Genomic DNA, 288,358 nt, shown 5'->3' on the forward strand with positions numbered 1-288,358 from the left:
CACTCCTCATTCAATGAAACAAACTGCACTCATCATTCCATGAAACTTACTCAATATCTTCAGTCAATGAGTGGAGCTTATCTCATTGAGTCCATGCCCAAGTTTGTCTAATTAATTCATAGAATCAAACTGCATTCGTTTAATCATTGAAGCAAACTATAAAAATTCATTCAATATAACAAATGTTATGCATCGAATCCATAGATCAAACTAAACTCAGACATTTAATGAAACAAACTGCTTCAATCAATTCAACGAAACAAACTGCCAGTGTTCATTCAACGCGCAGAGTTTTACTCATTCATTCAACATTACGAGCAAAACGCAATCAATCAATTAAACACTGCTTTGTCATTCATTCAATGTAACCAACAGCACACATCATTCCATGAAACTAACTGTACTTATCCCATGCCTCAAGCTTACCTTATTAATTCAGAGAATCAAACTGAATTCATTCATTCATGGAAACAAATTACTGTCCTTCATTCAATAAATCAAATGTTATGCATTGAGCCAATGAATCAAACAAAACTCAGTCATTTAATCTTACAAACTGCCCTCATTCATTCAATCAAGGAAACTGCCTGTGTTCATTTCATATGCAGAGCTTCTTTCATTTAATGAAACGAAATGCACTCATTCATTCAATGAACGTGATAATTCTTTGAGTAGACCTTCTCTCATTCATTTTAAATCTCATTCATACAGAGAATTAAATTGCATTCATTCATTAAAACAAACTAGAGTTCTTCAGTCCATAAACGAAATTGAATCCATAAATCTCAGATATTGTTTGAAACAACCTACCTGTAATAATTCAATGAGTAGAGATTCTCTCATTCATTCAATGTCTCAAGTTTAAATGATTCATTCAGATAATCGAACCACAGTCATTCAATCATTGAATCAATCTTCAGTCATATTATCAATGAATCAATTGCATTCATTCAATGAAAATACTAAACTCAGACATTTAATGATTCAAACTGTACTCATTCAATCATTGAAACAAACCGGACTTGTTCATTTAATGAGTAGAGATTCTCTCATTCAACTTAACGTATTGACTCTATTAAACACTGTGTTGTCATACATTCAATGAACCAAACAGCACACATCATTCCATGAAACCAACTGCACGTGTTCAGCCAAGGAATGGAGCTTCTCTCGTTCATTCCATGCCTTAGGCTCAACTCACTTATTGAAAGAATGAGTCCATTCATTCATTGAAACAAACTGCAGACATTCATTCAATATAAATTAAATGTTATGCCTTGATGCAACGAATCAAAGAAAATTCAGACATTTCGTATATCAAACTGCACTCACTCATTCAATGACGCAAAAACTGCCCGTGTTCATTCATTGACTAGAGCTTCTCTTAGAAAAGTCAAGATTACGACTTTTACGCATATATTCAATGCATTGCTGAAGCTAACTGCACTCCTTCATTCAATGAAACGAACTGCACTCATTCATTCCATGAAACGAACTTAAATTGTTCAGTAAATCAATGGAGCTTATCTCATTCATTCCGTGCCTCAAGTTTGTCTCATTCATTCAGAGAATCAAACTGCATTCATTCATTGAAGCAAACTACAAACATTCATTCAATAAAACCAGTTATGCATTGATTCAATGAACCAAACTAAACTCAGGCATTTAATAAAGCAAACTGCATTCATTCATTCAAAGAAACAAACTGTCAGTGTTCATACAATATGGACAGGTTTACTCATTCATTCAATATTACGAGCTTAACGCAATCTCTGTATTAAACACTACGTTGTCATTTATTCAATCAAACAAACAGCACATATCATTCCATGTCTCTAACTGTACATATTCCATGCCTCAAACTTAACTCATTCATTCAGAGAGTCAAACTAAATTCATTCATTCACGGAAACAAATTACTGTCATTCATTCAATAACACAAATGTTATACGTGGATTGAATGAATCAAACAAAACTGAGACATTTAATATGTCGACTGCACTCATTCATTCAATGATACTAACTTTCCGTGTTCATTCATTGAGTAGAGCTTCGCTCATAAAATTCTGCATCACAACTTGCACGCATTCATTCAATTCATTGCTGAAGCAAATTGCACTCCTCATTCAATGAAACAAACTGCACTCATCATTCCATGAAACTTACTCAATATCTTCAGTCAATGAGTGGAGCTTATCTCATTGAGTCCATGCCCAAGTTTGTCTAATTAATTCAGAGAATCAAACTGCATTCGTTTAATCATTGAAGCAAACTATAAACATTCATTCAATATAACAAATGTTATACATTGAATCCATAGATCAAACTAAACTCAGACATTTAATGAATCAAACTGCTTCAATCAATTCAACGAAACAAACTGCCAGTGTTCATTCAACGCGCAGAGTTTTACTCATTCATTCAACATTACGAGCAAAACGCAATCAATCAATTAAACACTGCTTTGTCATTCATTCAATGTAACCAACAGCACACATCATTCCATGAAACTAACTGTACTTATCCCATGCCTCAAGCTTACCTTATTAATTCAGAGAATCAAACTGAATTCATTCATTCATGGAAACAAATTACTGTCCTTCATTCAATAAATCAAATGTTATGCATTGAGCCAATGAATCAAACAAAACTCAGTCATTTAATCTTACAAACTGCCCTCATTCATTCAATCAAGGAAACTGCCTGTGTTCATTTCATATGCAGAGCTTCTTTCATTTAATGAAACGAAATGCACTCATTCATTCAATGAACGTGATAATTCTTTGAGTAGACCTTCTCTCATTCATTTTAAATCTCATTCATACAGAGAATTAAATTGCATTCATTCATTAAAACAAACTAGAGTTCTTCAGTCCATAAACGAAATTGAATCCATAAATCTCAGATATTGTTTGAAACAACCTACCTGTAATAATTCAATGAGTAGAGATTCTCTCATTCATTCAATGTCTCAAGTTTAAATGATTCATTCAGATAATCGAACCACAGTCATTCAATCATTGAATCAATCTTCAGTCATATTATCAATGAATCAATTGCATTCATTCAATGAAAATACTAAACTCAGACATTTAATGATTCAAACTGTACTCATTCAATCATTGAAACAAACCGGACTTGTTCATTTAATGAGTAGAGATTCTCTCATTCAACTTAACGTATTGACTCTATTAAACACTGTGTTGTCATACATTCAATGAACCAAACAGCACACATCATTCCATGAAACCAACTGCACGTGTTCAGCCAAGGAATGGAGCTTCTCTCGTTCATTCCATGCCTTAGGCTCAACTCACTTATTGAAAGAATGAGTCCATTCATTCATTGAAACAAACTGCAGACATTCATTCAATATAAATTAAATGTTATGCCTTGATGCAACGAATCAAAGAAAATTCAGACATTTCGTATATCAAACTGCACTCACTCATTCAATGACGCAAAAACTGCCCGTGTTCATTCATTGACTAGAGCTTCTCTTAGAAAAGTCAAGATTACGACTTTTACGCATATATTCAATGCATTGCTGAAGCTAACTGCACTCCTTCATTCAATGAAACGAACTGCACTCATTCATTCCATGAAACGAACTTAAATTGTTCAGTAAATCAATGGAGCTTATCTCATTCATTCCGTGCCTCAAGTTTGTCTCATTCATTCAGAGAATCAAACTGCATTCATTCATTGAAGCAAACTACAAACATTCATTCAATAAAACCAGTTATGCATTGATTCAATGAACCAAACTAAACTCAGGCATTTAATAAAGCAAACTGCATTCATTCATTCAAAGAAACAAACTGTCAGTGTTCATACAATATGGACAGGTTTACTCATTCATTCAATATTACGAGCTTAACGCAATCTCTGTATTAAACACTAGGTTGTCATTTATTCAATCAAACAAACAGCACATATCATTCCATGTCTCTAACTGTACATATTCCATGCCTCAAACTTAACTCATTCATTCAGAGAGTCAAACTAAATTCATTCATTCACGGAAACAAATTACTGTCATTCATTCAATAACACAAATGTTATACGTGGATTGAATGAATCAAACAAAACTGAGACATTTAATATGTCGACTGCACTCATTCATTCAATGATACTAACTTTCCGTGTTCATTCATTGAGTAGAGCTTCGCTCATAAAATTCTGCATCACAACTTGCACGCATTCATTCAATTCATTGCTGAAGCAAATTGCACTCCTCATTCAATGAAACAAACTGCACTCATCATTCCTTGAAACTTACTCAATATCTTCAGTCAATGAGTGGAGCTTATCTCATTGAGTCCATGCCCAAGTTTGTCTAATTAATTCAGAGAATCAAACTGCATTCGTTTAATCATTGAAGCAAACTATAAACATTCATTCAATATAACAAATGTTATGCATTGAATCCATAGATCAAACTAAACTCAGACATTTAATGAATCAAACTGCTTCAATCAATTCAACGAAACAAACTGCCAGTGTTCATTCAACGCGCAGAGTTTTACTCATTCATTCAACATTACGAGCAAAACGCAATCAATCAATTAAACACTGCTTTGTCATTCATTCAATGTAACCAACAGCACACATCATTCCATGAAACTAACTGTACTTATCCCATGCCTCAAGCTTACCTTATTAATTCAGAGAATCAAACTGAATTCATTCATTCATGGAAACAAATTACTGTCCTTCATTCAATAAATCAAATGTTATGCATTGAGCCAATGAATCAAACAAAACTCAGTCATTTAATCTTACAAACTGCCCTCATTCATTCAATCAAGGAAACTGCCTGTGTTCATTTCATATGCAGAGCTTCTTTCATTTAATGAAACGAAATGCACTCATTCATTCAATGAACGTGATCATTCCTTGAGTAGACCTTCTCTCATTCATTTCAAACCTCATTCATACTGAGAATTAAATTGCATTCATTCATTAAAACAAACTAGACTTCTTCAGTCCATAAACGAAATTGAATCCATAAATCTCAGATATTGTTTGAAACAACCTACCTGTAATAATTCAATGAGTAGAGATTCTCTCATTCATTCAATGTCTCAAGTTTAAATGATTCATTCAGATAATCGAACCACAGTCATTCAATTATTGAATCAATCTTCAGTCATATTATCAATGAATCAATTGCATTCATTCAATGAAAATACTAAACTCAGACTTTTAATGATTCAAACTGTACTCATTCAATCATTGAAACAAACCGGACTTGTTCATTTAATGAGTAGAGATTCTCTCATTCAACTTAACGTATTGACTCTATTAAACACTGTGTTGTCATACATTCAATGAACCAAACAGCACACATCATTCCATGAAACCAACTGCACGTGTTCAGCCAAGGAATGGAGCTTCTCTCGTTCATTCCATGCCTTAGGCTCAACTCACTTATTGAAAGAATGAGTCCATTCATTCATTGAAACAAACTGCAGACATTCATTCAATATAAATTAAATGTTATGCCTTGATGCAACGAATCAAAGAAAATTCAGACATTTCGTATATCAAACTGCACTCACTCATTCAATGACGCAAAAACTGCCCGTGTTCATTCATTGACTAGAGCTTCTCTTAGAAAAGTCAAGATTACGACTTTTACGCATATATTCAATGCATTGCTGAAGCTAACTGCACTCCTTCATTCAATGAAACGAACTGCACTCATTCATTCCATGAAACGAACTTAAATTGTTCAGTAAATCAATGGAGCTTATCTCATTCATTCCGTGCCTCAAGTTTGTCTCATTCATTCAGAGAATCAAACTGCATTCATTCATTGAAGCAAACTACAAACATTCATTCAATAAAACCAGTTATGCATTGATTCAATGAACCAAACTAAACTCAGGCATTTAATAAAGCAAACTGCATTCATTCATTCAAAGAAACAAACTGTCAGTGTTCATACAATATGGACAGGTTTACTCATTCATTCAATATTACGAGCTTAACGCAATCTCTGTATTAAACACTACGTTGTCATTTATTCAATCAAACAAACAGCACATATCATTCCATGTCTCTAACTGTACATATTCCATGCCTCAAACTTAACTCATTCATTCAGAGAGTCAAACTAAATTCATTCATTCACGGAAACAAATTACTGTCATTCATTCAATAAGACAAATGTTATACGTGGATTGAATGAATCAAACAAAACTGAGACATTTAATATGTCGACTGCACTCATTCATTCAATGATACTAACTTTCCGTGTTCATTCATTGAGTAGAGCTTCGCTCATAAAATTCTGCATCACAACTTGCACGCATTCATTCAATTCATTGCTGAAGCAAATTGCACTCCTCATTCAATGAAACAAACTGCACTCATCATTCCATGAAACTTACTCAATATCTTCAGTCAATGAGTGGAGCTTATCTCATTGAGTCCATGCCCAAGTTTGTCTAATTAATTCAGAGAATCAAACTGCATTCGTTTAATCATTGAAGCAAACTATAAACATTCATTCAATATAACAAATGTTATACATTGAATCCATAGATCAAACTAAACTCAGACAATGAATCAAACTGCTTCAATCAATTCAACGAAACAAACTGCCAGTGTTCATTCAACGCGCAGAGTTTTACTCATTCATTCAACATTACGAGCAAAACGCAATCAATCAATTAAACACTGCTTTGTCATTCATTCAATGTAACCAACAGCACACATCATTCCATGAAACTAACTGTACTTATCCCATGCCTCAAGCTTACCTTATTAATTCAGAGAATCAAACTGAATTCATTCATTCATGGAAACAAATTACTGTCCTTCATTCAATAAATCAAATGTTATGCATTGAGCCAATGAATCAAACAAAACTCAGTCATTTAATCTTACAAACTGCCCTCATTCATTCAATCAAGGAAACTGCCTGTGTTCATTTCATATGCAGAGCTTCTTTCATTTAATGAAACGAAATGCACTCATTCATTCAATGAACGTGATAATTCTTTGAGTAGACCTTCTCTCATTCATTTTAAATCTCATTCATACAGAGAATTAAATTGCATTCATTCATTAAAACAAACTAGAGTTCTTCAGTCCATAAACGAAATTGAATCCATAAATCAAAGATATTGTTTGAAACAACCTACCTGTAATAATTCAAGAATAGAGATTCTCTCATTCATTCAATGTCTCAAGTTTAAATGATTCATTCAGATAATCGAACCACAGTCATTCAATCAATCTTCAGTCATATTATCAATGAATCAATTGCATTCATTCAATGAAAATACTAAACTCAGACATTTAATGATTCAAACTGTACTCATTCAATCATTGAAACAAACCGGACTTGTTCATTTAATGAGTAGAGATTCTCTCATTCAACTTAACGTATTGACTCTATTAAACACTGTGTTGTCATACATTCAATGAACCAAACAGCACACATCATTCCATGAAACCAACTGCACGTGTTCAGCCAAGGAATGGAGCTTCTCTCGTTCATTCCATGCCTTAGGCTCAGCTCACCTCTTGAAAGAATGAGTCCATTCATTCATTGAAACAAACTGCAGAAATTCATTCAATATAAGTTAAATGTTATGCCTTGATGCAATGAATCAAAGAAAATTCAGACATTTCATATATCAAACTGCACTCACTCATTCAATGACGCAAAAACTGCCCGTGTTCATTCATTGAGTAGAGTGTCTCTTATAAATGTCAAGATTACGACTTTTACGCATATATTCAATGCATTGCTGAAGCTAACTGCACTCCCTCATTCAATGAAACAAACTGCACTCATTCATTCCATGAAACGAACTGAATTTGTTCAGTAAATCAATAGAGCTTATCTCATTCATTCCATGCCTCAAGTTTGTCTCATTCATTCAGAGAATCAAACTGCATTCGTTTAATCAATGAAGCAAACTATAAACATTCATTCAATAAACCAAATGTTATGCATTGTTTCAATGAACCAAACTAAACTCAGGCATTTAATGAATCAAACTGCATTCATTCATCAACGAAACAAACTGCCAGTGTTCATTCAATGAGTAGAGTTTTACTCATTCATTCAATATTACGAGCTTAACGCATTCTCTCAACGCAAAGCGTTCAATGAAACGAACTGCACTCATTAATTCCATGAAACGAACTGAATTTGTTCAGTCAATGAGAGGAGCTTATCTCATTCATGCCATGCCTCAAGTTTGTCTCATGCATTCAGAGAATCAAGCTGCATTCGTTTATTCATTGAAGCGAACTGCAAACATTCAATCAATAAAACAAGTTATGCATTGTTTCAATGAACCAAACTGAACTCCGGCATTTAATGAATCAAACTGCATTCATTCATTCAACGAAACAAACTGCCAGTGTTCATACAATGAGGACAGTTTTACTCATTCATTGAATATTACGAGCTGAACGCAATGTCTCTATTAAACACTGCTTTGTCATTCATTCAATGAAACAAACAGCACACATCATTCCATTCCTCAAACTTACTTCATTCATTCAGAGAGTCAAACTAAATTCATTCATTCATGGAAACAAATTACTGTCCTTTATTCAATAAATCAAATGTTTTACGTGGATTGAATGAATCAAACAAAACTGAGACATTTAATATATCGACTGCACTCATTCATTCAATGATACTAACTTTCCGTGTTGATTCACTGAGTAGAGCTTCGCTCATAAAATTCTACATCACAACTTGCACGCATTCATTCAATTCATTGCTGAAGCAAACTGCACTCCTTCATTCAATTAAACAAACTGTACTCATCATTCCATGAAACTTACTCAATTTCAATGAGTGGAGCGTATCTCATTCAGTCCATGCCTCAAGTTTGTCTCATTCATTCAGAGAATCATACTGCATTCATTCATTTATTGAAGCAAACAACAAACATTCAGTCAATAAACCAAATGTTATGCCTTGATTCAATGAACCAAACTAAACTCAGACATTTAATGCATCAAGCTGCAAACTGCCAGTGTTCATTCAATGAGTAGAGTTTTGCACATTCAATCATTATTACGAGCTTAACGCATTCTCTCAACGCAAAGCGTTCAATGAAACCAACAGCACTCATTCATTCCATGAAACTAGCTGTATTTGTTCAATCAATGAGTGGAGCATATCTCATTCAGTCCATGCCTCAAGTATGTCTCATTCCTTCAGAGAATCAAAATGCATTCATTCATTCATTGAAGCCAACCACAAACAATCATTCAATACAACAAATGTTATGCATTGTTTCAATGAACCAAACTAAACTCAGACATTTAATGAATCAAACTGCTTTCAATCAATTCAACGAAACAAACTGCCTGTGTTCATTCAATGAGAAGTGTTTTACTCATTTATTCAATATTACGAGCACAACGCAATCACTCAATTAAACACTGCTTTGTCATTCATTCAATGTAACCAACAGCACACATCATTCCATTTGACGAACTGTACGTATTCCATGCCTCAAGCTTACCTCATTCATTCAAAGAATCAAACTGAATTCATTCATTCATGGAAACTAATTACTGTCCTTCATTCAATAAATCAAATGTTATGCATTGAGCCAATGAATCAAACAAAACTCAGTCATTTAATCTTACAAACTGCCCTCATTCAATCAATCGAGGAAACTGCCTGTTTTCATTTCATATGCAGAGCTTCTTTCATTTAATGAAACAAAATGCACTCATTCATTCAATGAACGTGATAATTCCTTGAGTAGAACTTCTCTCATTCATTTCAAACCTCATTCATGCAGAGAATTAAATTGCATTCATTCATTAAAACAAACTAGGGTTCTTCAGTCCATAAACGAAATTGAATCAATCAATCCAAAAAATCTCAGATATTGTTTGAAACCACCTACGTGTAATAATTCAATGAGTAGAGATTCTCTCATTCATTCAATGTCTCAAGTTTAAATGATTCATTCAGATAATCGAACCACAGTCATTCAATCATTGAATCAATCTTCAGTCATATTATCAATGAATCAATTGCATTCATTCAATGAAAATACTAAACTCAGACATTTAATGATTCAAACTGTACTCATTCAATCATTGAAACAAACCGGACTTGTTCATTTAATGAGTAGAGATTCTCTCATTCAACTGAACGTATTGACTCTATTAAACACTGTGTTGTCATACATTCAATGAACCAAACAGCACACATCAATCCATGAAACCAACTGCACGTGTTCAGCCAAGGAATGGAGCTTCTCTCGTTCATTCCATGCGTTAGGCTCAACTCACTTATTGAAAGAATGAGTCCATTCATTCATTGAAACAAACTGCAGACATTCATTCAATATAAATTAAATGTTATGCCTTGATGCAACGAATCAAAGAAAATTCAGACATTTCGTATATCAAACTGCACTCACTCATTCAATGACGCAAAAACTGCCCGTGTTCATTCATTGACTAGAGCTTCTCTTAGAAAAGTCAAGATTACGACTTTTACGCATATATTCAATGCATTGCTGAAGCTAACTGCACTCCTTCATTCAATGAAACGAACTGCACTCATTCATTCCATGAAACGAACTTAAATTGTTCAGTAAATCAATGGAGCTTATCTCATTCATTCCGTGCCTCAAGTTTGTCTCATTCATTCAGAGAATCAAACTGCATTCATTCATTGAAGCAAACTACAAACATTCATTCAATAAAACCAGTTATGCATTGATTCAATGAACCAAACTAAACTCAGGCATTTAATAAAGCAAACTGCATTCATTCATTCAAAGAAACAAACTGTCAGTGTTCATACAATATGGACAGGTTTACTCATTCATTCAATATTACGAGCTTAACGCAATCTCTGTATTAAACACTAGGTTGTCATTTATTCAATCAAACAAACAGCACATATCATTCCATGTCTCTAACTGTACATATTCCATGCCTCAAACTTAACTCATTCATTCAGAGAGTCAAACTAAATTCATTCATTCACGGAAACAAATTACTGTCATTCATTCAATAAGACAAATGTTATACGTGGATTGAATGAATCAAACAAAACTGAGACATTTAATATGTCGACTGCACTCATTCATTCAATGATACTAACTTTCCGTGTTCATTCATTGAGTAGAGCTTCGCTCATAAAATTCTGCATCACAACTTGCACGCATTCATTCAATTCATTGCTGAAGCAAATTGCACTCCTCATTCAATGAAACAAACTGCACTCATCATTCCATGAAACTTACTCAATATCTTCAGTCAATGAGTGGAGCTTATCTCATTGAGTCCATGCCCAAGTTTGTCTAATTAATTCAGAGAATCAAACTGCATTCGTTTAATCATTGAAGCAAACTATAAACATTCATTCAATATAACAAATGTTATACATTGAATCCATAGATCAAACTAAACTCAGACAATGAATCAAACTGCTTCAATCAATTCAACGAAACAAACTGCCAGTGTTCATTCAACGCGCAGAGTTTTACTCATTCATTCAACATTACGAGCAAAACGCAATCAATCAATTAAACACTGCTTTGTCATTCATTCAATGTAACCAACAGCACACATCATTCCATGAAACTAACTGTACTTATCCCATGCCTCAAGCTTACCTTATTAATTCAGAGAATCAAACTGAATTCATTCATTCATGGAAACAAATTACTGTCCTTCATTCAATAAATCAAATGTTATGCATTGAGCCAATGAATCAAACAAAACTCAGTCATTTAATCTTACAAACTGCCCTCATTCATTCAATCAAGGAAACTGCCTGTGTTCATTTCATATGCAGAGCTTCTTTCATTTAATGAAACGAAATGCACTCATTCATTCAATGAACGTGATAATTCTTTGAGTAGACCTTCTCTCATTCATTTTAAATCTCATTCATACAGAGAATTAAATTGCATTCATTCATTAAAACAAACTAGAGTTCTTCAGTCCATAAACGAAATTGAATCCATAAATCTCAGATATTGTTTGAAACAACCTACCTGTAATAATTCAATGAGTAGAGATTCTCTCATTCATTCAATGTCTCAAGTTTAAATGATTCATTCAGATAATCGAACCACAGTCATTCAATCATTGAATCAATCTTCAGTCATATTATCAATGAATCAATTGCATTCATTCAATGAAAATACTAAACTCAGACATTTAATGATTCAAACTGTACTCATTCAATCATTGAAACAAACCGGACTTGTTCATTTAATGAGTAGAGATTCTCTCATTCAACTTAACGTATTGACTCTATTAAACACTGTGTTGTCATACATTCAATGAACCAAACAGCACACATCATTCCATGAAACCAACTGCACGTGTTCAGCCAAGGAATGGAGCTTCTCTCGTTCATTCCATGCCTTAGGCTCAACTCACTTATTGAAAGAATGAGTCCATTCATTCATTGAAACAAACTGCAGACATTCATTCAATATAAATTAAATGTTATGCCTTGATGCAACGAATCAAAGAAAATTCAGACATTTCGTATATCAAACTGCACTCACTCATTCAATGACTCAAAAACTGCCCGTGTTCATTCATTGACTAGAGCTTCTCTTAGAAAAGTCAAGATTACGACTTTTACGCATATATTCAATGCATTGCTGAAGCTAACTGCACTCCTTCATTCAATGAAACGAACTGCACTCATTCATTCCATGAAACGAACTTAAATTGTTCAGTAAATCAATGGAGCTTATCTCATTCATTCCGTGCCTCAAGTTTGTCTCATTCATTCAGAGAATCAAACTGCATTCATTCATTGAAGCAAACTACAAACATTCATTCAATAAAACCAGTTATGCATTGATTCAATGAACCAAACTAAACTCAGGCATTTAATAAAGCAAACTGCATTCATTCATTCAAAGAAACAAACTGTCAGTGTTCATACAATATGGACAGGTTTACTCATTCATTCAATATTACGAGCTTAACGCAATCTCTGTATTAAACACTAGGTTGTCATTTATTCAAACAAACAAACAGCACATATCATTCCATGTCTCTAACTGTACATATTCCATGCCTCAAACTTAACTCATTCATTCAGAGAGACAAACTAAATTCATTCATTCACGGAAACAAATTACTGTCATTCATTCAATAAGACAAATGTTACACGTGGATTGAATGAATCAAACAAAACTGAGACATTTAATATGTCGACTGCACTCATTCATTCAATGATACTAACTTTCCGTGTTCATTCATTGAGTAGAGCTTCGCTCATAAAATTCTGCATCACAACTTGCACGCATTCATTCAATTCATTGCTGAAGCAAATTGCACTCCTCATTCAATGAAACAAACTGCACTCATCATTCCATGAAACTTACTCAATATCTTCAGTCAATGAGTGGAGCTTATCTCATTGAGTCCATGCCCAAGTTTGTCTAATTAATTCATAGAATCAAACTGCATTCGTTTAATCATTGAAGCAAACTATAAACATTCATTCAATATAACAAATGTTATGCATTGAATCCATAGATCAAACTAAACTCAGACATTTAATGAATCAAACTGCTTCAATCAATTCAACGAAACAAACTGCCAGTGTTCATTCAACGCGCAGAGTTTTACTCATTCATTCAACATTACGAGCAAAACGCAATCAATCAATTAAACACTGCTTTGTCATTCATTCAATGTAACCAACAGCACACATCATTCCATGAAACTAACTGTACTTATCCCATGCCTCAAGCTTACCTTATTAATTCAGAGAATCAAACTGAATTCATTCATTCATGGAAACAAATTACTGTCCTTCATTCAATAAATCAAATGTTATGCATTGAGCCAATGAATCAAACAAAACTCAGTCATTTAATCTTACAAACTGCCCTCATTCATTCAATCAAGGAAACTGCCTGTGTTCATTTCATATGCAGAGCTTCTTTCATTTAATGAAACGAAATGCACTCATTCATTCAATGAACGTGATAATTCTTTGAGTAGACCTTCTCTCATTCATTTTAAATCTCATTCATACAGAGAATTAAATTGCATTCATTCATTAAAACAAACTAGGGTTCTTCAGTCCATAAACGAAATTGAATCAATCAATCCAAAAACTCTCAGATATTGTTTGAAACCACCTACCTGTCATAATTCAATGAGTAGAGATTCTCTCATTCATTCAATGTCTCAAGTTTAAATGATTCATTCAGATAATCGAACCACAGTCATTCAATCATTGAATCAATCTTCAGTCATATTATCAATGAATCAATTGCATTCATTCAATGAAAATACTAAACTCAGACATTTAATGATTCAAACTGTACTCATTCAATCATTGAAACAAACCGGACTTGTTCATTTAATGAGTAGAGATTCTCTCATTCAACTTAACGTATTGACTCTATTAAACACTGTGTTGTCATACATTCAATGAACCAAACAGCACACATCATTCCATGAAACCAACTGCACGTGTTCAGCCAAGGAATGGAGCTTCTCTCGTTCATTCCATGCCTTAGGCTCAACTCACTTATTGAAAGAATGAGTCCATTCATTCATTGAAACAAACTGCAGACATTCATTCAATATAAATTAAATGTTATGCCTTGATGCAACGAATCAAAGAAAATTCAGACATTTCGTATATCAAACTGCACTCACTCATTCAATGACGCAAAAACTGCCCGTGTTCATTCATTGACTAGAGCTTCTCTTAGAAAAGTCAAGATTACGACTTTTACGCATATATTCAATGCATTGCTGAAGCTAACTGCACTCCTTCATTCAATGAAACGAACTGCACTCATTCATTCCATGAAACGAACTTAAATTGTTCAGTAAATCAATGGAGCTTATCTCATTCATTCCGTGCCTCAAGTTTGTCTCATTCATTCAGAGAATCAAACTGCATTCATTCATTGAAGCAAACTACAAACATTCATTCAATAAAACCAGTTATGCATTGATTCAATGAACCAAACTAAACTCAGGCATTTAATAAAGCAAACTGCATTCATTCATTCAAAGAAACAAACTGTCAGTGTTCATACAATATGGACAGGTTTACTCATTCATTCAATATTACGAGCTTAACGCAATCTCTGTATTAAACACTAGGTTGTCATTTATTCAAACAAACAAACAGCACATATCATTCCATGTCTCTAACTGTACATATTCCATGCCTCAAACTTAACTCATTCATTCAGAGAGACAAACTAAATTCATTCATTCACGGAAACAAATTACTGTCATTCATTCAATAAGACAAATGTTACACGTGGATTGAATGAATCAAACAAAACTGAGACATTTAATATGTCGACTGCACTCATTCATTCAATGATACTAACTTTCCGTGTTCATTCATTGAGTAGAGCTTCGCTCATAAAATTCTGCATCACAACTTGCACGCATTCATTCAATTCATTGCTGAAGCAAATTGCACTCCTCATTCAATGAAACAAACTGCACTCATCATTCCATGAAACTTACTCAATATCTTCAGTCAATGAGTGGAGCTTATCTCATTGAGTCCATGCCCAAGTTTGTCTAATTAATTCATAGAATCAAACTGCATTCGTTTAATCATTGAAGCAAACTATAAACATTCATTCAATATAACAAATGTTATGCATTGAATCCATAGATCAAACTAAACTCAGACATTTAATGAATCAAACTGCTTCAATCAATTCAACGAAACAAACTGCCAGTATTCATTCAACGCGCAGAGTTTTACTCATTCATTCAACATTACGAGCAAAACGCAATCAATCAATTAAACACTGCTTTGTCATTCATTCAATGTAACCAACAGCACACATCATTCCATGAAACTAACTGTACTTATCCCATGCCTCAAGCTTACCTTATTAATTCAGAGAATCAAACTGAATTCATTCATTCATGGAAACAAATTACTGTCCTTCATTCAATAAATCAAATGTTATGCATTGAGCCAATGAATCAAACAAAACTCAGTCATTTAATCTTACAAACTGCCCTCATTCATTCAATCAAGGAAACTGCCTGTGTTCATTTCATATGCAGAGCTTCTTTCATTTAATGAAACGAAATGCACTCATTCATTCAATGAACGTGATAATTCTTTGAGTAGACCTTCTCTCATTCATTTTAAATCTCATTCATACAGAGAATTAAATTGCATTCATTCATTAAAACAAACTAGAGTTCTTCAGTCCATAAACGAAATTGAATCCATAAATCTCAGATATTGTTTGAAACAACCTACCTGTAATAATTCAATGAGTAGAGATTCTCTCATTCATTCAATGTCTCAAGTTTAAATGATTCATTCAGATAATCGAACCACAGTCATTCAATCATTGAATCAATCTTCAGTCATATTATCAATGAATCAATTGCATTCATTCAATGAAAATACTAAACTCAGACATTTAATGATTCAAACTGTACTCATTCAATCATTGAAACAAACCGGACTTGTTCATTTAATGAGTAGAGATTCTCTCATTCAACTTAACGTATTGACTCTATTAAACACTGTGTTGTCATACATTCAATGAACCAAACAGCACACATCATTCCATGAAACCAACTGCACGTGTTCAGCCAAGGAATGGAGCTTCTCTCGTTCATTCCATGCCTTAGGCTCAACTCACTTATTGAAAGAATGAGTCCATTCATTCATTGAAACAAACTGCAGACATTCATTCAATATAAATTAAATGTTATGCCTTGATGCAACGAATCAAAGAAAATTCAGACATTTCGTATATCAAACTGCACTCACTCATTCAATGACGCAAAAACTGCCCGTGTTCATTCATTGACTAGAGCTTCTCTTAGAAAAGTCAAGATTACGACTTTTACGCATATATTCAATGCATTGCTGAAGCTAACTGCACTCCTTCATTCAATGAAACGAACTGCACTCATTCATTCCATGAAACGAACTTAAATTGTTCAGTAAATCAATGGAGCTTATCTCATTCATTCCGTGCCTCAAGTTTGTCTCATTCATTCAGAGAATCAAACTGCATTCATTCATTGAAGCAAACTACAAACATTCATTCAATAAAACCAGTTATGCATTGATTCAATGAACCAAACTAAACTCAGGCATTTAATAAAGCAAACTGCATTCATTCATTCAAAGAAACAAACTGTCAGTGTTCATACAATATGGACAGGTTTACTCATTCATTCAATATTACGAGCTTAACGCAATCTCTGTATTAAACACTAGGTTGTCATTTATTCAAACAAACAAACAGCACATATCATTCCATGTCTCTAACTGTACATATTCCATGCCTCAAACTTAACTCATTCATTCAGAGAGACAAACTAAATTCATTCATTCACGGAAACAAATTACTGTCATTCATTCAATAAGACAAATGTTACACGTGGATTGAATGAATCAAACAAAACTGAGACATTTAATATGTCGACTGCACTCATTCATTCAATGATACTAACTTTCCGTGTTCATTCATTGAGTAGAGCTTCGCTCATAAAATTCTGCATCACAACTTGCACGCATTCATTCAATTCATTGCTGAAGCAAATTGCACTCCTCATTCAATGAAACAAACTGCACTCATCATTCCATGAAACTTACTCAATATCTTCAGTCAATGAGTGGAGCTTATCTCATTGAGTCCATGCCCAAGTTTGTCTAATTAATTCATAGAATCAAACTGCATTCGTTTAATCATTGAAGCAAACTATAAACATTCATTCAATATAACAAATGTTATGCATTGAATCCATAGATCAAACTAAACTCAGACATTTAATGAATCAAACTGCTTCAATCAATTCAACGAAACAAACTGCCAGTGTTCATTCAACGCGCAGAGTTTTACTCATTCATTCAACATTACGAGCAAAACGCAATCAATCAATTAAACACTGCTTTGTCATTCATTCAATGTAACCAACAGCACACATCATTCCATGAAACTAACTGTACTTATCCCATGCCTCAAGCTTACCTTATTAATTCAGAGAATCAAACTGAATTCATTCATTCATGGAAACAAATTACTGTCCTTCATTCAATAAATCAAATGTTATGCATTGAGCCAATGAATCAAACAAAACTCAGTCATTTAATCTTACAAACTGCCCTCATTCATTCAATCAAGGAAACTGCCTGTGTTCATTTCATATGCAGAGCTTCTTTCATTTAATGAAACGAAATGCACTCATTCATTCAATGAACGTGATAATTCTTTGAGTAGACCTTCTCTCATTCATTTTAAATCTCATTCATACAGAGAATTAAATTGCATTCATTCATTAAAACAAACTAGGGTTCTTCAGTCCATAAACGAAATTGAATCAATCAATCCAAAAACTCTCAGATATTGTTTGAAACCACCTACCTGTCATAATTCAATGAGTAGAGATTCTCTCATTCATTCAATGTCTCAAGTTTAAATGATTCATTCAGATAATCGAACCACAGTCATTCAATCATTGAATCAATCTTCAGTCATATTATCAATGAATCAATTGCATTCATTCAATGAAAATACTAAACTCAGACATTTAATGATTCAAACTGTACTCATTCAATCATTGAAACAAACCGGACTTGTTCATTTAATGAGTAGAGATTCTCTCATTCAACTTAACGTATTGACTCTATTAAACACTGTGTTGTCATACATTCAATGAACCAAACAGCACACATCATTCCATGAAACCAACTGCACGTGTTCAGCCAAGGAATGGAGCTTCTCTCGTTCATTCCATGCCTTAGGCTCAACTCACTTATTGAAAGAATGAGTCCATTCATTCATTGAAACAAACTGCAGACATTCATTCAATATAAATTAAATGTTATGCCTTGATGCAACGAATCAAAGAAAATTCAGACATTTCGTATATCAAACTGCACTCACTCATTCAATGACGCAAAAACTGCCCGTGTTCATTCATTGACTAGAGCTTCTCTTAGAAAAGTCAAGATTACGACTTTTACGCATATATTCAATGCATTGCTGAAGCTAACTGCACTCCTTCATTCAATGAAACGAACTGCACTCATTCATTCCATGAAACGAACTTAAATTGTTCAGTAAATCAATGGAGCTTATCTCATTCATTCCGTGCCTCAAGTTTGTCTCATTCATTCAGAGAATCAAACTGCATTCATTCATTGAAGCAAACTACAAACATTCATTCAATAAAACCAGTTATGCATTGATTCAATGAACCAAACTAAACTCAGGCATTTAATAAAGCAAACTGCATTCATTCATTCAAAGAAACAAACTGTCAGTGTTCATACAATATGGACAGGTTTACTCATTCATTCAATATTACGAGCTTAACGCAATCTCTGTATTAAACACTAGGTTGTCATTTATTCAAACAAACAAACAGCACATATCATTCCATGTCTCTAACTGTACATATTCCATGCCTCAAACTTAACTCATTCATTCAGAGAGACAAACTAAATTCATTCATTCACGGAAACAAATTACTGTCATTCATTCAATAAGACAAATGTTACACGTGGATTGAATGAATCAAACAAAACTGAGACATTTAATATGTCGACTGCACTCATTCATTCAATGATACTAACTTTCCGTGTTCATTCATTGAGTAGAGCTTCGCTCATAAAATTCTGCATCACAACTTGCACGCATTCATTCAATTCATTGCTGAAGCAAATTGCACTCCTCATTCAATGAAACAAACTGCACTCATCATTCCATGAAACTTACTCAATATCTTCAGTCAATGAGTGGAGCTTATCTCATTGAGTCCATGCCCAAGTTTGTCTAATTAATTCATAGAATCAAACTGCATTCGTTTAATCATTGAAGCAAACTATAAACATTCATTCAATATAACAAATGTTATGCATTGAATCCATAGATCAAACTAAACTCAGACATTTAATGAATCAAACTGCTTCAATCAATTCAACGAAACAAACTGCCAGTGTTCATTCAACGCGCAGAGTTTTACTCATTCATTCAACATTACGAGCAAAACGCAATCAATCAATTAAACACTGCTTTGTCATTCATTCAATGTAACCAACAGCACACATCATTCCATGAAACTAACTGTACTTATCCCATGCCTCAAGCTTACCTTATTAATTCAGAGAATCAAACTGAATTCATTCATTCATGGAAACAAATTACTGTCCTTCATTCAATAAATCAAATGTTATGCATTGAGCCAATGAATCAAACAAAACTCAGTCATTTAATCTTACAAACTGCCCTCATTCATTCAATCAAGGAAACTGCCTGTGTTCATTTCATATGCAGAGCTTCTTTCATTTAATGAAACGAAATGCACTCATTCATTCAATGAACGTGATAATTCTTTGAGTAGACCTTCTCTCATTCATTTTAAATCTCATTCATACAGAGAATTAAATTGCATTCATTCATTAAAACAAACTAGGGTTCTTCAGTCCATAAACGAAATTGAATCAATCAATCCAAAAACTCTCAGATATTGTTTGAAACCACCTACCTGTCATAATTCAATGAGTAGAGATTCTCTCATTCATTCAATGTCTCAAGTTTAAATGATTCATTCAGATAATCGAACCACAGTCATTCAATCATTGAATCAATCTTCAGTCATATTATCAATGAATCAATTGCATTCATTCAATGAAAATACTAAACTCAGACATTTAATGATTCAAACTGTACTCATTCAATCATTGAAACAAACCGGACTTGTTCATTTAATGAGTAGAGATTCTCTCATTCAACTTAACGTATTGACTCTATTAAACACTGTGTTGTCATACATTCAATGAACCAAACAGCACACATCATTCCATGAAACCAACTGCACGTGTTCAGCCAAGGAATGGAGCTTCTCTCGTTCATTCCATGCCTTAGGCTCAACTCACTTATTGAAAGAATGAGTCCATTCATTCATTGAAACAAACTGCAGACATTCATTCAATATAAATTAAATGTTATGCCTTGATGCAACGAATCAAAGAAAATTCAGACATTTCGTATATCAAACTGCACTCACTCATTCAATGACGCAAAAACTGCCCGTGTTCATTCATTGACTAGAGCTTCTCTTAGAAAAGTCAAGATTACGACTTTTACGCATATATTCAATGCATTGCTGAAGCTAACTGCACTCCTTCATTCAATGAAACGAACTGCACTCATTCATTCCATGAAACGAACTTAAATTGTTCAGTAAATCAATGGAGCTTATCTCATTCATTCCGTGCCTCAAGTTTGTCTCATTCATTCAGAGAATCAAACTGCATTCATTCATTGAAGCAAACTACAAACATTCATTCAATAAAACCAGTTATGCATTGATTCAATGAACCAAACTAAACTCAGGCATTTAATAAAGCAAACTGCATTCATTCATTCAAAGAAACAAACTGTCAGTGTTCATACAATATGGACAGGTTTACTCATTCATTCAATATTACGAGCTTAACGCAATCTCTGTATTAAACACTAGGTTGTCATTTATTCAAACAAACAAACAGCACATATCATTCCATGTCTCTAACTGTACATATTCCATGCCTCAAACTTAACTCATTCATTCAGAGAGACAAACTAAATTCATTCATTCACGGAAACAAATTACTGTCATTCATTCAATAAGACAAATGTTACACGTGGATTGAATGAATCAAACAAAACTGAGACATTTAATATGTCGACTGCACTCATTCATTCAATGATACTAACTTTCCGTGTTCATTCATTGAGTAGAGCTTCGCTCATAAAATTCTGCATCACAACTTGCACGCATTCATTCAATTCATTGCTGAAGCAAATTGCACTCCTCATTCAATGAAACAAACTGCACTCATCATTCCATGAAACTTACTCAATATCTTCAGTCAATGAGTGGAGCTTATCTCATTGAGTCCATGCCCAAGTTTGTCTAATTAATTCATAGAATCAAACTGCATTCGTTTAATCATTGAAGCAAACTATAAACATTCATTCAATATAACAAATGTTATGCATTGAATCCATAGATCAAACTAAACTCAGACATTTAATGAATCAAACTGCTTCAATCAATTCAACGAAACAAACTGCCAGTGTTCATTCAACGCGCAGAGTTTTACTCATTCATTCAACATTACGAGCAAAACGCAATCAATCAATTAAACACTGCTTTGTCATTCATTCAATGTAACCAACAGCACACATCATTCCATGAAACTAACTGTACTTATCCCATGCCTCAAGCTTACCTTATTAATTCAGAGAATCAAACTGAATTCATTCATTCATGGAAACAAATTACTGTCCTTCATTCAATAAATCAAATGTTATGCATTGAGCCAATGAATCAAACAAAACTCAGTCATTTAATCTTACAAACTGCCCTCATTCATTCAATCAAGGAAACTGCCTGTGTTCATTTCATATGCAGAGCTTCTTTCATTTAATGAAACGAAATGCACTCATTCATTCAATGAACGTGATAATTCTTTGAGTAGACCTTCTCTCATTCATTTTAAATCTCATTCATACAGAGAATTAAATTGCATTCATTCATTAAAACAAACTAGGGTTCTTCAGTCCATAAACGAAATTGAATCAATCAATCCAAAAACTCTCAGATATTGTTTGAAACCACCTACCTGTCATAATTCAATGAGTAGAGATTCTCTCATTCATTCAATGTCTCAAGTTTAAATGATTCATTCAGATAATCGAACCACAGTCATTCAATCATTGAATCAATCTTCAGTCATATTATCAATGAATCAATTGCATTCATTCAATGAAAATACTAAACTCAGACATTTAATGATTCAAACTGTACTCATTCAATCATTGAAACAAACCGGACTTGTTCATTTAATGAGTAGAGATTCTCTCATTCAACTTAACGTATTGACTCTATTAAACACTGTGTTGTCATACATTCAATGAACCAAACAGCACACATCATTCCATGAAACCAACTGCACGTGTTCAGCCAAGGAATGGAGCTTCTCTCGTTCATTCCATGCCTTAGGCTCAACTCACTTATTGAAAGAATGAGTCCATTCATTCATTGAAACAAACTGCAGACATTCATTCAATATAAATTAAATGTTATGCCTTGATGCAACGAATCAAAGAAAATTCAGACATTTCGTATATCAAACTGCACTCACTCATTCAATGACGCAAAAACTGCCCGTGTTCATTCATTGACTAGAGCTTCTCTTAGAAAAGTCAAGATTACGACTTTTACGCATATATTCAATGCATTGCTGAAGCTAACTGCACTCCTTCATTCAATGAAACGAACTGCACTCATTCATTCCATGAAACGAACTTAAATTGTTCAGTAAATCAATGGAGCTTATCTCATTCATTCCGTGCCTCAAGTTTGTCTCATTCATTCAGAGAATCAAACTGCATTCATTCATTGAAGCAAACTACAAACATTCATTCAATAAAACCAGTTATGCATTGATTCAATGAACCAAACTAAACTCAGGCATTTAATAAAGCAAACTGCATTCATTCATTCAAAGAAACAAACTGTCAGTGTTCATACAATATGGACAGGTTTACTCATTCATTCAATATTACGAGCTTAACGCAATCTCTGTATTAAACACTAGGTTGTCATTTATTCAAACAAACAAACAGCACATATCATTCCATGTCTCTAACTGTACATATTCCATGCCTCAAACTTAACTCATTCATTCAGAGAGACAAACTAAATTCATTCATTCACGGAAACAAATTACTGTCATTCATTCAATAAGACAAATGTTACACGTGGATTGAATGAATCAAACAAAACTGAGACATTTAATATGTCGACTGCACTCATTCATTCAATGATACTAACTTTCCGTGTTCATTCATTGAGTAGAGCTTCGCTCATAAAATTCTGCATCACAACTTGCACGCATTCATTCAATTCATTGCTGAAGCAAATTGCACTCCTCATTCAATGAAACAAACTGCACTCATCATTCCATGAAACTTACTCAATATCTTCAGTCAATGAGTGGAGCTTATCTCATTGAGTCCATGCCCAAGTTTGTCTAATTAATTCATAGAATCAAACTGCATTCGTTTAATCATTGAAGCAAACTATAAACATTCATTCAATATAACAAATGTTATGCATTGAATCCATAGATCAAACTAAACTCAGACATTTAATGAATCAAACTGCTTCAATCAATTCAACGAAACAAACTGCCAGTATTCATTCAACGCGCAGAGTTTTACTCATTCATTCAACATTACGAGCAAAACGCAATCAATCAATTAAACACTGCTTTGTCATTCATTCAATGTAACCAACAGCACACATCATTCCATGAAACTAACTGTACTTATCCCATGCCTCAAGCTTACCTTATTAATTCAGAGAATCAAACTGAATTCATTCATTCATGGAAACAAATTACTGTCCTTCATTCAATAAATCAAATGTTATGCATTGAGCCAATGAATCAAACAAAACTCAGTCATTTAATCTTACAAACTGCCCTCATTCATTCAATCAAGGAAACTGCCTGTGTTCATTTCATATGCAGAGCTTCTTTCATTTAATGAAACGAAATGCACTCATTCATTCAATGAACGTGATAATTCTTTGAGTAGACCTTCTCTCATTCATTTTAAATCTCATTCATACAGAGAATTAAATTGCATTCATTCATTAAAACAAACTAGAGTTCTTCAGTCCATAAACGAAATTGAATCCATAAATCTCAGATATTGTTTGAAACAACCTACCTGTAATAATTCAATGAGTAGAGATTCTCTCATTCATTCAATGTCTCAAGTTTAAATGATTCATTCAGATAATCGAACCACAGTCATTCAATCATTGAATCAATCTTCAGTCATATTATCAATGAATCAATTGCATTCATTCAATGAAAATACTAAACTCAGACATTTAATGATTCAAACTGTACTCATTCAATCATTGAAACAAACCGGACTTGTTCATTTAATGAGTAGAGATTCTCTCATTCAACTTAACGTATTGACTCTATTAAACACTGTGTTGTCATACATTCAATGAACCAAACAGCACACATCATTCCATGAAACCAACTGCACGTGTTCAGCCAAGGAATGGAGCTTCTCTCGTTCATTCCATGCCTTAGGCTCAACTCACTTATTGAAAGAATGAGTCCATTCATTCATTGAAACAAACTGCAGACATTCATTCAATATAAATTAAATGTTATGCCTTGATGCAACGAATCAAAGAAAATTCAGACATTTCGTATATCAAACTGCACTCACTCATTCAATGACGCAAAAACTGCCCGTGTTCATTCATTGACTAGAGCTTCTCTTAGAAAAGTCAAGATTACGACTTTTACGCATATATTCAATGCATTGCTGAAGCTAACTGCACTCCTTCATTCAATGAAACGAACTGCACTCATTCATTCCATGAAACGAACTTAAATTGTTCAGTAAATCAATGGAGCTTATCTCATTCATTCCGTGCCTCAAGTTTGTCTCATTCATTCAGAGAATCAAACTGCATTCATTCATTGAAGCAAACTACAAACATTCATTCAATAAAACCAGTTATGCATTGATTCAATGAACCAAACTAAACTCAGGCATTTAATAAAGCAAACTGCATTCATTCATTCAAAGAAACAAACTGTCAGTGTTCATACAATATGGACAGGTTTACTCATTCATTCAATATTACGAGCTTAACGCAATCTCTGTATTAAACACTAGGTTGTCATTTATTCAAACAAACAAACAGCACATATCATTCCATGTCTCTAACTGTACATATTCCATGCCTCAAACTTAACTCATTCATTCAGAGAGACAAACTAAATTCATTCATTCACGGAAACAAATTACTGTCATTCATTCAATAAGACAAATGTTACACGTGGATTGAATGAATCAAACAAAACTGAGACATTTAATATGTCGACTGCACTCATTCATTCAATGATACTAACTTTCCGTGTTCATTCATTGAGTAGAGCTTCGCTCATAAAATTCTGCATCACAACTTGCACGCATTCATTCAATTCATTGCTGAAGCAAATTGCACTCCTCATTCAATGAAACAAACTGCACTCATCATTCCATGAAACTTACTCAATATCTTCAGTCAATGAGTGGAGCTTATCTCATTGAGTCCATGCCCAAGTTTGTCTAATTAATTCATAGAATCAAACTGCATTCGTTTAATCATTGAAGCAAACTATAAACATTCATTCAATATAACAAATGTTATGCATTGAATCCATAGATCAAACTAAACTCATTTAATGAATCAAACTGCTTCAATCAATTCAACGAAACAAACTGCCAGTGTTCATTCAACGCGCAGAGTTTTACTCATTCATTCAACATTACGAGCAAAACGCAATCAATCAATTAAACACTGCTTTGTCATTCATTCAATGTAACCAACAGCACACATCATTCCATGAAACTAACTGCACTTATCCCATGCCTCAAGCTTACCTTATTAATTCAGAGAATCAAACTGAATTCATTCATTCATGGAAACAAATTACTGTCCTTCATTCAATAAATCAAATGTTATGCATTGAGCCAATGAATCAAACAAAACTCAGACATTTAATCTTACAAACTGCCCTCATTCATTCAATCAAGGAAACTGCCTGTGTTCATTTCATATGCAGAGCTTCTTTCATTTAATGAAACGAAATGCACTCATTCATTCAATGAACGTGATAATTCTTTGAGTAGACCTTCTCTCATTCATTTTAAATCTCATTCATACAGAGAATTAAATTGCATTCATTCATTAAAACAAACTAGAGTTCTTCAGTCCATAAACGAAATTGAATCCATAAATCTCAGATATTGTTTGAAACAACCTACCTGTAATAATTCAATGAGTAGAGATTCTCTCATTCATTCAATGTCTCAAGTTTAAATGATTCATTCAGATAATCGAACCACAGTCATTGAATCAATCTTCAGTCATATTATCAATGAATCAATTGCATTCATTCAATGAAAATACTAAACTCAGACATTTAATGATTCAAACTGTACTCATTCAATCATTGAAACAAACCGGACTTGTTCATTTAATGAGTAGAGATTCTCTCATTCAACTTAACGTATTGACTCTATTAAACACTGTGTTTTCATACATTCAATGAACCAAACAGCACACATCATTCCATGAAACCAACTGCACGTGTTCAGCCAAGGAATGGAGCTTCTCTCGTTCATTCCATGCCTTAGGCTCAGCTCACCTCTTGAAAGAATGAGTCCATTCATTCATTGAAACAAACTGCAGAAATTCATTCAATATAAATTAAATGTTATGCCTTGATGCAATGAATCAAAGAAAATTCAGACATTTCATATATCAAACTGCACTCACTCATTCAATGACGCAAAAACTGCCCGTGTTCATTCATTGAGTAGAGTGTCTCTTATAAATGTCAAGATTACGACTTTTACGCATATATTCAATGCATTGCTGAAGCTAACTGCACTCCCTCATTCAATGAAACAAACTGCACTCATTCATTCCATGAAACGAACTGAATTTGTTCAGTAAATCAATGGAGCTTATCTCATTCATTCCATGCCTCAAGTTTGTCTCATTCATTCAGAGAATCAAACTGCCTTCGTTTAATCAATGAAGCAAACTATAAACCAAATTCAATAAACCAAATGTTATGCATTGTTTCAATGAACCAAACTAAACTCAGGCATTTAATGAATCAAACTGCATTCATTCATCAACGAAACAAACTGCCAGTGTTCATTCAATGAGTAGAGTTTTACTCATTCATTCAATATTACGAGCTTAACGCATTCTCTCAACGCAAAGCGTTCAATGAAACGAACTGCACTCATTAATTCCATGAAACGAACTGAATTTGTTCAGTCAATGAGAGGAGCTTATCTCATTCATGCCATGCCTCAAGTTTGTCTCATGCATTCAGAGAATCAAGCTGCATTCGTTTATTCATTGAAGCGAACTGCAAACATTCATTCAATAAAACAAGTTATGCATTGTTTCAATGAACCAAACTGAACTCCGGCATTTAATGAATCAAACTGCATTCATTCATTCAACGAAACAAACTGCCAGTGTTCATACAATGAGGACAGTTTTACTCATTCATTGAATATTACGAGCTGAACGCAATGTCTCTATTAAACACTGCTTTGTCATTCATTCAATGAAACAAACAGCACACATCATTCCATTCCTCAAACTTACTTCATTCATTCAGAGAGTCAAACTAAATTCATTCATTCATGGAAACAAATTACTGTCCTTTATTCAATAAATCAAATGTTTTACGTGGATTGAATGAATCAAACAAAACTGAGACATTTAATATATCGACTGCACTCATTCATTCAATGATACTAACTTTCCGTGTTGATTCACTGAGTAGAGCTTCGCTCATAAAATTCTACATCACAACTTGCACGCATTCATTCAATTCATTGCTGAAGCAAACTGCACTCCTTCATTCAATTAAACAAACTGTACTCATCATTCCATGAAACTTACTCAATTTCAATGAGTGGAGCGTATCTCATTCAGTCCATGCCTCAAGTTTGTCTCATTCATTCAGAGAATCATACTGCATTCATTCATTTATTGAAGCAAACAACAAACATTCAGTCAATAAACCAAATGTTATGCCTTGATTCAATGAACCAAACTAAACTCAGACATTTAATGCATCAAGCTGCAAACTGCCAGTGTTCATTCAATGAGTAGAGTTTTGCACATTCAATCATTATTACGAGCTTAACGCATTCTCTCAACGCAAAGCGTTCAATGAAACCAACAGCACTCATTCATTCCATGAAACTAGCTGTATTTGTTCAATCAATGAGTGGAGCATATCTCATTCAGTCCATGCCTCAAGTATGTCTCATTCCTTCAGAGAATCAAAATGCATTCATTCATTCATTGAAGCCAACCACAAACAATCATTCAATACAACAAATGTTATGCATTGTTTCAATGAACCAAACTAAACTCAGACATTTAATGAATCAAACTGCTTTCAATCAATTCAACGAAACAAACTGCCTGTGTTGATTCAATGAGAAGTGTTTTAATCATTCATTCAATATTACGAGCACAACGCAATCACTCAATTAAACACTGCTTTGTCATTCATTCAATGTAACCAACAGCACACATCATTCCATTTGACGAACTGTACGTATTCCATGCCTCAAGCTTACCTCATTCATTCAGAGAATCAAACTGAATTCATTCATTCATGGAAACAAATTACTGTCCTTCATTCAATAAATCAAATGTTATGCATTGAGCCAATGAATCAAACAAAACTCAGTCATTTAATCTTACAAACTGCCCTCATTCAATCAATCGAGGAAACTGCCTGTTTTCATTTCATATGCAGAGCTTCTTTCATTTAATGAAACAAAATGCACACATTCATTCAATGAACGTGATAATTCCTTGAGTAGACCTTCTCTCATTCATTTCAAACCTCATTCATACAGAGAATTAAATTGCATTCATTCATTAAAACAAACTAGGGTTCTTCAGTCCATAAACGAAATTGAATCAATCAATCCAAAAACTCTCAGATATTGTTTGAAACCACCTACCTGTCATAATTCAATGAGTAGAGATTCTCTCATTCATTCAATGTCTCAAGTTTAAATGATTCATTCAGATAATCGAACCACAGTCATTCAATCATTGAATCAATCTTCAGTCATATTATCAATGAATCAATTGCATTCATTCAATGAAAATACTAAACTCAGACATTTAATGATTCAAACTGTACTCATTCAATCATTGAAACAAACCGGACTTGTTCATTTAATGAGTAGAGATTCTCTCATTCAACTTAACGTATTGACTCTATTAAACACTGTGTTGTCATACATTCAATGAACCAAACAGCACACATCATTCCATGAAACCAACTGCACGTGTTCAGCCAAGGAATGGAGCTTCTCTCGTTCATTCCATGCCTTAGGCTCAACTCACTTATTGAAAGAATGAGTCCATTCATTCATTGAAACAAACTGCAGACATTCATTCAATATAAATTAAATGTTATGCCTTGATGCAACGAATCAAAGAAAATTCAGACATTTCGTATATCAAACTGCACTCACTCATTCAATGACGCAAAAACTGCCCGTGTTCATTCATTGACTAGAGCTTCTCTTAGAAAAGTCAAGATTACGACTTTTACGCATATATTCAATGCATTGCTGAAGCTAACTGCACTCCTTCATTCAATGAAACGAACTGCACTCATTCATTCCATGAAACGAACTTAAATTGTTCAGTAAATCAATGGAGCTTATCTCATTCATTCCGTGCCTCAAGTTTGTCTCATTCATTCAGAGAATCAAACTGCATTCATTCATTGAAGCAAACTACAAACATTCATTCAATAAAACCAGTTATGCATTGATTCAATGAACCAAACTAAACTCAGGCATTTAATAAAGCAAACTGCATTCATTCATTCAAAGAAACAAACTGTCAGTGTTCATACAATATGGACAGGTTTACTCATTCATTCAATATTACGAGCTTAACGCAATCTCTGTATTAAACACTAGGTTGTCATTTATTCAATCAAACAAACAGCACATATCATTCCATGTCTCTAACTGTACATATTCCATGCCTCAAACTTAACTCATTCATTCAGAGAGTCAAACTAAATTCATTCATTCACGGAAACAAATTACTGTCATTCATTCAATAAGACAAATGTTATACGTGGATTGAATGAATCAAACAAAACTGAGACATTTAATATGTCGACTGCACTCATTCATTCAATGATACTAACTTTCCGTGTTCATTCATTGAGTAGAGCTTCGCTCATAAAATTCTGCATCACAACTTGCACGCATTCATTCAATTCATTGCTGAAGCAAATTGCACTCCTCATTCAATGAAACAAACTGCACTCATCATTCCATGAAACTTACTCAATATCTTCAGTCAATGAGTGGAGCTTATCTCATTGAGTCCATGCCCAAGTTTGTCTAATTAATTCAGAGAATCAAACTGCATTCGTTTAATCATTGAAGCAAACTATAAACATTCATTCAATATAACAAATGTTATACATTGAATCCATAGATCAAACTAAACTCATTTAATGAATCAAACTGCTTCAATCAATTCAACGAAACAAACTGCCAGTGTTCATTCAACGCGCAGAGTTTTACTCATTCATTCAACATTACGAGCAAAACGCAATCAATCAATTAAACACTGCTTTGTCATTCATTCAATGTAACCAACAGCACACATCATTCCATGAAACTAACTGTACTTATCCCATGCCTCAAGCTTACCTTATTAATTCAGAGAATCAAACTGAATTCATTCATTCATGGAAACAAATTACTGTCCTTCATTCAATAAATAAAATGTTATGCATTGAGCCAATGAATCAAACAAAACTCAGACATTTAATCTTACAAACTGCCCTCATTCATTCAATCAAGGAAACTGCCTGTGTTCATTTCATATGCAGAGCTTCTTTCATTTAATGAAACGAAATGCACTCATTCATTCAATGAACGTGATAATTCTTTGAGTAGACCTTCTCTCATTCATTTTAAATCTCATTCATACAGAGAATTAAATTGCATTCATTCATTAAAACAAACTAGAGTTCTTCAGTCCATAAACGAAATTGAATCCATAAATCTCAGATATTGTTTGAAACAACCTACCTGTAATAATTCAATGAGTAGAGATTCTCTCATTCATTCAATGTCTCAAGTTTAAATGATTCATTCAGATAATCGAACCACAGTCATTGAATCAATCTTCAGTCATATTATCAATGAATCAATTGCATTCATTCAATGAAAATACTAAACTCAGACATTTAATGATTCAAACTGTACTCATTCAATCATTGAAACAAACCGGACTTGTTCATTTAATGAGTAGAGATTCTCTCATTCAACTTAACGTATTGACTCTATTAAACACTGTGTTTTCATACATTCAATGAACCAAACAGCACACATCATTCCATGAAACCAACTGCACGTGTTCAGCCAAGGAATGGAGCTTCTCTCGTTCATTCCATGCCTTAGGCTCAGCTCACCTCTTGAAAGAATGAGTCCATTCATTCATTGAAACAAACTGCAGAAATTCATTCAATATAAATTAAATGTTATGCCTTGATGCAATGAATCAAAGAAAATTCAGACATTTCATATATCAAACTGCACTCACTCATTCAATGACGCAAAAACTGCCCGTGTTCATTCATTGAGTAGAGTGTCTCTTATAAATGTCAAGATTACGACTTTTACGCATATATTCAATGCATTGCTGAAGCTAACTGCACTCCCTCATTCAATGAAACAAACTGCACTCATTCATTCCATGAAACGAACTGAATTTGTTCAGTAAATCAATGGAGCTTATCTCATTCATTCCATGCCTCAAGTTTGTCTCATTCATTCAGAGAATCAAACTGCCTTCGTTTAATCAATGAAGCAAACTATAAACATTCATTCAATAAACCAAATGTTATGCATTGTTTCAATGAACCAAACTAAACTCAGGCATTTAATGAATCAAACTGCATTCATTCATCAACGAAACAAACTGCCAGTGTTCATTCAATGAGTAGAGTTTTACTCATTCATTCAATATTACGAGCTTAACGCATTCTCTCAACGCAAAGCGTTCAATGAAACGAACTGCACTCATTAATTCCATGAAACGAACTGAATTTGTTCAGTCAATGAGAGGAGCTTATCTCATTCATGCCATGCCTCAAGTTTGTCTCATGCATTCAGAGAATCAAGCTGCATTCGTTTATTCATTGAAGCGAACTGCAAACATTCATTCAATAAAACAAGTTATGCATTGTTTCAATGAACCAAACTGAACTCCGGCATTTAATGAATCAAACTGCATTCATTCATTCAACGAAACAAACTGCCAGTGTTCATACAATGAGGACAGTTTTACTCATTCATTGAATATTACGAGCTGAACGCAATGTCTCTATTAAACACTGCTTTGTCATTCATTCAATGAAACAAACAGCACACATCATTCCATTCCTCAAACTTACCTCATTCATTCAGAGAGTCAAACTAAATTCATTCATTCATGGAAACAAATTACTGTCCTTTATTCAATAAATCAAATGTTTTACGTGGATTGAATGAATCAAACAAAACTGAGACATTTAATATATCGACTGCACTCATTCATTCAATGATACTAACTTTCCGTGTTGATTCACTGAGTAGAGCTTCGCTCATAAAATTCTACATCACAACTTGCACGCATTCATTCAATTCATTGCTGAAGCAAACTGCACTCCTTCATTCAATTAAACAAACTGTACTCATCATTCCATGAAACTTACTCAATTTCAATGAGTGGAGCGTATCTCATTCAGTCCATGCCTCAAGTTTGTCTCATTCATTCAGAGAATCATACTGAATTCATTCATTTATTGAAGCAAACAACAAACATTCAGTCAATAAACCAAATGTTATGCCTTGATTCAATGAACCAAACTAAACTCAGACATTTAATGCATCAAGCTGCAAACTGCCAGTGTTCATTCAATGAGTAGAGTTTTGCACATTCAATCATTATTACGAGCTTAACGCATTCTCTCAACGCAAAGCGTTCAATGAAACCAACAGCACTCATTCATTCCATGAAACTAGCTGTATTTGTTCAATCAATGAGTGGAGCATATCTCATTCAGTCCATGCCTCAAGTATGTCTCATTCCTTCAGAGAATCAAAATGCATTCATTCATTCATTGAAGCCAACCACAAACAATCATTCAATACAACAAATGTTATGCATTGTTTCAATGAACCAAACTAAACTCAGACATTTAATGAATCAAACTGCTTTCAATCAATTCAACGAAACAAACTGCCTGTGTTGATTCAATGAGAAGTGTTTTAATCATTCATTCAATATTACGAGCACAACGCAATCACTCAATTAAACACTGCTTTGTCATTCATTCAATGTAACCAACAGCACACATCATTCCATTTGACGAACTGTACGTATTCCATGCCTCAAGCTTACCTCATTCATTCAGAGAATCAAACTGAATTCATTCATTCATGGAAACAAATTACTGTCCTTCATTCAATAAATCAAATGTTATGCATTGAGCCAATGAATCAAACAAAACTCAGTCATTTAATCTTACAAACTGCCCTCATTCAATCAATCGAGGAAACTGCCTGTTTTCATTTCATATGCAGAGCTTCTTTCATTTAATGAAACAAAATGCACTCATTCATTCGATGAACGTGATAATTCCTTGAGTAGACCTTCTCTCATTCATTTCAAACCTCATTCATACAGAGAATTAAATTGCATTCATTCATTAAAACAAACTAGGGTTCTTCAGTCCATAAACGAAATTGAATCAATCAATCCAAAAACTCTCAGATATTGTTTGAAACCACCTACCTGTCATAATTCAATGAGTAGAGATTCTCTCATTCATTCAATGTCTCAAGTTTAAATGATTCATTCAGATAATCGAACCACAGTCATTCAATCATTGAATCAATCTTCAGTCATATTATCAATGAATCAATTGCATTCATTCAATGAAAATACTAAACTCAGACATTTAATGATTCAAACTGTACTCATTCAATCATTGAAACAAACCGGACTTGTTCATTTAATGAGTAGAGATTCTCTCATTCAACTTAACGTATTGACTCTATTAAACACTGTGTTGTCATACATTCAATGAACCAAACAGCACACATCATTCCATGAAACCAACTGCACGTGTTCAGCCAAGGAATGGAGCTTCTCTCGTTCATTCCATGCCTTAGGCTCAACTCACTTATTGAAAGAATGAGTCCATTCATTCATTGAAACAAACTGCAGACATTCATTCAATATAAATTAAATGTTATGCCTTGATGCAACGAATCAAAGAAAATTCAGACATTTCGTATATCAAACTGCACTCACTCATTCAATGACGCAAAAACTGCCCGTGTTCATTCATTGACTAGAGCTTCTCTTAGAAAAGTCAAGATTACGACTTTTACGCATATATTCAATGCATTGCTGAAGCTAACTGCACTCCTTCATTCAATGAAACGAACTGCACTCATTCATTCCATGAAACGAACTTAAATTGTTCAGTAAATCAATGGAGCTTATCTCATTCATTCCGTGCCTCAAGTTTGTCTCATTCATTCAGAGAATCAAACTGCATTCATTCATTGAAGCAAACTACAAACATTCATTCAATAAAACCAGTTATGCATTGATTCAATGAACCAAACTAAACTCAGGCATTTAATAAAGCAAACTGCATTCATTCATTCAAAGAAACAAACTGTCAGTGTTCATACAATATGGACAGGTTTACTCATTCATTCAATATTACGAGCTTAACGCAATCTCTGTATTAAACACTAGGTTGTCATTTATTCAATCAAACAAACAGCACATATCATTCCATGTCTCTAACTGTACATATTCCATGCCTCAAACTTAACTCATTCATTCAGAGAGTCAAACTAAATTCATTCATTCACGGAAACAAATTACTGTCATTCATTCAATAAGACAAATGTTATACGTGGATTGAATGAATCAAACAAAACTGAGACATTTAATATGTCGACTGCACTCATTCATTCAATGATACTAACTTTCCGTGTTCATTCATTGAGTAGAGCTTCGCTCATAAAATTCTGCATCACAACTTGCACGCATTCATTCAATTCATTGCTGAAGCAAATTGCACTCCTCATTCAATGAAACAAACTGCACTCATCATTCCATGAAACTTACTCAATATCTTCAGTCAATGAGTGGAGCTTATCTCATTGAGTCCATGCCCAAGTTTGTCTAATTAATTCAGAGAATCAAACTGCATTCGTTTAATCATTGAAGCAAACTATAAACATTCATTCAATATAACAAATGTTATACATTGAATCCATAGATCAAACTAAACTCAGACAATGAATCAAACTGCTTCAATCAATTCAACGAAACAAACTGCCAGTGTTCATTCAACGCGCAGAGTTTTACTCATTCATTCAACATTACGAGCAAAACGCAATCAATCAATTAAACACTGCTTTGTCATTCATTCAATGTAACCAACAGCACACATCATTCCATGAAACTAACTGTACTTATCCCATGCCTCAAGCTTACCTTATTAATTCAGAGAATCAAACTGAATTCATTCATTCATGGAAACAAATTACTGTCCTTCATTCAATAAATCAAATGTTATGCATTGAGCCAATGAATCAAACAAAACTCAGTCATTTAATCTTACAAACTGCCCTCATTCATTCAATCAAGGAAACTGCCTGTGTTCATTTCATATGCAGAGCTTCTTTCATTTAATGAAACGAAATGCACTCATTCATTCAATGAACGTGATAATTCTTTGAGCAGACCTTCTCTCATTCATTTTAAATCTCATTCATACAGAGAATTAAATTGCATTCATTCATTAAAACAAACTAGAGTTCTTCAGTCCATAAACGAAATTGAATCCATAAATCTCAGATATTGTTTGAAACAACCTACCTGTAATAATTCAAGAATAGAGATTCTCTCATTCATTCAATGTCTCAAGTTTAAATGATTCATTCAGATAATCGAACCACAGTCATTGAATCAATCTTCAGTCATATTATCAATGAATCAATTGCATTCATTCAATGAAAATACTAAACTCAGACATTTAATGATTCAAACTGTACTCATTCAATCATTGAAACAAACCGGACTTGTTCATTTAATGAGTAGAGATTCTCTCATTCAACTTAACGTATTGACTCTATTAAACACTGTGTTGTCATACATTCAATGAACCAAACAGCACACATCATTCCATGAAACCAACTGCACGTGTTCAGCCAAGGAATGGAGCTTCTCTCGTTCATTCCATGCCTTAGGCTCAGCTCACCTCTTGAAAGAATGAGTCCATTCATTCATTGAAACAAACTGCAGAAATTCATTCAATATAAGTTAAATGTTATGCCTTGATGCAATGAATCAAAGAAAATTCAGACATTTCATATATCAAACTGCACTCACTCATTCAATGACGCAAAAACTGCCCGTGTTCATTCATTGAGTAGAGTGTCTCTTATAAATGTCAAGATTACGACTTTTACGCATATATTCAATGCATTGCTGAAGCTAACTGCACTCCCTCATTCAATGAAACAAACTGCACTCATTCATTCCATGAAACGAACTGAATTTGTTCAGTAAATCAATAGAGCTTATCTCATTCATTCCATGCCTCAAGTTTGTCTCATTCATTCAGAGAATCAAACTGCATTCGTTTAATCAATGAAGCAAACTATAAACATTCATTCAATAAACCAAATGTTATGCATTGTTTCAATGAACCAAACTAAACTCAGGCATTTAATGAATCAAACTGCATTCATTCATCAACGAAACAAACTGCCAGTGTTCATTCAATGAGTAGAGTTTTACTCATTCATTCAATATTACGAGCTTAACGCATTCTCTCAACGCAAAGCGTTCAATGAAACGAACTGCACTCATTAATTCCATGAAACGAACTGAATTTGTTCAGTCAATGAGAGGAGCTTATCTCATTCATGCCATGCCTCAAGTTTGTCTCATGCATTCAGAGAATCAAGCTGCATTCGTTTATTCATTGAAGCGAACTGCAAACATTCATTCAATAAAACAAGTTATGCATTGTTTCAATGAACCAAACTGAACTCCGGCATTTAATGAATCAAACTGCATTCATTCATTCAACGAAACAAACTGCCAGTGTTCATACAATGAGGACAGTTTTACTCATTCATTGAATATTACGAGCTGAACGCAATGTCTCTATTAAACACTGCTTTGTCATTCATTCAATGAAACAAACAGCACACATCATTCCATTCCTCAAACTTACCTCATTCATTCAGAGAGTCAAACTAAATTCATTCATTCATGGAAACAAATTACTGTCCTTTATTCAATAAATCAAATGTTTTACGTGGATTGAATGAATCAAACAAAACTGAGACATTTAATATATCGACTGCACTCATTCATTCAATGATACTAACTTTCCGTGTTGATTCACTGAGTAGAGCTTCGCTCATAAAATTCTACATCACAACTTGCACGCATTCATTCAATTCATTGCTGAAGCAAACTGCACTCCTTCATTCAATTAAACAAACTGTACTCATCATTCCATGAAACTTACTCAATTTCAATGAGTGGAGCGTATCTCATTCAGTCCATGCCTCAAGTTTGTCTCATTCATTCAGAGAATCATACTGAATTCATTCATTTATTGAAGCAAACAACAAACATTCAGTCAATAAACCAAATGTTATGCCTTGATTCAATGAACCAAACTAAACTCAGACATTTAATGCATCAAGCTGCAAACTGCCAGTGTTCATTCAATGAGTAGAGTTTTGCACATTCAATCATTATTACGAGCTTAACGCATTCTCTCAACGCAAAGCGTTCAATGAAACCAACAGCACTCATTCATTCCATGAAACTAGCTGTATTTGTTCAATCAATGAGTGGAGCATATCTCATTCAGTCCATGCCTCAAGTATGTCTCATTCCTTCAGAGAATCAAAATGCATTCATTCATTCATTGAAGCCAACCACAAACAATCATTCAATACAACAAATGTTATGCATTGTTTCAATGAACCAAACTAAACTCAGACATTTAATGAATCAAACTGCTTTCAATCAATTCAACGAAACAAACTGCCTGTGTTGATTCAATGAGAAGTGTTTTAATCATTCATTCAATATTACGAGCACAACGCAATCACTCAATTAAACACTGCTTTGTCATTCATTCAATGTAACCAACAGCACACATCATTCCATTTGACGAACTGTACGTATTCCATGCCTCAAGCTTACCTCATTCATTCAGAGAATCAAACTGAATTCATTCATTCATGGAAACAAATTACTGTCCTTCATTCAATAAATCAAATGTTATGCATTGAGCCAATGAATCAAACAAAACTCAGTCATTTAATCTTACAAACTGCCCTCATTCAATCAATCGAGGAAACTGCCTGTTTTCATTTCATATGCAGAGCTTCTTTCATTTAATGAAACAAAATGCACTCATTCATTCGATGAACGTGATAATTCCTTGAGTAGACCTTCTCTCATTCATTTCAAACCTCATTCATACAGAGAATTAAATTGCATTCATTCATTAAAACAAACTAGGGTTCTTCAGTCCATAAACGAAATTGAATCAATCAATCCAAAAACTCTCAGATATTGTTTGAAACCACCTACCTGTCATAATTCAATGAGTAGAGATTCTCTCATTCATTCAATGTCTCAAGTTTAAATGATTCATTCAGATAATCGAACCACAGTCATTCAATCATTGAATCAATCTTCAGTCATATTATCAATGAATCAATTGCATTCATTCAATGAAAATACTAAACTCAGACATTTAATGATTCAAACTGTACTCATTCAATCATTGAAACAAACCGGACTTGTTCATTTAATGAGTAGAGATTCTCTCATTCAACTTAACGTATTGACTCTATTAAACACTGTGTTGTCATACATTCAATGAACCAAACAGCACACATCATTCCATGAAACCAACTGCACGTGTTCAGCCAAGGAATGGAGCTTCTCTCGTTCATTCCATGCCTTAGGCTCAACTCACTTATTGAAAGAATGAGTCCATTCATTCATTGAAACAAACTGCAGACATTCATTCAATATAAATTAAATGTTATGCCTTGATGCAACGAATCAAAGAAAATTCAGACATTTCGTATATCAAACTGCACTCACTCATTCAATGACGCAAAAACTGCCCGTGTTCATTCATTGACTAGAGCTTCTCTTAGAAAAGTCAAGATTACGACTTTTACGCATATATTCAATGCATTGCTGAAGCTAACTGCACTCCTTCATTCAATGAAACGAACTGCACTCATTCATTCCATGAAACGAACTTAAATTGTTCAGTAAATCAATGGAGCTTATCTCATTCATTCCGTGCCTCAAGTTTGTCTCATTCATTCAGAGAATCAAACTGCATTCATTCATTGAAGCAAACTACAAACATTCATTCAATAAAACCAGTTATGCATTGATTCAATGAACCAAACTAAACTCAGGCATTTAATAAAGCAAACTGCATTCATTCATTCAAAGAAACAAACTGTCAGTGTTCATACAATATGGACAGGTTTACTCATTCATTCAATATTACGAGCTTAACGCAATCTCTGTATTAAACACTAGGTTGTCATTTATTCAATCAAACAAACAGCACATATCATTCCATGTCTCTAACTGTACATATTCCATGCCTCAAACTTAACTCATTCATTCAGAGAGTCAAACTAAATTCATTCATTCACGGAAACAAATTACTGTCATTCATTCAATAAGACAAATGTTATACGTGGATTGAATGAATCAAACAAAACTGAGACATTTAATATGTCGACTGCACTCATTCATTCAATGATACTAACTTTCCGTGTTCATTCATTGAGTAGAGCTTCGCTCATAAAATTCTGCATCACAACTTGCACGCATTCATTCAATTCATTGCTGAAGCAAATTGCACTCCTCATTCAATGAAACAAACTGCACTCATCATTCCATGAAACTTACTCAATATCTTCAGTCAATGAGTGGAGCTTATCTCATTGAGTCCATGCCCAAGTTTGTCTAATTAATTCAGAGAATCAAACTGCATTCGTTTAATCATTGAAGCAAACTATAAACATTCATTCAATATAACAAATGTTATACATTGAATCCATAGATCAAACTAAACTCAGACAATGAATCAAACTGCTTCAATCAATTCAACGAAACAAACTGCCAGTGTTCATTCAACGCGCAGAGTTTTACTCATTCATTCAACATTACGAGCAAAACGCAATCAATCAATTAAACACTGCTTTGTCATTCATTCAATGTAACCAACAGCACACATCATTCCATGAAACTAACTGTACTTATCCCATGCCTCAAGCTTACCTTATTAATTCAGAGAATCAAACTGAATTCATTCATTCATGGAAACAAATTACTGTCCTTCATTCAATAAATCAAATGTTATGCATTGAGCCAATGAATCAAACAAAACTCAGTCATTTAATCTTACAAACTGCCCTCATTCATTCAATCAAGGAAACTGCCTGTGTTCATTTCATATGCAGAGCTTCTTTCATTTAATGAAACGAAATGCACTCATTCATTCAATGAACGTGATAATTCTTTGAGCAGACCTTCTCTCATTCATTTTAAATCTCATTCATACAGAGAATTAAATTGCATTCATTCATTAAAACAAACTAGAGTTCTTCAGTCCATAAACGAAATTGAATCCATAAATCTCAGATATTGTTTGAAACAACCTACCTGTAATAATTCAAGAATAGAGATTCTCTCATTCATTCAATGTCTCAAGTTTAAATGATTCATTCAGATAATCGAACCACAGTCATTGAATCAATCTTCAGTCATATTATCAATGAATCAATTGCATTCATTCAATGAAAATACTAAACTCAGACATTTAATGATTCAAACTGTACTCATTCAATCATTGAAACAAACCGGACTTGTTCATTTAATGAGTAGAGATTCTCTCATTCAACTTAACGTATTGACTCTATTAAACACTGTGTTGTCATACATTCAATGAACCAAACAGCACACATCATTCCATGAAACCAACTGCACGTGTTCAGCCAAGGAATGGAGCTTCTCTCGTTCATTCCATGCCTTAGGCTCAGCTCACCTCTTGAAAGAATGAGTCCATTCATTCATTGAAACAAACTGCAGAAATTCATTCAATATAAGTTAAATGTTATGCCTTGATGCAATGAATCAAAGAAAATTCAGACATTTCATATATCAAACTGCACTCACTCATTCAATGACGCAAAAACTGCCCGTGTTCATTCATTGAGTAGAGTGTCTCTTATAAATGTCAAGATTACGACTTTTACGCATATATTCAATGCATTGCTGAAGCTAACTGCACTCCCTCATTCAATGAAACAAACTGCACTCATTCATTCCATGAAACGAACTGAATTTGTTCAGTAAATCAATAGAGCTTATCTCATTCATTCCATGCCTCAAGTTTGTCTCATTCATTCAGAGAATCAAACTGCATTCGTTTAATCAATGAAGCAAACTATAAACATTCATTCAATAAACCAAATGTTATGCATTGTTTCAATGAACCAAACTAAACTCAGGCATTTAATGAATCAAACTGCATTCATTCATCAACGAAACAAACTGCCAGTGTTCATTCAATGAGTAGAGTTTTACTCATTCATTCAATATTACGAGCTTAACGCATTCTCTCAACGCAAAGCGTTCAATGAAACGAACTGCACTCATTAATTCCATGAAACGAACTGAATTTGTTCAGTCAATGAGAGGAGCTTATCTCATTCATGCCATGCCTCAAGTTTGTCTCATGCATTCAGAGAATCAAGCTGCATTCGTTTATTCATTGAAGCGAACTGCAAACATTCATTCAATAAAACAAGTTATGCATTGTTTCAATGAACCAAACTGAACTCCGGCATTTAATGAATCAAACTGCATTCATTCATTCAAAGAAACAAACTGCCAGTGTTCATACAATGAGGACAGTTTTACTCATTCATTGAATATTACGAGCTTAACGCAATGTCTCTATTAAACACTGCTTTGTCATTCATTCAATGAAACAAACAGCACACATCATTCCATTCCTCAAACTTACTTCATTCATTCAGAGAGTCAAACTAAATTCATTCATTCATGGAAACAAATTACTGTCCTTTATTCAATAAATCAAATGTTTTACGTGGATTGAATGAATCAAACAAAACTGAGACATTTAATATATCGACTGCACTCATTCATTCAATGATACTAACTTTCCGTGTTGATTCACTGAGTAGAGCTTCGCTCATAAAATTCTACATCACAACTTGCACGCATTCATTCAATTCATTGCTGAAGCAAACTGCACTCCTTCATTCAATTAAACAAACTGTACTCATCATTCCATGAAACTTACTCAATTTCAATGAGTGGAGCGTATCTCATTCAGTCCATGCCTCAAGTTTGTCTCATTCATTCAGAGAATCATACTGCATTCATTCATTTATTGAAGCAAACAACAAACATTCAGTCAATAAACCAAATGTTATGCCTTGATTCAATGAACCAAACTAAACTCAGACATTTAATGCATCAAGCTGCAAACTGCCAGTGTTCATTCAATGAGTAGAGTTTTGCACATTCAATCATTATTACGAGCTTAACGCATTCTCTCAACGCAAAGCGTTCAATGAAACCAACAGCACTCATTCATTCCATGAAACTAGCTGTATTTGTTCAATCAATGAGTGGAGCATATCTCATTCAGTCCATGCCTCAAGTATGTCTCATTCCTTCAGAGAATCAAAATGCATTCATTCATTCATTGAAGCCAACCACAAACAATCATTCAATACAACAAATGTTATGCATTGTTTCAATGAACCAAACTAAACTCAGACATTTAATGAATCAAACTGCTTTCAATCAATTCAACGAAACAAACTGCCTGTGTTCATTCAATGAGAAGTGTTTTACTCATTCATTCAATATTACGAGCACAACGCAATCACTCAATTAAACACTGCTTTGTCATTCATTCAATGTAACCAACAGCACACATCATTCCATTTGACCAACTGTACGTATTCCATGCCTCAAGCTTACCTCATTCATTCAAAGAATCAAACTGAATTCATTCATTCATGGAAACTAATTACTGTCCTTCATTCAATAAATCAAATGTTATGCATTGAGCCAATGAATCAAACAAAACTCAGTCATTTAATCTTACAAACTGCCCTCATTCAATCAATCGAGGAAACTGCCTGTTTTCATTTCATATGCAGAGCTTCTTTCATTTAATGAAACAAAATGCACTCATTCATTCAATGAACGTGATAATTCCTTGAGTAGAACTTCTCTCATTCATTTCAAACCTCATTCATACAGAGAATTAAATTGCATTCATTCATTAAAACAAACTAGGGTTCTTCAGTCCATAAACGAAATTGAATCAATCAATCCAAAAAATCTCAGATATTGTTTGAAACCACCTACGTGTAATAATTCAATGAGTAGAGATTCTCTCATTCATTCAATGTCTCAAGTTTAAATGATTCATTCAGATAATCGAACCACAGTCATTCAATCATTGAATCAATCTTCAGTCATATTATCAATGAATCAATTGCATTCATTCAATGAAAATACTAAACTCAGACATTTAATGATTCAAACTGTACTCATTCAATCATTGAAACAAACCGGACTTGTTCATTTAATGAGTAGAGATTCTCTCATTCAACTTAACGTATTGACTCTATTAAACACTGTGTTGTCATACATTCAATGAACCAAACAGCACACATCAATCCATGAAACCAACTGCACGTGTTCAGCCAAGGAATGGAGCTTCTCTCGTTCATTCCATGCGTTAGGCTCAACTCACTTATTGAAAGAATGAGTCCATTCATTCATTGAAACAAACTGCAGACATTCATTCAATATAAATTAAATGTTATGCCTTGATGCAACGAATCAAAGAAAATTCAGACATTTCGTATATCAAACTGCACTCACTCATTCAATGACGCAAAAACTGCCCGTGTTCATTCATTGACTAGAGCTTCTCTTAGAAAAGTCAAGATTACGACTTTTACGCATATATTCAATGCATTGCTGAAGCTAACTGCACTCCTTCATTCAATGAAACGAACTGCACTCATTCATTCCATGAAACGAACTTAAATTGTTCAGTAAATCAATGGAGCTTATCTCATTCATTCCGTGCCTCAAGTTTGTCTCATTCATTCAGAGAATCAAACTGCATTCATTCATTGAAGCAAACTACAAACATTCATTCAATAAAACCAGTTATGCATTGATTCAATGAACCAAACTAAACTCAGGCATTTAATAAAGCAAACTGCATTCATTCATTCAAAGAAACAAACTGTCAGTGTTCATACAATATGGACAGGTTTACTCATTCATTCAATATTACGAGCTTAACGCAATCTCTGTATTAAACACTAGGTTGTCATTTATTCAATCAAACAAACAGCACATATCATTCCATGTCTCTAACTGTACATATTCCATGCCTCAAACTTAACTCATTCATTCAGAGAGTCAAACTAAATTCATTCATTCACGGAAACAAATTACTGTCATTCATTCAATAAGACAAATGTTATACGTGGATTGAATGAATCAAACAAAACTGAGACATTTAATATGTCGACTGCACTCATTCATTCAATGATACTAACTTTCCGTGTTCATTCATTGAGTAGAGCTTCGCTCATAAAATTCTGCATCACAACTTGCACGCATTCATTCAATTCATTGCTGAAGCAAATTGCACTCCTCATTCAATGAAACAAACTGCACTCATCATTCCATGAAACTTACTCAATATCTTCAGTCAATGAGTGGAGCTTATCTCATTGAGTCCATGCCCAAGTTTGTCTAATTAATTCAGAGAATCAAACTGCATTCGTTTAATCATTGAAGCAAACTATAAACATTCATTCAATATAACAAATGTTATACATTGAATCCATAGATCAAACTAAACTCAGACATTTAATGAATCAAACTGCTTCAATCAATTCAACGAAACAAACTGCCAGTGTTCATTCAACGCGCAGAGTTTTACTCATTCATTCAACATTACGAGCAAAACGCAATCAATCAATTAAACACTGCTTTGTCATTCATTCAATGTAACCAACAGCACACATCATTCCATGAAACTAACTGTACTTATCCCATGCCTCAAGCTTACCTTATTAATTCAGAGAATCAAACTGAATTCATTCATTCATGGAAACAAATTACTGTCCTTCATTCAATAAATCAAATGTTATGCATTGAGCCAATGAATCAAACAAAACTCAGTCATTTAATCTTACAAACTGCCCTCATTCATTCAATCAAGGAAACTGCCTGTGTTCATTTCATATGCAGAGCTTCTTTCATTTAATGAAACGAAATGCACTCATTCATTCAATGAACGTGATAATTCTTTGAGTAGACCTTCTCTCATTCATTTTAAATCTCATTCATACAGAGAATTAAATTGCATTCATTCATTAAAACAAACTAGAGTTCTTCAGTCCATAAACGAAATTGAATCCATAAATCTCAGATATTGTTTGAAACAACTTACCTGTAATAATTCAAAGAGTAGAGATTCTCTCATTCATTCAATGTCTCAAGTTTAAATGATTCATTCAGATAATCGAACCACAGTCATTGAATCAATCTTCAGTCATATTATCAATGAATCAATTGCATTCATTCAATGAAAATACTAAACTCAGACATTTAATGATTCAAACTGTACTCATTCAATCATTGAAACAAACCGGACTTGTTCATTTAATGAGTAGAGATTCTATCATTCAACTTAACGTATTGACTCTATTAAACACTGTGTTGTCATACATTCAATGAACCAAACAGCACACATCAATCCATGAAACCAACTGCACGTGTTCAGCCAAGGAATGGAGCTTCTCTCGTTCATTCCATGCCTTAGGCTCAACTCACTTATTGAAAGAATGAGTCCATTCATTCATTGAAACAAACTGCAGACATTCATTCAATATAAATTAAATGTTATGCCTTGATGCAACGAATCAAAGAAAATTCAGACATTTCGTATATCAAACTGCACTCACTCATTCAATGACGCAAAAACTGCCCGTGTTCATTCATTGACTAGAGCTTCTCTTAGAAAAGTCAAGATTACGACTTTTACGCATATATTCAATGCATTGCTGAAGCTAACTGCACTCCTTCATTCAATGAAACGAACTGCACTCATTCATTCCATGAAACGAACTTAAATTGTTCAGTAAATCAATGGAGCTTATCTCATTCATTCCGTGCCTCAAGTTTGTCTCATTCATTCAGAGAATCAAACTGCATTCATTCATTGAAGCAAACTACAAACATTCATTCAATAAAACCAGTTATGCATTGATTCAATGAACCAAACTAAACTCAGGCATTTAATAAAGCAAACTGCATTCATTCATTTAAAGAAACAAACTGTCAGTGTTCATACAATATGGACAGGTTTACTCATTCATTCAATATTACGAGCTTAACGCAATCTCTGTATTAAACACTAGGTTGTCATTTATTCAATCAAACAAACAGCACATATCATTCCATGTCTCTAACTGTACATATTCCATGCCTCAAACTTAACTCATTCATTCAGAGAGACAAACTAAATTCATTCATTCACGGAAACAAATTACTGTCATTCATTCAATAAGACAAATGTTATACGTGGATTGAATGAATGAAACAAAACTGAGACATTTAATATGTCGACTGCACTCATTCATTCAATGATACTAACTTTCCGTGTTCATTCATTGAGTAGAGCTTCGCTCATAAAATTCTGCATCACAACTTGCACGCATTCATTCAATTCATTGCTGAAGCAAATTGCACTCCTCATTCAATGAAACAAACTGCACTCATCATTCCATGAAACTTACTCAATATCTTCAGTCAATGAGTGGAGCTTATCTCATTGAGTCCATGCCCAAGTTTGTCTAATTAATTCATAGAATCAAACTGCATTCGTTTAATCATTGAAGCAAACTATAAACATTCATTCAATATAACAAATGTTATACATTGAATCCATAGATCAAACTAAACTCATTTAATGAATCAAACTGCTTCAATCAATTCAACGAAACAAACTGCCAGTGTTCATTCAACGCGCAGAGTTTTACTCATTCATTCAACATTACGAGCAAAACGCAATCAATCAATTAAACACTGCTTTGTCATTCATTCAATGTAACCAACAGCACACATCATTCCATGAAACTAACTGTACTTATCCCATGCCTCAAGCTTACCTTATTAATTCAGAGAATCAAACTGAATTCATTCATTCATGGAAACAAATTACTGTCCTTCATTCAATAAATCAAATGTTATGCATTGAGCCAATGAATCAAACAAAACTCAGTCATTTAATCTTACAAACTGCCCTCATTCATTCAATCAAGGAAACTGCCTGTGTTCATTTCATATGCAGAGCTTCTTTCATTTAATGAAACGAAATGCACTCATTCATTCAATGAACGTGATAATTCTTTGAGTAGACCTTCTCTCATTCATTTTAAATCTCATTCATACAGAGAATTAAATTGCATTCATTCATTAAAACAAACTAGAGTTCTTCAGTCCATAAACGAAATTGAATCCATAAATCTCAGATATTGTTTGAAACAACTTACCTGTAATAATTCAAAGAGTAGAGATTCTCTCATTCATTCAATGTCTCAAGTTTAAATGATTCATTCAGATAATCGAACCACAGTCATTGAATCAATCTTCAGTCATATTATCAATGAATCAATTGCATTCATTCAATGAAAATACTAAACTCAGACATTTAATGATTCAAACTGTACTCATTCAATCATTGAAACAAACCGGACTTGTTCATTTAATGAGTAGAGATTCTATCATTCAACTTAACGTATTGACTCTATTAAACACTGTGTTGTCATACATTCAATGAACCAAACAGCACACATCAATCCATGAAACCAACTGCACGTGTTCAGCCAAGGAATGGAGCTTCTCTCGTTCATTCCATGCCTTAGGCTCAACTCACTTATTGAAAGAATGAGTCCATTCATTCATTGAAACAAACTGCAGACATTCATTCAATATAAATTAAATGTTATGCCTTGATGCAACGAATCAAAGAAAATTCAGACATTTCGTATATCAAACTGCACTCACTCATTCAATGACGCAAAAACTGCCCGTGTTCATTCATTGACTAGAGCTTCTCTTAGAAAAGTCAAGATTACGACTTTTACGCATATATTCAATGCATTGCTGAAGCTAACTGCACTCCTTCATTCAATGAAACGAACTGCACTCATTCATTCCATGAAACGAACTTAAATTGTTCAGTAAATCAATGGAGCTTATCTCATTCATTCCGTGCCTCAAGTTTGTCTCATTCATTCAGAGAATCAAACTGCATTCATTCATTGAAGCAAACTACAAACATTCATTCAATAAAACCAGTTATGCATTGATTCAATGAACCAAACTAAACTCAGGCATTTAATAAAGCAAACTGCATTCATTCATTTAAAGAAACAAACTGTCAGTGTTCATACAATATGGACAGGTTTACTCATTCATTCAATATTACGAGCTTAACGCAATCTCTGTATTAAACACTAGGTTGTCATTTATTCAATCAAACAAACAGCACATATCATTCCATGTCTCTAACTGTACATATTCCATGCCTCAAACTTAACTCATTCATTCAGAGAGACAAACTAAATTCATTCATTCACGGAAACAAATTACTGTCATTCATTCAATAAGACAAATGTTATACGTGGATTGAATGAATGAAACAAAACTGAGACATTTAATATGTCGACTGCACTCATTCATTCAATGATACTAACTTTCCGTGTTCATTCATTGAGTAGAGCTTCGCTCATAAAATTCTGCATCACAACTTGCACGCATTCATTCAATTCATTGCTGAAGCAAATTGCACTCCTCATTCAATGAAACAAACTGCACTCATCATTCCATGAAACTTACTCAATATCTTCAGTCAATGAGTGGAGCTTATCTCATTGAGTCCATGCCCAAGTTTGTCTAATTAATTCATAGAATCAAACTGCATTCGTTTAATCATTGAAGCAAACTATAAACATTCATTCAATATAACAAATGTTATACATTGAATCCATAGATCAAACTAAACTCATTTAATGAATCAAACTGCTTCAATCAATTCAACGAAACAAACTGCCAGTGTTCATTCAACGCGCAGAGTTTTACTCATTCATTCAACATTACGAGCAAAACGCAATCAATCAATTAAACACTGCTTTGTCATTCATTCAATGTAACCAACAGCACACATCATTCCATGAAACTAACTGTACTTATCCCATGCCTCAAGCTTACCTTATTAATTCAGAGAATCAAACTGAATTCATTCATTCATGGAAACAAATTACTGTCCTTCATTCAATAAATCAAATGTTATGCATTGAGCCAATGAATCAAACAAAACTCAGTCATTTAATCTTACAAACTGCCCTCATTCATTCAATCAAGGAAACTGCCTGTGTTCATTTCATATGCAGAGCTTCTTTCATTTAATGAAACGAAATGCACTCATTCATTCAATGAACGTGATAATTCTTTGAGTAGACCTTCTCTCATTCATTTTAAATCTCATTCATACAGAGAATTAAATTGCATTCATTCATTAAAACAAACTAGAGTTCTTCAGTCCATAAACGAAATTGAATCCATAAATCTCAGATATTGTTTGAAACAACTTACCTGTAATAATTCAAAGAGTAGAGATTCTCTCATTCATTCAATGTCTCAAGTTTAAATGATTCATTCAGATAATCGAACCACAGTCATTGAATCAATCTTCAGTCATATTATCAATGAATCAATTGCATTCATTCAATGAAAATACTAAACTCAGACATTTAATGATTCAAACTGTACTCATTCAATCATTGAAACAAACCGGACTTGTTCATTTAATGAGTAGAGATTCTATCATTCAACTTAACGTATTGACTCTATTAAACACTGTGTTGTCATACATTCAATGAACCAAACAGCACACATCAATCCATGAAACCAACTGCACGTGTTCAGCCAAGGAATGGAGCTTCTCTCGTTCATTCCATGCCTTAGGCTCAACTCACTTATTGAAAGAATGAGTCCATTCATTCATTGAAACAAACTGCAGACATTCATTCAATATAAATTAAATGTTATGCCTTGATGCAACGAATCAAAGAAAATTCAGACATTTCGTATATCAAACTGCACTCACTCATTCAATGACGCAAAAACTGCCCGTGTTCATTCATTGACTAGAGCTTCTCTTAGAAAAGTCAAGATTACGACTTTTACGCATATATTCAATGCATTGCTGAAGCTAACTGCACTCCTTCATTCAATGAAACGAACTGCACTCATTCATTCCATGAAACGAACTTAAATTGTTCAGTAAATCAATGGAGCTTATCTCATTCATTCCGTGCCTCAAGTTTGTCTCATTCATTCAGAGAATCAAACTGCATTCATTCATTGAAGCAAACTACAAACATTCATTCAATAAAACCAGTTATGCATTGATTCAATGAACCAAACTAAACTCAGGCATTTAATAAAGCAAACTGCATTCATTCATTTAAAGAAACAAACTGTCAGTGTTCATACAATATGGACAGGTTTACTCATTCATTCAATATTACGAGCTTAACGCAATCTCTGTATTAAACACTAGGTTGTCATTTATTCAATCAAACAAACAGCACATATCATTCCATGTCTCTAACTGTACATATTCCATGCCTCAAACTTAACTCATTCATTCAGAGAGACAAACTAAATTCATTCATTCACGGAAACAAATTACTGTCATTCATTCAATAAGACAAATGTTATACGTGGATTGAATGAATGAAACAAAACTGAGACATTTAATATGTCGACTGCACTCATTCATTCAATGATACTAACTTTCCGTGTTCATTCATTGAGTAGAGCTTCGCTCATAAAATTCTGCATCACAACTTGCACGCATTCATTCAATTCATTGCTGAAGCAAATTGCACTCCTCATTCAATGAAACAAACTGCACTCATCATTCCATGAAACTTACTCAATATCTTCAGTCAATGAGTGGAGCTTATCTCATTGAGTCCATGCCCAAGTTTGTCTAATTAATTCATAGAATCAAACTGCATTCGTTTAATCATTGAAGCAAACTATAAACATTCATTCAATATAACAAATGTTATACATTGAATCCATAGATCAAACTAAACTCATTTAATGAATCAAACTGCTTCAATCAATTCAACGAAACAAACTGCCAGTGTTCATTCAACGCGCAGAGTTTTACTCATTCATTCAACATTACGAGCAAAACGCAATCAATCAATTAAACACTGCTTTGTCATTCATTCAATGTAACCAACAGCACACATCATTCCATGAAACTAACTGTACTTATCCCATGCCTCAAGCTTACCTTATTAATTCAGAGAATCAAACTGAATTCATTCATTCATGGAAACAAATTACTGTCCTTCATTCAATAAATCAAATGTTATGCATTGAGCCAATGAATCAAACAAAACTCAGTCATTTAATCTTACAAACTGCCCTCATTCATTCAATCAAGGAAACTGCCTGTGTTCATTTCATATGCAGAGCTTCTTTCATTTAATGAAACGAAATGCACTCATTCATTCAATGAACGTGATAATTCTTTGAGTAGACCTTCTCTCATTCATTTTAAATCTCATTCATACAGAGAATTAAATTGCATTCATTCATTAAAACAAACTAGAGTTCTTCAGTCCATAAACGAAATTGAATCCATAAATCTCAGATATTGTTTGAAACAACTTACCTGTAATAATTCAAAGAGTAGAGATTCTCTCATTCATTCAATGTCTCAAGTTTAAATGATTCATTCAGATAATCGAACCACAGTCATTGAATCAATCTTCAGTCATATTATCAATGAATCAATTGCATTCATTCAATGAAAATACTAAACTCAGACATTTAATGATTCAAACTGTACTCATTCAATCATTGAAACAAACCGGACTTGTTCATTTAATGAGTAGAGATTCTATCATTCAACTTAACGTATTGACTCTATTAAACACTGTGTTGTCATACATTCAATGAACCAAACAGCACACATCAATCCATGAAACCAACTGCACGTGTTCAGCCAAGGAATGGAGCTTCTCTCGTTCATTCCATGCCTTAGGCTCAACTCACTTATTGAAAGAATGAGTCCATTCATTCATTGAAACAAACTGCAGACATTCATTCAATATAAATTAAATGTTATGCCTTGATGCAACGAATCAAAGAAAATTCAGACATTTCGTATATCAAACTGCACTCACTCATTCAATGACGCAAAAACTGCCCGTGTTCATTCATTGACTAGAGCTTCTCTTAGAAAAGTCAAGATTACGACTTTTACGCATATATTCAATGCATTGCTGAAGCTAACTGCACTCCTTCATTCAATGAAACGAACTGCACTCATTCATTCCATGAAACGAACTTAAATTGTTCAGTAAATCAATGGAGCTTATCTCATTCATTCCGTGCCTCAAGTTTGTCTCATTCATTCAGAGAATCAAACTGCATTCATTCATTGAAGCAAACTACAAACATTCATTCAATAAAACCAGTTATGCATTGATTCAATGAACCAAACTAAACTCAGGCATTTAATAAAGCAAACTGCATTCATTCATTTAAAGAAACAAACTGTCAGTGTTCATACAATATGGACAGGTTTACTCATTCATTCAATATTACGAGCTTAACGCAATCTCTGTATTAAACACTAGGTTGTCATTTATTCAATCAAACAAACAGCACATATCATTCCATGTCTCTAACTGTACATATTCCATGCCTCAAACTTAACTCATTCATTCAGAGAGACAAACTAAATTCATTCATTCACGGAAACAAATTACTGTCATTCATTCAATAAGACAAATGTTATACGTGGATTGAATGAATGAAACAAAACTGAGACATTTAATATGTCGACTGCACTCATTCATTCAATGATACTAACTTTCCGTGTTCATTCATTGAGTAGAGCTTCGCTCATAAAATTCTGCATCACAACTTGCACGCATTCATTCAATTCATTGCTGAAGCAAATTGCACTCCTCATTCAATGAAACAAACTGCACTCATCATTCCATGAAACTTACTCAATATCTTCAGTCAATGAGTGGAGCTTATCTCATTGAGTCCATGCCCAAGTTTGTCTAATTAATTCATAGAATCAAACTGCATTCGTTTAATCATTGAAGCAAACTATAAACATTCATTCAATATAACAAATGTTATACATTGAATCCATAGATCAAACTAAACTCATTTAATGAATCAAACTGCTTCAATCAATTCAACGAAACAAACTGCCAGTGTTCATTCAACGCGCAGAGTTTTACTCATTCATTCAACATTACGAGCAAAACGCAATCAATCAATTAAACACTGCTTTGTCATTCATTCAATGTAACCAACAGCACACATCATTCCATGAAACTAACTGTACTTATCCCATGCCTCAAGCTTACCTTATTAATTCAGAGAATCAAACTGAATTCATTCATTCATGGAAACAAATTACTGTCCTTCATTCAATAAATCAAATGTTATGCATTGAGCCAATGAATCAAACAAAACTCAGACATTTAATCTTACAAACTGCCCTCATTCATTCAATCAAGGAAACTGCCTGTGTTCATTTCATATGCAGAGCTTCTTTCATTTAATGAAACGAAATGCACTCATTCATTCAATGAACGTGATAATTCTTTGAGTAGACCTTCTCTCATTCATTTTAAATCTCATTCATACAGAGAATTAAATTGCATTCATTCATTAAAACAAACTAGAGTTCTTCAGTCCATAAACGAAATTGAATCCATAAATCTCAGATATTGTTTGAAACAACCTACCTGTAATAATTCAATGAGTAGAGATTCTCTCATTCATTCAATGTCTCAAGTTTAAATGATTCATTCAGATAATCGAACCACAGTCATTGAATCAATCTTCAGTCATATTATCAATGAATCAATTGCATTCATTCAATGAAAATACTAAACTCAGACATTTAATGATTCAAACTGTACTCATTCAATCATTGAAACAAACCGGACTTGTTCATTTAATGAGTAGAGATTCTCTCATTCAACTTAACGTATTGACTCTATTAAACACTGTGTTGTCATACATTCAATGAACCAAACAGCACACATCATTCCATGAAACCAACTGCACGTGTTCAGCCAAGGAATGGAGCTTCTCTCGTTCATTCCATGCCTTAGGCTCAACTCACTTATTGAAAGAATGAGTCCATTCATTCATTGAAACAAACTGCAGAAATTCATTCAATATAAATTAAATGTTATGCCTTGATGCAATGAATCAAAGAAAATTCAGACATTTCATATATCAAACTGCACTCACTCATTCAATGACGCAAAAACTGCCCGTGTTCATTCATTGAGTAGAGTGTCTCTTATAAATGTCAAGATTACGACTTTTACGCATATATTCAATGCATTGCTGAAGCTAACTGCACTCCCTCATTCAATGAAACAAACTGCACTCATTCATTCCATGAAACGAACTGAATTTGTTCAGTAAATCAATGGAGCTTATCTCATTCATTCCATGCCTCAAGTTTGTCTCATTCATTCAGAGAATCAAACTGCATTCGTTTAATCAATGAAGCAAACTATAAACATTCATTCAATAAACCAAATGTTATGCATTGTTTCAATGAACCAAACTAAACTCAGGCATTTAATGAATCAAACTGCATTCATTCATCAACGAAACAAACTGCCAGTGTTCATTCAATGAGTAGAGTTTTACTCATTCATTCAATATTACGAGCTTAACGCATTCTCTCAACGCAAAGCGTTCAATGAAACGAACTGCACTCATTAATTCCATGAAACGAACTGAATTTGTTCAGTCAATGAGAGGAGCTTATCTCATTCATGCCATGCCTCAAGTTTGTCTCATGCATTCAGAGAATCAAGCTGCATTCGTTTATTCATTGAAGCGAACTGCAAACATTCATTCAATAAAACAAGTTATGCATTGTTTCAATGAACCAAACTGAACTCCGGCATTTAATGAATCAAACTGCATTCATTCATTCAACGAAACAAACTGCCAGTGTTCATACAATAAGGACAGTTTTACTCATTCATTGAATATTACGAGCTGAACGCAATGTCTCTATTAAACACTGCTTTGTCATTCATTCAATGAAACAAACAGCACACATCATTCCATTCCTCAAACTTACCTCATTCATTCAGAGAGTCAAACTAAATTCATTCATTCATGGAAACAAATTACTGTCCTTTATTCAATAAATCAAATGTTTTACGTGGATTGAATGAATCAAACAAAACTGAGACATTTAATATATCGACTGCACTCATTCATTCAATGATACTAACTTTCCGTGTTGATTCACTGAGTAGAGCTTCGCTCATAAAATTCTACATCACAACTTGCACGCATTCATTCAATTCATTGCTGAAGCAAACTGCACTCCTTCATTCAATTAAACAAACTGTACTCATCATTCCATGAAACTTACTCAATTTCAATGAGTGGAGCGTATCTCATTCAGTCCATGCCTCAAGTTTGTCTCATTCATTCAGAGAATCATACTGCATTCATTCATTTATTGAAGCAAACAACAAACATTCAGTCAATAAACCAAATGTTATGCCTTGATTCAATGAACCAAACGAAACTCAGACATTTAATGCATCAAGCTGCAAACTGCCAGTGTTCATTCAATGAGTAGAGTTTTGCACATTCAATCATTATTACGAGCTTAACGCATTCTCTCAACGCAAAGCGTTCAATGAAACCAACAGCACTCATTCATTCCATGAAACTAGCTGTATTTGTTCAATCAATGAGTGGAGCATATCTCATTCAGTCCATGCCTCAAGTATGTCTCATTCCTTCAGAGAATCAAAATGCATTCATTCATTCATTGAAGCCAACCACAAACAATCATTCAATACAACAAATGTTATGCATTGTTTCAATGAACCAAACTAAACTCAGACATTTAATGAATCAAACTGCTTTCAATCAATTCAACGAAACAAACTGCCTGTGTTGATTCAATGAGAAGTGTTTTAATCATTCATTCAATATTACGAGCACAACGCAATCACTCAATTAAACACTGCTTTGTCATTCATTCAATGTAACCAACAGCACACATCATTCCATTTGACGAACTGTACGTATTCCATGCCTCAAGCTTACCTCATTCATTCAGAGAATCAAACTGAATTCATTCATTCATGGAAACAAATTACTGTCCTTCATTCAATAAATCAAATGTTATGCATTGAGCCAATGAATCAAACAAAACTCAGTCATTTAATCTTACAAACTGCCCTCATTCAATCAATCGAGGAAACTGCCTGTTTTCATTTCATATGCAGAGCTTCTTTCATTTAATGAAACAAAATGCACTCATTCATTCAATGAACGTGATAAATCCTTGAGTAGACCTTCTCTCATTCATTTCAAACCTCATTCATACAGAGAATTAAATTGCATTCATTCATTAAAACAAACTAGGGTTCTTCAGTCCATAAACGAAATTGAATCAATCAATCCAAAAACTCTCAGATATTGTTTGAAACCACCTACCTGTCATAATTCAATGAGTAGAGATTCTCTCATTCATTCAATGTCTCAAGTTTAAATGATTCATTCAGATAATCGAACCACAGTCATTCAATCATTGAATCAATCTTCAGTCATATTATCAATGAATCAATTGCATTCATTCAATGAAAATACTAAACTCAGACATTTAATGATTCAAACTGTACTCATTCAATCATTGAAACAAACCGGACTTGTTCATTTAATGAGTAGAGATTCTCTCATTCAACTTAACGTATTGACTCTATTAAACACTGTGTTGTCATACATTCAATGAACCAAACAGCACACATCATTCCATGAAACCAACTGCACGTGTTCAGCCAAGGAATGGAGCTTCTCTCGTTCATTCCATGCCTTAGGCTCAACTCACTTATTGAAAGAATGAGTCCATTCATTCATTGAAACAAACTGCAGACATTCATTCAATATAAATTAAATGTTATGCCTTGATGCAACGAATCAAAGAAAATTCAGACATTTCGTATATCAAACTGCACTCACTCATTCAATGACGCAAAAACTGCCCGTGTTCATTCATTGACTAGAGCTTCTCTTAGAAAAGTCAAGATTACGACTTTTACGCATATATTCAATGCATTGCTGAAGCTAACTGCACTCCTTCATTCAATGAAACGAACTGCACTCATTCATTCCATGAAACGAACTTAAATTGTTCAGTAAATCAATGGAGCTTATCTCATTCATTCCGTGCCTCAAGTTTGTCTCATTCATTCAGAGAATCAAACTGCATTCATTCATTGAAGCAAACTACAAACATTCATTCAATAAAACCAGTTATGCATTGATTCAATGAACCAAACTAAACTCAGGCATTTAATAAAGCAAACTGCATTCATTCATTCAAAGAAACAAACTGTCAGTGTTCATACAATATGGACAGGTTTACTCATTCATTCAATATTACGAGCTTAACGCAATCTCTGTATTAAACACTACGTTGTCATTTATTCAATCAAACAAACAGCACATATCATTCCATGTCTCTAACTGTACATATTCCATGCCTCAAACTTAACTCATTCATTCAGAGAGTCAAACTAAATTCATTCATTCACGGAAACAAATTACTGTCATTCATTCAATAAGACAAATGTTATACGTGGATTGAATGAATCAAACAAAACTGAGACATTTAATATGTCGACTGCACTCATTCATTCAATGATACTAACTTTCCGTGTTCATTCATTGAGTAGAGCTTCGCTCATAAAATTCTGCATCACAACTTGCACGCATTCATTCAATTCATTGCTGAAGCAAATTGCACTCCTCATTCAATGAAACAAACTGCACTCATCATTCCATGAAACTTACTCAATATCTTCAGTCAATGAGTGGAGCTTATCTCATTGAGTCCATGCCCAAGTTTGTCTAATTAATTCAGAGAATCAAACTGCATTCGTTTAATCATTGAAGCAAACTATAAACATTCATTCAATATAACAAATGTTATACATTGAATCCATAGATCAAACTAAACTCATTTAATGAATCAAACTGCTTCAATCAATTCAACGAAACAAACTGCCAGTGTTCATTCAACGCGCAGAGTTTTACTCATTCATTCAACATTACGAGCAAAACGCAATCAATCAATTAAACACTGCTTTGTCATTCATTCAATGTAACCAACAGCACACATCATTCCATGAAACTAACTGTACTTATCCCATGCCTCAAGCTTACCTTATTAATTCAGAGAATCAAACTGAATTCATTCATTCATGGAAACAAATTACTGTCCTTCATTCAATAAATCAAATGTTATGCATTGAGCCAATGAATCAAACAAAACTCAGACATTTAATCTTACAAACTGCCCTCATTCATTCAATCAAGGAAACTGCCTGTGTTCATTTCATATGCAGAGCTTCTTTCATTTAATGAAACGAAATGCACTCATTCATTCAATGAACGTGATAATTCTTTGAGTAGACCTTCTCTCATTCATTTTAAATCTCATTCATACAGAGAATTAAATTGCATTCATTCATTAAAACAAACTAGAGTTCTTCAGTCCATAAACGAAATTGAATCCATAAATCTCAGATATTGTTTGAAACAACCTACCTGTAATAATTCAATGAGTAGAGATTCTCTCATTCATTCAATGTCTCAAGTTTAAATGATTCATTCAGATAATCGAACCACAGTCATTGAATCAATCTTCAGTCATATTATCAATGAATCAATTGCATTCATTCAATGAAAATACTAAACTCAGACATTTAATGATTCAAACTGTACTCATTCAATCATTGAAACAAACCGGACTTGTTCATTTAATGAGTAGAGATTCTCTCATTCAACTTAACGTATTGACTCTATTAAACACTGTGTTGTCATACATTCAATGAACCAAACAGCACACATCATTCCATGAAACCAACTGCACGTGTTCAGCCAAGGAATGGAGCTTCTCTCGTTCATTCCATGCCTTAGGCTCAACTCACTTATTGAAAGAATGAGTCCATTCATTCATTGAAACAAACTGCAGAAATTCATTCAATATAAATTAAATGTTATGCCTTGATGCAATGAATCAAAGAAAATTCAGACATTTCATATATCAAACTGCACTCACTCATTCAATGACGCAAAAACTGCCCGTGTTCATTCATTGAGTAGAGTGTCTCTTATAAATGTCAAGATTACGACTTTTACGCATATATTCAATGCATTGCTGAAGCTAACTGCACTCCCTCATTCAATGAAACAAACTGCACTCATTCATTCCATGAAACGAACTGAATTTGTTCAGTAAATCAATGGAGCTTATCTCATTCATTCCATGCCTCAAGTTTGTCTCATTCATTCAGAGAATCAAACTGCCTTCGTTTAATCAATGAAGCAAACTATAAACCAAATTCAATAAACCAAATGTTATGCATTGTTTCAATGAACCAAACTAAACTCAGGCATTTAATGAATCAAACTGCATTCATTCATCAACGAAACAAACTGCCAGTGTTCATTCAATGAGTAGAGTTTTACTCATTCATTCAATATTACGAGCTTAACGCATTCTCTCAACGCAAAGCGTTCAATGAAACGAACTGCACTCATTAATTCCATGAAACGAACTGAATTTGTTCAGTCAATGAGAGGAGCTTATCTCATTCATGCCATGCCTCAAGTTTGTCTCATGCATTCAGAGAATCAAGCTGCATTCGTTTATTCATTGAAGCGAACTGCAAACATTCATTCAATAAAACAAGTTATGCATTGTTTCAATGAACCAAACTGAACTCCGGCATTTAATGAATCAAACTGCATTCATTCATTCAACGAAACAAACTGCCAGTGTTCATACAATGAGGACAGTTTTACTCATTCATTGAATATTACGAGCTGAACGCAATGTCTCTATTAAACACTGCTTTGTCATTCATTCAATGAAACAAACAGCACACATCATTCCATTCCTCAAACTTACCTCATTCATTCAGAGAGTCAAACTAAATTCATTCATTCATGGAAACAAATTACTGTCCTTTATTCAATAAATCAAATGTTTTACGTGGATTGAATGAATCAAACAAAACTGAGACATTTAATATATCGACTGCACTCATTCATTCAATGATACTAACTTTCCGTGTTGATTCACTGAGTAGAGCTTCGCTCATAAAATTCTACATCACAACTTGCACGCATTCATTCAATTCATTGCTGAAGCAAACTGCACTCCTTCATTCAATTAAACAAACTGTACTCATCATTCCATGAAACTTACTCAATTTCAATGAGTGGAGCGTATCTCATTCAGTCCATGCCTCAAGTTTGTCTCATTCATTCAGAGAATCATACTGCATTCATTCATTTATTGAAGCAAACAACAAACATTCAGTCAATAAACCAAATGTTATGCCTTGATTCAATGAACCAAACTAAACTCAGACATTTAATGCATCAAGCTGCAAACTGCCAGTGTTCATTCAATGAGTAGAGTTTTGCACATTCAATCATTATTACGAGCTTAACGCATTCTCTCAACGCAAAGCGTTCAATGAAACCAACAGCACTCATTCATTCCATGAAACTAGCTGTATTTGTTCAATCAATGAGTGGAGCATATCTCATTCAGTCCATGCCTCAAGTATGTCTCATTCCTTCAGAGAATCAAAATGCATTCATTCATTCATTGAAGCCAACCACAAACAATCATTCAATACAACAAATGTTATGCATTGTTTCAATGAACCAAACTAAACTCAGACATTTAATGAATCAAACTGCTTTCAATCAATTCAACGAAACAAACTGCCTGTGTTGATTCAATGAGAAGTGTTTTAATCATTCATTCAATATTACGAGCACAACGCAATCACTCAATTAAACACTGCTTTGTCATTCATTCAATGTAACCAACAGCACACATCATTCCATTTGACGAACTGTACGTATTCCATGCCTCAAGCTTACCTCATTCATTCAGAGAATCAAACTGAATTCATTCATTCATGGAAACAAATTACTGTCCTTCATTCAATAAATCAAATGTTATGCATTGAGCCAATGAATCAAACAAAACTCAGTCATTTAATCTTACAAACTGCCCTCATTCAATCAATCAAGGAAACTGCCTGTTTTCATTTCATATGCAGAGCTTCTTTCATTTAATGAAACAAAATGCACTCATTCATTCAATGAACGTGATAATTCCTTGAGTAGACCTTCTCTCATTCATTTCAAACCTCATTCATACAGAGAATTAAATTGCATTCATTCATTAAAACAAACTAGGGTTCTTCAGTCCATAAACGAAATTGAATCAATCAATCCAAAAACTCTCAGATATTGTTTGAAACCACCTACCTGTCATAATTCAATGAGTAGAGATTCTCTCATTCATTCAATGTCTCAAGTTTAAATGATTCATTCAGATAATCGAACCACAGTCATTCAATCATTGAATCAATCTTCAGTCATATTATCAATGAATCAATTGCATTCATTCAATGAAAATACTAAACTCAGACATTTAATGATTCAAACTGTACTCATTCAATCATTGAAACAAACCGGACTTGTTCATTTAATGAGTAGAGATTCTATCATTCAACTTAACGTATTGACTCTATTAAACACTGTGTTGTCATACATTCAATGAACCAAACAGCACACATCATTCCATGAAACCAACTGCACGTGTTCAGCCAAGGAATGGAGCTTCTCTCGTTCATTCCATGCCTTAGGCTCAACTCACTTATTGAAAGAATGAGTCCATTCATTCATTGAAACAAACTGCAGACATTCATTCAATATAAATTAAATGTTATGCCTTGATGCAACGAATCAAAGAAAATTCAGACATTTCGTATATCAAACTGCACTCACTCATTCAATGACGCAAAAACTGCCCGTGTTCATTCATTGAGTAGAGTGTCTCTTATAAATGTCAAGATTACGACTTTTACGCATATATTCAATGCATTGCTGAAGCTAACTGCACTCCTTCATTCAATGAAACGAACTGCACTCATTCATTCCATGAAACGAACTTAAATTGTTCAGTAAATCAATGGAGCTTATCTCATTCATTCCGTGCCTCAAGTTTGTCTCATTCATTCAGAGAATCAAACTGCATTCATTCATTGAAGCAAACTACAAACATTCATTCAATAAAACCAGTTATGCATTGATTCAATGAACCAAACTAAACTCAGGCATTTAATAAAGCAAACTGCATTCATTCATTCAAAGAAACAAACTGTCAGTGTTCATACAATATGGACAGGTTTACTCATTCATTCAATATTACGAGCTTAACGCAATCTCTGTATTAAACACTAGGTTGTCATTTATTCAATCAAACAAACAGCACATATCATTCCATGTCTCTAACTGTACATATTCCATGCCTCAAACTTAACTCATTCATTCAGAGAGACAAACTAAATTCATTCATTCACGGAAACAAATTACTGTCATTCATTCAATAAGACAAATGTTATACGTGGATTGAATGAATCAAACAAAACTGAGACATTTAATATGTCGACTGCACTCATTCATTCAATGATACTAACTTTCCGTGTTCATTCATTGAGTAGAGCTTCGCTCATAAAATTCTGCATCACAACTTGCACGCATTCATTCATTTCATTGCTGAAGCAAATTGCACTCCTCATTCAATGAAACAAACTGCACTCATCATTCCATGAAACTTACTCAATATCTTCAGTCAATGAGTGGAGCTTATCTCATTGAGTCCATGCCCAAGTTTGTCTAATTAATTCAGATAATCAAACTGCATTCGTTTAATCATTGAAGCAAACTATAAACATTCATTCAATATAACAAATGTTATACATTGAATCCATAGATCAAACTAAACTCAGACATTTAATGAATCAAACTGCTTCAATCAATTCAACGAAACAAACTGCCAGTGTTCATTCAACGCGCAGAGTTTTACTCATTCATTCAACATTACGAGCAAAACGCAATCAATCAATTAAACACTGCTTTGTCATTCATTCAATGTAACCAACAGCACACATCATTCCATGAAACTAACTGTACTTATCCCATGCCTCAAGCTTACCTTATTAATTCAGAGAATCAAACTGAATTCATTCATTCATGGAAACAAATTACTGTCCTTCATTCAATAAATCAAATGTTATGCATTGAGCCAATGAATCAAACAAAACTCAGTCATTTAATCTTACAAACTGCCCTCATTCATTCAATCAAGGAAACTGCCTGTGTTCATTTCATATGCAGAGCTTCTTTCATTTAATGAAACGAAATGCACTCATTCATTCAATGAACGTGATAATTCTTTGAGTAGACCTTCTCTCATTCATTTTAAATCTCATTCATACAGAGAATTAAATTGCATTCATTCATTAAAACAAACTAGACTTCTTCAGTCCATAAACGAAATTGAATCCATAAATCTCAGATATTGTTTGAAACAACCTACCTGTAATAATTCAAGAGTAGAGATTCTCTCATTCATTAAATGTCTCAAGTTTAAATGATTCATTCAGATAATCGAACCACAGTCATTGAATCAATCTTCAGTCATATTATCAATGAATCAATTGCATTCATTCAATGAAAATACTAAACTCAGACATTTAATGATTCAAACTGTACTCATTCAATCATTGAAACAAACCGGACTTGTTCATTTAATGAGTAGAGATTCTCTCATTCAACTTAACGTATTGACTCTATTAAACACTGTGTTGTCATACATTCAATGAACCAAACAGCACACATCATTCCATGAAACCAACTGCACGTGTTCAGCCAAGGAATGGAGCTTCTCTCGTTCATTCCATGCCTTAGGCTCAGCTCACCTCTTGAAAGAATGAGTCCATTCATTCATTGAAACAAACTGCAGAAATTCATTCAATATAAGTTAAATGTTATGCCTTGATGCAATGAATCAAAGAAAATTCAGACATTTCATATATCAAACTGCACTCACTCATTCAATGACGCAAAAACTGCCCGTGTTCATTCATTGAGTAGAGTGTCTCTTATAAATGTCAAGATTACGACTTTTACGCATATATTCAATGCATTGCTGAAGCTAACTGCACTCCCTCATTCAATGAAACAAACTGCACTCATTCATTCCATGAAACGAACTGAATTTGTTCAGTAAATCAATAGAGCTTATCTCATTCATTCCATGCCTCAAGTTTGTCTCATTCATTCAGAGAATCAAACTGCATTCGTTTAATCAATGAAGCAAACTATAAACATTCATTCAATAAACCAAATGTTATGCATTGTTTCAATGAACCAAACTAAACTCAGGCATTTAATGAATCAAACTGCATTCATTCATCAACGAAACAAACTGCCAGTGTTCATTCAATGAGTAGAGTTTTACTCATTCATTCAATATTACGAGCTTAACGCATTCTCTCAACGCAAAGCGTTCAATGAAACGAACTGCACTCATTAATTCCATGAAACGAACTGAATTTGTTCAGTCAATGAGAGGAGCTTATCTCATTCATGCCATGCCTCAAGTTTGTCTCATGCATTCAGAGAATCAAGCTGCATTCGTTTATTCATTGAAGCGAACTGCAAACATTCATTCAATAAAACAAGTTATGCATTGTTTCAATGAACCAAACTGAACTCCGGCATTTAATGAATCAAACTGCATTCATTCATTCAACGAAACAAACTGCCAGTGTTCATACAATGAGGACAGTTTTACTCATTCATTGAATATTACGAGCTTAACGCAATGTCTCTATTAAACACTGCTTTGTCATTCATTCAATGAAACAAACAGCACACATCATTCCATTCCTCAAACTTACTTCATTCATTCAGAGAGTCAAACTAAATTCATTCATTCATGGAAACAAATTACTGTCCTTTATTCAATAAATCAAATGTTTTACGTGGATTGAATGAATCAAACAAAACTGAGACATTTAATATATCGACTGCACTCACTCATTCAATGATACTAACTTTCCGTGTTGATTCACTGAGTAGAGCTTCGCTCATAAAATTCTACATCACAACTTGCACGCATTCATTCAATTCATTGCTGAAGCAAACTGCACTCCTTCATTCAATTAAACAAACTGTACTCATCATTCCATGAAACTTACTCAATTTCAATGAGTGGAGCGTATCTCATTCAGTCCATGCCTCAAGTTTGTCTCATTCATTCAGAGAATCATACTGCATTCATTCATTTATTGAAGCAAACAACAAACATTCAGTCAATAAACCAAATGTTATGCCTTGATTCAATGAACCAAACTAAACTCAGACATTTAATGCATCAAGCTGCAAACTGCCAGTGTTCATTCAATGAGTAGAGTTTTGCACATTCAATCATTATTACGAGCTTAACGCATTCTCTCAACGCAAAGCGTTCAATGAAACCAACAGCACTCATTCATTCCATGAAACTAGCTGTATTTGTTCAATCAATGAGTGGAGCATATCTCATTCAGTCCATGCCTCAAGTATGTCTCATTCCTTCAGAGAATCAAAATGCATTCATTCATTCATTGAAGCCAACCACAAACAATCATTCAATACAACAAATGTTATGCATTGTTTCAATGAACCAAACTAAACTCAGACATTTAATGAATCAAACTGCTTTCAATCAATTCAACGAAACAAACTGCCTGTGTTCATTCAATGAGAAGTGTTTTACTCATTCATTCAATATTACGAGCACAACGCAATCACTCAATTAAACACTGCTTTGTCATTCATTCAATGTAACCAACAGCACACATCATTCCATTTGACGAACTGTACGTATTCCATGCCTCAATCTTACCTCATTCATTCAAAGAATCAAACTGAATTCATTCATTCATGGAAACAAATTACTGTCCTTCATTCAATAAATCAAATGTTATGCATTGAGCCAATGAATCAAACAAAACTCAGTCATTTAATCTTACAAACTGCCCTCATTCAATCAATCGAGGAAACTGCCTGTTTTCATTTCATATGCAGAGCTTCTTTCATTTAATGAAACAAAATGCACTCATTCATTCAATGAACGTGATAATTCCTTGAGTAGAACTTCTCTCATTCATTTCAAACCTCATTCATACAGAGAATTAAATTGCATTCATTCATTAAAACAAACTAGGGTTCTTCAGTCCGTAAACGAAATTGAATCAATCAATCCAAAAAATCTCAGATATTGTTTGAAACCACCTACGTGTATTAATTCAATGAGTAGAGATTCTCTCATTCATTCAATGTCTCAAGTTTAAATGATTCATTCAGATAATCGAACCACAGTCATTCAATCATTGAATCAATCTTCAGTCATATTATCAATGAATCAATTGCATTCATTCAATGAAAATACTAAACTCAGACATTTAATGATTCAAACTGTACTCATTCAATCATTGAAACAAACCGGACTTGTTCATTTAATGAGTAGAGATTCTCTCATTCAACTTAACGTATTGACTCTATTAAACACTGTGTTGTCATACATTCAATGAACCAAACAGCACACATCAATCCATGAAACCAACTGCACGTGTTCATCCAAGGAATGGAGCTTCTCTCGTTCATTCCATGCGTTAGGCTCAACTCACTTATTGAAAGAATGAGTCCATTCATTCATTGAAACAAACTGCAGACATTCATTCAATATAAACTAAATGTTATGCCTTGATGCAACGAATCAAAGAAAATTCAGACATTTCGTATATCAAACTGCACTCACTCATTCAATGACGCAAAAACTGCCCGTGTTCATTCATTGACTAGAGCTTCTCTTAGAAAAGTCAAGATTACGACTTTTACGCATATATTCAATGCATTGCTGAAGCTAACTGCACTCCTTCATTCAATGAAACGAACTGCACTCATTCATTCCATGAAACGAACTTAAATTGTTCAGTAAATCAATGGAGCTTATCTCATTCATTCCGTGCCTCAAGTTTGTCTCATTCATTCAGAGAATCAAACTGCATTCATTCATTGAAGCAAACTACAAACATTCATTCAATAAAACCATTTATGCATTGATTCAATGAACCAAACTAAACTCAGGCATTTAATAAAGCAAACTGCATTCATTCATTCAAAGAAACAAACTGTCAGTGTTCATACAATATGGACAGGTTTACTCATTCATTCAATATTACGAGCTTAACGCAATCTCTGTATTAAACACTAGGTTGTCATTTATTCAATCAAACAAACAGCACATATCATTCCATGTCTCTAACTGTACATATTCCATGCCTCAAACTTAACTCATTCATTCAGAGAGACAAACTAAATTCATTCATTCACGGAAACAAATTACTGTCATTCATTCAATAAGACAAATGTTATACGTGGATTGAATGAATCAAACAAAACTGAGACATTTAATATGTCGACTGCACTCATTCATTCAATGATACTAACTTTCCGTGTTCATTCATTGAGTAGAGCTTCGCTCATAAAATTCTGCATCACAACTTGCACGCATTCATTCAATTCATTGCTGAAGCAAATTGCACTCCTCATTCAATGAAACAAACTGCACTCATCATTCCATGAAACTTACTCAATATCTTCAGTCAATGAGTGGAGCTTATCTCATTGAGTCCATGCCCAAGTTTGTCTAATTAATTCAGAGAATCAAACTGCATTCGTTTAATCATTGAAGCAAACTATAAACATTCATTCAATATAACAAATGTTATACATTGAATCCATAGATCAAACTAAACTCAGACATTTAATGAATCAAACTGCTTCAATCAATTCAACGAAACAAACTGCCAGTGTTCATTCAACGCGCAGAGTTTTACTCATTCATTCAACATTACGAGCAAAACGCAATCAATCAATTAAACACTGCTTTGTCATTCATTCAATGTAACCAACAGCACACATCATTCCATGAAACTAACTGTACTTATCCCATGCCTCAAGCTTACCTTATTAATTCAGAGAATCAAACTGAATTCATTCATTCATGGAAACAAATTACTGTCCTTCATTCAATAAATCAAATGTTATGCATTGAGCCAATGAATCAAACAAAACTCAGTCCTTTAATCTTACAAACTGCCCTCATTCATTCAATCAAGGAAACTGCCTGTGTTCATTTCATATGCAGAGCTTCTTTCATTTAATGAAACGAAATGCACTCATTCATTCAATGAACGTGATAATTCTTTGAGTAGACCTTCTCTCATTCATTTTAAATCTCATTCATACAGAGAATTAAATTGCATTCATTCATTAAAACAAACTAGACTTCTTCAGTCCATAAACGAAATTGAATCCATAAATCTCAGATATTGTTTGAAACAACCTACGTGTAATAATTCAAAGAGTAGAGATTCTCTCATTCATTCAATGTCTCAAGTTTAAATGATTCATTCAGATAATCGAACCACAGTCATTGAATCAATCTTCAGTCATATTATCAATGAATCAATTGCATTCATTCAATGAAAATACTAAACTCAGACATTTAATGATTCAAACTGTACTCATTCAATCATTGAAACAAACCGGACTTGTTCATTTAATGAGTAGAGATTCTCTCATTCAACTTAACGTATTGACTCTATTAAACACTGTGTTTCATTCAATGAACCAAACAGCACACATCATTCCATGAAACCAACTGCACGTGTTCAGCCAAGGAATGGAGCTTCTCTCGTTCATTCCATGCCTTAGGCTCAGCTCACCTCTTGAAAGAATGAGTCCATTCATTCATTGAAACAAACTGCAGAAATTCATTCAATATAAGTTAAATGTTATGCCTTGATGCAATGAATCAAAGAAAATTCAGACATTTCATATATCAAACTGCACTCACTCATTCAATGACGCAAAAACTGCCCGTGTTCATTCATTGAGTAGAGTGTCTCTTATAAATGTCAAGATTACGACTTTTACGCATATATTCAATGCATTGCTGAAGCTAACTGCACTCCCTCATTCAATGAAACAAACTGCACTCATTCATTCCATGAAACGAACTGAATTTGTTCAGTAAATCAATAGAGCTTATCTCATTCATTCCATGCCTCAAGTTTGTCTCATTCATTCAGAGAATCAAACTGCATTCGTTTAATCAATGAAGCAAACTATAAACATTCATTCAATAAACCAAATGTTATGCATTGTTTCAATGAACCAAACTAAACTCAGGCATTTAATGAATCAAACTGCATTCATTCATCAACGAAACAAACTGCCAGTGTTCATTCAATGAGTAGAGTTTTACTCATTCATTCAATATTACGAGCTTAACGCATTCTCTCAACGCAAAGCGTTCAATGAAACGAACTGCACTCATTAATTCCATGAAACGAACTGAATTTGTTCAGTCAATGAGAGGAGCTTATCTCATTCATGCCATGCCTCAAGTTTGTCTCATGCATTCAGAGAATCAAGCTGCATTCGTTTATTCATTGAAGCGAACTGCAAACATTCATTCAATAAAACAAGTTATGCATTGTTTCAATGAACCAAACTGAACTCCGGCATTTAATGAATCAAACTGCATTCATTCATTCAACGAAACAAACTGCCAGTGTTCATACAATGAGGACAGTTTTACTCATTCATTGAATATTACGAGCTTAACGCAATGTCTCTATTAAACACTGCTTTGTCATTCATTCAATGAAACAAACAGCACACATCATTCCATTCCTCAAACTTACTTCATTCATTCAGAGAGTCAAACTAAATTCATTCATTCATGGAAACAAATTACTGTCCTTTATTCAATAAATCAAATGTTTTACGTGGATTGAATGAATCAAACAAAACTGAGACATTTAATATATCGACTGCACTCACTCATTCAATGATACTAACTTTCCGTGTTGATTCACTGAGTAGAGCTTCGCTCATAAAATTCTACATCACAACTTGCACGCATTCATTCAATTCATTGCTGAAGCAAACTGCACTCCTTCATTCAATTAAACAAACTGTACTCATCATTCCATGAAACTTACTCAATTTCAATGAGTGGAGCGTATCTCATTCAGTCCATGCCTCAAGTTTGTCTCATTCATTCAGAGAATCATACTGCATTCATTCATTTATTGAAGCAAACAACAAACATTCAGTCAATAAACCAAATGTTATGCCTTGATTCAATGAACCAAACTAAACTCAGACATTTAATGCATCAAGCTGCAAACTGCCAGTGTTCATTCAATGAGTAGAGTTTTGCACATTCAATCATTATTACGAGCTTAACGCATTCTCTCAACGCAAAGCGTTCAATGAAACCAACAGCACTCATTCATTCCATGAAACTAGCTGTATTTGTTCAATCAATGAGTGGAGCATATCTCATTCAGTCCATGCCTCAAGTATGTCTCATTCCTTCAGAGAATCAAAATGCATTCATTCATTCATTGAAGCCAACCACAAACAATCATTCAATACAACAAATGTTATGCATTGTTTCAATGAACCAAACTAAACTCAGACATTTAATGAATCAAACTGCTTTCAATCAATTCAACGAAACAAACTGCCTGTGTTCATTCAATGAGAAGTGTTTTACTCATTCATTCAATATTACGAGCACAACGCAATCACTCAATTAAACACTGCTTTGTCATTCATTCAATGTAACCAACAGCACACATCATTCCATTTGACGAACTGTACGTATTCCATGCCTCAATCTTACCTCATTCATTCAAAGAATCAAACTGAATTCATTCATTCATGGAAACAAATTACTGTCCTTCATTCAATAAATCAAATGTTATGCATTGAGCCAATGAATCAAACAAAACTCAGTCATTTAATCTTACAAACTGCCCTCATTCAATCAATCGAGGAAACTGCCTGTTTTCATTTCATATGCAGAGCTTCTTTCATTTAATGAAACAAAATGCACTCATTCATTCAATGAACGTGATAATTCCTTGAGTAGAACTTCTCTCATTCATTTCAAACCTCATTCATACAGAGAATTAAATTGCATTCATTCATTAAAACAAACTAGGGTTCTTCAGTCCGTAAACGAAATTGAATCAATCAATCCAAAAAATCTCAGATATTGTTTGAAACCACCTACGTGTATTAATTCAATGAGTAGAGATTCTCTCATTCATTCAATGTCTCAAGTTTAAATGATTCATTCAGATAATCGAACCACAGTCATTCAATCATTGAATCAATCTTCAGTCATATTATCAATGAATCAATTGCATTCATTCAATGAAAATACTAAACTCAGACATTTAATGATTCAAACTGTACTCATTCAATCATTGAAACAAACCGGACTTGTTCATTTAATGAGTAGAGATTCTCTCATTCAACTTAACGTATTGACTCTATTAAACACTGTGTTGTCATACATTCAATGAACCAAACAGCACACATCAATCCATGAAACCAACTGCACGTGTTCATCCAAGGAATGGAGCTTCTCTCGTTCATTCCATGCGTTAGGCTCAACTCACTTATTGAAAGAATGAGTCCATTCATTCATTGAAACAAACTGCAGACATTCATTCAATATAAACTAAATGTTATGCCTTGATGCAACGAATCAAAGAAAATTCAGACATTTCGTATATCAAACTGCACTCACTCATTCAATGACGCAAAAACTGCCCGTGTTCATTCATTGACTAGAGCTTCTCTTAGAAAAGTCAAGATTACGACTTTTACGCATATATTCAATGCATTGCTGAAGCTAACTGCACTCCTTCATTCAATGAAACGAACTGCACTCATTCATTCCATGAAACGAACTTAAATTGTTCAGTAAATCAATGGAGCTTATCTCATTCATTCCGTGCCTCAAGTTTGTCTCATTCATTCAGAGAATCAAACTGCATTCATTCATTGAAGCAAACTACAAACATTCATTCAATAAAACCAGTTATGCATTGATTCAATGAACCAAACTAAACTCAGGCATTTAATAAAGCAAACTGCATTCATTCATTCAAAGAAACAAACTGTCAGTGTTCATACAATATGGACAGGTTTACTCATTCATTCAATATTACGAGCTTAACGCAATCTCTGTATTAAACACTAGGTTGTCATTTATTCAATCAAACAAACAGCACATATCATTCCATGTCTCTAACTGTACATATTCCATGCCTCAAACTTAACTCATTCATTCAGAGAGTCAAACTAAATTCATTCATTCACGGAAACAAATTACTGTCATTCATTCAATAAGACAAATGTTATACGTGGATTGAATGAATCAAACAAAACTGAGACATTTAATATGTCGACTGCACTCATTCATTCAATGATACTAACTTTCCGTGTTCATTCATTGAGTAGAGCTTCGCTCATAAAATTCTGCATCACAACTTGCACGCATTCATTCAATTCATTGCTGAAGCAAATTGCACTCCTCATTCAATGAAACAAACTGCACTCATCATTCCATGAAACTTACTCAATATCTTCAGTCAATGAGTGGAGCTTATCTCATTGAGTCCATGCCCAAGTTTGTCTAATTAATTCAGAGAATCAAACTGCATTCGTTTAATCATTGAAGCAAACTATAAACATTCATTCAATATAACAAATGTTATACATTGAATCCATAGATCAAACTAAACTCAGACATTTAATGAATCAAACTGCTTCAATCAATTCAACGAAACAAACTGCCAGTGTTCATTCAACGCGCAGAGTTTTACTCATTCATTCAACATTACGAGCAAAACGCAATCAATCAATTAAACACTGCTTTGTCATTCATTCAATGTAACCAACAGCACACATCATTCCATGAAACTAACTGTACTTATCCCATGCCTCAAGCTTACCTTATTAATTCAGAGAATCAAACTGAATTCATTCATTCATGGAAACAAATTACTGTCCTTCATTCAATAAATCAAATGTTATGCATTGAGCCAATGAATCAAACAAAACTCAGTCCTTTAATCTTACAAACTGCCCTCATTCATTCAATCAAGGAAACTGCCTGTGTTCATTTCATATGCAGAGCTTCTTTCATTTAATGAAACGAAATGCACTCATTCATTCAATGAACGTGATAATTCTTTGAGTAGACCTTCTCTCATTCATTTTAAATCTCATTCATACAGAGAATTAAATTGCATTCATTCATTAAAACAAACTAGACTTCTTCAGTCCATAAACGAAATTGAATCCATAAATCTCAGATATTGTTTGAAACAACCTACCTGTAATAATTCAAAGAGTAGAGATTCTCTCATTCATTCAATGTCTCAAGTTTAAATGATTCATTCAGATAATCGAACCACAGTCATTGAATCAATCTTCAGTCATATTATCAATGAATCAATTGCATTCATTCAATGAAAATACTAAACTCAGACATTTAATGATTCAAACTGTACTCATTCAATCATTGAAACAAACCGGACTTGTTCATTTAATGAGTAGAGATTCTCTCATTCAACTTAACGTATTGACTCTATTAAACACTGTGTTTTCATACATTCAATGAACCAAACAGCACACATCATTCCATGAAACCAACTGCACGTGTTCAGCCAAGGAATGGAGCTTCTCTCGTTCATTCCATGCCTTAGGCTCAGCTCACCTCTTGAAAGAATGAGTCCATTCATTCATTGAAACAAACTGCAGAAATTCATTCAATATAAATTAAATGTTATGCCTTGATGCAATGAATCAAAGAAAATTCAGACATTTCATATATCAAACTGCACTCACTCATTCAATGACGCAAAAACTGCCCGTGTTCATTCATTGAGTAGAGTGTCTCTTATAAATGTCAAGATTACGACTTTTACGCATATATTCAATGCATTGCTGAAGCTAACTGCACTCCCTCATTCAATGAAACAAACTGCACTCATTCATTCCATGAAACGAACTGAATTTGTTCAGTAAATCAATGGAGCTTATCTCATTCATTCCATGCCTCAAGTTTGTCTCATTCATTCAGAGAATCAAACTGCCTTCGTTTAATCAATGAAGCAAACTATAAACCAAATTCAATAAACCAAATGTTATGCATTGTTTCAATGAACCAAACTAAACTCAGGCATTTAATGAATCAAACTGCATTCATTCATCAACGAAACAAACTGCCAGTGTTCATTCAATGAGTAGAGTTTTACTCATTCATTCAATATTACGAGCTTAACGCATTCTCTCAACGCAAAGCGTTCAATGAAACGAACTGCACTCATTAATTCCATGAAACGAACTGAATTTGTTCAGTCAATGAGAGGAGCTTATCTCATTCATGCCATGCCTCAAGTTTGTCTCATGCATTCAGAGAATCAAGCTGCATTCGTTTATTCATTGAAGCGAACTGCAAACATTCATTCAATAAAACAAGTTATGCATTGTTTCAATGAACCAAACTGAACTCCGGCATTTAATGAATCAAACTGCATTCATTCATTCAACGAAACAAACTGCCAGTGTTCATACAATGAGGACAGTTTTACTCATTCATTGAATATTACGAGCTGAACGCAATGTCTCTATTAAACACTGCTTTGTCATTCATTCAATGAAACAAACAGCACACATCATTCCATTCCTCAAACTTACCTCATTCATTCAGAGAGTCAAACTAAATTCATTCATTCATGGAAACAAATTACTGTCCTTTATTCAATAAATCAAATGTTTTACGTGGATTGAATGAATCAAACAAAACTGAGACATTTAATATATCGACTGCACTCATTCATTCAATGATACTAACTTTCCGTGTTGATTCACTGAGTAGAGCTTCGCTCATAAAATTCTACATCACAACTTGCACGCATTCATTCAATTCATTGCTGAAGCAAACTGCACTCCTTCATTCAATTAAACAAACTGTACTCATCATTCCATGAAACTTACTCAATTTCAATGAGTGGAGCGTATCTCATTCAGTCCATGCCTCAAGTTTGTCTCATTCATTCAGAGAATCATACTGCATTCATTCATTTATTGAAGCAAACAACAAACATTCAGTCAATAAACCAAATGTTATGCCTTGATTCAATGAACCAAACTAAACTCAGACATTTAATGCATCAAGCTGCAAACTGCCAGTGTTCATTCAATGAGTAGAGTTTTGCACATTCAATCATTATTACGAGCTTAACGCATTCTCTCAACGCAAAGCGTTCAATGAAACCAACAGCACTCATTCATTCCATGAAACTAGCTGTATTTGTTCAATCAATGAGTGGAGCATATCTCATTCAGTCCATGCCTCAAGTATGTCTCATTCCTTCAGAGAATCAAAATGCATTCATTCATTCATTGAAGCCAACCACAAACAATCATTCAATACAACAAATGTTATGCATTGTTTCAATGAACCAAACTAAACTCAGACATTTAATGAATCAAACTGCTTTCAATCAATTCAACGAAACAAACTGCCTGTGTTCATTCAATGAGAAGTGTTTTAATCATTCATTCAATATTACGAGCACAACGCAATCACTCAATTAAACACTGCTTTGTCATTCATTCAATGTAACCAACAGCACACATCATTCCATTTGACGAACTGTACGTATTCCATGCCTCAAGCTTACCTCATTCATTCAGAGAATCAAACTGAATTCATTCATTCATGGAAACAAATTACTGTCCTTCATTCAATAAATCAAATGTTATGCATTGAGCCAATGAATCAAACAAAACTCAGTCATTTAATCTTACAAACTGCCCTCATTCAATCAATCGAGGAAACTGCCTGTTTTCATTTCATATGCAGAGCTTCTTTCATTTAATGAAACAAAATGCACTCATTCATTCAATGAACGTGATAATTCCTTGAGTAGAACTTCTCTCATTCATTTCAAACCTCATTCATACAGAGAATTAAATTGCATTCATTCATTAAAACAAACTAGGGTTCTTCAGTCCATAAACGAAATTGAATCAATCAATCCAAAAACTCTCAGATATTGTTTGAAACCACCTACCTGTCATAATTCAATGAGTAGAGATTCTCTCATTCATTCAATGTCTCAAGTTTAAATGATTCATTCAGATAATCGAACCACAGTCATTCAATCATTGAATCAATCTTCAGTCATATTATCAATGAATCAATTGCATTCATTCAATGAAAATACTAAACTCAGACATTTAATGATTCAAACTGTACTCATTCAATCATTGAAACAAACCGGACTTGTTCATTTAATGAGTAGAGATTCTCTCATTCAACTTAACGTATTGACTCTATTAAACACTGTGTTGTCATACATTCAATGAACCAAACAGCACACATCATTCCATGAAACCAACTGCACGTGTTCAGCCAAGGAATGGAGCTTCTCTCGTTCATTCCATGCCTTAGGCTCAGCTCACCTCTTGAAAGAATGAGTCCATTCATTCATTGAAACAAACTGCAGACATTCATTCAATATAAATTAAATGTTATGCCTTGATGCAATGAATCAAAGAAAATTCAGACATTTCATATATCAAACTGCACTCACTCATTCAATGACGAAAAAACTGCCCGTGTTCATTCATTGAGTAGAGTGTCTCTTATAAATGTCAAGATTACGACTTTTACGCATATATTCAATGCATTGCTGAAGCTAACTGCACTCCCTCATTCAATGAAACAAACTGCACTCATTCATTCCATGAAACGAACTGAATTTGTTCAGTAAATCAATGGAGCTTATCTCATTCATTCCATGCCTCAAGTTTGTCTCATTCATTCAGAGAATCAAACTGCCTTCGTTTAATCAATGAAGCAAACTATAAACCAAATTCAATAAACCAAATGTTATGCATTGTTTCAATGAACCAAACTAAACTCAGGCATTTAATGAATCAAACTGCATTCATTCATCAACGAAACAAACTGCCAGTGTTCATTCAATGAGTAGAGTTTTACTCATTCATTCAATATTACGAGCTTAACGCATTCTCTCAACGCAAAGCGTTCAATGAAAAGAACTGCACTCATTAATTCCATGAAACGAACTGAATTTGTTCAGTCAATGAGAGGAGCTTATCTCATTCATGCCATGCCTCAAGTTTGTCTCATGCATTCAGAGAATCAAGCTGCATTCGTTTATTCATTGAAGCGAACTGCAAACATTCATTCAATAAAACAAGTTATGCATTGTTTCAATGAACCAAACTGAACTCCGGCATTTAATGAATCAAACTGCATTCATTCATTCAACGAAACAAACTGCCAGTGTTCATACAATGAGGACAGTTTTACTCATTCATTGAATATTACGAGCTGAACGCAATGTCTCTATTAAACACTGCTTTGTCATTCATTCAATGAAACAAACAGCACACATCATTCCATTCCTCAAACTTACCTCATTCATTCAGAGAGTCAAACTAAATTCATTCATTCATGGAAACAAATTACTGTCCTTTATTCAATAAATCAAATGTTTTACGTGGATTGAATGAATCAAACAAAACTGAGACATTTAATATATCGACTGCACTCATTCATTCAATGATACTAACTTTCCGTGTTGATTCACTGAGTAGAGCTTCGCTCATAAAATTCTACATCACAACTTGCACGCATTCATTCAATTCATTGCTGAAGCAAACTGCACTCCTTCATTCAATTAAACAAACTGTACTCATCATTCCATGAAACTTACTCAATTTCAATGAGTGGAGCGTATCTCATTCAGTCCATGCCTCAAGTTTGTCTCATTCATTCAGAGAATCATACTGCATTCATTCATTTATTGAAGCAAACAACAAACATTCAGTCAATAAACCAAATGTTATGCCTTGATTCAATGAACCAAACTAAACTCAGACATTTAATGCATCAAGCTGCAAACTGCCAGTGTTCATTCAATGAGTAGAGTTTTGCACATTCAATCATTATTACGAGCTTAACGCATTCTCTCAACGCAAAGCGTTCAATGAAACCAACAGCACTCATTCATTCCATGAAACTAGCTGTATTTGTTCAATCAATGAGTGGAGCATATCTCATTCAGTCCATGCCTCAAATATGTCTCATTCCTTCAGAGAATCAAAATGCATTCATTCATTCATTGAAGCCAACCACAAACAATCATTCAATACAACAAATGTTATGCATTGTTTCAATGAACCAAACTAAACTCAGACATTTAATGAATCAAACTGCTTTCAATCAATTCAACGAAACAAACTGCCTGTGTTCATTCAATGAGAAGTGTTTTACTCATTCATTCAATATTACGAGCACAACGCAATCACTCAATTAAACACTGCTTTGTCATTCATTCAATGTAACCAACAGCACACATCATTCCATTTGACGAACTGCACGTATTCCATGCCTCAAGCTTACCTCATTCATTCAGAGAATCAAACTGAATTCATTCATTCATGGAAACAAATTACTGTCCTTCATTCAATAAATCAAATGTTATGCATTGAGCCAATGAATCAAACAAAACTCAGTCATTTAATCTTACAAACTGCCCTCATTCAATCAATCGAGGAAACTGCCTGTTTTCATTTCATATGCAGAGCTTCTTTCATTTAATGAAACAAAATGCACTCATTCATTCAATGAACGTGATAATTCCTTGAGTAGAACTTCTCTCATTCATTTCAAACCTCATTCATACAGAGAATTAAATTGCATTCATTCATTAAAACAAACTAGGGTTCTTCGGTCCATAAACGAAATTGAATCAATCAATCCAAAAACTCTCAGATATTGTTTGAAACCACCTACCTGTAATAATTCAATGAGTAGAGATTCTCTCATTCATTCAATGTCTCAAGTTTAAATGATTCATTCAGATAATCGAACCACAGTCATTCAATCATTGAATCAATCTTCAGTCATATTATCAATGAATCAATTGCATTCATTCAATGAAAATACTAAACTCAGACATTTAATGATTCAAACTGTACTCATTCAATCATTGAAACAAACCGGACTTGTTCTTTTAATGAGTAGAGATTCTATCATTCAACTTAACGTATTGACTCTATTAAACACTGTGTTGTCATACATTCAATGAACCAAACAGCACACATCAATCCATGAAACCAACTGCACGTGTTCAGCCAAGGAATGGAGCTTCTCTCGTTCATTCCATGCGTTAGGCTCAACTCACTTATTGAAAGAATGAGTCCATTCATTCATTGAAACAAACTGCAGACATTCATTCAATATAAATTAAATGTTATGCCTTGATGCAACGAATCAAAGAAAATTCAGACATTTCGTATATCAAACTGCACTCACTCATTCAATGACGCAAAAACCGCCCGTGTTCATTCATTGACTAGAGCTTCTCTTAGAAAAGTCAAGATTACGACTTTTACGCATATATTCAATGCATTGCTGAAGCTAACTGCACTCCTTCATTCAATGAAACGAACTGCACTCATTCATTCCATGAAACGAACTTAAATTGTTCAGTAAATCAATGGAGCTTATCTCATTCATTCCGTGCCTCAAGTTTGTCTCATTCATTCAGAGAATCAAACTGCATTCATTCATTGAAGCAAACTACAAACATTCATTCAATAAAACCAGTTATGCATTGATTCAATGAACCAAACTAAACTCAGGCATTTAATAAAGCAAACTGCATTCATTCATTCAAAGAAACAAACTGTCAGTGTTCATACAATATGGACAGGTTTACTCATTCATTCAATATTACGAGCTTAACGCAATCTCTGTATTAAACACTACGTTGTCATTTATTCAATCAAACAAACAGCACATATCATTCCATGTCTCTAACTGTACATATTCCATGCCTCAAACTTAACTCATTCATTCAGAGAGACAAACTAAATTCATTCATTCACGGAAACAAATTACTGTCATTCATTCAATAAGACAAATGTTATACGTGGATTGAATGAATCAAACAAAACTGAGACATTTAATATGTCGACTGCACTCATTCATTCCATGAAACGAACTGAATTTGTTCAGTAAATCAATGGAGCTTATCTCATTCATTCCATGCCTCAAGTTTGTCTCATTCATTCAGAGAATCAAACTGCATTCGTTTAATCAATGAAGCAAACTATAAACATTCATTCAATAAACCAAACTAAACTCAGGCATTTAATGAATCAAACTGCATTCATTCATCAACGAAACAAACTGCCAGTGTTCATTCAATGAGTAGAGTTTTACTCATTCATTCAATATTACGAGCTTAACGCATTCTCTCAACGCAAAGCGTTCAATGAAACGAACTGCCCTCATTAATTCCATGAAACGAACTGAATTTGTTCAGTCAATGAGAGGAGCTTATCTCATTCATGCCATGCCTCAAGTTTGTCTCATGCATTCAGAGAATCAAGCTGCATTCGTTTATTCATTGAAGCGAACTGCAAACATTCATTCAATAAAACAAGTTATGCATTGTTTCAATGAACCAAACTGAACTCCGGCATTTAATGAATCAAACTGCATTCATTCATTCAACGAAACAAACTGTCAGTGTTCATACAATGAGGACAGTTTTACTCATTCATTGAATATTACGAGCTGAACGCAATGTCTCTATTAAACACTGCTTTGTCATTCATTCAATGAAACAAACAGCACACATCATTCCATTCCTCAAACTTACCTCATTCATTCAGAGAGTCAAACTAAATTCATTCATTCATGGAAACAAATTACTGTCCTTTATTCAATAAATCAAATGTTTTACGTGGATTGAATGAATCAAACAAAACTGAGACATTTAATATATCGACTGCACTCATTCATTCAATGATACTAACTTTCCGTGTTGATTCACTGAGTAGAGCTTCGCTCATAAAATTCTACATCACAACTTGCACGCATTCATTCAATTCATTGCTGAAGCAAACTGCACTCCTTCATTCAATTAAACAAACTGTACTCATCATTCCATGAAACTTACTCAATTTCAATGAGTGGAGCGTATCTCATTCAGTCCATGCCTCAAGTTTGTCTCATTCATTCAGAGAATCATACTCCATTCATTCATTTATTGAAGCAAACAACAAACATTCAGTCAATAAACCAAATGTTATGCCTTGATTCAATGAACCAAACTAAACTCAGACATTTAATGCATCAAGCTGCAAACTGCCAGTGTTCATTCAATGAGTAGAGTTTTGCACATTCAATCATTATTACGAGCTTAACGCATTCTCTCAACGCAAAGCGTTCAATGAAACCAACAGCACTCATTCATTCCATGAAACTAGCTGTATTTGTTCAATCAATGAGTGGAGCATATCTCATTCAGTCCATGCCTCAAGTATGTCTCATTCCTTCAGAGAATCAAAATGCATTCATTCATTCATTGAAGCCAACCACAAACAATCATTCAATACAACAAATGTTATGCATTGTTTCAATGAACCAAACTAAACTCAGACATTTAATGAATCAAACTGCTTTCAATCAATTCAACGAAACAAACTGCCTGTGTTGATTCAATGAGAAGTGTTTTAATCATTCATTCAATATTACGAGCACAACGCAATCACTCAATTAAACACTGCTTTGTCATTCATTCAATGTAACCAACAGCACACATCATTCCATTTGACGAACTGTACGTATTCCATGCCTCAAGCTTACCTCATTCATTCAGAGAATCAAACTGAATTCATTCATTCATGGAAACAAATTACTGTCCTTCATTCAATAAATCAAATGTTATGCATTGAGCCAATGAATCAAACAAAACTCAGTCATTTAATCTTACAAACTGCCCTCATTCAATCAATCGAGGAAACTGCCTGTTTTCATTTCATATGCAGAGCTTCTTTCATTTAATGAAACAAAATGCACTCATTCATTCAATGAACGTGATAATTCCTTGAGTAGACCTTCTCTCATTCATTTCAAACCTCATTCATACAGAGAATTAAATTGCATTCATTCATTAAAACAAACTAGAGTTCTTCAGTCCATAAACGAAATTGAATCCATCAATCCAACTAATCTCAGATATTGTTTGAAACAACCTACCTGTAATAATTCAATGAGTAGAGATTCTCTCATTCATTCAATGTCTCAAGTTTAAATGATTCATTCAGATAATCGAACCACAGTCATTCAATCATTGAATCAATCTTCAGTCATATTATCAATGAATCAATTGCATTCGTTCAATGAAAATACTAAACTCAGACATTTAATGATTCAAACTGTACTCATTCAATCATTGAAACAAACCGGACTTGTTCATTTAATGAGTAGAGATTCTCTCATTCAACTTAACGTATTGACTCTATTAAACACTGTGTTGTCATACATTCAATGAACCAAACAGCACACATCATTCCATGAAACCAACTGCACGTGTTCAGCCAAGGAATGGAGCTTCTCTCGTTCATTCCATGCCTTAGGCTCAGCTCACTTATTGAAAGAATGAGTCCATTCATTCATTGAAACAAACTGCAGAAATTCATTCAATATAAATTAAATGTTATGCCTTGATGCAATGAATCAAAGAAAATTCAGACATTTCATATATCAAACTGCACTCACTCATTCAATGACGCAAAAACTGCCCGTGTTCATTCATTGAGTAGAGTGTCTCTTATAAATGTCAAGATTACGACTTTTACGCATATATTCAATGCATTGCTGAAGCTAACTGCACTCCCTCATTCAATGAAACAAACTGCACTCATTCATTCCATGAAACGAACTGAATTTGTTCAGTAAATCAATGGAGCTTATCTCATTCATTCCATGCCTCAAGTTTGTCTCATTCATTCAGATAATCAAACTGCATTCGTTTAATCAATGAAGCAAACTATAAACATTCATTCAATAAACCAAACTAAACTCAGGCATTTAATGAATCAAACTGCATTCATTCATCAACGAAACAAACTGCCAGTGTTCATTCAATGAGTAGAGTTTTACTCATTCATTCAATATTACGAGCTAACGCATTCTCTCAACGCAAAGCGTTCAATGAAACGAACTGCACTCATTAATTCCATGAAACGAACTGAATTTGTTCAGTCAATGAGAGGAGCTTATCTCATTCATGCCATGCCTCAAGTTTGTCTCATGCATTCAGAGAATCAAGCTGAATTCGTTTATTCATTGAAGCGAACTGCAAACATTCATTCAATAAAACAAGTTATGCATTGTTTCAATGAACCAAACTGAACTCCGGCATTTAATGAATCAAACTGCATTCATTCATTCAACGAAACAAACTGCCAGTGTTCATACAATGAGGACAGTTTTACTCATTCATTGAATATTACGAGCTTAACGCAATGTCTCTATTAAACACTGCTTTGTCATTCATTCAATGAAACAAACAGCACACATCATTCCATTCCTCAAACTTACCTCATTCATTCAGAGAGTCAAACTAAATTCATTCATTCATGGAAACAAATTACTGTCCTTTATTCAATAAATCAAATGTTTTACGTGGATTGAATGAATCAAACAAAACTGAGACATTTAATATATCGACTGCACTCATTCATTCAATGATACTAACTTTCCGTGTTGATTCACTGAGTAGAGCTTCGCTCATAAAATTCTACATCACAACTTGCACGCATTCATTCAATTCATTGCTGAAGCAAACTGCACTCCTTCATTCAATTAAACAAACTGTACTCATCATTCCATGAAACTTACTCAATTTCAATGAGTGGAGCGTATCTCATTCAGTCCATGCCTCAAGTTTGTCTCATTCATTTAGAGAATCATACTGCATTCATTCATTTATTGAAGCAAACAACAAACATTCAGTCAATAAACCAAATGTTATGCCTTGATTCAATGAACCAAACTAAACTCAGACATTTAATGCATCAAGCTGCAAACTGCCAGTGTTCATTCAATGAGTAGAGTTTTGCACATTCAATCATTATTACGAGCTTAACACATTCTCTCAACGCAAAGCGTTCAATGAAACCAACAGCACTCATTCATTCCATGAAACTAGCTGTATTTGTTCAATCAATGAGTGGAGCATATCTCATTCAGTCCATGCCTCAAGTATGTCTCATTCCTTCAGAGAATCAAAATGCATTCATTCATTCATTGAAGCCAACCACAAACAATCATTCAATACAACAAATGTTATGCATTGTTTCAATGAACCAAACTAAACTCAGACATTTAATGAATCAAACTGCTTTCAATCAATTCAACGAAACAAACTGCCTGTGTTGATTCAATGAGAAGTGTTTTACTCATTCATTCAATATTACGAGCACAACGCAATCACTCAATTAAACACTGCTTTGTCATTCATTCAATGTAACCAACAGCACACATCATTCCATTTGACGAACTGCACGTATTCCATGCCTCAAGCTTACCTCATTCATTCAGAGAATCAAACTGAATTCATTCATTCATGGAAACAAATTACTGTCCTTCATTCAATAAATCAAATGTTATGCATTGAGCCAATGAATCAAACAAAACTCAGTCATTTAATCTTACAAACTGCCCTCATTCAATCAATCGAGGAAACTGCCTGTTTTCATTTCATATGCAGAGCTTCTTTCATTTAATGAAACAAAATGCACTCATTCATTCAATGAACGTGATAATTCCTTGAGTAGAACTTCTCTCATTCATTTCAAACCTCATTCATACAGAGAATTAAATTGCATTCATTCATTAAAACAAACTAGGGTTCTTCAGTCCATAAACGAAATTGAATCAATCAATCCAAAAACTCTCAGATATTGTTTGAAACCACCTACCTGTAATAATTCAATGAGTAGAGATTCTCTCATTCATTCAATGTCTCAAGTTTAAATGATTCATTCAGATAATCGAACCACAGTCATTCAATCATTGAATCAATCTTCAGTCATATTATCAATGAATCAATTGCATTCATTCAATGAAAATACTAAACTCAGACATTTAATGATTCAAACTGTACTCATTCAATCATTGAAACAAACCGGACTTGTTCATTTAATGAGTAGAGATTCTCTCATTCAACTTAACGTATTGACTCTATTAAACACTGTGTTGTCATACATTCAATGAACCAAACAGCACACATCAATCCACGAAACCAACTGCACGTGTTCAGCCAAGGAATGGAGCTTCTCTCGTTCATTCCATGCGTTAGGCTCAACTCACTTATTGAAAGAATGAGTCCATTCATTCATTGAAACAAACTGCAGACATTCATTCAATATAAATTAAATGTTATGCCTTGATGCAACGAATCAAAGAAAATTCAGACATTTCGTATATCAAACTGCACTCACTCATTCAATGACGCAAAAACTGCCCGTGTTCATTCATTGACTAGAGCTTCTCTTAGAAAAGTCAAGATTACGACTTTTACGCATATATTCAATGCATTGCTGAAGCTAACTGCACTCCTTCATTCAATGAAACGAACTGCACTCATTCATTCCATGAAACGAACTTAAATTGTTCAGTAAATCAATGGAGCTTATCTCATTCATTCCGTGCCTCAAGTTTGTCTCATTCATTCAGAGAATCAAACTGCATTCATTCATTGAAGCAAACTACAAACATTCATTCAATAAAACCAGTTATGCATTGATTCAATGAACCAAACTAAACTCAGGCATTTAATAAAGCAAACTGCATTCATTCATTCAAAGAAACAAACTGTCAGTGTTCATACAATATGGACAGGTTTACTCATTCATTCAATATTACGAGCTTAACGCAATCTCTGTATTAAACACTAGGTTGTCATTTATTCAATCAAACAAACAGCACATATCATTCCATGTCTCTAACTGTACATATTCCATGCCTCAAACTTAACTCATTCATTCAGAGAGACAAACTAAATTCATTCATTCACGGAAACAAATTACTGTCATTCATTCAATAAGACAAATGTTATACGTGGATTGAATGAATCAAACAAAACTGAGACATTTAATATGTCGACTGCACTCATTCATTCAATGATACTAACTTTCCGTGTTCATTCATTGAGTAGAGCTTCGCTCATAAAATTCTACATCACAACTTGCACGCATTCATTCAATTCATTGCTGAAGCAAATTGCACTCCTCATTCAATGAAACAAACTGCACTCATCATTCCATGAAACTTACTCAATATCTTCAGTCAATGAGTGGAGCTTATCTCATTGAGTCCATGCCCAAGTTTGTCTAATTAATTCATAGAATCAAACTGCATTCGTTTAATCATTGAAGCAAACTATAAACATTCATTCAATATAACAAATGTTATGCATTGAATCCATAGATCAAACTAAACTCAGACATTTAATGAATCAAACTGCTTCAATCAAATCAACGAAACAAACTGCCAGTGTTCATTCAACGCGCAGAGTTTTACTCATTCATTCAACATTACGAGCAAAACGCAATCAATCAATTAAACACTGCTTTGTCATTCATTCAATGTAACCAACAGCACACATCATTCCATGAAACTAACTGTACTTATCCCATGCCTCAAGCTTACCTTATTAATTCAGAGAATCAAACTGAATTCATTCATTCATGGAAACAAATTACTGTCCTTCATTCAATAAATCAAATGTTATGCATTGAGCCAATGAATCAAACAAAACTCAGACATTTAATCTTACAAACTGCCCTCATTCATTCAATCAAGGAAACTGCCTGTGTTCATTTCATATGCAGAGCTTCTTTCATTTAATGAAACGAAATGCACTCATTCATTCAATGAACGTGATAATTCCTTGAGTAGACCTTCTCTCATTCATTTCAAACCTCATTCATACAGAGAATTAAATTGCATTCATTCATTAAAACAAACTAGAGTTCTTCAGTCCATAAACGAAATTGAATCTATCAATCCAACTAATCTCAGATATTGTTTGAAACAACCTACCTGTAATAATTCAATGAGTAGAGATTCTCTCATTCATTCAATGTCTCAAGTTTAAATGATTCATTCAGATAATCGAACCACAGTCATTCAATCATTGAATCAATCTTCAGTCATATTATCAATGAATCAATTGCATTCATTCAATGAAAATACTAAACTCAGACATTTAATGATTCAAACTGTACTCATTCAATCATTGAAACAAACCGGACTTGTTCATTTAATGAGTAGAGATTCTCTCATTCAACTTAACGTATTGACTCTATTAAACACTGTGTTGTCATACATTCAATGAACCAAACAGCACACATCATTCCATGAAACCAACTGCACGTGTTCAGCCAAGGAATGGAGCTTCTCTCGTTCATTCCATGCCTTAGGCTCAGATCACCTCTTGAAAGAATGAGTCCATTCATTCATTGAAACAAACTGCAGAAATTCATTCAATATAAATTAAATGTTATGCCTTGATGCAATGAATCAAAGAAAATTCAGACATTTCATATATCAAACTGCACTCACTCATTCAATGACGCCAAAACTGCCCGTGTTCATTCATTGAGTAGAGTGTCTCTTATAAATGTCAAGATTACGACTTTTATGCATATATTCAATGCATTGCTGAAGCTAACTGCACTCCCTCATTCAATGAAACAAACTGCACTCATTCATTCCATGAAACGAACTGAATTTGTTCAGTAAATCAATGGAGCTTATCTCATTCATTCCATGCCTCAAGTTTGTCTCATTCATTCAGAGAATCAAACTGCATTCGTTTAATCAATGAAGCAAACTATAAACATTCATTCAATAAACCAAATGTTATGCATTGTTTCAATGATCCAAACTAAACTCAGGCATTTAATGAATCAAACTGCATTCATTCATCAACGAAACAAACTGCCAGTGTTCATTCAATGAGTAGAGTTTTACTCATTCATTCAATATTACGAGCTTAACGCATTCTCTCAACGCAAAGCGTTCAATGAAACGAACTGCACTCATTAATTCCATGAAACGAACTGAATTTGTTCAGTCAATGAGAGGAGCTTATCTCATTCATGCCATGCCTCAAGTTTGTCTCATGCATTCAGAGAATCAAGCTGCATTCGTTTATTCATTGAAGCGAACTGCAAACATTCATTCAATAAAACAAGTTATGCATTGTTTCAATGAACCAAACTGAACTCCGGCATTTAATGAATCAAACTGCATTCATTCATTCAACGAAACAAACTGCCAGTGTTCATACAATGAGGACAGTTTTACTCATTCATTGAATATTACGAGCTTAACGCAATGTCTCTATTAAACACTGCTTTGTCATTCATTCAATGAAACAAACAGCACACATCATTCCATTCCTCAAACTTACCTCATTCATTCAGAGAGTCAAACTAAATTCATTCATTCATGGAAACAATTTACTGTCCTTTATTCAATAAATCAAATGTTTTACGTGGATTGAATGAATCAAACAAAACTGAGACATTTAATATATCGACTGCACTCATTCATTCAATGATACTAACTTTCCGTTTTGATTCACTGAGTAGAGCTTCGCTCATAAAATTCTACATCACAACTTGCACGCATTCATTCAATTCATTGCTGAAGCAAACTGCACTCCTTCATTCAATTAAACAAACTGTACTCATCATTCCATGAAACTTACTCAATTTCAATGAGTGGAGCGTATCTCATTCAGTCCATGCCTCAAGTTTGTCTCATTCATTTAGAGAATCATACTGCATTCATTCATTTATTGAAGCAAACAACAAACATTCAGTCAATAAACCAAATGTTATGCCTTGATTCAATGAACCAAACTAAACTCAGACATTTAATGCATCAAGCTGCAAACTGCCAGTGTTCATTCAATGAGTAGAGTTTTGCACATTCAATCATTATTACGAGCTTAACGCATTCTCTCAACGCAAAGCGTTCAATGAAACCAACAGCACTCATTCATTCCATGAAACTAGCTGTATTTGTTCAATCAATGAGTGGAGCATATCTCATTCAGTCCATGCCTCAAGTATGTCTCATTCCTTCAGAGAATCAAAATGCATTCATTCATTCATTGAAGCCAACCACAAACAATCATTCAATACAACAAATGTTATGCATTGTTTCAATGAACCAAACTAAACTCAGACATTTAATGAATCAAACTGCTTTCAATCAATTCAACGAAACAAACTGCCTGTGTTCATTCAATGAGAAGTGTTTTACTCATTCATTCAATATTACGAGCACAACGCAATCACTCAATTAAACACTGCTTTGTCATTCATTCAATGTAACCAACAGCACACATCATTCCATTTGACGAACTGCACGTATTCCATGCCTCAAGCTTACCTCATTCATTCAGAGAATCAAACTGAATTCATTCATTCATGGAAACAAATTACTGTCCTTCATTCAATAAATCAAATGTTATGCATTGAGCCAATGAATCAAACAAAACTCAGTCATTTAATCTTACAAACTGCCCTCATTCAATCAATCGAGGAAACTGCCTGTTTTCATTTCATATGCAGAGCTTCTTTCATTTAATGAAACAAAATGCACTCATTCATTCAATGAACGTGATAATTCCTTGAGTAGAACTTCTCTCATTCATTTCAAACCTCATTCATACAGAGAATTAAATTGCATTCATTCATTAAAACAAACTAGGGTTCTTCAGTCCATAAACGAAATTGAATCAATCAATCCAAAAACTCTCAGATATTGTTTGAAACCACCTACGTGTAATAATTCAATGAGTAGAGATTCTCTCATTCATTCAATGTCTCAAGTTTAAATGATTCATTCAGATAATCGAACCACAGTCATTCAATCATTGAATCAATCTTCAGTCATATTATCAATGAATCAATTGCATTCATTCAATGAAAATACTAAACTCAGACATTTAATGATTCAAACTGTACTCATTCAATCATTGAAACAAACCGGACTTGTTCATTTAATGAGTAGAGATTCTATCATTCAACTTAACGTATTGACTCTATTAAACACTGTGTTGTCATACATTCAATGAACCAAACAGCACACATCAATCCATGAAACCAACTGCACGTGTTCAGCCAAGGAATGGAGCTTCTCTCGTTCATTCCATGCGTTAGGCTCAACTCACTTATTGAAAGAATGAGTCCATTCATTCATTGAAACAAACTGCAGACATTCATTCAATATAAATTAAATGTTATGCCTTGATGCAACGAATCAAAGAAAATTCAGACATTTCGTATATCAAACTGCACTCACTCATTCAATGACGCAAAAACTGCCCGTGTTCATTCATTGACTAGAGCTTCTCTTAGAAAAGTCAAGATTACGACTTTTACGCATATATTCAATGCATTGCTGAAGCTAACTGCACTCCTTCATTCAATGAAACGAACTGCACTCATTCATTCCATGAAACGAACTTAAATTGTTCAGTAAATCAATGGAGCTTATCTCATTCATTCCGTGCCTCAAGTTTGTCTCATTCATTCAGAGAATCAAACTGCATTCATTCATTGAAGCAAACTACAAACATTCATTCAATAAAACCAGTTATGCATTGATTCAATGAACCAAACTAAACTCAGGCATTTAATAAAGCAAACTGCATTCATTCATTCAAAGAAACAAACTGTCAGTGTTCATACAATATGGACAGGTTTACTCATTCATTCAATATTACGAGCTTAACGCAATCTCTGTATTAAACACTACGTTGTCATTTATTCAATCAAACAAACAGCACATATCATTCCATGTCTCTAACTGTACATATTCCATGCCTCAAACTTAACTCATTCATTCAGAGAGACAAACTAAATTCATTCATTCACGGAAACAAATTACTGTCATTCATTCAATAAGACAAATGTTATACGTGGATTGAATGAATCAAACAAAACTGAGACATTTAATATGTCGACTGCACTCATTCATTCAATGATACTAACTTTCCGTGTTCATTCATTGAGTAGAGCTTCGCTCATAAAATTCTACATCACAACTTGCACGCATTCATTCAATTCATTGCTGAAGCAAATTGCACTCCTCATTCAATGAAACAAACTGCACTCATCATTCCATGAAACTTACTCAATATCTTCAGTCAATGAGTGGAGCTTATCTCATTGAGTCCATGCCCAAGTTTGTCTAATTAATTCATAGAATCAAACTGCATTCGTTTAATCATTGAAGCAAACTATAAACATTCATTCAATATAACAAATGTTATGCATTGAATCCATAGATCAAACTAAACTCAGACATTTAATGAATCAAACTGCTTCAATCAATTCAACGAAACAAACTGCCAGTGTTCATTCAACGCGCAGAGTTTTACTCATTCATTCAACATTACGAGCAAAACGCAATCAATCAATTAAACACTGCTTTGTCATTCATTCAATGTAACCAACAGCACACATCATTCCATGAAACTAACTGTACTTATCCCATGCCTCAAGCTTACCTTATTAATTCAGAGAATCAAACTGAATTCATTCATTCATGGAAACAAATTACTGTCCTTCATTCAATAAATCAAATGTTATGCATTGAGCCAATGAATCAAACAAAACTCAGACATTTAATCTTACAAACTGCCCTCATTCATTCAATCAAGGAAACTGCCTGTGTTCATTTCATATGCAGAGCTTCTTTCATTTAATGAAACGAAATGCACTCATTCATTCAATGAACGTGATAATTCCTTGAGTAGACCTTCTCTCATTCATTTCAAACCTCATTCATACAGAGAATTAAATTGCATTCATTCATTAAAACAAACTAGAGTTCTTCAGTCCATAAACGAAATTGAATCCATCAATCCAACTAATCTCAGATATTGTTTGAAACAACCTACCTGTAATAATTCAATGAGTAGAGATTCTCTCATTCATTCAATGTCTCAAGTTTAAATGATTCATTCAGATAATCGAACCACAGTCATTCAATCATTGAATCAATCTTCAGTCATATTATCAATGAATCAATTGCATTCATTCAATGAAAATACTAAACTCAGACATTTAATGATTCAAACTGTACTCATTCAATCATTGAAACAAACCGGACTTGTTCATTTAATGAACTCTCATTCAACTTAACGTATTGACTCTATTAAACACTGTGTTGTCATACATTCAATGAACCAAACAGCACACATCATTCCATGAAACCAACTGCACGTGTTCAGCCAAGGAATGGAGCTTCTCTCGTTCATTCCATGCCTTAGGCTCAGCTCACCTCTTGAAAGAATGAGTCCATTCATTCATTGAAACAAACTGCAGAAATTCATTCAATATAAATTAAATGTTATGCCTTGATGCAATGAATCAAAGAAAATTCAGACATTTCATATATCAAACTGCACTCACTCATTCAATGACGCAAAAACTGCCCGTGTTCATTCATTGAGTAGAGTGTCTCTTATAAATGTCAAGATTACGACTTTTACGCATATATTCAATGCATTGCTGAAGCTAACTGCACTCCCTCATTCAATGAAACAAACTGCACTCATTCATTCCATGAAACGAACTGAATTTGTTCAGTAAATCAATGGAGCTTATCTCATTCATTCCGTGCCTCAAGTTTGTCTCATTCATTCAGAGAATCAAACTGCATTCGTTTAATCAATGAAGCAAACTATAAACATTCATTCAATAAACCAAATGTTATGCATTGTTTCAATGAACCAAACTAAACTCAGGCATTTAATGAATCAAACTGCACTCATTCATCAACGAAACAAACTGCCAGTGTTCATTCAATGAGTAGAGTTTTACTCATTCATTCAATATTACGAGCTTAACGCATTCTCTCAACGCAAAGCGTTCAATGAAACGAACTGCACTCATTAATTCCATGAAACGAACTGAATTTGTTCAGTCAATGAGAGGAGCTTATCTCATTCATGCCATGCCTCAAGTTTGTCTCATGCATTCAAGAGAATCAAGCTGCATTCGTTTATTCATTGAAGCGAACTGCAAACATTCATTCAATAAAACAAGTTATGCATTGTTTCAATGAACCAAACTGAACTCCGGCATTTAATGAATCAAACTGCATTCATTCATTCAACGAAACAAACTGCCAGTGTTCATACAATGAGGACAGTTTTACTCATTCATTGAATATTACGAGCTTAACGCAATGTCTCTATTAAACACTGCTTTGTCATTCATTCAATGAAACAAACAGCACACATCATTCCATTCCTCAAACTTACCTCATTCATTCAGAGAGTCAAACTAAATTCATTCATTCATGGAAACAAATTACTGTCCTTTATTCAATAAATCAAATGTTTTACGTGGATTGAATGAATCAAACAAAACTGAGACATTTAATATATCGACTGCACTCATTCATTCAATGATACTAACTTTCCGTGTTGATTCACTGAGTAGAGCTTCGCTCATAAAATTCTACATCACAACTTGCACGCATTCATTCAATTCATTGCTGAAGCAAACTGCACTCCTTCATTCAATTAAACAAACTGTACTCATCATTCCATGAAACTTACTCAATTTCAATGAGTGGAGCGTATCTCATTCAGTCCATGCCTCAAGTTTGTCTCATTCATTTAGAGAATCATACTGCATTCATTCATTTATTGAAGCAAACAACAAACATTCAGTCAATAAACCAAATGTTATGCCTTGATTCAATGAACCAAACTAAACTCAGACATTTAATGCATCAAGCTGCAAACTGCCAGTGTTCATTCAATGAGTAGAGTTTTGCACATTCAATCATTATTACGAGCTTAACGCATTCTCTCAACGCAAAGCGTTCAATGAAACCAACAGCACTCATTCATTCCATGAAACTAGCTGTATTTGTTCAATCAATGAGTGGAGCATATCTCATTCAGTCCATGCCTCAAGTATGTCTCATTCCTTCAGAGAATCAAAATGCATTCATTCATTCATTGAAGCCAACCACAAACAATCATTCAATACAACAAATGTTATGCATTGTTTCAATGAACCAAACTAAACTCAGACATTTAATGAATCAAACTGCTTTCAATCAATTCAACGAAACAAATTGCCTGTGTTGATTCAATGAGAAGTGTTTTACTCATTCATTCAATATTACGAGCACAACGCAATCACTCAATTAAACACTGCTTTGTCATTCATTCAATGTAACCAACAGCACACATCATTCCATTTGACGAACTGCACGTATTCCATGCCTCAAGCTTACCTCATTCATTCAGAGAATCAAACTGAATTCATTCATTCATGGAAACAAATTACTGTCCTTCATTCAATAAATCAAATGTTATGCATTGAGCCAATGAATCAAACAAAACTCAGTCATTTAATCTTACAAACTGCCCTCATTCAATCAATCGAGGAAACTGCCTGTTTTCATTTCATATGCAGAGCTTCTTTCATTTAATGAAACAAAATGCACTCATTCATTCAATGAACGTGATAATTCCTTGAGTAGAACTTCTCTCATTCATTTCAAACCTCATTCATACAGAGAATTAAATTGCATTCATTCATTAAAACAAACTAGGGTTCTTCAGTCCATTAACGAAATTGAATCAATCAATCCAAAAACTCTCAGATATTGTTTGAAACCACCTACCTGTAATAATTCAATGAGTAGAGATTCTCTCATTCATTCAATGTCTCAAGTTTAAATGATTCATTCAGATAATCGAACCACAGTCATTCAATCATTGAATCAATCTTCAGTCATATTATCAATGAATCAATTGCATTCATTCAATGAAAATACTAAACTCAGACATTTAATGATTCAAACTGTACTCATTCAATCATTGAAACAAACCGGACTTGTTCATTTAATGAGTAGAGATTCTCTCATTCAACTTAACGTATTGACTCTATTAAACACTGTGTTGTCATACATTCAATGAACCAAACAGCACACATCAATCCACGAAACCAACTGCACGTGTTCAGCCAAGGAATGGAGCTTCTCTCGTTCATTCCATGCGTTAGGCTCAACTCACTTATTGAAAGAATGAGTCCATTCATTCATTGAAACAAACTGCAGACATTCATTCAATATAAATTAAATGTTATGCCTTGATGCAACGAATCAAAGAAAATTCAGACATTTCGTATATCAAACTGCACTCACTCATTCAATGACGCAAAAACTGCCCGTGTTCATTCATTGACTAGAGCTTCTCTTAGAAAAGTCAAGATTACGACTTTTACGCATATATTCAATGCATTGCTGAAGCTAACTGCACTCCTTCATTCAATGAAACGAACTGCACTCATTCATTCCATGAAACGAACTTAAATTGTTCAGTAAATCAATGGAGCTTATCTCATTCATTCCGTGCCTCAAGTTTGTCTCATTCATTCAGAGAATCAAACTGCATTCATTCATTGAAGCAAACTACAAACATTCATTCAATAAAACCAGTTATGCATTGATTCAATGAACCAAACTAAACTCAGGCATTTAATAAAGCAAACTGCATTCATTCATTCAAAGAAACAAACTGTCAGTGTTCATACAATATGGACAGGTTTACTCATTCATTCAATATTACGAGCTTAACGCAATCTCTGTATTAAACACTACGTTGTCATTTATTCAATCAAACAAACAGCACATATCATTCCATGTCTCTAACTGTACATATTCCATGCCTCAAACTTAACTCATTCATTCAGAGAGACAAACTAAATTCATTCATTCACGGAAACAAATTACTGTCATTCATTCAATAAGACAAATGTTATACGTGGATTGAATGAATCAAACAAAACTGAGACATTTAATATGTCGACTGCACTCATTCATTCAATGATACTAACTTTCCGTGTTCATTCATTGAGTAGAGCTTCGCTCATAAAATTCTACATCACAACTTGCACGCATTCATTCAATTCATTGCTGAAGCAAATTGCACTCCTCATTCAATGAAACAAACTGCACTCATCATTCCATGAAACTTACTCAATATCTTCAGTCAATGAGTGGAGCTTATCTCATTGAGTCCATGCCCAAGTTTGTCTAATTAATTCATAGAATCAAACTGCATTCGTTTAATCATTGAAGCAAACTATAAACATTCATTCAATATAACAAATGTTATGCATTGAATCCATAGATCAAACTAAACTCAGACATTTAATGAATCAAACTGCTTCAATCAAATCAACGAAACAAACTGCCAGTGTTCATTCAACGCGCAGAGTTTTACTCATTCATTCAACATTACGAGCAAAACGCAATCAATCAATTAAACACTGCTTTGTCATTCATTCAATGTAACCAACAGCACACATCATTCCATGAAACTAACTGTACTTATCCCATGCCTCAAGCTTACCTTATTAATTCAGAGAATCAAACTGAATTCATTCATTCATGGAAACAAATTACTGTCCTTCATTCAATAAATCAAATGTTATGCATTGAGCCAATGAATCAAACAAAACTCAGACATTTAATCTTACAAACTGCCCTCATTCATTCAATCAAGGAAACTGCCTGTGTTCATTTCATATGCAGAGCTTCTTTCATTTAATGAAACGAAATGCACTCATTCATTCAATGAACGTGATAATTCCTTGAGTAGACCTTCTCTCATTCATTTCAAACCTCATTCATACAGAGAATTAAATTGCATTCATTCATTAAAACAAACTAGAGTTCTTCAGTCCATAAACGAAATTGAATCTATCAATCCAACTAATCTCAGATATTGTTTGAAACAACCTACCTGTAATAATTCAATGAGTAGAGATTCTCTCATTCATTCAATGTCTCAAGTTTAAATGATTCATTCAGATAATCGAACCACAGTCATTCAATCATTGAATCAATCTTCAGTCATATTATCAATGAATCAATTGCATTCATTCAATGAAAATACTAAACTCAGACATTTAATGATTCAAACTGTACTCATTCAATCATTGAAACAAACCGGACTTGTTCATTTAATGAGTAGAGATTCTCTCATTCAACTTAACGTATTGACTCTATTAAACACTGTGTTGTCATACATTCAATGAACCAAACAGCACACATCATTCCATGAAACCAACTGCACGTGTTCAGCCAAGGAATGGAGCTTCTCTCGTTCATTCCATGCCTTAGGCTCAGATCACCTCTTGAAAGAATGAGTCCATTCATTCATTGAAACAAACTGCAGAAATTCATTCAATATAAATTAAATGTTATGCCTTGATGCAATGAATCAAAGAAAATTCAGACATTTCATATATCAAACTGCACTCACTCATTCAATGACGCCAAAACTGCCCGTGTTCATTCATTGAGTAGAGTGTCTCTTATAAATGTCAAGATTACGACTTTTATGCATATATTCAATGCATTGCTGAAGCTAACTGCACTCCCTCATTCAATGAAACAAACTGCACTCATTCATTCCATGAAACGAACTGAATTTGTTCAGTAAATCAATGGAGCTTATCTCATTCATTCCATGCCTCAAGTTTGTCTCATTCATTCAGAGAATCAAACTGCATTCGTTTAATCAATGAAGCAAACTATAAACATTCATTCAATAAACCAAATGTTATGCATTGTTTCAATGATCCAAACTAAACTCAGGCATTTAATGAATCAAACTGCATTCATTCATCAACGAAACAAACTGCCAGTGTTCATTCAATGAGTAGAGTTTTACTCATTCATTCAATATTACGAGCTTAACGCATTCTCTCAACGCAAAGCGTTCAATGAAACGAACTGCACTCATTAATTCCATGAAACGAACTGAATTTGTTCAGTCAATGAGAGGAGCTTATCTCATTCATGCCATGCCTCAAGTTTGTCTCATGCATTCAGAGAATCAAGCTGCATTCGTTTATTCATTGAAGCGAACTGCAAACATTCATTCAATAAAACAAGTTATGCATTGTTTCAATGAACCAAACTGAACTCCGGCATTTAATGAATCAAACTGCATTCATTCATTCAACGAAACAAACTGCCAGTGTTCATACAATGAGGACAGTTTTACTCATTCATTGAATATTACGAGCTTAACGCAATGTCTCTATTAAACACTGCTTTGTCATTCATTCAATGAAACAAACAGCACACATCATTCCATTCCTCAAACTTACCTCATTCATTCAGAGAGTCAAACTAAATTCATTCATTCATGGAAACAATTTACTGTCCTTTATTCAATAAATCAAATGTTTTACGTGGATTGAATGAATCAAACAAAACTGAGACATTTAATATATCGACTGCACTCATTCATTCAATGATACTAACTTTCCGTTTTGATTCACTGAGTAGAGCTTCGCTCATAAAATTCTACATCACAACTTGCACGCATTCATTCAATTCATTGCTGAAGCAAACTGCACTCCTTCATTCAATTAAACAAACTGTACTCATCATTCCATGAAACTTACTCAATTTCAATGAGTGGAGCGTATCTCATTCAGTCCATGCCTCAAGTTTGTCTCATTCATTTAGAGAATCATACTGCATTCATTCATTTATTGAAGCAAACAACAAACATTCAGTCAATAAACCAAATGTTATGCCTTGATTCAATGAACCAAACTAAACTCAGACATTTAATGCATCAAGCTGCAAACTGCCAGTGTTCATTCAATGAGTAGAGTTTTGCACATTCAATCATTATTACGAGCTTAACGCATTCTCTCAACGCAAAGCGTTCAATGAAACCAACAGCACTCATTCATTCCATGAAACTAGCTGTATTTGTTCAATCAATGAGTGGAGCATATCTCATTCAGTCCATGCCTCAAGTATGTCTCATTCCTTCAGAGAATCAAAATGCATTCATTCATTCATTGAAGCCAACCACAAACAATCATTCAATACAACAAATGTTATGCATTGTTTCAATGAACCAAACTAAACTCAGACATTTAATGAATCAAACTGCTTTCAATCAATTCAACGAAACAAACTGCCTGTGTTCATTCAATGAGAAGTGTTTTACTCATTCATTCAATATTACGAGCACAACGCAATCACTCAATTAAACACTGCTTTGTCATTCATTCAATGTAACCAACAGCACACATCATTCCATTTGACGAACTGCACGTATTCCATGCCTCAAGCTTACCTCATTCATTCAGAGAATCAAACTGAATTCATTCATTCATGGAAACAAATTACTGTCCTTCATTCAATAAATCAAATGTTATGCATTGAGCCAATGAATCAAACAAAACTCAGTCATTTAATCTTACAAACTGCCCTCATTCAATCAATCGAGGAAACTGCCTGTTTTCATTTCATATGCAGAGCTTCTTTCATTTAATGAAACAAAATGCACTCATTCATTCAATGAACGTGATAATTCCTTGAGTAGAACTTCTCTCATTCATTTCAAACCTCATTCATACAGAGAATTAAATTGCATTCATTCATTAAAACAAACTAGGGTTCTTCAGTCCATAAACGAAATTGAATCAATCAATCCAAAAACTCTCAGATATTGTTTGAAACCACCTACGTGTAATAATTCAATGAGTAGAGATTCTCTCATTCATTCAATGTCTCAAGTTTAAATGATTCATTCAGATAATCGAACCACAGTCATTCAATCATTGAATCAATCTTCAGTCATATTATCAATGAATCAATTGCATTCATTCAATGAAAATACTAAACTCAGACATTTAATGATTCAAACTGTACTCATTCAATCATTGAAACAAACCGGACTTGTTCATTTAATGAGTAGAGATTCTATCATTCAACTTAACGTATTGACTCTATTAAACACTGTGTTGTCATACATTCAATGAACCAAACAGCACACATCAATCCATGAAACCAACTGCACGTGTTCAGCCAAGGAATGGAGCTTCTCTCGTTCATTCCATGCCTTAGGCTCAACTCACTTATTGAAAGAATGAGTCCATTCATTCATTGAAACAAACTGCAGACATTCATTCAATATAAATTAAATGTTATGCCTTGATGCAACGAATCAAAGAAAATTCAGACATTTCGTATATCAAACTGCACTCACTCATTCAATGACGCAAAAACTGCCCGTGTTCATTCATTGACTAGAGCTTCTCTTAGAAAAGTCAAGATTACGACTTTTACGCATATATTCAATGCATTGCTGAAGCTAACTGCACTCCTTCATTTAATGAAACGAACTGCACTCATTCATTCCATGAAACGAACTTAAATTGTTCAGTAAATCAATGGAGCTTATCTCATTCATTCCGTGCCTCAAGTTTGTCTCATTCATTCAGAGAATCAAACTGCATTCATTCATTGAAGCAAACTACAAACATTCATTCAATAAAACCAGTTATGCATTGATTCAATGAACCAAACTAAACTCAGGCATTTAATAAAGCAAACTGCATTCATTCATTCAAAGAAACAAACTGTCAGTGTTCATACAATATGGACAGGTTTACTCATTCATTCAATATTACGAGCTTAACGCAATCTCTGTATTAAACACTAGGTTGTCATTTATTCAATCAAACAAACAGCACATATCATTCCATGTCTCTAACTGTACATATTCCATGCCTCAAACTTAACTCATTCATTCAGAGAGACAAACTAAATTCATTCATTCACGGAAACAAATTACTGTCATTCATTCAATAAGACAAATGTTATACGTGGATTGAATGAATCAAACAAAACTGAGACATTTAATATGTCGACTGCACTCATTCATTCAATGATACTAACTTTCCGTGTTCATTCATTGAGTAGAGCTTCGCTCATAAAATTCTACATCACAACTTGCACGCATTCATTCAATTCATTGCTGAAGCAAATTGCACTCCTCATTCAATGAAACAAACTGCACTCATCATTCCATGAAACTTACTCAATATCTTCAGTCAATGAGTGGAGCTTATCTCATTGAGTCCATGCCCAAGTTTGTCTAATTAATTCATAGAATCAAACTGCATTCGTTTAATCATTGAAGCAAACTATAAACATTCATTCAATATAACAAATGTTATGCATTGAATCCATAGATCAAACTAAACTCAGACATTTAATGAATCAAACTGCTTCAATCAATTCAACGAAACAAACTGCCAGTGTTCATTCAACGCGCAGAGTTTTACTCATTCATTCAACATTACGAGCAAAACGCAATCAATCAATTAAACACTGCTTTGTCATTCATTCAATGTAACCAACAGCACACATCATTCCATGAAACTAACTGTACTTATCCCATGCCTCAAGCTTACCTTATTAATTCAGAGAATCAAACTGAATTCATTCATTCATGGAAACAAATTACTGTCCTTCATTCAATAAATCAAATGTTATGCATTGAGCCAATGAATCAAACAAAACTCAGACATTTAATCTTACAAACTGCCCTCATTCATTCAATCAAGGAAACTGCCTGTGTTCATTTCATATGCAGAGCTTCTTTCATTTAATGAAACGAAATGCACTCATTCATTCAATGAACGTGATAATTCCTTGAGTAGACCTTATCTCATTCATTTCAAACCTCATTCATACAGAGAATTAAATTGCATTCATTCATTAAAACAAACTAGAGTTCTTCAGTCCATAAACGAAATTGAATCCATCAATCCAACTAATCTCAGATATTGTTTGAAACAACCTACCTGTAATAATTCAATGAGTAGAGATTCTCTCATTCATTCAATGTCTCAAGTTTAAATGATTCATTCAGATAATCGAACCACAGTCATTCAATCATTGAATCAATCTTCAGTCATATTATCAATGAATCAATTGCATTCATTCAATGAAAATACTAAACTCAGACTTTTAATGATTCAAACTGTACTCATTCAATCATTGAAACAAACCGGACTTGTTCATTTAATGAACTCTCATTCAACTTAACGTATTGACTCTATTAAACACTGTGTTGTCATACATTCAATGAACCAAACAGCACACATCATTCCATGAAACCAACTGCACGTGTTCAGCCAAGGAATGGAGCTTCTCTCGTTCATTCCATGCCTTAGGCTCAGCTCACCTCTTGAAAGAATGAGTCCATTCATTCATTGAAACAAACTGCAGAAATTCATTCAATATAAATTAAATGTTATGCCTTGATGCAATGAATCAAAGAAAATTCAGACATTTCATATATCAAACTGCACTCACTCATTCAATGACGCAAAAACTGCCCGTGTTCATTCATTGAGTAGAGTGTCTCTTATAAATGTCAAGATTACGACTTTTATGCATATATTCAATGCATTGCTGAAGCTAACTGCACTCCCTCATTCAATGAAACAAACTGCACTCATTCATTCCATGAAACGAACTGAATTTGTTCAGTAAATCAATGGAGCTTATCTCATTCATTCCATGCCTCAAGTTTGTCTCATTCATTCAGAGAATCAAACTGCATTCGTTTAATCAATGAAGCAAACTATAAACATTCATTCAATAAACCAAATGTTATGCATTGTTTCAATGAACCAAACTAAACTCAGGCATTTAATGAATCAAACTGCATTCATTCATCAACGAAACAAACTGCCAGTGTTCATTCAATGAGTAGAGTTTTACTCATTCATTCAATATTACGAGCTTAACGCATTCTCTCAACGCAAAGCGTTCAATGAAACGAACTGCACTCATTAATTCCATGAAACGAACTGAATTTGTTCAGTCAATGAGAGGAGCTTATCTCATTCATGCCATGCCTCAAGTTTGTCTCATGCATTCAGAGAATCAAGCTGCATTCGTTTATTCATTGAAGCGAACTGCAAACATTCATTCAATAAAACAAGTTATGCATTGTTTCAATGAACCAAACTGAACTCCGGCATTTAATGAATCAAACTGCATTCATTCATTCAACGAAACAAACTGCCAGTGTTCATACAATGAGGACAGTTTTACTCATTCATTGAATATTACGAGCTTAACGCAATGTCTCTATTAAACACTGCTTTGTCATTCATTCAATGAAACAAACAGCACACATCATTCCATTCCTCAAACTTACCTCATTCATTCAGAGAGTCAAACTAAATTCATTCATTCATGGAAACAAATTACTGTCCTTTATTCAATAAATCAAATGTTTTACGTGGATTGAATGAATCAAACAAAACTGAGACATTTAATATATCGACTGCACTCATTCATTCAATGATACTAACTTTCCGTGTTGATTCACTGAGTAGAGCTTCGCTCATAAAATTCTACATCACAACTTGCACGCATTCATTCAATTCATTGCTGAAGCAAACTGCACTCCTTCATTCAATTAAACAAACTGTACTCATCATTCCATGAAACTTACTCAATTTCAATGAGTGGAGCGTATCTCATTCAGTCCATGCCTCAAGTTTGTCTCATTCATTCAGAGAATCATACTGCATTCATTCATTTATTCAAGCAAACAACAAACATTCAGTCAATAAACCAAATGTTATGCCTTGATTCAATGAACCAAACTAAACTCAGACATTTAATGCATCAAGCTGCAAACTGCCAGTGTTCATTCAATGAGTAGAGTTTTGCACATTCAATCATTATTACGAGCTTAACGCATTCTCTCAACGCAAAGCGTTCAATGAAACCAACAGCACTCATTCATTCCATGAAACTAGCTGTATTTGTTCAATCAATGAGTGGAGCATATCTCATTCAGTCCATGCCTCAAGTATGTCTCATTCCTTCAGAGAATCAAAATGCATTCATTCATTCATTGAAGCCAACCACAAACAATCATTCAATACAACAAATGTTATGCATTGTTTCAATGAACCAAACTAAACTCAGACATTTAATGAATCAAACTGCTTTCAATCAATTCAACGAAACAAACTGCCTGTGTTCATTCAATGAGAAGTGTTTTACTCATTCATTCAATATTACGAGCACAACGCAATCACTCAATTAAACACTGCTTTGTCATTCATTCAATGTAACCAACAGCACACATCATTCCATTTGACGAACTGCACGTATTCCATGCCTCAAGCTTACCTCATTCATTCAGAGAATCAAACTGAATTCATTCATTCATGGAAACAAATTACTGTCCTTCATTCAATAAATCAAATGTTATGCATTGAGCCAATGAATCAAACAAAACTCAGTCATTTAATCTTACAAACTGCCCTCATTCAATCAATCGAGGAAACTGCCTGTTTTCATTTCATATGCAGAGCTTCTTTCATTTAATGAAACAAAATGCACTCATTCATTCAATGAACGTGATAATTCCTTGAGTAGAACTTCTCTCATTCATTTCAAACCTCATTCATACAGAGAATTAAATTGCATTCATTCATTAAAACAAACTAGGGTTCTTCAGTCCATAAACGAAATTGAATCAATCAATCCAAAAACTCTCAGATATTGTTTGAAACCACCTACGTGTAATAATTCAATGAGTAGAGATTCTCTCATTCATTCAATGTCTCAAGTTTAAATGATTCATTCAGATAATCGAACCACAGTCATTCAATCATTGAATCAATCTTCAGTCATATTATCAATGAATCAATTGCATTCATTCAATGAAAATACTAAACTCAGACATTTAATGATTCAAACTGTACTCATTCAATCATTGAAACAAACCGGACTTGTTCATTTAATGAGTAGAGATTCTATCATTCAACTTAACGTATTGACTCTATTAAACACTGTGTTGTCATACATTCAATGAACCAAACAGCACACATCAATCCATGAAACCAACTGCACGTGTTCAGCCAAGGAATGGAGCTTCTCTCGTTCATTCCATGCGTTAGGCTCAACTCACTTATTGAAAGAATGAGTCCATTCATTCATTGAAACAAACTGCAGACATTCATTCAATATAAATTAAATGTTATGCCTTGATGCAACGAATCAAAGAAAATTCAGACATTTCGTATATCAAACTGCACTCACTCATTCAATGACGCAAAAACTGCCCGTGTTCATTCATTGACTAGAGCTTCTCTTAGAAAAGTCAAGATTACGACTTTTACGCATATATTCAATGCATTGCTGAAGCTAACTGCACTCCTTCATTCAATGAAACGAACTGCACTCATTCATTCCATGAAACGAACTTAAATTGTTCAGTAAATCAATGGAGCTTATCTCATTCATTCCGTGCCTCAAGTTTGTCTCATTCATTCAGAGAATCAAACTGCATTCATTCATTGAAGCAAACTACAAACATTCATTCAATAAAACCAGTTATGCATTGATTCAATGAACCAAACTAAACTCAGGCATTTAATAAAGCAAACTGCATTCATTCATTCAAAGAAACAAACTGTCAGTGTTCATACAATATGGACAGGTTTACTCATTCATTCAATATTACGAGCTTAACGCAATCTCTGTATTAAACACTACGTTGTCATTTATTCAATCAAACAAACAGCACATATCATTCCATGTCTCTAACTGTACATATTCCATGCCTCAAACTTAACTCATTCATTCAGAGAGACAAACTAAATTCATTCATTCACGGAAACAAATTACTGTCATTCATTCAATAAGACAAATGTTATACGTGGATTGAATGAATCAAACAAAACTGAGACATTTAATATGTCGACTGCACTCATTCATTCAATGATACTAACTTTCCGTGTTCATTCATTGAGTAGAGCTTCGCTCATAAAATTCTACATCACAACTTGCACGCATTCATTCAATTCATTGCTGAAGCAAATTGCACTCCTCATTCAATGAAACAAACTGCACTCATCATTCCATGAAACTTACTCAATATCTTCAGTCAATGAGTGGAGCTTATCTCATTGAGTCCATGCCCAAGTTTGTCTAATTAATTCATAGAATCAAACTGCATTCGTTTAATCATTGAAGCAAACTATAAACATTCATTCAATATAACAAATGTTATGCATTGAATCCATAGATCAAACTAAACTCAGACATTTAATGAATCAAACTGCTTCAATCAATTCAACGAAACAAACTGCCAGTGTTCATTCAACGCGCAGAGTTTTACTCATTCATTCAACATTACGAGCAAAACGCAATCAATCAATTAAACACTGCTTTGTCATTCATTCAATGTAACCAACAGCACACATCATTCCATGAAACTAACTGTACTTATCCCATGCCTCAAGCTTACCTTATTAATTCAGAGAATCAAACTGAATTCATTCATTCATGGAAACAAATTACTGTCCTTCATTCAATAAATCAAATGTTATGCATTGAGCCAATGAATCAAACAAAACTCAGACATTTAATCTTACAAACTGCCCTCATTCATTCAATCAAGGAAACTGCCTGTGTTCATTTCATATGCAGAGCTTCTTTCATTTAATGAAACGAAATGCACTCATTCATTCAATGAACGTGATAATTCCTTGAGTAGACCTTCTCTCATTCATTTCAAACCTCATTCATACAGAGAATTAAATTGCATTCATTCATTAAAACAAACTAGAGTTCTTCAGTCCATAAACGAAATTGAATCCATCAATCCAACTAATCTCAGATATTGTTTGAAACAACCTACCTGTAATAATTCAATGAGTAGAGATTCTCTCATTCATTCAATGTCTCAAGTTTAAATGATTCATTCAGATAATCGAACCACAGTCATTCAATCATTGAATCAATCTTCAGTCATATTATCAATGAATCAATTGCATTCATTCAATGAAAATACTAAACTCAGACATTTAATGATTCAAACTGTACTCATTCAATCATTGAAACAAACCGGACTTGTTCATTTAATGAACTCTCATTCAACTTAACGTATTGACTCTATTAAACACTGTGTTGTCATACATTCAATGAACCAAACAGCACACATCATTCCATGAAACCAACTGCACGTGTTCAGCCAAGGAATGGAGCTTCTCTCGTTCATTCCATGCCTTAGGCTCAGCTCACCTCTTGAAAGAATGAGTCCATTCATTCATTGAAACAAACTGCAGAAATTCATTCAATATAAATTAAATGTTATGCCTTGATGCAATGAATCAAAGAAAATTCAGACATTTCATATATCAAACTGCACTCACTCATTCAATGACGCAAAAACTGCCCGTGTTCATTCATTGAGTAGAGTGTCTCTTATAAATGTCAAGATTACGACTTTTATGCATATATTCAATGCATTGCTGAAGCTAACTGCACTCCCTCATTCAATGAAACAAACTGCACTCATTCATTCCATGAAACGAACTGAATTTGTTCAGTAAATCAATGGAGCTTATCTCATTCATTCCATGCCTCAAGTTTGTCTCATTCATTCAGAGAATCAAACTGCATTCGTTTAATCAATGAAGCAAACTATAAACATTCATTCAATAAACCAAATGTTATGCATTGTTTCAATGAACCAAACTAAACTCAGGCATTTAATGAATCAAACTGCATTCATTCATCAACGAAACAAACTGCCAGTGTTCATTCAATGAGTAGAGTTTTACTCATTCATTCAATATTACGAGCTTAACGCATTCTCTCAACGCAAAGCGTTCAATGAAACGAACTGCACTCATTAATTCCATGAAACGAACTGAATTTGTTCAGTCAATGAGAGGAGCTTATCTCATTCATGCCATGCCTCAAGTTTGTCTCATGCATTCAGAGAATCAAGCTGCATTCGTTTATTCATTGAAGCGAACTGCAAACATTCATTCAATAAAACAAGTTATGCATTGTTTCAATGAACCAAACTGAACTCCGGCATTTAATGAATCAAACTGCATTCATTCATTCAACGAAACAAACTGCCAGTGTTCATACAATGAGGACAGTTTTACTCATTCATTGAATATTACGAGCTGAACGCAATGTCTCTATTAAACACTGCTTTGTCATTCATTCAATGAAACAAACAGCACACATCATTCCATTCCTCAAACTTACCTCATTCATTCAGAGAGTCAAACTAAATTCATTCATTCATGGAAACAAATTATTGTCCTTTATTCAATAAATCAAATGTTTTACGTGGATTGAATGAATCAAACAAAACTGAGACATTTAATATATCGACTGCACTCATTCATTCAATGATACTAACTTTCCGTGTTGATTCACTGAGTAGAGCTTCGCTCATAAAATTCTACATCACAACTTGCACGCATTCATTCAATTCATTGCTGAAGCAAACTGCACTCCTTCATTCAATTAAACAAACTGTACTCATCATTCCATGAAACTTACTCAATTTCAATGAGTGGAGCGTATCTCATTCAGTCCATGCCTCAAGTTTGTCTCATTCATTTAGAGAATCATACTGCATTCATTCATTTATTGAAGCAAACAACAAACATTCAGTCAATAAACCAAATGTTATGCCTTGATTCAATGAACCAAACTAAACTCAGACATTTAATGCATCAAGCTGCAAACTGCCAGTGTTCATTCAATGAGTAGAGTTTTGCACATTCAATCATTATTACGAGCTTAACGCATTCTCTCAACGCAAAGCGTTCAATGAAACCAACAGCACTCATTCATTCCATGAAACTAGCTGTATTTGTTCAATCAATGAGTGGAGCATATCTCATTCAGTCCATGCCTCAAGTATGTCTCATTCCTTCAGAGAATCAAAATGCATTCATTCATTCATTGAAGCCAACCACAAACAATCATTCAATACAACAAATGTTATGCATTGTTTCAATGAACCAAACTAAACTCAGACATTTAATGAATCAAACTGCTTTCAATCAATTCAACGAAACAAACTGCCTGTGTTCATTCAATGAGAAGTGTTTTACTCATTCATTCAATATTACGAGCACAACGCAATCACTCAATTAAACACTGCTTTGTCATTCATTCAATGTAACCAACAGCACACATCATTCCATTTGACGAACTGCACGTATTCCATGCCTCAAGCTTACCTCATTCATTCAGAGAATCAAACTGAATTCATTCATTCATGGAAACAAATTACTGTCCTTCATTCAATAAATCAAATGTTATGCATTGAGCCAATGAATCAAACAAAACTCAGTCATTTAATCTTACAAACTGCCCTCATTCAATCAATCGAGGAAACTGCCTGTTTTCATTTCATATGCAGAGCTTCTTTCATTTAATGAAACAAAATGCACTCATTCATTCAATGAACGTGATAATTCCTTGAGTAGAACTTCTCTCATTCATTTCAAACCTCATTCATACAGAGAATTAAATTGCATTCATTCATTAAAACAAACTAGGGTTCTTCAGTCCATAAACGAAATTGAATCAATCAATCCAAAAACTCTCAGATATTGTTTGAAACCACCTACGTGTAATAATTCAATGAGTAGAGATTCTCTCATTCATTCAATGTCTCAAGTTTAAATGATTCATTCAGATAATCGAACCACAGTCATTCAATCATTGAATCAATCTTCAGTCATATTATCAATGAATCAATTGCATTCATTCAATGAAAATACTAAACTCAGACATTTAATGATTCAAACTGTACTCATTCAATCATTGAAACAAACCGGACTTGTTCATTTAATGAGTAGAGATTCTATCATTCAACTTAACGTATTGACTCTATTAAACACTGTGTTGTCATACATTCAATGAACCAAACAGCACACATCAATCCATGAAACCAACTGCACGTGTTCAGCCAAGGAATGGAGCTTCTCTCGTTCATTCCATGCGTTAGGCTCAACTCACTTATTGAAAGAATGAGTCCATTCATTCATTGAAACAAACTGCAGACATTCATTCAATATAAATTAAATGTTATGCCTTGATGCAACGAATCAAAGAAAATTCAGACATTTCGTATATCAAACTGCACTCACTCATTCAATGACGCAAAAACTGCCCGTGTTCATTCATTGACTAGAGCTTCTCTTAGAAAAGTCAAGATTACGACTTTTACGCATATATTCAATGCATTGCTGAAGCTAACTGCACTCCTTCATTCAATGAAACGAACTGCACTCATTCATTCCATGAAACGAACTTAAATTGTTCAGTAAATCAATGGAGCTTATCTCATTCATTCCGTGCCTCAAGTTTGTCTCATTCATTCAGAGAATCAAACTGCATTCATTCATTGAAGCAAACTACAAACATTCATTCAATAAAACCAGTTATGCATTGATTCAATGAACCAAACTAAACTCAGGCATTTAATAAAGCAAACTGCATTCATTCATTCAAAGAAACAAACTGTCAGTGTTCATACAATATGGACAGGTTTACTCATTCATTCAATATTACGAGCTTAACGCAATCTCTGTATTAAACACTACGTTGTCATTTATTCAATCAAACAAACAGCACATATCATTCCATGTCTCTAACTGTACATATTCCATGCCTCAAACTTAACTCATTCATTCAGAGAGACAAACTAAATTCATTCATTCACGGAAACAAATTACTGTCATTCATTCAATAAGACAAATGTTATACGTGGATTGAATGAATCAAACAAAACTGAGACATTTAATATGTCGACTGCACTCATTCATTCAATGATACTAACTTTCCGTGTTCATTCATTGAGTAGAGCTTCGCTCATAAAATTCTACATCACAACTTGCACGCATTCATTCAATTCATTGCTGAAGCAAATTGCACTCCTCATTCAATGAAACAAACTGCACTCATCATTCCATGAAACTTACTCAATATCTTCAGTCAATGAGTGGAGCTTATCTCATTGAGTCCATGCCCAAGTTTGTCTAATTAATTCATAGAATCAAACTGCATTCGTTTAATCATTGAAGCAAACTATAAACATTCATTCAATATAACAAATGTTATGCATTGAATCCATAGATCAAACTAAACTCAGACATTTAATGAATCAAACTGCTTCAATCAATTCAACGAAACAAACTGCCAGTGTTCATTCAACGCGCAGAGTTTTACTCATTCATTCAACATTACGAGCAAAACGCAATCAATCAATTAAACACTGCTTTGTCATTCATTCAATGTAACCAACAGCACACATCATTCCATGAAACTAACTGTACTTATCCCATGCCTCAAGCTTACCTTATTAATTCAGAGAATCAAACTGAATTCATTCATTCATGGAAACAAATTACTGTCCTTCATTCAATAAATCAAATGTTATGCATTGAGCCAATGAATCAAACAAAACTCAGACATTTAATCTTACAAACTGCCCTCATTCATTCAATCAAGGAAACTGCCTGTGTTCATTTCATATGCAGAGCTTCTTTCATTTAATGAAACGAAATGCACTCATTCATTCAATGAACGTGATAATTCCTTGAGTAGACCTTCTCTCATTCATTTCAAACCTCATTCATACAGAGAATTAAATTGCATTCATTCATTAAAACAAACTAGAGTTCTTCAGTCCATAAACGAAATTGAATCCATCAATCCAACTAATCTCAGATATTGTTTGAAACAACCTACCTGTAATAATTCAATGAGTAGAGATTCTCTCATTCATTCAATGTCTCAAGTTTAAATGATTCATTCAGATAATCGAACCACAGTCATTCAATCATTGAATCAATCTTCAGTCATATTATCAATGAATCAATTGCATTCATTCAATGAAAATACTAAACTCAGACATTTAATGATTCAAACTGTACTCATTCAATCATTGAAACAAACCGGACTTGTTCATTTAATGAACTCTCATTCAACTTAACGTATTGACTCTATTAAACACTGTGTTGTCATACATTCAATGAACCAAACAGCACACATCATTCCATGAAACCAACTGCACGTGTTCAGCCAAGGAATGGAGCTTCTCTCGTTCATTCCATGCCTTAGGCTCAGCTCACCTCTTGAAAGAATGAGTCCATTCATTCATTGAAACAAACTGCAGAAATTCATTCAATATAAATTAAATGTTATGCCTTGATGCAATGAATCAAAGAAAATTCAGACATTTCATATATCAAACTGCACTCACTCATTCAATGACGCAAAAACTGCCCGTGTTCATTCATTGAGTAGAGTGTCTCTTATAAATGTCAAGATTACGACTTTTATGCATATATTCAATGCATTGCTGAAGCTAACTGCACTCCCTCATTCAATGAAACAAACTGCACTCATTCATTCCATGAAACGAACTGAATTTGTTCAGTAAATCAATGGAGCTTATCTCATTCATTCCATGCCTCAAGTTTGTCTCATTCATTCAGAGAATCAAACTGCATTCGTTTAATCAATGAAGCAAACTATAAACATTCATTCAATAAACCAAATGTTATGCATTGTTTCAATGAACCAAACTAAACTCAGGCATTTAATGAATCAAACTGCATTCATTCATCAACGAAACAAACTGCCAGTGTTCATTCAATGAGTAGAGTTTTACTCATTCATTCAATATTACGAGCTTAACGCATTCTCTCAACGCAAAGCGTTCAATGAAACGAACTGCACTCATTAATTCCATGAAACGAACTGAATTTGTTCAGTCAATGAGAGGAGCTTATCTCATTCATGCCATGCCTCAAGTTTGTCTCATGCATTCAGAGAATCAAGCTGCATTCGTTTATTCATTGAAGCGAACTGCAAACATTCATTCAATAAAACAAGTTATGCATTGTTTCAATGAACCAAACTGAACTCCGGCATTTAATGAATCAAACTGCATTCATTCATTCAACGAAACAAACTGCCAGTGTTCATACAATGAGGACAGTTTTACTCATTCATTGAATATTACGAGCTGAACGCAATGTCTCTATTAAACACTGCTTTGTCATTCATTCAATGAAACAAACAGCACACATCATTCCATTCCTCAAACTTACCTCATTCATTCAGAGAGTCAAACTAAATTCATTCATTCATGGAAACAAATTATTGTCCTTTATTCAATAAATCAAATGTTTTACGTGGATTGAATGAATCAAACAAAACTGAGACATTTAATATATCGACTGCACTCATTCATTCAATGATACTAACTTTCCGTGTTGATTCACTGAGTAGAGCTTCGCTCATAAAATTCTACATCACAACTTGCACGCATTCATTCAATTCATTGCTGAAGCAAACTGCACTCCTTCATTCAATTAAACAAACTGTACTCATCATTCCATGAAACTTACTCAATTTCAATGAGTGGAGCGTATCTCATTCAGTCCATGCCTCAAGTTTGTCTCATTCATTTAGAGAATCATACTGCATTCATTCATTTATTGAAGCAAACAACAAACATTCAGTCAATAAACCAAATGTTATGCCTTGATTCAATGAACCAAACTAAACTCAGACATTTAATGCATCAAGCTGCAAACTGCCAGTGTTCATTCAATGAGTAGAGTTTTGCACATTCAATCATTATTACGAGCTTAACGCATTCTCTCAACGCAAAGCGTTCAATGAAACCAACAGCACTCATTCATTCCATGAAACTAGCTGTATTTGTTCAATCAATGAGTGGAGCATATCTCATTCAGTCCATGCCTCAAGTATGTCTCATTCCTTCAGAGAATCAAAATGCATTCATTCATTCATTGAAGCCAACCACAAACAATCATTCAATACAACAAATGTTATGCATTGTTTCAATGAACCAAACTAAACTCAGACATTTAATGAATCAAACTGCTTTCAATCAATTCAACGAAACAAACTGCCTGTGTTCATTCAATGAGAAGTGTTTTACTCATTCATTCAATATTACGAGCACAACGCAATCACTCAATTAAACACTGCTTTGTCATTCATTCAATGTAACCAACAGCACACATCATTCCATTTGACGAACTGCACGTATTCCATGCCTCAAGCTTACCTCATTCATTCAGAGAATCAAACTGAATTCATTCATTCATGGAAACAAATTACTGTCCTTCATTCAATAAATCAAATGTTATGCATTGAGCCAATGAATCAAACAAAACTCAGTCATTTAATCTTACAAACTGCCCTCATTCAATCAATCGAGGAAACTGCCTGTTTTCATTTCATATGCAGAGCTTCTTTCATTTAATGAAACAAAATGCACTCATTCATTCAATGAACGTGATAATTCCTTGAGTAGAACTTCTCTCATTCATTTCAAACCTCATTCATACAGAGAATTAAATTGCATTCATTCATTAAAACAAACTAGGGTTCTTCAGTCCATAAACGAAATTGAATCAATCAATCCAAAAACTCTCAGATATTGTTTGAAACCACCTACCTGTCATAATTCAATGAGTAGAGATTCTCTCATTCATTCAATGTCTCAAGTTTAAATGATTCATTCAGATAATCGAACCACAGTCATTCAATCATTGAATCAATCTTCAGTCATATTATCAATGAATCAATTGCATTCATTCAATGAAAATACTAAACTCAGACATTTAATGATTCAAACTGTACTCATTCAATCATTGAAACAAACCGGACTTGTTCATTTAATGAGTAGAGATTCTATCATTCAACTTAACGTATTGACTCTATTAAACACTGTGTTGTCATACATTCAATGAACCAAACAGCACACATCAATCCATGAAACCAACTGCACGTGTTCAGCCAAGGAATGGAGCTTCTCTCGTTCATTCCATGCGTTAGGCTCAACTCACTTATTGAAAGAATGAGTCCATTCATTCATTGAAACAAACTGCAGACATTCATTCAATATAAATTAAATGTTATGCCTTGATGCAACGAATCAAAGAAAATTCAGACATTTCGTATATCAAACTGCACTCACTCATTCAATGACGCAAAAACTGCCCGTGTTCATTCATTGACTAGAGCTTCTCTTAGAAAAGTCAAGATTACGACTTTTACGCATATATTCAATGCATTGCTGAAGCTAACTGCACTCCTTCATTCAATGAAACGAACTGCACTCATTCATTCCATGAAACGAACTTAAATTGTTCAGTAAATCAATGGAGCTTATCTCATTCATTCCGTGCCTCAAGTTTGTCTCATTCATTCAGAGAATCAAACTGCATTCATTCATTGAAGCAAACTACAAACATTCATTCAATAAAACCAGTTATGCATTGATTCAATGAACCAAACTAAACTCAGGCATTTAATAAAGCAAACTGCATTCATTCATTCAAAGAAACAAACTGTCAGTGTTCATACAATATGGACAGGTTTACTCATTCATTCAATATTACGAGCTTAACGCATTCTCTGTATTAAACACTGCGTTGTCATTCATTCAATCAAACAAACAGCACATATCATTCCATGTCTCTAACTGTACATATTCCATGCCTCAAACTTAACTCATTCATTCAGAGAGTCAAACTAAATTCATTCATTCACGGAAACAAATTACTGTCATTCATTCAATAAGACAAATGTTATACGTGGATTGAATGAATCAAACAAAACTGAGACATTTAATATGTCGACTGCACTCATTCATTCAATGATACTAACTTTCCGTGTTCATTCATTGAGTAGAGCTTCGCTCATAAAATTCTACATCACAACTTGCACGCATTCATTCAATTCATTGCTGATGCAAATTGCACTCCTCATTCAAGGAAACAAACTGCACTCATCATTCCATGAAACTTACTCAATATCTTCAGTCAATGAGTGGAGCTTATCTCATTGAGTCCATGCCCAAGTTTGTCTAATTAATTCATAGAATCAAACTGCATTCGTTTAATCATTGAAGCAAACTATAAACATTCATTCAATATAACAAATGTATGCATTGAATCCATAGATCAAACTAAACTCAGACATTTAATGAATCAAACTGCTTCAATCAATTCAACGAAACAAACTGCCAGTGTTCATTCAACGCGCAGAGTTTTACTCATTCATTCAACATTACGAGCAAAACGCAATCAATCAATTCATTCAATGTAACCAACAGCACACATCATTCCATGAAACTAACTGTACTTATCCCATGCCTCAAGCTTACCTTATTAATTCAGAGAATCAAACTGAATTCATTCATTCATGGAAACAAATTACTGTCCTTCATTCAATAAATCAAATGTTATGCATTGAGCCAATGAATCAAACAAAACTCAGACATTTAATCTTACAAACTGCCCTCATTCATTCAATCAAGGAAACTGCCTGTGTTCATTTCATATGCAGAGCTTCTTTCATTTAATGAAACGAAATGCACTCATTCATTCAATGAACGTGATAATTCCTTGAGTAGACCTTCTCTCATTCATTTCAAACCTCATTCATACAGAGAATTAAATTGCATTCATTCATTAAAACAAACTAGAGTTCTTCAGTCCATAAACGAAATTGAATCCATCAATCCAACTAATCTCAGATATTGTTTGAAACAACCTACCTGTAATAATTCAATGAGTAGAGATTCTCTCATTCATTCAATGTCTCAAGTTTAAATGATTCATTCAGATAATCGAACCACAGTCATTCAATCATTGAATCAATCTTCAGTCATATTATCAATGAATCAATTGCATTCGTTCAATGAAAATACTAAACTCAGACATTTAATGATTCAAACTGTACTCATTCATTCATTGAAACAAACCGGACTTGTTCATTTAATGAGTAGAGATTCTATCATTCAACTTAACGTATTGACTCTATTAAACACTGTGTTGTCATACATTCAATGAACCAAACAGCACACATCATTCCATGAAACCAACTGCACGTGTTCAGCCAAGGAATGGAGCTTCTCTCGTTCATTCCATGCCTTAGGCTCAGCTCACCTCTTGAAAGAATGAGTCCATTCATTCATTGAAACAAACTGCAGAAATTCATTCAATATAAGTTAAATGTTATGCCTTGATGCAATGAATCAAAGAAAATTCAGACATTTCATATATCAAACTGCACTCACTCATTCAATGACGCAAAAACTGCCCGTGTTCATTCATTGAGTAGAGTGTCTCTTATAAATGTCAAGATTACGACTTTTACGCATATATTCAATGCATTGCTGAAGCTAACTGCACTCCCTCATTCAATGAAACAAACTGCACTCATTCATTCCATGAAACGAACTGAATTTGTTCAGTAAATCAATGGAGCTTATCTCATTCATTCCATGCCTCAAGTTTGTCTCATTCATTCAGAGAATCAAACTGCATTCGTTTAATCAATGAAGCAAACTATAAACATTCATTCAATAAACCAAATGTTATGCATTGTTTCAATGAACCAAACTAAACTCAGGCATTTAATGAATCAAACTGCATTCATTCATCAACGAAACAAACTGCCAGTGTTCATTCAATGAGTAGAGTTTTACTCATTCATTCAATATTACGAGCTTAACGCATTCTCTCAACGCAAAGCGTTCAATGAAACGAACTGCACTCATTAATTCCCTAAAACGAACTGAATTTGTTCAGTCAATGAGAGGAGCTTATCTCATTCATGCCATGCCTCAAGTTTGTCTCATGCATTCAGAGAATCAAGCTGAATTCGTTTATTCATTGAAGCGAACTGCAAACATTCATTCAATAAAACAAGTTATGCATTGTTTCAATGAACCAAACTGAACTCCGGCATTTAATGAATCAAGCTGCATTCATTCATTCAACGAAACAAACTGCCAGTGAGGACAGTTTTACTCATTCATTGAATATTACGATCTTAACGCAATGTCTCTATTAAACACTGCTTTGTCATTCATTCAATGAAACAAACAGCACACATCATTCCATTCCTCAAACTTACCTCATTCATTCAGAGAGTCAAACTAAATTCATTCATTCATGGAAACAAATTACTGTCCTTTATTCAATAAATCAAATGTTTTACGTGGATTGAATGAATCAAACAAAACTGAGACATTTAATATATCGACTGCACTCATTCATTCAATGATACTAACTTTCCGTGTTGATTCACTGAGTAGAGCTTCGCTCATAAAATTCTACATCACAACTTGCACGCATTCATTCAATTCATTGCTGAAGCAAACTGCACTCCTTCATTCAATTAAACAAACTGTACTCATCATTCCATGAAACTTACTCAATTTCAATGAGTGGAGCGTATCTCATTCAGTCCATGCCTCAAGTTTGTCTCATTCATTCAGAGAATCATACTGCATTCATTCATTTATTCAAGCAAACAACAAACATTCAGTCAATAAACCAAATGTTATGCCTTGATTCAATGAACCAAACTAAACTCAGACATTTAATGCATCAAGCTGCAAACTGCCAGTGTTCATTCAATGAGTAGAGTTTTGCACATTCAATCATTATTACGAGCTTAACGCATTCTCTCAACGCAAAGCGTTCAATGAAACCAACAGCACTCATTCATTCCATGAAACTAGCTGTATTTGTTCAATCAATGAGTGGAGCATATCTCATTCAGTCCATGCCTCAAGTATGTCTCATTCCTTCAGAGAATCAAAATGCATTCATTCATTCATTGAAGCCAACCACAAACAATCATTCAATACAACAAATGTTATGCATTGTTTCAATGAACCAAACTAAACTCAGACATTTAATGAATCAAACTGCTTTCAATCAATTCAACGAAACAAACTGCCTGTGTTCATTCAATGAGAAGTGTTTTACTCATTCATTCAATATTACGAGCACAACGCAATCACTCAATTAAACACTGCTTTGTCATTCATTCAATGTAACCAACAGCACACATCATTCCATTTGACGAACTGCACGTATTCCATGCCTCAAGCTTACCTCATTCATTCAGAGAATCAAACTGAATTCATTCATTCATGGAAACAAATTACTGTCCTTCATTCAATAAATCAAATGTTATGCATTGAGCCAATGAATCAAACAAAACTCAGTCATTTAATCTTACAAACTGCCCTCATTCAATCAATCGAGGAAACTGCCTGTTTTCATTTCATATGCAGAGCTTCTTTCATTTAATGAAACAAAATGCACTCATTCATTCAATGAACGTGATAATTCCTTGAGTAGAACTTCTCTCATTCATTTCAAACCTCATTCATACAGAGAATTAAATTGCATTCATTCATTAAAACAAACTAGGGTTCTTCAGTCCATAAACGAAATTGAATCAATCAATCCAAAAACTCTCAGATATTGTTTGAAACCACCTACCTGTAATAATTCAATGAGTAGAGATTCTCTCATTCATTCAATGTCTCAAGTTTAAATGATTCATTCAGATAATCGAACCACAGTCATTCAATCATTGAATCAATCTTCAGTCATATTATCAATGAATCAATTGCATTCATTCAATGAAAATACTAAACTCAGACATTTAATGATTCAAACTGTACTCATTCAATCATTGAAACAAACCGGACTTGTTCATTTAATGAGTAGAGATTCTATCATTCAACTTAACGTATTGACTCTATTAAACACTGTGTTGTCATACATTCAATGAACCAAACAGCACACATCAATCCACGAAACCAACTGCACGTGTTCAGCCAAGGAATGGAGCTTCTCTCGTTCATTCCATGCGTTAGGCTCAACTCACTTATTGAAAGAATGAGTCCATTCATTCATTGAAACAAACTGCAGACATTCATTCAATATAAATTAAATGTTATGCCTTGATGCAACGAATCAAAGAAAATTCAGACATTTCGTATATCAAACTGCACTCACTCATTCAATGACGCAAAAACTGCCCGTGTTCATTCATTGACTAGAGCTTCTCTTAGAAAAGTCAAGATTACGACTTTTACGCATATATTCAATGCATTGCTGAAGCTAACTGCACTCCTTCATTCAATGAAACGAACTGCACTCATTCATTCCATGAAACGAACTTAAATTGTTCAGTAAATCAATGGAGCTTATCTCATTCATTCCGTGCCTCAAGTTTGTCTCATTCATTCAGAGAATCAAACTGCATTCATTCATTGAAGCAAACTACAAACATTCATTCAATAAAACCAGTTATGCATTGATTCAATGAACCAAACTAAACTCAGGCGTTTAATAAAGCAAACTGCATTCATTCATTCAAAGAAACAAACTGTCAGTGTTCATACAATATGGACAGGTTTACTCATTCATTCAATATTACGAACTTAACGCAATCTCTGTATTAAACACTACGTTGTCATTTATTCAATCAAACAAACAGCACATATCATTCCATGTCTCTAACTGTACATATTCCATGCCTCAAACTTAACTCATTCATTCAGAGAGACAAACTAAATTCATTCATTCACGGAAACAAATTACTGTCATTCATTCAATAAGACAAATGTTATACGTGGATTGAATGAATCAAACAAAACTGAGACATTTAATATGTCGACTGCACTCATTCATTCAATGATACTAACTTTCCGTGTTCATTCATTGAGTAGAGCTTCGCTCATAAAATTCTACATCACAACTTGCACGCATTCATTCAATTCATTGCTGAAGCAAATTGCACTCCTCATTCAATGAAACAAACTGCACTCATCATTCCATGAAACTTACTCAATATCTTCAGTCAATGAGTGGAGCTTATCTCATTGAGTCCATGCCCAAGTTTGTCTAATTAATTCATAGAATCAAACTGCATTCGTTTAATCATTGAAGCAAACTATAAACATCCATTCAATATAACAAATGTTATGCATTGAATCCATAGATCAAACTAAACTCAGACATTTAATGAATCAAACTGCTTCAATCAAATCAACGAAACAAACTGCCAGTGTTCATTCAACGCGCAGAGTTTTACTCATTCATTCAACATTACGAGCAAAACGCAATCAATCAATTAAACACTGCTTTGTCATTCATTCAATGTAACCAACAGCACACATCATTCCATGAAACTAACTGTACTTATCCCATGCCTCAAGCTTACCTTATTAATTCAGAGAATCAAACTGAATTCATTCATTCATGGAAACAAATTACTGTCCTTCATTCAATAAATCAAATGTTATGCATTGAGCCAATGAATCAAACAAAACTCAGACATTTAATCTTACAAACTGCCCTCATTCATTCAATCAAGGAAACTGCCTGTGTTCATTTCATATGCAGAGCTTCTTTCATTTAATGAAACGAAATGCACTCATTCATTCAATGAACGTGATAATTCCTTGAGTAGACCTTCTCTCATTCATTTCAAACCTCATTCATACAGAGAATTAAATTGCATTCATTCATTAAAACAAACTAGAGTTCTTCAGTCCATAAACGAAATTGAATCCATCAATCCAACTAATCTCAGATATTGTTTGAAACCACCTACCTGTAATAATTCAATGAGTAGAGATTCTCTCATTCATTCAATGTCTCAAGTTTAAATGATTCATTCAGATAATCGAACCACAGTCATTCAATCATTGAATCAATCTTCAGTCATATTATCAATGAATCAATTGCATTCGTTCAATGAAAATACTAAACTCAGACATTTAATGATTCAAACTGTACTCATTCATTCATTGAAACAAACCGGACTTGTTCATTTAATGAGTAGAGATTCAACTTAACGTATTGACTCTATTAAACACTGTGTTGTCATACATTCAATGAACCAAACAGCACACATCATTCCATGAAACCAACTGCACGTGTTCAGCCAAGGAATGGAGCTTCTCTCGTTCATTCCATGCCTTAGGCTCAGCTCACCTCTTGAAAGAATGAGTCCATTCATTCATTGAAACAAACTGCAGAAATTCATTCAATATAAGTTAAATGTTATGCCTTGATGCAATGAATCAAAGAAAATTCAGACATTTCATATATCAAACTGCACTCACTCATTCAATGACGCAAAAACTGCCCGTGTTCATTCATTGAGTAGAGTGTCTCTTATAAATGTCAAGATTACGACTTTTACGCATATATTCAATGCATTGCTGAAGCTAACTGCACTCCCTCATTCAATGAAACAAACTGCACTCATTCATTCCATGAAACGAACTGAATTTGTTCAGTAAATCAATGGAGCTTATCTCATTCATTCCATGCCTCAAGTTTGTCTCATTCATTCAGAGAATCAAACTGCATTCGTTTAATCAATGAAGCAAACTATAAACATTCATTCAATAAACCAAATGTTATGCATTGTTTCAATGAACCAAACTAAACTCAGGCATTTAATGAATCAAACTGCATTCATTCATCAACGAAACAAACTGCCAGTGTTCATTCAATGAGTAGAGTTTTACTCATTCATTCAATATTACGAGCTTAACGCATTCTCTCAACGCAAAGCGTTCAATGAAACGAACTGCACTCATTAATTCCCTAAAACGAACTGAATTTGTTCAGTCAATGAGAGGAGCTTATCTCATTCATGCCATGCCTCAAGTTTGTCTCATGCATTCAGAGAATCAAACTGAATTCGTTTATTCATTGAAGCGAACTGCAAACATTCATTCAATAAAACAAGTTATGCATTGTTTCAATGAACCAAACTGAACTCCGGCATTTAATGAATCAAGCTGCATTCATTCATTCAACGAAACAAACTGCCAGTGAGGACAGTTTTACTCATTCATTGAATATTACGAGCTTAACGCAATGTCTCTATTAAACACTGCTTTGTCATTCATTCAATGAAACAAACAGCACACATCATTCCATTCCTCAAACTTACCTCATTCATTCAGAGAGTCAAACTAAATTCATTCATTCATGGAAACAAATTACTGTCCTTTATTCAATAAATCAAATGTTTTACGTGGATTGAATGAATCAAACAAAACTGAGACATTTAATATATCGACTGCACTCATTCATTCAATGATACTAACTTTCCGTGTTGATTCACTGAGTAGAGCTTCGCTCATAAAATTCTACATCACAACTTGCACGCATTCATTCAATTCATTGCTGAAGCAAACTGCACTCCTTCATTCAATTAAACAAACTGTACTCATCATTCCATGAAACTTACTCAATTTCAATGAGTGGAGCGTATCTCATTCAGTCCATGCCTCAAGTTTGTCTCATTCATTCAGAGAATCATACTGCATTCATTCATTTATTCAAGCAAACAACAAACATTCAGTCAATAAACCAAATGTTATGCCTTGATTCAATGAACCAAACTAAACTCAGACATTTAATGCATCAAGCTGCAAACTGCCAGTGTTCATTTAATGAGTAGAGTTTTGCACATTCAATCATTATTACGAGCTTAACGCATTCTCTCAACGCAAAGCGTTCAATGAAACCAACAGCACTCATTCATTCCATGAAACTAGCTGTATTTGTTCAATCAATGAGTGGAGCATATCTCATTCAGTCCATGCCTCAAGTATGTCTCATTCCTTCAGAGAATCAAAATGCATTCATTCATTCATTGAAGCCAACCACAAACAATCATTCAATACAACAAATGTTATGCATTGTTTCAATGAACCAAACTAAACTCAGACATTTAATGAATCAAACTGCTTTCAATCAATTCAACGAAACAAACTGCCTGTGTTCATTCAATGAGAAGTGTTTTACTCATTCATTCAATATTACGAGCACAACGCAATCACTCAATTAAACACTGCTTTGTCATTCATTCAATGTAACCAACAGCACACATCATTCCATTTGACGAACTGCACGTATTCCATGCCTCAAGCTTACCTCATTCATTCAGAGAATCAAACTGAATTCATTCATTCATGGAAACAAATTACTGTCCTTCATTCAATAAATCAAATGTTATGCATTGAGCCAATGAATCAAACAAAACTCAGTCATTTAATCTTACAAACTGCCCTCATTCAATCAATCGAGGAAACTGCCTGTTTTCATTTCATATGCAGAGCTTCTTTCATTTAATGAAACAAAATGCACTCATTCATTCAATGAACGTGATAATTCCTTGAGTAGAACTTCTCTCATTCATTTCAAACCTCATTCATACAGAGAATTAAATTGCATTCATTCATTAAAACAAACTAGGGTTCTTCAGTCCATAAACGAAATTGAATCAATCAATCCAAAAACTCTCAGATATTGTTTGAAACCACCTACGTGTAATAATTCAATGAGTAGAGATTCTCTCATTCATTCAATGTCTCAAGTTTAAATGATTCATTCAGATAATCGAACCACAGTCATTCAATCATTGAATCAATCTTCAGTCATATTATCAATGAATCAATTGCATTCATTCAATGAAAATACTAAACTCAGACATTTAATGATTCAAACTGTACTCATTCAATCATTGAAACAAACCGGACTTGTTCATTTAATGAGTAGAGATTCTATCATTCAACTTAACGTATTGACTCTATTAAACACTGTGTTGTCATACATTCAATGAACCAAACAGCACACATCAATCCACGAAACCAACTGCACGTGTTCAGCCAAGGAATGGAGCTTCTCTCGTTCATTCCATGCGTTAGGCTCAACTCACTTATTGAAAGAATGAGTCCATTCATTCATTGAAACAAACTGCAGACATTCATTCAATATAAATTAAATGTTATGCCTTGATGCAACGAATCAAAGAAAATTCAGACATTTCGTATATCAAACTGCACTCACTCATTCAATGACGCAAAAACTGCCCGTGTTCATTCATTGACTAGAGCTTCTCTTAGAAAAGTCAAGATTACGACTTTTACGCATATATTCAATGCATTGCTGAAGCTAACTGCACTCCTTCATTCAATGAAACGAACTGCACTCATTCATTCCATGAAACGAACTTAAATTGTTCAGTAAATCAATGGAGCTTATCTCATTCATTCCGTGCCTCAAGTTTGTCTCATTCATTCAGAGAATCAAACTGCATTCATTCATTGAAGCAAACTACAAACATTCATTCAATAAAACCAGTTATGCATTGATTCAATGAACCAAACTAAACTCAGGCGTTTAATAAAGCAAACTGCATTCATTCATTCAAAGAAACAAACTGTCAGTGTTCATACAATATGGACAGGTTTACTCATTCATTCAATATTACGAACTTAACGCAATCTCTGTATTAAACACTACGTTGTCATTTATTCAATCAAACAAACAGCACATATCATTCCATGTCTCTAACTGTACATATTCCATGCCTCAAACTTAACTCATTCATTCAGAGAGACAAACTAAATTCATTCATTCACGGAAACAAATTACTGTCATTCATTCAATAAGACAAATGTTATACGTGGATTGAATGAATCAAACAAAACTGAGACATTTAATATGTCGACTGCACTCATTCATTCAATGATACTAACTTTCCGTGTTCATTCATTGAGTAGAGCTTCGCTCATAAAATTCTACATCACAACTTGCACGCATTCATTCAATTCATTGCTGAAGCAAATTGCACTCCTCATTCAATGAAACAAACTGCACTCATCATTCCATGAAACTTACTCAATATCTTCAGTCAATGAGTGGAGCTTATCTCATTGAGTCCATGCCCAAGTTTGTCTAATTAATTCATAGAATCAAACTGCATTCGTTTAATCATTGAAGCAAACTATAAACATCCATTCAATATAACAAATGTTATGCATTGAATCCATAGATCAAACTAAACTCAGACATTTAATGAATCAAACTGCTTCAATCAAATCAACGAAACAAACTGCCAGTGTTCATTCAACGCGCAGAGTTTTACTCATTCATTCAACATTACGAGCAAAACGCAATCAATCAATTAAACACTGCTTTGTCATTCATTCAATGTAACCAACAGCACACATCATTCCATGAAACTAACTGTACTTATCCCATGCCTCAAGCTTACCTTATTAATTCAGAGAATCAAACTGAATTCATTCATTCATGGAAACAAATTACTGTCCTTCATTCAATAAATCAAATGTTATGCATTGAGGCAATGAATCAAACAAAACTCAGACATTTAATCTTACAAACTGCCCTCATTCATTCAATCAAGGAAACTGCCTGTGTTCATTTCATATGCAGAGCTTCTTTCATTTAATGAAACGAAATGCATTCAATGAACGTGATAATTCCTTGAGTAGACCTTCTCTCATTCATTTCAAACCTCATTCATACAGAGAATTAAATTGCATTCATTCATTAAAACAAACTAGAGTTCTTCAGTCCATAAACGAAATTGAATCCATCAATCCAACTAATCTCAGATATTGTTTGAAACAACCTACCTGTAATAATTCAATGAGTAGAGATTCTCTCATTCATTCAATGTCTCAAGTTTAAATGATTCATTCAGATAATCGAACCACAGTCATTCAATCATTGAATCAATCTTCAGTCATATTATCAATGAATCAATTGCATTCATTCAATGAAAATACTAAACTCAGACATTTAATGATTCAAACTGTACTCATTCAATCATTGAAACAAACCGGACTTGTTCATTTAATGAGTAGAGATTCTCTCATTCAACTTAACGTATTGACTCTATTAAACACTGTGTTGTCATACATTCAATGAACCAAACAGCACACATCATTCCATGAAACCAACTGTACGTGTTCAGCCAAGGAATGGAGCTTCTCTCGTTCATTCCATGCCTTAGGCTCAGCTCACCTCTTGAAAGAATGAGTCCATTCATTCATTGAAACAAACTGCAGAAATTCATTCAATATAAATTAAATGTTATGCCTTGATGCAATGAATCAAAGAAAATTCAGACATTTCATATATCAAACTGCACTCACTCATTCAATGACGCAAAAACTGCCCGTGTTCATTCATTGAGTAGAGTGTCTCTTATAAATGTCAAGATTACGACTTTTACGCATATATTCAATGCATTGCTGAAGCTAACTGCACTCCCTCATTCAATGAAACAAACTGCACTCATTCATTCCATGAAACGAACTGAATTTGTTCAGTAAATCAATGGAGCTTATCTCATTCATTCCATGCCTCAAGTTTGTCTCATTCATTCAGAGAATCAAACTGCATTCGTTTAATCAATGAAGCAAACTATAAACATTCATTCAATAAACCAAATGTTATGCATTGTTTCAATGAACCAAACTAAACTCAGGCATTTAATGAATCAAACTGCATTCATTCATCAACGAAACAAACTGCCAGTGTTCATTCAATGAGTAGAGTTTTACTCATTCATTCAATATTACGAGCTTAACGCATTCTCTCAACGCAAAGCGTTCAATGAAACGAACTGCACTCATTAATTCCATGAAACGAACTGAATTTGTTCAGTCAATGAGAGGAGCTTATCTCATTCATGCCATGCCTCAAGTTTGTCTCATGCATTCAGAGAATCAATCTGCATTCGTTTATTCATTGAAGCGAACTGCAAACATTCATTCAATAAAACAAGTTATGCATTGTTTCAATGAACCAAACTGAACTCCGGCATTTAATGAATCAAACTGCATTCATTCATTCAACGAAACAAACTGCCAGTGTTCATACAATGAGGACAGTTTTACTCATTCATTGAATATTACGAGCTTAACGCAATGTCTCTATTAAACACTGCTTTGTCATTCATTCAATGAAACAAACAGCACACATCATTCCATTCCTCAAACTTACCTCATTCATTCAGAGAGTCAAACTAAATTCATTCATTCATGGAAACAAATTACTGTCCTTTATTCAATAAATCAAATGTTTTACGTGGATTGAATGAATCAAACAAAACTGAGACATTTAATATATCGACTGCACTCATTCATTCAATGATACTAACTTTCCGTGTTGATTCACTGAGTAGAGCTTCGCTCATAAAATTCTACATCACAACTTGCACGCATTCATTCAATTCATTGCTGAAGCAAACTGCACTCCTTCATTCAATTAAACAAACTGTACTCATCATTCCATGAAACTTACTCAATTTCAATGAGTGGAGCGTATCTCATTCAGTCCATGCCTCAAGTTTGTCTCATTCATTCAGAGAATCATACTGCATTCATTCATTTATTCAAGCAAACAACAAACATTCAGTCAATAAACCAAATGTTATGCCTTGATTCAATGAACCAAACTAAACTCAGACATTTAATGCATCAAGCTGCAAACTGCCAGTGTTCATTCAATGAGTAGAGTTTTGCACATTCAATCATTATTACGAGCTTAACGCATTCTCTCAACGCAAAGCGTTCAATGAAACCAACAGCACTCATTCATTCCATGAAACTAGCTGTATTTGTTCAATCAATGAGTGGAGCATATCTCATTCAGTCCATGCCTCAAGTATGTCTCATTCCTTCAGAGAATCAAAATGCATTCATTCATTCATTGAAGCCAACCACAAACAATCATTCAATACAACAAATGTTATGCATTGTTTCAATGAACCAAACTAAACTCAGACATTTAATGAATCAAACTGCTTTCAATCAATTCAACGAAACAAACTGCCTGTGTTGATTCAATGAGAAGTGTTTTACTCATTCATTCAATATTACGAGCACAACGCAATCACTCAATTAAACACTGCTTTGTCATTCATTCAATGTAACCAACAGCACACATCATTCCATTTGACGAACTGCACGTATTCCATGCCTCAAGCTTACCTCATTCATTCAGAGAATCAAACTGAATTCATTCATTCATGGAAACAAATTACTGTCCTTCATTCAATAAATCAAATGTTATGCATTGAGCCAATGAATCAAACAAAACTCAGTCATTTAATCTTACAAACTGCCCTCATTCAATCAATCGAGGAAACTGCCTGTTTTCATTTCATATGCAGAGCTTCTTTCATTTAATGAAACAAAATGCACTCATTCATTCAATGAACGTGATAATTCCTTGAGTAGAACTTCTCTCATTCATTTCAAACCTCATTCATACAATTGCATTCATTCATTAAAACAAACTAGGGTTCTTCAGTCCATAAACGAAATTGAATCAATCAATCCAAAAACTCTCAGATATTGTTTGAAACCACCTACCTGTAATAATTCAATGAGTAGAGATTCTCTCATTCATTCAATGTCTCAAGTTTAAATGATTCATTCAGATAATCGAACCACAGTCATTCAATCATTGAATCAATCTTCAGTCATATTATCAATGAATCAATTGCATTCATTCAATGAAAATACTAAACTCAGACATTTAATGATTCAAACTGTACTCATTCAATCATTGAAACAAACCGGACTTGTTCATTTAATGAGTAGAGATTCTATCATTCAACTTAACGTATTGACTCTATTAAACACTGTGTTGTCATACATTCAATGAACCAAACAGCACACATCAATCCACGAAACCAACTGCACGTGTTCAGCCAAGGAATGGAGCTTCTCTCGTTCATTCCATGCGTTAGGCTCAACTCACTTATTGAAAGAATGAGTCCATTCATTCATTGAAACAAACTGCAGACATTCATTCAATATAAATTAAATGTTATGCCTTGATGCAACGAATCAAAGAAAATTCAGACATTTCGTATATCAAACTGCACTCACTCATTCAATGACGCAAAAACTGCCCGTGTTCATTCATTGACTAGAGCTTCTCTTAGAAAAGTCAAGATTACGACTTTTACGCATATATTCAATGCATTGCTGAAGCTAACTGCACTCCTTCATTCAATGAAACGAACTGCACTCATTCATTCCATGAAACGAACTTAAATTGTTCAGTAAATCAATGGAGCTTATCTCATTCATTCCGTGCCTCAAGTTTGTCTCATTCATTCAGAGAATCAAACTGCATTCATTCATTGAAGCAAACTACAAACATTCATTCAATAAAACCAGTTATGCATTGATTCAATGAACCAAACTAAACTCAGGCATTTAATAAAGCAAACTGCATTCATTCATTCAAAGAAACAAACTGTCAGTGTTCATACAATATGGACAGGTTTACTCATTCATTCAATATTACGAGCTTAACGCAATCTCTGTATTAAACACTAGGTTGTCATTTATTCAATCAAACAAACAGCACATATCATTCCATGTCTCTAACTGTACATATTCCATGCCTCAAACTTAACTCATTCATTCAGAGAGACAAACTAAATTCATTCATTCACGGAAACAAATTACTGTCATTCATTCAATAAGACAAATGTTATACGTGGATTGAATGAATCAAACAAAACTGAGACATTTAATATGTCGACTGCACTCATTCATTCAATGATACTAACTTTCCGTGTTCATTCATTGAGTAGAGCTTCGCTCATAAAATTCTACATCACAACTTGCACGCATTCATTCAATTCATTGCTGAAGCAAATTGCACTCCTCATTCAATGAAACAAACTGCACTCATCATTCCATGAAACTTACTCAATATCTTCAGTCAATGAGTGGAGCTTATCTCATTGAGTCCATGCCCAAGTTTGTCTAATTAATTCATAGAATCAAACTGCATTCGTTTAATCATTGAAGCAAACTATAAACATCCATTCAATATAACAAATGTTATGCATTGAATCCATAGATCAAACTAAACTCAGACATTTAATGAATCAAACTGCTTCAATCAAATCAACGAAACAAACTGCCAGTGTTCATTCAACGCGCAGAGTTTTACTCATTCATTCAACATTACGAGCAAAACGCAATCAATCAATTAAACACTGCTTTGTCATTCATTCAATGTAACCAACAGCACACATCATTCCATGAAACTAACTGTACTTATCCCATGCCTCAAGCTTACCTTATTAATTCAGAGAATCAAACTGAATTCATTCATTCATGGAAACAAATTACTGTCCTTCATTCAATAAATCAAATGTTATGCATTGAGCCAATGAATCAAACAAAACTCAGACATTTAATCTTACAAACTGCCCTCATTCATTCAATCAAGGAAACTGCCTGTGTTCATTTCATATGCAGAGCTTATTTCATTTAATGAAACGAAATGCACTCATTCATTCAATGAACGTGATAATTCCTTGAGTAGACCTTCTCTCATTCATTTCAAACCTCATTCATACAGAGAATTAAATTGCATTCATTCATTAAAACAAACTAGAGTTCTTCAGTCCATAAACGAAATTGAATCCATCAATCCAACTAATCTCAGATATTGTTTGAAACAACCTACCTGTAATAATTCAATGAGTAGAGATTCTCTCATTCATTCAATGTCTCAAGTTTAAATGATTCATTCAGATAATCGAACCACAGTCATTCAATCATTGAATCAATCTTCAGTCATATTATCAATGAATCAATTGCATTCATTCAATGAAAATACTAAACTCAGACATTTAATGATTCAAACTGTACTCATTCAATCATTGAAACAAACCGGACTTGTTCATTTAATGAGTAGAGATTCTCTCATTCAACTTAACGTATTGACTCTATTAAACACTGTGTTGTCATACATTCAATGAACCAAACAGCACACATCATTCCATGAAACCAACTGCACGTGTTCAGCCAAGGAATGGAGCTTCTCTCGTTCATTCCATGCCTTAGGCTCAGCTCACCTCTTGAAAGAATGAGTCCATTCCTTCATTGAAACAAACTGCAGAAATTCATTCAATATAAATTAAATGTTATGCCTTGATGCAATGAATCAAAGAAAATTCAGACATTTCATATATCAAACTGCACTCACTCATTCAATGACGCAAAAACTGCCCGTGTTCATTCATTGAGTAGAGTGTCTCTTATAAATGTCAAGATTACGACTTTTACGCATATATTCAATGCATTGCTGAAGCTAACTGCACTCCCTCATTCAATGAAACAAACTGCACTCATTCATTCCATGAAACGAACTGAATTTGTTCAGTAAATCAATGGAGCTTATCTCATTCATTCCATGCCTCAAGTTTGTCTCATTCATTCAGAGAATCAAACTGCATTCGTTTAATCAATGAAGCAAACTATAAACATTCATTCAATAAACCAAATGTTATGCATTGTTTCAATGAACCAAACTAAACTCAGGCATTTAATGAATCAAACTGCATTCATTCATCAACGAAACAAACTGCCAGTGTTCATTCAATGAGTAGAGTTTTACTCATTCATTCAATATTACGAGCTTAACGCATTCTCTCAACGCAAAGCGTTCAATGAAACGAACTGCACTCATTAATTCCATGAAACGAACTGAATTTGTTCAGTCAATGAGAGGAGCTTATCTCATTCATGCCATGCCTCAAGTTTGTCTCATGCATTCAGAGAATCAAGCTGCATTCGTTTATTCATTGAAGCGAACTGCAAACATTCATTCAATAAAACAAGTTATGCATTGTTTCAATGAACCAAACTGAACTCCGGCATTTAATGAATCAAACTGCATTCATTCATTCAACGAAACAAACTGCCAGTGTTCATACAATGAGGACAGTTTTACTCATTCATTGAATATTACGAGCTGAACGCAATGTCTCTATTAAACACTGCTTTGTCATTCATTCAATGAAACAAACAGCACACATCATTCCATTCCTCAAACTTACCTCATTCATTCAGAGAGTCAAACTAAATTCATTCATTCATGGAAACAAATTACTGTCCTTTATTCAATAAATCAAATGTTTTACGTGGATTGAATGAATCAAACAAAACTGAGACATTTAATATATCGACTGCACTCATTCATTCAATGATACTAACTTTCCGTGTTGATTCACTGAGTAGAGCTTCGCTCATAAAATTCTACATCACAACTTGCACGCATTCATTCAATTCATTGCTGAAGCAAACTGCACTCCTTCATTCAATTAAACAAACTGTACTCATCATTCCATGAAACTTACTCAATTTCAATGAGTGGAGCGTATCTCATTCAGTCCATGCCTCAAGTTTGTCTCATTCATTCAGAGAATCATACTGCATTCATTCATTTATTCAAGCAAACAACAAACATTCAGTCAATAAACTAAATGTTATGCCTTGATTCAATGAACCAAACTAAACTCAGACATTTAATGCATCAAGCTGCAAACTGCCAGTGTTCATTCAATGAGTAGAGTTTTGCACATTCAATCATTATTACGAGCTTAACGCATTCTCTCAACGCAAAGCGTTCAATGAAACCAACAGCACTCATTCATTCCATGAAACTAGCTGTATTTGTTCAATCAATGAGTGGAGCATATCTCATTCAGTCCATGCCTCAAGTATGTCTCATTCCTTCAGAGAATCAAAATGCATTCATTCATTCATTGAAGCCAACCACAAACAATCATTCAATACAACAAATGTTATGCATTGTTTCAATGAACCAAACTAAACTCAGACATTTAATGAATCAAACTGCTTTCAATCAATTCAACGAAACAAACTGCCTGTGTTCATTCAATGAGAAGTGTTTTACTCATTCATTCAATATTACGAGCACAACGCAATCACTCAATTAAACACTGCTTTGTCATTCATTCAATGTAACCAACAGCACACATCATTCCATTTGACGAACTGCACGTATTCCATGCCTCAAGCTTACCTCATTCATTCAGAGAATCAAACTGAATTCATTCATTCATGGAAACAAATTACTGTCCTTCATTCAATAAATCAAATGTTATGCATTGAGCCAATGAATCAAACAAAACTCAGTCATTTACTCTTACAAACTGCCCTCATTCAATCAATCGAGGAAACTGCCTGTTTTCATTTCATATGCAGAGCTTCTTTCATTTAATGAAACAAAATGCACTCATTCATTCAATGAACGTGATAATTCCTTGAGTAGAACTTCTCTCATTCATTTCAAACCTCATTCATACAGAGAATTAAATTGCATTCATTCATTAAAACAAACTAGGGTTCTTCAGTCCATAAACGAAATTGAATCAATCAATCCAAAAACTCTCAGATATTGTTTGAAACCACCTACCTGTAATAATTCAATGAGTAGAGATTCTCTCATTCATTCAATGTCTCAAGTTTAAATGATTCATTCAGATAATCGAACCACAGTCATTCAATCATTGAATCAATCTTCAGTCATATTATCAATGAATCAATTGCATTCATTCAATGAAAATACTAAACTCAGACATTTAATGATTCAAACTGTACTCATTCAATCATTGAAACAAACCGGACTTGTTCATTTAATGAGTAGAGATTCTATCATTCAACTTAACGTATTGACTCTATTAAACACTGTGTTGTCATACATTCAATGAACCAAACAGCACACATCATTCCATGAAACCAACTGCACGTGTTCAGCCAAGGAATGGAGCTTCTCTCGTTCATTCCATGCGTTAGGCTCAACTCACTTATTGAAAGAATGAGTCCATTCATTCATTGAAACAAACTGCAGACATTCATTCAATATAAATTAAATGTTATGCCTTGATGCAACGAATCAAAGAAAATTCAGACATTTCGTATATCAAACTGCACTCACTCATTCAATGACGCAAAAACTGCCCGTGTTCATTCATTGACTAGAGCTTCTCTTAGAAAAGTCAAGATTACGACTTTTATGCATATATTCAATGCATTGCTGAAGCTAACTGCACTCCCTCATTCAATGAAACAAACTGCACTCATTCATTCCATGAAACGAACTGAATTTGTTCAGTAAATCAATGGAGCTTATCTCATTCATTCCATGCCTCAAGTTTGTCTCATTCATTCAGAGAATCAAACTGCATTCGTTTAATCAATGAAGCAAACTATAAACATTCATTCAATAAACCAAATGTTATGCATTGTTTCAATGAACCAAACTAAACTCAGGCATTTAATGAATCAAACTGCATTCATTCATCAACGAAACAAACTGCCAGTGTTCATTCAATGAGTAGAGTTTTACTCATTCATTCAATTTTACGAGCTTAACGCATTCTCTCAACGCAAAGCGTTCAATGAAACGAACTGCACTCATTAATTCCATGAAACGAACTGAATTTGATCAGTCAATGAGAGGAGCTTATCTCATTCATGCCATGCCTCAAGTTTGTCTCATGCATTCAGAGAATCAAGCTGCATTCGTTTATTCATTGAAGCGAACTGCAAACATTCATTCAATAAAACAAGTTATGCATTGTTTCAATGAACCAAACTGAACTCCGGCATTTAATGAATCAAACTGCATTCATTCATTCAACGAAACAAACTGCCAGTGTTCATACAATGAGGACAGTTTTACTCATTCATTGAATATTACGAGCTTAACGCAATGTCTCTATTAAACACTGCTTTGTCATTCATTCAATGAAACAAACAGCACACATCATTCCATTCCTCAAACTTACCTCATTCATTCAGAGAGTCAAACTAAATTCATTCATTCATGGAAACAAATTACTGTCCTTTATTCAATAAATCAAATGTTTTACGTGGATTGAATGAATCAAACAAAACTGAGACATTTAATATATCGACTGCACTCATTCATTCAATGATACTAACTTTCCGTGTTGATTCACTGAGTAGAGCTTCGCTCATAAAATTCTACATCACAACTTGCACGCATTCATTCAATTCATTGCTGAAGCAAACTGCACTCCTTCATTCAATTAAACAAACTGTACTCATCATTCCATGAAACTTACTCAATTTCAATGAGTGGAGCGTATCTCATTCAGTCCATGCCTCAAGTTTGTCTCATTCATTCAGAGAATCATACTGCATTCATTCATTTATTCAAGCAAACAACAAACATTCAGTCAATAAACTAAATGTTATGCCTTGATTCAATGAACCAAACTAAACTCAGACATTTAATGCATCAAGCTGCAAACTGCCAGTGTTCATTCAATGAGTAGAGTTTTGCACATTCAATCATTATTACGAGCTTAACGCATTCTCTCAACGCAAAGCGTTCAATGAAACCAACAGCACTCATTCATTCCATGAAACTAGCTGTATTTGTTCAATCAATGAGTGGAGCATATCTCATTCAGTCCATGCCTCAAGTATGTCTCATTCCTTCAGAGAATCAAAATGCATTCATTCATTCATTGAAGCCAACCACAAACAATCATTCAATACAACAAATGTTATGCATTGTTTCAATGAACCAAACTAAACTCAGACATTTAATGAATCAAACTGCTTTCAATCAATTCAACGAAACAAACTGCCTGTGTTCATTCAATGAGAAGTGTTTTACTCATTCATTCAATATTACGAGCACAACGCAATCACTCAATTAAACACTGCTTTGTCATTCATTCAATGTAACCAACAGCACACATCATTCCATTTGACGAACTGCACGTATTCCATGCCTCAAGCTTACCTCATTCATTCAGAGAATCAAACTGAATTCATTCATTCATGGAAACAAATTACTGTCCTTCATTCAATAAATCAAATGTTATGCATTGAGCCAATGAATCAAACAAAACTCAGTCATTTAATCTTACAAACTGCCCTCATTCAATCAATCGAGGAAACTGCCTGTTTTCATTTCATATGCAGAGCTTCTTTCATTTAATGAAACAAAATGCACTCATTCATTCAATGAACGTGATAATTCCTTGAGTAGAACTTCTCTCATTCATTTCAAACCTCATTCATACAGAGAATTAAATTGCATTCATTCATTAAAACAAACTAGGGTTCTTCAGTCCATAAACGAAATTGAATCAATCAATCCAAAAACTCTCAGATATTGTTTGAAACCACCTACCTGTAATAATTCAATGAGTAGAGATTCTCTCATTCATTCAATGTCTCAAGTTTAAATGATTCATTCAGATAATCGAACCACAGTCATTCAATCATTGAATCAATCTTCAGTCATATTATCAATGAATCAATTGCATTCATTCAATGAAAATACTAAACTCAGACATTTAATGATTCAAACTGTACTCATTCAATCATTGAAACAAACCGGACTTGTTCATTTAATGAGTAGAGATTCTATCATTCAACTTAACGTATTGACTCTATTAAACACTGTGTTGTCATACATTCAATGAACCAAACAGCACACATCAATCCATGAAACCAACTGCACGTGTTCAGCCAAGGAATGGAGCTTCTCTCGTTCATTCCATGCCTTAGGCTCAACTCACTTATTGAAAGAATGAGTCCATTCATTCATTGAAACAAACTGCAGACATTCATTCAATATAAATTAAATGTTATGCCTTGATGCAACGAATCAAAGAAAATTCAGACATTTCGTATATCAAACTGCACTCACTCATTCAATGACGCAAAAACTGCCCGTGTTCATTCATTGACTAGAGCTTCTCTTAGAAAAGTCAAGATTACGACTTTTACGCATATATTCAATGCATTGCTGAAGCTAACTGCACTCCTTCATTCAATGAAACGAACTGCACTCATTCATTCCATGAAACGAACTTAAATTGTTCAGTAAATCAATGGAGCTTATCTCATTCATTCCGTGCCTCAAGTTTGTCTCATTCATTCAGAGAATCAAACTGCATTCATTCATTGAAGCAAACTACAAACATTCATTCAATAAAACCAGTTATGCATTGATTCAATGAACCAAACTAAACTCAGGCATTTAATAAAGCAAACTGCATTCATTCATTCAAAGAAACAAACTGTCAGTGTTCATACAATATGGACAGGTTTACTCATTCATTCAATATTACGAGCTTAACGCAATCTCTGTATTAAACACTACGTTGTCATTTATTCAATCAAACAAACAGCACATATCATTCCATGTCTCTAACTGTACATATTCCATGCCTCAAACTTAACTCATTCATTCAGAGAGACAAACTAAATTCATTCATTCACGGAAACAAATTACTGTCATTCATTCAATAAGACAAATGTTATACGTGGATTGAATGAATCAAACAAAACTGAGACATTTAATATGTCGACTGCACTCATTCATTCAATGATACTAACTTTCCGTGTTCATTCATTGAGTAGAGCTTCGCTCATAAAATTCTACATCACAACTTGCACGCATTCATTCAATTCATTGCTGAAGCAAATTGCACTCCTCATTCAATGAAACAAACTGCACTCATCATTCCATGAAACTTACTCAATATCTTCAGTCAATGAGTGGAGCTTATCTCATTGAGTCCATGCCCAAGTTTGTCTAATTAATTCATAGAATCAAACTGCATTCGTTTAATCATTGAAGCAAACTATAAACATTCATTCAATATAACAAATGTTATGCATTGAATCCATAGATCAAACTAAACTCAGACATTTAATGAATCAAACTGCTTCAATCAATTCAACGAAACAAACTGCCAGTGTTCATTCAACGCGCAGAGTTTTACTCATTCATTCAACATTACGAGCAAAACGCAATCAATCAATTAAACACTGCTTTGTCATTCATTCAATGTAACCAACAGCACACATCATTCCATGAAACTAACTGTACTTATCCCATGCCTCAAGCTTACCTTATTAATTCAGAGAATCAAACTGAATTCATTCATTCATGGAAACAAATTACTGTCCTTCATTCAATAAATCAAATGTTATGCATTGAGCCAATGAATCAAACAAAACTCAGACATTTAATCTTACAAACTGCCCTCATTCATTCAATCAAGGAAACTGCCTGTGTTCATTTCATATGCAGAGCTTCTTTCATTTAATGAAACGAAATGCACTCATTCATTCAATGAACGTGATAATTCCTTGAGTAGACCTTCTCTCATTCATTTCAAACCTCATTCATACAGAGAATTAAATTGCATTCATTCATTAAAACAAACTAGAGTTCTTCAGTCCATAAACGAAATTGAATCCATCAATCCAACTAATCTCAGATATTGTTTGAAACAACCTACCTGTAATAATTCAATGAGTAGAGATTCTCTCATTCATTCAATGTCTCAAGTTTAAATGATTCATTCAGATAATCGAACCACAGTCATTCAATCATTGAATCAATCTTCAGTCATATTATCAATGAATCAATTGCATTCATTCAATGAAAATACTAAACTCAGACATTTAATGATTCAAACTGTACTCATTCAATCATTGAAACAAACCGGACTTGTTCATTTAATGAGTAGAGATTCTCTCATTCAACTTAACGTATTGACTCTATTAAACACTGTGTTGTCATACATTCAATGAACCAAACAGCACACATCATTCCATGAAACCAACTGCACGTGTTCAGCCAAGGAATGGAGCTTCTCTCGTTCATTCCATGCCTTAGGCTCAGCTCACCTCTTGAAAGAATGAGTCCATTCATTCATTGAAACAAACTGCAGAAATTCATTCAATATAAATTAAATGTTATGCCTTGATGCAATGAATCAAAGAAAATTCAGACATTTCATATATCAAACTGCCCTCACTCATTCAATGACGCAAAAACAGCCCGTGTTCATTCATTGAGTAGAGTGTCTCTTATAAATGTCAAGATTACGACTTTTATGCATATATTCAATGCATTGCTGAAGCTAACTGCACTCCCTCATTCAATGAAACAAACTGCACTCATTCATTCCATGAAACGAACTGAATTTGTTCAGTAAATCAATGGAGCTTATCTCATTCATTCCATGCCTCAAGTTTGTCTCATTCATTCAGAGAATCAAACTGCATTCGTTTAATCAATGAAGCAAACTATAAACATTCATTCAATAAACCAAATGTTATGCATTGTTTCAATGAACCAAACTAAACTCAGGTATTTAATGAATCAAACTGCATTCATTCATCAACGAAACAAACTGCCAGTGTTCATTCAATGAGTAGAGTTTTACTCATTCATTCAATATTACGAGCTTAACGCATTCTCTCAACGCAAAGCGTTCAATGAAACGAACTGCACTCATTAATTCCATGAAACGAACTGAATTTGTTCAGTCAATGAGAGGAGCTTATCTCATTCATGCCATGCCTCAAGTTTGTCTCATGCATTCAGAGAATCAAGCTGCATTCGTTTATTCATTGAAGCGAACTGCAAACATTCATTCAATAAAACAAGTTATGCATTGTTTCAATGAACCAAACTGAACTCCGGCATTTAATGAATCAAACTGCATTCATTCATTCAACGAAACAAACTGCCAGTGTTCATACAATGAGGACAGTTTTACTCATTCATTGAATATTACGAGCTTAACGCAATGTCTCTATTAAACACTGCTTTGTCATTCATTCAATGAAACAAACAGCACACATCATTCCATTCCTCAAACTTACCTCATTCATTCAGAGAGTCAAACTAAATTCATTCATTCATGGAAACAAATTACTGTCCTTTATTCAATAAATCAAATGTTTTACGTGGATTGAATGAATCAAACAAAACTGAGACATTTAATATATCGACTGCACTCATTCATTCAATGATACTAACTTTCCGTGTTGATTCACTGAGTAGAGCTTCGCTCATAAAATTCTACATCACAACTTGCACGCATTCATTCAATTCATTGCTGAAGCAAACTGCACTCCTTCATTCAATTAAACAAACTGTACTCATCATTCCATGAAACTTACTCAATTTCAATGAGTGGAGCGTATCTCATTCAGTCCATGCCTCAAGTTTGTCTCATTCATTTAGAGAATCATACTGCATTCATTCATTTATTCAAGCAAACAACAAACATTCAGTCAATAAACTAAATGTTATGCCTTGATTCAATGAACCAAACTAAACTCAGACATTTAATGCATCAAGCTGCAAACTGCCAGTGTTCATTCAATGAGTAGAGTTTTGCACATTCAATCATTATTACGAGCTTAACGCATTCTCTCAACGCAAAGCGTTCAATGAAACCAACAGCACTCATTCATTCCATGAAACTAGCTGTATTTGTTCAATCAATGAGTGGAGCATATCTCATTCAGTCCATGCCTCAAGTATGTCTCATTCCTTCAGAGAATCAAAATGCATTCATTCATTCATTGAAGCCAACCACAAACAATCATTCAATACAACAAATGTTATGCATTGTTTCAATGAACCAAACTAAACTCAGACATTTAATGAATCAAACTGCTTTCAATCAATTCAACGAAACAAACTGCCTGTGTTCATTCAATGAGAAGTGTTTTACTCATTCATTCAATATTACGAGCACAACGCAATCACTCAATTAAACACTGCTTTGTCATTCATTCAATGTAACCAACAGCACACATCATTCCATTTGACGAACTGCACGTATTCCATGCCTCAAGCTTACCTCATTCATTCAGAGAATCAAACTGAATTCATTCATTCATGGAAACAAATTACTGTCCTTCATTCAATAAATCAAATGTTATGCATTGAGCCAATGAATCAAACAAAACTCAGTCATTTAATCTTACAAACTGCCCTCATTCAATCAATCGAGGAAACTGCCTGTTTTCATTTCATATGCAGAGCTTCTTTCATTTAATGAAACAAAATGCACTCATTCATTCAATGAACGTGATAATTCCTTGAGTAGAACTTCTCTCATTCATTTCAAACCTCATTCATACAGAGAATTAAATTGCATTCATTCATTAAAACAAACTAGGGTTCTTCAGTCCATAAACGAAATTGAATCAATCAATCCAAAAACTCTCAGATATTGTTTGAAACCACCTACCTGTAATAATTCAATGAGTAGAGATTCTCTCATTCATTCAATGTCTCAAGTTTAAATGATTCATTCAGATAATCGAACCACAGTCATTCAATCATTGAATCAATCTTCAGTCATATTATCAATGAATCAATTGCATTCATTCAATGAAAATACTAAACTCAGACATTTAATGATTCAAACTGTACTCATTCAATCATTGAAACAAACCGGACTTGTTCATTTAATGAGTAGAGATTCTATCATTCAACTTAACGTATTGACTCTATTAAACACTGTGTTGTCATACATTCAATGAACCAAACAGCACACATCAATCCATGAAACCAACTGCACGTGTTCAGCCAAGGAATGGAGCTTCTCTCGTTCATTCCATGCGTTAGGCTCAACTCACTTATTGAAAGAATGAGTCCATTCATTCATTGAAACAAACTGCAGACATTCATTCAATATAAATTAAATGTTATGCCTTGATGCAACGAATCAAAGAAAATTCAGACATTTCGTATATCAAACTGCACTCACTCATTCAATGACGCAAAAACTGCCCGTGTTCATTCATTGACTAGAGCTTCTCTTAGAAAAGTCAAGATTACGACTTTTACGCATATATTCAATGCATTGCTGAAGCTAACTGCACTCCTTCATTCAATGAAACGAACTGCACTCATTCATTCCATGAAACGAACTTAAATTGTTCAGTAAATCAATGGAGCTTATCTCATTCATTCCGTGCCTCAAGTTTGTCTCATTCATTCAGAGAATCAAACTGCATTCATTCATTGAAGCAAACTACAAACATTCATTCAATAAAACCAGTTATGCATTGATTCAATGAACCAAACTAAACTCAGGCATTTAATAAAGCAAACTGCATTCATTCATTCAAAGAAACAAACTGTCAGTGTTCATACAATATGGACAGGTTTACTCATTCATTCAATATTACGAGCTTAACGCAATCTCTGTATTAAACACTACGTTGTCATTTATTCAATCAAACAAACAGCACATATCATTCCATGTCTCTAACTGTACATATTCCATGCCTCAAACTTAACTCATTCATTCAGAGAGACAAACTAAATTCATTCATTCACGGAAACAAATTACTGTCATTCATTCAATAAGACAAATGTTATACGTGGATTGAATGAATCAAACAAAACTGAGACATTTAATATGTCGACTGCACTCATTCATTCAATGATACTAACTTTCCGTGTTCATTCATTGAGTAGAGCTTCGCTCATAAAATTCTACATCACAACTTGCACGCATTCATTCAATTCATTGCTGAAGCAAATTGCACTCCTCATTCAATGAAACAAACTGCACTCATCATTCCATGAAACTTACTCAATATCTTCAGTCAATGAGTGGAGCTTATCTCATTGAGTCCATGCCCAAGTTTGTCTAATTAATTCATAGAATCAAACTGCATTCGTTTAATCATTGAAGCAAACTATAAACATTCATTCAATATAACAAATGTTATGCATTGAATCCATAGATCAAACTAAACTCAGACATTTAATGAATCAAACTGCTTCAATCAATTCAACGAAACAAACTGCCAGTGTTCATTCAACGCGCAGAGTTTTACTCATTCATTCAACATTACGAGCAAAACGCAATCAATCAATTAAACACTGCTTTGTCATTCATTCAATGTAACCAACAGCACACATCATTCCATGAAACTAACTGTACTTATCCCATGCCTCAAGCTTACCTTATTAATTCAGAGAATCAAACTGAATTCATTCATTCATGGAAACAAATTACTGTCCTTCATTCAATAAATCAAATGTTATGCATTGAGCCAATGAATCAAACAAAACTCAGACATTTAATCTTACAAACTGCCCTCATTCATTCAATCAAGGAAACTGCCTGTGTTCATTTCATATGCAGAGCTTCTTTCATTTAATGAAACGAAATGCACTCATTCATTCAATGAACGTGATAATTCCTTGAGTAGACCTTCTCTCATTCATTTCAAACCTCATTCATACAGAGAATTAAATTGCATTCATTCATTAAAACAAACTAGAGTTCTTCAGTCCATAAACGAAATTGAATCCATCAATCCAACTAATCTCAGATATTGTTTGAAACAACCTACCTGTAATAATTCAATGAGTAGAGATTCTCTCATTCATTCAATGTCTCAAGTTTAAATGATTCATTCAGATAATCGAACCACAGTCATTCAATCATTGAATCAATCTTCAGTCATATTATCAATGAATCAATTGCATTCATTCAATGAAAATACTAAACTCAGACATTTAATGATTCAAACTGTACTCATTCAATCATTGAAACAAACCGGACTTGTTCATTTAATGAGTAGAGATTCTCTCATTCAACTTAACGTATTGACTCTATTAAACACTGTGTTGTCATACATTCAATGAACCAAACAGCACACATCATTCCATGAAACCAACTGCACGTGTTCAGCCAAGGAATGGAGCTTCTCTCGTTCATTCCATGCCTTAGGCTCAGCTCACCTCTTGAAAGAATGAGTCCATTCCTTCATTGAAACAAACTGCAGAAATTCATTCAATATAAATTAAATGTTATGCCTTGATGCAATGAATCAAAGAAAATTCAGACATTTCATATATCAAACTGCACTCACTCATTCAATGACGCAAAAACTGCCCGTGTTCATTCATTGAGTAGAGTGTCTCTTATAAATGTCAAGATTACGACTTTTACGCATATATTCAATGCATTGCTGAAGCTAACTGCACTCCCTCATTCAATGAAACAAACTGCACTCATTCATTCCATGAAACGAACTGAATTTGTTCAGTAAATCAATGGAGCTTATCTCATTCATTCCATGCCTCAAGTTTGTCTCATTCATTCAGAGAATCAAACTGCATTCGTTTAATCAATGAAGCAAACTATAAACATTCATTCAATAAACCAAATGTTATGCATTGTTTCAATGAACCAAACTAAACTCAGGCATTTAATGAATCAAACTGCATTCATTCATCAACGAAACAAACTGCCAGTGTTCATTCAATGAGTAGAGTTTTACTCATTCATTCAATATTACGAGCTTAACGCATTCTCTCAACGCAAAGCGTTCAATGAAACGAACTGCACTCATTAATTCCATGAAACGAACTGAATTTGTTCAGTCAATGAGAGGAGCTTATCTCATTCATGCCATGCCTCAAGTTTGTCTCATGCATTCAGAGAATCAAGCTGCATTCGTTTATTCATTGAAGCGAACTGCAAACATTCATTCAATAAAACAAGTTATGCATTGTTTCAATGAACCAAACTGAACTCCGGCATTTAATGAATCAAACTGCATTCATTCATTCAACGAAACAAACTGCCAGTGTTCATACAATGAGGACAGTTTTACTCATTCATTGAATATTACGAGCTGAACGCAATGTCTCTATTAAACACTGCTTTGTCATTCATTCAATGAAACAAACAGCACACATCATTCCATTCCTCAAACTTACCTCATTCATTCAGAGAGTCAAACTAAATTCATTCATTCATGGAAACAAATTACTGTCCTTTATTCAATAAATCAAATGTTTTACGTGGATTGAATGAATCAAACAAAACTGAGACATTTAATATATCGACTGCACTCATTCATTCAATGATACTAACTTTCCGTGTTGATTCACTGAGTAGAGCTTCGCTCATAAAATTCTACATCACAACTTGCACGCATTCATTCAATTCATTGCTGAAGCAAACTGCACTCCTTCATTCAATTAAACAAACTGTACTCATCATTCCATGAAACTTACTCAATTTCAATGAGTGGAGCGTATCTCATTCAGTCCATGCCTCAAGTTTGTCTCATTCATTCAGAGAATCATACTGCATTCATTCATTTATTCAAGCAAACAACAAACATTCAGTCAATAAACTAAATGTTATGCCTTGATTCAATGAACCAAACTAAACTCAGACATTTAATGCATCAAGCTGCAAACTGCCAGTGTTCATTCAATGAGTAGAGTTTTGCACATTCAATCATTATTACGAGCTTAACGCATTCTCTCAACGCAAAGCGTTCAATGAAACCAACAGCACTCATTCATTCCATGAAACTAGCTGTATTTGTTCAATCAATGAGTGGAGCATATCTCATTCAGTCCATGCCTCAAGTATGTCTCATTCCTTCAGAGAATCAAAATGCATTCATTCATTCATTGAAGCCAACCACAAACAATCATTCAATACAACAAATGTTATGCATTGTTTCAATGAACCAAACTAAACTCAGACATTTAATGAATCAAACTGCTTTCAATCAATTCAACGAAACAAACTGCCTGTGTTCATTCAATGAGAAGTGTTTTACTCATTCATTCAATATTACGAGCACAACGCAATCACTCAATTAAACACTGCTTTGTCATTCATTCAATGTAACCAACAGCACACATCATTCCATTTGACGAACTGCACGTATTCCATGCCTCAAGCTTACCTCATTCATTCAGAGAATCAAACTGAATTCATTCATTCATGGAAACAAATTACTGTCCTTCATTCAATAAATCAAATGTTATGCATTGAGCCAATGAATCAAACAAAACTCAGTCATTTACTCTTACAAACTGCCCTCATTCAATCAATCGAGGAAACTGCCTGTTTTCATTTCATATGCAGAGCTTCTTTCATTTAATGAAACAAAATGCACTCATTCATTCAATGAACGTGATAATTCCTTGAGTAGAACTTCTCTCATTCATTTCAAACCTCATTCATACAGAGAATTAAATTGCATTCATTCATTAAAACAAACTAGGGTTCTTCAGTCCATAAACGAAATTGAATCAATCAATCCAAAAACTCTCAGATATTGTTTGAAACCACCTACCTGTAATAATTCAATGAGTAGAGATTCTCTCATTCATTCAATGTCTCAAGTTTAAATGATTCATTCAGATAATCGAACCACAGTCATTCAATCATTGAATCAATCTTCAGTCATATTATCAATGAATCAATTGCATTCATTCAATGAAAATACTAAACTCAGACATTTAATGATTCAAACTGTACTCATTCAATCATTGAAACAAACCGGACTTGTTCATTTAATGAGTAGAGATTCTATCATTCAACTTAACGTATTGACTCTATTAAACACTGTGTTGTCATACATTCAATGAACCAAACAGCACACATCATTCCATGAAACCAACTGCACGTGTTCAGCCAAGGAATGGAGCTTCTCTCGTTCATTCCATGCGTTAGGCTCAACTCACTTATTGAAAGAATGAGTCCATTCATTCATTGAAACAAACTGCAGACATTCATTCAATATAAATTAAATGTTATGCCTTGATGCAACGAATCAAAGAAAATTCAGACATTTCGTATATCAAACTGCACTCACTCATTCAATGACGCAAAAACTGCCCGTGTTCATTCATTGACTAGAGCTTCTCTTAGAAAAGTCAAGATTACGACTTTTATGCATATATTCAATGCATTGCTGAAGCTAACTGCACTCCCTCATTCAATGAAACAAACTGCACTCATTCATTCCATGAAACGAACTGAATTTGTTCAGTAAATCAATGGAGCTTATCTCATTCATTCCATGCCTCAAGTTTGTCTCATTCATTCAGAGAATCAAACTGCATTCGTTTAATCAATGAAGCAAACTATAAACATTCATTCAATAAACCAAATGTTATGCATTGTTTCAATGAACCAAACTAAACTCAGGCATTTAATGAATCAAACTGCATTCATTCATCAACGAAACAAACTGCCAGTGTTCATTCAATGAGTAGAGTTTTACTCATTCATTCAATTTTACGAGCTTAACGCATTCTCTCAACGCAAAGCGTTCAATGAAACGAACTGCACTCATTAATTCCATGAAACGAACTGAATTTGATCAGTCAATGAGAGGAGCTTATCTCATTCATGCCATGCCTCAAGTTTGTCTCATGCATTCAGAGAATCAAGCTGCATTCGTTTATTCATTGAAGCGAACTGCAAACATTCATTCAATAAAACAAGTTATGCATTGTTTCAATGAACCAAACTGAACTCCGGCATTTAATGAATCAAACTGCATTCATTCATTCAACGAAACAAACTGCCAGTGTTCATACAATGAGGACAGTTTTACTCATTCATTGAATATTACGAGCTTAACGCAATGTCTCTATTAAACACTGCTTTGTCATTCATTCAATGAAACAAACAGCACACATCATTCCATTCCTCAAACTTACCTCATTCATTCAGAGAGTCAAACTAAATTCATTCATTCATGGAAACAAATTACTGTCCTTTATTCAATAAATCAAATGTTTTACGTGGATTGAATGAATCAAACAAAACTGAGACATTTAATATATCGACTGCACTCATTCATTCAATGATACTAACTTTCCGTGTTGATTCACTGAGTAGAGCTTCGCTCATAAAATTCTACATCACAACTTGCACGCATTCATTCAATTCATTGCTGAAGCAAACTGCACTCCTTCATTCAATTAAACAAACTGTACTCATCATTCCATGAAACTTACTCAATTTCAATGAGTGGAGCGTATCTCATTCAGTCCATGCCTCAAGTTTGTCTCATTCATTCAGAGAATCATACTGCATTCATTCATTTATTCAAGCAAACAACAAACATTCAGTCAATAAACTAAATGTTATGCCTTGATTCAATGAACCAAACTAAACTCAGACATTTAATGCATCAAGCTGCAAACTGCCAGTGTTCATTCAATGAGTAGAGTTTTGCACATTCAATCATTATTACGAGCTTAACGCATTCTCTCAACGCAAAGCGTTCAATGAAACCAACAGCACTCATTCATTCCATGAAACTAGCTGTATTTGTTCAATCAATGAGTGGAGCATATCTCATTCAGTCCATGCCTCAAGTATGTCTCATTCCTTCAGAGAATCAAAATGCATTCATTCATTCATTGAAGCCAACCACAAACAATCATTCAATACAACAAATGTTATGCATTGTTTCAATGAACCAAACTAAACTCAGACATTTAATGAATCAAACTGCTTTCAATCAATTCAACGAAACAAACTGCCTGTGTTCATTCAATGAGAAGTGTTTTACTCATTCATTCAATATTACGAGCACAACGCAATCACTCAATTAAACACTGCTTTGTCATTCATTCAATGTAACCAACAGCACACATCATTCCATTTGACGAACTGCACGTATTCCATGCCTCAAGCTTACCTCATTCATTCAGAGAATCAAACTGAATTCATTCATTCATGGAAACAAATTACTGTCCTTCATTCAATAAATCAAATGTTATGCATTGAGCCAATGAATCAAACAAAACTCAGTCATTTAATCTTACAAACTGCCCTCATTCAATCAATCGAGGAAACTGCCTGTTTTCATTTCATATGCAGAGCTTCTTTCATTTAATGAAACAAAATGCACTCATTCATTCAATGAACGTGATAATTCCTTGAGTAGAACTTCTCTCATTCATTTCAAACCTCATTCATACAGAGAATTAAATTGCATTCATTCATTAAAACAAACTAGGGTTCTTCAGTCCATAAACGAAATTGAATCAATCAATCCAAAAACTCTCAGATATTGTTTGAAACCACCTACCTGTAATAATTCAATGAGTAGAGATTCTCTCATTCATTCAATGTCTCAAGTTTAAATGATTCATTCAGATAATCGAACCACAGTCATTCAATCATTGAATCAATCTTCAGTCATATTATCAATGAATCAATTGCATTCATTCAATGAAAATACTAAACTCAGACATTTAATGATTCAAACTGTACTCATTCAATCATTGAAACAAACCGGACTTGTTCATTTAATGAGTAGAGATTCTATCATTCAACTTAACGTATTGACTCTATTAAACACTGTGTTGTCATACATTCAATGAACCAAACAGCACACATCAATCCATGAAACCAACTGCACGTGTTCAGCCAAGGAATGGAGCTTCTCTCGTTCATTCCATGCCTTAGGCTCAACTCACTTATTGAAAGAATGAGTCCATTCATTCATTGAAACAAACTGCAGACATTCATTCAATATAAATTAAATGTTATGCCTTGATGCAACGAATCAAAGAAAATTCAGACATTTCGTATATCAAACTGCACTCACTCATTCAATGACGCAAAAACTGCCCGTGTTCATTCATTGACTAGAGCTTCTCTTAGAAAAGTCAAGATTACGACTTTTACGCATATATTCAATGCATTGCTGAAGCTAACTGCACTCCTTCATTCAATGAAACGAACTGCACTCATTCATTCCATGAAACGAACTTAAATTGTTCAGTAAATCAATGGAGCTTATCTCATTCATTCCGTGCCTCAAGTTTGTCTCATTCATTCAGAGAATCAAACTGCATTCATTCATTGAAGCAAACTACAAACATTCATTCAATAAAACCAGTTATGCATTGATTCAATGAACCAAACTAAACTCAGGCATTTAATAAAGCAAACTGCATTCATTCATTCAAAGAAACAAACTGTCAGTGTTCATACAATATGGACAGGTTTACTCATTCATTCAATATTACGAGCTTAACGCAATCTCTGTATTAAACACTACGTTGTCATTTATTCAATCAAACAAACAGCACATATCATTCCATGTCTCTAACTGTACATATTCCATGCCTCAAACTTAACTCATTCATTCAGAGAGACAAACTAAATTCATTCATTCACGGAAACAAATTACTGTCATTCATTCAATAAGACAAATGTTATACGTGGATTGAATGAATCAAACAAAACTGAGACATTTAATATGTCGACTGCACTCATTCATTCAATGATACTAACTTTCCGTGTTCATTCATTGAGTAGAGCTTCGCTCATAAAATTCTACATCACAACTTGCACGCATTCATTCAATTCATTGCTGAAGCAAATTGCACTCCTCATTCAATGAAACAAACTGCACTCATCATTCCATGAAACTTACTCAATATCTTCAGTCAATGAGTGGAGCTTATCTCATTGAGTCCATGCCCAAGTTTGTCTAATTAATTCATAGAATCAAACTGCATTCGTTTAATCATTGAAGCAAACTATAAACATTCATTCAATATAACAAATGTTATGCATTGAATCCATAGATCAAACTAAACTCAGACATTTAATGAATCAAACTGCTTCAATCAATTCAACGAAACAAACTGCCAGTGTTCATTCAACGCGCAGAGTTTTACTCATTCATTCAACATTACGAGCAAAACGCAATCAATCAATTAAACACTGCTTTGTCATTCATTCAATGTAACCAACAGCACACATCATTCCATGAAACTAACTGTACTTATCCCATGCCTCAAGCTTACCTTATTAATTCAGAGAATCAAACTGAATTCATTCATTCATGGAAACAAATTACTGTCCTTCATTCAATAAATCAAATGTTATGCATTGAGCCAATGAATCAAACAAAACTCAGACATTTAATCTTACAAACTGCCCTCATTCATTCAATCAAGGAAACTGCCTGTGTTCATTTCATATGCAGAGCTTCTTTCATTTAATGAAACGAAATGCACTCATTCATTCAATGAACGTGATAATTCCTTGAGTAGACCTTCTCTCATTCATTTCAAACCTCATTCATACAGAGAATTAAATTGCATTCATTCATTAAAACAAACTAGAGTTCTTCAGTCCATAAACGAAATTGAATCCATCAATCCAACTAATCTCAGATATTGTTTGAAACAACCTACCTGTAATAATTCAATGAGTAGAGATTCTCTCATTCATTCAATGTCTCAAGTTTAAATGATTCATTCAGATAATCGAACCACAGTCATTCAATCATTGAATCAATCTTCAGTCATATTATCAATGAATCAATTGCATTCATTCAATGAAAATACTAAACTCAGACATTTAATGATTCAAACTGTACTCATTCAATCATTGAAACAAACCGGACTTGTTCATTTAATGAGTAGAGATTCTCTCATTCAACTTAACGTATTGACTCTATTAAACACTGTGTTGTCATACATTCAATGAACCAAACAGCACACATCATTCCATGAAACCAACTGCACGTGTTCAGCCAAGGAATGGAGCTTCTCTCGTTCATTCCATGCCTTAGGCTCAGCTCACCTCTTGAAAGAATGAGTCCATTCATTCATTGAAACAAACTGCAGAAATTCATTCAATATAAATTAAATGTTATGCCTTGATGCAATGAATCAAAGAAAATTCAGACATTTCATATATCAAACTGCCCTCACTCATTCAATGACGCAAAAACAGCCCGTGTTCATTCATTGAGTAGAGTGTCTCTTATAAATGTCAAGATTACGACTTTTATGCATATATTCAATGCATTGCTGAAGCTAACTGCACTCCCTCATTCAATGAAACAAACTGCACTCATTCATTCCATGAAACGAACTGAATTTGTTCAGTAAATCAATGGAGCTTATCTCATTCATTCCATGCCTCAAGTTTGTCTCATTCATTCAGAGAATCAAACTGCATTCGTTTAATCAATGAAGCAAACTATAAACATTCATTCAATAAACCAAATGTTATGCATTGTTTCAATGAACCAAACTAAACTCAGGTATTTAATGAATCAAACTGCATTCATTCATCAACGAAACAAACTGCCAGTGTTCATTCAATGAGTAGAGTTTTACTCATTCATTCAATATTACGAGCTTAACGCATTCTCTCAACGCAAAGCGTTCAATGAAACGAACTGCACTCATTAATTCCATGAAACGAACTGAATTTGTTCAGTCAATGAGAGGAGCTTATCTCATTCATGCCATGCCTCAAGTTTGTCTCATGCATTCAGAGAATCAAGCTGCATTCGTTTATTCATTGAAGCGAACTGCAAACATTCATTCAATAAAACAAGTTATGCATTGTTTCAATGAACCAAACTGAACTCCGGCATTTAATGAATCAAACTGCATTCATTCATTCAACGAAACAAACTGCCAGTGTTCATACAATGAGGACAGTTTTACTCATTCATTGAATATTACGAGCTTAACGCAATGTCTCTATTAAACACTGCTTTGTCATTCATTCAATGAAACAAACAGCACACATCATTCCATTCCTCAAACTTACCTCATTCATTCAGAGAGTCAAACTAAATTCATTCATTCATGGAAACAAATTACTGTCCTTTATTCAATAAATCAAATGTTTTACGTGGATTGAATGAATCAAACAAAACTGAGACATTTAATATATCGACTGCACTCATTCATTCAATGATACTAACTTTCCGTGTTGATTCACTGAGTAGAGCTTCGCTCATAAAATTCTACATCACAACTTGCACGCATTCATTCAATTCATTGCTGAAGCAAACTGCACTCCTTCATTCAATTAAACAAACTGTACTCATCATTCCATGAAACTTACTCAATTTCAATGAGTGGAGCGTATCTCATTCAGTCCATGCCTCAAGTTTGTCTCATTCATTTAGAGAATCATACTGCATTCATTCATTTATTCAAGCAAACAACAAACATTCAGTCAATAAACTAAATGTTATGCCTTGATTCAATGAACCAAACTAAACTCAGACATTTAATGCATCAAGCTGCAAACTGCCAGTGTTCATTCAATGAGTAGAGTTTTGCACATTCAATCATTATTACGAGCTTAACGCATTCTCTCAACGCAAAGCGTTCAATGAAACCAACAGCACTCATTCATTCCATGAAACTAGCTGTATTTGTTCAATCAATGAGTGGAGCATATCTCATTCAGTCCATGCCTCAAGTATGTCTCATTCCTTCAGAGAATCAAAATGCATTCATTCATTCATTGAAGCCAACCACAAACAATCATTCAATACAACAAATGTTATGCATTGTTTCAATGAACCAAACTAAACTCAGACATTTAATGAATCAAACTGCTTTCAATCAATTCAACGAAACAAACTGCCTGTGTTCATTCAATGAGAAGTGTTTTACTCATTCATTCAATATTACGAGCACAACGCAATCACTCAATTAAACACTGCTTTGTCATTCATTCAATGTAACCAACAGCACACATCATTCCATTTGACGAACTGCACGTATTCCATGCCTCAAGCTTACCTCATTCATTCAGAGAATCAAACTGAATTCATTCATTCATGGAAACAAATTACTGTCCTTCATTCAATAAATCAAATGTTATGCATTGAGCCAATGAATCAAACAAAACTCAGTCATTTAATCTTACAAACTGCCCTCATTCAATCAATCGAGGAAACTGCCTGTTTTCATTTCATATGCAGAGCTTCTTTCATTTAATGAAACAAAATGCACTCATTCATTCAATGAACGTGATAATTCCTTGAGTAGAACTTCTCTCATTCATTTCAAACCTCATTCATACAGAGAATTAAATTGCATTCATTCATTAAAACAAACTAGGGTTCTTCAGTCCATAAACGAAATTGAATCAATCAATCCAAAAACTCTCAGATATTGTTTGAAACCACCTACCTGTAATAATTCAATGAGTAGAGATTCTCTCATTCATTCAATGTCTCAAGTTTAAATGATTCATTCAGATAATCGAACCACAGTCATTCAATCATTGAATCAATCTTCAGTCATATTATCAATGAATCAATTGCATTCATTCAATGAAAATACTAAACTCAGACATTTAATGATTCAAACTGTACTCATTCAATCATTGAAACAAACCGGACTTGTTCATTTAATGAGTAGAGATTCTATCATTCAACTTAACGTATTGACTCTATTAAACACTGTGTTGTCATACATTCAATGAACCAAACAGCACACATCAATCCATGAAACCAACTGCACGTGTTCAGCCAAGGAATGGAGCTTCTCTCGTTCATTCCATGCGTTAGGCTCAACTCACTTATTGAAAGAATGAGTCCATTCATTCATTGAAACAAACTGCAGACATTCATTCAATATAAATTAAATGTTATGCCTTGATGCAACGAATCAAAGAAAATTCAGACATTTCGTATATCAAACTGCACTCACTCATTCAATGACGCAAAAACTGCCCGTGTTCATTCATTGACTAGAGCTTCTCTTAGAAAAGTCAAGATTACGACTTTTACGCATATATTCAATGCATTGCTGAAGCTAACTGCACTCCTTCATTCAATGAAACGAACTGCACTCATTCATTCCATGAAACGAACTTAAATTGTTCAGTAAATCAATGGAGCTTATCTCATTCATTCCGTGCCTCAAGTTTGTCTCATTCATTCAGAGAATCAAACTGCATTCATTCATTGAAGCAAACTACAAACATTCATTCAATAAAACCAGTTATGCATTGATTCAATGAACCAAACTAAACTCAGGCATTTAATAAAGCAAACTGCATTCATTCATTCAAAGAAACAAACTGTCAGTGTTCATACAATATGGACAGGTTTACTCATTCATTCAATATTACGAGCTTAACGCAATCTCTGTATTAAACACTACGTTGTCATTTATTCAATCAAACAAACAGCACATATCATTCCATGTCTCTAACTGTACATATTCCATGCCTCAAACTTAACTCATTCATTCAGAGAGACAAACTAAATTCATTCATTCACGGAAACAAATTACTGTCATTCATTCAATAAGACAAATGTTATACGTGGATTGAATGAATCAAACAAAACTGAGACATTTAATATGTCGACTGCACTCATTCATTCAATGATACTAACTTTCCGTGTTCATTCATTGAGTAGAGCTTCGCTCATAAAATTCTACATCACAACTTGCACGCATTCATTCAATTCATTGCTGAAGCAAATTGCACTCCTCATTCAATGAAACAAACTGCACTCATCATTCCATGAAACTTACTCAATATCTTCAGTCAATGAGTGGAGCTTATCTCATTGAGTCCATGCCCAAGTTTGTCTAATTAATTCATAGAATCAAACTGCATTCGTTTAATCATTGAAGCAAACTATAAACATTCATTCAATATAACAAATGTTATGCATTGAATCCATAGATCAAACTAAACTCAGACATTTAATGAATCAAACTGCTTCAATCAATTCAACGAAACAAACTGCCAGTGTTCATTCAACGCGCAGAGTTTTACTCATTCATTCAACATTACGAGCAAAACGCAATCAATCAATTAAACACTGCTTTGTCATTCATTCAATGTAACCAACAGCACACATCATTCCATGAAACTAACTGTACTTATCCCATGCCTCAAGCTTACCTTATTAATTCAGAGAATCAAACTGAATTCATTCATTCATGGAAACAAATTACTGTCCTTCATTCAATAAATCAAATGTTATGCATTGAGCCAATGAATCAAACAAAACTCAGACATTTAATCTTACAAACTGCCCTCATTCATTCAATCAAGGAAACTGCCTGTGTTCATTTCATATGCAGAGCTTCTTTCATTTAATGAAACGAAATGCACTCATTCATTCAATGAACGTGATAATTCCTTGAGTAGACCTTCTCTCATTCATTTCAAACCTCATTCATACAGAGAATTAAATTGCATTCATTCATTAAAACAAACTAGAGTTCTTCAGTCCATAAACGAAATTGAATCCATCAATCCAACTAATCTCAGATATTGTTTGAAACAACCTACCTGTAATAATTCAATGAGTAGAGATTCTCTCATTCATTCAATGTCTCAAGTTTAAATGATTCATTCAGATAATCGAACCACAGTCATTCAATCATTGAATCAATCTTCAGTCATATTATCAATGAATCAATTGCATTCATTCAATGAAAATACTAAACTCAGACATTTAATGATTCAAACTGTACTCATTCAATCATTGAAACAAACCGGACTTGTTCATTTAATGAGTAGAGATTCTCTCATTCAACTTAACGTATTGACTCTATTAAACACTGTGTTGTCATACATTCAATGAACCAAACAGCACACATCATTCCATGAAACCAACTGCACGTGTTCAGCCAAGGAATGGAGCTTCTCTCGTTCATTCCATGCCTTAGGCTCAGCTCACCTCTTGAAAGAATGAGTCCATTCATTCATTGAAACAAACTGCAGAAATTCATTCAACATAAATTAAATGTTATGCCTTGATGCAATGAATCAAAGAAAATTCAGACATTTCATATATCAAACTGCACTCACTCATTCAATGACGCAAAAACTGCCCGTGTTCATTCATTGAGTAGAGTGTCTCTTATAAATGTCAAGATTACGACTTTTATGCATATATTCAATGCATTGCTGAAGCTAACTGCACTCCCTCATTCAATGAAACAAACTGCACTCATTCATTCCATGAAACGAACTGAATTTGTTCAGTAAATCAATGGAGCTTATCTCATTCATTCCATGCCTCAAGTTTGTCTCATTCATTCAGAGAATCAAACTGCATTCGTTTAATCAATGAAGCAAACTATAAACATTCATTCAATAAACCAAATGTTATGCATTGTTTCAATGAACCAAACTAAACTCAGGCATTTAATGAATCAAACTGCATTCATTCATCAACGAAACAAACTGCCAGTGTTCATTCAATGAGTAGAGTTTTACTCATTCATTCAATATTACGAGCTTAACGCATTCTCTCAACGCAAAGCGTTCAATGAAACGAACTGCACTCATTAATTCCATGAAACGAACTGAATTTGTTCAGTCAATGAGAGGAGCTTATCTCATTCATGCCATGCCTCAAGTTTGTCTCATGCATTCAGAGAATCAAGCTGCATTCGTTTATTCATTGAAGCGAACTGCAAACATTCATTCAATAAAACAAGTTATGCATTGTTTCAATGAACCAAACTGAACTCCGGCATTTAATGAATCAAACTGCATTCATTCATTCAACGAAACAAACTGCCAGTGTTCATACAATGAGGACAGTTTTACTCATTCATTGAATATTACGAGCTTAACGCAATGTCTCTATTAAACACTGCTTTGTCATTCATTCAATGAAACAAACAGCACACATCATTCCATTCCTCAAACTTACCTCATTCATTCAGAGAGTCAAACTAAATTCATTCATTCATGGAAACAAATTACTGTCCTTTATTCAATAAATCAAATGTTTTACGTGGATTGAATGAATCAAACAAAACTGAGACATTTAATATATCGACTGCACTCATTCATTCAATGATACTAACTTTCCGTTTTGATTCACTGAGTAGAGCTTCGCTCATAAAATTCTACATCACAACTTGCACGCATTCATTCAATTCATTGCTGAAGCAAACTGCACTCCTTCATTCAATTAAACAAACTGTACTCATCATTCCATGAAACTTACTCAATTTCAATGAGTGGAGCGTATCTCATTCAGTCCATGCCTCAAGTTTGTCTCATTCATTTAGAGAATCATACTGCATTCATTCATTTATTGAAGCAAACAACAAACATTCAGTCAATAAACCAAATGTTATGCCTTGATTCAATGAACCAAACTAAACTCAGACATTTAATGCATCAAGCTGCAAACTGCCAGTGTTCATTCAATGAGTAGAGTTTTGCACATTCAATCATTATTACGAGCTTAACGCATTCTCTCAACGCAAAGCGTTCAATGAAACCAACAGCACTCATTCATTCCATGAAACTGGCTGTATTTGTTCAATCAATGAGTGGAGCATATCTCATTCAGTCCATGCCTCAAGTATGTCTCATTCCTTCAGAGAATCAAAATGCATTCATTCATTCATTGAAGCCAACCACAAACAATCATTCAATACAACAAATGTTATGCATTGTTTCAATGAACCAAACTAAACTCAGACATTTAATGAATCAAACTGCTTTCAATCAATTCAACGAAACAAACTGCCTGTGTTCATTCAATGAGAAGTGTTTTACTCATTCATTCAATATTACGAGCACAACGCAATCACTCAATTAAACACTGCTTTGTCATTCATTCAATGTAACCAACAGCACACATCATTCCATTTGACGAACTGCACGTATTCCATGCCTCAAGCTTACCTCATTCATTCAGAGAATCAAACTGAATTCATTCATTCATGGAAACAAATTACTGTCCTTCATTCAATAAATCAAATGTTATGCATTGAGCCAATGAATCAAACAAAACTCAGTCATTTAATCTTACAAACTGCCCTCATTCAATCAATCGAGGAAACTGCCTGTTTTCATTTCATATGCAGAGCTTCTTTCATTTAATGAAACAAAATGCACTCATTCATTCAATGAACGTGATAATTCCTTGAGTAGAACTTCTCTCATTCATTTCAAACCTCATTCATACAGAGAATTAAATTGCATTCATTCATTAAAACAAACTAGGGTTCTTCAGTCCATAAACGAAATTGAATCAATCAATCCAAAAAATCTCAGATATTGTTTGAAACCACCTACCTGTAATAATTCAATGAGTAGAGATTCTCTCATTCATTCAATGTCTCAAGTTTAAATGATTCATTCAGATAATCGAACCACAGTCATTCAATCATTGAATCAATCTTCAGTCATATTATCAATGAATCAATTGCATTCATTCAATGAAAATACTAAACTCAGACATTTAATGATTCAAACTGTACTCATTCAATCATTGAAACAAACCGGACTTGTTCATTTAATGAGTAGAGATTCTCTCATTCAACTTAACGTATTGACTCTATTAAACACTGTGTTGTCATACATTCAATGAACCAAACAGCACACATCAATCCATGAAACCAACTGCACGTGTTCAGCCAAGGAATGGAGCTTCTCTCGTTCATTCCATGCGTTAGGCTCAACTCACTTATTGAAAGAATGAGTCCATTCATTCATTGAAACAAACTGCAGACATTCATTCAATATAAATTAAATGTTATGCCTTGATGCAACGAATCAAAGAAAATTCAGACATTTCGTATATCAAACTGCACTCACTCATTCAATGACGCAAAAACTGCCCGTGTTCATTCATTGACTAGAGCTTCTCTTAGAAAAGTCAAGATTACGACTTTTACGCATATATTCAATGCATTGCTGAAGCTAACTGCACTCCTTCATTCAATGAAACGAACTGCACTCATTCATTCCATGAAACGAACTTAAATTGTTCAGTAAATCAATGGAGCTTATCTCATTCATTCCGTGCCTCAAGTTTGTCTCATTCATTCAGAGAATCAAACTGCATTCATTCATTGAAGCAAACTACAAACATTCATTCAATAAAACCAGTTATGCATTGATTCAATGAACCAAACTAAACTCAGGCATTTAATAAAGCAAACTGCATTCATTCATTCAAAGAAACAAACTGTCAGTGTTCATACAATATGGACAGGTTTACTCATTCATTCAATATTACGAGCTTAACGCAATCTCTGTATTAAACACTACGTTGTCATTTATTCAATCAAACAAACAGCACATATCATTCCATGTCTCTAACTGTACATATTCCATGCCTCAAACTTAACTCATTCATTCAGAGAGACAAACTAAATTCATTCATTCACGGAAACAAATTACTGTCATTCATTCAATAAGACAAATGTTATACGTGGATTGAATGAATCAAACAAAACTGAGACATTTAATATGTCGACTGCACTCATTCATTCAATGATACTAACTTTCCGTGTTCATTCATTGAGTAGAGCTTCGCTCATAAAATTCTGCATCACAACTTGCACGCATTCATTCAATTCATTGCTGAAGCAAATTGCACTCCTCATTCAATGAAACAAACTGCACTCATCATTCCATGAAACTTACTCAATATCTTCAGTCAATGAGTGGAGCTTATCTCATTGAGTCCATGCCCAAGTTTGTCTAATTAATTCATAGAATCAAACTGCATTCGTTTAATCATTGAAGCAAACTATAAACATTCATTCAATATAACAAATGTTATGCATTGAATCCATAGATCAAACTAAACTCAGACATTTAATGAATCAAACTGCTTCAATCAATTCAACGAAACAAACTGCCAGTGTTCATTCAACGCGCAGAGTTTTACTCATTCATTCAACATTACGAGCAAAACGCAATCAATCAATTAAACACTGCTTTGTCATTCATTCAATGTAACCAACAGCACACATCATTCCATGAAACTAACTGTACTTATCCCATGCCTCAAGCTTACCTTATTAATTCAGAGAATCAAACTGAATTCATTCATTCATGGAAACAAATTACTGTCCTTCATTCAATAAATCAAATGTTATGCATTGAGCCAATGAATCAAACAAAACTCAGACATTTAATCTTACAAACTGCCCTCATTCATTCATTCAAGGAAACTGCCTGTGTTCATTTCATATGCAGAGCTTCTTTCATTTAATGAAACGAAATGCACTCATTCATTCAATGAACGTGATAATTCCTTGAGTAGACCTTCTCTCATTCATTTCAAACCTCATTCATACAGAGAATTAAATTGCATTCGTTCATTAAAACAAACTAGAGTTCTTCAGTCCATAAACGAAATTGAATCCATCAATCCAACTAATCTCAGATATTGTTTGAAACCACCTACGTGTAATAATTCAATGAGTAGAGATTCTCTCATTCATTCAATGTCTCAAGTTTAAATGATTCATTCAGATAATCGAACCACAGTCATTCAATCATTGAATCAATCTTCAGTCATATTATCAATGAATCAATTGCATTCATTCAATGAAAATACTAAACTCAGACATTTAATGATTCAAACTGTACTCATTCAATCATTGAAACAAACCGGACTTGTTCATTTAATGAGTAGAGATTCTCTCATTCAACTTAACGTATTGACTCTATTAAACACTGTGTTGTCATACATTCAATGAACCAAACAGCACACATCATTCCATGAAACCAACTGCACGTGTTCAGCCAAGGAATGGAGCTTCTCTCGTTCATTCCATGCCTTAGGCTCAGCTCACCTCTTGAAAGAATGAGTCCATTCATTCATTGAAACAAACTGCAGAAATTCATTCAATATAAATTAAATGTTATGCCTTGATGCAATGAATCAAAGAAAATTCAGACATTTCATATATCAAACTGCACTCACTCATTCAATGACGCAAAAACTGCCCGTGTTCATTCATTGAGTAGAGTGTCTCTTATAAATGTCAAGATTACGACTTTTATGCATATATTCAATGCATTGCTGAAGCTAACTGCACTCCCTCATTCAATGAAACAAACTGCACTCATTCATTCCATGAAACGAACTGAATTTGTTCAGTAAATCAATGGAGCTTATCTCATTCATTCCATGCCTCAAGTTTGTCTCATTCATTCAGAGAATCAAACTGCATTCGTTTAATCAATGAAGCAAACTATAAACATTCATTCAATAAACCAAATGTTATGCATTGTTTCAATGAACCAAACTAAACTCAGGCATTTAATGAATCAAACTGCATTCATACATTCAACGAAACAAACTGCCAGTGTTCATACAATGAGGACAGTTTTACTCATTCATTGAATATTACGAGCTTAACGCAATGTCTCTATTAAACACTGCTTTGTCATTCATTCAATGAAACAAACAGCACACATCATTCCATTCCTCAAACTTACCTCATTCATTCAGAGAGTCAAACTAAATTCATTCATTCATGGAAACAAATTACTGTCCTTTATTCAATAAATCAAATGTTTTACGTGGATTGAATGAATCAAACAAAACTGAGACATTTAATATATCGACTGCACTCATTCATTCAATGATACTAACTTTCCGTTTTGATTCACTGAGTAGAGCTTCGCTCATAAAATTCTACATCACAACTTGCACGCATTCATTCAATTCATTGCTGAAGCAAACTGCACTCCTTCATTCAATTAAACAAACTGTACTCATCATTCCATGAAACTTACTCAATTTCAATGAGTGGAGCGTATCTCATTCAGTCCATGCCTCAAGTTTGTCTCATTCATTTAGAGAATCATACTGCATTCATTCATTTATTGAAGCAAACAACAAACATTCAGTCAATAAACCAAATGTTATGCCTTGATTCAATGAACCAAACTAAACTCAGACATTTAATGCATCAAGCTGCAAACTGCCAGTGTTCATTCAATGAGTAGAGTTTTGCACATTCAATCATTATTACGAGCTTAACGCATTCTCTCAACGCAAAGCGTTCAATGAAACCAACAGCACTCATTCATTCCATGAAACTAGCTGTATTTGTTCAATCAATGAGTGGAGCATATCTCATTCAGTCCATGCCTCAAGTATGTCTCATTCCTTCAGAGAATCAAAATGCATTCATTCATTCATTGAAGCCAACCACAAACAATCATTCAATACAACAAATGTTATGCATTGTTTCAATGAACCAAACTAAACTCAGACATTTAATGAATCAAACTTCTTTCAATCAATTCAACGAAACAAACTGCCTGTGTTCATTCAATGAGAAGTGTTTTACTCATTCATTCAATATTACGAGCACAACGCAATCACTCAATTAAACACTGCTTTGTCATTCATTCAATGTAACCAACAGCACACATCATTCCATTTGACGAACTGCACGTATTCCATGCCTCAAGCTTACCTCATTCATTCAGAGAATCAAACTGAATTCATTCATTCATGGAAACAAATTACTGTCCTTCATTCAATAAATCAAATGTTATGCATTGAGCCAATGAATCAAACAAAACTCAGTCATTTAATCTTACAAACTGCCCTCATTCAATCAATCGAGGAAACTGCCTGTTTTCATTTCATATGCAGAGCTTCTTTCATTTAATGAAACAAAATGCACTCATTCATTCAATGAACGTGATAATTCCTTGAGTAGAACTTCTCTCATTCATTTCAAACCTCATTCATACAGAGAATTAAATTGCATTCATTCATTAAAACAAACTAGGGTTCTTCAGTCCATAAACGAAATTGAATCAATCAATCCAAAAACTCTCAGATATTGTTTGAAACCACCTACGTGTAATAATTCAATGAGTAGAGATTCTCTCATTCATTCAATGTCTCAAGTTTAAATGATTCATTCAGATAATCGAACCACAGTCATTCAATCATTGAATCAATCTTCAGTCATATTATCAATGAATCAATTGCATTCATTCAATGAAAATACTAAACTCAGACATTTAATGATTCAAACTGTACTCATTCAATCATTGAAACAAACCGGACTTGTTCATTTAATGAGTAGAGATTCTCTCATTCAACTTAACGTATTGACTCTATTAAACACTGTGTTGTCATACATTCAATGAACCAAACAGCACACATCAATCCATGAAACCAACTGCACGTGTTCAGCCAAGGAATGGAGCTTCTCTCGTTCATTCCATGCGTTAGGCTCAACTCACTTATTGAAAGAATGAGTCCATTCATTCATTGAAACAAACTGCAGACATTCATTCAATATAAATTAAATGTTATGCCTTGATGCAACGAATCAAAGAAAATTCAGACATTTCGTATATCAAACTGCACTCACTCATTCAATGACGCAAAAACTGCCCGTGTTCATTCATTGACTAGAGCTTCTCTTAGAAAAGTCAAGATTACGACTTTTACGCATATATTCAATGCATTGCTGAAGCTAACTGCACTCCTTCATTCAATGAAACGAACTGCACTCATTCATTCCATGAAACGAACTTAAATTGTTCAGTAAATCAATGGAGCTTATCTCATTCATTCCGTGCCTCAAGTTTGTCTCATTCATTCAGAGAATCAAACTGCATTCATTCATTGAAGCAAACTACAAACATTCATTCAATAAAACCAGTTATGCATTGATTCAATGAACCAAACTAAACTCAGGCATTTAATAAAGCAAACTGCATTCATTCATTCAAAGAAACAAACTGTCAGTGTTCATACAATATGGACAGGTTTACTCATTCATTCAATATTACGAGCTTAACGCAATCTCTGTATTAAACACTACGTTGTCATTTATTCAATCAAACAAACAGCACATATCATTCCATGTCTCTAACTGTACATATTCCATGCCTCAAACTTAACTCATTCATTCAGAGAGACAAACTAAATTCATTCATTCACGGAAACAAATTACTGTCATTCATTCAATAAGACAAATGTTATACGTGGATTGAATGAATCAAACAAAACTGAGACATTTAATATGTCGACTGCACTCATTCATTCAATGATACTAACTTTCCGTGTTCATTCATTGAGTAGAGCTTCGCTCATAAAATTCTACATCACAACTTGCACGCATTCATTCAATTCATTGCTGAAGCAAATTGCACTCCTCATTCAATGAAACAAACTGCACTCATCATTCCATGAAACTTACTCAATATCTTCAGTCAATGAGTGGAGCTTATCTCATTGAGTCCATGCCCAAGTTTGTCTAATTAATTCATAGAATCAAACTGCATTCGTTTAATCATTGAAGCAAACTATAAACATTCATTCAATATAACAAATGTTATGCATTGAATCCATAGATCAAACTAAACTCAGACATTTAATGAATCAAACTGCTTCAATCAATTCAACGAAACAAACTGCCAGTGTTCATTCAACGCGCAGAGTTTTACTCATTCATTCAACATTACGAGCAAAACGCAATCAATCAATTAAACACTGCTTTGTCATTCATTCAATGTAACCAACAGCACACATCATTCCATGAAACTAACTGTACTTATCCCATGCCTCAAGCTTACCTTATTAATTCAGAGAATCAAACTGAATTCATTCATTCATGGAAACAAATTACTGTCCTTCATTCAATAAATCAAATGTTATGCATTGAGCCAATGAATCAAACAAAACTCAGACATTTAATCTTACAAACTGCCCTCATTCATTCAATCAAGGAAACTGCCTGTGTTCATTTCATATGCAGAGCTTCTTTCATTTAATGAAACGAAATGCACTCATTCATTCAATGAACGTGATAATTCCTTGAGTAGAACTTCTCTCATTCATTTCAAACCTCATTCATACAGAGAATTAAATTGCATTCATTCATTAAAACAAACTAGGGTTCTTCAGTCCATAAACGAAATTGAATCAATCAATCCAAAAACTCTCAGATATTGTTTGAAACCACCTACGTGTAATAATTCAATGAGTAGAGATTCTCTCATTCATTCAATGTCTCAAGTTTAAATGATTCATTCAGATAATCGAACCACAGTCATTCACTCATTGAATCAATCTTCAGTCATATTATCAATGAATCAATTGCATTCATTCAATGAAAATACTAAACTCAGACATTTAATGATTCAAACTGTACTCATTCAATCATTGAAACAAACCGGACTTGTTCATTTAATGAGTAGAGATTCTCTCATTCAACTTAACGTATTGACTCTATTAAACACTGTGTTGTCATACATTCAATGAACCAAACAGCACACATCAATCCATGAAACCAACTGCACGTGTTCAGCCAAGGAATGGAGCTTCTCTCGTTCATTCCATGCGTTAGGCTCAACTCACTTATTGAAAGAATGAGTCCATTCATTCATTGAAACAAACTGCAGACATTCATTCAATATAAATTAAATGTTATGCCTTGATGCAACGAATCAAAGAAAATTCAGACATTTCGTATATCAAACTGCACTCACTCATTCAATGACGCAAAAACTGCCCGTGTTCATTCATTGACTAGAGCTTCTCTTAGAAAAGTCAAGATTACGACTTTTACGCATATATTCAATGCATTGCTGAAGCTAACTGCACTCCTTCATTCAATGAAACGAACTGCACTCATTCATTCCATGAAACGAACTTAAATTGTTCAGTAAATCAATGGAGCTTATCTCATTCATTCCGTGCCTCAAGTTTGTCTCATTCATTCAGAGAATCAAACTGCATTCATTCATTGAAGCAAACTACAAACATTCATTCAATAAAACCAGTTATGCATTGATTCAATGAACCAAACTAAACTCAGGCATTTAATAAAGCAAACTGCATTCATTCATTCAAAGAAACAAACTGTCAGTGTTCATACAATATGGACAGGTTTACTCATTCATTCAATATTACGAGCTTAACGCAATCTCTGTATTAAACACTACGTTGTCATTTATTCAATCAAACAAACAGCACATATCATTCCATGTCTCTAACTGTACATATTCCATGCCTCAAACTTAACTCATTCATTCAGAGAGACAAACTAAATTCATTCATTCACGGAAACAAATTACTGTCATTCATTCAATAAGACAAATGTTATACGTGGATTGAATGAATCAAACAAAACTGAGACATTTAATATGTCGACTGCACTCATTCATTCAATGATACTAACTTTCCGTGTTCATTCATTGAGTAGAGCTTCGCTCATAAAATTCTACATCACAACTTGCACGCATTCATTCAATTCATTGCTGAAGCAAATTGCACTCCTCATTCAATGAAACAAACTGCACTCATCATTCCATGAAACTTACTCAATATCTTCAGTCAATGAGTGGAGCTTATCTCATTGAGTCCATGCCCAAGTTTGTCTAATTAATTCATAGAATCAAACTGCATTCGTTTAATCATTGAAGCAAACTATAAACATTCATTCAATATAACAAATGTTATGCATTGAATCCATAGATCAAACTAAACTCAGACATTTAATGAATCAAACTGCTTCAATCAATTCAACGAAACAAACTGCCAGTGTTCATTCAACGCGCAGAGTTTTACTCATTCATTCAACATTACGAGCAAAACGCAATCAATCAATTAAACACTGCTTTGTCATTCATTCAATGTAACCAACAGCACACATCATTCCATGAAACTAACTGTACTTATCCCATGCCTCAAGCTTACCTTATTAATTCAGAGAATCAAACTGAATTCATTCATTCATGGAAACAAATTACTGTCCTTCATTCAATAAATCAAATGTTATGCATTGAGCCAATGAATCAAACAAAACTCAGACATTTAATCTTACAAACTGCCCTCATTCATTCAATCAAGGAAACTGCCTGTGTTCATTTCATATGCAGAGCTTCTTTCATTTAATGAAACGAAATGCACTCATTCATTCAATGAACGTGATAATTCCTTGAGTAGACCTTCTCTCATTCATTTCAAACCTCATTCATACAGAGAATTAAATTGCATTCATTAAAACAAACTAGAGTTCTTCAGTCCATAAACGAAATTGAATCCATCAATCCAACTAATCTCAGATATTGTTTGAAACAACCTACCTGTAATAATTCAATGAGTAGAGATTCTCTCATTCATTCAATGTCTCAAGTTTAAATGATTCATTCAGATAATCGAACCACAGTCATTCAATCATTGAATCAATCTTCAGTCATATTATCAATGAATCAATTGCATTCGTTCAATGAAAATACTAAACTCAGACATTTAATGATTCAAACTGTACTCATTCATTCATTGAAACAAACCGGACTTGTTCATTTAATGAGTAGAGATTCTATCATTCAACTTAACGTATTGACTCTATTAAACACTGTGTTGTCATACATTCAATGAACCAAACAGCACACATCATTCCATGAAACCAACTGCACGTGTTCAGCCAAGGAATGGAGCTTCTCTCGTTCATTCCATGCCTTAGGCTCAGCTCACCTCTTGAAAGAATGAGTCCATTCATTCATTGAAACAAACTGCAGAAATTCATTCAATATAAGTTAAATGTTATGCCTTGATGCAATGAATCAAAGAAATTCAGACATTTCATATATCAAACTGCACTCACTCATTCAATGACGCAAAAACTGCCCGTGTTCATTCATTGAGTAGAGTGTCTCTTATAAATGTCAAGATTACGACTTTTACGCATATATTCAATGCATTGCTGAAGCTAACTGCACTCCCTCATTCAATGAAACAAACTGCACTCATTCATTCCATGAAACGAACTGAATTTGTTCAGTAAATCAATGGAGCTTATCTCATTCATTCCATGCCTCAAGTTTGTCTCATTCATTCAGAGAATCAAACTGCATTCGTTTAATCAACGAAGCAAACTATAAACATTCATTCAATAAACCAAATGTTATGCATTGTTTCAATGAACCAAACTAAACTCAGGCATTTAATGAATCAAACTGCATTCATTCATCAACGAAACAAACTGCCAGTGTTCATTCAATGAGTAGAGTTTTACTCATTCATTCAATATTACGAGCTTAACGCATTCTCTCAACGCAAAGCGTTCAATGAAACGAACTGCACTCATTAATTCCGTGAAACGAACTGAATTTGTTCAGTCAATGAGAGGAGCTTATCTCATTCATGCCATGCCTCAAGTTTGTCTCATGCATTCAGAGAATCAAGCTGCATTCGTTTATTCATTGAAGCGAACTGCAAACATTCATTCAATAAAACAAGTTATGCATTGTTTCAATGAACCAAACTGAACTCCGGCATTTAATGAATCAAACTGCATTCATTCATTCAACGAAACAAACTGCCAGTGTTCATACAATGAGGACAGTTTTACTCATTCATTGAATATTACGAGCTGAACGCAATGTCTCTATTAAACACTGCTTTGTCATTCATTCAATGAAACAAACAGCACACATCATTCCATTCCTCAAACTTACCTCATTCATTCAGAGAGTCAAACTAAATTCATTCATTCATGGAAACAAATTACTGTCCTTTATTCAATAAATCAAATGTTTTACGTGGATTGAATGAATCAAACAAAACTGAGACATTTAATATATCGACTGCACTCATTCATTCAATGATACTAACTTTCCGTGTTGATTCACTGAGTAGAGCTTCGCTCATAAAATTCTACATCACAACTTGCACGCATTCATTCAATTCATTGCTGAAGCAAACTGCACTCCTTCATTCAATTAAACAAACTGTACTCATCATTCCATGAAACTTACTCAATTTCAATGAGTGGAGCGTATCTCATTCAGTCCATGCCTCAAGTTTGTCTCATTCATTCAGAGAATCATACTGCATTCATTCATTTATTGAAGCAAACAACAAACATTCAGTCAATAAACCAAATGTTATGCCAGATTCAATGAACCAAACTAAACTCAGACATTTAATGCATCAAGCTGCAAACTGCCAGTGTTCATTCAATGAGTAGAGTTTTGCACATTCAATCATTATTACGAGCTTAACGCATTCTCTCAACGCAAAGCGTTCAATGAAACCAACAGCACTCATTCATTCCATGAAACTAGCTGTATTTGTTCAATCAATGAGTGGAGCATATCTCATTCAGTCCATGCCTCAAGTATGTCTCATTCCTTCAGAGAATCAAAATGCATTCATTCATTCATTGAAGCCAACCACAAACAATCATTCAATACAACAAATGTTATGCATTGTTTCAATGAACCAAACTAAACTCAGACATTTAATGAATCAAACTGCTTTCAATCAATTCAACGAAACAAACTGCCTGTGTTCATTCAATGAGAAGTGTTTTATTCATTCATTCAATATTACGAGCACAACGCAATCACTCAATTAAACACTGCTTTGTCATTCATTCAATGTAACCAACAGCACACATCATTCCATTTGACGAACTGTACGTAATCCATGCCTCAAGCTTACCTCATTCATTCAGAGAATCAAACTGAATTCATTCATTCATGGAAACAAATTACTGTCCTTCATTCAATAAATCAAATGTTATGCATTGAGCCAATGAATCAAACAAAACTCAGTCATTTAATCTTACAAACTGCCCTCATTCAATCAATCGAGGAAACTGCCTGTTTTCATTTCATATGCAGAGCTTCTTTCATTTAATGAAACAAAATGCACTCATTCATTCAATGAACGTGATAATTCCTTGAGTAGTCCATAAACGAAATTGAATCAATCAATCCAAAAAATCTCAGATATTGTTTGAAACCACCTACGTGTAATAATTCAATGAGTAGAGATTCTCTCATTCATTCAATGTCTCAAGTTTAAATGATTCATTCAGATAATCGAACCACAGTCATTCAATCATTGAATCAATCTTCAGTCATATTATCAATGAATCAATTGCATTCATTCAATGAAAATACTAAACTCAAACATTTAATGATTCAAACTGTACTCATTCAATCATTGAAACAAACCGGACTTGTTCATTTAATGAGTAGAGATTCTCTCATTCAACTTAACGTATTGACTCTATTAAACACTGTGTTGTCATACATTCAATGAACCAAACAGCACACATCATTCCATGAAACCAACTGCACGTGTTCAGCCAAGGAATGGAGCTTCTCTCGTTCATTCCATGCCTTAGGCTCAGCTCACCTCTTGAAAGAATGAGTCCATTCATTCATTGAAACAAACTGCAGAAATTCATTCAATATAAGTTAAATGTTATGCCTTGATGCAATGAATCAAAGAAAATTCAGACATTTCATATATCAAACTGCACTCACTCATTCAATGACGCAAAAACTGCCCGTGTTCATTCATTGAGTAGAGTGTCTCTTATAAATGTCAAGATTACGACTTTTACTCATATATTCAATGCATTGCTGAAGCTAACTGCACTCCCTCATTCAATGAAACAAACTGCACTCATTCATTCCATGAAACGAACTGAATTTGTTCAGTAAATCAATGGAGCTTATCTCATTCATTCCATGCCTCAAGTTTGTCTCATTCATTCAGAGAATCAAACTGCATTCGTTTAATCAATGAAGCAAACTATAAACATTCATTCAATAAACCAAACTAAACTCAGGCATTTAATGAATCAAACTGCATTCATTCATCAACGAAACAAACTGCCAGTGTTCATTCAATGAGTAGAGTTTTACTCATTCATTCAATATTACGAGCTTAACGCATTCTCTCAACGCAAAGCGTTCAATGAAACGAACTGCACTCATTAATTCCATGAAACGAACTGAATTTGTTCAGTCAATGAGAGGAGCTTATCTCATTCATGCCATGCCTCAAGTTTGTCTCATGCATTCAGAGAATCAAGCTGCATTCGTTTATTCATTGAAGCGAACTGCAAACATTCATTCAATAAAACAAGTTATGCATTGTTTCAATGAACCAAACTGAACTCCGGCATTTAATGAATCAAACTGCATTCATTCATTCAACGAAACAAACTGCCAGTGTTCATACAATGAGGACAGTTTTACTCATTCATTGAATATTACGAGCTTAACGCAATGTCTCTATTAAACACTGCTTTGTCATTCATTCAATGAAACAAACAGCACACATCATTCCATTCCTCAAACTTACCTCATTCATTCAGAGAGTCAAACTAAATTCATTCATTCATGGAAACAAATTACTGTCCTTTATTCAATAAATCAAATGTTTTACGTGGATTGAATGAATCAAACAAAACTGAGACATTTAATATATCGACTGCACTCATTCATTCAATGATACTAACTTTCCGTGTTGATTCACTGAGTAGAGCTTCGCTCATAAAATTCTACATCACAACTTGCACGCATTCATTCAATTCATTGCTGAAGCAAACTGCACTCCTTCATTCAATTAAACAAACTGTACTCATCATTCCATGAAACTTACTCAATTTCAATGAGTGGAGCGTATCTCATTCAGTCCATGCCTCAAGTTTGTCTCATTCATTCAGAGAATCATACTGCATTCATTCATTTATTCAAGCAAACAACAAACATTCAGTCAATAAACCAAATGTTATGCCAGATTCAATGAACCAAACTAAACTCAGACATTTAATGCATCAAGCTGCAAACTGCCAGTGTTCATTCAATGAGTAGAGTTTTGCACATTCAATCATTATTACGAGCTTAACGCATTCTCTCAACGCAAAGCGTTCAATGAAACCAACAGCACTCATTCATTCCATGAAACTAGCTGTATTTGTTCAATCAATGAGTGGAGCATATCTCATTCAGTCCATGCCTCAAGTATGTCTCATTCCTTCAGAGAATCAAAATGCATTCATTCATTCATTGAAGCCAACCACAAACAATCATTCAATACAACAAATGTTATGCATTGTTTCAATGAACCAAACTAAACTCAGACATTTAATGAATCAAACTGCTTTCAATCAATTCAACGAAACAAACTGCCTGTGTTCATTCAATGAGAAGTGTTTTAATCATTCATTCAATATTACGAGCACAACGCAATCACTCAATTAAACACAGCTTTGTCATTCATTCAATGTAACCAACAGCACACATCATTCCATTTGACGAACTGTACGTATTCCATGCCTCAAGCTTACCTCAATAATTCAGAGAATCAAACTGAATTCATTCATTCATGGAAACAAATTACTGTCCTTCATTCAATAAATCAAATGTTATGCATTGAGCCAATGAATCAAACAAAACTCAGTCATTTAATCTTACAAACTGCCCTCATTCAATCAATCGAGGAAACTGCCTGTTTTCATTTCATATGCAGAGCTTCTTTCATTTAATGAAACAAAATGCACTCATTCATTCAATGAACGTGATAATTCCTTGAGTAGAACTTCTCTCATTCATTTCAAACCTCATTCATACAGAGAATTAAATTGCATTCATTCATTAAAACAAACTAGGGTTCTTCAGTCCATAAACGAAATTGAATCAATCAATCCAAAAACTCTCAGATATTGTTTGAAACCACCTACCTGTAATAATTCAATGAGTAGAGATTCTCTCATTCATTCAATGTCTCAAGTTTAAATGATTCATTCAGATAATCGAACCACAGTCATTCAATCATTGAATCAATCTTCAGTCATATTATCAATGAATCAATTGCATTCATTCAATGAAAATACTAAACTCAGACATTTAATGATTCAAACTGTACTCATTCAATCATTGAAACAAACCGGACTTGTTCATTTAATGAGTAGAGATTCTCTCATTCAACTTAACGTATTGACTCTATTAAACACTGTGTTGTCATACATTCAATGAACCAAACAGCACACATCATTCCATGAAACCAACTGCACGTGTTCAGCCAAGGAATGGAGCTTCTCTCGTTCATTCCATGCCTTAGGCTCAACTCACTTATTGAAAGAATGAGTCCATTCATTCATTGAAACAAACTGCAGACATTCATTCAATATAAATTAAATGTTATGCCTTGATGCAACGAATCAAAGAAAATTCAGACATTTCGTATATCAAACTGCACTCACTCATTCAATGACGCAAAAACTGCCCGTGTTCATTCATTGACTAGAGCTTCTCTTAGAAAAGTCAAGATTACGACTTTTACGCATATATTCAATGCAATGCTGAAGCTAACTGCACTCCTTCATTCAATGAAACGAACTGCACTCATTCATTCCATGAAACGAACTTAAATTGTTCAGTAAATCAATGGAGCTTATCTCATTCATTCCGTGCCTCAAGTTTGTCTCATTCATTCAGAGAATCAAACTGCATTCATTCATTGAAGCAAACTACAAACATTCATTCAATAAAACCAGTTATGCATTGATTCAATGAACCAAACTAAACTCAGGCATTTAATAAAGCAAACTGCATTCATTCATTCAAAGAAACAAACTGTCAGTGTTCATACAATATGGACAGGTTTACTCATTCATTCAATATTACGAGCTTAACGCAATCTCTGTATTAAACACTAGGTTGTCATTTATTCAATGAAACAAACAGCACAGATCATTCCATGTCTCTAACTGTACATATTCCATGCCTCAAACTTAACTCATTCATTCAGAGAGTCAAACTAAATTCATTCATTCACGGAAACAAATTACTGTCATTCATTCAATAAGACAAATGTTATACGTGGATTGAATGAATCAAACAAAACTGAGACATTTAATATGTCGACTGCACTCATTCATTCAATGATACTAACTTTCCGTGTTCATTCATTGAGTAGAGCTTCGCTCATAAAATTCTGCATCACAACTTGCACGCATTCATTCAATTCATTGCTGAAGCAAATTGAACTCCTCATTCAATGAAACAAACTGCACTCATCATTCCATGAAACTTACTCAATAGCTTCAGTCAATGAGTGGAGCTTATCTCATTGAGTCCATGCCCAAGTTTGTCTAATTAATTCAGATAATCAAACTGCATTCGTTTAATCATTGAAGCAAACTATAAACATTCATTCAATATAACAAATGTTATACATTGAATCCATACATCAAACTAAACTCAGACATTTAATGAATCAAACTGCTTCAATCAATTCAACGAAACAAACTGCTAGTGTTCATTCAACGCGCAGAGTTTTACTCATTCATTCAACATTACGAGCAAAACGCAATCAGTCAATTAAACACTGCTTTGTCATTCATTCAATGTAACCAACAGCACACATCATTCCATGAAACTAACTGTACTTATCCCATGCCTCAAGCTTACCTTATTAATTCAGAGAATCAAACTGAATTCATTCATTCATGGAAACAAATTACTGTCCTTCATTCAATAAATCAAATGTTATGCATTGAGCCAATGAATCAAACAAAACTCAGACATTTAATCTTACAAACTGCCCTCATTCATTCAATCAAGGAAACTGCCTGTGTTCATTTCATATGCAGAGCTTCTTTCATTTAATGAAACGAAATGCACTCATTCATTCAATGAACGTGATAATTCTTTGAGTAGACCTTCTCTCATTCATTTTAAATCTCATTCATACTGAGAATTAAATTGCATTCGTTCATTAAAACAAACTAGAGTTCTTCAGTCCATAAACGAAATTGAATCCATAAATCTCAGATATTGTTTGAAACAACCTACCTGTAATAATTCAATGAGTAGAGATTCTCTCATTCATTCAATGTCTCAAGTTTAAATGATTCATTCAGATAATCGAACCACAGTCATTCAATCATTGAATCAATCTTCAGTCATATTATCAATGAATCAATTGCATTCATTCAATGAAAATACTAAACTCAGACATTTTATGATTCAAACTGTACTCATTCAATCATTGAAACAAACCGGACTTGTTCATTTAATGAGTAGAGATTCTCTCATTCAACTTAACGTATTGACTCTATTAAACACTGTGTTTCATTCAACGAACCAAACAGCACACATCATTCCATGAAACCAACTGCACGTGTTCAGCCAAGGAATGGAGCTTCTCTCGTTCATTCCATGCCTTAGGCTCAGCTCACCTCTTGAAAGAATGAGTCCATTCATTCATTGAAACAAACTGCAGACATTCATTCAATATAAATTAAATGTTATGCCTTGATGCAATGAATCAAAGAAAATTCAGACATTTCGTATATCAAACTGCACTCACTCATTCAATGACGCAAAAACTGCCCGTGTTCATTCATTGAGTAGAGTGTCTCTTATAAATGTCAAGATTACGACTTTTACGCATATATTCAATGCATTGCTGAAAGCTAACTGCACTCCCTCATTCAATGAAACAAACTGCACTCATTCATTCCATGAAACGAACTGAATTTGTTCAGTAAATCAATGGAGCTTATCTCATTCATTCCATGCCTCAAGTTTGTCTCATTCATTCAGAGAATCAAACTGCATTCGTTTAATCAATGAAGCAAACTATAAACATTCATTCAATAAACCAAATGTTATGCATTGTTTCAATGAGCCAAACTAAACTCAGGCATTTAATGAATCAAACTGCATTCATTCATCAACGAAACAAACTGCCAGTGTTCATTCAATGAGTAGAGTTTTACTCATTCATTCAATATTACGAGCTTAACGCATTCTCTCAACGCAAAGCGTTCAATGAAACGAACTGCACTCATTAATTCCATGAAACGAACTGAATTTGTTCAGTCAATGAGAGGAGCTTATCTCATTCATGCCATGCCTCAAGTTTGTCTCATGCATTCAGAGAATCAAGCTGCATTCGTTTATTCATTGAAGCGAACTGCAAACATTCATTCAATAAAACAAGTTATGCATTGTTTCAATGAACCAAACTGAACTCCGGCATTTAATGAATCAAACTGCATTCATTCATTCAACGAAACAAACTGCCAGTGTTCATACAATGAGGACAGTTTTACTCATTCATTGAATATTACGAGCTGAACGCAATGTCTCTATTAAACACTGCTTTGTCATTCATTCAATGAAACAAACAGCACACATCATTCCATTCCTCAAACTTACCTCATTCATTCAGAGAGTCAAACTAAATTCATTCATTCATGGAAACAAATTACTGTCCTTTATTCAATAAATCAAATGTTTTACGTGGATTGAATGAATCAAACAAAACTGAGACATTTAATATATCGACTGCACTCATTCATTCAATGATACTAACTTTCCGTGTTGATTCACTGAGTAGAGCTTCGCTCATAAAATTCTACATCACAACTTGCACGCATTCATTCAATTCATTGCTGAAGCAAACTGCACTCCCTCATTCAATGAAACAAACTGCACTCATTCATTCCATGAAACGAACTGAATTTGTTCAGTAAATCAATGGAGCTTATCTCATTCATTCCATGCCTCAAGTTTGTCTCATTCATTCAGAGAATCAAACTGCATTCGTTTAATCAATGAAGCAAACTATAAACATTCATTCAATAAACCAAACTAAACTCAGGCATTTAATGAATCAAACTGCATTCATTCATCAACGAAACAAACTGCCAGTGTTCATTCAATGAGTAGAGTTTTACTCATTCATTCAATATTACGAGCTTAACGCATTCTCTCAACGCAAAGCGTTCAATGAAACGAACTGCACTCATTAATTCCATGAAACGAACTGAATTTGTTCAGTCAATGAGAGGAGCTTATCTCATTCATGCCATGCCTCAAGTTTGTCTCATGCATTCAGAGAATCAAGCTGCATTCGTTTATTCATTGAAGCGAACTGCAAACATTCATTCAATAAAACAAGTTATGCATTGTTTCAATGAACCAAACTGAACTCCGGCATTTAATGAATCAAACTGCATTCATTCATTCAACGAAACAAACTGCCAGTGTTCATACAATGAGGACAGTTTTACTCATTCATTGAATATTACGAGCTTAACGCAATGTCTCTATTAAACACTGCTTTGTCATTCATTCAATGAAACAAACAGCACACATCATTCCATTCCTCAAACTTACCTCATTCATTCAGAGAGTCAAACTAAATTCATTCATTCATGGAAACAAATTACTGTCCTTTATTCAATAAATCAAATGTTTTACGTGGATTGAATGAATCAAACAAAACTGAGACATTTAATATATCGACTGCACTCATTCATTCAATGATACTAACTTTCCGTGTTGATTCACTGAGTAGAGCTTCGCTCATAAAATTCTACATCACAACTTGCACGCATTCATTCAATTCATTGCTGAAGCAAACTGCACTCCTTCATTCAATTAAACAAACTGTACTCATCATTCCATGAAACTTACTCAATTTCAATGAGTGGAGCGTATCTCATTCAGTCCATGCCTCAAGTTTGTCTCATTCATTCAGAGAATCATACTGCATTCATTCATTTATTGAAGCAAACAACAAACATTCAGTCAATAAACCAAATGTTATGCCAGATTCAATGAACCAAACTAAACTCAGACATTTAATGCATCAAGCTGCAAACTGCCAGTGTTCATTCAATGAGTAGAGTTTTGCACATTCAATCATTATTACGAGCTTAACGCATTCTCTCAACGCAAAGCGTTCAATGAAACCAACAGCACTCATTCATTCCATGAAACTAGCTGTATTTGTTCAATCAATGAGTGGAGCATATCTCATTCAGTCCATGCCTCAAGTATGTCTCATTCCTTCAGAGAATCAAAATGCATTCATTCATTCATTGAAGCCAACCACAAACAATCATTCAATACAACAAATGTTATGCATTGTTTCAATGAACCAAACTAAACTCAGACATTTAATGAATCAAACTGCTTTCAATCAATTCAACGAAACAAACTGCCTGTGTTCATTCAATGAGAAGTGTTTTAATCATTCATTCAATATTACGAGCACAACGCAATCACTCAATTAAACACAGCTTTGTCATTCATTCAATGTAACCAACAGCACACATCATTCCATTTGACGAACTGTACGTATTCCATGCCTCAAGCTTACCTCAATAATTCAGAGAATCAAACTGAATTCATTCATTCATGGAAACAAATTACTGTCCTTCATTCAATAAATCAAATGTTATGCATTGAGCCAATGAATCAAACAAAACTCAGTCATTTAATCTTACAAACTGCCCTCATTCAATCAATCGAGGAAACTGCCTGTTTTCATTTCATATGCAGAGCTTCTTTCATTTAATGAAACAAAATGCACTCATTCATTCAATGAACGTGATAATTCCTTGAGTAGAACTTCTCTCATTCATTTCAAACCTCATTCATACAGAGAATTAAATTGCATTCATTCATTAAAACAAACTAGAGTTCTTCAGTCCATAAACGAAATTGAATCAATCAATCCAAAAACTCTCAGATATTGTTTGAAACCACCTACCTGTAATAATTCAATGAGTAGAGATTCTCTCATTCATTCAATGTCTCAAGTTTAAATGATTCATTCAGATAATCGAACCACAGTCATTCAATCATTGAATCAATCTTCAGTCATATTATCAATGAATCAATTGCATTCATTCAATGAAAATACTAAACTCAGACATTTAATGATTCAAACTGTACTCATTCAATCATTGAAACAAACCGGACTTGTTCATTTAATGAGTAGAGATTCTCTCATTCAACTTAACGTATTGACTCTATTAAACACTGTGTTGTCATACATTCAATGAACCAAACAGCACACATCATTCCATGAAACCAACTGCACGTGTTCAGCCAAGGAATGGAGCTTCTCTCGTTCATTCCATGCCTTAGGCTCAACTCCCTTATTGAAAGAATGAGTCCATTCATTCATTGAAACAAACTGCAGACATTCATTCAATATAAATTAAATGTTATGCCTTGATGCAACGAATCAAAGAAAATTCAGACATTTCGTATATCAAACTGCACTCACTCATTCAATGACGCAAAAACTGCCCGTGTTCATTCATTGACTAGAGCTTCTCTTAGAAAAGTCAAGATTACGACTTTTACGCATATATTCAATGCAATGCTGAAGCTAACTGCACTCCTTCATTCAATGAAACGAACTGCACTCATTCATTCCATGAAACGAACTTAAATTGTTCAGTAAATCAATGGAGCTTATCTCATTCATTCCGTTCCTCAAGTTTGTCTCATTCATTCAGAGAATCAAACTGCATTCATTCATTGAAGCAAACTACAAACATTCATTCAATAAAACCAGTTATGCATTGATTCAATGAACCAAACTAAACTCAGGCATTTAATAAAGCAAACTGCATTCATTCATTCAAAGAAACAAACTGTCAGTGTTCATACAATATGGACAGGTTTACTCATTCATTCAATATTACGAGCTTAACGCAATCTCTGTATTAAACACTAGGTTGTCATTTATTCAATGAAACAAACAGCACAGATCATTCCATGTCTCTAACTGTACATATTCCATGCCTCAAACTTAACTCATTCATTCAGAGAGTCAAACTAAATTCATTCATTCACGGAAACAAATTACTGTCATTCATTCAATAAGACAAATGTTATACGTGGATTGAATGAATCAAACAAAACTGAGACATTTAATATGTCGACTGCACTCATTCATTCAATGATACTAACTTTCCGTGTTCATTCATTGAGTAGAGCTTCGCTCATAAAATTCTGCATCACAACTTGCACGCATTCATTCAATTCATTGCTGAAGCAAATTGAACTCCTCATTCAATGAAACAAACTGCACTCATCATTCCATGAAACTTACTCAATAGCTTCAGTCAATGAGTGGAGCTTATCTCATTGAGTCCATGCCCAAGTTTGTCTAATTAATTCAGATAATCAAACTGCATTCGTTTAATCATTGAAGCAAACTATAAACATTCATTCAATATAACAAATGTTATACATTGAATCCATACATCAAACTAAACTCAGACATTTAATGAATCAAACTGCTTCAATCAATTCAACGAAACAAACTGCTAGTGTTCATTCAACGCGCAGAGTTTTACTCATTCATTCAACATTACGAGCAAAACGCAATCAGTCAATTAAACACTGCTTTGTCATTCATTCAATGTAACCAACAGCACACATCATTCCATGAAACTAACTGTACTTATCCCATGCCTCAAGCTTACCTTATTAATTCAGAGAATCAAACTGAATTCATTCATTCATGGAAACAAATTACTGTCCTTCATTCAATAAATCAAATGTTATGCATTGAGCCAATGAATCAAACAAAACTCAGACATTTAATCTTACAAACTGCCCTCATTCATTCAATCAAGGAAACTGCCTGTGTTCATTTCATATGCAGAGCTTCTTTCATTTAATGAAACGAAATGCACTCATTCATTCAATGAACGTGATAATTCTTTGAGTAGACCTTCTCTCATTCATTTTAAATCTCATTCATACTGAGAATTAAATTGCATTCGTTCATTAAAACAAACTAGAGTTCTTCAGTCCATAAACGAAATTGAATCCATAAATCTCAGATATTGTTTGAAACAACCTACCTGTAATAATTCAATGAGTAGAGATTCTCTCATTCATTCAATGTCTCAAGTTTAAATGATTCATTCAGATAATCGAACCACAGTCATTCAATCATTGAATCAATCTTCAGTCATATTATCAATGAATCAATTGCATTCATTCAATGAAAATACTAAACTCAGACATTTTATGATTCAAACTGTACTCATTCAATCATTGAAACAAACCGGACTTGTTCATTTAATGAGTAGAGATTCTCTCATTCAACTTAACGTATTGACTCTATTAAACACTGTGTTGTCATACATTCAATGAACCAAACAGCACACATCATTCCATGAAACCAACTGCACGTGTTCAGCCAAGGAATGGAGCTTCTCTCGTTCATTCCATGCGTTAGGCTCAACTCACTTATTGAAATAATGAGTCCATTCATTCATTGAAACAAACTGCAGACATTCATTCAATATAAATTAAATGTTATGCCTTGATGCAATGAATCAAAGAAAATTCAGACATTTCGTATATCAAACTGCACTCACTCATTCAATGACGCAAAAACTGCCCGTGTTCATTCATTGAGTAGAGTGTCTCTTATAAATGTCAAGATTACGACTTTTACGCATATATTCAATGCATTGCTGAAAGCTAACTGCACTCCCTCATTCAATGAAACAAACTGCACTCATTCATTCCATGAAACGAACTGAATTTGTTCAGTAAATCAATGGAGCTTATCTCATTCATTCCATGCCTCAAGTTTGTCTCATTCATTCAGAGAATCAAACTGCATTCGTTTAATCAATGAAGCAAACTATAAACATTCATTCAATAAACCAAATGTTATGCATTGTTTCAATGAGCCAAACTAAACTCAGGCATTTAATGAATCAAACTGCATTCATTCATCAACGAAACAAACTGCCAGTGTTCATTCAATGAGTAGAGTTTTACTCATTCATTCAATATTACGAGCTTAACGCATTCTCTCAACGCAAAGCGTTCAATGAAACGAACTGCACTCATTAATTCCATGAAACGAACTGAATTTGTTCAGTCAATGAGAGGAGCTTATCTCATTCATGCCATGCCTCAAGTTTGTCTCATGCATTCAGAGAATCAAGCTGCATTCGTTTATTCATTGAAGCGAACTGCAAACATTCATTCAATAAAACAAGTTATGCATTGTTTCAATGAACCAAACTGAACTCCGGCATTTAATGAATCAAACTGCATTCATTCATTCAACGAAACAAACTGCCAGTGTTCATACAATGAGGACAGTTTTACTCATTCATTGAATATTACGAGCTGAACGCAATGTCTCTATTAAACACTGCTTTGTCATTCATTCAATGAAACAAACAGCACACATCATTCCATTCCTCAAACTTACCTCATTCATTCAGAGAGTCAAACTAAATTCATTCATTCATGGAAACAAATTACTGTCCTTTATTCAATAAATCAAATGTTTTACGTGGATTGAATGAATCAAACAAAACTGAGACATTTAATATATCGACTGCACTCATTCATTCAATGATACTAACTTTCCGTGTTGATTCACTGAGTCGAGCTTCGCTCATAAAATTCTACATCACAACTTGCACGCATTCATTCAATTCATTGCTGAAGCAAACTGCACTCCTTCATTCAATTAAACAAACTGTACTCATCATTCCATGAAACTTACTCAATTTCAATGAGTGGAGCGTATCTCATTCAGTCCATGCCTCAAGTTTGTCTCATTCATTCAGAGAATCATACTGCATTCATTCATTTATTCAAGCAAACAACAAACATTCAGTCAATAAACCAAATGTTATGCCTTGATTCAATGAACCAAACTAAACTCAGACATTTAATGCATCAAGCTGCAAACTGCCAGTGTTCATTCAATGAGTAGAGTTTTGCACATTCAATCATTATTACGAGCTTAACGCATTCTCTCAACGCAAAGCGTTCAATGAAACCAACAGCACTCATTCATTCCATGAAACTAGCTGTATTTGTTCAATCAATGAGTGGAGCATATCTCATTCAGTCCATGCCTCAAGTATGTCTCATTCCTTCAGAGAATCAAAATGCATTCATTCATTCATTGAAGCCAACCACAAACAATCATTCAATACAACAAATGTTATGCATTGTTTCAATGAACCAAACTAAACTCAGACATTTAATGAATCAAACTGCTTTCAATCAATTCAACGAAACAAACTGCCTGTGTTCATTCAATGAGAAGTGTTTTAATCATTCATTCAATATTACGAGCACAACGCAATCACTCAATTAAACACTGCTTTGTCATTCATTCAATGTAACCAACAGCACACATCATTCCATTTGACAAACTGTACGTATTCCATGCCTCAAGCTTACCTCATTCATTCAGAGAATCAAACTGAATTCATTCATTCATGGAAACAAATTACTGTCCTTCATTCAATAAATCAAATGTTATGCATTGAGCCAATGAATCAAACAAAACTCAGTCATTTAATCTTACAAACTGCCCTCATTCAATCAATCGAGGAAACTGCCTGTTTTCATTTCATATGCAGAGCTTCTTTCATTTAATGAAACAAAATGCACTCATTCATTCAATGAACGTGATAATTCCTTGAGTAGACCTTCTCTCATTCATTTCAAACGTCATTCATACAGAGAATTAAATTGCATTCATTCATTAAAACAAACTAGGGTTCTTCAGTCCATAAACGAAATTGAATCAATCAATCCAAAAACTCTCAGATATTGTTTGAAACCACCTACGTGTAATAATTCAATGAGTAGAGATTCTCTCATTCATTCAATGTCTCAAGTTTAAATGATTCATTCAGATAATCGAACCACAGTCATTCAATCATTGAATCAATCTTCAGTCATATTATCAATGAATCAATTGCATTCATTCAATGAAAATACTAAACTCAGACATTTAATGATTCAAACTGTACTCATTCAATCATTGAAACAAACCGGACTTGTTCATTTAATGAGTAGAGATTCTATCATTCAACTTAACGTATTGACTCTATTAAACACTGTGTTGTCATACATTCAATGAACCAAACAGCACACATCATTCCATGAAACCAACTGCACGTGTTCAGCCAAGGAATGGAGCTTCTCTCGTTCATTCCATGCCTTAGGCTCAACTCACTTATTGAAAGAATGTGTCCATTCATTCATTGAAACAAACTGCAGACATTCATTCAATATAAATTAAATGTTATGCCTTGATGCAACGAATCAAAGAAAATTCAGACATTTCGTATATCAAACTGCACTCACTCATTCAATGACGCAAAAACTGCCCGTGTTCATTCATTGACTAGAGCTTCTCTTAGAAAAGTCAAGATTACGACTTTTACGCATATATTCAATGCATTGCTGAAGCTAACTGCACTCCTTCATTCAATGAAACGAACTGCACTCATTCATTCCATGAAACGAACTTAAATTGTTCAGTAAATCAATGGAGCTTATCTCATTCATTCCGTGCCTCAAGTTTGTCTCATTCATTCAGAGAATCAAACTGCATTCATTCATTGAAGCAAACTACAAACATTCATTCAATAAAACCAGTTATGCATTGATTCAATGAACCAAACTAAACTCAGGCATTTAATAAAGCAAACTGCATTCATTCATTCAAAGAAACAAACTGTCAGTGTTCATACAATATGGACAGGTTTACTCATTCATTCAATATTACGAGCTTAACGCAATCTCTGTATTAAACACTACGTTGTCATTTATTCAATCAAACAAACAGCACATATCATTCCATGTCTCTAACTGTACATATTCCATGCCTCAAACTTAACTCATTCATTCAGAGAGACAAACTAAATTCATTCATTCACGGAAACAAATTACTGTCATTCATTCAATAAGACAAATGTTATACGTGGATTGAATGAATCAAACAAAACTGAGACATTTAATATGTCGACTGCACTCATTCATTCAATGATACTAACTTTCCGTGTTCATTCATTGAGTAGAGCTTCGCTCATAAAATTCTGCATCACAACTTGCACGCATTCATTCAATTCATTGCTGAAGCAAATTGCACTCCTCATTCAATGAAACAAACTGCACTCATCATTCCATGAAACTTACTCAATATCTTCAGTCAATGAGTGGAGCTTATCTCATTGAGTCCATGCCCAAGGTTGTCTAATTAATTCATAGAATCAAACTGCATTCGTTTAATCATTGAAGCAAACTATAAACATTCATTCAATATAACAAATGTTATGCATTGAATCCATAGATCAAACTAAACTCAGACATTTAATGAATCAAACTGCTTCAATCAATTCAACGAAACAAACTGCCAGTGTTCATTCAACACGCAGAGTTTTACTCATTCATTCAACATTACGAGCAAAACGCAATCAATCAATTAAACACTGCTTTGTCATTCATTCAATGTAACCAACAGCACACATCATTCCATTTGACGAACTGTACGTATTCCATGCCTCAAGCTTACCTCATTCATTCAGAGAATCAAACTGAATTCATTCATTCATGGAAACAAATTACTGTCCTTCATTCAATAAATCAAATGTTATGCATTGAGCCAATGAATCAAACAAAACTCAGTCATTTAATCTTACAAATTGCCCTCATTCATTCAATCAAGGAAACTGCCTGTTTTCATTTCATATGCAGAGCTTCTTTCATTTAATGAAACGAAATGCACTCATTCATTCAATGAACGTGATAATTCTTTGAGTAGACCTTCTCTCATTCATTTTAAATCTCATTCATACAGAGAATTAAATTGCATTCATTCATTAAAACAAACTAGAGTTCTTCAGTCCATAAACGAAATTGAATCCATAAATCTCAGATATTGTTTGAAACAACCTACCTGTAATAATTCAATGAGTAGAGATTCTCTCATTCATTCAATGTCTCAAGTTTAAATGATTCATTCAGATAATCGAACCACAGTCATTCAATCATTGAATCAATCTTCAGTCATATTATCAATGAATCAATTGCATTCATTCAATGAAAATACTAAACTCAGACATTTAATGATTCAAACTGTACTCATTCAATCATTGAAACAAACCGGACTTGTTCATTTAATGAGTAGAGATTCTCTCATTCAACTTAACGTATTGACTCTATTAAACACTGTGTTGTCATACATTCAATGAACCAAACAGCACACATCATTCCATGAAACCAACTGCACGTGTTCAGCCAAGGAATGGAGCTTCTCTCGTTCATTCCATGCCTTAGGCTCAGCTCACCTCTTGAAAGAATGAGTCCATTCATTCATTGAAACAAACTGCAGAAATTCATTCTATATAAGTTAAATGTTATGCCTTGATGCAATGAATCAAAGAAAATTCAGACATTTCATATATCAAACTGCACTCACTCATTCAATGACGCAAAAACTGCCCGTGTTCATTCATTGAGTAGAGTGTCTCTTATAAATGTCAAGATTACGACTTTTACGCATATATTCAATGCATTGCTGAAGCTAACTGCACTCCCTCATTCAATGAAACAAACTGCACTCATTCATTCCATGAAACGAACTGAATTTGTTCAGTAAATCAATGGAGCTTATCTCATTCATTCCATGCCTCAAGTTTGTCTCATTCATTCAGAGAATCAAACTGCATTCGTTTAATCAATGAAGCAAACTATAAACATTCATTCAATAAACCAAATGTTATGCATTGTTTCAATGAACCAAACTAAACTCAGGCATTTAATGAATCAAACTGCATTCATTCATCAACGAAACAAACTGCCAGTGTTCATTCAATGAGTAGAGTTTTACTCATTCATTCAATATTACGAGCTTAACGCATTCTCTCAACGCAAAGCGTTCAATGAAACGAACTGCACTCATTAATTCCATGAAACGAACTGAATTTGTTCAGTCAATGAGAGGAGCTTATCTCATTCATGCCATGCCTCAAGTTTGTCTCATGCATTCAGAGAATCAAGCTGCATTCGTTTATTCATTGAAGCGAACTGCAAACATTCATTCAATAAAACAAGTTATGCATTCTTTCAATGAACCAAACTGAACTCCGGCATTTAATGAATCAAACTGCATTCATTCATTCAACGAAACAAACTGCCAGTGTTCATACAATGAGGACAGTTTTACTCATTCATTGAATATTACGAGCTTAACGCAATGTCTCTATTAAACACTGCTTTGTCATTCATTCAATGAAACAAACAGCACACATCATTCCATTCCTCAAACTTACCTCATTCATTCAGAGAGTCAAACTAAATTCATTCATTCATGGAAACAAATTACTGTCCTTTATTCAATAAATCAAATGTTTTACGTGGATTGAATGAATCAAACAAAACTGAGACATTTAATATATCGACTGCACTCATTCATTCAATGATACTAACTTTCCGTGTTGATTCACTGAGTAGAGCTTCGCTCATAAAATTCTACATCACAACTTGCACGCATTCATTCAATTCATTGCTGAAGCAAACTGCACTCCTTCATTCAATTAAACAAACTGTACTCATCATTCCATGAAACTTACTCAATTTCAATGAGTGGAGCGTATCTCATTCAGTCCATGCCTCAAGTTTGTCTCATTCATTCAGAGAATCATACTGCATTCATTCATTTATTGAAGCAAACAACAAACATTCAGTCAATAAACCAAATGTTATGCCTTGATTCAATGAACCAAACTAAACTCAGACATTTAATGCATCAAGCTGCAAACTGCCAGTGTTCATTCAATGAGTAGAGTTTTGCACATTCAATCATTATTACGAGCTTAACGCATTCTCTCAACGCAAAGCGTTCAATGAAACCAACAGCACTCATTCATTCCATGAAACTAGCTGTATTTGTTCAATCAATGAGTGGAGCATATCTCATTCAGTCCATGCCTCAAGTATGTCTCATTCCTTCAGAGAATCAAAATGCATTCATTCATTCATTGAAGCCAACCACAAACAATCATTCAATACAACAAATGTTATGCATTGTTTCAATGAACCAAACAAAACTCAGACATTTACTGAATCAAACTGCTTTCAATCAATTCATCGAAACAAACTGCCTGTGTTCATTCAATGAGAAGTGTTTTACTCATTCATTCAATATTACGAGCACAACGCAATCACTCAATTAAACACTGCTTTGTCATTCATTCAATGTAACCAACAGCACACATCATTCCATTTGACGAACTGTACGTATTCCATGCCTCAAGCTTACCTCATTCATTCAGAGAATCAAACTGAATTCATTCATTCATGGAAACAAATTACTGTCCTTCATTCAATAAATCAAATGTTATGCATTGAGCATCAAACAGAGAATCAAACAAAACTCAGTCATTTAATCTTACAAACTGCCCTCATTCAATCAATCGAGGAAACTGCCTGTTTTCATTTCATATGCAGAGCTTCTTTCATTTAATGAAACAAAATGCACTCATTCATTCAATGAACGTGATAATTCCTTGAGTAGAACTTCTCTCATTCATTTCAAACGTCATTCATACAGAGAATTAAATTGCATTCATTCATTAAAACAAACTAGGGTTCTTCAGTCCATAAACGAAATTGAATCAATCAATCCAAAAAATCTCAGATATTGTTTGAAACCACCTACGTGTAATAATTCAATGAGTAGAGATTCTCTCATTCATTCAATGTCTCAAGTTTAAATGATTCATTCAGATAATCGAACCACAGTCATTCAATCATTGAATCAATCTTCAGTTATATTATCAATGAATCAATTGCATTCATTCAATGAAAATACTAAACTCAGACATTTAATGATTCAAACTGTACTCATTCAATCATTGAAACAAACCGGACTTGTTCATTTAATGAGTAGAGATTCTATCATTCAACTTAACGTATTGACTCTATTAAACACTGTGTTGTCATACATTCAATGAACCAAACAACACACATCAATCCATGAAACCAACTGCACGTGTTCAGCCAAGGAATGGAGCTTCTCTCGTTCATTCCATGCCTTAGGCTCAACTCACTTATTGAAAGAATGAGTCCATTCATTCATTGAAACAAACTGCAGACATTCATTCAATATAAATTAAATGTTATGCCTTGATGCAACGAATCAAAGAAAATTCAGACATTTCATATATCAAACTGCACTCACTCATTCAATGACGCAAAAACTGCCCGTGTTCATTCATTGACTAGATCTTCTCATAGAAAAGTCAAGATTACGACTTTTACGCATATATTCAATGCATTGCTGAAGCTAACTGCACTCCTTCATTCAATGAAACGAACTGCACTCATTCATTCAATAAAACCAGTTATGCATTGATTCAATGAACCAAACTAAACTCAGGCATTTACTAAAGCAAACTGCATTCATTCATTCAAAGAAACAAACTGTCAGTGTTCATACAATATGGACAGGTTTACTCATTCATTCAATATTACGAGCTTAACGCAATCTCTGTATTAAACACTAGGTTGTCATTTATTCAATCAAACAAACAGCACATATCATTCCATGTCTCTAACTGTACATATTCCATGCCTCAAACTTAACTCATTCATTCAGAGAGTCAAACTAAATTCATTCATTCTCGGAAACAAATTACTGTCATTCATTCAATAAGACAAATGTTATACGTGGATTGAATGAATCAAACAAAACTGAGACATTTAATATGTCGACTGCACTCATTCATTCAATGATACTAACTTTCCGTGTTCATTCATTGAGTAGAGCTTCGCTCATAAAATTCTGCATCACAACTTGCACGCATTCATTCAATTCATTGCTGAAGCAAATTGCACTCCTCATTCAATGAAACAAACTGCACTCATCATTCCATGAAACTTACTCAATAACTTCAGTCAATGAGTGGAGCTTATCTCATTGAGTCCATGCCCAAGTTTGTCTAATTAATTCAAAGAATCAAACTGCATTCGTTTAATCATTGAAGCAAACTATAAACATTCATTCAATATAACAAATGTTATGCATTGAATCCATAGATCAAAATAAACTCAGACATTTAATGAATCAAACTGCTTCAATCAATTCAACGAAACAAACTGCCAGTGTTCATTCAACGCGCAGAGTTTTACTCATTCATTCAACATTACGAGCAAAACGCAATCAATCAATTAAACACTGCTTTGTCATTCATTCAATGTAACCAACAGCACACATCATTCCATGAAACTAACTGTACTTATCCCATGCCTCAAGCTTACCTTATTAATTCAGAGAATCAAACTGAATTCATTCATTCATGGAAACAAATTACTGTCCTTCATTCAATAAATCAAATGTTATGCATTGAGCCAATGAATCAAACAAAACTCAGTCATTTAATCTTACAAACTGCCCTCATTCATTCAATCAAGGAAACTGCCTGTGTTCATTTCATATGCAGAGCTTCTTTCATTTAATGAAACGAAATGCACTCATTCATTCAATGAACGTGATAATTCCTTGAGTAGACCTTCTCTCATTCATTTCAAACCTCATTCATACAGAGAATTAAATTGCATTCATTCATTAAAACAAACTAGAGTTCTTCAGTCCATAAACGAAATTGAATCCATCAATCCAACTAATCTCAGATATTGTTTGAAACAACTTACCTGTAATAATACAATGAGTAGAGATTCTCTCATTCATTCAATGTCTCAAGTTTAAATGATTCATTCAGATAATCGAACCACAGTCATTCAATCATTGAATCAATCTTCAGTCATATTATCAATGAATCAATGAACCAAACTGCATTCATTCATTTAAAGAAACAAACTGCCAGTGTTCATACAATATGGACAGTACAATCAATGGACCAGACTAAACTCAGACATTTAATGAATCAAACTGCTTCAATCAATTCAGTTTGATTCTCTGAATGAATGAGGTATGCTTGAGGCATGGGATAAGTACAGTTAGGTTCATGGAATGATGTGTGCTGTTGGTTACATTGAATGAATGATAAAGCAGTGTTTAATTGAGTGATTGCGTTTTGCTCGTAATATTGAATCAATGAGTAAGACTCTTCGCATTGAATCATTCATTTAGATAATCAAACTGCATTCATTCATTGAAGCAAACTACAAACATTTTTTCAAAAAATCAAATGTTATGCATTGAGCCAATGAATCAAACAAAACTCAGACATTTAATCTTACAAACTGCCCTCATTCATTCAATCAAGGAAACTGCCTGTGTTCATTTCATATGCAGAGCTTCTTTCATTTAATGAAACGAAATGCACTCATTCATTCAATGAACGTGATAATTCCTTGAGTAGACCTTCTCTCATTCATTTCATACCTCATTCATACTAAGAATTAAATTGCATTCATTCATTAAAACAAACTAGAGTTCTTCAGTCCATAAACGAAATTGAATCAATCAATCCAAAAATCTCAGATATTGTTTGAAACCACCTACGTGTAATAATTCAATGAGTAGAGATTCTCTCATTCATTCAATGTCTCAAGTTTAAATGATTCATTCAGATAATCGAACCACAGTCATTCAATCATTGAATCAATCTTCAGTCATATTATCAATGAATCAATTGCATTCATTCAATGAAAATACTAAACTCAGACATTTAATGATTCAAACTGTACTCATTCAATCATTGAAACAAACCGGACTTGTTCATTTAATGAGTAGAGATTCTCTCATTCAACTTAACGTATTGACTCTATTAAACACTGTGTTGTCATTCATTCAATGAACCAAACAGCACACATCATTCCATGAAACCAACTGCACGTGTTCAGCCAAGGAATGGAGCTTCTCTCGTTCATTCCATGCCTTAGGCTCAACTCACTTATTGAAAGAATGAGTCCATTCATTCATTGAAACAAACTGCAGACATTCATTCAATATAAATTAAATATTATGCCTTGATGCTTTGAATCAAAGAAAATTCAGACATTTCATATATCAAACTGCACTCACTCATTCAATGACGCAAAAACTGCCCGTGTTCATTCATTGACTAGAGCTTCTCTTAGAAAAGTCAAGATTACGACTTTTACGCATATATTCAATGTATTGCTGAAACTAACTGCACTCCTTCATTCCATGAAACGAACTGAATTTGTTCAGTAAATGAGCGGAGCTTATCTCATTCATTCCAAGCTGCATTCATTCATTGAAGCAAACTACAAACATTCATTTCATAAAATCAGTCATGAATTGATTCAATGAACCAAACTAAACTCAGGCATTTAATAAAGCAAACTGCATTCATTCATTCAACGAAACAAACTGCCAGTGTTCATACAATGATTAGAGTTTTACTCATTCATTTAATATTACGAGCTTAAGGCAATCTCTGTATTAAACACTGCGTTGTCATTTATTCAATCAAAAAAACAGCACATATCATTCCATGTCTCTAACTGTACATATTCCATGCCACAAACTTAACTCATTCATTCAGAGAGTCAAACTGAATTCATTCAATCATGGAAAGAAATTACTGTCATTCATTCAATAAGTCAAATGTTATACGTGGATTGAATGAATCAAACAAAACTGAGACATTTAATATATCGACTGCACTCATTCATTCAATGATACTAACTTTCCGTGTTCATTCATTGAGCAGAGCTTCGCTCATAAAATTCTGCATCACAACTTGCACGCATTCATTCAATTCATTGCTGAAGCAAACTGCACTCCTCATTCAATGAAACAAACTGCACTCATCATTCCATGAAACTTACTCAACTTCTTCAGTCAATGAGTGGAGCTTATCTCATTGAGTCCATGCCCAAGTTTGTCTAATTAATTCAGAGAATCAAACTGCATTCGTTTAATCATTGAAGCAAACTATAAACATTCATTCAATATAACAAATGTTATGCATTGAATCCATAGATCAAACTAAACTCAGACATTTAATGAATCAAACTGCTTCAGTCAATTCAACGAAACAAACTGCCAGTGTTCATTCAACGCGCAGAGTTTTACTCATTCATTCAACATTACGAGCAAAACGCAATCAATCAATTAAACACTGCTTTGTCATTCATTCAATGTAACCAACAGCACACATCATTCCATGAAACTAACTGTACTTATCCCATGCCTCAAGCTTACCTTATTAATTCAGAGAATCAAACTGAATTCATTCATTCATGGAAACAAATTACTGTCCTTCATTCAATAAATCAAATGTTATGCATTGAGCCAATGAATCAAACAAAACTCAGCCATTTAATCTTACAAACTGCCCTCATTCAATCAATCGAGGAAACTGCCTGTTTTCATTTCATATGCAGAGCTTCTTTCATTTAATGAAACAAAATGCACTCATTCATTCAATGAACGTGATAATTCCTTGAGTAGACCTTCTCTCATTCATTTCAAACGTCATTCATACAGAGAATTAAATTGCATTCATTCATTGAAACAAACTAGAGTTCTTCAGTCCATAAACGAAATTGAATCAATCAATCCAACTAATCTCAGATATTGTTTGATACAACCTACCTGTAATAATTCAATGAGTAGAGATTCTCTCATTCATTCAATGTCTCAAGTTTAAATGATTCATTCAGATAAACGAACCACAGTCATTCAATCATTGAATCAATCTTCAGTCATATTATCAATGAATCAATTGCATTCATTCAATGAAAATACTAAACTCAGACATTTAATGATTCAAACTGTACTCATTCAATCATTGAAACAAACCGGACTTGTTCATTTAATGAGTAGAGATTCTCTCATTCAACTTAACGTATTGACTCTATTAAACACTGTGTTGTCATACATTCAATGAACCAAACAGCACACATCATTCCATGAAACCAACTGCACGTGTTCAGCCAAGGAATGGAGCTTCTCTCGTTCATTCCATGCCTTAGGCTCAACTCACTTATTGAAAGAATGAGTCCATTCATTCATTGAAACAAACTGCAGACATTCATTCAATATAAATTAAATGTTATGCCTTGATGCAACGAATCAAAGAAAATTCAGACATTTCATATATCAAACTGCACTCACTCATTCAATGACGCAAAAACTGCCCGTGTTCATTCATTGACTAGAGCTTCTCTTAGAAAAGTCAAGATTACGACTTTTACGCATATATTCAATGCATTGCTGAAGCTAACTGCATTCCTTCATTCAATGAAACGAACTGAATTTGTTCAGTAAATGAGCGGAGCTTATCTCATTCATTCCAAGCTGCATTCATTCATTGAAGCAAACTACAAACATGTATTTCATACAATCAGTCATGAATTGATTCAATGAACCAAACTAAACTCAGGCATTTAATAAAGCAAACTGCATTCATTCATTCAACGAAACAAACTGCCAGTGTTCATACAATGATTAGAGTTTTACTCATTCATTTAATATTACGAGCTTAAGGCAATCTCTGTATTAAACACTGCGTTGTCATTTATTCAATCAAAAAAACAGCACATATCATTCCATCTCTCTAACTGTACATATTCCATGCCTCCAACTTAACTCATTCATTCAGAGAGTCAAACTGAATTCATTCAATCATGGAAAGAAATTACTGTCATTCATTCAATAAGTCAAATGTTATACGTGGATTGAATGAATCAAACAAAACTGAGACATTTAATATATCGACTGCACTCATTCATTCAATGATACTAACTTTCCGTGTTCATTCATTGAGTAGAGCTTCGCTCATAAAATTCTGCATCACAACTTGCACGCATTCATTCAATTCATTGCTGAAGCAAATTGCACTCCTCATTCAATGAAACAAACTGCACTCATCATTCCATGAAACTTACTCAACTTCTTCAGTCAATGAGTGGAGCTTATCTCATTGAGTCCATGCCCAAGTTTGTCTAATTAATTCAAAGAATCAAACTGCATTCGTTTAATCATTGAAGCAAACTATAAACATTCATTCAATATAACAAATGTTATGCATTGAATCCATAGATCAAAATAAACTCAGACATTTAATGAATCAAACAATTCAATTCAACGAAACAAACTGCCAGTGTTCATTCAACGCGCAGAGTTTTACTCATTCATTCAACATTACGAGCAAAACGCAATCAATCAATTAAACACTGCTTTGTCATTCATTCAATGTAACCAACAGCACACATCATTCCATGAAACTAACTGTACTTATCCCATGCCTCAAGCTTACCTTATTAATTCAGAGAATCAAACTGAATTCATTCATTCATGGAAACAAATTACTGTCCTTCATTCAATAAATCAAATGTTATGCATTGAGCCAATGAATCAAACAAAACTCAGACATTTAATCTTACAAACTGCCCTCATTCATTCAATCAAGGAAACTGCCTGTGTTCATTTCATATGCAGAGCTTCTTTCATTTAATGAAACGAAATGCACTCATTCATTCAATGAACGTGATAATTCCTTGAGTCGACCTTCTCTCATTCATTTCAAACCTCATTCATACAGAGAATTAAATTGCATTCATTCATTAAAACAAACTAGAGTTCTTCAGTCCATAAACGAAATTGAATCCATCAATCCAACTAATCTCAGATATTGTTTGAAACAACCTACCTGTAATAATTCAATGAGTAGAGATTCTCTCATTCATTCAATGTCTCAAGTTTAAATGATTCATTCAGATAATCGAACCACAGTCATTCAATCATTGAATCAACCTTCAGTCATATTATCAATGAATCAATGAACCAAACTGCATTCATTCATTTAAAGAAACAAACTGCCAGTGTTCATACAATATGGACAGTACAATCAATGGACCAGACTAAACTCAGACATTTAATGAATCAAACTGCTTCAATCAATTCAGTTTGATTCTCTGAATGAATGAGGTATGCTTGAGGCATGGGATAAGTACAGTTAGGTTCATGGAATGATGTGTGCTGTTGGTTACATTGAATGAATGATAAAGCAGTGTTTAATTGAGTGATTGCGTTTTGCTCGTAATATTGAATCAATGAGTAAGACTCTTCGCATTGAATCATTCATTTAGATAATCAAACTGCATTCATTCATTGAAGCAAACTACAAACATTTTTTCAATAAATCAAATGTTATGCATTGAGCCAATGAATCAAACAAAACTCAGACATTTAATCTTACAAACTGCCCTCATTCATTCAATCAAGGAAACTGCCTGTGTTCATTTCATATGCAGAGCTTCTTTCATTTAATGAAACGAAATGCACTCATTCATTCAATGAACGTGATAATTCCTTGAGTAGACATTCTCTCATTCATTTCATACCTCATTCATACTGAGAATTAAATTGCATTCATTCATTAAAACAAACTAGAGTTCTTCAGTTCATAAACGAAATTGAATCAATCAATCCAAAAATCTCAGATATTGTTTGAAACAACTTACCTGTAATAATTCAATGAGTAGAGATTCTCTCATTCATTCAATGTCTCAAGTTTAAATGATTCATTCAGATAATCGAACCACAGTCATTCAATCATTGAATCAATCTTCAGTCATATTATCAATGAATCAATTGCATTCATTCAATGAAAATACTAAACTCAGACATTTAATGATTCAAACTGTACTCATTCAATCATTGAAACAAACCGGACTTGTTCATTTAATGAGTAGAGATTCTATCATTCAACTTAACGTATTGACTCTATTAAACACTGTGTTGTCATACATTCAATGAACCAAACAGCACACATCAATCCATGAAACCAACTGCACGTGTTCAGCCAAGGAATGGAGCTTCTCTCGTTCATTCCATGCCTTAGGCTCAACTCACTTATTGAAAGAATGAGTCCATTCATTCATTGAAACAAACTGCAGACATTCATTCAATATAAATTAAATGTTATGCCTTGATGCAACGAATCAAAGAAAATTCAGACATTTCGTATATCAAACTGCACTCACTCATTCAATGACGCAAAAACTGCCCGTGTTCATTCATTGACTAGAGCTTCTCTTAGAAAAGTCAAGATTACGACTTTTACGCATATATTCAATGCATTGCTGAAGCTAACTGCACTCCTTCATTCAATGAAACGAACTGCACTCATTCATTCCATGAAACGAACTTAAATTGTTCAGTAAATCAATGGAGCTTATCTCATTCATTCCGTGCCTCAAGTTTGTCTCATTCATTCAGAGAATCAAACTGCATTCATTCATTGAAGCAAACTACAAACATTCATTCAATAAAACCAGTTATGCATTGATTCAATGAACCAAACTAAACTCAGGCATTTAATAAAGCAAACTGCATTCATTCATTCAAAGAAACAAACTGTCAGTGTTCATACAATATGGACAGGTTTACTCATTCATTCAATATTACGAGCTTAACGCAATCTCTGTATTAAACACTAGGTTGTCATTTATTCAATCAAACAAACAGCACATATCATTCCATGTCTCTAACTGTACATATTCCATGCCTCAAACTTAACTCATTCATTCAGAGAGACAAACTAAATTCATTCATTCACGGAAACAAATTACTGTCATTCATTCAATAAGACAAATGTTATACGTGGATTGAATGAATCAAACAAAACTGAGACATTTAATATGTCGACTGCACTCATTCATTCAATGATACTAACTTTCCGTGTTCATTCATTGAGTAGAGCTTCGCTCATAAAATTCTGCATCACAACTTGCACGCATTCATTCAATTCATTGCTGAAGCAAATTGCACTCCTCATTCAATGAAACAAACTGCACTCATCATTCCATGAAACTTACTCAATATCTTCAGTCAATGAGTGGAGCTTATCTCATTGAGTCCATGCCCAAGTTTGTCTAATTAATTCATAGAATCAAACTGCATTCGTTTAATCATTGAAGCAAACTATAAACATTCATTCAATATAACAAATGTTATGCATTGAATCCATAGATCAAACTAAACTCAGACATTTAATGAATCAAACTGCTTCAATCAATTCAACGAAACAAACTGCCAGTGTTCATTCAACGCGCAGAGTTTTACTCATTCATTCAACATTACGAGCAAAACGCAATCAATCAATTAAACACTGCTTTGTCATTCATTCAATGTAACCAACAGCACACATCATTCCATGAAACTAACTGTACTTATCCCATGCCTCAAGCTTACCTTATTAATTCAGAGAATCAAACTGAATTCATTCATTCATGGAAACAAATTACTGTCCTTCATTCAATAAATCAAATGTTATGCATTGAGCCAATGAATCAAACAAAACTCAGACATTTAATCTTACAAACTGCCCTCATTCATTCAATCAAGGAAACTGCCTGTGTTCATTTCATATGCAGAGCTTCTTTCATTTAATGAAACGAAATGCACTCATTCATTCAATGAACGTGATAATTCCTTGAGTAGACCTTCTCTCATTCATTTCAAACCTCATTCATACAGAGAATTAAATTGCATTCATTCATTAAAACAAACTAGAGTTCTTCAGTCCATAAACGAAATTGAATCCATCAATCCAACTAATCTCAGATATTGTTTGAAACAACCTACCTGTAATAATTCAATGAGTAGAGATTCTCTCATTCATTCAATGTCTCAAGTTTAAATGATTCATTCAGATAATCGAACCACAGTCATTCAATCATTGAATCAATCTTCAGTCATATTATCAATGAATCAATTGCATTCATTCAATGAAAATACTAAACTCAGACATTTAATGATTCAAACTGTACTCATTCAATCATTGAAACAAACCGGACTTGTTCATTTAATGAGTAGAGATTCTCTCATTCAACTTAACGTATTGACTCTATTAAACACTGTGTTGTCATACATTCAATGAACCAAACAGCACACATCATTCCATGAAACCAACTGCACGTGTTCAGCCAAGGAATGGAGCTTCTCTCGTTCATTCCATGCCTTAGGCTCAGCTCACCTCTTGAAAGAATGAGTCCATTCATTCATTGAAACAAACTGCAGAAATTCATTCAATATAAGTTAAATGAATGCAATGAATCATGATGCAATGAATCAAAGAAAATTCAGACATTTCATATATCAAACTGCACTCACTCATTCAATGACGCAAAAACAGCCCGTGTTCATTCATTGAGTAGAGTGTCTCTTATAAATGTCAAGATTACGACTTTTACGCATATATTCAATGCATTGCTGAAGCTAACTGCACTCCCTCATTCAATGAAACAAACTGCACTCATTCATTCCATGAAACGAACTGAATTTGTTCAGTAAATCACTGGAGCTTATCTCATTCATTCCATGCCTCAAGTTTGTCTCATTCATTCAGAGAATCAAACTGCATTCGTTTAATCAATGAAGCAAACTATAAACATTCATTCAATAAACCAAATGTTATGCATTGTTTCAATGAACCAAACTAAACTCAGGCATTTAATGAATCAAACTGCATTCATTCATCAACGAAACAAACTGCCAGTGTTCATTCAATGAGTAGAGTTTTACTCATTCATTCAATATTACGAGCTTAACGCATTCTCTCAACGCAAAGCGTTCAATGAAAAGAACTGCACTCATTAATTCCATGAAACGAACTGAATTTGTTCAGTCAATGAGAGGAGCTTATCTCATTCATGCCATGCCTCAAGTTTGTCTCATGCATTCAGAGAATCAAGCTGCATTCGTTTATTCATTGAAGCGAACTGCAAACATTCATTCAATAAAACAAGTTATGCATTGTTTCAATGAACCAAACTGAACTCCGGCATTTAATGAATCAAACTGCATTCATTCATTCAACGAAACAAACTGCCAGTGTTCATACAATGAGGACAGTTTTACTCATTCATTGAATATTACGAGCATAACGCAATGTCTCTATTAAACACTGCTTTGTCATTCATTCAATGAAACAAACAGCACACATCATTCCATTCCTCAAACTTACCTCATTCATTCAGAGAGTCAAACTAAATTCATTCATTCATGGAAACAAATTACTGTCCTTTATTCAATAAATCAAATGTTTTACGTGGATTGAATGAATCAAACAAAACTGAGACATTTAATATATCGACTGCACTCATTCATTCAATGATACTAACTTTCCGTGTTGATTCACTGAGTAGAGCTTCGCTCATAAAATTCTACATCACAACTTGCACGCATTCATTCAATTCATTGCTGAAGCAAATTGCACTCCTCATTCAATGAAACAAACTGCACTCATCATTCCATGAAACTTACTCAACTTCTTCAGTCAATGAGTGGAGCTTATCTCATTGAGTCCATGCCCAAGTTTGTCTAATTAATTCAAAGAATCAAACTGCATTCGTTTAATCATTGAAGCAAACTATAAACATTCATTCAATATAACAAATGTTATGCATTGAATCCATAGATCAAAATAAACTCAGACATTTAATGAATCAAACAGCTTATCTCAATTCAACGAAACAAACTGCCAGTGTTCATTCAACGCGCAGAGTTTTACTCATTCATTCAACATTACGAGCAAAACGCAATCAATCAATTAAACACTGCTTTGTCATTCATTCAATGTAACCAACAGCACACATCATTCCATGAAACTAACTGTACTTATCCCATGCCTCAAGCTTACCTTATTAATTCAGAGAATCAAACTGAATTCATTCATTCATGGAAACAAATTACTGTCCTTCATTCAATAAATCAAATGTTATGCATTGAGCCAATGAATCAAACAAAACTCAGACATTTAATCTTACAAACTGCCCTCATTCATTCAATCAAGGAAACTGCCTGTGTTCATTTCATATGCAGAGCTTCTTTCATTTAATGAAACGAAATGCACTCATTCATTCAATGAACGTGATAATTCCTTGAGTCGACCTTCTCTCATTCATTTCAAACCTCATTCATACAGAGAATTAAATTGCATTCATTCATTAAAACAAACTAGAGTTCTTCAGTCCATAAACGAAATTGAATCCATCAATCCAACTAATCTCAGATATTGTTTGAAACAACCTACCTGTAATAATTCAATGAGTAGAGATTCTCTCATTCATTCAATGTCTCAAGTTTAAATGATTCATTCAGATAATCGAACCACAGTCATTCAATCATTGAATCAACCTTCAGTCATATTATCAATGAATCAATGAACCAAACTGCATTCATTCATTTAAAGAAACAAACTGCCAGTGTTCATACAATATGGACAGTACAATCAATGGACCAGACTAAACTCAGACATTTAATGAATCAAACTGCTTCAATCAATTCAGTTTGATTCTCTGAATGAATGAGGTATGCTTGAGGCATGGGATAAGTACAGTTAGGTTCATGGAATGATGTGTGCTGTTGGTTACATTGAATGAATGATAAAGCAGTGTTTAATTGAGTGATTGCGTTTTGCTCGTAATATTGAATCAATGAGTAAGACTCTTCGCATTGAATCATTCATTTAGATAATCAAACTGCATTCATTCATTGAAGCAAACTACAAACATTTTTTCAATAAATCAAATGTTATGCATTGAGCCAATGAATCAAACAAAACTCAGACATTTAATCTTACAAACTGCCCTCATTCATTCAATCAAGGAAACTGCCTGTGTTCATTTCATATGCAGAGCTTCTTTCATTTAATGAAACGAAATGCACTCATTCATTCAATGAACGTGATAATTCCTTGAGTAGACATTCTCTCATTCATTTCATACCTCATTCATACAGAGAATTAAATTGCATTCATTCATTAAAACAAACTAGAGTTCTTCAGTCCATAAACGAAATTGAATCAATCAATCCAAAAATCTCAGATATTGTTTGAAACAACTTACCTGTAATAATTCAATGAGTAGAGATTCTCTCATTCATTCAATGTCTCAAGTTTAAATGATTCATTCAGATAATCGAACCACAGTCATTCAATCATTGAATCAATCTTCAGTCATATTATCAATGAATCAATTGCATTCATTCAATGAAAATACTAAACTCAGACATTTAATGATTCAAACTGTACTCATTCAATCATTGAAACAAACCGGACTTGTTCATTTAATGAGTAGAGATTCTATCATTCAACTTAACGTATTGACTCTATTAAACACTGTGTTGTCATACATTCAATGAACCAAACAGCACACATCAATCCATGAAACCAACTGCACGTGTTCAGCCAAGGAATGGAGCTTCTCTCGTTCATTCCATGCCTTAGGCTCAACTCACTTATTGAAAGAATGAGTCCATTCATTCATTGAAACAAACTGCAGACATTCATTCAATATAAATTAAATGTTATGCCTTGATGCAACGAATCAAAGAAAATTCAGACATTTCGTATATCAAACTGCACTCACTCATTCAATGACGCAAAAACTGCCCGTGTTCATTCATTGACTAGAGCTTCTCTTAGAAAAGTCAAGATTACGACTTTTACGCATATATTCAATGCATTGCTGAAGCTAACTGCACTCCTTCATTCAATGAAACGAACTGCACTCATTCATTCCATGAAACGAACTTAAATTGTTCAGTAAATCAATGGAGCTTATCTCATTCATTCCGTGCCTCAAGTTTGTCTCATTCATTCAGAGAATCAAACTGCATTCATTCATTGAAGCAAACTACAAACATTCATTCAATAAAACCAGTTATGCATTGATTCAATGAACCAAACTAAACTCAGGCATTTAATAAAGCAAACTGCATTCATTCATTCAAAGAAACAAACTGTCAGTGTTCATACAATATGGACAGGTTTACTCATTCATTCAATATTACGAGCTTAACGCAATCTCTGTATTAAACACTAGGTTGTCATTTATTCAATCAAACAAACAGCACATATCATTCCATGTCTCTAACTGTACATATTCCATGCCTCAAACTTAACTCATTCATTCAGAGAGACAAACTAAATTCATTCATTCACGGAAACAAATTACTGTCATTCATTCAATAAGACAAATGTTATACGTGGATTGAATGAATCAAACAAAACCGAGACATTTAATATGTCGACTGCACTCATTCATTCAATGATACTAACTTTCCGTGTTCATTCATTGAGTAGAGCTTCGCTCATAAAATTCTGCATCACAACTTGCACGCATTCATTCAATTCATTGCTGAAGCAAATTGCACTCCTCATTCAATGAAACAAACTGCACTCATCATTCCATGAAACTTACTCAATATCTTCAGTCAATGAGTGGAGCTTATCTCATTGAGTCCATGCCCAAGTTTGTCTAATTAATTCATAGAATCAAACTGCATTCGTTTAATCATTGAAGCAAACTATAAACATTCATTCAATATAACAAATGTTATGCATTGAATCCATAGATCAAACTAAACTCAGACATTTAATGAATCAAACTGCTTCAATCAATTCAACGAAACAAACTGCCAGTGTTCATTCAACGCGCAGAGTTTTACTCATTCATTCAACATTACGAGCAAAACGCAATCAATCAATTAAACACTGCTTTGTCATTCATTCAATGTAACCAACAGCACACATCATTCCATGAAACTAACTGTACTTATCCCATGCCTCAAGCTTACCTTATTAATTCAGAGAATCAAACTGAATTCATTCATTCATGGAAACAAATTACTGTCCTTCATTCAATAAATCAAATGTTATGCATTGAGCCAATGAATCAAACAAAACTCAGACATTTAATCTTACAAACTGCCCTCATTCATTCAATCAAGGAAACTGCCTGTGTTCATTTCATATGCAGAGCTTCTTTCATTTAATGAAACGAAATGCACTCATTCATTCAATGAACGTGATAATTCCTTGAGTAGACCTTCTCTCATTCATTTTAAATCTCATTCATACAGAGAATTAAATTGCATTCATTCATTAAAACAAACTAGAGTTCTTCAGTCCATAAACGAAATTGAATCCATCAATCCAACTAATCTCAGATATTGTTTGAAACAACCTACCTGTAATAATTCAATGAGTAGAGATTCTCTCATTCATTCAATGTCTCAAGTTTAAATGATTCATTCAGATAATCGAACCACAGTCATTCAATCATTGAATCAATCTTCAGTCATATTATCAATGAATCAATTGCATTCATTCAATGAAAATACTAAACTCAGACATTTAATGATTCAAACTGTACTCATTCAATCATTGAAACAAACCGGACTTGTTCATTTAATGAGTAGAGATTCTCTCATTCAACTTAACGTATTGACTCTATTAAACACTGTGTTGTCATACATTCAATGAACCAAACAGCACACATCATTCCATGAAACCAACTGCACGTGTTCAGCCAAGGAATGGAGCTTCTCTCGTTCATTCCATGCCTTAGGCTCAGCTCACCTCTTGAAAGAATGAGTCCATTCATTCATTGAAACAAACTGCAGAAATTCATTCAATATAAGTTAAATGAATGCAATGAATCATGATGCAATGAATCAAAGAAAATTCAGACATTTCATATATCAAACTGCACTCACTCATTCAATGACGCAAAAACAGCCCGTGTTCATTCATTGAGTAGAGTGTCTCTTATAAATGTCAAGATTACGACTTTTACGCATATATTCAATGCATTGCTGAAGCTAACTGCACTCCCTCATTCAATGAAACAAACTGCACTCATTCATTCCATGAAACGAACTGAATTTGTTCAGTAAATCACTGGAGCTTATCTCATTCATTCCATGCCTCAAGTTTGTCTCATTCATTCAGAGAATCAAACTGCATTCGTTTAATCAATGAAGCAAACTATAAACATTCATTCAATAAACCAAATGTTATGCATTGTTTCAATGAACCAAACTAAACTCAGGCATTTAATGAATCAAACTGCATTCATTCATCAACGAAACAAACTGCCAGTGTTCATTCAATGAGTAGAGTTTTACTCATTCATTCAATATTACGAGCTTAACGCATTCTCTCAACGCAAAGCGTTCAATGAAAAGAACTGCACTCATTAATTCCATGAAACGAACTGAATTTGTTCAGTCAATGAGAGGAGCTTATCTCATTCATGCCATGCCTCAAGTTTGTCTCATGCATTCAGAGAATCAAGCTGCATTCGTTTATTCATTGAAGCGAACTGCAAACATTCATTCAATAAAACAAGTTATGCATTGTTTCAATGAACCAAACTGAACTCCGGCATTTAATGAATCAAACTGCATTCATTCATTCAACGAAACAAACTGCCAGTGTTCATACAATGAGGACAGTTTTACTCATTCATTGAATATTACGAGCTTAACGCAATGTCTCTATTAAACACTGCTTTGTCATTCATTCAATGAAACAAACAGCACACATCATTCCATTCCTCAAACTTACCTCATTCATTCAGAGAGTCAAACTAAATTCATTCATTCATGGAAACAAATTACTGTCCTTTATTCAATAAATCAAATGTTTTACGTGGATTGAATGAATCAAACAAAACTGAGACATTTAATATATCGACTGCACTCATTCATTCAATGATACTAACTTTCCGTGTTGATTCACTGAGTAGAGCTTCGCTCATAAAATTCTACATCACAACTTGCACGCATTCATTCAATTCATTGCTGAAGCAAATTGCACTCCTCATTCAATGAAACAAACTGCACTCATCATTCCATGAAACTTACTCAACTTCTTCAGTCAATGAGTGGAGCTTATCTCATTGAGTCCATGCCCAAGTTTGTCTAATTAATTCAAAGAATCAAACTGCATTCGTTTAATCATTGAAGCAAACTATAAACATTCATTCAATATAACAAATGTTATGCATTGAATCCATAGATCAAAATAAACTCAGACATTTAATGAATCAAACAGCTTATCTCAATTCAACGAAACAAACTGCCAGTGTTCATTCAACGCGCAGAGTTTTACTCATTCATTCAACATTACGAGCAAAACGCAATCAATCAATTAAACACTGCTTTGTCATTCATTCAATGTAACCAACAGCACACATCATTCCATGAAACTAACTGTACTTATCCCATGCCTCAAGCTTACCTTATTAATTCAGAGAATCAAACTGAATTCATTCATTCATGGAAACAAATTACTGTCCTTCATTCAATAAATCAAATGTTATGCATTGAGCCAATGAATCAAACAAAACTCAGACATTTAATCTTACAAACTGCCCTCATTCATTCAATCAAGGAAACTGCCTGTGTTCATTTCATATGCAGAGCTTCTTTCATTTAATGAAACGAAATGCACTCATTCATTCAATGAACGTGATAATTCCTTGAGTCGACCTTCTCTCATTCATTTCAAACCTCATTCATACAGAGAATTAAATTGCATTCATTCATTAAAACAAACTAGAGTTCTTCAGTCCATAAACGAAATTGAATCCATCAATCCAACTAATCTCAGATATTGTTTGAAACAACCTACCTGTAATAATTCAATGAGTAGAGATTCTCTCATTCATTCAATGTCTCAAGTTTAAATGATTCATTCAGATAATCGAACCACAGTCATTCAATCATTGAATCAACCTTCAGTCATATTATCAATGAATCAATGAACCAAACTGCATTCATTCATTTAAAGAAACAAACTGCCAGTGTTCATACAATATGGACAGTACAATCAATGGACCAGACTAAACTCAGACATTTAATGAATCAAACTGCTTCAATCAATTCAGTTTGATTCTCTGAATGAATGAGGTATGCTTGAGGCATGGGATAAGTACAGTTAGGTTCATGGAATGATGTGTGCTGTTGGTTACATTGAATGAATGATAAAGCAGTGTTTAATTGAGTGATTGCGTTTTGCTCGTAATATTGAATCAATGAGTAAGACTCTTCGCATTGAATCATTCATTTAGATAATCAAACTGCATTCATTCATTGAAGCAAACTACAAACATTTTTTCAATAAATCAAATGTTATGCATTGAGCCAATGAATCAAACAAAACTCAGACATTTAATCTTACAAACTGCCCTCATTCATTCAATCAAGGAAACTGCCTGTGTTCATTTCATATGCAGAGCTTCTTTCATTTAATGAAACGAAATGCACTCATTCATTCAATGAACGTGATAATTCCTTGAGTAGACATTCTCTCATTCATTTCATACCTCATTCATACAGAGAATTAAATTGCATTCATTCATTAAAACAAACTAGAGTTCTTCAGTCCATAAACGAAATTGAATCAATCAATCCAAAAATCTCAGATATTGTTTGAAACAACTTACCTGTAATAATTCAATGAGTAGAGATTCTCTCATTCATTCAATGTCTCAAGTTTAAATGATTCATTCAGATAATCGAACCACAGTCATTCAATCATTGAATCAATCTTCAGTCATATTATCAATGAATCAATTGCATTCATTCAATGAAAATACTAAACTCAGACATTTAATGATTCAAACTGTACTCATTCAATCATTGAAACAAACCGGACTTGTTCATTTAATGAGTAGAGATTCTCTCATTCAACTTAACGTATTGACTCTATTAAACACTGTGTTGTCATACATTCAATGAACCAAACAGCACACATCAATCCATGAAACCAACTGCACGTGTTCAGCCAAGGAATGGAGCTTCTCTCGTTCATTCCATGCCTTAGGCTCAACTCACTTATTGAAAGAATGAGTCCATTCATTCATTGAAACAAACTGCAGACATTCATTCAATATAAATTAAATGTTATGCCTTGATGCAACGAATCAAAGAAAATTCAGACATTTCGTATATCAAACTGCACTCACTCATTCAATGACGCAAAAACTGCCCGTGTTCATTCATTGACTAGAGCTTCTCTTAGAAAAGTCAAGATTACGACTTTTACGCATATATTCAATGCATTGCTGAAGCTAACTGCACTCCCTCATTCAATGAAACAAACTGCACTCATTCATTCCATGAAACGAACTGAATTTGTTCAGTAAATCACTGGAGCTTATCTCATTCATTCCATGCCTCAAGTTTGTCTCATTCATTCAGAGAATCAAACTGCATTCGTTTAATCAATGAAGCAAACTATAAACATTCATTCAATAAACCAAATGTTATGCATTGTTTCAATGAACCAAACTAAACTCAGGCATTTAATGAATCAAACTGCATTCATTCATCAACGAAACAAACTGCCAGTGTTCATTCAATGAGTAGAGTTTTACTCATTCATTCAATATTACGAGCTTAACGCATTCTCTCAACGCAAAGCGTTCAATGAAAAGAACTGCACTCATTAATTCCATGAAACGAACTGAATTTGTTCAGTCAATGAGAGGAGCTTATCTCATTCATGCCATGCCTCAAGTTTGTCTCATGCATTCAGAGAATCAAGCTGCATTCGTTTATTCATTGAAGCGAACTGCAAACATTCATTCAATAAAACAAGTTATGCATTGTTTCAATGAACCAAACTGAACTCCGGCATTTAATGAATCAAACTGCATTCATTCATTCAACGAAACAAACTGCCAGTGTTCATACAATGAGGACAGTTTTACTCATTCATTGAATATTACGAGCTTAACGCAATGTCTCTATTAAACACTGCTTTGTCATTCATTCAATGAAACAAACAGCACACATCATTCCATTCCTCAAACTTACCTCATTCATTCAGAGAGTCAAACTAAATTCATTCATTCATGGAAACAAATTACTGTCCTTTATTCAATAAATCAAATGTTTTACGTGGATTGAATGAATCAAACAAAACTGAGACATTTAATATATCGACTGCACTCATTCATTCAATGATACTAACTTTCCGTGTTGATTCACTGAGTAGAGCTTCGCTCATAAAATTCTACATCACAACTTGCACGCATTCATTCAATTCATTGCTGAAGCAAATTGCACTCCTCATTCAATGAAACAAACTGCACTCATCATTCCATGAAACTTACTCAACTTCTTCAGTCAATGAGTGGAGCTTATCTCATTGAGTCCATGCCCAAGTTTGTCTAATTAATTCAAAGAATCAAACTGCATTCGTTTAATCATTGAAGCAAACTATAAACATTCATTCAATATAACAAATGTTATGCATTGAATCCATAGATCAAAATAAACTCAGACATTTAATGAATCAAACAGCTTATCTCAATTCAACGAAACAAACTGCCAGTGTTCATTCAACGCGCAGAGTTTTACTCATTCATTCAACATTACGAGCAAAACGCAATCAATCAATTAAACACTGCTTTGTCATTCATTCAATGTAACCAACAGCACACATCATTCCATGAAACTAACTGTACTTATCCCATGCCTCAAGCTTACCTTATTAATTCAGAGAATCAAACTGAATTCATTCATTCATGGAAACAAATTACTGTCCTTCATTCAATAAATCAAATGTTATGCATTGAGCCAATGAATCAAACAAAACTCAGACATTTAATCTTACAAACTGCCCTCATTCATTCAATCAAGGAAACTGCCTGTGTTCATTTCATATGCAGAGCTTCTTTCATTTAATGAAACGAAATGCACTCATTCATTCAATGAACGTGATAATTCCTTGAGTCGACCTTCTCTCATTCATTTCAAACCTCATTCATACAGAGAATTAAATTGCATTCATTCATTAAAACAAACTAGAGTTCTTCAGTCCATAAACGAAATTGAATCCATCAATCCAACTAATCTCAGATATTGTTTGAAACAACCTACCTGTAATAATTCAATGAGTAGAGATTCTCTCATTCATTCAATGTCTCAAGTTTAAATGATTCATTCAGATAATCGAACCACAGTCATTCAATCATTGAATCAACCTTCAGTCATATTATCAATGAATCAATGAACCAAACTGCATTCATTCATTTAAAGAAACAAACTGCCAGTGTTCATACAATATGGACAGTACAATCAATGGACCAGACTAAACTCAGACATTTAATGAATCAAACTGCTTCAATCAATTCAGTTTGATTCTCTGAATGAATGAGGTATGCTTGAGGCATGGGATAAGTACAGTTAGGTTCATGGAATGATGTGTGCTGTTGGTTACATTGAATGAATGATAAAGCAGTGTTTAATTGAGTGATTGCGTTTTGCTCGTAATATTGAATCAATGAGTAAGACTCTTCGCATTGAATCATTCATTTAGATAATCAAACTGCATTCATTCATTGAAGCAAACTACAAACATTTTTTCAATATATCAAATGTTATGCATTGAGCCAATGAATCAAACAAAACTCAGACATTTAATCTTACAAACTGCCCTCATTCATTCAATCAAGGAAACTGCCTGTGTTCATTTCATATGCAGAGCTTCTTTCATTTAATGAAACGAAATGCACTCATTCATTCAATGAACGTGATAATTCCTTGAGTAGACATTCTCTCATTCATTTCATACCTCATTCATACAGAGAATTAAATTGCATTCATTCATTAAAACAAACTAGAGTTCTTCAGTCCATAAACGAAATTGAATCAATCAATCCAAAAATCTCAGATATTGTTTGAAACAACTTACCTGTAATAATTCAATGAGTAGAGATTCTCTCATTCATTCAATGTCTCAAGTTTAAATGATTCATTCAGATAATCGAACCACAGTCATTCAATCATTGAATCAATCTTCAGTCATATTATCAATGAATCAATTGCATTCATTCAATGAAAATACTAAACTCAGACATTTAATGATTCAAACTGTACTCATTCAATCATTGAAACAAACCGGACTTGTTCATTTAATGAGTAGAGATTCTCTCATTCAACTTAACGTATTGACTCTATTAAACACTGTGTTGTCATACATTCAATGAACCAAACAGCACACATCAATCCATGAAACCAACTGCACGTGTTCAGCCAAGGAATGGAGCTTCTCTCGTTCATTCCATGCCTTAGGCTCAACTCACTTATTGAAAGAATGAGTCCATTCATTCATTGAAACAAACTGCAGACATTCATTCAATATAAATTAAATGTTATGCCTTGATGCAACGAATCAAAGAAAATTCAGACATTTCGTATATCAAACTGCACTCACTCATTCAATGACGCAAAAACTGCCCGTGTTCATTCATTGACTAGAGCTTCTCTTAGAAAAGTCAAGATTACGACTTTTACGCATATATTCAATGCATTGCTGAAGCTAACTGCACTCCTTCATTCAATGAAACGAACTGCACTCATTCATTCCATGAAACGAACTTAAATTGTTCAGTAAATCAATGGAGCTTATCTCATTCATTCCGTGCCTCAAGTTTGTCTCATTCATTCAGAGAATCAAACTGCATTCATTCATTGAAGCAAACTACAAACATTCATTCAATAAAACCAGTTATGCATTGATTCAATGAACCAAACTAAACTCAGGCATTTAATAAAGCAAACTGCATTCATTCATTCAAAGAAACAAACTGTCAGTGTTCATACAATATGGACAGGTTTACTCATTCATTCAATATTACGAGCTTAACGCAATCTCTGTATTAAACACTAGGTTGTCATTTATTCAATCAAACAAACAGCACATATCATTCCATGTCTCTAACTGTACATATTCCATGCCTCAAACTTAACTCATTCATTCAGAGAGACAAACTAAATTCATTCATTCACGGAAACAAATTACTGTCATTCATTCAATAAGACAAATGTTATACGTGGATTGAATGAATCAAACAAAACTGAGACATTTAATATGTCGACTGCACTCATTCATTCAATGATACTAACTTTCCGTGTTCATTCATTGAGTAGAGCTTCGCTCATAAAATTCTGCATCACAACTTGCACGCATTCATTCAATTCATTGCTGAAGCAAATTGCACTCCTCATTCAATGAAACAAACTGCACTCATCATTCCATGAAACTTACTCAATATCTTCAGTCAATGAGTGGAGCTTATCTCATTGAGTCCATGCCCAAGTTTGTCTAATTAATTCATAGAATCAAACTGCATTCGTTTAATCATTGAAGCAAACTATAAACATTCATTCAATATAACAAATGTTATGCATTGAATCCATAGATCAAACTAAACTCAGACATTTAATGAATCAAACTGCTTCAATCAATTCAACGAAACAAACTGCCAGTGTTCATTCAACGCGCAGAGTTTTACTCATTCATTCAACATTACGAGCAAAACGCAATCAATCAATTAAACACTGCTTTGTCATTCATTCAATGTAACCAACAGCACACATCATTCCATGAAACTAACTGTACTTATCCCATGCCTCAAGCTTACCTTATTAATTCAGAGAATCAAACTGAATTCATTCATTCATGGAAACAAATTACTGTCCTTCATTCAATAAATCAAATGTTATGCATTGAGCCAATGAATCAAACAAAACTCAGACATTTAATCTTACAAACTGCCCTCATTCATTCAATCAAGGAAACTGCCTGTGTTCATTTCATATGCAGAGCTTCTTTCATTTAATGAAACGAAATGCACTCATTCATTCAATGAACGTGATAATTCCTTGAGTAGACCTTCTCTCATTCATTTTAAATCTCATTCATACAGAGAATTAAATTGCATTCATTCATTAAAACAAACTAGAGTTCTTCAGTCCATAAACGAAATTGAATCCATCAATCCAACTAATCTCAGATATTGTTTGAAACAACCTACCTGTAATAATTCAATGAGTAGAGATTCTCTCATTCATTCAATGTCTCAAGTTTAAATGATTCATTCAGATAATCGAACCACAGTCATTCAATCATTGAATCAATCTTCAGTCATATTATCAATGAATCAATTGCATTCATTCAATGAAAATACTAAACTCAGACATTTAATGATTCAAACTGTACTCATTCAATCATTGAAACAAACCGGACTTGTTCATTTAATGAGTAGAGATTCTCTCATTCAACTTAACGTATTGACTCTATTAAACACTGTGTTGTCATACATTCAATGAACCAAACAGCACACATCATTCCATGAAACCAACTGCACGTGTTCAGCCAAGGAATGGAGCTTCTCTCGTTCATTCCATGCCTTAGGCTCAGCTCACCTCTTGAAAGAATGAGTCCATTCATTCATTGAAACAAACTGCAGAAATTCATTCAATATAAGTTAAATGAATGCAATGAATCATGATGCAATGAATCAAAGAAAATTCAGACATTTCATATATCAAACTGCACTCACTCATTCAATGACGCAAAAACAGCCCGTGTTCATTCATTGAGTAGAGTGTCTCTTATAAATGTCAAGATTACGACTTTTACGCATATATTCAATGCATTGCTGAAGCTAACTGCACTCCCTCATTCAATGAAACAAACTGCACTCATTCATTCCATGAAACGAACTGAATTTGTTCAGTAAATCACTGGAGCTTATCTCATTCATTCCATGCCTCAAGTTTGTCTCATTCATTCAGAGAATCAAACTGCATTCGTTTAATCAATGAAGCAAACTATAAACATTCATTCAATAAACCAAATGTTATGCATTGTTTCAATGAACCAAACTAAACTCAGGCATTTAATGAATCAAACTGCATTCATTCATCAACGAAACAAACTGCCAGTGTTCATTCAATGAGTAGAGTTTTACTCATTCATTCAATATTACGAGCTTAACGCAATCTCTGTATTAAACACTAGGTTGTCATTTATTCAATCAAACAAACAGCACATATCATTCCATGTCTCTAACTGTACATAATCCATGCCTCAAACTTAACTCATTCATTCAGAGAGACAAACTAAATTCATTCATTCACGGAAACAAATTACTGTCATTCATTCAATAAGACAAATGTTATACGTGGATTGAATGAATCAAACAAAACTGAGACATTTAATATGTCGACTGCACTCATTCATTCAATGATACTAACTTTCCGTGTTCATTCATTGAGTAGAGCTTCGCTCATAAAATTCTGCATCACAACTTGCACGCATTCATTCAATTCATTGCTGAAGCAAATTGCACTCCTCATTCAATGAAACAAACTGCACTCATCATTCCATGAAACTTACTCAACTTCTTCAGTCAATGAGTGGAGCTTATCTCATTGAGTCCATGCCCAAGTTTGTCTAATTAATTCAAAGAATCAAACTGCATTCGTTTAATCATTGAAGCAAACTATAAACATTCATTCAATATAACAAATGTTATGCATTGAATCCATAGATCAAAATAAACTCAGACATTTAATGAATCAAACAGCTTATCTCAATTCAACGAAACAAACTGCCAGTGTTCATTCAACGCGCAGAGTTTTACTCATTCATTCAACATTACGAGCAAAACGCAATCAATCAATTAAACACTGCTTTGTCATTCATTCAATGTAACCAACAGCACACATCATTCCATGAAACTAACTGTACTTATCCCATGCCTCAAGCTTACCTTATTAATTCAGAGAATCAAACTGAATTCATTCATTCATGGAAACAAATTACTGTCCTTCATTCAATAAATCAAATGTTATGCATTGAGCCAATGAATCAAACAAAACTCAGACATTTAATCTTACAAACTGCCCTCATTCATTCAATCAAGGAAACTGCCTGTGTTCATTTCATATGCAGAGCTTCTTTCATTTAATGAAACGAAATGCACTCATTCATTCAATGAACGTGATAATTCCTTGAGTCGACCTTCTCTCATTCATTTCAAACCTCATTCATACAGAGAATTAAATTGCATTCATTCATTAAAACAAACTAGAGTTCTTCAGTCCATAAACGAAATTGAATCCATCAATCCAACTAATCTCAGATATTGTTTGAAACAACCTACCTGTAATAATTCAATGAGTAGAGATTCTCTCATTCATTCAATGTCTCAAGTTTAAATGATTCATTCAGATAATCGAACCACAGTCATTCAATCATTGAATCAACCTTCAGTCATATTATCAATGAATCAATGAACCAAACTGCATTCATTCATTTAAAGAAACAAACTGCCAGTGTTCATACAATATGGACAGTACAATCAATGGACCAGACTAAACTCAGACATTTAATGAATCAAACTGCTTCAATCAATTCAGTTTGATTCTCTGAATGAATGAGGTATGCTTGAGGCATGGGATAAGTACAGTTAGGTTCATGGAATGATGTGTGCTGTTGGTTACATTGAATGAATGATAAAGCAGTGTTTAATTGAGTGATTGCGTTTTGCTCGTAATATTGAATCAATGAGTAAGACTCTTCGCATTGAATCATTCATTTAGATAATCAAACTGCATTCATTCATTGAAGCAAACTACAAACATTTTTTCAATATATCAAATGTTATGCATTGAGCCAATGAATCAAACAAAACTCAGACATTTAATCTTACAAACTGCCCTCATTCATTCAATCAAGGAAACTGCCTGTGTTCATTTCATATGCAGAGCTTCTTTCATTTAATGAAACGAAATGCACTCATTCATTCAATGAACGTGATAATTCCTTGAGTAGACATTCTCTCATTCATTTCATACCTCATTCATACAGAGAATTAAATTGCATTCATTCATTAAAACAAACTAGAGTTCTTCAGTCCATAAACGAAATTGAATCAATCAATCCAAAAATCTCAGATATTGTTTGAAACAACTTACCTGTAATAATTCAATGAGTAGAGATTCTCTCATTCATTCAATGTCTCAAGTTTAAATGATTCATTCAGATAATCGAACCACAGTCATTCAATCATTGAATCAATCTTCAGTCATATTATCAATGAATCAATTGCATTCATTCAATGAAAATACTAAACTCAGACATTTAATGATTCAAACTGTACTCATTCAATCATTGAAACAAACCGGACTTGTTCATTTAATGAGTAGAGATTCTCTCATTCAACTTAACGTATTGACTCTATTAAACACTGTGTTGTCATACATTCAATGAACCAAACAGCACACATCAATCCATGAAACCAACTGCACGTGTTCAGCCAAGGAATGGAGCTTCTCTCGTTCATTCCATGCCTTAGGCTCAACTCACTTATTGAAAGAATGAGTCCATTCATTCATTGAAACAAACTGCAGACATTCATTCAATATAAATTAAATGTTATGCCTTGATGCAACGAATCAAAGAAAATTCAGACATTTCGTATATCAAACTGCACTCACTCATTCAATGACGCAAAAACTGCCCGTGTTCATTCATTGACTAGAGCTTCTCTTAGAAAAGTCAAGATTACGACTTTTACGCATATATTCAATGCATTGCTGAAGCTAACTGCACTCCTTCATTCAATGAAACGAACTGCACTCATTCATTCCATGAAACGAACTTAAATTGTTCAGTAAATCAATGGAGCTTATCTCATTCATTCCGTGCCTCAAGTTTGTCTCATTCATTCAGAGAATCAAACTGCATTCATTCATTGAAGCAAACTACAAACATTCATTCAATAAAACCAGTTATGCATTGATTCAATGAACCAAACTAAACTCAGGCATTTAATAAAGCAAACTGCATTCATTCATTCAAAGAAACAAACTGTCAGTGTTCATACAATATGGACAGGTTTACTCATTCATTCAATATTACGAGCTTAACGCAATCTCTGTATTAAACACTAGGTTGTCATTTATTCAATCAAACAAACAGCACATATCATTCCATGTCTCTAACTGTACATATTCCATGCCTCAAACTTAACTCATTCATTCAGAGAGACAAACTAAATTCATTCATTCACGGAAACAAATTACTGTCATTCATTCAATAAGACAAATGTTATACGTGGATTGAATGAATCAAACAAAACTGAGACATTTAATATGTCGACTGCACTCATTCATTCAATGATACTAACTTTCCGTGTTCATTCATTGAGTAGAGCTTCGCTCATAAAATTCTGCATCACAACTTGCACGCATTCATTCAATTCATTGCTGAAGCAAATTGCACTCCTCATTCAATGAAACAAACTGCACTCATCATTCCATGAAACTTACTCAATATCTTCAGTCAATGAGTGGAGCTTATCTCATTGAGTCCATGCCCAAGTTTGTCTAATTAATTCATAGAATCAAACTGCATTCGTTTAATCATTGAAGCAAACTATAAACATTCATTCAATATAACAAATGTTATGCATTGAATCCATAGATCAAACTAAACTCAGACATTTAATGAATCAAACTGCTTCAATCAATTCAACGAAACAAACTGCCAGTGTTCATTCAACGCGCAGAGTTTTACTCATTCATTCAACATTACGAGCAAAACGCAATCAATCAATTAAACACTGCTTTGTCATTCATTCAATGTAACCAACAGCACACATCATTCCATGAAACTAACTGTACTTATCCCATGCCTCAAGCTTACCTTATTAATTCAGAGAATCAAACTGAATTCATTCATTCATGGAAACAAATTACTGTCCTTCATTCAATAAATCAAATGTTATGCATTGAGCCAATGAATCAAACAAAACTCAGACATTTAATCTTACAAACTGCCCTCATTCATTCAATCAAGGAAACTGCCTGTGTTCATTTCATATGCAGAGCTTCTTTCATTTAATGAAACGAAATGCACTCATTCATTCAATGAACGTGATAATTCCTTGAGTAGACCTTCTCTCATTCATTTTAAATCTCATTCATACAGAGAATTAAATTGCATTCATTCATTAAAACAAACTAGAGTTCTTCAGTCCATAAACGAAATTGAATCCATCAATCCAACTAATCTCAGATATTGTTTGAAACAACCTACCTGTAATAATTCAATGAGTAGAGATTCTCTCATTCATTCAATGTCTCAAGTTTAAATGATTCATTCAGATAATCGAACCACAGTCATTCAATCATTGAATCAATCTTCAGTCATATTATCAATGAATCAATTGCATTCATTCAATGAAAATACTAAACTCAGACATTTAATGATTCAAACTGTACTCATTCAATCATTGAAACAAACCGGACTTGTTCATTTAATGAGTAGAGATTCTCTCATTCAACTTAACGTATTGACTCTATTAAACACTGTGTTGTCATACATTCAATGAACCAAACAGCACACATCATTCCATGAAACCAACTGCACGTGTTCAGCCAAGGAATGGAGCTTCTCTCGTTCATTCCATGCCTTAGGCTCAGCTCACCTCTTGAAAGAATGAGTCCATTCATTCATTGAAACAAACTGCAGAAATTCATTCAATATAAGTTAAATGAATGCAATGAATCATGATGCAATGAATCAAAGAAAATTCAGACATTTCATATATCAAACTGCACTCACTCATTCAATGACGCAAAAACAGCCCGTGTTCATTCATTGAGTAGAGTGTCTCTTATAAATGTCAAGATTACGACTTTTACGCATATATTCAATGCATTGCTGAAGCTAACTGCACTCCCTCATTCAATGAAACAAACTGCACTCATTCATTCCATGAAACGAACTGAATTTGTTCAGTAAATCACTGGAGCTTATCTCATTCATTCCATGCCTCAAGTTTGTCTCATTCATTCAGAGAATCAAACTGCATTCGTTTAATCAATGAAGCAAACTATAAACATTCATTCAATAAACCAAATGTTATGCATTGTTTCAATGAACCAAACTAAACTCAGGCATTTAATGAATCAAACTGCATTCATTCATCAACGAAACAAACTGCCAGTGTTCATTCAATGAGTAGAGTTTTACTCATTCATTCAATATTACGAGCTTAACGCAATCTCTGTATTAAACACTAGGTTGTCATTTATTCAATCAAACAAACAGCACATATCATTCCATGTCTCTAACTGTACATAATCCATGCCTCAAACTTAACTCATTCATTCAGAGAGACAAACTAAATTCATTCATTCACGGAAACAAATTACTGTCATTCATTCAATAAGACAAATGTTATACGTGGATTGAATGAATCAAACAAAACTGAGACATTTAATATGTCGACTGCACTCATTCATTCAATGATACTAACTTTCCGTGTTCATTCATTGAGTAGAGCTTCGCTCATAAAATTCTGCATCACAACTTGCACGCATTCATTCAATTCATTGCTGAAGCAAATTGCACTCCTCATTCAATGAAACAAACTGCACTCATCATTCCATGAAACTTACTCAATATCTTCAGTCAATGAGTGGAGCTTATCTCATTGAGTCCATGCCCAAGTTTGTCTAATTAATTCATAGAATCAAACTGCATTCGTTTAATCATTGAAGCAAACTATAAACATTCATTCAATATAACAAATGTTATGCATTGAATCCATAGATCAAACTAAACTCAGACATTTAATGAATCAAACTGCTTCAATCAATTCAACGAAACAAACTGCCAGTGTTCATTCAACGCGCAGAGTTTTACTCATTCATTCAACATTACGAGCAAAACGCAATCAATCAATTAAACACTGCTTTGTCATTCATTCAATGTAACCAACAGCACACATCATTCCATGAAACTAACTGTACTTATCCCATGCCTCAAGCTTACCTTATTAATTCAGAGAATCAAACTGAATTCATTCATTCATGGAAACAAATTACTGTCCTTCATTCAATAAATCAAATGTTATGCATTGAGCCAATGAATCAAACAAAACTCAGACATTTAATCTTACAAACTGCCCTCATTCATTCAATCAAGGAAACTGCCTGTGTTCATTTCATATGCAGAGCTTCTTTCATTTAATGAAACGAAATGCACTCATTCATTCAATGAACGTGATAATTCCTTGAGTAGACCTTCTCTCATTCATTTTAAATCTCATTCATACAGAGAATTAAATTGCATTCATTCATTAAAACAAACTAGAGTTCTTCAGTCCATAAACGAAATTGAATCCATCAATCCAACTAATCTCAGATATTGTTTGAAACAACCTACCTGTAATAATTCAATGAGTAGAGATTCTCTCATTCATTCAATGTCTCAAGTTTAAATGATTCATTCAGATAATCGAACCACAGTCATTCAATCATTGAATCAATCTTCAGTCATATTATCAATGAATCAATTGCATTCATTCAATGAAAATACTAAACTCAGACATTTAATGATTCAAACTGTACTCATTCAATCATTGAAACAAACCGGACTTGTTCATTTAATGAGTAGAGATTCTCTCATTCAACTTAACGTATTGACTCTATTAAACACTGTGTTGTCATACATTCAATGAACCAAACAGCACACATCATTCCATGAAACCAACTGCACGTGTTCAGCCAAGGAATGGAGCTTCTCTCGTTCATTCCATGCCTTAGGCTCAGCTCACCTCTTGAAAGAATGAGTCCATTCATTCATTGAAACAAACTGCAGAAATTCATTCAATATAAGTTAAATGAATGCAATGAATCATGATGCAATGAATCAAAGAAAATTCAGACATTTCATATATCAAACTGCACTCACTCATTCAATGACGCAAAAACAGCCCGTGTTCATTCATTGAGTAGAGTGTCTCTTATAAATGTCAAGATTACGACTTTTACGCATATATTCAATGCATTGCTGAAGCTAACTGCACTCCCTCATTCAATGAAACAAACTGCACTCATTCATTCCATGAAACGAACTGAATTTGTTCAGTAAATCACTGGAGCTTATCTCATTCATTCCATGCCTCAAGTTTGTCTCATTCATTCAGAGAATCAAACTGCATTCGTTTAATCAATGAAGCAAACTATAAACATTCATTCAATAAACCAAATGTTATGCATTGTTTCAATGAACCAAACTAAACTCAGGCATTTAATGAATCAAACTGCATTCATTCATCAACGAAACAAACTGCCAGTGTTCATTCAATGAGTAGAGTTTTACTCATTCATTCAATATTACGAGCTTAACGCATTCTCTCAACGCAAAGCGTTCAATGAAAAGAACTGCACTCATTAATTCCATGAAACGAACTGAATTTGTTCAGTCAATGAGAGGAGCTTATCTCATTCATGCCATGCCTCAAGTTTGTCTCATGCATTCAGAGAATCAAGCTGCATTCGTTTATTCATTGAAGCGAACTGCAAACATTCATTCAATAAAACAAGTTATGCATTGTTTCAATGAACCAAACTGAACTCCGGCATTTAATGAATCAAACTGCATTCATTCATTCAACGAAACAAACTGCCAGTGTTCATACAATGAGGACAGTTTTACTCATTCATTGAATATTACGAGCTTAACGCAATGTCTCTATTAAACACTGCTTTGTCATTCATTCAATGAAACAAACAGCACACATCATTCCATTCCTCAAACTTACCTCATTCATTCAGAGAGTCAAACTAAATTCATTCATTCATGGAAACAAATTACTGTCCTTTATTCAATAAATCAAATGTTTTACGTGGATTGAATGAATCAAACAAAACTGAGACATTTAATATATCGACTGCACTCATTCATTCAATGATACTAACTTTCCGTGTTGATTCACTGAGTAGAGCTTCGCTCATAAAATTCTACATCACAACTTGCACGCATTCATTCAATTCATTGCTGAAGCAAATTGCACTCCTCATTCAATGAAACAAACTGCACTCATCATTCCATGAAACTTACTCAACTTCTTCAGTCAATGAGTGGAGCTTATCTCATTGAGTCCATGCCCAAGTTTGTCTAATTAATTCAAAGAATCAAACTGCATTCGTTTAATCATTGAAGCAAACTATAAACATTCATTCAATATAACAAATGTTATGCATTGAATCCATAGATCAAAATAAACTCAGACATTTAATGAATCAAACAGCTTATCTCAATTCAACGAAACAAACTGCCAGTGTTCATTCAACGCGCAGAGTTTTACTCATTCATTCAACATTACGAGCAAAACGCAATCAATCAATTAAACACTGCTTTGTCATTCATTCAATGTAACCAACAGCACACATCATTCCATGAAACTAACTGTACTTATCCCATGCCTCAAGCTTACCTTATTAATTCAGAGAATCAAACTGAATTCATTCATTCATGGAAACAAATTACTGTCCTTCATTCAATAAATCAAATGTTATGCATTGAGCCAATGAATCAAACAAAACTCAGACATTTAATCTTACAAACTGCCCTCATTCATTCAATCAAGGAAACTGCCTGTGTTCATTTCATATGCAGAGCTTCTTTCATTTAATGAAACGAAATGCACTCATTCATTCAATGAACGTGATAATTCCTTGAGTCGACCTTCTCTCATTCATTTCAAACCTCATTCATACAGAGAATTAAATTGCATTCATTCATTAAAACAAACTAGAGTTCTTCAGTCCATAAACGAAATTGAATCCATCAATCCAACTAATCTCAGATATTGTTTGAAACAACCTACCTGTAATAATTCAATGAGTAGAGATTCTCTCATTCATTCAATGTCTCAAGTTTAAATGATTCATTCAGATAATCGAACCACAGTCATTCAATCATTGAATCAACCTTCAGTCATATTATCAATGAATCAATGAACCAAACTGCATTCATTCATTTAAAGAAACAAACTGCCAGTGTTCATACAATATGGACAGTACAATCAATGGACCAGACTAAACTCAGACATTTAATGAATCAAACTGCTTCAATCAATTCAGTTTGATTCTCTGAATGAATGAGGTATGCTTGAGGCATGGGATAAGTACAGTTAGGTTCATGGAATGATGTGTGCTGTTGGTTACATTGAATGAATGATAAAGCAGTGTTTAATTGAGTGATTGCGTTTTGCTCGTAATATTGAATCAATGAGTAAGACTCTTCGCATTGAATCATTCATTTAGATAATCAAACTGCATTCATTCATTGAAGCAAACTACAAACATTTTTTCAATAAATCAAATGTTATGCATTGAGCCAATGAATCAAACAAAACTCAGACATTTAATCTTACAAACTGCCCTCATTCATTCAATCAAGGAAACTGCCTGTGTTCATTTCATATGCAGAGCTTCTTTCATTTAGTGAAACGAAATGCACTCATTCATTCAATGAACGTGATAATTCCTTGAGTAGACATTCTCTCATTCATTTCATACCTCATTCATACTGAGAATTAAATTGCATTCATTCATTAAAACAAACTAGAGTTCTTCAGTTCATAAACGAAATTGAATCAATCAATCCAAAAATCTCAGATATTGTTTGAAACAACTTACCTGTAATAATTCAATGAGTAGAGATTCTCTCATTCATTCAATGTCTCAAGTTTAAATGATTCATTCAGATAATCGAACCACAGTCATTCAATCATTGAATCAATCTTCAGTCATATTATCAATGAATCAATTGCATTCATTCAATGAAAATACTAAACTCAGACATTTAATGATTCAAACTGTACTCATTCAATCATTGAAACAAACCGGACTTGTTCATTTAATGAGTAGAGATTCTATCATTCAACTTAACGTATTGACTCTATTAAACACTGTGTTGTCATACATTCAATGAACCAAACAGCACACATCAATCCATGAAACCAACTGCACGTGTTCAGCCAAGGAATGGAGCTTCTCTCGTTCATTCCATGCCTTAGGCTCAACTCACTTATTGAAAGAATGAGTCCATTCATTCATTGAAACAAACTGCAGACATTCATTCAATATAAATTAAATGTTATGCCTTGATGCAACGAATCAAAGAAAATTCAGACATTTCGTATATCAAACTGCACTCACTCATTCAATGACGCAAAAACTGCCCGTGTTCATTCATTGACTAGAGCTTCTCTTAGAAAAGTCAAGATTACGACTTTTACGCATATATTCAATGCATTGCTGAAGCTAACTGCACTCCTTCATTCAATGAAACGAACTGCACTCATTCATTCCATGAAACGAACTTAAATTGTTCAGTAAATCAATGGAGCTTATCTCATTCATTCCGTGCCTCAAGTTTGTCTCATTCATTCAGAGAATCAAACTGCATTCATTCATTGAAGCAAACTACAAACATTCATTCAATAAAACCAGTTATGCATTGATTCAATGAACCAAACTAAACTCAGGCATTTAATAAAGCAAACTGCATTCATTCATTCAAAGAAACAAACTGTCAGTGTTCATACAATATGGACAGGTTTACTCATTCATTCAATATTACGAGCTTAACGCAATCTCTGTATTAAACACTAGGTTGTCATTTATTCAAACAAACAAACAGCACATATCATTCCATGTCTCTAACTGTACATATTCCATGCCTCAAACTTAACTCATTCATTCAGAGAGACAAACTAAATTCATTCATTCACGGAAACAAATTACTGTCATTCATTCAATAAGACAAATGTTACACGTGGATTGAATGAATCAAACAAAACTGAGACATTTAATATGTCGACTGCACTCATTCATTCAATGATACTAACTTTCCGTGTTCATTCATTGAGTAGAGCTTCGCTCATAAAATTCTGCATCACAACTTGCACGCATTCATTCAATTCATTGCTGAAGCAAATTGCACTCCTCATTCAATGAAACAAACTGCACTCATCATTCCATGAAACTTACTCAATATCTTCAGTCAATGAGTGGAGCTTATCTCATTGAGTCCATGCCCAAGTTTGTCTAATTAATTCATAGAATCAAACTGCATTCGTTTAATCATTGAAGCAAACTATAAACATTCATTCAATATAACAAATGTTATGCATTGAATCCATAGATCAAACTAAACTCAGACATTTAATGAATCAAACTGCTTCAATCAATTCAACGAAACAAACTGCCAGTGTTCATTCAACGCGCAGAGTTTTACTCATTCATTCAACATTACGAGCAAAACGCAATCAATCAATTAAACACTGCTTTGTCATTCATTCAATGTAACCAACAGCACACATCATTCCATGAAACTAACTGTACTTATCCCATGCCTCAAGCTTACCTTATTAATTCAGAGAATCAAACTGAATTCATTCATTCATGGAAACAAATTACTGTCCTTCATTCAATAAATCAAATGTTATGCATTGAGCCAATGAATCAAACAAAACTCAGACATTTAATCTTACAAACTGCCCTCATTCATTCAATCAAGGAAACTGCCTGTGTTCATTTCATATGCAGAGCTTCTTTCATTTAGTGAAACGAAATGCACTCATTCATTCAATGAACGTGATAATTCCTTGAGTAGACCTTCTCTCATTCATTTTAAATCTCATTCATACAGAGAATTAAATTGCATTCATTCATTAAAACAAACTAGAGTTCTTCAGTCCATAAACGAAATTGAATCCATCAATCCAACTAATCTCAGATATTGTTTGAAACAACCTACCTGTAATAATTCAATGAGTAGAGATTCTCTCATTCATTCAATGTCTCAAGTTTAAATGATTCATTCAGATAATCGAACCACAGTCATTCAATCATTGAATCAATCTTCAGTCATATTATCAATGAATCAATTGCATTCATTCAATGAAAATACTAAACTCAGACATTTAATGATTCAAACTGTACTCATTCAATCATTGAAACAAACCGGACTTGTTCATTTAATGAGTAGAGATTCTCTCATTCAACTTAACGTATTGACTCTATTAAACACTGTGTTGTCATACATTCAATGAACCAAACAGCACACATCATTCCATGAAACCAACTGCACGTGTTCAGCCAAGGAATGGAGCTTCTCTCGTTCATTCCATGCCTTAGGCTCAGCTCACCTCTTGAAAGAATGAGTCCATTCATTCATTGAAACAAACTGCAGAAATTCATTCAATATAAGTTAAATGAATGCAATGAATCATGATGCAATGAATCAAAGAAAATTCAGACATTTCATATATCAAACTGCACTCACTCATTCAATGACGCAAAAACAGCCCGTGTTCATTCATTGAGTAGAGTGTCTCTTATAAATGTCAAGATTACGACTTTTACGCATATATTCAATGCATTGCTGAAGCTAACTGCACTCCCTCATTCAATGAAACAAACTGCACTCATTCATTCCATGAAACGAACTGAATTTGTTCAGTAAATCACTGGAGCTTATCTCATTCATTCCATGCCTCAAGTTTGTCTCATTCATTCAGAGAATCAAACTGCATTCGTTTAATCAATGAAGCAAACTATAAACATTCATTCAATAAACCAAATGTTATGCATTGTTTCAATGAACCAAACTAAACTCAGGCATTTAATGAATCAAACTGCATTCATTCATCAACGAAACAAACTGCCAGTGTTCATTCAATGAGTAGAGTTTTACTCATTCATTCAATATTACGAGCTTAACGCATTCTCTCAACGCAAAGCGTTCAATGAAAAGAACTGCACTCATTAATTCCATGAAAAGAACTGAATTTGTTCAGTCAATGAGAGGAGCTTATCTCATTCATGCCATGCCTCAAGTTTGTCTCATGCATTCAGAGAATCAAGCTGCATTCGTTTATTCATTGAAGCGAACTGCAAACATTCATTCAATAAAACAAGTTATGCATTGTTTCAATGAACCAAACTGAACTCCGGCATTTAATGAATCAAACTGCATTCATTCATTCAACGAAACAAACTGCCAGTGTTCATACAATGAGGACAGTTTTACTCATTCATTGAATATTACGAGCTTAACGCAATGTCTCTATTAAACACTGCTTTGTCATTCATTCAATGAAACAAACAGCACACATCATTCCATTCCTCAAACTTACCTCATTCATTCAGAGAGTCAAACTAAATTCATTCATTCATGGAAACAAATTACTGTCCTTTATTCAATAAATCAAATGTTTTACGTGGATTGAATGAATCAAACAAAACTGAGACATTTAATATATCGACTGCACTCATTCATTCAATGATACTAACTTTCCGTGTTGATTCACTGAGTAGAGCTTCGCTCATAAAATTCTACATCACAACTTGCACGCATTCATTCAATTCATTGCTGAAGCAAACTGCACTCCTTCATTCAATTAAACAAACTGTACTCATCATTCCATGAAACTTACTCAATTTCAATGAGTGGAGCGTATCTCATTCAGTCCATGCCTCAAGTTTGTCTCATTCATTCAGAGAATCATACTGCATTCATTCATTTATTGAAGCAAACAACAAACATTCAGTCAATAAACCAAATGTTATGCCTTGATTCAATGAACCAAACTAAACTCAGACATTTAATGCATCAAGCTGCAAACTGCCAGTGTTCATTCAATGAGTAGAGTTTTGCACATTCAATCATTATTACGAGCTTAACGCATTCTCTCAACGCAAAGCGTTCAATGAAACCAACAGCACTCATTCATTCCATGAAACTAGCTGTATTTGTTCAATCAATGAGTGGAGCATATCTCATTCAGTCCATGCCTCAAGTATGTCTCATTCCTTCAGAGAATCAAAATGCATTCATTCATTCATTGAAGCCAACCACAAACAATCATTCAATACAACAAATGTTATGCATTGTTTCAATGAACCAAACTAAACTCAGACATTTAATGAATCAAACTGCTTTCAATCAATTCAACGAAACAAACTGCCTGTGTTCATTCAATGAGAAGTGTTTTACTCATTCATTCAGTATTACGAGCACAACGCAATCACTCAATTAAACACTGCTTTGTCATTCATTCAATGTAACCAACAGCACACATCATTCCATTTGACGAACTGCACGTATTCCATGCCTCAAGCTTACCTCATTCATTCAGAGAATCAAACTGAATTCATTCATTCATGGAAACAAATTACTGTCCTTCATTCAATAAATCAAATGTTATGCATTGAGCCAATGAATCAAACAAAACTCAGTCATTTAATCTTACAAACTGCCCTCATTCAATCAATCGAGGAAACTGCCTGTTTTCATTTCATATGCAGAGCTTCTTTCATTTAATGAAACAAAATGCACTCATTCATTCAATGAACGTGATAATTCCTTGAGTAGAACTTCTCTCATTCATTTCAAACCTCATTCATACAGAGAATTAAATTGCATTCATTCATTAAAACAAACTAGGGTTCTTCAGTCCATAAACGAAATTGAATCAATCAATCCAAAAAATCTAAGATATTGTTTGAAAATACCTACGTGTAATAATTCAATGAGTAGAGATTCTCTCATTCATTCAATGTCTCAAGTTTAAATGATTCATTCAGATAATCGAACCACAGTCATTCAATCATTGAATCAATCTTCAGTCATATTATCAATGAATCAATTGCATTCATTCAATGAAAATACTAAACTCAGACATTTAATGATTCAAACTGTACTCATTCAATCATTGAAACAAACCGGACTTGTTCATTTAATGAGTAGAGATTCTCTCATTCAACTTAACGTATTGACTCTATTAAACACTGTGTTGTCATACATTCAATGAACCAAACAGCACACATCAATCCATGAAACCAACTGCACGTGTTCAGCCAAGGAATGGAGCTTCTCTCGTTCATTCCATGCCTTAGGCTCAACTCACTTATTGAAAGAATGAGTCCATTCATTCATTGAAACAAACTGCAGACATTCATTCAATATAAATTAAATGTTATGCCTTGATGCAACGAATCAAAGAAAATTCAGACATTTCGTATATCAAACTGCACTCACTCATTCAATGACGCAAAAACTGCCCGTGTTCATTCATTGACTAGAGCTTCTCTTAGAAAAGTCAAGATTACGACTTTTACGCATATATTCAATGCATTGCTGAAGCTAACTGCACTCCTTCATTCAATGAAACGAACTGCACTCATTCATTCCATGAAACGAACTTAAATTGTTCAGTAAATCAATGGAGCTTATCTCATTCATTCCGTGCCTCAAGTTTGTCTCATTCATTCAGAGAATCAAACTGCATTCATTCATTGAAGCAAACTACAAACATTCATTCAATAAAACCAGTTATGCATTGATTCAATGAACCAAACTAAACTCAGGCATTTAATAAAGCAAACTGCATTCATTCATTCAAAGAAACAAACTGTCAGTGTTCATACAATATGGACAGGTTTACTCATTCATTCAATATTACGAGCTTAACGCAATCTCTGTATTAAACACTAGGTTGTCATTTATTCAATCAAACAAACAGCACATATCATTCCATGTCTCTAACTGTACATATTCCATGCCTCAAACTTAACTCATTCATTCAGAGAGACAAACTAAATTCATTCATTCACGGAAACAAATTACTGTCATTCATTCAATAAGACAAATGTTATACGTGGATTGAATGAATCAAACAAAACTGAGACATTTAATATGTCGACTGCACTCATTCATTCAATGATACTAACTTTCCGTGTTCATTCATTGAGTAGAGCTTCGCTCATAAAATTCTGCATCACAACTTGCACGCATTCATTCAATTCATTGCTGAAGCAAATTGCACTCCTCATTCAATGAAACAAACTGCACTCATCATTCCATGAAACTTACTCAATATCTTCAGTCAATGAGTGGAGCTTATCTCATTGAGTCCATGCCCAAGTTTGTCTAATTAATTCATAGAATCAAACTGCATTCGTTTAATCATTGAAGCAAACTATAAACATTCATTCAATATAACAAATGTTATGCATTGAATCCATAGATCAAACTAAACTCAGACATTTAATGAATCAAACTGCTTCAATCAATTCAACGAAACAAACTGCCAGTGTTCATTCAACGCGCAGAGTTTTACTCATTCATTCAACATTACGAGCAAAACGCAATCAATCAATTAAACACTGCTTTGTCATTCATTCAATGTAACCAACAGCACACATCATTCCATGAAACTAACTGTACTTATCCCATGCCTCAAGCTTACCTTATTAATTCAGAGAATCAAACTGAATTCATTCATTCATGGAAACAAATTACTGTCCTTCATTCAATAAATCAAATGTTATGCATTGAGCCAATGAATCAAACAAAACTCAGACATTTAATCTTACAAACTGCCCTCATTCATTCAATCAAGGAAACTGCCTGTGTTCATTTCATATGCAGAGCTTCTTTCATTTAATGAAACGAAATGCACTCATTCATTCAATGAACGTGATAATTCCTTGAGTAGACCTTCTCTCATTCATTTTAAATCTCATTCATACAGAGAATTAAATTGCATTCATTCATTAAAACAAACTAGAGTTCTTCAGTCCATAAACGAAATTGAATCCATCAATCCAACTAATCTCAGATATTGTTTGAAACAACCTACCTGTAATAATTCAATGAGTAGAGATTCTCTCATTCATTCAATGTCTCAAGTTTAAATGATTCATTCAGATAATCGAACCACAGTCATTCAATCATTGAATCAATCTTCAGTCATATTATCAATGAATCAATTGCATTCATTCAATGAAAATACTAAACTCAGACATTTAATGATTCAAACTGTACTCATTCAATCATTGAAACAAACCGGACTTGTTCATTTAATGAGTAGAGATTCTCTCATTCAACTTAACGTATTGACTCTATTAAACACTGTGTTGTCATACATTCAATGAACCAAACAGCACACATCATTCCATGAAACCAACTGCACGTGTTCAGTCAAGGAATGGAGCTTCTCTCGTTCATTCCATGCCTTAGGCTCAGCTCACCTCTTGAAAGAATGAGTCCATTCATTCATTGAAACAAACTGCAGAAATTCATTCAATATAAGTTAAATGAATGCAATGAATCATGATGCAATGAATCAAAGAAAATTCAGACATTTCATATATCAAACTGCACTCACTCATTCAATGACGCAAAAACAGCCCGTGTTCATTCATTGAGTAGAGTGTCTCTTATAAATGTCAAGATTACGACTTTTACGCATATATTCAATGCATTGCTGAAGCTAACTGCACTCCCTCATTCAATGAAACAAACTGCACTCATTCATTCCATGAAACGAACTGAATTTGTTCAGTAAATCACTGGAGCTTATCTCATTCATTCCATGCCTCAAGTTTGTCTCATTCATTCAGAGAATCAAACTGCATTCGTTTAATCAATGAAGCAAACTATAAACATTCATTCAATAAACCAAATGTTATGCATTGTTTCAATGAACCAAACTAAACTCAGGCATTTAATGAATCAAACTGCATTCATTCATCAACGAAACAAACTGCCAGTGTTCATTCAATGAGTAGAGTTTTACTCATTCATTCAATATTACGAGCTTAACGCATTCTCTCAACGCAAAGCGTTCAATGAAAAGAACTGCACTCATTAATTCCATGAAAAGAACTGAATTTGTTCAGTCAATGAGAGGAGCTTATCTCATTCATGCCATGCCTCAAGTTTGTCTCATGCATTCAGAGAATCAAGCTGCATTCGTTTATTCATTGAAGCGAACTGCAAACATTCATTCAATAAAACAAGTTATGCATTGTTTCAATGAACCAAACTGAACTCCGGCATTTAATGAATCAAACTGCATTCATTCATTCAACGAAACAAACTGCCAGTGTTCATACAATGAGGACAGTTTTACTCATTCATTGAATATTACGAGCTTAACGCAATGTCTCTATTAAACACTGCTTTGTCATTCATTCAATGAAACAAACAGCACACATCATTCCATTCCTCAAACTTACCTCATTCATTCAGAGAGTCAAACTAAATTCATTCATTCATGGAAACAAATTACTGTCCTTTATTCAATAAATCAAATGTTTTACGTGGATTGAATGAATCAAACAAAACTGAGACATTTAATATATCGACTGCACTCATTCATTCAATGATACTAACTTTCCGTGTTGATTCACTGAGTAGAGCTTCGCTCATAAAATTCTACATCACAACTTGCACGCATTCATTCAATTCATTGCTGAAGCAAACTGCACTCCTTCATTCAATTAAACAAACTGTACTCATCATTCCATGAAACTTACTCAATTTCAATGAGTGGAGCGTATCTCATTCAGTCCATGCCTCAAGTTTGTCTCATTCATTCAGAGAATCATACTGCATTCATTCATTTATTGAAGCAAACAACAAACATTCAGTCAATAAACCAAATGTTATGCCTTGATTCAATGAACCAAACTAAACTCAGACATTTAATGCATCAAGCTGCAAACTGCCAGTGTTCATTCAATGAGTAGAGTTTTGCACATTCAATCATTATTACGAGCTTAACGCATTCTCTCAACGCAAAGCGTTCAATGAAACCAACAGCACTCATTCATTCCATGAAACTAGCTGTATTTGTTCAATCAATGAGTGGAGCATATCTCATTCAGTCCATGCCTCAAGTATGTCTCATTCCTTCAGAGAATCAAAATGCATTCATTCATTCATTGAAGCCAACCACAAACAATCATTCAATACAACAAATGTTATGCATTGTTTCAATGAACCAAACTAAACTCAGACATTTAATGAATCAAACTGCTTTCAATCAATTCAACGAAACAAACTGCCTGTGTTCATTCAACGCGCAGAGTTTTACTCATTCATTCAACATTACGAGCACAACGCAATCACTCAATTATACACTGCTTTGTCATTCATTCAATGTAACCAACAGCACACATCATTCCATTTGACGAACTGTACGTATTCCATGCCTCAAGCTTACCTCATTCATTCAGAGAATCAAACTGAATTCATTCATTCATGGAAACAAATTACTGTCCTTCATTCAATAAATCAAATGTTATGCATTGAGCATCAAACAGAGAATCAAACAAAACTCAGTCATTTAATCTTACAAACTGCCCTCATTCAATCAATCGAGGAAACTGCCTGTTTTCATTTCATATGCAGAGCTTCTTTCATTTAATGAAACAAAATGCACTCATTCATTCAATGAACGTGATAATTCCTTGAGTAGAACTTCTCTCATTCATTTCAAACCTCATTCATACAGAGAATTAAATTGCATTCATTCATTAAAACAAACTAGGGTTCTTCAGTCCATAAACGAAATTGAATCAATCAATCCAACTAATCTCAGATATTGTTTGAAACCACCTACGTGTAATAATTCAATGAGTAGAGATTCTCTCATTCATTCAATGTCTCAAGTTTAAATGATTCATTCAGATAATCGAACCACAGTCATTCAATCATTGAATCAATCTTCAGTCATATTATCAATGAATCAATTGCATTCATTCAATGAAAATACTAAACTCAGACATTTAATGATTCAAACTGTACTCATTCAATCATTGAAACAAACCGGACTTGTTCATTTAATGAGTAGAGATTCTATCATTCAACTTAACGTATTGACTCTATTAAACACTGTGTTGTCATACATTCAATGAACCAAACAGCACACATCAATCCATGAAACCAACTGCACGTGTTCAGCCAAGGAATGGAGCTTCTCTCGTTCATTCCATGCGTTAGGCTCAACTCACTTATTGAAAGAATGAGTCCATTCATTCATTGAAACAAACTGCAGACATTCATTCAATATAAATTAAATGTTATGCCTTGATGCAACGAATCAAAGAAAATTCAGACATTTCGTATATCAAACTGCACTCACTCATTCAATGACGCAAAAACTGCCCGTGTTCATTCATTGACTAGAGCTTCTCTTAGAAAAGTCAAGATTACGACTTTTACGCATATATTCAATGCATTGCTGAAGCTAACTGCACTCCTTCATTCAATGAAACGAACTGCACTCATTCATTCCATGAAACGAACTTAAATTGTTCAGTAAATCAATGGAGCTTATCTCATTCATTCCGTGCCTCAAGTTTGTCTCATTCATTCAGAGAATCAAACTGCATTCATTCATTGAAGCAAACTACAAACATTCATTCAATAAAACCAGTTATGCATTGATTCAATGAACCAAACTAAACTCAGGCATTTAATAAAGCAAACTGCATTCATTCATTCAAAGAAACAAACTGTCAGTGTTCATACAATATGGACAGGTTTACTCATTCATTCAATATTACGAGCTTAACGCAATATCTGTATTAAACACTAGGTTGTCATTTATTCAATCAAACAAACAGCACATATCATTCCATGTCTCTAACTGTACATATTCCATGCCTCAAACTTAACTCATTCATTCAGAGAGACAAACTAAATTCATTCATTCACGGAAACAAATTACTGTCATTCATTCAATAAGACAAATGTTATACGTGGATTGAATGAATCAAACAAAACTGAGACATTTAATATGTCGACTGCACTCATTCATTCAATGATACTAACTTTCCGTGTTCATTCATTGAGTAGAGCTTCGCTCATAAAATTCTGCATCACAACTTGCACGCATTCATTCAATTCATTGCTGAAGCAAATTGCACTCCTCATTCAATGAAACAAACTGCACTCATCATTCCATGAAACTTACTCAATATCTTCAGTCAATGAGTGGAGCTTATCTCATTGAGTCCATGCCCAAGTTTGTCTAATTAATTCATAGAATCAAACTGCATTCGTTTAATCATTGAAGCAAACTATAAACATTCATTCAATATAACAAATGTTATGCATTGAATCCATAGATCAAACTAAACTCAGACATTTAATGAATCAAACTGCTTCAATCAATTCAACGAAACAAACTGCCAGTGTTCATTCAACGCGCAGAGTTTTACTCATTCATTCAACATTACGAGCAAAACGCAATCAATCAATTAAACACTGCTTTGTCATTCATTCAATGTAACCAACAGCACACATCATTCCATGAAACTAACTGTACTTATCCCATGCCTCAAGCTTACCTTATTAATTCAGAGAATCAAACTGAATTCATTCATTCATGGAAACAAATTACTGTCCTTCATTCAATAAATCAAATGTTATGCATTGAGCCAATGAATCAAACAAAACTCAGACATTTAATCTTACAAACTGCCCTCATTCATTCAATCAAGGAAACTGCCTGTGTTCATTTCATATGCAGAGCTTCTTTCATTTAATGAAACGAAATGCACTCATTCATTCAATGAACGTGATAATTCCTTGAGTAGACCTTCTCTCATTCATTTTAAATCTCATTCATACAGAGAATTAAATTGCATTCATTCATTAAAACAAACTAGAGTTCTTCAGTCCATAAACGAAATTGAATCCATCAATCCAACTAATCTCAGATATTGTTTGAAACAACCTACCTGTAATAATTCAATGAGTAGAGATTCTCTCATTCATTCAATGTCTCAAGTTTAAATGATTCATTCAGATAATCGAACCACAGTCATTCAATCATTGAATCAATCTTCAGTCATATTATCAATGAATCAATTGCATTCATTCAATGAAAATACTAAACTCAGACATTTAATGATTCAAACTGTACTCATTCAATCATTGAAACAAACCGGACTTGTTCATTTAATGAGTAGAGATTCTCTCATTCAACTTAACGTATTGACTCTATTAAACACTGTGTTGTCATACATTCAATGAACCAAACAGCACACATCATTCCATGAAACCAACTGCACGTGTTCAGCCAAGGAATGGAGCTTCTCTCGTTCATTCCATGCCTTAGGCTCAGCTCACCTCTTGAAAGAATGAGTCCATTCATTCATTGAAACAAACTGCAGAAATTCATTCAATATAAGTTAAATGAATGCAATGAATCATGATGCAATGAATCAAAGAAAATTCAGACATTTCATATATCAAACTGCACTCACTCATTCAATGACGCAAAAACAGCCCGTGTTCATTCATTGAGTAGAGTGTCTCTTATAAATGTCAAGATTACGACTTTTACGCATATATTCAATGCATTGCTGAAGCTAACTGCACTCCCTCATTCAATGAAACAAACTGCACTCATTCATTCCATGAAACGAACTGAATTTGTTCAGTAAATCACTGGAGCTTATCTCATTCATTCCATGCCTCAAGTTTGTCTCATTCATTCAGAGAATCAAACTGCATTCGTTTAATCAATGAAGCAAACTATAAACATTCATTCAATAAACCAAATGTTATGCATTGTTTCAATGAACCAAACTAAACTCAGGCATTTAATGAATCAAACTGCATTCATTCATCAACGAAACAAACTGCCAGTGTTCATTCAATGAGTAGAGTTTTACTCATTCATTCAATATTACGAGCTTAACGCATTCTCTCAACGCAAAGCGTTCAATGAAAAGAACTGCACTCATTAATTCCATGAAAAGAACTGAATTTGTTCAGTCAATGAGAGGAGCTTATCTCATTCATGCCATGCCTCAAGTTTGTCTCATGCATTCAGAGAATCAAGCTGCATTCGTTTATTCATTGAAGCGAACTGCAAACATTCATTCAATAAAACAAGTTATGCATTGTTTCAATGAACCAAACTGAACTCCGGCATTTAATGAATCAAACTGCATTCATTCATTCAACGAAACAAACTGCCAGTGTTCATACAATGAGGACAGTTTTACTCATTCATTGAATATTACGAGCTTAACGCAATGTCTCTATTAAACACTGCTTTGTCATTCATTCAATGAAACAAACAGCACACATCATTCCATTCCTCAAACTTACCTCATTCATTCAGAGAGTCAAACTAAATTCATTCATTCATGGAAACAAATTACTGTCCTTTATTCAATAAATCAAATGTTTTACGTGGATTGAATGAATCAAACAAAACTGAGACATTTAATATATCGACTGCACTCATTCATTCAATGATACTAACTTTCCGTGTTGATTCACTGAGTAGAGCTTCGCTCATAAAATTCTACATCACAACTTGCACGCATTCATTCAATTCATTGCTGAAGCAAACTGCACTCCTTCATTCAATTAAACAAACTGTACTCATCATTCCATGAAACTTACTCAATTTCAATGAGTGGAGCGTATCTCATTCAGTCCATGCCTCAAGTTTGTCTCATTCATTCAGAGAATCATACTGCATTCATTCATTTATTGAAGCAAACAACAAACATTCAGTCAATAAACCAAATGTTATGCCTTGATTCAATGAACCAAACTAAACTCAGACATTTAATGCATCAAGCTGCAAACTGCCAGTGTTCATTCAATGAGTAGAGTTTTGCACATTCAATCATTATTACGAGCTTAACGCATTCTCTCAACGCAAAGCGTTCAATGAAACCAACAGCACTCATTCATTCCATGAAACTAGCTGTATTTGTTCAATCAATGAGTGGAGCATATCTCATTCAGTCCATGCCTCAAGTATGTCTCATTCCTTCAGAGAATCAAAATGCATTCATTCATTCATTGAAGCCAACCACAAACAATCATTCAATACAACAAATGTTATGCATTGTTTCAATGAACCAAACTAAACTCAGACATTTAATGAATCAAACTGCTTTCAATCAATTCAACGAAACAAACTGCCTGTGTTCATTCAACGCGCAGAGTTTTACTCATTCATTCAACATTACGAGCACAACGCAATCACTCAATTATACACTGCTTTGTCATTCATTCAATGTAACCAACAGCACACATCATTCCATTTGACGAACTGTACGTATTCCATGCCTCAAGCTTACCTCATTCATTCAGAGAATCAAACTGAATTCATTCATTCATGGAAACAAATTACTGTCCTTCATTCAATAAATCAAATGTTATGCATTGAGCATCAAACAGAGAATCAAACAAAACTCAGTCATTTAATCTTACAAACTGCCCTCATTCAATCAATCGAGGAAACTGCCTGTTTTCATTTCATATGCAGAGCTTCTTTCATTTAATGAAACAAAATGCACTCATTCATTCAATGAACGTGATAATTCCTTGAGTAGAACTTCTCTCATTCATTTCAAACCTCATTCATACAGAGAATTAAATTGCATTCATTCATTAAAACAAACTAGAGTTCTTCAGTCCATAAACGAAATTGAATCAATCAATCCAAAAATCTCAGATATTGTTTGAAACAACTTACCTGTAATAATTCAATGAGTAGAGATTCTCTCATTCTTTCAATGTCTCAAGTTTAAATGATTCATTCAGATAATCGAACCACAGTCATTCAATCATTGAATCAATCTTCAGTCATATTATCAATGAATCAATTGCATTCATTCAATGAAAATACTAAACTCAGACATTTAATGATTCAAACTGTACTCATTCAATCATTGAAACAAACCGGACTTGTTCATTTAATGAGTAGAGATTCTATCATTCAACTTAACGTATTGACTCTATTAAACACTGTGTTGTCATACATTCAATGAACCAAACAGCACACATCAATCCATGAAACCAACTGCACGTGTTCAGCCAAGGAATGGAGCTTCTCTCGTTCATTCCATGCCTTAGGCTCAACTCACTTATTGAAAGAATGAGTCCATTCATTCATTGAAACAAACTGCAGACATTCATTCAATATAAATTAAATGTTATGCCTTGATGCAACGAATCAAAGAAAATTCAGACATTTCGTATATCAAACTGCACTCACTCATTCAATGACGCAAAAACTGCCCGTGTTCATTCATTGACTAGAGCTTCTCTTAGAAAAGTCAAGATTACGACTTTTACGCATATATTCAATGCATTGCTGAAGCTAACTGCACTCCTTCATTCAATGAAACGAACTGCACTCATTCATTCCATGAAACGAACTTAAATTGTTCAGTAAATCAATGGAGCTTATCTCATTCATTCCGTGCCTCAAGTTTGTCTCATTCATTCAGAGAATCAAACTGCATTCATTCATTGAAGCAAACTACAAACATTCATTCAATAAAACCAGTTATGCATTGATTCAATGAACCAAACTAAACTCAGGCATTTAATAAAGCAAACTGCATTCATTCATTCAAAGAAACAAACTGTCAGTGTTCATACAATATGGACAGGTTTACTCATTCATTCAATATTACGAGCTTAACGCAATCTCTGTATTAAACACTAGGTTGTCATTTATTCAATCAAACAAACAGCACATATCATTCCATGTCTCTAACTGTACATATTCCATGCCTCAAACTTAACTCATTCATTCAGAGAGACAAACTAAATTCATTCATTCACGGAAACAAATTACTGTCATTCATTCAATAAGACAAATGTTATACGTGGATTGAATGAATCAAACAATCCCCCCCCCCCCGCCCCCCCCCCACCCCCCCCCCCCCTACCCCCCCCCCACCCCCCCCCCCCCCCCCCCCCCCCCCCACCCCCCCCCCCCACCCCCCCCCACCCCCCCCCCCTCCCCCCTCCGACCCCCCCCACCCCCCCCCCCCCCCCCCCATCCCACCCCCCCCCCCCCCCCCCCCTCCCCCCCCCCCCCCCCCCCCCCCCCTCCCCCCCCCCCCCCCCCCCCCCCCCCCCCCCCCCCCCCCCCACCCCCCACCCCCACCCCCCCCACCCCCCCCATCCCCCCCCCCCCCCCCACCGCCCCCCCCCCCCCCCCCTCCCACCACCGCACCCATCCCCTCCCCCACCCCCCCCCCCCCCCAACCCCCACCCCCCCCCCCCCACCCCCCCCCCCCCCCCCCCACCCTCCCCCCCCCCCCCCCCCCCCGCCCCACCCCCCCCCCCACCCCCCACCCCCCCCCCACCCCACCCCCCCCCCACCACCCCCACCCCCCCCCCCCCCCACCCCCCCCCCCACCCCCCACCCCCCCCCACCACCCCACCCCCCCCCCCCCCCACCCCTCAAGCTTACCTTATTAATTCAGAGAATCAAACTGAATTCATTCATTCATGGAAACAAATTACTGTCCTTCATTCAATAAATCAAATGTTATGCATTGAGCCAATGAATCAAACAAAACTCAGACATTTAATCTTACAAACTGCCCTCATTCATTCAATCAAGGAAACTGCCTGTGTTCATTTCATATGCAGAGCTTCTTTCATTTAATGAAACGAAATGCACTCATTCATTCAATGAACGTGATAATTCCTTGAGTAGACCTTCTCTCATTCATTTTAAATCTCATTCAACAGAGAATTAAATTGCATTCATTCATTAAAAAAAACTAGAGTTCTTCAGTCCATAAACGAAATTGAATCCATCAATCCAACTAATCTCAGATATTGTTTGAAACAACCTACCTGTAATAATTCAATGAGTAGAGATTCTCTCATTCATTCAATGTCTCAAGTTTAAATGATTCATTCAGATAATCGAACCACAGTCATTCAATCATTGAATCAATCTTCAGTCATATTATCAATGAATCAATTGCATTCATTCAATGAAAATACTACACTCAGACATTAATGATTCAAACTGTACTCATTCAATCATTGAAACAAACCGGACTTGTTCATTTAATGAGTAGAGATTCTCTCATTCAACTTAACGTATTGACTCTATTAAACACTGTGTTGTCATACATTCAATGAACCAAACAGCACACATCATTCCATGAAACCAACTGCACGTGTTCAGCCAAGGAATGGAGCTTCTCTCGTTCATTCCATGCCTTAGGCTCAGCTCACCTCTTGAAAGAATGAGTCCATTCATTCATTGAAACAAACTGCAGAAATTCATTCAATATAAGTTAAATGAATGCAATGAATCATGATGCAATGAATCAAAGAAAATTCAGACATTTCATATATCAAACTGCACTCACTCATTCAATGACGCAAAAACAGCCCGTGTTCATTCATTGAGTAGAGTGTCTCTTATAAATGTCAAGATTACGACTTTTACGCATATATTCAATGCATTGCTGAAGCTAACTGCACTCCCTCATTCAATGAAACAAACTGCACTCATTCATTCCATGAAACGAACTGAATTTGTTCAGTAAATCACTGGAGCTTATCTCATTCATTCCATGCCTCAAGTTTGTCTCATTCATTCAAAGAATCAAACTGCATTCGTTTAATCAATGAAGCAAACTATAAACATTCATTCAATAAACCAAATGTTATGCATTGTTTCAATGAACCAAACTAAACTCAGGCATTTAATGAATCAAACTGCATTCATTCATCAACGAAACAAACTGCCAGTGTTCATTCAATGAGTAGAGTTTTACTCATTCATTCAATATTACGAGCTTAACGCATTCTCTCAACGCAAAGCGTTCAATGAAAAGAACTGCACTCATTAATTCCATGAAAAGAACTGAATTTGTTCAGTCAATGAGAGGAGCTTATCTCATTCATGCCATGCCTCAAGTTTGTCTCATGCATTCAGAGAATCAAGCTGCATTCGTTTATTCATTGAAGCGAACTGCAAACATTCATTCAATAAAACAAGTTATGCATTGTTTCAATGAACCAAACTGAACTCCGGCATTTAATGAATCAAACTGCATTCATTCATTCAACGAAACAAACTGCCAGTGTTCATACAATGAGGACAGTTTTACTCATTCATTGAATATTACGAGCTTAACGCAATGTCTCTATTAAACACTGCTTTGTCATTCATTCAATGAAACAAACAGCACACATCATTCCATTCCTCAAACTTACCTCATTCATTCAGAGAGTCAAACTAAATTCATTCATTCATGGAAACAAATTACTGTCCTTTATTCAATAAATCAAATGTTTTACGTGGATTGAATGAATCAAACAAAACTGAGACATTTAATATATCGACTGCACTCATTCATTCAATGATACTAACTTTCCGTGTTGATTCACTGAGTAGAGCTTCGCTCATAAAATTCTACATCACAACTTGCACGCATTCATTCAATTCATTGCTGAAGCAAACTGCACTCCTTCATTCAATTAAACAAACTGTACTCATCATTCCATGAAACTTACTCAATTTCAATGAGTGGAGCGTATCTCATTCAGTCCATGCCTCAAGTTTGTCTCATTCATTCAGAGAATCATACTGCATTCATTCATTTATTGAAGCAAACAACAAACATTCAGTCAATAAACCAAATGTTATGCCTTGATTCAATGAACCAAACTAAACTCAGACATTTAATGCATCAAGCTGCAAACTGCCAGTGTTCATTCAATGAGTAGAGTTTTGCACATTCAATCATTATTACGAGCTTAACGCATTCTCTCAACGCAAAGCGTTCAATGAAACCAACAGCACTCATTCATTCCATGAAACTAGCTGTATTTGTTCAATCAATGAGTGGAGCATATCTCATTCAGTCCATGCCTCAAGTATGTCTCATTCCTTCAGAGAATCAAAATGCATTCATTCATTCATTGAAGCCAACCACAAACAATCATTCAATACAACAAATGTTATGCATTGTTTCAATGAACCAAACTAAACTCAGACATTTAATGAATCAAACTGCTTTCAATCAATTCAACGAAACAAACTGCCTGTGTTCATTCAATGAGAAGTGTTTTACTCATTCATTCAGTATTACGAGCACAACGCAATCACTCAATTAAACACTGCTTTGTCATTCATTCAATGTAACCAACAGCACACATCATTCCATTTGACGAACTGCACGTATTCCATGCCTCAAGCTTACCTCATTCATTCAGAGAATCAAACTGAATTCATTCATTCATGGAAACAAATTACTGTCCTTCATTCAATAAATCAAATGTTATGCATTGAGCCAATGAATCAAACAAAACTCAGTCATTTAATCTTACAAACTGCCCTCATTCAATCAATCGAGGAAACTGCCTGTTTTCATTTCATATGCAGAGCTTCTTTCATTTAATGAAACAAAATGCACTCATTCATTCAATGAACGTGATAATTCCTTGAGTAGAACTTCTCTCATTCATTTCAAACCTCATTCATACAGAGAATTAAATTGCATTCATTCATTAAAACAAACTAGGGTTCTTCAGTCCATAAACGAAATTGAATCAATCAATCCAAAAAATCTAAGATATTGTTTGAAAATACCTACGTGTAATAATTCAATGAGTAGAGATTCTCTCATTCATTCAATGTCTCAAGTTTAAATGATTCATTCAGATAATCGAACCACAGTCATTCAATCATTGAATCAATCTTCAGTCATATTATCAATGAATCAATTGCATTCATTCAATGAAAATACTAAACTCAGACATTTAATGATTCAAACTGTACTCATTCAATCATTGAAACAAACCGGACTTGTTCATTTAATGAGTAGAGATTCTCTCATTCAACTTAACGTATTGACTCTATTAAACACTGTGTTGTCATACATTCAATGAACCAAACAGCACACATCAATCCATGAAACCAACTGCACGTGTTCAGCCAAGGAATGGAGCTTCTCTCGTTCATTCCATGCCTTAGGCTCAACTCACTTATTGAAAGAATGAGTCCATTCATTCATTGAAACAAACTGCAGACATTCATTCAATATAAATTAAATGTTATGCCTTGATGCAACGAATCAAAGAAAATTCAGACATTTCGTATATCAAACTGCACTCACTCATTCAATGACGCAAAAACTGCCCGTGTTCATTCATTGACTAGAGCTTCTCTTAGAAAAGTCAAGATTACGACTTTTACGCATATATTCAATGCATTGCTGAAGCTAACTGCACTCCTTCATTCAATGAAACGAACTGCACTCATTCATTCCATGAAACGAACTTAAATTGTTCAGTAAATCAATGGAGCTTATCTCATTCATTCCGTGCCTCAAGTTTGTCTCATTCATTCAGAGAATCAAACTGCATTCATTCATTGAAGCAAACTACAAACATTCATTCAATAAAACCAGTTATGCATTGATTCAATGAACCAAACTAAACTCAGGCATTTAATAAAGCAAACTGCATTCATTCATTCAAAGAAACAAACTGTCAGTGTTCATACAATATGGACAGGTTTACTCATTCATTCAATATTACGAGCTTAACGCAATCTCTGTATTAAACACTAGGTTGTCATTTATTCAATCAAACAAACAGCACATATCATTCCATGTCTCTAACTGTACATATTCCATGCCTCAAACTTAACTCATTCATTCAGAGAGACAAACTAAATTCATTCATTCACGGAAACAAATTACTGTCATTCATTCAATAAGACAAATGTTATACGTGGATTGAATGAATCAAACAAAACTGAGACATTTAATATGTCGACTGCACTCATTCATTCAATGATACTAACTTTCCGTGTTCATTCATTGAGTAGAGCTTCGCTCATAAAATTCTGCATCACAACTTGCACGCATTCATTCAATTCATTGCTGAAGCAAATTGCACTCCTCATTCAATGAAACAAACTGCACTCATCATTCCATGAAACTTACTCAATATCTTCAGTCAATGAGTGGAGCTTATCTCATTGAGTCCATGCCCAAGTTTGTCTAATTAATTCATAGAATCAAACTGCATTCGTTTAATCATTGAAGCAAACTATAAACATTCATTCAATATAACAAATGTTATGCATTGAATCCATAGATCAAACTAAACTCAGACATTTAATGAATCAAACTGCTTCAATCAATTCAACGAAACAAACTGCCAGTGTTCATTCAACGCGCAGAGTTTTACTCATTCATTCAACATTACGAGCAAAACGCAATCAATCAATTAAACACTGCTTTGTCATTCATTCAATGTAACCAACAGCACACATCATTCCATGAAACTAACTGTACTTATCCCATGCCTCAAGCTTACCTTATTAATTCAGAGAATCAAACTGAATTCATTCATTCATGGAAACAAATTACTGTCCTTCATTCAATAAATCAAATGTTATGCATTGAGCCAATGAATCAAACAAAACTCAGACATTTAATCTTACAAACTGCCCTCATTCATTCAATCAAGGAAACTGCCTGTGTTCATTTCATATGCAGAGCTTCTTTCATTTAGTGAAACGAAATGCACTCATTCATTCAATGAACGTGATAATTCCTTGAGTAGACCTTCTCTCATTCATTTTAAATCTCATTCATACAGAGAATTAAATTGCATTCATTCATTAAAACAAACTAGAGTTCTTCAGTCCATAAACGAAATTGAATCCATCAATCCAACTAATCTCAGATATTGTTTGAAACAACCTACCTGTAATAATTCAATGAGTAGAGATTCTCTCATTCATTCAATGTCTCAAGTTTAAATGATTCATTCAGATAATCGAACCACAGTCATTCAATCATTGAATCAATCTTCAGTCATATTATCAATGAATCAATTGCATTCATTCAATGAAAATACTAAACTCAGACATTTAATGATTCAAACTGTACTCATTCAATCATTGAAACAAACCGGACTTGTTCATTTAATGAGTAGAGATTCTCTCATTCAACTTAACGTATTGACTCTATTAAACACTGTGTTGTCATACATTCAATGAACCAAACAGCACACATCATTCCATGAAACCAACTGCACGTGTTCAGCCAAGGAATGGAGCTTCTCTCGTTCATTCCATGCCTTAGGCTCAACTCACCTCTTGAAAGAATGAGTCCATTCATTCATTGAAACAAAGTGCAGAAATTCATTCAATATAAGTTAAATGAATGCAATGAATCATGATGCAATGAATCAAAGAAAATTCAGACATTTCATATATCAAACTGCACTCACTCATTCAATGACGCAAAAACAGCCCGTGTTCATTCATTGAGTAGAGTGTCTCTTATAAATGTCAAGATTACGACTTTTACGCATATATTCAATGCATTGCTGAAGCTAACTGCACTCCCTCATTCAATGAAACAAACTGCACTCATTCATTCCATGAAACGAACTGAATTTGTTCAGTAAATCACTGGAGCTTATCTCATTCATTCCATGCCTCAAGTTTGTCTCATTCATTCAGAGAATCAAACTGCATTCGTTTAATCAATGAAGCAAACTATAAACATTCATTCAATAAACCAAATGTTATGCATTGTTTCAATGAACCAAACTAAACTCAGGCATTTAATGAATCAAACTGCATTCATTCATCAACGAAACAAACTGCCAGTGTTCATTCAATGAGTAGAGTTTTACTCATTCATTCAATATTACGAGCTTAACGCATTCTCTCAACGCAAAGCGTTCAATGAAAAGAACTGCACTCATTAATTCCATGAAAAGAACTGAATTTGTTCAGTCAATGAGAGGAGCTTATCTCATTCATGCCATGCCTCAAGTTTGTCTCATGCATTCAGAGAATCAAGCTGCATTCGTTTATTCATTGAAGCGAACTGCAAACATTCATTCAATAAAACAAGTTATGCATTGTTTCAATGAACCAAACTGAACTCCGGCATTTAATGAATCAAACTGCATTCATTCATTCAACGAAACAAACTGCCAGTGTTCATACAATGAGGACAGTTTTACTCATTCATTGAATATTACGAGCTTAACGCAATGTCTCTATTAAACACTGCTTTGTCATTCATTCAATGAAACAAACAGCACACATCATTCCATTCCTCAAACTTACCTCATTCATTCAGAGAGTCAAACTAAATTCATTCATTCATGGAAACAAATTACTGTCCTTTATTCAATAAATCAAATGTTTTACGTGGATTGAATGAATCAAACAAAACTGAGACATTTAATATATCGACTGCACTCATTCATTCAATGATACTAACTTTCCGTGTTGATTCACTGAGTAGAGCTTCGCTCATAAAATTCTACATCACAACTTGCACGCATTCATTCAATTCATTGCTGAAGCAAACTGCACTCCTTCATTCAATTAAACAAACTGTACTCATCATTCCATGAAACTTACTCAATTTCAATGAGTGGAGCGTATCTCATTCAGTCCATGCCTCAAGTTTGTCTCATTCATTCAGAGAATCATACTGCATTCATTCATTTATTGAAGCAAACAACAAACATTCAGTCAATAAACCAAATGTTATGCCTTGATTCAATGAACCAAACTAAACTCAGACATTTAATGCATCAAGCTGCAAACTGCCAGTGTTCATTCAATGAGTAGAGTTTTGCACATTCAATCATTATTACGAGCTTAACGCATTCTCTCAACGCAAAGCGTTCAATGAAACCAACAGCACTCATTCATTCCATGAAACTAGCTGTATTTGTTCAATCAATGAGTGGAGCATATCTCATTCAGTCCATGCCTCAAGTATGTCTCATTCCTTCAGAGAATCAAAATGCATTCATTCATTCATTGAAGCCAACCACAAACAATCATTCAATACAACAAATGTTATGCATTGTTTCAATGAACCAAACTAAACTCAGACATTTAATGAATCAAACTGCTTTCAATCAATTCAACGAAACAAACTGCCTGTGTTCATTCAATGAGAAGTGTTTTACTCATTCATTCAGTATTACGAGCACAACGCAATCACTCAATTAAACACTGCTTTGTCATTCATTCAATGTAACCAACAGCACACATCATTCCATTTGACGAACTGCACGTATTCCATGCCTCAAGCTTACCTCATTCATTCAGAGAATCAAACTGAATTCATTCATTCATGGAAACAAATTACTGTCCTTCATTCAATAAATCAAATGTTATGCATTGAGCCAATGAATCAAACAAAACTCAGTCATTTAATCTTACAAACTGCCCTCATTCAATCAATCGAGGAAACTGCCTGTTTTCATTTCATATGCAGAGCTTCTTTCATTTAATGAAACAAAATGCACTCATTCATTCAATGAACGTGATAATTCCTTGAGTAGAACTTCTCTCATTCATTTCAAACCTCATTCATACAGAGAATTAAATTGCATTCATTCATTAAAACAAACTAGGGTTCTTCAGTCCATAAACGAAATTGAATCAATCAATCCAAAAAATCTAAGATATTGTTTGAAAATACCTACGTGTAATAATTCAATGAGTAGAGATTCTCTCATTCATTCAATGTCTCAAGTTTAAATGATTCATTCAGATAATCGAACCACAGTCATTCAATCATTGAATCAATCTTCAGTCATATTATCAATGAATCAATTGCATTCATTCAATGAAAATACTAAACTCAGACATTTAATGATTCAAACTGTACTCATTCAATCATTGAAACAAACCGGACTTGTTCATTTAATGAGTAGAGATTCTCTCATTCAACTTAACGTATTGACTCTATTAAACACTGTGTTGTCATACATTCAATGAACCAAACAGCACACATCAATCCATGAAACCAACTGCACGTGTTCAGCCAAGGAATGGAGCTTCTCTCGTTCATTCCATGCCTTAGGCTCAACTCACTTATTGAAAGAATGAGTCCATTCATTCATTGAAACAAACTGCAGACATTCATTCAATATAAATTAAATGTTATGCCTTGATGCAACGAATCAAAGAAAATTCAGACATTTCGTATATCAAACTGCACTCACTCATTCAATGACGCAAAAACTGCCCGTGTTCATTCATTGACTAGAGCTTCTCTTAGAAAAGTCAAGATTACGACTTTTACGCATATATTCAATGCATTGCTGAAGCTAACTGCACTCCTTCATTCAATGAAACGAACTGCACTCATTCATTCCATGAAACGAACTTAAATTGTTCAGTAAATCAATGGAGCTTATCTCATTCATTCCGTGCCTCAAGTTTGTCTCATTCATTCAGAGAATCAAACTGCATTCATTCATTGAAGCAAACTACAAACATTCATTCAATAAAACCAGTTATGCATTGATTCAATGAACCAAACTAAACTCAGGCATTTAATAAAGCAAACTGCATTCATTCATTCAAAGAAACAAACTGTCAGTGTTCATACAATATGGACAGGTTTACTCATTCATTCAATATTACGAGCTTAACGCAATCTCTGTATTAAACACTAGGTTGTCATTTATTCAATCAAACAAACAGCACATATCATTCCATGTCTCTAACTGTACATATTCCATGCCTCAAACTTAACTCATTCATTCAGAGAGACAAACTAAATTCATTCATTCACGGAAACAAATTACTGTCATTCATTCAATAAGACAAATGTTATACGTGGATTGAATGAATCAAACAAAACTGAGACATTTAATATGTCGACTGCACTCATTCATTCAATGATACTAACTTTCCGTGTTCATTCATTGAGTAGAGCTTCGCTCATAAAATTCTGCATCACAACTTGCACGCATTCATTCAATTCATTGCTGAAGCAAATTGCACTCCTCATTCAATGAAACAAACTGCACTCATCATTCCATGAAACTTACTCAATATCTTCAGTCAATGAGTGGAGCTTATCTCATTGAGTCCATGCCCAAGTTTGTCTAATTAATTCATAGAATCAAACTGCATTCGTTTAATCATTGAAGCAAACTATAAACATTCATTCAATATAACAAATGTTATGCATTGAATCCATAGATCAAACTAAACTCAGACATTTAATGAATCAAACTGCTTCAATCAATTCAACGAAACAAACTGCCAGTGTTCATTCAACGCGCAGAGTTTTACTCATTCATTCAACATTACGAGCAAAACGCAATCAATCAATTAAACACTGCTTTGTCATTCATTCAATGTAACCAACAGCACACATCATTCCATGAAACTAACTGTACTTATCCCATGCCTCAAGCTTACCTTATTAATTCAGAGAATCAAACTGAATTCATTCATTCATGGAAACAAATTACTGTCCTTCATTCAATAAATCAAATGTTATGCATTGAGCCAATGAATCAAACAAAACTCAGACATTTAATCTTACAAACTGCCCTCATTCATTCAATCAAGGAAACTGCCTGTGTTCATTTCATATGCAGAGCTTCTTTCATTTAATGAAACGAAATGCACTCATTCATTCAATGAACGTGATAATTCCTTGAGTAGACCTTCTCTCATTCATTTTAAATCTCATTCATACAGAGAATTAAATTGCATTCATTCATTAAAACAAACTAGAGTTCTTCAGTCCATAAACGAAATTGAATCCATCAATCCAACTAATCTCAGATATTGTTTGAAACAACCTACCTGTAATAATTCAATGAGTAGAGATTCTCTCATTCATTCAATGTCTCAAGTTTAAATGATTCATTCAGATAATCGAACCACAGTCATTCAATCATTGAATCAATCTTCAGTCATATTATCAATGAATCAATTGCATTCATTCAATGAAAATACTAAACTCAGACATTTAATGATTCAAACTGTACTCATTCAATCATTGAAACAAACCGGACTTGTTCATTTAATGAGTAGAGATTCTCTCATTCAACTTAACGTATTGACTCTATTAAACACTGTGTTGTCATACATTCAATGAACCAAACAGCACACATCATTCCATGAAACCAACTGCACGTGTTCAGCCAAGGAATGGAGCTTCTCTCGTTCATTCCATGCCTTAGGCTCAGCTCACCTCTTGAAAGAATGAGTCCATTCATTCATTGAAACAAACTGCAGAAATTCATTCAATATAAGTTAAATGAATGCAATGAATCATGATGCAATGAATCAAAGAAAATTCAGACATTTCATATATCAAACTGCACTCACTCATTCAATGACGCAAAAACAGCCCGTGTTCATTCATTGAGTAGAGTGTCTCTTATAAATGTCAAGATTACGACTTTTACGCATATATTCAATGCATTGCTGAAGCTAACTGCACTCCCTCATTCAATGAAACAAACTGCACTCATTCATTCCATGAAACGAACTGAATTTGTTCAGTAAATCACTGGAGCTTATCTCATTCATTCCATGCCTCAAGTTTGTCTCATTCATTCAGAGAATCAAACTGCATTCGTTTAATCAATGAAGCAAACTATAAACATTCATTCAATAAACCAAATGTTATGCATTGTTTCAATGAACCAAACTAAACTCAGGCATTTAATGAATCAAACTGCATTCATTCATCAACGAAACAAACTGCCAGTGTTCATTCAATGAGTAGAGTTTTACTCATTCATTCAATATTACGAGCTTAACGCATTCTCTCAACGCAAAGCGTTCAATGAAAAGAACTGCACTCATTAATTCCATGAAAAGAACTGAATTTGTTCAGTCAATGAGAGGAGCTTATCTCATTCATGCCATGCCTCAAGTTTGTCTCATGCATTCAGAGAATCAAGCTGCATTCGTTTATTCATTGAAGCGAACTGCAAACATTCATTCAATAAAACAAGTTATGCATTGTTTCAATGAACCAAACTGAACTCCGGCATTTAATGAATCAAACTGCATTCATTCATTCAACGAAACAAACTGCCAGTGTTCATACAATGAGGACAGTTTTACTCATTCATTGAATATTACGAGCTTAACGCAATGTCTCTATTAAACACTGCTTTGTCATTCATTCAATGAAACAAACAGCACACATCATTCCATTCCTCAAACTTACCTCATTCATTCAGAGAGTCAAACTAAATTCATTCATTCATGGAAACAAATTACTGTCCTTTATTCAATAAATCAAATGTTTTACGTGGATTGAATGAATCAAACAAAACTGAGACATTTAATATATCGACTGCACTCATTCATTCAATGATACTAACTTTCCGTGTTGATTCACTGAGTAGAGCTTCGCTCATAAAATTCTACATCACAACTTGCACGCATTCATTCAATTCATTGCTGAAGCAAACTGCACTCCTTCATTCAATTAAACAAACTGTACTCATCATTCCATGAAACTTACTCAATTTCAATGAGTGGAGCGTATCTCATTCAGTCCATGCCTCAAGTTTGTCTCATTCATTCAGAGAATCATACTGCATTCATTCATTTATTGAAGCAAACAACAAACATTCAGTCAATAAACCAAATGTTATGCCTTGATTCAATGAACCAAACTAAACTCAGACATTTAATGCATCAAGCTGCAAACTGCCAGTGTTCATTCAATGAGTAGAGTTTTGCACATTCAATCATTATTACGAGCTTAACGCATTCTCTCAACGCAAAGCGTTCAATGAAACCAACAGCACTCATTCATTCCATGAAACTAGCTGTATTTGTTCAATCAATGAGTGGAGCATATCTCATTCAGTCCATGCCTCAAGTATGTCTCATTCCTTCAGAGAATCAAAATGCATTCATTCATTCATTGAAGCCAACCACAAACAATCATTCAATACAACAAATGTTATGCATTGTTTCAATGAACCAAACTAAACTCAGACATTTAATGAATCAAACTGCTTTCAATCAATTCAACGAAACAAACTGCCTGTGTTCATTCAACGCGCAGAGTTTTACTCATTCATTCAACATTACGAGCACAACGCAATCACTCAATTATACACTGCTTTGTCATTCATTCAATGTAACCAACAGCACACATCATTCCATTTGACGAACTGTACGTATTCCATGCCTCAAGCTTACCTCATTCATTCAGAGAATCAAACTGAATTCATTCATTCATGGAAACAAATTACTGTCCTTCATTCAATAAATCAAATGTTATGCATTGAGCATCAAACAGAGAATCAAACAAAACTCAGTCATTTAATCTTACAAACTGCCCTCATTCAATCAATCGAGGAAACTGCCTGTTTTCATTTCATATGCAGAGCTTCTTTCATTTAATGAAACAAAATGCACTCATTCATTCAATGAACGTGATAATTCCTTGAGTAGAACTTCTCTCATTCATTTCAAACCTCATTCATACAGAGAATTAAATTGCATTCATTCATTAAAACAAACTAGGGTTCTTCAGTCCATAAACGAAATTGAATCAATCAATCCAACTAATCTCAGATATTGTTTGAAACCACCTACGTGTAATAATTCAATGAGTAGAGATTCTCTCATTCATTCAATGTCTCAAGTTTAAATGATTCATTCAGATAATCGAACCACAGTCATTCAATCATTGAATCAATCTTCAGTCATATTATCAATGAATCAATTGCATTCATTCAATGAAAATACTAAACTCAGACATTTAATGATTCAAACTGTACTCATTCAATCATTGAAACAAACCGGACTTGTTCATTTAATGAGTAGAGATTCTATCATTCAACTTAACGTATTGACTCTATTAAACACTGTGTTGTCATACATTCAATGAACCAAACAGCACACATCAATCCATGAAACCAACTGCACGTGTTCAGCCAAGGAATGGAGCTTCTCTCGTTCATTCCATGCGTTAGGCTCAACTCACTTATTGAAAGAATGAGTCCATTCATTCATTGAAACAAACTGCAGACATTCATTCAATATAAATTAAATGTTATGCCTTGATGCAACGAATCAAAGAAAATTCAGACATTTCGTATATCAAACTGCACTCACTCATTCAATGACGCAAAAACTGCCCGTGTTCATTCATTGACTAGAGCTTCTCTTAGAAAAGTCAAGATTACGACTTTTACGCATATATTCAATGCATTGCTGAAGCTAACTGCACTCCTTCATTCAATGAAACGAACTGCACTCATTCATTCCATGAAACGAACTTAAATTGTTCAGTAAATCAATGGAGCTTATCTCATTCATTCCGTGCCTCAAGTTTGTCTCATTCATTCAGAGAATCAAACTGCATTCATTCATTGAAGCAAACTACAAACATTCATTCAATAAAACCAGTTATGCATTGATTCAATGAACCAAACTAAACTCAGGCATTTAATAAAGCAAACTGCATTCATTCATTCAAAGAAACAAACTGTCAGTGTTCATACAATATGGACAGGTTTACTCATTCATTCAATATTACGAGCTTAACGCAATCTCTGTATTAAACACTAGGTTGTCATTTATTCAATCAAACAAACAGCACATATCATTCCATGTCTCTAACTGTACATATTCCATGCCTCAAACTTAACTCATTCATTCAGAGAGACAAACTAAATTCATTCATTCACGGAAACAAATTACTGTCATTCATTCAATAAGACAAATGTTATACGTGGATTGAATGAATCAAACAAAACTGAGACATTTAATATGTCGACTGCACTCATTCATTCAATGATACTAACTTTCCGTGTTCATTCATTGAGTAGAGCTTCGCTCATAAAATTCTGCATCACAACTTGCACGCATTCATTCAATTCATTGCTGAAGCAAATTGCACTCCTCATTCAATGAAACAAACTGCACTCATCATTCCATGAAACTTACTCAATATCTTCAGTCAATGAGTGGAGCTTATCTCATTGAGTCCATGCCCAAGTTTGTCTAATTAATTCATAGAATCAAACTGCATTCGTTTAATCATTGAAGCAAACTATAAACATTCATTCAATATAACAAATGTTATGCATTGAATCCATAGATCAAACTAAACTCAGACATTTAATGAATCAAACTGCTTCAATCAATTCAACGAAACAAACTGCCAGTGTTCATTCAACGCGCAGAGTTTTACTCATTCATTCAACATTACGAGCAAAACGCAATCAATCAATTAAACACTGCTTTGTCATTCATTCAATGTAACCAACAGCACACATCATTCCATGAAACTAACTGTACTTATCCCATGCCTCAAGCTTACCTTATTAATTCAGAGAATCAAACTGAATTCATTCATTCATGGAAACAAATTACTGTCCTTCATTCAATAAATCAAATGTTATGCATTGAGCCAATGAATCAAACAAAACTCAGACATTTAATCTTACAAACTGCCCTCATTCATTCAATCAAGGAAACTGCCTGTGTTCATTTCATATGCAGAGCTTCTTTCATTTAATGAAACGAAATGCACTCATTCATTCAATGAACGTGATAATTCCTTGAGTAGACCTTCTCTCATTCATTTTAAATCTCATTCATACAGAGAATTAAATTGCATTCATTCATTAAAACAAACTAGAGTTCTTCAGTCCATAAACGAAATTGAATCCATCAATCCAACTAATCTCAGATATTGTTTGAAACAACCTACCTGTAATAATTCAATGAGTAGAGATTCTCTCATTCATTCAATGTCTCAAGTTTAAATGATTCATTCAGATAATCGAACCACAGTCATTCAATCATTGAATCAATCTTCAGTCATATTATCAATGAATCAATTGCATTCATTCAATGAAAATACTAAACTCAGACATTTAATGATTCAAACTGTACTCATTCAATCATTGAAACAAACCGGACTTGTTCATTTAATGAGTAGAGATTCTCTCATTCAACTTAACGTATTGACTCTATTAAACACTGTGTTGTCATACATTCAATGAACCAAACAGCACACATCATTCCATGAAACCAACTGCACGTGTTCAGCCAAGGAATGGAGCTTCTCTCGTTCATTCCATGCCTTAGGCTCAGCTCACCTCTTGAAAGAATGAGTCCATTCATTCATTGAAACAAAGTGCAGAAATTCATTCAATATAAGTTAAATGAATGCAATGAATCATGATGCAATGAATCAAAGAAAATTCAGACATTTCATATATCAAACTGCACTCACTCATTCAATGACGCAAAAACAGCCCGTGTTCATTCATTGAGTAGAGTGTCTCTTATAAATGTCAAGATTACGACTTTTACGCATATATTCAATGCATTGCTGAAGCTAACTGCACTCCCTCATTCAATGAAACAAACTGCACTCATTCATTCCATGAAACGAACTGAATTTGTTCAGTAAATCACTGGAGCTTATCTCATTCATTCCATGCCTCAAGTTTGTCTCATTCATTCAGAGAATCAAACTGCATTCGTTTAATCAATGAAGCAAACTATAAACATTCATTCAATAAACCAAATGTTATGCATTGTTTCAATGAACCAAACTAAACTCAGGCATTTAATGAATCAAACTGCATTCATTCATCAACGAAACAAACTGCCAGTGTTCATTCAATGAGTAGAGTTTTACTCATTCATTCAATATTACGAGCTTAACGCATTCTCTCAACGCAAAGCGTTCAATGAAAAGAACTGCACTCATTAATTCCATGAAAAGAACTGAATTTGTTCAGTCAATGAGAGGAGCTTATCTCATTCATGCCATGCCTCAAGTTTGTCTCATGCATTCAGAGAATCAAGCTGCATTCGTTTATTCATTGAAGCGAACTGCAAACATTCATTCAATAAAACAAGTTATGCATTGTTTCAATGAACCAAACTGAACTCCGGCATTTAATGAATCAAACTGCATTCATTCATTCAACGAAACAAACTGCCAGTGTTCATACAATGAGGACAGTTTTACTCATTCATTGAATATTACGAGCTTAACGCAATGTCTCTATTAAACACTGCTTTGTCATTCATTCAATGAAACAAACAGCACACATCATTCCATTCCTCAAACTTACCTCATTCATTCAGAGAGTCAAACTAAATTCATTCATTCATGGAAACAAATTACTGTCCTTTATTCAATAAATCAAATGTTTTACGTGGATTGAATGAATCAAACAAAACTGAGACATTTAATATATCGACTGCACTCATTCATTCAATGATACTAACTTTCCGTGTTGATTCACTGAGTAGAGCTTCGCTCATAAAATTCTACATCACAACTTGCACGCATTCATTCAATTCATTGCTGAAGCAAACTGCACTCCTTCATTCAATTAAACAAACTGTACTCATCATTCCATGAAACTTACTCAATTTCAATGAGTGGAGCGTATCTCATTCAGTCCATGCCTCAAGTTTGTCTCATTCATTCAGAGAATCATACTGCATTCATTCATTTATTGAAGCAAACAACAAACATTCAGTCAATAAACCAAATGTTATGCCTTGATTCAATGAACCAAACTAAACTCAGACATTTAATGCATCAAGCTGCAAACTGCCAGTGTTCATTCAATGAGTAGAGTTTTGCACATTCAATCATTATTACGAGCTTAACGCATTCTCTCAACGCAAAGCGTTCAATGAAACCAACAGCACTCATTCATTCCATGAAACTAGCTGTATTTGTTCAATCAATGAGTGGAGCATATCTCATTCAGTCCATGCCTCAAGTATGTCTCATTCCTTCAGAGAATCAAAATGCATTCATTCATTCATTGAAGCCAACCACAAACAATCATTCAATACAACAAATGTTATGCATTGTTTCAATGAACCAAACTAAACTCAGACATTTAATGAATCAAACTGCTTTCAATCAATTCAACGAAACAAACTGCCTGTGTTCATTCAATGAGAAGTGTTTTACTCATTCATTCAGTATTACGAGCACAACGCAATCACTCAATTAAACACTGCTTTGTCATTCATTCAATGTAACCAACAGCACACATCATTCCATTTGACGAACTGCACGTATTCCATGCCTCAAGCTTACCTCATTCATTCAGAGAATCAAACTGAATTCATTCATTCATGGAAACAAATTACTGTCCTTCATTCAATAAATCAAATGTTATGCATTGAGCCAATGAATCAAACAAAACTCAGTCATTTAATCTTACAAACTGCCCTCATTCAATCAATCGAGGAAACTGCCTGTTTTCATTTCATATGCAGAGCTTCTTTCATTTAATGAAACAAAATGCACTCATTCATTCAATGAACGTGATAATTCCTTGAGTAGAACTTCTCTCATTCATTTCAAACCTCATTCATACAGAGAATTAAATTGCATTCATTCATTAAAACAAACTAGGGTTCTTCAGTCCATAAACGAAATTGAATCAATCAATCCAAAAAATCTAAGATATTGTTTGAAAATACCTACGTGTAATAATTCAATGAGTAGAGATTCTCTCATTCATTCAATGTCTCAAGTTTAAATGATTCATTCAGATAATCGAACCACAGTCATTCAATCATTGAATCAATCTTCAGTCATATTATCAATGAATCAATTGCATTCATTCAATGAAAATACTAAACTCAGACATTTAATGATTCAAACTGTACTCATTCAATCATTGAAACAAACCGGACTTGTTCATTTAATGAGTAGAGATTCTCTCATTCAACTTAACGTATTGACTCTATTAAACACTGTGTTGTCATACATTCAATGAACCAAACAGCACACATCAATCCATGAAACCAACTGCACGTGTTCAGCCAAGGAATGGAGCTTCTCTCGTTCATTCCATGCCTTAGGCTCAACTCACTTATTGAAAGAATGAGTCCATTCATTCATTGAAACAAACTGCAGACATTCATTCAATATAAATTAAATGTTATGCCTTGATGCAACGAATCAAAGAAAATTCAGACATTTCGTATATCAAACTGCACTCACTCATTCAATGACGCAAAAACTGCCCGTGTTCATTCATTGACTAGAGCTTCTCTTAGAAAAGTCAAGATTACGACTTTTACGCATATATTCAATGCATTGCTGAAGCTAACTGCACTCCTTCATTCAATGAAACGAACTGCACTCATTCATTCCATGAAACGAACTTAAATTGTTCAGTAAATCAATGGAGCTTATCTCATTCATTCCGTGCCTCAAGTTTGTCTCATTCATTCAGAGAATCAAACTGCATTCATTCATTGAAGCAAACTACAAACATTCATTCAATAAAACCAGTTATGCATTGATTCAATGAACCAAACTAAACTCAGGCATTTAATAAAGCAAACTGCATTCATTCATTCAAAGAAACAAACTGTCAGTGTTCATACAATATGGACAGGTTTACTCATTCATTCAATATTACGAGCTTAACGCAATCTCTGTATTAAACACTAGGTTGTCATTTATTCAATCAAACAAACAGCACATATCATTCCATGTCTCTAACTGTACATATTCCATGCCTCAAACTTAACTCATTCATTCAGAGAGACAAACTAAATTCATTCATTCACGGAAACAAATTACTGTCATTCATTCAATAAGACAAATGTTATACGTGGATTGAATGAATCAAACAAAACTGAGACATTTAATATGTCGACTGCACTCATTCATTCAATGATACTAACTTTCCGTGTTCATTCATTGAGTAGAGCTTCGCTCATAAAATTCTGCATCACAACTTGCACGCATTCATTCAATTCATTGCTGAAGCAAATTGCACTCCTCATTCAATGAAACAAACTGCACTCATCATTCCATGAAACTTACTCAATATCTTCAGTCAATGAGTGGAGCTTATCTCATTGAGTCCATGCCCAAGTTTGTCTAATTAATTCATAGAATCAAACTGCATTCGTTTAATCATTGAAGCAAACTATAAACATTCATTCAATATAACAAATGTTATGCATTGAATCCATAGATCAAACTAAACTCAGACATTTAATGAATCAAACTGCTTCAATCAATTCAACGAAACAAACTGCCAGTGTTCATTCAACGCGCAGAGTTTTACTCATTCATTCAACATTACGAGCAAAACGCAATCAATCAATTAAACACTGCTTTGTCATTCATTCAATGTAACCAACAGCACACATCATTCCATGAAACTAACTGTACTTATCCCATGCCTCAAGCTTACCTTATTAATTCAGAGAATCAAACTGAATTCATTCATTCATGGAAACAAATTACTGTCCTTCATTCAATAAATCAAATGTTATGCATTGAGCCAATGAATCAAACAAAACTCAGACATTTAATCTTACAAACTGCCCTCATTCATTCAATCAAGGAAACTGCCTGTGTTCATTTCATATGCAGAGCTTCTTTCATTTAATGAAACGAAATGCACTCATTCATTCAATGAACGTGATAATTCCTTGAGTAGACCTTCTCTCATTCATTTTAAATCTCATTCATACAGAGAATTAAATTGCATTCATTCATTAAAACAAACTAGAGTTCTTCAGTCCATAAACGAAATTGAATCCATCAATCCAACTAATCTCAGATATTGTTTGAAACAACCTACCTGTAATAATTCAATGAGTAGAGATTCTCTCATTCATTCAATGTCTCAAGTTTAAATGATTCATTCAGATAATCGAACCACAGTCATTCAATCATTGAATCAATCTTCAGTCATATTATCAATGAATCAATTGCATTCATTCAATGAAAATACTAAACTCAGACATTTAATGATTCAAACTGTACTCATTCAATCATTGAAACAAACCGGACTTGTTCATTTAATGAGTAGAGATTCTCTCATTCAACTTAACGTATTGACTCTATTAAACACTGTGTTGTCATACATTCAATGAACCAAACAGCACACATCATTCCATGAAACCAACTGCACGTGTTCAGCCAAGGAATGGAGCTTCTCTCGTTCATTCCATGCCTTAGGCTCAGCTCACCTCTTGAAAGAATGAGTCCATTCATTCATTGAAACAAACTGCAGAAATTCATTCAATATAAGTTAAATGAATGCAATGAATCATGATGCAATGAATCAAAGAAAATTCAGACATTTCATATATCAAACTGCACTCACTCATTCAATGACGCAAAAACAGCCCGTGTTCATTCATTGAGTAGAGTGTCTCTTATAAATGTCAAGATTACGACTTTTACGCATATATTCAATGCATTGCTGAAGCTAACTGCACTCCCTCATTCAATGAAACAAACTGCACTCATTCATTCCATGAAACGAACTGAATTTGTTCAGTAAATCACTGGAGCTTATCTCATTCATTCCATGCCTCAAGTTTGTCTCATTCATTCAGAGAATCAAACTGCATTCGTTTAATCAATGAAGCAAACTATAAACATTCATTCAATAAACCAAATGTTATGCATTGTTTCAATGAACCAAACTAAACTCAGGCATTTAATGAATCAAACTGCATTCATTCATCAACGAAACAAACTGCCAGTGTTCATTCAATGAGTAGAGTTTTACTCATTCATTCAATATTACGAGCTTAACGCATTCTCTCAACGCAAAGCGTTCAATGAAAAGAACTGCACTCATTAATTCCATGAAAAGAACTGAATTTGTTCAGTCAATGAGAGGAGCTTATCTCATTCATGCCATGCCTCAAGTTTGTCTCATGCATTCAGAGAATCAAGCTGCATTCGTTTATTCATTGAAGCGAACTGCAAACATTCATTCAATAAAACAAGTTATGCATTGTTTCAATGAACCAAACTGAACTCCGGCATTTAATGAATCAAACTGCATTCATTCATTCAACGAAACAAACTGCCAGTGTTCATACAATGAGGACAGTTTTACTCATTCATTGAATATTACGAGCTTAACGCAATGTCTCTATTAAACACTGCTTTGTCATTCATTCAATGAAACAAACAGCACACATCATTCCATTCCTCAAACTTACCTCATTCATTCAGAGAGTCAAACTAAATTCATTCATTCATGGAAACAAATTACTGTCCTTTATTCAATAAATCAAATGTTTTACGTGGATTGAATGAATCAAACAAAACTGAGACATTTAATATATCGACTGCACTCATTCATTCAATGATACTAACTTTCCGTGTTGATTCACTGAGTAGAGCTTCGCTCATAAAATTCTACATCACAACTTGCACGCATTCATTCAATTCATTGCTGAAGCAAACTGCACTCCTTCATTCAATTAAACAAACTGTACTCATCATTCCATGAAACTTACTCAATTTCAATGAGTGGAGCGTATCTCATTCAGTCCATGCCTCAAGTTTGTCTCATTCATTCAGAGAATCATACTGCATTCATTCATTTATTGAAGCAAACAACAAACATTCAGTCAATAAACCAAATGTTACGCCTTGATTCAATGAACCAAACTAAACTCAGACATTTAATGCATCAAGCTGCAAACTGCCAGTGTTCATTCAATGAGTAGAGTTTTGCACATTCAATCATTATTACGAGCTTAACGCATTCTCTCAACGCAAAGCGTTCAATGAAACCAACAGCACTCATTCATTCCATGAAACTAGCTGTATTTGTTCAATCAATGAGTGGAGCATATCTCATTCAGTCCATGCCTCAAGTATGTCTCATTCCTTCAGAGAATCAAAATGCATTCATTCATTCATTGAAGCCAACCACAAACAATCATTCAATACAACAAATGTTATGCATTGTTTCAATGAACCAAACTAAACTCAGACATTTAATGAATCAAACTGCTTTCAATCAATTCAACGAAACAAACTGCCTGTGTTCATTCAACGCGCAGAGTTTTACTCATTCATTCAACATTACGAGCACAACGCAATCACTCAATTATACACTGCTTTGTCATTCATTCAATGTAACCAACAGCACACATCATTCCATTTGACGAACTGTACGTATTCCATGCCTCAAGCTTACCTCATTCATTCAGAGAATCAAACTGAATTCATTCATTCATGGAAACAAATTACTGTCCTTCATTCAATAAATCAAATGTTATGCATTGAGCATCAAACAGAGAATCAAACAAAACTCAGTCATTTAATCTTACAAACTGCCCTCATTCAATCAATCGAGGAAACTGCCTGTTTTCATTTCATATGCAGAGCTTCTTTCATTTAATGAAACAAAATGCACTCATTCATTCAATGAACGTGATAATTCCTTGAGTAGAACTTCTCTCATTCATTTCAAACCTCATTCATACAGAGAATTAAATTGCATTCATTCATTAAAACAAACTAGAGTTCTTCAGTCCATAAACGAAATTGAATCAATCAATCCAACTAATCTCAGATATTGTTTGAAACCACCTACGTGTAATAATTCAATGAGTAGAGATTCTCTCATTCATTCAATGTCTCAAGTTTAAATGATTCATTCAGATAATCGAACCACAGTCATTCAATCATTGAATCAATCTTCAGTCATATTATCAATGAATCAATTGCATTCATTCAATGAAAATACTAAACTCAGACATTTAATGATTCAAACTGTACTCATTCAATCATTGAAACAAACCGGACTTGTTCATTTAATGAGTAGAGATTCTCTCATTCAACTTAACGTATTGACTCTATTAAACACTGTGTTGTCATACATTCAATGAACCAAACAGCACACATCAATCCATGAAACCAACTGCACGTGTTCAGCCAAGGAATGGAGCTTCTCTCGTTCATTCCATGCCTTAGGCTCAACTCACTTATTGAAAGAATGAGTCCATTCATTCATTGAAACAAACTGCAGACATTCATTCAATATAAATTAAATGTTATGCCTTGATGCAACGAATCAAAGAAAATTCAGACATTTCGTATATCAAACTGCACTCACTCATTCAATGACGCAAAAACTGCCCGTGTTCATTCATTGACTAGAGCTTCTCTTAGAAAAGTCAAGATTACGACTTTTACGCATATATTCAATGCATTGCTGAAGCTAACTGCACTCCTTCATTCAATGAAACGAACTGCACTCATTCATTCCATGAAACGAACTTAAACTGTTCAGTAAATCAATGGAGCTTATCTCATTCATTCCGTGCCTCAAGTTTGTCTCATTCATTCAGAGAATCAAACTGCATTCATTCATTGAAGCAAACTACAAACATTCATTCAATAAAACCAGTTATGCATTGATTCAATGAACCAAACTAAACTCAGGCATTTAATAAAGCAAACTGCATTCATTCATTCAAAGAAACAAACTGTCAGTGTTCATACAATATGGACAGGTTTACTCATTCATTCAATATTACGAGCTTAACGCAATCTCTGTATTAAACACTAGGTTGTCATTTATTCAATCAAACAAACAGCACATATCATTCCATGTCTCTAACTGTACATATTCCATGCCTCAAACTTAACTCATTCATTCAGAGAGACAAACTAAATTCATTCATTCACGGAAACAAATTACTGTCATTCATTCAATAAGACAAATGTTATACGTGGATTGAATGAATCAAACAAAACTGAGACATTTAATATGTCGACTGCACTCATTCATTCAATGATACTAACTTTCCGTGTTCATTCATTGAGTAGAGCTTCGCTCATAAAATTCTGCATCACAACTTGCACGCATTCATTCAATTCATTGCTGAAGCAAATTGCACTCCTCATTCAATGAAACAAACTGCACTCATCATTACATGAAACTTACTCAATATCTTCAGTCAATGAGTGGAGCTTATCTCATTGAGTCCATGCCCAAGTTTGTCTAATTAATTCAGAGAATCAAACTGCATTCGTTTAATCATTGAAGCAAACTATAAACATTCATTCAATATAACAAATGTTATGCATTGAATCCATAGATCAAACTAAACTCAGACATTTAATGAATCAAACTGCTTCAATCAATTCAACGAAACAAACTGCCAGTGTTCATTCAACGCGCAGAGTTTTACTCATTCATTCAACATTACGAGCAAAACGCAATCAATCAATTAAACACTGCTTTGTCATTCATTCAATGTAACCAACAGCACACATCATTCCATGAAACTAACTGTACTTATCCCATGCCTCAAGCTTACCTTATTAATTCAGAGAATCAAACTGAATTCATTCATTCATGGAAACAAATTACTGTCCTTCATTCAATAAATCAAATGTTATGCATTGAGCCAATGAATCAAACAAAACTCAGACATTTAATCTTACAAACTGCCCTCATTCATTCAATCAAGGAAACTGCCTGTGTTCATTTCATATGCAGAGCTTCTTTCATTTAATGAAACGAAATGCACTCATTCATTCAATGAACGTGATAATTCCTTGAGTAGACCTTCTCTCATTCATTTTAAATCTCATTCATACAGAGAATTAAATTGCATTCATTCATTAAAACAAACTAGAGTTCTTCAGTCCATAAACGAAATTGAATCCATCAATCCAACTAATCTCAGATATTGTTTGAAACAACCTACCTGTAATAATTCAATGAGTAGAGATTCTCTCATTCATTCAATGTCTCAAGTTTAAATGATTCATTCAGATAATCGAACCACAGTCATTCAATCATTGAATCAATCTTCAGTCATATTATCAATGAATCAATTGCATTCATTCAATGAAAATACTAAACTCAGACATTTAATGATTCAAACTGTACTCATTCAATCATTGAAACAAACCGGACTTGTTCATTTAATGAGTAGAGATTCTCTCATTCAACTTAACGTATTGACTCTATTAAACACTGTGTTGTCATACATTCAATGAACCAAACAGCACACATCATTCCATGAAACCAACTGCACGTGTTCAGCCAAGGAATGGAGCTTCTCTCGTTCATTCCATGCCTTAGGCTCAGCTCACCTCTTGAAAGAATGAGTCCATTCATTCATTGAAACAAAGTGCAGAAATTCATTCAATATAAGTTAAATGAATGCAATGAATCATGATGCAATGAATCAAAGAAAATTCAGACATTTCATATATCAAACTGCACTCACTCATTCAATGACGCAAAAACAGCCCGTGTTCATTCATTGAGTAGAGTGTCTCTTATAAATGTCAAGATTACGACTTTTACGCATATATTCAATGCATTGCTGAAGCTAACTGCACTCCCTCATTCAATGAAACAAACTGCACTCATTCATTCCATGAAACGAACTGAATTTGTTCAGTAAATCACTGGAGCTTATCTCATTCATTCCATGCCTCAAGTTTGTCTCATTCATTCAGAGAATCAAACTGCATTCGTTTAATCAATGAAGCAAACTATAAACATTCATTCAATAAACCAAATGTTATGCATTGTTTCAATGAACCAAACTAAACTCAGGCATTTAATGAATCAAACTGCATTCATTCATCAACGAAACAAACTGCCAGTGTTCATTCAATGAGTAGAGTTTTACTCATTCATTCAATATTACGAGCTTAACGCATTCTCTCAACGCAAAGCGTTCAATGAAAAGAACTGCACTCATTAATTCCATGAAAAGAACTGAATTTGTTCAGTCAATGAGAGGAGCTTATCTCATTCATGCCATGCCTCAAGTTTGTCTCATGCATTCAGAGAATCAAGCTGCATTCGTTTATTCATTGAAGCGAACTGCAAACATTCATTCAATAAAACAAGTTATGCATTGTTTCAATGAACCAAACTGAACTCCGGCATTTAATGAATCAAACTGCATTCATTCATTCAACGAAACAAACTGCCAGTGTTCATACAATGAGGACAGTTTTACTCATTCATTGAATATTACGAGCTTAACGCAATGTCTCTATTAAACACTGCTTTGTCATTCATTCAATGAAACAAACAGCACACATCATTCCATTCCTCAAACTTACCTCATTCATTCAGAGAGTCAAACTAAATTCATTCATTCATGGAAACAAATTACTGTCCTTTATTCAATAAATCAAATGTTTTACGTGGATTGAATGAATCAAACAAAACTGAGACATTTAATATATCGACTGCACTCATTCATTCAATGATACTAACTTTCCGTGTTGATTCACTGAGTAGAGCTTCGCTCATAAAATTCTACATCACAACTTGCACGCATTCATTCAATTCATTGCTGAAGCAAACTGCACTCCTTCATTCAATTAAACAAACTGTACTCATCATTCCATGAAACTTACTCAATTTCAATGAGTGGAGCGTATCTCATTCAGTCCATGCCTCAAGTTTGTCTCATTCATTCAGAGAATCATACTGCATTCATTCATTTATTGAAGCAAACAACAAACATTCAGTCAATAAACCAAATGTTACGCCTTGATTCAATGAACCAAACTAAACTCAGACATTTAATGCATCAAGCTGCAAACTGCCAGTGTTCATTCAATGAGTAGAGTTTTGCACATTCAATCATTATTACGAGCTTAACGCATTCTCTCAACGCAAAGCGTTCAATGAAACCAACAGCACTCATTCATTCCATGAAACTAGCTGTATTTGTTCAATCAATGAGTGGAGCATATCTCATTCAGTCCATGCCTCAAGTATGTCTCATTCCTTCAGAGAATCAAAATGCATTCATTCATTCATTGAAGCCAACCACAAACAATCATTCAATACAACAAATGTTATGCATTGTTTCAATGAACCAAACTAAACTCAGACATTTAATGAATCAAACTGCTTTCAATCAATTCAACGAAACAAACTGCCTGTGTTCATTCAACGCGCAGAGTTTTACTCATTCATTCAACATTACGAGCACAACGCAATCACTCAATTAAACACTGCTTTGTCATTCATTCAATGTAACCAACAGCACACATCATTCCATTTGACGAACTGTACGTATTCCATGCCTCAAGCTTACCTCATTCATTCAGAGAATCAAACTGAATTCATTCATTCATGGAAACAAATTACTGTCCTTCATTCAATAAATCAAATGTTATGCATTGAGCATCAAACAGAGAATCAAACAAAACTCAGTCATTTAATCTTACAAACTGCCCTCATTCAATCAATCGAGGAAACTGCCTGTTTTCATTTCATATGCAGAGCTTCTTTCATTTAATGAAACAAAATGCACTCATTCATTCAATGAACGTGATAATTCCTTGAGTAGAACTTCTCTCATTCATTTCAAACCTCATTCATACAGAGAATTAAATTGCATTCATTCATTAAAACAAACTAGGGTTCTTCAGTCCATAAACGAAATTGAATCAATCAATCCAAAAAATCTCAGATATTGTTTGAAACCACCTACGTGTAATAATTCAATGAGTAGAGATTCTCTCATTCATTCAATGTCTCAAGTTTAAATGATTCATTCAGATAATCGAACCACAGTCATTCAATCATTGAATCAATCTTCAGTCATATTATCAATGAATCAATTGCATTCATTCAATGAAAATACTAAACTCAGACATTTAATGATTCAAACTGTACTCATTCAATCATTGAAACAAACCGGACTTGTTCATTTAATGAGTAGAGATTCTATCATTCAACTTAACGTATTGACTCTATTAAACACTGTGTTGTCATACATTCAATGAACCAAACAGCACACATCAATCCATGAAACCAACTGCACGTGTTCAGCCAAGGAATGGAGCTTCTCTCGTTCATTCCATGCCTTAGGCTCAACTCACTTATTGAAAGAATGAGTCCATTCATTCATTGAAACAAACTGCAGACATTCATTCAATATAAATTAAATGTTATGCCTTGATGCAACGAATCAAAGAAAATTCAGACATTTCGTATATCAAACTGCACTCACTCATTCAATGACGCAAAAACTGCCCGTGTTCATTCATTGACTAGAGCTTCTCTTAGAAAAGTCAAGATTACGACTTTTACGCATATATTCAATGCATTGCTGAAGCTAACTGCACTCCTTCATTCAATGAAACGAACTGCACTCATTCATTCCATGAAACGAACTTAAACTGTTCAGTAAATCATGGAGCTTATCTCATTCATTCCGTGCCTCAAGTTTGTCTCATTCATTCAGAGAATCAAACTGCATTCATTCATTGAAGCAAACTACAAACATTCATTCAATAAAACCAGTTATGCATTGATTCAATGAACCAAACTAAACTCAGGCATTTAATAAAGCAAACTGCATTCATTCATTCAAAGAAACAAACTGTCAGTGTTCATACAATATGGACAGGTTTACTCATTCATTCAATATTACGAGCTTAACGCAATCTCTGTATTAAACACTAGGTTGTCATTTATTCAATCAAACAAACAGCACATATCATTCCATGTCTCTAACTGTACATATTCCATGCCTCAAACTTAACTCATTCATTCAGAGAGACAAACTAAATTCATTCATTCACGGAACCAAATTACTGTCATTCATTCAATAAGACAAATGTTATACGTGGATTGAATGAATCAAACAAAACTGAGACATTTAATATGTCGACTGCACTCATTCATTCAATGATACTAACTTTCCGTGTTCATTCATTGAGTAGAGCTTCGCTCATAAAATTCTGCATCACAACTTGCACGCATTCATTCAATTCATTGCTGAAGCAAATTGCACTCCTCATTCAATGAAACAAACTGCACTCATCATTCCATGAAACTTACTCAATATCTTCAGTCAATGAGTGGAGCTTATCTCATTGAGTCCATGCCCAAGTTTGTCTAATTAATTCAGAGAATCAAACTGCATTCGTTTAATCATTGAAGCAAACTATAAACATTCATTCAATATAACAAATGTTATGCATTGAATCCATAGATCAAACTAAACTCAGACATTTAATGAATCAAACTGCTTCAATCAATTCAACGAAACAAACTGCCAGTGTTCATTCAACGCGCAGAGTTTTACTCATTCATTCAACTTTACGAGCAAAACGCAATCAATCAATTAAACACTGCTTTGTCATTCATTCAATGTAACCAACAGCACACATCATTCCATGAAACTAACTGTACTTATCCCATGCCTCAAGCTTACCTTATTAATTCAGAGAATCAAACTGAATTCATTCATTCATGGAAACAAATTACTGTCCTTCATTCAATAAATCAAATGTTATGCATTGAGCCAATGAATCAAACAAAACTCAGTCATTTAATCTTACAAACTGCCCTCATTCAATCAATCGAGGAAACTGCCTGTTTTCATTTCATATGCAGAGCTTCTTTCATTTAATGAAACAAAATGCACTCATTCATTCAATGAACGTGATAATTCCTTGAGTAGACCTTCTCTCATTCATTTTAAATCTCATTCATACAGAGAATTAAATTGCATTCATTCATTAAAACAAACTAGAGTTCTTCAGTCCATAAACGAAATTGAATCCATCAATCCAACTAATCTCAGATATTGTTTGAAACAACCTACCTGTAATAATTCAATGAGTAGAGATTCTCTCATTCATTCAATGTCTCAAGTTTAAATGATTCATTCAGATAATCGAACCACAGTCATTCAATCATTGAATCAATCTTCAGTCATATTATCAATGAATCAATTGCATTCATTCAATGAAAATACTAAACTCAGACATTTAATGATTCAAACTGTACTCATTCAATCATTGAAACAAACCGGACTTGTTCATTTAATGAGTAGAGATTCTCTCATTCAACTTAACGTATTGACTCTATTAAACACTGTGTTGTCATACATTCAATGAACCAAACAGCACACATCATTCCATGAAACCAACTGCACGTGTTCAGCCAAGGAATGGAGCTTCTCTCGTTCATTCCATGCCTTAGGCTCAGCTCACCTCTTGAAAGAATGAGTCCATTCATTCATTGAAACAAACTGCAGAAATTCATTCAATATAAATTAAATGTTATGCCTTGATGCAATGAATCAAAGAAAATTCAGACATTTCATATATCAAACTGCACTCACTCATTCAATGACGCAAAAACTGCCCGTGTTCATTCATTGAGTAGAGTGTCTCTTATAAATGTCAAGATTACGACTTTTACGCATATATTCAATGCATTGCTGAAGCTAACTGCACTCCCTCATTCAATGAAACAAACTGCACTCATTCATTCCATGAAACGAACTGAATTTGTTCAGTAAATCAATGGAGCTTATCTCATTCATTCCGTGCCTCAAGTTTGTCTCATTCATTCAGAGAATCAAACTGCATTCGTTTAATCAATGAAGCAAACTATAAACATTCATTCAATAAACCAAATGTTATGCATTGTTTCAATGAACCAAACTAAACTCAGGCATTTAATGAATCAAACTGCACTCATTCATCAACGAAACAAACTGCCAGTGTTCATTCAATGAGTAGAGTTTTACTCATTCATTCAATATTACGAGCTTAACGCATTCTCTCAACGCAAAGCGTTCAATGAAACGAACTGCACTCATTAATTCCATGAAACGAACTGAATTTGTTCAGTCAATGAGAGGAGCTTATCTCATTCATGCCATGCCTCAAGTTTGTCTCATGCATTCAAGAGAATCAAGCTGCATTCGTTTATTCATTGAAGCGAACTGCAAACATTCATTCAATAAAACAAGTTATGCATTGTTTCAATGAACCAAACTGAACTCCGGCATTTAATGAATCAAACTGCATTCATTCATTCAACGAAACAAACTGCCAGTGTTCATACAATGAGGACAGTTTTACTCATTCATTCAACATTACGAGCTGAACGCAATGTCTCTATTAAACACTGCTTTGTCATTCATTCAATGAAACAAACAGCACACATCATTCCATTCCTCAAACTTACCTCATTCATTCAGAGAGTCAAACTAAATTCATTCATTCATGGAAACAAATTACTGTCCTTTATTCAATAAATCAAATGTTTTACGTGGACTGAAGAATCAAATAAAACTGAGACATTTAATATATCGACTGCACTCATTCATTCAATGATACTAACTTTCCGTGTTGATTCACTGAGTAGAGCTTCGCTCATAAAATTCTACATCACAACTTGCACGCATTCATTCAATTCATTGCTGAAGCAAACTGCACTCCTTCATTCAATTAAACAAACTGTACTCATCATTCCATGAAACTTACTCAATTTCAATGAGTGGAGCGTATCTCATTCAGTCCATGCCTCAAGTTTGTCTCATTCATTCAGAGAATCATACTGCATTCATTCATTTATTGAAGCAAACAACAAACATTCAGTCAATAAACCAAATGTTATGCCTTGATTCAATGAACCAAACTAAACTCAGACATTTAATGCATCAAGCTGCAAACTGCCAGTGTTCATTCAATGAGTAGAGTTTTGCACATTCAATAATTATTAAGAGCTTAACGTATTCTCTCAACGCAAAGCGTTCAATGAAACCAACAGCACTCATTCATTCCATGAAACTAGCTGTATTTGTTCAATCAAAGAGTGGAGCATATCTCATTCAGTCCATGCCTCAAGAATGTCTCATTCCTTCAGAGAATCAAAATGCATTCATTCATTCATTGAAGCCAACCACAAACAATCATTCAATACAACAAATGTTATGCATTGTTTCAATGAACCAAACTAAACTCAGACATTTAATGAATCAAACTGCTTTCAATCAATTCAACGAAACAAACTGCCTGTGTTGATTCAATGAGAAGTGTTTTACTCATTCATTCAATATTACGAGCACAACGCAATCACTCAATTAAACACTGCTTTGTCATTCATTCAATGTAACCAACAGCACACATCATTCCATTTGACGAACTGCACGTATTCTATGCCTCAAGCTTACCTCATTCATTCAGAGAATCAAACTGAATTCATTCATTCATGGAAACAAATTACTGTCCTTCATTCAATAAATCAAATGTTATGCATTGAGCCAATGAATCAAACAAAACTCAGTCATTTAATCTTACAAACTGCCCTCATTCAATCAATCGAGGAAACTGCCTGTTTTCATTTCATATGCAGAGCTTCTTTCATTTAATGAAACAAAATGCACTCATTCATTCAATGAACGTGATAATTCCTTGAGTAGACCTTCTCTCATTCATTTCAAACCTCATTCATACAGAGAATTAAATTGCATTCATTCATTAAAACAAACTAGAGTTCTTCAGTCCATAAACGAAATTGAATCAATCAATTCAAATAATCTCAGATATTGTTTGATACAACCTACCTGTAATAATTCAATGAGTAGAGATTCTCTCATTCATTCAATGTCTCAAGTTTAAATGATTCATTCAGATAATCGAACCACAGTCATTCAATCATTGAATCAATCTTCAGTCATATTATCAATGAATCAATTGCATTCATTCAATGAAAATACTAAACTCAGACATTTAATGATTCAAACTGTACTCATTCAATCATTGAAACAAACCGGACTTGTTCATTTAATGAGTAGAGATTCTCTCATTCAACTTAACGTATTGACTCTATTAAACACTGTGTTGTCATACATTCAATGAACCAAACAGCACACATCAATCCATGAAACCAACTGCACGTGTTCAGCCAAGGAATGGAGCTTCTCTCGTTCATTCCATGCCTTAGGCTCAACTCACTTATTGAAAGAATGAGTCCATTCATTCATTGAAACAAACTGCAGACATTCATTCAATATAAATTAAATGTTATGCCTTGATGCAACGAATCAAAGAAAATTCAGACATTTCGTATATCAAACTGCACTCACTCATTCAATGACGCAAAAACTGCCCGTGTTCATTCATTGACTAGAGCTTCTCTTAGAAAAGTCAAGATTACGACTTTTACGCATATATTCAATGCATTGCTGAAGCTAACTGCACTCCTTCATTCAATGAAACGAACTGCACTCATTCATTCCATGAAACGAACTTAAATTGTTCAGTAAATCAATGGAGCTTATCTCATTCATTCCGTGCCTCAAGTTTGTCTCATTCATTCAGAGAATCAAACTGCATTCATTCATTGAAGCAAACTACAAACATTCATTCAATAAAACCAGTTATGCATTGATTCAATGAACCAAACTAAACTCAGGCATTTAATAAAGCAAACTGCATTCATTCATTCAAAGAAACAAACTGTCAGTGTTCATACAATATGGACAGGTTTACTCATTCATTCAATATTACGAGCTTAACGCAATCTCTGTATTAAACACTAGGTTGTCATTTATTCAATCAAACAAACAGCACATATCATTCCATGTCTCTAACTGTACATATTCCATGCCTCAAACTTAACTCATTCATTCAGAGAGACAAACTAAATTCATTCATTCACGGAAACAAATTACTGTCATTCATTCAATAAGACAAATGTTATACGTGGATTGAATGAATCAAACAAAACTGAGACATTTAATATGTCGACTGCACTCATTCATTCAATGATACTAACTTTCCGTGTTCATTCATTGAGTAGAGCTTCGCTCATAAAATTCTGCATCACAACTTGCACGCATTCATTCAATTCATTGCTGAAGCAAATTGCACTCCTCATTCAATGAAACAAACTGCACTCATCATTCCATGAAACTTACTCAATATCTTCAGTCAATGAGTGGAGCTTATCTCATTGAGTCCATGCCCAAGTTTGTCTAATTAATTCATAGAATCAAACTGCATTCGTTTAATCATTGAAGCAAACTATAAACATTCATTCAATATAACAAATGTTATGCATTGAATCCATAGATCAAACTAAACTCAGACATTTAATGAATCAAACTGCTTCAATCAATTCAACGAAACAAACTGCCAGTGTTCATTCAACGCGCAGAGTTTTACTCATTCATTCAACATTACGAGCAAAACGCAATCAATCAATTAAACACTGCTTTGTCATTCATTCAATGTAACCAACAGCACACATCATTCCATGAAACTAACTGTACATATCCCATGCCTCAAGCTTACCTTATTAATTCAGAGAATCAAACTGAATTCATTCATTCATGGAAACAAATTACTGTCCTTCATTCAATAAATCAAATGTTATGCATTGAGCCAATGAATCAAACAAAACTCAGACATTTAATCTTACAAACTGCCCTCATTCATTCAATCAAGGAAACTGCCTGTGTTCATTTCATATGCAGAGCTTCTTTCATTTAATGAAACGAAATGCACTCATTCATTCAATGAACGTGATAATTCCTTGAGTAGACCTTCTCTCATTCATTTTAAATCTCATTCATACAGAGAATTAAATTGCATTCATTCATTAAAACAAACTAGAGTTCTTCAGTCCATAAACGAAATTGAATCCATCAATCCAACTAATCTCAGATATTGTTTGAAACAACCTACCTGTAATAATTCAATGAGTAGAGATTCTCTCATTCATTCAATGTCTCAAGTTTAAATGATTCATTCAGATAATCGAACCACAGTCATTCAATCATTGAATCAATCTTCAGTCATATTATCAATGAATCAATTGCATTCATTCAATGAAAATACTAAACTCAGACATTTAATGATTCAAACTGTACTCATTCAATCATTGAAACAAACCGGACTTGTTCATTTAATGAGTAGAGATTCTCTCATTCAACTTAACGTATTGACTCTATTAAACACTGTGTTGTCATACATTCAATGAACCAAACAGCACACATCATTCCATGAAACCAACTGCACGTGTTCAGCCAAGGAATGGAGCTTCTCTCGTTCATTCCATGCCTTAGGCTCAGCTCACCTCTTGAAAGAATGAGTCCATTCATTCATTGAAACAAAGTGCAGAAATTCATTCAATATAAGTTAAATGAATGCAATGAATCATGATGCAATGAATCAAAGAAAATTCAGACATTTCATATATCAAACTGCACTCACTCATTCAATGACGCAAAAACAGCCCGTGTTCATTCATTGAGTAGAGTGTCTCTTATAAATGTCAAGATTACGACTTTTACGCATATATTCAATGCATTGCTGAAGCTAACTGCACTCCCTCATTCAATGAAACAAACTGCACTCATTCATTCCATGAAACGAACTGAATTTGTTCAGTAAATCACTGGAGCTTATCTCATTCATTCCATGCCTCAAGTTTGTCTCATTCATTCAGAGAATCAAACTGCATTCGTTTAATCAATGAAGCAAACTATAAACATTCATTCAATAAACCAAATGTTATGCATTGTTTCAATGAACCAAACTAAACTCAGGCATTTAATGAATCAAACTGCATTCATTCATCAACGAAACAAACTGCCAGTGTTCATTCAATGAGTAGAGTTTTACTCATTCATTCAATATTACGAGCTTAACGCATTCTCTCAACGCAAAGCGTTCAATGAAAAGAACTGCACTCATTAATTCCATGAAAAGAACTGAATTTGTTCAGTCAATGAGAGGAGCTTATCTCATTCATGCCATGCCTCAAGTTTGTCTCATGCATTCAGAGAATCAAGCTGCATTCGTTTATTCATTGAAGCGAACTGCAAACATTCATTCAATAAAACAAGTTATGCATTGTTTCAATGAACCAAACTGAACTCCGGCATTTAATGAATCAAACTGCATTCATTCATTCAACGAAACAAACTGCCAGTGTTCATACAATGAGGACAGTTTTACTCATTCATTGAATATTACGAGCTTAACGCAATGTCTCTATTAAACACTGCTTTGTCATTCATTCAATGAAACAAACAGCACACATCATTCCATTCCTCAAACTTACCTCATTCATTCAGAGAGTCAAACTAAATTCATTCATTCATGGAAACAAATTACTGTCCTTTATTCAATAAATCAAATGTTTTACGTGGATTGAATGAATCAAACAAAACTGAGACATTTAATATATCGACTGCACTCATTCATTCAATGATACTAACTTTCCGTGTTGATTCACTGAGTAGAGCTTCGCTCATAAAATTCTACATCACAACTTGCACGCATTCATTCAATTCATTGCTGAAGCAAACTGCACTCCTTCATTCAATTAAACAAACTGTACTCATCATTCCATGAAACTTACTCAATTTCAATGAGTGGAGCGTATCTCATTCAGTCCATGCCTCAAGTTTGTCTCATTCATTCAGAGAATCATACTGCATTCATTCATTTATTGAAGCAAACAACAAACATTCAGTCAATAAACCAAATGTTACGCCTTGATTCAATGAACCAAACTAAACTCAGACATTTAATGCATCAAGCTGCAAACTGCCAGTGTTCATTCAATGAGTAGAGTTTTGCACATTCAATCATTATTACGAGCTTAACGCATTCTCTCAACGCAAAGCGTTCAATGAAACCAACAGCACTCATTCATTCCATGAAACTAGCTGTATTTGTTCAATCAATGAGTGGAGCATATCTCATTCAGTCCATGCCTCAAGTATGTCTCATTCCTTCAGAGAATCAAAATGCATTCATTCATTCATTGAAGCCAACCACAAACAATCATTCAATACAACAAATGTTATGCATTGTTTCAATGAACCAAACTAAACTCAGACATTTAATGAATCAAACTGCTTTCAATCAATTCAACGAAACAAACTGCCTGTGTTCATTCAACGCGCAGAGTTTTACTCATTCATTCAACATTACGAGCACAACGCAATCACTCAATTAAACACTGCTTTGTCATTCATTCAATGTAACCAACAGCACACATCATTCCATTTGACGAACTGTACGTATTCCATGCCTCAAGCTTACCTCATTCATTCAGAGAATCAAACTGAATTCATTCATTCATGGAAACAAATTACTGTCCTTCATTCAATAAATCAAATGTTATGCATTGAGCATCAAACAGAGAATCAAACAAAACTCAGTCATTTAATCTTACAAACTGCCCTCATTCAATCAATCGAGGAAACTGCCTGTTTTCATTTCATATGCAGAGCTTCTTTCATTTAATGAAACAAAATGCACTCATTCATTCAATGAACGTGATAATTCCTTGAGTAGAACTTCTCTCATTCATTTCAAACCTCATTCATACAGAGAATTAAATTGCATTCATTCATTAAAACAAACTAGGGTTCTTCAGTCCATAAACGAAATTGAATCAATCAATCCAAAAAATCTCAGATATTGTTTGAAACCACCTACGTGTAATAATTCAATGAGTAGAGATTCTCTCATTCATTCAATGTCTCAAGTTTAAATGATTCATTCAGATAATCGAACCACAGTCATTCAATCATTGAATCAATCTTCAGTCATATTATCAATGAATCGATTGCATTCATTCAATGAAAATACTAAACTCAGACATTTAATGATTCAAACTGTACTCATTCAATCATTGAAACAAACCGGACTTGTTCATTTAATGAGTAGAGATTCTATCATTCAACTTAACGTATTGACTCTATTAAACACTGTGTTGTCATACATTCAATGAACCAAACAGCACACATCAATCCATGAAACCAACTGCACGTGTTCAGCCAAGGAATGGAGCTTCTCTCGTTCATTCCATGCGTTAGGTTCAACTCACTTATTGAAAGAATGAGTCCATTCATTCATTGAAACAAACTGCAGACATTCATTCAATATAAATTAAATGTTATGTCTTGATGCAACGAATCAAAGAAAATTCAGACATTTCGTATATCAAACTGCACTCACTCATTCAATGACGCAAAAACTGCCCGTGTTCATTCATTGACTAGAGCTTCTCTTAGAAAAGTCAAGATTACGACTTTTACGCATATATTCAATGCATTGCTGAAGCTAACTGCACTCCTTCATTCAATGAAACGAACTGCACTCATTCATTCCATGAAACGAACTTAAACTGTTCAGTAAATCAATGGAGCTTATCTCATTCATTCCGTGCCTCAAGTTTGTCTCATTCATTCAGAGAATCAAACTGCATTCATTCATTGAAGCAAACTACAAACATTCATTCAATAAAACCAGTTATGCATTGATTCAATGAACCAAACTAAACTCAGGCATTTAATAAAGCAAACTGCATTCATTCATTCAAAGAAACAAACTGTCAGTGTTCATACAATATGGACAGGTTTACTCATTCATTCAATATTACGAGCTTAACGCAATCTCTGTATTAAACACTAGGTTGTCATTTATTCAATCAAACAAACAGCACATATCATTCCATGTCTCTAACTGTACATATTCCATGCCTCAAACTTAACTCATTCATTCAGAGAGACAAACTAAATTCATTCATTCACGGAAACAAATTACTGTCATTCATTCAATAAGACAAATGTTATACGTGGATTGAATGAATCAAACAAAACTGAGACATTTAATATGTCGACTGCACTCATTCATTCAATGATACTAACTTTCCGTGTTCATTCATTGAGTAGAGCTTCGCTCATAAAATTCTGCATCACAACTTGCACGCATTCATTCAATTCATTGCTGAAGCAAATTGCACTCCTCATTCAATGAAACAAACTGCACTCATCATTCCATGAAACTTACTCAATATCTTCAGTCAATGAGTGGAGCTTATCTCATTGAGTCCATGCCCAAGTTTGTCTAATTAATTCAGAGAATCAAACTGCATTCGTTTAATCATTGAAGCAAACTATAAACATTCATTCAATATAACAAATGTTATGCATTGAATCCATAGATCAAACTAAACTCAGACATTTAATGAATCAAACTGCTTCAATCAATTCAACGAAACAAACTGCCAGTGTTCATTCAACGCGCAGAGTTTTACTCATTCATTCAACTTTACGAGCAAAACGCAATCAATCAATTAAACACTGCTTTGTCATTCATTCAATGTAACCAACAGCACACATCATTCCATGAAACTAACTGTACTTATCCCATGCCTCAAGCTTACCTTATTAATTCAGAGAATCAAACTGAATTCATTCATTCATGGAAACAAATTACTGTCCTTCATTCAATAAATCAAATGTTATGCATTGAGCCAATGAATCAAACAAAACTCAGTCATTTAATCTTACAAACTGCCCTCATTCATTCAATCAAGGAAACTGCCTGTGTTCATTTCATATGCAGAGCTTCTTTCATTTAATGAAACGAAATGCACTCATTCATTCAATGAACGTGATAATTCTTTGAGTAGACCTTCTCTCATTCATTTTAAATCTCATTCATACAGAGAATTAAATTGCATTCATTCATTAAAACAAACTAGAGTTCTTCAGTCCATAAACGAAATTGAATCCATCAATCCAACTAATCTCAGATATTGTTTGAAACAACCTACCTGTAATAATTCAATGAGTAGAGATTCTCTCATTCATTCAATTTCTCAAGTTTAAATGATTCATTCAGATAATCGAACCACAGTCATTCAATCATTGAATCAATCTTCAGTCATATTATCAATGAATCAATTGCATTCATTCAATGAAAATACTAAACTCAGACATTTAATGATTCAAACTGTACTCATTCAATCATTGAAACAAACCGGACTTGTTCATTTAATGAGTAGAGATTCTCTCATTCAACTTAACGTATTGACTCTATTAAACACTGTGTTGTCATACATTCAATGAACCAAACAGCACACATCATTCCATGAAACCAACTGCACGTGTTCAGCCAAGGAATGGAGCTTCTCTCGTTCATTCCATGCCTTAGGCTCAGCTCACCTCTTGAAAGAATGAGTCCATTCATTCATTGAAACAAACTGCAGAAATTCATTCAATATAAGTTAAATGAATGCAATGAATCATGATGCAATGAATCAAAGAAAATTCAGACATTTCATATATCAAACTGCACTCACTCATTCAATGACGCAAAAACAGCCCGTGTTCATTCATTGAGTAGAGTGTCTCTTATAAATGTCAAGATTACGACTTTTACGCATATATTCAATGCATTGCTGAAGCTAACTGCACTCCCTCATTCAATGAAACAAACTGCACTCATTCATTCCATGAAACGAACTGAATTTGTTCAGTAAATCACTGGAGCTTATCTCATTCATTCCATGCCTCAAGTTTGTCTCATTCATTCAGAGAATCAAACTGCATTCGTTTAATCAATGAAGCAAACTATAAACATTCATTCAATAAACCAAATGTTATGCATTGTTTCAATGAACCAAACTAAACTCAGGCATTTAATGAATCAAACTGCATTCATTCATCAACGAAACAAACTGCCAGTGTTCATTCAATGAGTAGAGTTTTACTCATTCATTCAATATTACGAGCTTAACGCATTCTCTCAACGCAAAGCGTTCAATGAAAAGAACTGCACTCATTAATTCCATGAAAAGAACTGAATTTGTTCAGTCAATGAGAGGAGCTTATCTCATTCATGCCATGCCTCAAGTTTGTCTCATGCATTCAGAGAATCAAGCTGCATTCGTTTATTCATTGAAGCGAACTGCAAACATTCATTCAATAAAACAAGTTATGCATTGTTTCAATGAACCAAACTGAACTCCGGCATTTAATGAATCAAACTGCATTCATTCATTCAACGAAACAAACTGCCAGTGTTCATACAATGAGGACAGTTTTACTCATTCATTGAATATTACGAGCTGAACGCAATGTCTCTATTAAACACTGCTTTGTCATTCATTCAATGAAACAAACAGCACACATCATTCCATTCCTCAAACTTACCTCATTCATTCAGAGAGTCAAACTAAATTCATTCATTCATGGAAACAAATTACTGTCCTTTATTCAATAAATCAAATGATTTACGTGGATTGAATGAATCAAACAAAACTGAGACATTTAATATATCGACTGCACTCATTCATTCAATGATACTAACTTTCCGTGTTGATTCACTGAGTAGAGCTTCGCTCATAAAATTCTACATCACAACTTGCACGCATTCATTCAATTCATTGCTGAAGCAAACTGCACTCCTTCATTCAATTAAACAAACTGTACTCATCATTCCATGAAACTTACTCAATTTCAATGAGTGGAGCGTATCTCATTCAGTCCATGCCTCAAGTTTGTCTCATTCATTTAGAGAATCATACTGCATTCATTCATTTATTGAAGCAAACAACAAACATTCAGTCAATAAACCAAATGTTATGCCTTGATTCAATGAACCAAACTAAACTCAGACATTTAATGCATCAAGCTGCAAACTGCCAGTGTTCATTCAATGAGTAGAGTTTTGCACATTCAATCATTATTACGAGCTTAACGCATTCTCTCAACGCAAAGCGTTCAATGAAACCAACAGCACTCATTCATTCCATGAAACTAGCTGTATTTGTTCAATCAATGAGTGGAGCATATCTCATTCAGTCCATGCCTCAAGTATGTCTCATTCCTTCAGAGAATCAAAATGCATTCATTCATTCATTGAAGCCAACCACAAACAATCATTCAATACAACAAATGTTATGCATTGTTTCAATGAACCAAACTAAACTCAGACATTTAATGAATCAAACTGCTTTCAATCAATTCAACGAAACAAACTGCCTGTGTTCATTCAACGCGCAGAGTTTTACTCATTCATTCAACATTACGAGCACAACGCAATCACTCAATTAAACACTGCTTTGTCATTCATTCAATGTAACCAACAGCACACATCATTCCATTTGACGAACTGTACGTATTCCATGCCTCAAGCTTACCTCATTCATTCAGAGAATCAAACTGAATTCATTCATTCATGGAAACAAATTACTGTCCTTCATTCAATAAATCAAATGTTATGCATTGAGCATCAAACAGAGAATCAAACAAAACTCAGTCATTTAATCTTACAAACTGCCCTCATTCAATCAATCGAGGAAACTGCCTGTTTTCATTTCATATGCAGAGCTTCTTTCATTTAATGAAACAAAATGCACTCATTCATTCAATGAACGTGATAATTCCTTGAGTAGAACTTCTCTCATTCATTTCAAACCTCATTCATACAGAGAATTAAATTGCATTCATTCATTAAAACAAACTAGGGTTCTTCAGTCCATAAACGAAATTGAATCAATCAATCCAAAAAATCTCAGATATTGTTTGAAACCACCTACGTGTAATAATTCAATGAGTAGAGATTCTCTCATTCATTCAATGTCTCAAGTTTAAATGATTCATTCAGATAATCGAACCACAGTCATTCAATCATTGAATCAATCTTCAGTCATATTATCAATGAATCAATTGCATTCATTCAATGAAAATACTAAACTCAGACATTTAATGATTCAAACTGTACTCATTCAATCATTGAAACAAACCGGACTTGTTCATTTAATGAGTAGAGATTCTATCATTCAACTTAACGTATTGACTCTATTAAACACTGTGTTGTCATACATTCAATGAACCAAACAGCACACATCAATCCATGAAACCAACTGCACGTGTTCAGCCAAGGAATGGAGCTTCTCTCGTTCATTCCATGCCTTAGGCTCAACTCACTTATTGAAAGAATGAGTCCATTCATTCATTGAAACAAACTGCAGACATTCATTCAATATAAATTAAATGTTATGCCTTGATGCAACGAATCAAAGAAAATTCAGACATTTCGTATATCAAACTGCACTCACTCATTCAATGACGCAAAAACTGCCCGTGTTCATTCATTGACTAGAGCTTCTCTTAGAAAAGTCAAGATTACGACTTTTACGCATATATTCAATGCATTGCTGAAGCTAACTGCACTCCTTCATTCAATGAAACGAACTGCACTCATTCATTCCATGAAACGAACTTAAACTGTTCAGTAAATCATGGAGCTTATCTCATTCATTCCGTGCCTCAAGTTTGTCTCATTCATTCAGAGAATCAAACTGCATTCATTCATTGAAGCAAACTACAAACATTCATTCAATAAAACCAGTTATGCATTGATTCAATGAACCAAACTAAACTCAGGCATTTAATAAAGCAAACTGCATTCATTCATTCAAAGAAACAAACTGTCAGTGTTCATACAATATGGACAGGTTTACTCATTCATTCAATATTACGAGCTTAACGCAATCTCTGTATTAAACACTAGGTTGTCATTTATTCAATCAAACAAACAGCACATATCATTCCATGTCTCTAACTGTACATATTCCATGCCTCAAACTTAACTCATTCATTCAGAGAGACAAACTAAATTCATTCATTCACGGAACCAAATTACTGTCATTCATTCAATAAGACAAATGTTATACGTGGATTGAATGAATCAAACAAAACTGAGACATTTAATATGTCGACTGCACTCATTCATTCAATGATACTAACTTTCCGTGTTCATTCATTGAGTAGAGCTTCGCTCATAAAATTCTGCATCACAACTTGCACGCATTCATTCAATTCATTGCTGAAGCAAATTGCACTCCTCATTCAATGAAACAAACTGCACTCATCATTCCATGAAACTTACTCAATATCTTCAGTCAATGAGTGGAGCTTATCTCATTGAGTCCATGCCCAAGTTTGTCTAATTAATTCAGAGAATCAAACTGCATTCGTTTAATCATTGAAGCAAACTATAAACATTCATTCAATATAACAAATGTTATGCATTGAATCCATAGATCAAACTAAACTCAGACATTTAATGAATCAAACTGCTTCAATCAATTCAACGAAACAAACTGCCAGTGTTCATTCAACGCGCAGAGTTTTACTCATTCATTCAACTTTACGAGCAAAACGCAATCAATCAATTAAACACTGCTTTGTCATTCATTCAATGTAACCAACAGCACACATCATTCCATGAAACTAACTGTACTTATCCCATGCCTCAAGCTTACCTTATTAATTCAGAGAATCAAACTGAATTCATTCATTCATGGAAACAAATTACTGTCCTTCATTCAATAAATCAAATGTTATGCATTGAGCCAATGAATCAAACAAAACTCAGTCATTTAATCTTACAAACTGCCCTCATTCAATCAATCGAGGAAACTGCCTGTTTTCATTTCATATGCAGAGCTTCTTTCATTTAATGAAACAAAATGCACTCATTCATTCAATGAACGTGATAATTCCTTGAGTAGAACTTCTCTCATTCATTTCAAACCTCATTCATACAGAGAATTAAATTGCATTCATTCATTAAAACAAACTAGAGTTCTTCAGTCCATAAACGAAATTGAATCAATCAATCCAACTAATCTCAGATATTGTTTGAAACCACCTACGTGTAATAATTCAATGAGTAGAGATTCTCTCATTCATTCAATGTCTCAAGTTTAAATGATTCATTCAGATAATCGAACCACAGTCATTCAATCATTGAATCAATCTTCAGTCATATTATCAATGAATCAATTGCATTCATTCAATGAAAATACTAAACTCAGACATTTAATGATTCAAACTGTACTCATTCAATCATTGAAACAAACCGGACTTGTTCATTTAATGAGTAGAGATTCTCTCATTCAACTTAACGTATTGACTCTATTAAACACTGTGTTGTCATACATTCAATGAACCAAACAGCACACATCAATCCATGAAACCAACTGCACGTGTTCAGCCAAGGAATGGAGCTTCTCTCGTTCATTCCATGCGTTAGGCTCAACTCACTTATTGAAAGAATGAGTCCATTCATTCATTGAAACAAACTGCAGACATTCATTCAATATAAATTAAATGTTATGCCTTGATGCAACGAATCAAAGAAAATTCAGACATTTCGTATATCAAACTGCACTCACTCATTCAATGACGCAAAAACTGCCCGTGTTCATTCATTGACTAGAGCTTCTCTTAGAAAAGTCAAGATTACGACTTTTACGCATATATTCAATGCATTGCTGAAGCTAACTGCACTCCTTCATTCAATGAAACGAACTGCACTCATTCATTCCATGAAACGAACTTAAACTGTTCAGTAAATCAATGGAGCTTATCTCATTCATTCCGTGCCTCAAGTTTGTCTCATTCATTCAGAGAATCAAACTGCATTCATTCATTGAAGCAAACTACAAACATTCATTCAATAAAACCAGTTATGCATTGATTCAATGAACCAAACTAAACTCAGGCATTTAATAAAGCAAACTGCATTCATTCATTCAAAGAAACAAACTGTCAGTGTTCATACAATATGGACAGGTTTACTCATTCATTCAATATTACGAGCTTAACGCAATCTCTGTATTAAACACTAGGTTGTCATTTATTCAATCAAACAAACAGCACATATCATTCCATGTCTCTAACTGTACATATTCCATGCCTCAAACTTAACTCATTCATTCAGAGAGACAAACTAAATTCATTCATTCACGGAAACAAATTACTGTCATTCATTCAATAAGACAAATGTTATACGTGGATTGAATGAATCAAACAAAACTGAGACATTTAATATGTCGACTGCACTCATTCATTCAATGATACTAACTTTCCGTGTTCATTCATTGAGTAGAGCTTCGCTCATAAAATTCTGCATCACAACTTGCACGCATTCATTCAATTCATTGCTGAAGCAAATTGCACTCCTCATTCAATGAAACAAACTGCACTCATCATTACATGAAACTTACTCAATATCTTCAGTCAATGAGTGGAGCTTATCTCATTGAGTCCATGCCCAAGTTTGTCTAATTAATTCAGAGAATCAAACTGCATTCGTTTAATCATTGAAGCAAACTATAAACATTCATTCAATATAACAAATGTTATGCATTGAATCCATAGATCAAACTAAACTCAGACATTTAATGAATCAAACTGCTTCAATCAATTCAACGAAACAAACTGCCAGTGTTCATTCAACGCGCAGAGTTTTACTCATTCATTCAACATTACGAGCAAAACGCAATCAATCAATTAAACACTGCTTTGTCATTCATTCAATGTAACCAACAGCACACATCATTCCATGAAACTAACTGTACTTATCCCATGCCTCAAGCTTACCTTATTAATTCAGAGAATCAAACTGAATTCATTCATTCATGGAAACAAATTACTGTCCTTCATTCAATAAATCAAATGTTATGCATTGAGCCAATGAATCAAACAAAACTCAGACATTTAATCTTACAAACTGCCCTCATTCATTCAATCAAGGAAACTGCCTGTGTTCATTTCATATGCAGAGCTTCTTTCATTTAATGAAACGAAATGCACTCATTCATTCAATGAACGTGATAATTCCTTGAGTAGACCTTCTCTCATTCATTTTAAATCTCATTCATACAGAGAATTAAATTGCATTCATTCATTAAAACAAACTAGAGTTCTTCAGTCCATAAACGAAATTGAATCCATCAATCCAACTAATCTCAGATATTGTTTGAAACAACCTACCTGTAATAATTCAATGAGTAGAGATTCTCTCATTCATTCAATGTCTCAAGTTTAAATGATTCATTCAGATAATCGAACCACAGTCATTCAATCATTGAATCAATCTTCAGTCATATTATCAATGAATCAATTGCATTCATTCAATGAAAATACTAAACTCAGACATTTAATGATTCAAACTGTACTCATTCAATCATTGAAACAAACCGGACTTGTTCATTTAATGAGTAGAGATTCTCTCATTCAACTTAACGTATTGACTCTATTAAACACTGTGTTGTCATACATTCAATGAACCAAACAGCACACATCATTCCATGAAACCAACTGCACGTGTTCAGCCAAGGAATGGAGCTTCTCTCGTTCATTCCATGCCTTAGGCTCAGCTCACCTCTTGAAAGAATGAGTCCATTCATTCATTGAAACAAACTGCAGAAATTCATTCAATATAAATTAAATGTTATGCCTTGATGCAATGAATCAAAGAAAATTCAGACATTTCATATATCAAACTGCACTCACTCATTCAATGACGCAAAAACTGCCCGTGTTCATTCATTGAGTAGAGTGTCTCTTATAAATGTCAAGATTACGACTTTTACGCATATATTCAATGCATTGCTGAAGCTAACTGCACTCCCTCATTCAATGAAACAAACTGCACTCATTCATTCCATGAAACGAACTGAATTTGTTCAGTAAATCAATGGAGCTTATCTCATTCATTCCGTGCCTCAAGTTTGTCTCATTCATTCAGAGAATCAAACTGCATTCGTTTAATCAATGAAGCAAACTATAAACATTCATTCAATAAACCAAATGTTATGCATTGTTTCAATGAACCAAACTAAACTCAGGCATTTAATGAATCAAACTGCACTCATTCATCAACGAAACAAACTGCCAGTGTTCATTCAATGAGTAGAGTTTTACTCATTCATTCAATATTACGAGCTTAACGCATTCTCTCAACGCAAAGCGTTCAATGAAACGAACTGCACTCATTAATTCCATGAAACGAACTGAATTTGTTCAGTCAATGAGAGGAGCTTATCTCATTCATGCCATGCCTCAAGTTTGTCTCATGCATTCAAGAGAATCAAGCTGCATTCGTTTATTCATTGAAGCGAACTGCAAACATTCATTCAATAAAACAAGTTATGCATTGTTTCAATGAACCAAACTGAACTCCGGCATTTAATGAATCAAACTGCATTCATTCATTCAACGAAACAAACTGCCAGTGTTCATACAATGAGGACAGTTTTACTCATTCATTCAACATTACGAGCTGAACGCAATGTCTCTATTAAACACTGCTTTGTCATTCATTCAATGAAACAAACAGCACACATCATTCCATTCCTCAAACTTACCTCATTCATTCAGAGAGTCAAACTAAATTCATTCATTCATGGAAACAAATTACTGTCCTTTATTCAATAAATCAAATGTTTTACGTGGACTGAAGAATCAAATAAAACTGAGACATTTAATATATCGACTGCACTCATTCATTCAATGATACTAACTTTCCGTGTTGATTCACTGAGTAGAGCTTCGCTCATAAAATTCTACATCACAACTTGCACGCATTCATTCAATTCATTGCTGAAGCAAACTGCACTCCTTCATTCAATTAAACAAACTGTACTCATCATTCCATGAAACTTACTCAATTTCAATGAGTGGAGCGTATCTCATTCAGTCCATGCCTCAAGTTTGTCTCATTCATTCAGAGAATCATACTGCATTCATTCATTTATTGAAGCAAACAACAAACATTCAGTCAATAAACCAAATGTTATGCCTTGATTCAATGAACCAAACTAAACTCAG

This window comes from Chiloscyllium punctatum, chromosome 43 (assembly GCF_047496795.1).
Source record: "Chiloscyllium punctatum isolate Juve2018m chromosome 43, sChiPun1.3, whole genome shotgun sequence".
NCBI lineage: Eukaryota > Metazoa > Chordata > Chondrichthyes > Orectolobiformes > Hemiscylliidae > Chiloscyllium > Chiloscyllium punctatum.